General features: G+C 45.7%; 4 protein-coding genes, 5 long non-coding RNA genes and 2 pseudogenes across 20 annotated transcripts; 6 read left to right on the forward strand and 5 right to left on the reverse strand.

The window, feature by feature from the left end:
• Positions 1 to 346: 346 nt before the first annotated feature.
• On the reverse strand, positions 347 to 17283 carry ARMC12 (armadillo repeat containing 12). Its single transcript, XM_078000291.1, has 8 exons — positions 16538 to 17283; positions 14719 to 16128; positions 13161 to 14404; positions 12005 to 12150; positions 11658 to 11792; positions 2433 to 2606; positions 2220 to 2291; positions 347 to 716 (listed from the first exon to the last, which is right to left on the reverse strand). The coding sequence occupies exons 3-8, from the start codon at positions 13402 to 13404 to the stop codon at positions 384 to 386; spliced, it is 1104 nt and encodes a 367-aa protein (XP_077856417.1). The 5' UTR covers positions 13405 to 14404; positions 14719 to 16128; positions 16538 to 17283; the 3' UTR covers positions 347 to 383.
• Positions 17284 to 19098: 1815 nt separating this feature from the next.
• FKBP5 (FKBP prolyl isomerase 5) lies at positions 19099 to 181482 on the forward strand. Of its 9 annotated transcripts, none has more exons than XM_078000277.1 (13): positions 19099 to 19168; positions 30186 to 30406; positions 41606 to 41716; positions 109473 to 109596; positions 115178 to 115322; positions 132788 to 132930; positions 133851 to 133965; positions 156861 to 157017; positions 163051 to 163141; positions 167056 to 167139; positions 174607 to 174792; positions 177547 to 177786; positions 178826 to 181482. In XM_078000277.1, the coding sequence occupies exons 4-13, from the start codon at positions 109492 to 109494 to the stop codon at positions 178931 to 178933; spliced, it is 1374 nt and encodes a 457-aa protein (XP_077856403.1). In that variant the 5' UTR covers positions 19099 to 19168; positions 30186 to 30406; positions 41606 to 41716; positions 109473 to 109491; the 3' UTR covers positions 178934 to 181482. The 9 variants fall into 9 exon arrangements, with proteins under 9 accessions (XP_077856403.1, XP_077856404.1, XP_077856407.1 ...); XM_078000278.1 differs by lacking the exon at positions 19099 to 19168 and adding an exon at positions 22404 to 22566; XM_078000281.1 differs by lacking the exon at positions 19099 to 19168 and adding an exon at positions 79123 to 79245.
• LOC144340447 (uncharacterized) lies at positions 87713 to 91202 on the reverse strand. The gene is made up of 2 exons (XR_013416555.1): positions 91149 to 91202; positions 87713 to 88228 (listed from the first exon to the last, which is right to left on the reverse strand). It is a non-coding gene; the product is annotated as an uncharacterized LOC144340447 (long non-coding RNA).
• Positions 89479 to 90869, reverse strand: LOC144340405 (uncharacterized). The gene is made up of 2 exons (XR_013416510.1): positions 90522 to 90869; positions 89479 to 90170 (listed from the first exon to the last, which is right to left on the reverse strand). It is a non-coding gene; the product is annotated as an uncharacterized LOC144340405 (long non-coding RNA).
• Positions 99820 to 99936, reverse strand: LOC114677889 (small nucleolar RNA SNORA40; annotated as a pseudogene).
• LOC144340425 (uncharacterized) lies at positions 137025 to 142077 on the forward strand. The gene is made up of 3 exons (XR_013416532.1): positions 137025 to 138201; positions 139415 to 139848; positions 141148 to 142077. It is a non-coding gene; the product is annotated as an uncharacterized LOC144340425 (long non-coding RNA).
• On the reverse strand, positions 146560 to 147126 carry LOC106997926 (large ribosomal subunit protein eL36 pseudogene; annotated as a pseudogene).
• LOC144340431 (uncharacterized) lies at positions 163366 to 165614 on the forward strand. The gene is made up of 2 exons (XR_013416538.1): positions 163366 to 164183; positions 165371 to 165614. It is a non-coding gene; the product is annotated as an uncharacterized LOC144340431 (long non-coding RNA).
• Positions 181483 to 197576: 16094 nt separating the features above from the next.
• Positions 197577 to 211168, forward strand: LOC144340422 (uncharacterized). Its single transcript, XR_013416529.1, has 3 exons — positions 197577 to 197702; positions 199850 to 199893; positions 210178 to 211168. It is a non-coding gene; the product is annotated as an uncharacterized LOC144340422 (long non-coding RNA).
• A 31730-nt stretch (positions 211169 to 242898) lies between these two features.
• Positions 242899 to 257490, forward strand: TULP1 (TUB like protein 1). 4 transcript variants are annotated; one of them, XM_078000212.1, is made up of 15 exons: positions 242899 to 242991; positions 243107 to 243158; positions 243512 to 243602; positions 243972 to 244130; positions 244773 to 244922; positions 245860 to 245961; positions 246038 to 246154; positions 246476 to 246579; positions 249745 to 249750; positions 249851 to 250021; positions 250170 to 250282; positions 251861 to 251972; positions 252052 to 252150; positions 255202 to 255373; positions 256904 to 257490. In XM_078000212.1, exons 1-15 carry the CDS (start codon positions 242945 to 242947, stop codon positions 257035 to 257037), a joined length of 1629 nt encoding a protein of 542 aa, XP_077856338.1. In that variant the 5' UTR covers positions 242899 to 242944; the 3' UTR covers positions 257038 to 257490. The 4 variants fall into 4 exon arrangements, with proteins under 4 accessions (XP_077856338.1, XP_077856339.1, XP_077856340.1 ...); XM_078000213.1 differs by lacking the exon at positions 249745 to 249750; XM_078000214.1 differs by lacking the exon at positions 243972 to 244130 and having other exon boundaries at positions 242907 to 242991.
• Positions 257491 to 258284: 794 nt separating this feature from the next.
• On the forward strand, positions 258285 to 283886 carry TEAD3 (TEA domain transcription factor 3). The gene is given in 13 exon segments (NM_001435892.1): positions 258285 to 258466; positions 268854 to 269104; positions 271245 to 271309; positions 275801 to 275863; positions 276867 to 276878; positions 278912 to 279049; positions 279159 to 279208; positions 280097 to 280158; positions 281046 to 281179; positions 281389 to 281562; positions 281777 to 281917; positions 281995 to 282147; positions 282325 to 283886. Coding segments are annotated over 12 exon segments (1308 nt in total). The 5' UTR covers positions 258285 to 258466; positions 268854 to 268902; the 3' UTR covers positions 282439 to 283886.
• The last annotated feature ends 2686 nt before the right edge of the window (positions 283887 to 286572 follow it).

Below are 286572 nucleotides of genomic sequence, written 5' to 3' on the forward strand. Positions count from 1 at the left end.
GCGTGGTGGTGGGCGCCTGTAGTCCCAGCTACTCAGGAGGCTGAGGCAGGAGAATGGTGTGAACCCAGGAGGCGGAGGTTGCAGTGAGCCAAGATTGTGCCATTGCACTCCAGCCTGGGCAACAGAGCAAGACTCCATCGAAAGAAAAAGAAAGAAGAAAGAGAGAGAGAGAGAGAGGAAGGGAGGGAGGAGAGGGGAGCCAGTCCCCCAAACATCGAAGCGGGGATGTGCTTTGGGAGATAAGCCCATGCTGTGCCACACTCTGGAGCAGAAGTTATGCTGAATGAAATCTCCATCCAGCCCTGGAAGGCCACCGACAGACAATCAAACTTCAGGAAACTTCAAGTTTCTATCCCATACTCATTTATTGGCTCTCCTTAATTTTATTCCGTGTTTTTAAAGTATGAACGACTGGGCTGGCAGGAGGAGGGCCGGGATCTCAAGTCCTGGGGATACTGCAGGCTGACAATGACCTTGCATGCCTGGATCTGAACATCCTCCTCAGGGTGGATGACCAGGGCAAGCAGTCGGTCTGCCAGTCGCGACTCTTCCCCAAAGAGGGATTCATGCAGGGACTGTTCGTTGTAATGCCATTTCACCGCGCGGTAGTGGGGTGCGTTCCGGCCCTCACTCAGCCGCTCAGCAAACACCAGTACCTCATACAGGAGACTCCCTGGCTGTGTGGGCTGGAACAGGTTTAGGAAGTTGGAGTGAACCTGTGATGGGAATAGAGAAAAAATGAGAATAAACTCCTAGGCAAGTTATAAAATTCTTGTTCTTGTATACTCCTATTGCCTAAACTCCCAAACATGCCTAAATTTCAGACTCAGGTATGTAGTAATATTTTAGTTTTTCTTTCATTATTATCCTCTAACTTAATTGCCTTGTGATAAAAAAAAAAAAAAGAGTGATATGATAATATTCATTCTGGAAAATTTGTTGAGACAAACTTTAAGGCTTAGTGTGTAACTTCTTAAATATTGTGTGTGCGCTTGAGAGGGCTGTGCATTTAATCCTTGTAGACTGTTCTGGGTATGTCTAATGGCTCAAGCTTATTTGTGTTATTCACTAAGAGTATATCCTCACTAGTTTTGGTTTTTTAATCTATCAGTTGCTGCCAGAGTGGTAAAAATATTCCAAATCTCCCACTGTAGTGGTATATTTGTCAATTTCTCCTTTCAATTTTTTTTTTTTTTTTTTTTTTTTTTTGAGAGAGAGTCTCGCTCTGTCGCCCAGGCTGGAGTGCAGTGGCGCAATCTCGGCTCACTGCAAGCTCCGCCTCCCGGGTTCACGCCATTCTCCTGCCTCAGCCTCCTGAGTAGCTGGGACTACAGGCGCCCGCCACCGCGCCCAGCTAATTTTTTGTATTTTTAGTAGAAACAGGGTTTCACCGTGGTCTCGATCTCCTGACCTTGTGATCCGCCCGCCTCGGCCTCCCAAAGTGCTGGGATTACAGGCGTGAGCCACCGCGCCCGGCCTCAATTTTTGTCATATATATTTTGAGGCTATGTTATTAGGTGCATACAAGTTTCGAGTTGCCCTACTGTTCTGGTGAACTGAACCACTGATTATCACAGAGTAACTTTTTCTATCCCTAATAAGGCTCTTTACCATAGTAATTTCCCCCCAATATTAAAATACCTACATTAACTTTTGTTTTGTCTCCTGTGTCCCTAACTCTCAGAGTTCAGGAAACTCCTCAAAGGGGAATCCCAGCCAGGCGCAGTGGTCCACGCCTGTAATCCCAGCACTTTGGGAGGCCGAGGTGGGCAGATCATGAGGTCTGGAGATCGAGACCATCTTGGCTAACACGGTGAAACCCCATCTCTACTAAAAATACAAAAAATTAGCTGGGTGTGCTGATGGGCGCCTGTAGTCCCAGCTACTCGGGAGGCTGAGGCAGGAGAATGGCGCAAACCCGGGAGGCGGAGCTTGCAGTGAGCTGAGATCGCGCCACTGCACTCCAGCCTGGGCGACAGAGTAAGACTCGGTCTCAAAAAAAAAAAAAAAAAAAAAAAGGGAATCCCTCTCCCAACAAAATGGCATCTCCTTCTACTGCAGGGAACAGAACAGGGATGATTTTCAATGCATTTAGTGCAGAGGCAGGAAGATAACTAAAACAACTCATCAGGGGCAAATCTGTCTGGAGATGCTATGATTCTTCCCTCCCCCTATACCTGAGTTGCCATTCATCAGCCCCTCTTCAATTTCTTTCTCACCTGGCAGTTGAGAATATCATAGAGAAGGTCATTCTTCTGTGCCAGGTAGCTCAGCAGTCGTACGGCTTGCACCTGAATAAAGGAAAGAGTAAAGCATGAGAAGGCAGGTGAGTCTGAGCCTGAGCAAGGAAGACATGAACCTCTGCTCCTCTCTCTAAGTGCTGTGCTAGGGCTGGTCAGCAAGGCAGGGCCTTGGCCATGGTCCTCAGGCACCTGTGCCAGGATGTAGTCTGACTGCAGGATCTCCATCAAGGCAGGCATCACCCGTCGCAGCTGTGGATGCACATAGTCGGGCAGCGGAAGGTTGTTGAGGAGTCTGAGGCCCGCAATGTGCAATTCTGTGTCCCAGATGGTGGAGATCAGTTCGAGTACTTTGATGGAGTGTTCCTGGGGTGGGGGAGAACAAAAGGGCTTACTTTTACAGGTGATCACCACTATCCCAGTATCTGACTTTACTCTTCACTCTCCCCATGGATGTCCCCTGGGCCAAACTCAATAGACAATTCTCCCTAACTCTCAACATCATTTGACCCAGTGACCCACTCCCACACCTTGAAATTCTTTATTTGGCTTTTTTTTTTTTTTTTTTTTTAACAGACTTCTTTCCTAGCTCTTCTGCCCAACCTCCTCTTTTCTACCTTCCTCACTCCTGTACCGGTATCATCCAGACTCACAGTGTTAAATACAATCCACATGCTAGTGATTCTCCCCTTTATGTCTCTAGCTCCAGCTATGTTACCCCTCCCCTGAACTCCAGACTCATATATGCAGCTGCCAATTCCACTTTTCTCCCTGAATGTCTAACAGAGCTCTCAGAGTTAACACGCTCCCCCATCCCCAGACCTGCTCCTTCTATAGCTTTCCCTGTCTCAGCTATGGGTTACACTTTCCTTCCAGTGGCTCGTGCCAAAAATTGTTGGATTCAACTCCTTTCTTTCTCTCACACTCCTTTTCCAATCCTTCAGAAAATCCTGTAGGCACTACCTTCAAAATCTATCAAAATTCAAGCCACTTCTCCTCACCCCAACTTCTACCACCCTCTTTCAAGCCACTGGCATCTCACCGGGATTTCTGCAATAGCCTCCTGTCTCCCTGCTTCCATTCTGCATCTACTTTCAGAGCAGCTGACATGTTAGACATGTCACTCCTCTGCTCAAGAGCCCCCATTTCATTCAGCGTAAAAGCTAAAGTCCTTACAGTGGCATACGGTCCAATGTGATCTGCCCTGCTCTCCCTACTATTTCTTGGACTCCATCTTCTCTTCTCTCCCTCATGACCAAGGTTCCCATCACAATGGCCTCTTACACATTCTGTGAGCATGCCAGGTACACACCTGTCTTAGGGTGTTTGCATAGGCTGTGCTCTCTGCTTAGCACACTCTATCCCCAGAGACTCACAACTCACTCTCACACCTCCTTTAAGACTTCATTAAAATGTTACCTTCTCAGTAAGGCCTTCTCTAACCACCCCCATCCCAGCCTTCCTTACCACCCCCCACTGTTATTTTATTTTTCTCTATAGCATTGTCATGTGTAACACACATTTTCGTTTTTTAAATTTTGTTTTTTATTATTTATTTATTTTGAGACAGTCTCACTCTGTTGCCCAGGCTGGAGTGCAGTGGTGCCATCTCGGGTCACTGCAACCTCCGCCTTCCGGGTAGAAGCGATTCTCCTGCCTCAGCCTCCTGAGTAGCTGGGATTACAGGTGTACACCACCTTGCTCAACTAATTTTTGTATTTTTAGTAGAGACGGGGTTTCGCCATGTTGGCCAGGCTAGTCTTGGACTCCTGACCTCAGGTAATACGCCCACCTCGGTCTCCCAAAGTGCTGGGATTACAAGGCATGAGCCACTGCGCCCGGCCTTTATTTTGAAATGATTATAAATTTACAGGAAGTTGCAAAAATAGTACAGCGAGGTCCCAGTGCTCTTCACCCAGTTCCCCTCTATGGTCATATCTTGCATTATAGTACAATTTCAAAACTAAGAAATTGGTGTTGGTGCAATATGTGTGCATAGTTCTATGTCATTTCAGCACATGCATATATTTGTGTAACCACAACTGCAGCCAACAGATTATCCCACCAGAACTGTCCCATTGCCACAAAGATCTCTGTCAAGAGACCCCTTTAGAGTCACTCCCACCTGCTCCCCCAGCCCAAAGCCCAAGCAACCACTTGTGTTTTCCATCTCTATATATGACCCTTTAAGTTTGAGGATATTATATAAATGAAATCACACTTTATGTGATCATTTGAGATCGGCTTTTTTCACTCAGCATAATGCCCTTGAGAGCCATCCAAGTTGTTGTGCATATCAATATTACGTTTTTATTTTTATTACTAAGTAGCATTCCATGGTAATGGCTATACCAGTTTGTTTATTCACCTATTGACAGACATTTTTGGTTGTTTCCAGTTTGGGTCTATTCCACATAAAACTGCTATCAACAATCGTGTACTGGTTTTTGTGCAGATGTAAGTTTTCATTTCTCTAGGATAAATGCTCAAGATTTCAACTGCTGGTTGGTAAATGTATGTTTAGTTCTGAAAGAAACTGCCAAACTATTTTCCAGAGTGGCTGCTGTACCATTTTATATTCCCACCAGCAATATAGGAAAGATCCAGTTTTTCTATATCTTTGCCAGCATTTGGTATTGTCACTAATTTTGATTTTAGATCTTCTAATAGGTGCACAGTAATATCTCAGCGTGGTCTTCACTGCATTTCCCTAATGGCTGGTGATATTACACATGGTTTCATGTGCTTATTTGCCATCCATATATTCTCTTCAGTGAAATATCTGTTCATGTCTTTTGCCCATTTCCTAATTGGACTGCTTGTTTTAACATTCAGGGTTGTTTTTGTTTTTGTTTTTAGACGTAGTCTCACTCTGTCACCCAGGCTCGAATGCAGTGGCGTGATCTCAGTTCACTGCAACCTCCACCTCCTAGGTTCAAGTGATTCTCCTGTCTCAGTCCCCTGAGTAACTGGGATTACAGGTGCCCACCATCACACCTGGCTAGTTTTTGTATTTTTAGTAGAGACGGGGTTTCACCATGCTGGCCAGGCTGGTCTCAAACCCCTGACCTCATGATACACCATGCCCAGCCTAATATTCAGTTTTGAAAGGACTTGATATAATTTAGCTGAGTCCTTTATCAGATATGCGATTTTCAAATCTACTCCCCCAGCCAGGCACGGTGGCTCAAACCTCTAATCCCAGCACTTTGGGAGGTCAAGGCAGGCAGATCATGAGGTCAAGAGACTGAGACCATCCTGGCCAACATGGTGAAACCCCATCTCTACTAAAAATACAAAAATTAGCCAGGCGTGGTGGTGCATGGCTGTAGTCCCAGCTACTCAGGAGGCTGAGGCAGGAGAATGGTGTGAACCCAGGAGGCGGAGGTTGCAGTGAGCCGAAATCACTCCACTGCACTCCAGCCTGGGTGACAGAGCAAGACTCCATCTCAAACAAACAAAAAAACAACAAAAAAACAAATATACTCTCCCAGTCTGCAGCTTTTTTCATCCTCTTAACAGGATCTTTCATGGAGCAAATGTTTTTAATTTTAATAAAGTCCAATGTATTGAGTTTCCTTTTATAAATCATGCTTTTGGTGTCATGAACTCTTCACCAAGCCCAACATCCCAAGAGATTTTCTTCTCCCTTTTTTTTTTTTTTTTGAGATGGAATCTCACTCCCATCACACAGGCTGGAATGCAGTGTCGTGATCTCGGCTCACTGCAACCTCTACCTCCTGGGTTCAAGTGATTCTCCTTCCTCAGCCTCCTGAGTAGCTGGGATTACAGGCCTCCTGGATTCAAGATTTTCTTCTTGAAAACTACATCACCCCTACCCAGTCTCCTTTATCCACTCCCCAACTTTTATTTTACTCCATGGCACTTACCACATGAAACACACTATATATTTTACTTATTTGTGTATTGCTTGCCTTGCCATGTTAGAATATAAATTCCACAAGCACAGGGATCTTCCCTGTTCTGTTTACTGCTTTCTCTCCTGTACTTAGAGAGCGTGTTGGCACAAAGTGTTCAATATTACATTTATTGAGTGAATAAAGGGATCTTGGGTCCTAGGATGCAAGATGCGTGCAGGACGCGGTGGCTCACGCCTTTAATCCCAGCACTTTGCGAGGCCGAGGCAGGCAGATCACCTGAGCTTGGGAGTTTGGGATCAGCCTGACCAACTTGGAGAAACCCTATCTCTACTACAAATACAAAAAATTAGCCGGGTGTGGTGGCGCATGCCTGTAATCCCAGCTACTTGGGAGGCTGAGGCAGGAGAATCGCTTGAATCCAGGAGGCGGAGGTTGCGGTGAGCCGAGATCGCGCCATTGCACTCCAGCCTGGGCAACAAGAGCGAAACTCCGTCTCAAAAAAAAGTAAGATGCTTAGACCTAGAGGTATTACCAAAGACAGGTAACCTCACGAGCTGCACCTTTATGAGCCATGTAAGAAGTAAGCAGAGTTCTGGAGTGGAAGTGAGCACTCCCATCAGTACCCTGCTCTTCCCTTCCCCTACCCCTCAAAAACCGTGGAGACCTGCAGGACAGGCGGGAGTCAGCAAGTCTGGGACAGGGTTTTAGAATGAGGGAACAGCAGCAGGGGAGCATGTGAGAGCGCAAAGCATGCATTGTACATTGCTGGGGTTAGGGCAAGGAGGTGCAGCCCATCGCCAATCATGCACTTTATGCTGAGAGCCTTGAGGCAGACCCAAAGAGCCTGATGGTCCAAGAGCCCCCTAGAGAGAGTGGGCTGATTTAGGGAATGGGGTGAGCTCCATTTTGGATATGTTGGGTTAGAGAACTTGGAGGGCATCTAAGTGGATATGCCTAGTAGCAGCTGGCCATGGGGAAGGCAGGGGAGCCCACAGGCTGCAGAGATCCAGAAGGGCACAGCTAGATGGAAATTTAGACCAAGGAGTAACTACTTTCACCTGAAAAGAAACCAGGGGTCAGGCCCTCAGGAAAAAGACACTGGAGAAAAGGAAGAAAGGGGCTCAGGCTGCCTGCATCAGAATTTCCTGGGGGATTTGTGAAAAAGTTCTCCTGTTGAACTGAACTCTCTGGGCATGCAGTCCCAAAATCTTTGTTTTGTTTTTTGTTTTTTGTTTTTTGAGATGGAGTCTCGTTCTGTGGCCCAGGCTAGAGTGCAACGGTGCTATCTTGGCTCACTGTAAGCCTCCGTCTCCCGGGTTCAAGTGATTCTCCTGCCTCAGTCTCCCGGGTAGCTGGGATTACAGGCACCCGCCACCACGCCTGGCTAATTTTTGTATTTTTAGTAGAGACAGTTTCACCACGTTGGCCAGGCTGGTCTCGAACTCCTGACCTCAGGTGATCTGCCCAACTCAGCCTCCCAAAGTGCTGGGATTACAGGCTTGAACCACCATGCCCAGCCAAAATATTTGCTTTTAACAAGCTCTCCAGGTGATTATAATATGCTTGAGAATCACAACCTGACCAGGCGTGGTGGCTCACACCTGCAATCCCAGCACTTTGCGAGGCTGAGGCGGGTGGATCACTTGAGCTCAGGAGTTTGAGACCAGCCTGAACAACATGGCAAAACCCCACCTCTACAAAAAGTACAAAAATTAGCCGGGGTATTGATGCATGCCTGTAATCCCAGCTACTAGGGAGGTTGAGGTGGGAGGATCACTTGAGTCCTGGAGGTGGAGGTTGCAGTGAGCCAAGATCGCACCACTGCACTTGAGAAGGCTGAGGGATAAGGCAGCAAGCAGAGATCTCTCCAGGTATATTTTTCTGTTTGTTTCTCAATCTGTTTTTATTCTTTTGTGTGTTTGCTTTTATTGATATATCATAGTTGTGCATATTTTGAGGATACATGTAAAGAGAAGTTTTTCCCCAAAAAAGTTTGATACCAAAAAGTAAAATGTGGATCACACACGGTGGCTCATATCTGTAATCCCAGCAGTTTGGGAGGCCCAGACAGGCAGATCACTTGAGGCCAGGAGTTTGAGACCAGCCCGGTCAACATGGTGAAACCCTGTCTTTACTAAAATACAAAAAAATTAGCCAGGTGTGGTGGTGCACGCCTGTGATTCCAGCTACTCTGGAAGCTGAGGCACAAGAATTGCTTGAACCTGGGAGGCAGAGGTTGTAGTGAGCCGGGATCATGCCACTGCACTCCAGCCTGGGCAACAGAGCAAGACTCTGTCTTAAAAAAAAAAAAAACGCGAAATTATCAAATGTTAGTGAGGTTATGACACAACAGAAAACTCGTGCAGGGCTGGTGGGGTGAAAATGGATACCACCCTCCTGGAAAAGTTGGGCATACCCTTTGACCAAACCATTCCACTCCTGCGTACACACCCTGTAATCCTCTCAGGCACACAGGGAAATGAACACAAGAATGTTCACAGCATAATGTGAGTGTGACAAGCACCTGGAAACAATGCAAATGTCTACCAACGGGCAAGTGGCAGAGTGTCACGAAAGAGACTGCCACAGAGCGGTGAAAGAGACCCAGGCGGGAGGATCCCTTGAGCCCAGGAGTTCAGGGCCAGCCTGAGAAACATAGTGAGGCCCCGTCTCTACAGAAAATACAAAAATTAGCCAGGCATGGTGGTGCACACCTGTAATCGTAGCTACTAGTGGGGCTGAGGTGGAGGATTGCTTGAGCCCAGGAAGTCAAGGCTGCAGTGAGCCAACATCGCGCCACTACACTCTAGCCTGAGCAACAGAATGAGACCTGCCTCAAAAAAAAAAAAAAAAAAAAAAAAGAAGGAGGCAGAGCTGCCCAACCACAGAACAGAAACCATCTACTTGCATGTACATGAAGCTTAAAAACATACCAGACTATATTTTACCTCTTTATTATCTGCTGTGCCCTGCTAGAATGTGCAAGGATACATACATATATGGTAAAACTACAAAGAAAATTCGGAACTGCTAAACAAAATGCAGGGCAATGACTGCCTCTGGTGGGGGCAGCTGAGATGGGGGAGGGGGCTGTGCTCTATTTCTTGGCCTGGGCATGTTCTGTTTTATTGTTATTCCTTCTACCTTACACATATACGATATTTGCGAGTTTTACGTATTTCATTTGTTTTTAATTTGGGAGAGACAGACTATTTGCCAGGAAGAGATGTGGAGGTCAAGGAAGAGGTTTTTTGGTTTATGCTTTGTAAGATGGGAGGGGTTGGAGCCTACTGCGTGCTGACGGGGAGCATAAGCAATCAGAGAGGCCCTTAAGGAAGGGGTGGGAGGCAGGATTGAGACTATCACTGGCCACAGACCAGGAGAAAGCCATTTTTTCATGGCAGCAGCAGGAAAGCAGGGAGGATGGGTGTGGATACTATAAGTTTGGGGGTATAATAGCAGGGAAAGGGGGAAGTGACATGTGGTATTTTACATTTTCTCTATGGAGAAATGGAGAAGGTATCCGTGGCCCTGACACCAACCTCCGATTAACACAGCCACAGGGGATGGAGTATAAAAAATACATCTGATCTTTGTCCCTAGTTCCAGGAACAGAGCTCCTGAAACCTTTGGAATTTCCTGAGTGACAGCAGTGTCCTTTGTTACTGCAAACCAACCCTTTTTGGTCACAACAGAGCTTATGCTAATGAAGTGACTCCAGGCAGGGCCCTTGGATAGCTTCTGGTTACCAGAAAGACCAAGGCATGATTAGAAGGTTGGGATTTTCAGCTTCGCTCCCAACTTCTGGGGAGGGGTGAGCAGCTGGACATGATTTAATTCATCAAGACTACATAATAAAAACCTCTAATCAATGGAGTTCAAAGAGCTTCCTGGTTGTTGAACACGTGGAGGTACTGGGAACAGCAGGGCGCTCCTGAAGTGGGCCTGTGGCAGGCCTCCATAACAACTGTTTCAGTGCTGACTGCGTGGTTAAGTTAAATGTTAAAAGCCAGTGCCGTTACACAAAGGCTGGGATGTAACAAAAGCCCACCAAGAGTTTTGCTTAGGCCTTTCCTGGACCTTAAAGCATGACAAAATAATGAAGGAATTCTTAATGGGACCCATTCAGGATTAAACAAGTTTTACTGGGGGTCTGAGGAAGCTCCCCAGGCCTCCACAAACAAGTTTATTGGGGGTCTGAAGGAATTCCTCAAAACTCCTTCATTTAGCAGGAAACAAAATAAGGGTAATCACCTCAGCACCTGGACCCATTTAGATTAAGTAAATTTACTGAGGCTTCAGAGGAAGGTCTTTAGGACTCAGACCTTAGTTATAGATTAAAAGAAGTTAATCACTTATGTCTTTAGATAAATGCACACTTACACATAGACATATAGCTTAGAAGGTAACAAGCTCTGAAAAACTTTGTAATTTTGAGTTGGTCTGGCGATAATGTTTTGAGTTGGTCTGGCGATAATGTCCAGGCCTTCTCCCTGTAACCGGTTACAGAAATAAAAACTCTCTTCCTCCCCAGTTCATCTGCATCTCGTTATTGGGCCACGAGCAATAGCAGCCCGACCCTCAGTTTGGTCTGGGTACAGGCCTGGAAGCTCCGTCCCTGACACCCTGCCCTATGTGTCTCCTCCATTTGGCTGTTCCTGAGTTGTGTCCTTTATTGAAAAACAGTAGCGGCCGGGCGCGGTGGCTCAAGCCTGTAATCCCAGCACTTTGGGAGGCCGAGACGGGCGGATCACGAGTTCAGGAGATCGAGACCATCCTGGCTAACACGGTGAAACCCCGTCTCTACTAAAATACAAAAAAAAATTAGCCGGGCGAGGTGGCGGGCGCCTGTACTCCCAGCTACTCGGGAGGCTGAGGCAGGAGAATGGCGTGAACCCGGGAGGCGGAGCTTGCAGTGAGCTGAGATCCGGCCACTGTACTCCAGCCTGGGCAACAGAGCTAGACTCCGTCTCAAAAAAAAAAAAAAAAAAAGAAAAACAGTAGCAGTAAGTAAAGTACTTTCCTGAGTTCTGGGAGCCATTTTAGCAAATTACTAAATCTAAAAAGGGAGTTGTGGGAACCCCCGAATTCACAGTGGGCCAGTCGGAAGTCAGACCTATGACTGGTACCTGAAGTTGGGGGGAAGTCTTGGGGGACTCAGCACTTAACCTGTGAGGTCTGCTCTAACTATGGATAGTGTCTGAACTGAATTGAATTGTTGAACACCCAGCCAGTGTTGGGAATTGGTTGGTGTCAGAAAAAAGTGGCAGTGGCAGTAGCAGGGAGCTTGTGGGGTAGCGGGGGTCCTTCTATTTGGGGTGGAGAGATACCACTAGTGCCTCAATTCAGTTTCATCCTGAAATTCAAAGGCCTTCATGACCCTGCTGGGAATCTGACCACCGTTTTCCCACCTATTTCTGGGTTACAAATTCATACCCAAACAAACTTCTGGAACATGCCCATTTATCCTATGGCAATTAAAGGACTTAAGGACTATAGGCATCCTGCGAGCCCCACCACTCATCCCTAGGCTCACCTGGATTTTAAGCCTGAATTTTCTGATGCCAGAGAAAGCTTTAAGTGTATTCAGAGCTTGGGTTTTGACACTGTTGTCCTTGTCATCCAGCATGTAGCCCAGCAACACGATGTCATCCGTAGTACAAGCAGAGGCCTGGAGTACGTGGGGAGAGATGGAAGACGCAGGAGAAGCGGGTGTTCTGGGCCCACTGACCCCCACGTCACCAAGATCCCTCAGCATACCCCTCCCACTCTCAGCCAGAGAGAGGTCCCAGGATACAGTCTGGCCATTCCAGGGGCAGGGATCGGCCGTAACCCCCAGGGGCCGGGCCGGCTAGGGGGGACCTCCTGCTTCCCTTCCCTCACCTCAGCCTCCAGCAAGTACACACAGCGAGTGATACTGTGCAGGATCATGCTCTTGGCGTACTCATCCTGTTTGCACTCCAAAGAGTTGAGGAGCCTCCGGAGCTCACCCGAGTCCCGCCCGTGTCGCTCTCGTTCGACTGCCAGGCCTAGACAGCCACCCCAGCCCAGTTCAGGCTGTGGACTCAGAAGTGATGAAAGAATGGGGTTGGGAAGTGGGGGACAGGGACCTGGGGACAAGGCTGTCTTGCCTTTTCTTTCTTTTTTTTTTTTTTTTTTTGAGACAGAGTCTCATTCCGTCACCCAGGCTGGAGTACAGTGGCGCGATCTCGGCTCACTGCAAGCTCTGCCTCCTGGGTTCGTGCCATTCTCCTGCCTCAGCCTCCTGAGTAGCTGGGACTTCAAGTGCCTGCCACCACGCCCAGCTAATTTTTTTGTATTTTTTAGTAGAGACGGGGTTTCACCGTGTTAGCCAGGATGGTCTCGAGCTCCTGGTCTCAAGCTCCTGACCTCATGATTCGCCCACTTCGGCCTCCCAAAGTGCTGGGATTACAGGCGTGAGCCACCGCGCCCGGCCTGGCCTTGCCTTGCCTTTTCGGAGAAGCCTTCTCGCCATATGCAGGACCACCATGTACAGTTGAACGAATGTTTACTGCACAAGGGCACCCTATCTAATGTGGTATTGTCCATAACATACCATCATAGATTTGTCCATTTACTCTAACAACTGTCTGGCATTTGTCGGTAACAAGTAGTATTTTATCATAACCCGTATATGGTAATGATCTTCCAGTAGATGGCAATAAAGAGTCTTGCAGAAGGGGCTCATTTTCCTACTCTGCACAAAAGAACATGTGGACTAGTGGAAGCTCTGGGCCTATAGTAAGTCCTCCAATTTTCCCTTTCCTTAAAGCCTCAAGTTCCTGGGGCAGAAAATGCGGGGAGCTGCTGACACCAAGTTTCCGAGAAGTGGAATCCTGCGAGCCAGAGGAAATGTAGCATTTGGAGACCTGCGAGATGAGTCTGAGGATCCACTTTAGTGAGATCCAGGGACCCTGAGCTAGCATCTCTAGCAGGGCCTTGCCTAGGACACTGCAGGGTGGGCTTGAGGAAGGTGGAGAAGAGAAAGACAAAGGAAAGAGGAACTTGGAGGTGTCACCTTTGGGCCCTCCCACAGCAGAGGCCTCGGGAGCAGGTGCCTCCTGGGGCAGAGCCCTCTCCCCAGGGCCCGGACACTCACGGGCGATGCAGATGGGTGAGTTGGTACAGAGGGGCGGTTTGCATTTTATGCCGGCCTTGATGGCCTTGTAGAGCAGGTAGATCGCCCCGGCGCCTGTGGCCAGGCTCACTACACTTTTGCGGATGTCCAGTTGCCCCAGGTATTGGGGGATGCTCTTGCCCATGACTTCAGTGTTGCCCTGGGCCCGGGTGAGAGCTAGGCCCAAGGCACCTATGGGGGACCTTCCGGAACCAGAACTCTGGCAGGGTCAGGAACCAGGGTACCAGAATTGGAACCCAGGCAACAAAGGAAACTGGGGAGATGATGGGATGGAGGGTAGTGGTCAGGAAATGGGGCAGCCAGGGGTGCTTGAGAACAGATGGAGCCAGTCACAGTGGCCCACACCTGTAATCCCAGCACTTTGGGAGGCCGAGGTGGGCGGATCACTTGAGGTCAGGAGTTCGAGACCAGCCTGGCCAATATGGTGAAACCTTGTCTTTACTAAAAATACAAAAAAATTAGCCAGGCGTCATGGCATACACATGTAATCCCAGCTACTCAGGGGACTGAGGCAGGAGAATCACTTGAGCGTGGGAGGTTGAGGTTGCAGTGAGCCGACATGCCACTGTACTCCAGCCTAAGCAACAGAGCAAGACTCCATTTCAAAAAAAAAGAGAAGATTCTGCTTTAGAGACCACAGGAGATGAAACATAAGACGGAAGGGGAATAAAAGGGGAGAGGGCAGAAAGGTCCTTCACATCCCCTCTTCCTTAAGGTGGGGCCCCAGTAGGTAGTGCCAGAGGCTGCCCTTCTGCCATTAGAGGGCAGCAGAGGTCCATTTCTGGGCTGAGCCCTTAGGGCATTTCTGGGAGGGGTGTTTGGGGTATGCCTATTGACAACCCTGTTCCTTTTCTTTCCGGGCCTTCCCATCTGTGATCGCTCCACCCAAGATCTACTGCTGGGCCTTAGGGTGTTTCTTCAGGTAGGGTTCCTTCCCTGCATCAGAGGATGAAAAGGAGGGGAGCATCTTAGAAAGCATGCACAGACTCTGAGGCAAATCCACCCTTTTCCAGCATCTGCGCGTTGCCCTAAAGTTTACCTGTTTGATAAAAAGCTCTTGAGGACAGCAACCTTTGCATCTCCAGCCTAGAATCTTGAACTTAGCAGGTGGTTTAAGTCATGTTCTACCATTCTTTTTTTTTTTTTTTTGAGACGGAGTCTCGCTCTGTAGCCCAGGCTGGAGTGCAGTGGCCGGATCTCAGCTCACTGCAAGCTCCGCCTCCCGGGTTCACGCCATTCTCCGGCCTCAGCCTCCCAAGTAGCTGGGACTACAGGCGCTGCCACCTCGCCCGGCTATTTTTTGTATTTCTTAGTAGAGACGGGGTTTCACCGTGTTAGCCAGGATGGTCTCGATCTCCTGACCTCGTGATCCGCCCATCTCGGCCTCCCAAAGTGCTGGGATTACAGGCTTGAGCCACTGCGCCCGGCCATGTTCTACCATTCTTTAAGGACTTGGGGGCAGAACAATGACAGTGTCTAGTAACTGGGGCTCCAGACCCATCTAACCAGAGTGACCTTGGAGGAGAAAGGATTGCCTTTGCCTTAGTCTGTTTCTGCATTTGTAACCTAAAGGGATTCAGATTTACCATTGTAAAACTCAAAGATTAAAATGTGAGTAAGTCTGTGCCTTTCAGCTAAATCTGGAAGTACCAACTCTCAGCCTCCCCAGAAGTACAATGAGGCTGGAGTCAGAAGATGCCACCACCCCAGAGGATGTGAGCCTACCTGTGGAGGCCTTGATCCCCACCACTAGGATGGGGCAGGTGAGACCAGACCCTTCCCTCTTCCCCACCATGGTCTCCCTACACCCTCTGACCCCACTCTCTGTCACAGAACAGGCAAGTGGCCAGCTCCAAACTAGGGTGACGCCCACGGCCAGTGCTGAGCATGCTGCACCAGAACAGGTGTTCACCCACCTGGCCCTGAGCCCTTTTCTGGGAGAACGGGGACAGAAGGCTCTGAGTCCTGGGCTGCACCCAGGATGGAAGGAGGTAGAGAAACAGGCAAACAGCATATCCAATGATGCCATGGCCAGCCAGGCCTGCCCACTCAGAGCCTTGGCCCAGTACACCCTAGGCGGCAGGCGGGGAACAAGCAACACTCCTGGGTGGCCATTCTCTTCCTGTCCTCATCCTCCTCAAGGGTCATTCCTGGCACTCCACTCAGCCCCAAGGTGGATGACTGCATGAACTCCCTAGGGTGAGGGGTGAGTAGAAGCCCACGAAGCCCCCCTACTGCCATGCAACCCCATCGCATCTCCACTGAACTCTGGGCAGAAAACGGCTGCCTGATGGGAGCTGTTATTTAGGTTCCAAGACTACTTTGGTGGCTCTGAGAATAAATTCTTCAAGGCAATGTCCTTGCTCTGCCCTTCTCCAGGGTGGGACCCAGAGTTACTGGCCCCTCCATCCCATGGAGCTGATTCTGCAACCCTCACTTCCTAAGCACATGTAAGGCTCACCTGTTCTTTAAAGACCTGCAAAAAGTGTTCTTTCTTGGCTGCAACCTAACTCCCTCCTGCCACACCTAAGGCCCATTTCTTCTGGTTCTGCCCTCAAATGATTCAGAGAGATTAGAGGCAGAGTTATTCCTAGAGTGACATTTTTACTAGTCCACAGTACAACAAAAAAAGACAATGGAATATCTATTTGTTGGCATAAAGTCCATTGACCATCTTTTCTTGGGAATAATTGTTTTCCTTCTTCTTCTTTTTTTTTTTTTTTTTTCTCTTTTTTGAGACGGGGTCTCACTCTCTCACCCAGGTTGGAGCTCAGTGGTGTGATATTGGTTCACTGCAACCTCTGCCTCCCAGACTCAAGCAATCCTCTGGCCTCAGCCTTCCAAGTAGCTGGGACTACAGGCATGCGCCACCACACCGGGCTAATTTTTTGTATTTTTGGTAGAGACAGGGTTTTGCCATGTTGCCCAGTCTGGTCTCGAACAGCTGAGCTTAGGCAATCCATCCGCCTTGGCCTCCCAAAGTGCTGGAATTACAGGCATGAGCCACCGTGCCTGGCTGGGACTAACAGATTCAGATGATGTCATTCCTATTTTGAGAATTAAAATGTATTTATTAGGTCAGGCGTGGTGGCTCACACTTGTAGTCTCAGCACTTTGGGAGGCTGAGGTGAGTGGATCTCTTGAGCCCAGGAGTTTCGAGCCTGGCCTGGGCTCAAGCAAAACCCCCACTCTACAAAAAATACAAAAATTAGTTCAGCATGGTGGTGCATCTCTGTAGTCCCAGCTACTCTGGAGGCTGAGGCGGCAGGACTGCCTGAACCTGGGAGGCAGAGGTTGCAGTGAGTTGAGATCACACTACTGCACTCCAGCCTGGGTGACAGAGCCAGACTCTGTCTCAAAAAAACAGAAGTATTTTCTTTAATGATGGTGATAATAGATGGTAGGTACGTTCTGTGTGCTCTTAGGGAGCATAAATTAAAAGCTGCAGCTCTTTATGGGAACCTGGCTTTCACTTGTTTTCTTGCTTTTTCTGTCAAATCCAGAAATCTGGAACCACTGGTTAAAGAGAAGTCTGACAGCCAAAATACACACAGCCAGCTGTGAGTTACTTACCTGCCTTACCCAGGAAAAGGACATGGGCTGCTCAAGCACACACCTCTTTGCCATCTATGCCAGCATTTTTACCTTCAAGGCCGATGTTCTCATCATGTTAAGTACATTTGAGTTTAGTAAATAAGTACGGGTTCTAGCCAGGGTTCAAAACCAGTTCAGGGCAGGGCGCGGTGGCTCAAGCCTGTAATCCCAGCACTTTGGGAGTCGGAGACAGGCAGATCACAAGGTCAGAGTGGCCAGCCTGGCCAACATGGGGAAACCGCGTCTCTACTAAAAAATACAAAAATTAGCTGGTGATGTGTACCTGTAATCCCAGCTACTCAGGAGGCTGAGGCAGAACTGCTTGAACCCACGAGGCGGAGGTTGCAGTGAATCGAGATCGCACCACTGCACTCCATCCTGGCAACAGAGGGAGACTCCGTCTCAAAACCAGTTTAGTCACGGATTTAGCTTTGTGGTCTCCTTGTGCCTCATTTTCCCCACCTGTAAAATAGAAACAATAAGACTTACTTCATGGGATTGCGAGGATTAAGTAAAGCACTTGGAACAGTGCCCAGCACACAGAGCTCAACAAATGTTGACTATAATCCTAATTATCTCCGCAGGTTTCACCTGGACAACATGTGGGGTGTGGGCAGGCAGTGAGAACACAGACGGTAGCCCTCAATGCATCCCAGCCTGAAAAGCACATGAGTCAGCCCTTCCTTCCACTTACCCACTACCTCTCACGCTAGTCGTTGTCTTTTTTTTTTTTTTGATACGAGTCTGGCTCTGTCTCCCAGGTTGCAGTGCAGTGGCGCCATCTCGGCTCACTGCAAACTCGGCCTCCCAGGTTCGAGCAATTCTTGTGCCTCAGCTTGCCGAGTAGCTGGAACTACAGGCGTGCACCACCGCGCCTGGTTAATTTTTGTATTTTTAGTGGATTGGATTTCACCATTTCGGCCAGGCTGGTCCCGAACTCCTGCTCTCAGGTGATCTGCCTGCCTCGGCCTCTCAAAGTGCTGGGATTACAGGCATAAACCACCACACCAGACCTCCCTGGTCTTCTTAAAGTGAATCAATCCGAATTCCTGTAATCCATGTAACTGCTTTGAGTGACTCTGGAACCCTCTTTGAAGCCCCCACAAATACCTAAAAGAGGAGCAGGAGCGCTACAACACATTCCCCTAAACTGTGTTTCTAAGAACCATCCAACTACCTGTGGAACCCTAAGGCCCCTTCCTCATCTCTTTACCAATATCCTGGCAATGGTTGTTTGAGCCTAGTTAATGACAGAAGCTCCAGCCAGATGCTGTTGGGGGTCCTCTACGAAAAGACACCGCCATTCCCGAGGGTGATACTGCAGCGGCCCAGTACTTGTGCGCATAGAAGCTAAGGGGAAATTGCCCTACCCTAAACTCCAGTGAAAAGCCCTTTGCAGTCCGACAGGCTTGCATTCACATCCCAGCAGTGTGGGGTTTGGACAAATTCCATAATCTGAGTCTGTTTCCTCTTCTAGAACGCGAGTCTATGAATTCCTGTCTACTGCCTGGAAGTGCCGCTGTCAGGACTGACTAAGATAATGTGTGTACTTTCGGTGCACAGGGGACGCTCAACACGTGCGAGCTTCCCTTGCAGAAAACCAAGAGATGAAAGGCTGGGGGCCGCCCCTGCCTTGACGTGCATCCCATACTCTCCGAGATCATCTCTCCCCAGCTAGCGCTTACTCCTGCCCAGGAACCAGATCCTGGGGCCTCCGGGTAGCTCCGGCTAAGGCGCGGGAAGCAGAGGGGGCCAGCGCCCCCAGAGGAGGAGGTTGGGGGGGAAGGAGGCCGCGCCTTTCCCCGCCCCGGGCCTCCCCCCGTCTTGCTCTCCCTCCCCGGACTACCTCCTCCCCCCGCGCGCATCCGGCGACGGGCACAGGATGTTCTTTCGCTCCCGTCCCCGCTCCGCCCCCGCTCTCACTTTCTCTTCGCTCCCCTCCCCCACTCGCGCCGCGCCCGGCGCCGGCACCTAATTTAACTCTTTCTCTCCCGCGCTCGTTGGCGCCTGTGCGCCTCCTGGGCGGGGGTCCCATCCTTCCCGCCCGCCCCCCAGGACGTGGAGCGAGGGGGCTGACCGGGAAGGGGCGGGCCTGAGCTGAGCGCTGGGCCCAGGTTCTCAGGATCCTTTAGCCCGCAGCTGGTGGAGAGGGCTCACCGGGATCCGGCACTCTAGAACCCCCGCTAGTTCACCCGGGTAAGGGTGGGGGTGGAGATGGGTACCCACACTCGAGACAGCTGCGCGCCCAAGAAAGGCGGCCAGGCGGGCTTAGATGCTGGCCCGGCGGGGGGCGAGTAGGGTCAAGGGCCACCAACCTCATCCTCCCCCCAGGTTCGGATGCGGAGGGGCCCAGGGCACCAGCAGAGGATGGAGAGAGGCCACGCCCCTCGGCGACGTCACTGATGTCAAGGCAACCGGGGGCGGGACGGTGGGCTACTGAAGGGCAGACCTCAGGGAATTGAGGCTGCCGGTGGCTCTGGGACGGGGTGGGGGTGGGGGTGGGGGCGCAGCAGGGGCGGGCTTTTCAATTTGCTTCAGTCAATGATGTCCAAAAAACGGAGTGAGGGTCAGCTTCTGTTCGCTCTTTGATTCAACAGGCATTTATTGAGCGTTATGCTTGGGGCTGTGCTTAGGCACTGGGATATTGCGTGCCATCCGAACCCTGCCAGTTGTTGTGAACTACGGTAGGGTGGCTCTGCGTCCCTGGAACGGACGTAATTATTAACAGTGCCCCTTTTCAAGTTTAAAGTGTCCCAGTATGGGCAGTAGTTAAGGAACACCTTTCTCCCAATTCAGAAAAGGCTCCAACCATACGGGGAAGGAATATAAACTATTGGGTACAACAGGCACTTTCCTGGTGCTTTGTATTCTCTGTAATTTTTGCCCCTCATTCTGCAAAACGAGTGTCACTAGCGGCTTTTACAGACGAAGAAACTGGCTCAGAGAGGTTAAGAGACTTACCCAGGGCCAAACAGCTAAGTGTTGGAACCAGGATCCAGACCCAAGTTTTATGTGCCCTCCAAAGTATTTCGTGCCTGCTTCTCAAAATAAGTAGATGATGTCAAATAAATAAAAGACACTGTCCCTGCCATTAAAAAGCCTACAGCCTATGGGAGAAGAGGTTTAAAATACTGCAGGACATAACTAAGCAATAAAACATAAAAAAGATTAGGTGGGGCACGGTAGCTCACTCCTGTAATCCCAGCACTTTGGGAGGCTGAGGCGGGTGGATCACCTGAGGTCAGGAGTTTGAGACCAGCCTGACCAATATGGTGAAACCCCGTCTCTACTAAAAATGCAAATATTAGCTGGGCGTGGTGGTGTTCAACTGAAGTCCCAGCTACTCGGGAGGCTCAGATAGGAGAATTGCTTGAACTGGGGAGGCAGAGGTTGCAATGAGCCGAGATCGCCCCACTGCACTCCACCCTGGGCGACAGAGCAAGACTCAATCTCAAAAAAAGAAAAAAAAAGGAAAAGATTAAAGGCAGCTCACAGGCTCAGAGGGAAGCCACTAGTTATGCCACTCTCCTTTCCACATTCTGCCCTCCTCTGTGGTTTTGTCTCTTACTGAACAGGGACTCCTAGCAGGCATCTGCCCTCATTCTGCTCTGCACCCAAGGTTTTGCAGTTGGTATTTGCCACAACCTTCCTGATATTAACTTGGATGTCGGCCTCTCCCTTCCCCACCAGCTCCCCACCTCCAGCCACCTAAGATTTTGGGGAAATGAAAAACAGTGGCCCTTCAAAACAAAAGGGCCCCAGTGAGCATTGGGAAGCCAATAGGCTTGATGGGACTGGGGAGACCAAGGCAGGAGAGAGAATTGGAACGGTGGAAAGGGAACACCACCAAATGGATGGGTCACTTGAGGAACATTTGCTGCCCTCCTGCTGTGCAGGAGGCACTGCACTCAACCCTGTGGCCTGGACATGCCATGAGTGAATTCAGGTCCCATCTCACAGAGAATACACAGCTTAGCTAGTGTACTCACTGTGCTTGGTTGAGGAGTCTGAAGTTGATAACATACACAATAAATGATGTTTGAGAAAGATTATTCCAGCAGGGTGTGTAGGAGGAAGGAAAAAGAAAGGACAGTGTAGCAGCTGCTGTGAGAATTTGGGCCAAAGGTGGAATCTATGGGGCTGGAGGGGAAAGGGTGAAGGAGAAAAGTAATGAACAAACAATATATTTTGAAATAAAAGCAACAAAGGGAAGAATTTGATAAGATATCAGACATAAGGATGATGAAGGAGAGAAAGTAGTTAAACATTAATCTACCTTTGCAGTGAGTTTCAGGACTGGGAGGGTCATGGTGGGCAATGGGGAGGAGCTGGTGTGAGGGACATGAATATGAGTTCAGTCACTTCTAGGCCATGTAAGGGCAGGTGTCCCGTAGGTGACTGGACTTGGAGATAGGGAAGTCCAGAAGAGCAGTGGGCTGCTGTCTGAGAGTGTCCCTGTCATAGCCTCGAGCAATCACTGACCTGGGATCACGGACAGATTTCAAGCATCAGGAAGAAGGTGGGAGTAGATGGCAGTGAAGGTGCCTCCCAACTGGGAGATGCAGTGTGCATTGGCTGGGTGAGAGCCTGTGTGGGAAGTGTGATGTATGTATGGGAAGGGGGTCCACGGCTCAGGCCTGTGTTGGCATCTTTAGCCACAGAGGGTGCCAGAGATGCCATCAGATGGCAGGAGGCCCAGGTAAGGCACTTCAGCAGCCTGAGGTCCCTCCCCTAGGCCCACCCTCAAAGGCCCTGGAGCCCAGGCCTATGCTGCCTGCCAGGGCCTTTCCCGGAACCACTCCTCCCCGCCTGCCCTGGCACTCTCCAGGCACAAAGCATCCCTCAGGGCACTGCGCAGCACCCCAGGAAGCTGGGACGTGGGGCAGGTCCCCATCCCCAGGAAGAGCCCTGCTCTGGGCTGCTGTCATCATCACAATGGCCCCACAAGATGCCAGGACACAGCATAGGGACAGCATAAGTCCCCAGTGGGGACCCCAAATGGGACCCCATTTCCCCTGCATAGAGGTGGAAGGAGGAGGTTTGTGGCTAGGTGGCAGGATTCCTGGGTCTTTATTGTGGTTTGGGGGTGGGGGCAGAAAAGCAGGGTCTCAGGCTTCAAAACACCACACCACCTGCCTGTTCCTCCCTCCGAGGAGGAAATCTTCAGGGGCCTTGTGGTTTTGAGGGGAGGGGGCAGGAAGAGACTCTGAACTCTGGGTCAGCTGAGGACAGAGATAGGGGAGATCCTCTTGCCCTATGTCCCACTTTTCTTCTAGGATCCTCTTCCTCGGCTCCCTACTCCGCCACTACCCCAGAACAAACTCCTACCTCTGTTTGCAACTAAGAGTTACATCCCCCATGCCAAGACCTTCCGAGGCGTCCCAGAGGGGTGAGGTTTGGGGAAAACAGAACATGTACACAGCAGCTGTGTGCCTGGCCACACCTGTCGGGTGGGGTGAGGAGAGTGCTCCTCCCAGGTGGGCAGAGCCTGCTGCGCTCAGGCTGGGGGCTGGGAGACGCTTTAATACAGGGGCTAGATGGCAGAGAGATGCGCGAACCGGCCACGTGGAGGTCCAGCGCGGTAGGCTCGGGCGCAAGCAGAGGAGCGGGCCGTACGCTCGCCCCTCCCGTTCCAGGGAGCCGCCGAGTGCCGGGTCGTCGCTGACCGCAGGCTGCAAGAGCGGTTGATCTGGTGAGCGAGCACACCCACTTACCCAGCTGCTGAGTCAGGCTGTTCTCGCTCGCGCTCGCCCGCCCGCCCGCCCGCTCGGGACATTGTGTTCCAGCCCCGGCGCGCTGGCAGCGGGCCCAGGCGCTCACACCAGCCTCCTCGCCCTGTTTGTGCTCGCGGCTTGCGCTCGGCGCGCAGCCTCCCGGCCGCCGCAACCATGCGATTGCACGCTGGGGCAGGGGCTGGCCAGCAACCTCCGGGGTGCGCGTGGGCCCCGCAGCCCTGCCCACTCACCGGCCTTGGAGCACCCAGGCCTAGCCATCCCCCATTTGCCCCTGGTTGGGTACCCCAGGCTTGGGTGGCGCCTGGATTAGCACAGCTGGGGGAGGGAGCAGGTGTGGGGAGCTCTACGAGCAGAAGGAGCCACCCAGGCTGCCGCCAGCGCTCTCCAGCGCTCAGTCCGTGCCTCTCCAGCGCTCAGTCCAGGAGGCAAGAGGAGGATAGCTGGAGCTCGCCAGCCCCAGACTTGCGAGACCTGGGACGCAGTCATGTGACAACGGAAGCCCGTGTTGAGGGGGCCAATTCAAGCAATCCCCAGGAGGAGCCTCCCCTTTCCTAGCCTCCCTTCCCTGATCCTTCACAGCAGCCTGGAACACGGAGACTCCAGGGATTCCCGGGGCTGGCAAACCAAGCCCAGCCCTTTTGGACGGTTTGGGAAATCCCTGGCAGGACGCCGGGAGTAGGGAGAGCCCAGACACTGGCGGGTGGGTGTGGACGACAGGGTGGAAGAAGGGCAAGGCCAAGGAAGACGACCCCAAGCTGACCCTGGAATCTGACCCTTCCCTGTGTTTAGCTCCAAACCCCCGGTTTATTCAGAGCCACGTTTTCTCCTTACCCATCCTTCTGTGGAAAGACATCACTAAGTGCTGGTCCTAAAGATCCCACTGTCTCCAAACCAGGGAGGGGACAAAACATTTATATAGCACGTCTGCCATGAGGAAGGCTCTGTGTTGGGTCCTGCTAGAGAATGTCACTATGAGGTTAAGACACAGTCCTGAAGTCCTTTGTTCTCTCTCCTTCCCACCTTCACAGTTTGCTGTGCCATTTCTCATGCCAGGAGTGCCCGTCCTCCCTGTCTACCCATCTCTGCTGCTCCAGTTCATAAAGCTTCCTTGAAACAGTGCCAGCCAAATCTGATTCCCGTCTCCTCTGAACGCCCAGCACACTCAGTTTGTACCTTTCTCACGGCACAGCGTGTGGCCTGTCTCATATTCTAGCGATCTGTTTACTAATCCTGTTCTTCTAACCAGATTAGAAAGTCCTTGAGGCAGAAACAAAGTCTGCTTCTTCTTTGAGCCCTCTCCTCTACTGCCCCCGCCTCCCGCCACCATTCCAACTCATCCCCCACAGGCCAGGCTCGGCACCGGAGTTCATGTTCAATAAATATTGGGTGTATTGAAATGATATCCTCACCTTGGGCAATTGAAGAGACAAACACACTGCATGTTAGGTTAAATAATAACCCAAGCCAGCAGGTGGTGAGTACCAAATGTGTGTAATAGCTATAGGGACTCAGAAGAAAGAAGGTGGTGATATGGGAGAAAGATCCCAGGAGGTTCTAGGCCTTGAGCTGTGTGTGTGTGTGTGGAGGAGGAGGAGAGGGGAGGGGTGGATGTGACTCATTCTGGTTGACATCACCACAAAACAACCTCCACGCTAGGCACTTCACATGCATTATCTCTAATATTTAAGGTTGGGGGGATAGGATTGGGAGGCTTGGAGGGCACGGTGCCCAAGCCAGGCCCGCCTTCCCAAAGCCAACCAGAGCACAGAGGCAGCCTTGGATCTGGGCTCCCCACCCTCAGTCCCTGGGCCCTGTCTGTTCTCTGGCCTGCCACTCCTACATACTACACCCAAGAGAGCTGCCCAGCACTGCCTAGTTCTGGATGCACTTTGGTCCCACCCTGGTGAACAACTGCCTGTGTGACCTTGGACAAGGCACTTCCTCGCCGTCATCTGTGCCTCTCTTGCAGCCCTTACAGGCTGTGACTTCCAGCCAGTATCCAAGTGATGTTTGCCGCCTTTCCGGGTGTCACCTAGGCTGCTGTGGCTGTCTGCACCCCACATTCCCCCAAACACCCCATGCATACACACTTATTGCTCCTTCCCAGTCTGGAGCTGCTGAGAGGAACAGGGTACAGAGTGTGAGCAGGGATGGTAGGTTTCCTGTGGTTGCAAAAGGAACATCAGGACTTTCCCTGCGGTGCCCCGAGCTGTGGGAGAAGTGGGGGAGGAGGAGGCAGGGCCAACCTCGAAGGAACCTCTGCTCTCTTCCCTCCCCTTTTTAGTGCTCACAGCTCTCAAAAAGGCTGGTACAGTTTGTTACGCTGGGGCCGGAATGTACCGTGTGTTTCATATGGCCTCTGTCCAGTCCTACACTGGCCGCTTTATATTTATACTTCCTTCTTTAGCTGTGGCATCCTGCTGTCAGTTACCCCTACTCTCATCTCCCCATCTTCCACTTGGGCTCCCCAACCCCCCATGGATCAAGAAATGAGTCTGCTGCTTCCCACTCCCAGTCTTTAGGTTCTAAACTCTTGCTGGGGGTGGAAGGGTGAGGTGCAGAGAGACCCTGTAGAAGTTAAGACTCCAGAAGGGTGAAGTCCCCAGTCCTTTCTCCTATTACCCAGCCTTGAAACTGCCTCTGAAGCTGTGGAATCTCCACACCAGGTCTGGAGTTTCTCTGGACCCTTGAGGCTGATCCCTCTCCCCTTGCTAGCCTTGTTTCCCAAGCATTTTAGCAATATTCCCGAGCCCAGCTAGACAAGCCCAGTGACAGCACTATGTAAGTTGCCTCCAAAAGCTTGGCAGACCTGGTAATCACAGATCCTTCCTTGTCAGTCACAGAGAACAGAGGCAGAGGTGGGGGCCTGGCGGCAGGGAGGGGAATCTACCTATACTGTCACCCGCAGGAGTCACACATTCCTAATGGAATTTGACGCTTGATGATTTCTCAATGATTTTCTGAGTTGTGACCAGTTTAATCTCCTCAAAGTGGCTTAGATATTGAGAGACTAATATGTTTATGATCTGGCCTTCCTCCCACAGGAGCATGGGATATTATTATTCACATCGATGGCTAATCTTGATTGCTTATATGGAGAATTATCTCTGCACAGCAACCCCCACCAGTGTTTGGAACGCAAAGACTGTGGCGCAGGAGACTCACTACTAGACCCATGGTTGAGGTTCAGGTCTTTATTTACAGGATCTCATTTACTCCTCAGAACAATTCTGGGGTGTGGACGCTATGGTTAGCCCTCTTTGACAGTTAAGGAAACTGAGGCTCAGAAAAACAACAGAGCTCAGCTGAGATTCACACTCAGGTCTGTCTGACACCAAAGCCAGCCCTTTTTTTTTTTTTTTTTTTTTTTTTTGAGACAAGGTCTCACCCTGTTGCCCAAGCTGGAGTACAGTGGGGAGATCATGGCTCACTGCAGCCTCAACCTCTGGGGCTCAAGCAATCCTCCCACCTCAGCCTCCTGAGTAAATGTCCCAAGTAGCTGGGATCACAGGTGTGTACCATCACACGTGGCCAAAGCCCGCACTTCAAAATAGTCTTTGAGTTTGCTCAGATTATGTACCTAAAATGCAAATCCTCCATTTCTCAAGCCTCCAGTCTTACTCCCTCCTCCCTTCAAATGAAGGAGAACTCTGCCTCCTTGGAGCTCCTACATGCCTTGAGGTGTGATCTGACAGCTAGAAAATTGTTTTTAGCCCATTTGACAGGCAGCAATCTGGATGCTAGCAAGGCCCCAGAGGACAGTCTCAGCAGTGGAGTTGGACAGACAGGCCTGCTGGCTGTGGGCTCCGTGTGTCTCTTGGCTGCTTGGCATGCCTGCTGCCCCTCACCCTTCACCCAGGAATAAACTGCCTGGTTGTATTGATTTGGCTCTGGGATCCAGAAACCATGGCTGAGCCTGGTTTCCGGGGCTCTGAAGTCAGGTCTATCTGTGGCACCCAGTGACAGTGACACAGCCTCTCTTAGGACCTGTTCACAGCAGACCTTTGGGAGAAAGCACCACCATTATGTCAATCCCTGGCATTTGTATCAGGCTGTGTACATTTAATGTACCTGCCTTAACTCAGTATGATCTTAATATGCCTCTAAAGTAAGAATCAGACCCACTTTCCTGCTGGGAAAACTGAGGCAAGAGCAGCTAAGTTGCATGCCTAAGGGCAAGAAACTAGGTTTGTAGTTGCTGTCTGGGGTGCTTTGTTTCCTATCACAGGGCCTCTCCTGAGCTAAGAGAGGAAAAGTTTTCCAAGATGTCCTGATGATGTGTGGGCTTTCACTCAGCCCTATCACCCAAGGAAGGGACCACAGCACCACGCTGCCCATGCCAACCTTATCTGCCTACCCCCAGGGGATGAAGCAGGAACACCAGACATAATGTATTTAGTTGGCCTGTTCTGGTCTCTGGCAATCTGTCCTCTATGGCTTTCATGGGCACATTTTGTCTTTCTGAACTTCTTCTTTCTCTGAGTTCATTTTTCTTTGTTTATCTTTCCTTCTGAATTTCTCTCTCCTTGTTCACTGAGAGTCCTGTTTGCCTCCATCTATCTGTGTTTACTTTTTATTTTTGCTTTTTATATTTCCAGTCTTCTGGGAATTTTCCCAAGATCCCTTCTGCCTTCTTCCCTCCGACACCATCTTGTTTCCCAGAAAGCATCTTCCATTTGTTCCTACCCCCATGCCCTATGCCTCACCTTATCCCAAGCTTCTTCCAGTGTCAGATTGCTCAGCCTTGTTAATCCAGTGGGTACTTATGGAGCACCTACTGTGTGTCCCAGGAATTGAGTTAATGCCCTAGGAACCAAAGTCTAACACCTGTGCCTGAGCATTTCTTTATTTATTTTTATTTTTATTTATTTTTTGAGACAGAGTCTCTCTCTGTTGCCCAGGCTGGAGTGCAGTGGTGTGATCTCAGCTCACTGCAACCTCCGCCTCCTGGATTCAAGCAATTCTCCTGCCTCAGCCTCCCAAGTAGCTGGGATTACAGGCGCCCGCCATCACGCCCAGCTAATTTTTTGTATTTTTAGTAGAGACAGCATTTCACCGTGTTGGCCAGGATGGTCTCGATCTCCTGATCTCATGATTCACCCACCTTGGCCTCCCAAAGTGCTAGGATTACAAGTGTGAGCCACCACGCCTGGCCATGCCTGAGCATTTATTAAGCACCTACTGTGTGTGTGCCAAGTATTGTGCTACAAACTGGGGATACAAAACCTGGTCGCTGCCCTCCTATGGGCTACTTGGGAAGTCTGAGTCCCTAGTTTACTTAAAAACAGATCATTATAATGTCTTGGGAAGTTGGGGACTGGGTGTGACCAGAGCAGAAGGTTCAGGGAGAGAGGAACTGGCCAGGCAGAGCAAGGGTGCAGGGCGTTCCAGGTAGAAGGAATAGTGTGTATAAAAGCATACAGGCGTGAAGCAGCCCGGTGTTCTCTGGTGGGCACTGGGAGTTGTTTGGTCTGGCGGGACATGGAGTGCAGGTTGGAGAGCCCGGGGAGATGAGGCCAGAGGCAGGCAAGCCCAGATGGTGCAGAACCTTGTGTTCCAACAAGAGTTGACCTTTATCCTGGAGCAGCCGAAAGCCCAGGCAGCCTCATGGTTCCCTGCAGCCCGGGAGCTTCAGAGCTGAGTCTGGGTCAGAGCCAGGCCCAAAGCACTCTCCTCTGATCCCCCATTAGCCCACATTCACAGCCCTCATCAAGGCCTGTGAGAGTTAGTCACTTAAATATAATGCTATTTCCAAAGCTCATTCATTCATTCATAAATGTTTAGCAAGCTCTGATGTTTGCCAGGTGCTGCTCTGAGCACCATGAATGGGTCATTAAACCCCACAGAGGTTCCAGCTTTCAAGAAACATATATCCTTGGCAGTTGGGAAGGGGACAGACCATAAAAAACCAAACAGAACAAAGAAAGAAAATTTCAGATCACGATATGTGCAAATAAGAAAATGAAACAGGGATGCAATGGAGTGTGATGGGCGTCTGCTGAGTAGTCAGGGAAGGCTGCTCTGAGGAAGGTTATGTTTGAGCTGAGACCTGGTTGACAAGAACAAACCAGTCATGTGAACATCTGCAGGCTGAGGGTTTCAGGCACAGGAAACAGCACAGCACATGCAAAGTCCTCAAGGCATGAAAGAGCTTTGTGTTTTCCAGGTTTAGAAAAAAGGCTGGGTTCAAATCCACCACTCTTCAGTAATCCTCTGCAAGGATTATTATACCCATTTTGTAGAGATGGAAACTGAGGCTTGGTCAGGAAGGTTAGTTTGTTGATCAGAATCACAACTGGGAGTACACATTTTGGCTGTAAAGCCACTATTGTCGGCTGGGCATGGTGGCTCACGTCTGTAATCCCAGCACTTTGGGAGGCCGAGGCAGGCAAATCACCTGAGGTCAGGAGTTCGAGACCAGCCTGACCAACATGGAGAAACCCCGTCTCTACTAAAAATACAAAATTAGCCGGGTGTGGTAGCACATGGCTGTGGTCCCAGCTACTCGGGAGGCTGAGGCAGGAGAATCATTTGAACCTAGGAGGCGGAGATTGTGGTGAGCCGAGAGCATGCCATTGCACTCCAGCCTGGGCAACAAGAGCGAAACTCCATCAAAAAAAAAAGCCACTATTTTTGGGGTATTTTGGGGTGTGTGCACGTATGTGTGTGTTTTTTTTTTAAATAAAAGCATCAAGTTCAGCAACCATGTGTCCGAAATTATCTAGAATGGTCAAATTTCTAAAATTCTTTTTTTTTTTTTTTTAGAGACAGAGTCTCACTCTGTTTCCCATGTTTCCCAGGCTGGAGTGCAGTGGCACGATCTCAGCTCGCTACAACCTCCACCTCTCAGGTTCAAGCAATTTTCCTGCCTCAGCCTCCCAAGCAGCTGAGATTACAGGCACCTGCCACCACGCCTGCCTAATTTTTGTATTTTTAATAGAGACGGGGTTTCACCATGTTGGCCAGCCTGGTCTCAAACTCCTGACCTCAGATGATCCACCCACCTCAACCTCCTAAAGTGCTGGGATGAAAGGCGTGAGCCACCGTACCCGGCCCTAAAATTCTTACTGTCTCCTGGACAGTCATCTTGGACATGCTCTGTGTTCCATAACATGACTTCAAGCCTTGTCTTTGTCATGTACTACCAGTGGGATCCTAGACTAGCATTTCAGCACTTTAAGCCTCAGTTTCCTAATTTGTAAATAGGGAGGCATTGTAATCATTCCAATATCACAGGCTTGCTGGGAGGATTAAATGAGATCATCCACATCAGGGTTAGCACAGTGCCTGGAATGGCATACCTGTGAAATTAATGGCGATTCTTCTTTATTGTTACCTTGGGAAGTGGAGGCCAACTGCAGGATGATGGTAGCTCCAAGCAGCTGGGGACCCAAAACATGCACAGAGAAAGAGAGACCAACAATGTGAGGCCTCTGATGCATGAGACAGGCAGGGGAGTGGTGGGAGGAGAGAGCAAGAGTGAGCAGCCAGGAGGGCCTCTTTCCTTCCCTTTACCCAGCCTCTCACTCCTCTGCTAGGATCCTACATTGACACATCTTGTACTTCCTGTTTCCAGGGAAATTCCTCACTGCCAGACTGCACCCACCCTTGAGGACCTCACAATCTCTTTGGGCAGAGCAGAAGCCAGACAGAGACAGGGACTACGAAGCGACAATCCCCAGCCCTGTGTGTTCAAGGAGCCCCCGAGGGGCAGGCAGCCACGCTGCAGAAGGCTAGCCTCACCGACCCCCAGGGAGCCCGGCGTGGGCTGCAGGGACAGAACGCTTCTCAGAGGAGGTAGGGACCCCATGGAGTACGTGACACCGGGCCCTCCAGCTGCATGCTCCAGTTAGCAGGATAGAGACCCCTCCCCACCCATTCCCAGCCTTCCCTGGCTTCCTGCTCTGCTGCTGGGAGGCCCTGTCACCACACATGCGCGTGCACGCGCTAACACACACACCCCTCCCGGGCACCCCCGGAAGACCAGCTGCAGCTGGGGGTGGGGGTGCACAGAGCACAGCCAGGGTTCTCAGATCCCTAGTCTGCTCTCCCACCCCGCCCTAGCCCCCAACTGCCGAGCTGCTTCTAGGTTTAAAGCAAAACATGACTCTGTCCTTCCTGCTGCTCAGTGGCAGCAACACTGCCTCGGGTTATTTTTAGCAGGGATGCAGGGAAGGCACAGTTCTCCTTGACTTTAACTAGGGACAACCCCCAACCCCCAGCCAAGACTCACTGGAGGAGGCCGGGTACGGAAACCCCCCTCCCAGAAAGGGGAAATGGTGTGTTTTCTGTTCCTTCAATTCACTAGAATGGGAGTTGCAGTCAAGCTTGGGGTTGAACTGATGGGAAATTCTAGGTTCCAAAGCCTATGTGTGGGCTCTGCCCCATTCCTGGTCTCTGTGTTTCCATGAATCCGGGAAGCGAGAGGCACACGGTGTCTGGAGTGCCCCGTCTGTGGGTGTTGATGGGATCCCTGGGAAACTGGTTATAGCCAGGCTCTGTGGACTACACAGGGGCACCAGGCATTGTGGGTGGTGTTTCACAGGCGCTGGCTAAATAATTCATTAAACTGAGCATGTCCATTCCTTGTATTTTTCCCTATGTGTATCTTTTAGATGCTAGCAGTGCTTTATGAGGTATAATGTACATACATTCCACATACAGTAAAATGCACAAATCTTAAGTGTACAGCTTGATGAATTTTGACAGATATATCTGCCCATGTAACCATCACCTAGATCAAGATTTCAGACATTTTCACCACCTCCAAATTCCTTTGTGCCCTCTTCCAGTCAGTCTCCACCGCAGAGGCAACTGATTCTGATTTCTATCTATCACCATAGATCATGTGTGTGTTTTACAAAGTTAAAAGAAATACAGCTGCTGTCATAGAAGAGGGAAATGAGCAATAAAGTTCTTAACATGAAAGGGAGGCCTCAAAAAAGGGGGTTACTGGAACTGGAAAAAAATGAAGGTATCATTGGCCTGGGAAAAAGGAGGTTTCAGACTCAGCCAAACCCCTCAGGGTTGGGACCAGAGGGCTTGGGACACTTCTTGGAGCAGAGAGGCTGTGAGTTGGGAGGGGGCAAGGGGAGGGCCAGCCGTGGCTCAGGCCCAGCTGCCTCCTGTTCTGCTAGAGGTCCCTGCCCCTCCTCCCGGCCCTCCCCACTGCACAGTTTCAGCAAGGCCAAGGCTGCAAGGAAAGGTTCTCTCAGGGGCATCCCCCCAGAGGGAGAGTTTAGGGCCCCTGTGTAGTTAGGTTATTTGTTTTTCTTGCCTTCCTCTTCAAGGTCTGGGACTCCTACATCCTTTGTCCTGCCTGGGAAAGGGAGAGGCTGAGGCTGTCAAAGTACAGTGCTAGGGAAGAGTCACGATGCTTTTCATTCTGTCCTTCCTTTCTTCATTCAGAAACAGTTATTTGAGCACCTATGTCGTGCCGTAGATTCTGCCAGGTGCTGGGGATAGGAGGATAACTAAGCCACATTTTAGCTTGCTATGGAGTCCCAGTTGGCATTCCCAGGTGAGGCCAGGCCTTATACCTCCTTCATATTGGAGATGAGGGGCCCAGAGAGGGGAAGTGACTTATTCAGAATCACACAACTAGCTGCAGGCAGAGGAAGGCAAAGAACAGGGATCCCTGATTCAGCCCTAGATGGGGACAAGAAAGCAAAGGAAACCAAACCAACAGCCGACTCCCCGGTGTTCCCTCCTGCAAGCTTTTTAGGATAACAAAAAGCACTGACCTGGAGTAAGAGGACCTCATTTCTACTGCTAGGTCTTAGAAACACTTCCTCTCTGTGGGGGTCTCAGCTTTCTTCCATGAACACGCGGGAGGCAGCTCGCAGAGGACCTCTGACTCTCGCAAGCACACCCTGCATTTTCCTGCCTCTGTGCCTTTGCTCGGGTTGTTTCTGCCGCCTGGAATGCCCCCTTTCCCCTCCCACTTCCTTCCTCTGACATTCTCCTAATCATTTATGGCCTAATTTAAATGCCACCCCCAGAGGCCCCCCAGTCCTTGGGCATCTGGGGAGTGGTGTCACCCAGGTCTCCACTACCAGAACAGACAGAGCCTCCTCCATTTTGCAACCCTCCCATCCTAGGGCACAGCCTTCCAGGGAGATGGGGTCAGTCACTTTTGGAGGAATTTAAGGGATTTATTCCTCCCTTCCTACACTTTCACATGCCCCTTTTCAACATTCAGAGACTGATGTCGTCCTTCTGCTGGGCCTCCAAGACATTGTGCTTTCTGCTGGCCATGCCAGCCCAGGCTGGAGCATCAAACTTGGGCACTTCTGGCAAAGGTGGCTGCCCTGGGAGGTGACCCCAGGAAGGACAGCGGGGCCTCAGCCAGAAGCACAGCTGCCCCACCTCAGTTGTCCATCCTCATTCACAAACACCCGAGCAGAAATCCTCCTTCCACCACAAACACATGACTCCTGTTCCCACAACCATATCCAGACCCACTCCTACCTGCCTGCCCACAACAGCAAGTTTGTGAAAATGTCCCCCACTGCTCCCACAGCTCCCCTGCCCCTCCCGTGGGTGGGCATTGTCACGGGTGCACATTCATTGCACATACACACAGGGCACACACAGACATGCACATGGGCGCATAATGGGCAACACAGATGTGGACACATGCATGCATACACACAGATGCATACATGGGCACATAGCCCTACAAACACATGTGCACATGGAGCACACACTCACACATACATGAACACACGGGCACACAGGCACATGTATGCACACATGGGCGCACAGGCACACACACTCACACGCTGTCTCATGATAGGGGGCTCCTCTCCACCCTCAGCTCTCAGGCGAGCCTAGCTCACACGCCTCGAGCTGAGGACGCTGTAGGGGAAATGTGGGCTCAGTTGCTGGTTCCCAGCCGCCTCTGGCTTTATATCCAACTGGAGTCTTTTCTATTAATTTTTCCTCCTGATGGCTCTATGGGAATGAGAGAGTGCACAAGAGCTGTGGGTTTACTCTGAGACAGCACCTTGTTTGGGTGCCTGGCAGGAATGGGGATGGGGGGGCGGGGTAAGGATTCCATCACTTCTAGGAACAAAGGTCTCCAAGGAGCTGAGGTTTGGTGAGACCAGTAAACACAAGGCTGGTCTTTCCTCTCACTGCCACACTCCTCCCTCCAGCCCATCCATTCTTCCCACTGCTGCAGATGCCCCAGGCCCATGCTCTCCCCTATGGGGAGGTGGGAAGGCTTGGAAGAGGGCTCAGTCCCAAGGTTGATGTGGCAGCTTTGGGACTGGCAGCAGGGTTCCAAGCTGTCTAGACCCCTTCAACAGAAGGGTGGCTTCTCTCAGACTCCTCCAGGGCAGCACAGCAGAAATCCAGAGACCAGCCAGTTAGGGGAAAATGTTTGCGACCCAGTTACCAGATCTCGAGAGTTGGGCAGGGAGGAAGCTTGGATTCAAGTAAACCCGATTCAGCTGCAGTCACTGAGTACAGAGCATGTACCTGGGATGGGTTGGGGCAGGTAGGAAGGGTGAGGGGTGGCACAGAAATCACAAGACACAGTAACTGTCTTCTAAGGGTGCGTGTGTCTTGGTGTGAGAGACTGGGGAACATCACATAGGCAGAAGAACTCCCGAGAGCGGAACTCAAACACAATGTGCTGCACACAGGCCATCGCCTCTGCCCACCCCTCCCAGAGCATACAGACACTGCCACTTGCCTGATCTTCCTGTTATCTTCCCTATTTTGTTTTTCTTTTAGAGTCAGGGTTTCTGTTGCCCAGACTGGAGTGCAGTGGCACAATCATAGCTCACTGCAACCTTGGACTCTTGGGCTCAAGTGGTTCTCCCACCTTGGACTCTCGAGTACCTAGGACTATAGGTGTGTGTGTGCCACCGCACCCAGCTAATTTTTTTTTTTTTTTTTTTGAAACTGAGTCTCACTCTGTTGCCAGACTGGAGTGCAGTGGCGCGGTCTTTGCTCACTGCAACCTCCACCTCCTGGGTTCAGGTGATTCTCCTGCCTCAGCCTCCCAAGTAGCTGGGATTACAGGCATGCGCCACCATGCCCAGCTAATTTTTGTATTTTTAGTAGAGATGGGGTTTCTCCATGTTGGTCAGGCCGGTCTTGAACTCCCGACCTCAGATGATCCACCCGCCTTGGCCTCCCAAAGTACTGAGATTACAGGCTTGAGCCACTGCGCCCTGCCCTCACCCAGCTTAATTTTTTTTTTTTTTTTTTTTTTTTTTGAGGCGGAGTCTCGCTCTGTCGCCCAGGCTGGAGTGCAGTGGCGCGATCTTGGCTCACTGCAAGCTCCGCCTCCCGGGTTCCCGCCATTCTCCTGCCTCAGCCTCCCGAGTAGCTGGGACTACAGGTGCCGCCACCACGCCCGGCTAATTTTTTTGTATTTTTAGTGGAGACGGGGTTTCATTGTGTTAGCCAGGATGGTCTCGATCTCCTGACCTCGTGATCCGCCTGCCTCGTGATCTGCCTCCCAAAGTGCTGGGATTACAGGTTTGAGCCACCACGCCCGGCCAGCCCAGCTTATTTTTTAAAATGTTTTTAGAGACGAGGTCTCCCTACCTTGTGCCCAGGCTGGGCTCGAACTCCTGGCCTCCAGCAATCTTCCTACCTCGGCCTCTTGAGTTGCTGGGATTACAGATTCGAGCCATTGCCCCCAGCTGTCTCCCCTATCTTGGTAACTAATGTCACATGGCAGCCCAGGACAGAAACTTCTGGGCCACCCTAGATTCTGCCCTCCCCTACCCCATCCAATCAGTCCTCACATCCCATGGGTTATTCTTGTCCCATCCTTTCCATCCAACCCCTCTTTCAGGCCTCACCACCACTGCCTTGGCATTTCTCACCACTTCCCTCCCAGGGCTTCTAATAGCACAGGGGCTAGAAGGATCTCACCTTCAGGTTTATACCATCCTCTCTCTCCGTTCTCCACACGGATGCCAGAATGATCTCAAACTCCTGAACTCAGGTGATCTGCCCACCTTGGCCTCCCAAAGTGTTGTGATTACAGGCATGAGCCACCACGCCCAGCAGAACACAGAGTATTTTTGAAGAAAATACATTTTGAGAGTAAAATGCTATACATCTTTTTTTTTTTTTTTGAGACAGAGTTTCGCTCTTGTCACCCAGGCTGGAGTGCAATGTCTCCATCTCAGGTCACTGCAACCTCTGCCTCCCGGGTTCAAGCAATTCTCCTGCCTCCCGGGTTCAAGCAGGCACCTGCCACCACACCCTGCTAATTTTTGTATTTTTAGTAGAGGCGGGGTTTCACCATGTTGGCCAGGCTAGTCTCAATCCCCTGACCTCAGGTGATCTGCTCACCTCAATCTCCCAAAGTGCTGGGATTAGAAGCATGAGGCACCGTGTCTGGCCTTATTTTTTGTTTTTTTGTTTTGTTTTTTTTTTTCTGAGTCTCACTCCGTTGCCCAGGTGGGAGCGTGGTGGCATGATCACAGTTCACTGCAGCCTGGACCTTTTGGGCTCAAGCAATCCTCCCGCCTCAGCCTCCCAAATCATTGGAATTACAGGTGTGAGCCACCTTGCCCAGCCCATCTTGCTTTTTAAATAGAATTTATGTGAATCTCCAAGCCTAAGATTTTTCTTTTCTTTTCTTTGAGACTGAGTCTTGCTCTGTCACCCAGGCGGGAGTGCAGGGGCGCGACCTCTGCTCCTGTGTTCAAGTGATTCTGCCTTAGCCTCCTGAGTAGCTGGGATTCAGGATTACCCTGAAACCCTGTCTCTACTAAAAATACAAAAATTAGCAGGGTGTGGTGGCAGGCGCCTGTAATCCCAGCTGCTCAGGAGGTTGAGGTAGGAGAATTGCTTGAAACCGGGAGGCAGGCACCATCATGCCCAGCTAATTTTTGCATTTTTATTAGAGATGGGGTTTCACCATGTTGGCCAGGCTGGTCTTGAACTCCTGACCTGAAGTGATCCACCCACCTCAGCCTCCCAAAATGCTGGGATTACAGGTGTGAGCCACCACGCTCGGCCGCCTAAGATTTTTCAAGTCAGTGAAGAGAGATGTCCTCATAACCCCCTAAGGACCTGCTTAACCATGGATGGGTGTCAGCCCCTTACTTAGCAAGCCTTGTGGTTTTATGCCCCCAGGAGACAGACCCACTGAGAAGTGACCCCAGGCCTCAGTTGAAAGAGCCTCACGTCTCAGTGGATGGACTGGGGACAGATTGTTCCAATCAGGGATGTCTGTGAGGGATTTCTGGAAGAGGTGAGATTTGGGCTGAGTCTTGACAGATTTTGACAGTCAGAAGGAAGGGAGAAGGGCAGGAAGTCAAGAAAATATTTGGACCCCGAGGCTTAGTAGTTGGACAGGCAGGGCAGGGACGCAGGGGAGAGAGGATGTGAGGGTGTGAGTCCAGAGAGGCAGGTCACAGCCCTCCTGGGTGGCTGCACAGTTTTGGACAAGTGGTTGCTTTTTACATTCTCTGCTACCGTTTATGCAAATTGAGCACTTAAGTCTGGGAAAAAGCTCACATGAGAATCCCCAGGGCAGGAGCGTTTGCTGATCCCTGGGTCCCCACCCTCCAGCTAAGCTGCTTCAGCCTGGTACACTGACTTCTGAGAGGTGTTGTGGCTTAGAGTATATGTCACAGCTCCGCTGCTTGCTAGAAGGGCAGGTCTTTTTAAAACCTCTGTGCCTCCATTTCCTTAACTGTCAAAGGGTGGTAGTGTCTATCTCATAAGGTTGTTGTTGGAGACTAAATTAGTTAAGGCACCTTAGACCATCTAGACCACCAGCTTCATTAAGGGCTTAGTAGACATTAGCTAATATTGTCACTGGATCCAACTGTCTTCATAATGAGGCAAAATTCCATTGGACTGTCCCTCTTCTAGGCCACAGGATTTGGCCTTGGCTGCTGCCTCATTCTAGTCCTAGGGTTCCCTCAACAAGTGTGGCTCCCGTTGACCTGAGCCACATCCTTCTCACTCACCACATGCCCCAAGGAGTCACTCCCCTCTTTTTGCCCCTGCCCACTTATGCCCACTCTACTGATACTGGCTTCTTGTTATAAGATTTTTTCTTTCTTTCTTCTTCTTCTTTTTTTTGGGGGGCAGGAACCAGATCTTGCATTGTCACCTGGGCTGGAGTGCAGTAGGGTGATCATGGCTCACTGCAGCCTTAACCTCCTGGGCTCAAGTGATCCTCCCACCTCAGCCTCCCGAGTAGCTGGGACTACAGGCACCCACCACCACACCCGGCTTTGGGATAAAATTAGTTTTGCTTTGTGCCCACGGGACCTGGACAGGACAGCAAAACTGTGATGAGAGTTTACTAAATAGTTTTGGGGAGTGACCAGGCCACACGGCCAGCTTCAGTTCTAGGGTCGGCCCAGTTCCTGCCGTCAGAAGTGAGTCTCAGAAGGCGAGGCACTGGTGCCTCAGCATTTCCCTGAGGGGAGCCATCTTGCCGCCCTGCACGTTGCCAGGCTTGGGAGATACCTGTTGGTGGTTTGCATGCCAGGGTGAAAGCAGCATCTGGCTATGCAATGGCAACCCTCAGATCTCTGGGAACTAGGCTGGGATGGTAGACACATCTGGCTCCTTGTTGTGAAGGGGCAGGTAGTGAGGGGATTGGCTTACAAAACGGAGCCTGGGCCCTTTCCTAGTGCCAGGCCCTACGAGCTGTTCCTGAGCAAATCATGAGGGCCTCCATGCTTCTCTTTGAACTTCCAGGTGTATCTCCCTGCAAGATAACTACCACCTTACCATACTTACCCTCCTTACCCACTTCTGGGGCTTTCTCCTGACACCTCCCATTCTACAAAAGCCTCCTCTAAGATTCCGCTGTAAAATGGAAACAAACATCTCTGTGGCGAGGGCTGAGAGGATGGAGTTGGCCTTAATAGTTAGAAATTCCAGGTGACGGGCTTAATTCACTTTGGTGCAGGGGATAAAGGGAAAATAGAGAGCGGGTAACAAACAATTATTTGCAAGCTATTTTCTAGAAAATACAGAGAGGCCCCGTGTGGTGGCTCATGCCTATAATCCCAGCACTTTGGGAGGCTGAAGTGGGAGGATTGCTTGAGCCCAGAAGTTTGAGGCCAGCCTGGGCAACATAGGGACATGCTGTTTCTACAATTTTTTTTTTTTTAATTAGCCCAGTGTGATTGTATGCACCTGTAGTCCCAGCAACTTGGGAGGCTTAAGTAGGAGGATCATGAGCCAGGAGTTCAAGGTTACAGTGAACTGTGATTGCACCACTGCACTCTAGCCTGGGCGATAGAGCGAGACTGTCTCAAAAAACAAAAAAACAGACAGAAGTAGAAACATAATGTACCAGACTAGTAAGTACACACACACACCGTGTGTTTTAAATCAACTTTACAGGGGCATAATTTACATACAATAAAATGCACCTGTTTAAGTATACAGTTTGATGAGTTTTGACAAATGTTTACCTATGTAATGTCTATCACAATGTAGATTAGTTCCTGCACTCTAAAAGTTTCCCCATTTCTTTTTCTTATCTTTCTTTCTTTTCCTTTCCTCCCCTCCTCTCCCCTTCCCTCCACTCCCCTCCCTTCTTCTCCTTTCCTCTCCTTTTCTTTCCTTTCCTCTCCTTTCGTTTTTTTGAAGTGGAGTCTTGCTCTCTTGCCCAGGCTGGAGCACAGTGGCACAGCCTCTGCTCACTGTAGCCTCCACCTCCCGGGTTCAAGCAATTCTTCTGCCTCGGAACCTGAGTAGCTGGGATTACAGGCACCTGCCACCACGCCCTGCTAATTTTTGTATTTTTAGTAGAGACAGGGTTTCACCATGTTGGCCAGGCTGGTCTTGAACTCCTGACCTTAGGTGATGCACCCACCTTGGCCTCCCAAACTGTTGGGACTACAGGCATGACCCACAGCTCCCGGCCTTCTTTTTTTTCTTTTGAGACAGGGACTTACTCTGGCCGGCCCAGGCTGGAGTGCAGTGGTGATATCACAGCTCAGGGAAGCCTCCACTTCCCAGACTCAAGTGATCATCTCACTTCAGCCTCCCAAGTAGCTCGGACTACAGGTGCGAGCCACCATACCTGGCTTTTTTTTTTTTTTTTCTTTTTGTAGAAACAGAGTTTCGCCATGTTGCCCAAGCTGGTCTTGACTTCCTGGACTCAAGTCATCTGCCTACCTCAGCCTCCCAAAGTGATGGGATTATGGGCATGAGACACTGCACCGGCTGTCTTTGTTTCTTTTTGCAATCAATCCCTACCTGGTCCAAGCAAGGGCCCATCCCTACCTGGTCCAGTCTGCTTTTTATCAGTATGGATTAGATTTATATTTCCTAGAATTTTACATAAATGGAGTCATATAGTATGTACTCTTTTGTATCTGGCTTCTTTTGCTCAACATAATGTTTTTGAGATTTGTTCATGTTTTTGCACATATTAAGTAGTTTGCTCCCTTTTATGGCTGTATTGTATTCCACTAGATGGTTATACTACAGTTTATTTATTCATTCTTCTGTTGATGGACATTATGGTTGTTTGTTGTTTCGGGCTATTATGAAAAAGTTGCTGTGAACACTCTTGTACAACTCCTTTTGTGGACACATGTTTTTATTTGTCTTGGGAGCAGAATTGCTGAGTCGTATGGCAAATGTGTGTATGCTTAACTTCAAAATAAACTGCTAAACTGTGTTCCAAAGTGACTGTATGTTCTCACCAGCAAAGTATGACAGTTCCAACTGTTCCACATTTTGGCCAGCTCTTGGTATCATTGGCTTTTTATTTTTCACACTTTTTTTTTCTTCTTTTTTTGAGACAAGATCTCACTCTATCACCCAGGTTGGAGTGTAGTTGTGCAATCATGACTCACTATAGCCTCAACCTCTCTGGGCTCAGGTGATCCTCCCCCTCAGCCTCCTGAGTAGCTGGAACTATGGGCACACACCACCATGCCCAGTTAATTGTTTTATGTTTCGTAGAGACCAGGTTTCCTAAGTTGCCCAGGCTGGTCTTGAATTCAAGCTATCCTCCTACTTCAGCCTCTCAAAGAGCTGAGATTACAGGCATGAACCACTGCACCCAGCCCTATGTTTTGCACTTCTGGTTAGGTGCGGAGTATCTCTCGCTGAAGCACACAGATGCTGCCCTGCTACCTTTTCTGAAGCTACTCTTCCTGCCCCTTGGTCTTCCGCAACTGCTCTGAGCATCCTTCTGCTTCTGCATGTGCTAGGATCATTTCCTGGAATTCTCATCATTTGGGCCTTAGCCCAGATGTTACCTCCTCAGAGGTCTTCCCTCACTACCCTCTCTAATGGAATTCTCAACACTTTTTATCACATTACCCTGTTTGTCCCGTGAGAACATAAGCTCCATGAACAAACATATCTTGTCTGTTTTGTTTACCTAAAAGCTGTGCCTTAAAGATCACAGATGCTCAATATATATTGCTGAATGGACTTGCAAGTTTAAAATGTATGTTCAACATACTGACCTTTGGGGTCCTGGGAATGAAAGCGTTTGCATAACATCACATCAGAAATATTTAAAGCCTAAGTTATTTTTATTGTCTGGGACTGTTCTCTTTTGCATGTAAATATCTTAAAATCCTACAAATATATGAAACAAGAAAGAAAAGAAAAAACAACCATAGTTTCATCAAACTATGTTGATTTCTAAAAAATCAAATTGTTATGGTTTAGAAATACAAATCATTTTTTAATTAGTTTAAAACTGATTTTTTAAAGTTCACTTTTGAATAAGTTATATTTGCACATGGTGAAAAATTCAAACAGTATATACTTCTGGAAAATGCTGCCCATATGCAAACATAGTTATATCTTTCTGCACTTTTTTCCAAAAATAGTATCATACTGTATGCATTGCTTGCACCTTGCTTTTGCATTTAACAATTTATCTTAGAAATCATTCCACGTCATTATATGTGATATGGTTTGGACCCGGTGGGAGGTAATTGAATCATGGGGGCAGGTTTTTCCCATGCTGTTCTCATAATAGTGAATAAGTCTCATGAGATCCGATGGTTCTTTAAGGGGGAGTTTTCCTGCACAAGCTCTCTTCGCCTGCCGACATCCACGTAAGATGTGATTTGCTCCTCCTTGCCTTCCATCATGATTGTGAAGCCTCGCCAGCTATGCGGAACTGTAAGTCCAATTAAACCTCTTTCTTTAGTAACTTGCCCAGTCTCAGGTATGTCTTTATCAGCAGCGTGAAAACAGACAAATATAATATGTATCAGTTAAGATTAGATCTGGCTGCTGGTGAAAGAAAATTAAAAACATCAATGCCTTGCAAAATTAGACATTGATTTGTCTCTCTAATGAAGTCCAAAGGTAAGTGGCCAGGCAATACTAAGATTCCATAATTATCAGGGACCTAGGATCCTTCTATCGTTTTTATGCCATCTTCAACATGGGGCTTCTACCTCATGTTCCAACATGACTGTCTGAGCTCCTGCCATTACATCTGCATCTATCTAGAAAAAAAAAAAAAAAAAAAAAAAAAAAAAACTTTAACAAGAACACAGGGGCCCACCTACCAGCAAAGGAGGCTGGAAAATTTATTCTTTATTTCAAATAGCCATGTACCCAGCTCAAAAATCAGAGGGGAAGAGGAGGATGGATAGTGGGGCACAACTAACAATCTCTGTTATAAGTATACATAGATTTGCCTCATTTAAAAAAACGCTATATAGAATTCCATTGTACAAGGCCAGGTGCGATGGCTCATGCCTGTAATCCCAGCACTTTGGGAGGCCAAGGTAGGTGGATCATCTGAGGTCAGGAGTTTGAGACCAGCCTGGCCAACATGGTGAAACCCCACCTCTACTACATATACAAAAATTAGCCAGGCATGGTGGTGCACACCTGTCCCAGCTACTCAGGAGGCTGAGACAGGAGAATCTCTTGAAGCTGGGAGGCGGAGGCTGCAGTGAGCCAAGATCACACCACTGCACTCCAGCCTAGGCGACAGAGGGAGACTCTGTCTCAAGAGAAAGAATTCCATTGTACGAATGTACCATTATTTATTTAACCAGTTGGCAGGCCTTAAGTTATTTATACTCAGCACAAATGATGCTGCAAGGAACTAGATCTTTATACCTACCTACTTCCTTGGCATATATGGGAATATTTCTGCAGGAAAAATTCCTAGGAGTGGAATTATTAGGTCAAAGACTGTGTTAGTTATTGCCAAATTTCCCTCTGAAGAAGTTTCATCAACCTTTGCTCTTACCAATAGTATTTTCCCACACCTTGACCAACCTACTGTATTACAAAGCTGTAGCAATCTTCTGGGGAGAAAATGATGTATCCTTCTGACAGGTATAACATGGTCTTGGTTTACATTTCTCTTATCACAAGTTAGGTCAGAAGTCATGAGATCATGTCCTTTGCCAGAACATGGAGCTGGAGGCCATTATCCTTAGCAAACTAATGCAAGAACAGAAAACCAAATACCGCACGTTCTCACTTGTAAGTAGGAGCTAAATGATGAGAACACATGGACACAAAGAAGGGAACAACAGATACTGGGGCTTACTTGAGGGTGGAGGGTGGGAGGAGAGAGAAGGGAGAGGATCAGAAAAAATAACTATTGGGTACTAACTTAGTACCTGGGTAACAAAATAATCTGTACAACAAACTCCCTTAACATGAGTTCACCTGTATTACAAACCTGCACATGTATCTCTGAACCTAAAATAAAAATTAAAAAAACAAGTTAGGTCAAAAGTCTTTTCATACTTACCAGTGATCTAAATTATGAAAGTAGTTCAAGTATCTGGTAATACACTTAAAACAATCTAAAGAGAAATACAATAAAAACTAGACCTTTTTCCTACCCTAGATTCCCAGTCCCATCCCCTTAGGCATAACCACCATTAAGAGTTTCTTGCATATCTTTCCGTAAAGTTCCACCGGAACTTTAATTACATTTAACTATACATATAACTTTTTTTTTTTTTTTTTTTTTTTTTTTTTTTTTGAGACGGAGTCTCGCTCTGTCACCCAGGCTGGAGTGCAGTGGCCGGATCTCAGCTCACTGCAAGCTCCGCCTCCCGGGTTCACGCCATTCTCCTGCCTCAGCCTCCCGAGTAGCTGGGACTACAGGCGCCTGCCACCTCACCGGGCTAAGTTTTTGTATTTTTAGTAGAGACGGGGTTTCACTGTGTTACCCAGGATGGTCTCGATCTCCTGACCTTGTGATCCGCCCGTCTCGGCCTCCCAAAGTGCTGGGATTACAGGCTTGAGCCACCGCGCCCGGCCCATATAACATTTTTAAAAAGTAGAAGTGGGAGTATCCATTATATTCTGTTCTATGCTTTGCTTTTTCACCTAATATATTTTATAGATCTTTTTATGTAAGTACATAGATACATATCATATTCTTTTAAATTGTTGCATATGTTGAATGGCAAAGCCATAATTTAGTAAAACAATCTCCTACTACTGATGATCAAATTATCTTTAGTTTCTTGCTGTTACAAATACCGCAAAGAACATCGTTGTATATACAGTTTGGCCAACATGTAGGAGTACAGCTATAGAATGAATTCCTGGAAGTGGAATATTAGGTCATTGAGTATGTGGGTTTTAAAATTTGATAAACATTGCTAAATTATCTGCCAAAGAGGTTACACAATCTTCACTCTCACAAATGAAAATGGCTTTGCCCTATTTCCCACATCCTTACCTATATTGTATGTTATCAAACTTTTAAATCAAGTAGATACAAATGGCATATCATTATATTAAATTGCATAATTTTCATTATGAGTGAGGTTCAGTATCCTCTTATGTATTTCTTTTTTTCTTTTTCTTTTTTTTTTTGAGACAGAGTTTCGCTCTTGTTGCCCAGGCTAGAGTGCAATGGCATGACCTTGGCTCACTACAACCTCCGCCTCCCAGGTTCAAGTGATTCTCCTGCCTCAGCCTACTGAGTAGCTGGGATTACAGGTGCACGCCACCACACCTGGATAATTTTTGTATTTTTTGTAGAGACGGGGTTTTGCCACATTGGCAAGGCTGGTGTCTAACTCCTGGCCTCAAGTGATCCACGTGCCTGGGCCTCCCAAAGTGTTGGGATTACAGGCATGAGCCACTGCATCCAGCCAGTGTTTTCTCTTATATTATCTTTATAGTTTCATCTTTTACCTTCAGATCTTTGATTCATCTGGAGCATTTTTGTTGTAAGAAATGAGGTAAGGACCTAGTTCCCCTCACCCTCCTCACCCCCAGATAGCTAATCAGTTTTTCCACCATTGTTGTTGAATACTTAAATGTTTCCTCACTGCTCTGAAACGTCCATAGGTAGTTAGAACTATTTCTATGTTTTATATTATTTCATTTGTATGATTTCATTAAAATAAATTTGCAGGCTGGGCACGGTGGCTCACGCCTGTAATCGCAGCACTTTGGGAGGCCGAAGCAGGTGGATCATGAGGTCAGGAGTTTGAGACCAGCCTGCCCAACATGGTGAAACCCTGTCTCTACTAAAAATACAAAAATTAGCTGGGTGCATTGGTGTGTGCCTGTAATCCCAGCTACTCAGGAGGCTGAGGCAGGAGAATCGCTTGAACCTGGTAGGCGGAGGTTGCAGTGAGCCGAGATCACGCCATTGCACTCCAGCCTGGGTGACAGAGTGAGACACTGTCTAAATATATATATTTATGTGTGTGTGTATATATATATGTACACACACACATATATATATTTGCATTTCACATGGCAGAATCAAATTGTTTTAGTGACAGTTTTGTACTATGTTTTCATCTCTGGTGGGGCTATAATTCTTTTTCAGAATTTTCATAGCAATCTTTACATGCATATTTTTCCAAGTGAATTTTAGAATCAGTTTGTCAAGGCAAAAAAAATATATTGTCATTGGGATTGCAAACAGTAAGTATTTTTGTACCTCAGTCTACAAAAATATACAATTTATAAACAAAGGCCTATAAGTGATATATGGTATCTATAAATCCCACAAAACATGTTGACAAGCTATTAGGCCTTCTCCTGAGGCTCCCAGTGATCTTGGTGTCTCAAAGCAGCTTCTGCAACTGGGAAATTGCCTCAGGAGCTAAATCCAGCCACCCAGATATATTCCTAGTTTTCTGAGCAATAAAGATGGAAAACCATTCTTTCCTCTTGAGGTGTCACTGGTACAACCAAGTGAAGGCAGTAGGTGCTGCATTGGAGTTCAGCACCTTAGGAAGAACAAAAAGAAGCAGCTTCAGATCTGGCAGTGGTCATCCTGGAAATACAGCGGGCAACAGGCTTCTCTGGGCTCTCAATTACTTGTCTGTGACTCTGTAGGCCTGGAGCTCCTTTCTAGATACCTGACCCCACTTCTCTATAGAAGTAGAAACTGCAGCATGGAGGGGAGAGAAATTTCTCAAGTTTGCACAACTGTTTAGTGAAAGATCAGAGCCCAGAGACCAGGTGTATCGTTAGTGGATCTTAGTTACAAACAACAGAGTCCTATCTGACTAGAATGAGCAGAAAGGGGACTTATTTCAGGTTGTTAGGTAACTCACAGAATCATTGGGAGGGAGGAGAGAGACAGATTCCAGGCTAAGCTTCCAGGGGTAATGCCTAAAATCACATCGCAGAGAAAATGATTGCTACCACCATTGCTGAACACTGATGCTGAGAACTTAATGTTAGCACAGCCACTCCTGCCTCCAGCACCAATGCCAAATTCGACTTCAGGAACTTGACCTTACAACCCTGCGAAACCACTTCTGTTGCCATTGTGATCACCAAGCCTCCTTCTGTGCACTTCAGAATTGAAGCCTTTCTTGGGTGTGTGATTAGTAGAACTGAGTCACATGTCAATGTTCTAGCTGCAAGGGAGGCTGGGAATCTGAGTTCTGACTTCTAGTTTGAGAGGCAAAACCCATAATAGAGGAATTTCCCCAGTACAGAAAGGTCAATTCGAATTGGACCAATACTCCAAAGACAACTACATATGCTAGACAAATATCTTTAAATCTTTTATAAAATAGATAAATAATATTAGTACATATTTATGGGGTACATGTGATATTTTGTTACATGCATGAACGTGTAATGATCAAATCAGGGTATTTAGGGTATCAATCACCTTGAATATCATTTCTATGTGTTGGGATTTAACTTTTATTTTTTATTTTTTTTTGAGACAGAGTCTTGTTCTGTCGCCCAGGCTAGACAGTGGCTTGATCTTGGCTCACTACAACCTCTGCCTCCCAGGTTCAAGTGATTCTCGTGCCTCAGCCTCCCGAGTAGCTGGGATTACAGGTGCCCAGTACCACACCTGGCTAATCTTTTTTTTTTTTTTTTGAGATACAGTCTCGCTCTTGTTGCCCAGGCTGGAGTGCAGTGGCATGATCTCGGCTCATTGCAACCTCCGCCTCCCAGGCTCAAGCAATTCTCCTGCCTCAGCTTCCCAAGTAACTGGGATTACAGGTGCCTGCTATCACACCCAGTTAATTTTTGTATTTTTAATAGAGATGGGGTTTCATCATGTTGGCCAGGCTGGTCTTGAATCCTGACCTCAGGTGATCTGCCCACCTCGACCTTCCAAAGTGCTGAAATTACAGGCATGAGTCACGGCGCCCAGCCTGAATTTAACTTTGAAAAAAACTTTTTTTTTTATAAAATACAATTTGTTAATGTATTATTCCTTTAGTTTCATATCAAATAAATGTTTGTTTAATGCAAAGTCACAGAGATTTTCTTTTTTTTTTTTTTTTTTTTTTTTTTTTCTGAGACGGAGTCTCGCTGTGTCTCCCAGGCTGGAGTGCAGTGGCCTGATCTCGGCTCACTGCAAGCTCCGCCTCCCGGGTTCACGCCATTCTCCCGCCTCAGCCTCCCAAGTAGCTGAGACTACAGGCGCCCGCCACCACGCCCGGCTAGTTTTTTGTATTTTTAGTAGAGACGGGGTTTCACCATGTTAGCCAGGATAGTCTCGATCTCCTGACCTCGTGATCCACCCACCTCGGCCTCCCAAAGTGCTGGGATTACAGGCTTGAGCCACCGTGCCCGGCCGTCACAGAGATTTTCTATGTGTTCTAGAAATGTTAGTGCTTTTGGTTTTGCATTTAGGTCCAGGATCCATTTTTAGTTAATTTTTCTATACGGTGTAAGATGTAAATCAAAGTTTATATTTTGCATGCCATTATCCAGTTGTTCCAGCACCATTTGTCAAAAGACTGTCTTTTCTTTTCTTTTTTTTTTTTAATTTTATTGTAGGTTTGGGGTACATGTGAAGGTTTATTACATAGGTAAACTCATGTCACAGGGGTTTGTTGTAGAGATTATTTAATCACTCAGGAATTATGATTTAAATCTTAAATGCATCAAAAACCTAATGAGACAGTGAGAAATTATTGGACCAAGATAGAAGAAAATGTAAGAGTTAGGTTAGGGTTGCCAGATAAAAATACAACATTCCTGGCTGGATGCAGTGGCTCACGCCTGTAATCCCAGCACTTTAGGAGGCCAGGATGGGTGGATCACTTGAGGTCTGGAGTTCCAGACCAGCCAGGCCAACAAGGTGAAACCCCATCTCTACTAAAAATACAAAAATTAGCTGGGTGTGGTGGCACACGCTTGTAATCCCAGCTACTCGGGAGGCTGAGGCATGAGAATCGCTTGAGCCTGGGAGGCAGAGGTTGCAATGAGCCGAGATCATGCCATTGCACTCCAGCCTGGGTGACAGAGTGAGACTCCGACTAAAAAAAAAAAAAATACAGCGCTCCTGGCCAAGTGTGGTGGCTCACGCCTATAATGCCAACACTTTGGGAAGCTGAGGTGGGAGGTGTGCTTGAGCCCAAGAGTTCGATACCAGCCTGGGCAACATAGTGAGACCCTGTCTCTACCAAAAATAAACAAAATTAGTAGGGCATGGTGGTGCACATCTGTAGTCCCAGGTACTCAGGAGGCTGAGGTGGGAGGATTGCCTGAGCATGGGAGGTTGAAGCTGCAATGAGCTGAGATTGCACCACTGCATTCCAGCCTTGCAACAGAGTGAGACCCTGTTTCAAAAAACAAACAAACAAACAAACAAAAACCCAGCACTCCCAGTTAAATTCTTATCTGAATTTCAGTTAATGGATAACTTTTCAGTGTGTGTCCCAATTAAATTCAAATTTCAGATAAACACTGAATACTTTTTTCATGTGCAAATTATGTTGCTGCAATATTTGGGATACACTTAACATTAAAAAAAGTATTTGTTGCTATCTGAAATTAAAATTTAACTGGACATTCTATTTTTAAATTTTTATTTATTTATTTTTAAATTTATTTTTTAGATGGAGTTTTGGTCTGTTGCTCAGGCTGGAGTGCAGTGGCCGGATCTCAGCTCACTGCAAGCTCCGCCTCCAGGGTTTATGCCATTCTCCTGCCTCAGCCTCCCGAGTAGCTGGACTACAGGCGCCCGCCACCTCACCCGGCTAGTTTTTTGTATTTTTTAGTAGAGACGGAGTTTCACCGTGTTAGCCAGGATGGTCTCGATCTCCTGACCTCATGATCCGCCCGTCTCGGCCTCCCAAAGTGCTGGGATTACAGGCTTGAGCCACCGCACCCGGCCATTATTATTATTATTATTATTTTTTAAGACAGAGTCTCTGTCACCCAGACTGGAGTGCAGTGGTGCAATTTCAGCTCACTACAGTCTCTGCCTCCTCGGTTCAATAGATTCTCCTGCCTCAGCCTCCTGAGTAGCTGGGATTACAGGCATGCGCCAACACCCCTGGCTAATTTTTGTATTTTTTTTTGGTAGAGACAGGGTTTCACCATGTTGGCCAGGCTGGTCTTGAACTCCTGACCTCAGGTGATCCACCTGCATTGGCCTCCCAAAGTGATAAGATTACAGGCGTGAGCCACCATGCCCGGCCATTTCCTCCTTTTTAGTGAGTGTCAATTATGATTTTACCTTCCCTGCCTCACCACTGTGTGTGGGGAGTGGATAACCTGAAGTTCAAAGGTCTTCAGACCGAAAGCAGCATCAATTGAAATTGAAGACTCATTCGTACCTGGCCTTGATTTAGATGAGGAAAGTATGGACGTCAAGCTCAATACTAGCACATTAATGGGGTGAGACCTTGGGGGGAATTAAGGGGCAGTGAGTGTATTGTACATGTAAGAGCAAGTGAATCATTAGGAGACAGAAGATAGACTGGGATAGAGAGTAAACTTCGTGGTCCCCAGAGAACCATATATCTGAATATTCACACCATTGTTAGTTCCCTCCCATTGAAACTGGACTGGGCTGTAACCTGTTTTAACCAAGAGAATGTGGTAGAAGCGATGCTGTGTCAGTTACAGGCGTAAACCTTAAGAAGGCCTGACAAATTAGCCGGGCGCGGTTGTGGGCGCCTGTAGTCCCAGCTACTCGGGAGGCTGAGGCAGGAGAATGGCGTGAACCCGGGAGGCGGAGCTTGCAGTGAGCCGAGATCGCGCCACTGCACTCCAGCCTGGGCTGGGCGACAGAGCGAGACTCCGTCTCAAAAAAAAAAAAAAAAAAAAAAAAGAAGGCCTGACAATTTCCATGCCTTCCGTGTAAGACCAGTTTGAAAGTGGATCATTCAGCCCTGTTCAAGCTGCCTCAACCCTTGCCACATAGACTAGAGACCAGCTGTCCCTGCTGAATTCTGTTCAAATTGCAGAATGATGAGCAAATGATGTGGTTTGGATTTGTGTCCCCACCAAATCTCATGTTGAATTGTAATCACCAGTGTTTACAGGTGGGGCCTAGTGGGAGGTGATTAGATCACAGGGGTGGATTTCTTATGCGTGGTTTAGCACTATCCCCTTGGTGCTGTTCTTGTGATAGTGAGTGAGTTCTCGTGAGATCTGGTTGTTTAAAAATGTGTGGCACTGCCCCGCTCCCTCTCTTGCTCCTGCCATGTGAGAGGCCTCGATCCCCTTTTGCCTTCTGCCATGATTGGAAGCAGAAGCAGAAATCGTTATGTTTCCTGTATAGCCTGCAGAGTCACGAGCCAATTAAACTTCTTTTATTATTTATTTATTTACTTATTTATTATTTTTTGAGATGGAGTCTTGCTCTGTCTCCCAGGCTGGAATGCAGTGGCACAATCTTGGCTCACTGCAACCTCTGCCTCCCAGGTTCAAGCGATTCTCCTGCCTCAGCCACCCGAGTAGCTGGGATTACAGGCTTCTGCCACCAAGCCCAGCTAGTTTTTGCATTTTTAGTAGAGACAGGGTTTCACCATATTGGCCAGGCTGGTCTCGAACTCCTGACCTCAGGTTATCCGCCGCCTCAGCCTCCCAAAGTTGGGAATACAGGCGTGAGCCACCGTGCCCGGCCTTATTATTACTATATATATATATATTTTTTGGAGTTTCGCTCTTGTTGCCCAGGCTGGAGTGTAATGGCGTGACTTCCACTCACTGCAACCTCCGCCTCCCAGGTTCAAGCGATTCTCCTGTCTCAGCCTCCTGAGTAGCTAGGATTACAGGCATGCACCACCATGCCCGGCTAATTTTGTATTTTCAGTAGAGATGGGGTTTCACCATGTTGGTCAGATTGGTCTTGAACTCCTGATATTAGGTGATTCACCCACCTTGTCGTCCCAAAGTGCTGAGATTATAGGCATAAGCCAACGCACCCGGCCGCCTCTTTTCTTTATAAATTACTCAGTCTCAAGTATTTATTTATAGCAATGTGAGAACGGACAAATAACAGTGAGTAAATATGACAGCTGTTGTTTTAAGCCAGGAGTAGGCAAACTATGACCCATGGCTGGTTATTTGTTCTTTTATTTTTATTAACAACTTTTTTGAGATATAATTCACATACCATACAGTTCACCCACTTAAAGTATACAGCACAATGGTTTTTAGTATATTCACATATGTGTGCAACCATTACCATGGTCAACTTTATAATAATTTCTCAAAAAGAAATTCTGTATCCTTTACCTATCACCTTCCCATCCTCCCTTCTTTTACACCCCCAGCCCTAAGAAATCTATGTATTGTCTCTTTTCTTCCCTGTTCTGGACGTTCCATGTGAATGTAATCATATAATATGAGATCTTTTGTGACTGACTGCTTTCATTTATTATGTTTTCAAGGTTCATATATGTTGTAGCATCTATTAGTACTTCGTTCTTTTTTTTTTTTTTGAGACAGAGTTTCACTCTTGTTGCCCAGGCTGGAGTGCAATGGTGCAATCTCGGCTCACTGCAACCTCTGCCTCCCGGATTCAAACGATTCTCCTGCCTCAGCCTCCTGAGTAGCTGGGATTACAAGGCATGCGGCACCATGCCTGGCTAATTTTGTATTTTTAGTAGAGACAGGGTTTCTCCATGTTGGTCAGACTGGTTTCAAACTCCCAACCTCAGGTGATCCGTCTACCTTGGCCTCCCAAAGTGTTGGGATTACAGGCATGAGCCACTGAGCCTAGTCTTACTTCATTCTTTTTTTATGGCCAAATAGTGTTCCATTGTGCAGATATATCACATTTTGTTTATCCATTCATTAACTGTTAGACATTTGAGTTGGACCCACCTTCTGGCTATCATGAATAATGCTGATATATATACATTGGTATCCAAGTATCTGTTTGAGTTCCTGCTTTTAATTCCTTTGGATAAATACCTATGAGGGGAATTACTGGAATATATGGTAATTCCATATTGAACATTTTAGGATTGCCAAACTGTTTTCCACAGCCATACCATTTTACTTTCCCATCACTAATGCATGAAAATTCCAGTTTCTCCATATTCTCCCCAATGCTTGGCACCTTTGTCAAAAATCAGTTGACCATAGATGAGTGAGATTATTTCTGGACTTTCAATTGTGTTCCATTTCTCTATAAGTCTATCCTTGTGCCAGTACCACATTGCATTGATTATTGCTGCTTTGCAGTAAGTTTTGAAATCAGGAAATATGAACCCTCCTACTTTGTTTTTCTTCTTAAAAGTTGTTTTGGCTATTCTTGGTCCATATGAATTTTAAAATCACCTTGTCAATTGCTGTAAAATAGTCATCTCAGATTCTGATGGGGATCGCATTATATCAAAAGATCAATTTGGGAAAAATTGGCATTTTAAACAATGTTAAGTCTTACAATCCATAAACATAGGATGTTTTTCCAATTTTTTTTTTTTTTTTTTGAGACAGAGTCTGGCTCTGTTGCCCAGGCTGGAGTGCAGTGGCATCATCTCAATTTATTGCAGCCTCCAACATCTGGTCTCAAGCGATCTTCCCACCTCAGCCTCCCGAGTAGCTGGGACAACAGGTGCAGGCCACCATGCTGGGCTAATTTTTTGTAGAGCCAGGGTCTTGTCATGTTGTCCAGGCTGGTCTTGAACTCCTGGGCTCAAGCACTCCTCCCACCTGTCTCCCAAAGTGCTGGGATTACAGGCAGGAGCCACCATGCCTGGCCAGTTTTTCCAATTATTTAGATGGTCTTTAATTTCTTTTTTTAAAAAGCTCTGCATACATTCCACTAAAAATTGTCTTTTTTTTTTTTTTTTTTTTTTTGAGATGAGTCTCGCTCTGTCGCCCAGGCTGGAGTGCAGTGGCATAATCTCACTTCACTGCAAGCTCCACCTCCCGGGTTCATGCCATTCTCCTGCCTCAGCCTCCCAAGGAGCTGGGACTACAGGTGCCCGCCACCACGCCCGCTACATTTTTGTATTTTTAGTAGAGACAGGGTTTCACCGTGTTAGCCAAGATGGTCTCCATTTCCTGACCTCCTGATCCACCTGCCTCAGCCTCCTAAAGTGCTGGGATTACAGGTGTGAACCACCACACCTGGCCTAAAGACCGTCTTTAATTTCTTTCAACAATGTTTGTTGTTTTCTAAGTTTACACTTCTTTCATTCAATGTACTCCAATAAAATGTATTTTATTCTTTTTGATGCTATCATAAATGAAATTGTTTTCTTAATTTCATTTTTGGATTGCTCATTGCAAGTATGTAGAAATACAATTGATTTTTGTTAATTTTTCTTGTATCCTGCAACCTTGTTGAATTTGTTTGTTAATTCTAATAGTTTTTTAGTAGATTCCTTAAGATTTTCCATATACAAGATTGTGTGTCCGTGAAGAGATAGTTTTATGTCTTCCTTTCTACTTGGATTCCTTTAATTTGTATTTCTTGCCTAATTGCCCTGGATACAACCTCCAGTATAATGTTAAATAGAAGTGTTTGGAATGGTTGCATGTGGTGGCTCATGCCTGTAATCCCAGCACTTTGGGAGGTCAAGGCAGGTGGATCACTTGAGGTCAGGAGTTTGAGACCAGCCTGGCCAACATGGTGAAACCCAGTCTCTACTAAAAAAATACAAAAAATTAACCAGGTGTTGTGGCGTGCACCTGTAATTCCAGTTACTTGGGAGGCTGAGGCATGAGAATCCCTTGAACCCAGGTGGCAGAGGTTGCAGTGAGCTGAGATCAAGCCACTGCACTCCAGCCTGGGTGACAGAGCGAGACTCTGTCTCAAAAAAACAAAACAAAAATAAGTAGAAGTGGTTGGAATAGACATTCTTCTCTTATCGTTGTCTTATTTCCTGGGGAAAGCATCCATTCTCTCACTGTTAAGTGTGATATTGGCTGTAGGTTTCTCACAGATGCCCTTCATCAGGTTGAAGACAGCTGCCTGTTTTTGTAAATAAAGTTTTGTTGGGACACAGACATGCCATTTGTTTATCTATTATATATGACTGCTTTTTGCTATAATGACAGAGTTGAGTTGTTGTGACAAAGACTGTATTGCTTGCAAGTCTAAACTATATACTATCTGGTCCTTAAAAAAAAAAAAGTTGGCTGGACATCTGTTTTAAGCCACTAAATTTTGGAGTAGTTTGCTATGAAGCAATACATAACTTAAAAATCTACCAATCTGGCCGGGCGCGGTGGCTCAAGCCTGTAATCCCAGCACTTTGGGAGGCCGAGACGGGCGGATCACAAGGTCAGGAGATCGAGACCATCCTGGCTAACAAGGTGAAACCCCATCTCTACTAAAAAATACAAAAAAAACTAGCCGGGCGAGGTGGCTGGTGTCTGTGGTCCCAGCTACTCAGGAGGCTGAGGCAGGAGAATGGCGTGAACCCGGGAGGTGGAGCTTGCAGTGAGCTGAGATCCGGCCACTGCACTCCAGCCTGGGCGACAGAGCGAGACTCTGTCTCAAAAAAAAAAAAAAAAAAAAAAAAAAATCTACCAATCTTAGACTGGGACCCCAAAGAACTGCACAATTGAGTAAAGGGGAACTGTAAAAAACACACACACACAAAAGAAAACAAAACAAAAACCCTTCCATAAACGTAGTCCAGCTTTGAGTCATCAGGTGGCTCAGAAAATCTGGAGCCCTGAAATTGAGTTAAGATGATCCCAGACTGCCAGTGCCCCTAGATGCCTGGTAGAAGCAAATGGAAATCTTTCCCAGAGGAAGATATTATTATTGTTACTTAAAATGATTTTTAAAAGTACAATGTCCAAAACATAACCAGGTATATGGTGACATGAGAATGAATCAGTAAAAACTGATAATGGGGCAAGGAGTGGTGGCTCACACTTATAATTCCAGCACTTTGGAAGGCCAAGGCAAGAAGATCACTTGAAGCCAGGAGGTGGAGACCAGCCTGGTCTCTGCAAATAGTGAGACCCTGTGTCTACAAATAAAAAAAATTAACCAGACATGTTGGCACACACCTGTAGTCCCAGTTACTTGGGGGCTGAAGTGGGATAATCGCTTGAGCCTAGGTGGTCAAGACTGCAGTGAGCCATGATCACACCCTTGCACTCCAGCCTACGTGACAGAGTGAGACCCTGTCTTGAAAATGAAAACACAAATAGAAACTGGTTGGTTGCAGTGGCTCATGCCTGTAATCCCAACACTCTGGGAGGCCAAGAGAGTAAGATGCTTTGAGCCCTGGAGTTTGAGACCAGCCTGGGCAACACAGAGAGACTCTGTTTCTCTCTCTCTCTCTCTCTTTTTTTTTTTTTTTTTTTTTGGTAAAAAGCAAAAACAATATCTGACAATGGAAGCAGACTCACAGGAACTCCAGATTGGAATTATCAGTTATAGACCATAAAACAACAATACTATGTTTAAGGATGGAAAAGATAAGCCTGAAAATTATAGCAGGGCACTGGGAGATACATGAAGTGGCATAGCAGATTTGAAAAAGAACCACATAGAGGCCGGGCACAGTGGCTCACACCTGTAATCCCAGCACTTTGGGAGGTCGAGGCGGGTGGATCACCTGATGTCAGGAGTTCAAGACCAGCCTGGCCAACATGCCGAAACCCTGTTTCTACTAAAAATATAAAAACTAGCTGGGCATGGTGGCATGTGCCTTGTAATCCCAGCTACTTGGGAGGCTGAGGCAGGAGAATTGCTTGAACCTGGGAAGTGGAGGTTGCAGTGAGCCGAGATTGTGCCACTGCACTCCAGCCTGGGCGACAGAGCAAGACTCTGTCAAAGAAAGAAAAGAAAAAAAGAAAAGAAAAGAAGGAAGAAGGAAGGAAGAAAGGAAGGAAGGAGAAAGAGAGAAAGAACCAAATAGAAATTATAGACTTAAATAATAGAATAAACAAATGGAGCTCAATAGTTGGGGTTTAAGAAGAGTTTTTTTTTTTTTTTTTTTTTCCTGAAAAGAGACTAAGTGAGCTGAAAATAGAAGAAACTTATTAGGACAAAGCATAGAAGGATAAAAGACAGAAAATACAGAAGAAAGGGATGAAGTAAGAAGGTTGAGTGTGTTTCAATTGGAGCCCCAGAAAGAAAGAAGAAAAAGGACAGAAACCGTATTTGAACACATAATGGCTGAAAATTGTTCAAAACTGAACTATTCAAAAGGCAATAGGCAGCTGTGAAATGACAGATATCTACTCTACCATGTAGTCTCTCTTTTTTTTTTGAGACAGAGTCTCACTCTGTCACCCAGGCTGGAGTGTAATGGCGCAATCTCGGCTCACTGCAACTTCTACCACCTGGGTTCAGGCAATTCTTATGCCTCAGCCTCCCGAGTAGCTGGGACTACAGGCGCACGCCACTATGCCTGGCTAATTTTTGTATTTTTAGTAGAGACAGGGTTTCACCATGTCGGCCAAGCTGGTCTTGAACTCCTGACCTCAGGTGATCCGCCCACCTCGGCCTCCCAAAGTGCTGGGATATGAACTACTACGCCTGGCATATTTTGACTCTTAAAAACCTTAATGTACAAAGCTGCCTTTAAAAGGATTCTGAAACCAAGATGAAGGTAGCTCGGTAGTAGGTGGAGCAGGGCTTGCCTGGGCTGAGTTCAAGTACAAGCTCTGCTACTTCCTAGCTGTGCCACCTGGAGAAAGTTGCCAAACGTCAATTTTCTCAAGTAATAAATGAGAATAAAGAGTAACACCGGCCTACCCTATTGTGTAAATCAAATGATAAGTCCGGGCAAGGTGGTTCACACCTGTAATCTTGACAGTTTAGGAGGCCAAGGTGGGAGGATCTCTTGAGCCCAGGGGTTTGAGACCAGCCTGAGCAATAGAGTGAGCCCTCGTCTCTAAAAGAAACAGAAAAAGAGAATCAAACGATAAAATGCATGTGAATGAGTCTAGTGAATTCCAAGTGCTTTTAAAATGAGATGTGGTTTGAGCAGTTCCACAAGCATGCCCAGGGTCACTACCAGTGACAGGCAGGACTGGCCACATAATTTGCAGGGCCCAGTGAAAAATGAGAGTGCAGGGCCCTTTGTGAAGAAAGTACTAAGAATTTCAAGACAGCGGCAGTAGAGCATTAAACCCAGCACAGGGCTCTTCTAAGTCCAGGGCCCTGTATTCTGCACAGGTCACATACCCATGGAGCTGGCTTTAGTGACAGACCCTGCAAAGAACCATACTGTGCCTTAGGAAAGGGCTGCTCACCCCACACCCAGGTATCTGCAGCCATAGCCCATGTCATCTTTGAATTCTGAAGGGCAGCAATGTTTTGGGAAAATGCAAGCACACATGTTTCCAAATGCCAAGGAAGGCAAGTGCAGTGACCGGAGTGGTTTTCTGGGAGAGTGGGTGGGGCTAGCAAGGCTGCCATCGGAACTGTGGAACTGACTGTTCTCCACAGACTCTGGCCTAGAAAAAAAAGAACCCTGTAGCTGTATCTACAGGGCCTGTTGTTGTTGCTGCGGTGTATTACAACACAGTCTGGCAGCCTCCCCTGCCTTTCTGTCTTCCTCCTGGAAGAGCCTGGTCCCAGACATGTGACACGTCCACACAGCCCTCTGCAGATTTGCCCACACTGCTCCTCACTGTTCCCTCAATTATTAGGCTTTTCCAGGTCTGCATGCTTTTTGCTCATGCTGTCCCCTCCTGCCTGGGAATCCCTTTCCTCCTTGTCTACACTCCTCTGTCTGGCAAACACCTACTTCATCTTCTAAGATTCAGCTCTACTGTCAGGTGACCTCTTCAATGAAGCCTTCCCTGCCTCTCGTAGGAAGAGCTGATTCCTCTTTCCTTGGCGCCTTCTACTGTGCTCTATGCAGACATCTGTCACAACCCCTGTAACATGAAGAGGAGAACTGACATGTTACGTGTATGTCACTGTCTCCTAGACTGAAGCCCTTGAGGGATGGGACATATATACCCTGATAGCATAGAGCTTAATATGTGCTGTTATTTTATTTTATTTTTATTTTTATTTTATTTTTTTGAGACAGAGTTTTGCTCTTGTTGCCCAGTCTGGAGTGCAATGGTACCATCTCAGCTCACTGCAACCTCCGCCTCCCAGGTTCAAGCGATTCTCTTGCTTCAGCCTCCCAAGCAACTGGGATTACAGGCATGTGCCACCACACTGGGCTAATTTTGTATTTTTAGTAGAGATGGGGTTTCTCCATGTTGGTCAGGCTGGTCTCGAACTCCCAACCTCGGGTGATCTGCCCACCTCAGTCTCCCAAAGTGCTAGGATTACAGGTGTGAACCACCGTGCCCAGCCTAATATGTGCTGTTATTAAGCATAGTAGATGCTTAATCAATTGGTATTAGTATACAGAGGAATTTTGATCAACTTTGTCTTTCTGTGTTAATGAATGAATAAGTTGTTTCAGTGACTCTCCCTGGCAACTGGTAAACGGGGAAGCTTCTAGGCATTGAGAATAGACAAATGACTGGGACAGAACCCCTGCCCTTGAGGTGGTTTCAGTCTTGCCTTTATTTGTCTTTTCTGCAGACACCATCTCGCTCTCTTTTTTTTTTTATCTTTTTTTTTTGAGATGGAGTGTCGCTCTTGTTGCCCAGGCTGGAGTGCAACGGCGCGATCTGGGCTGACTGCAACCTCTGTTCAAGTGATTCTCTTGCCTCAGCCTCCTGAGTGGCTGGGATTACAGGCATGCACTACCACATCCAGCTATTTTTTTATTATTATTATTTTTAGTAGAGACAGGGTTTCTCCATGTTGGTCAGGCTGGTCTCGAACTCCCAACCTCAGGTGATCTGCCCACCTCAGCCTCCCAAAGTGCTGAGATTACAGGTGTGTGAGCCGCTGCACCCAGCCCCCAGACATCATCTCGTCAAGGCAGCATGTTGATTTGTAGACGAGGTTCTTCATAAATATTTGAATGCAATATAGTGCAAAGAGAGCAGGTTTGGAGCCAGGAGACATGTTCTAATCTGGGTATGGGACATTAGGTTTCCATAGGTAACTATTAGGTCCCACGGGTAACTAGCTATGGGACATCAGGTTTCTGTTTCCTCAAAAATGAGGGCGTTAAGAGATTCCCTAAGGCCCAGGTGCAGCTCCTGCATCTCTATGGGAGCGACTCAGAGGTAGCCATCTGGTTGGAGGAAGGTAGGTTCATCCTGAACCTGCTTTTGCTCAGTAGTTTACCCTTTGGAGTTGGCGGAAGAAGTCAGCCATTTTGTTTTTGTTTTTGTTTTGAGACGGAGTCTTGCTCTGTCACCAGGCTGGAGTGCAGTGGCATGACCTCAACTCACCGCAACCTCTGCCTCCCAGGTTCAAGCGATTCTCCTGCCTCAGCCTCCGGTAGCTGGGACAGCGCACGCCACCACGCCCAGCTAATTTTTATATTTTTAGTAGAGACGGGGTTTCACCATATGGCCAGGATGGTCTCCATTTCTTGACCTCGTGATGCGCCCACCTCTGCCTTCCAAAGTGCTGGGATTACAGGTGTGAGCCACCCCACCCGGCCGAACTCAGCCATAAGGCCTCTTCGTGTTTTAATCTCCTGGGCTCCTGCTTGAAAGGTAACAAGCCAAGAGAAAGTATGGTCTTTACAGTTACTGGGTGTCCAGAGGGAGGTGATATCTGCTAAATTGGTTCTCGAGGTGGGATTTCCCCAGTCCCGACTGGGCGTCTTAGACTTCATGGGGTTGCTTCCTAGGGCGAACCCGGCCAGCTGACCTAACAAACAGCCTGGCCTGCCCCTCTCCAGCCTCTGGGTAGGCCCGGTGGACAGATAGGAGGGGCAGTGCCTTCAGAGAGACGATACAGATGGGAAGTCAACTAGCTTGCTTAGGCATTAATTTCTCGGGAGGTAAGAGATGTTGTGAGGGGGTGTCAGTTTCCACCATCCCTTCTCTATGGCCCCCACAAAGGGCAAGGGCCAGACACGTGGGCTGGCGTGGAGAGGCGGAGCAGCCAATGAATGGGGGCGGGGCCTCATTTGCATGGACGGCGAGCGGCCACCAATCCAGACAGGCGGATCGACAGCCCGCGCGGCTTTTGGGGGCGGACTGACAGCCCCGGGGCCCTATGGAAGGCGGGTCCTGCGGCCGGCGGGGGCGGGACGGCGCCGGGCGCTGCCCCGGGGATTCGAGCCGGCTCGCGGGCGCTGCCAGTCTCGGGCGGCGGTGTCCGGCGCGCGGGCGGCCTGCTGGGCGTAGCGGAGCGCGGGCGAGGCGGAGAGTGACGGAGTCGGCGAGCCCCCGCGGCGACAGGTACAGGCGCCATGGCCGCGGAGATGGGGCGGCCGGCCGAGGCGCCCCGGGAGCCGAACGCCCTCCTTTCAGGTCCCGCCGCGGCCGCACTCGCTGCCTCAGCTCCCACCCCCACGCGGCTTCGCAGTCCAGGAGCCGCGTGTTGCGGGGGAGCGGGGTCCGGAAGCCTCGAGGGGAGCGCGCGGGAGGCCTCAGCCCCACTGCGGCGCCCCTCGCCGCGCCCCGGGGGCTGCGGGGCCGGTGCTCCCCGCGGGAGGCGCAGAGCCGAGTGGCCACGGGCGCCGCTCCCCGCCCCCGCCCCCGCCGGCCTCTCCCGGCAGAGGCGAGGCGGGTCGCGCCCGCCCGTCCTCACTGGGCTTTTGTTTCCCGCCCGGGATGACAGGTCCCGCGCCGCCTCCGGTCTCTGGCCGCCGGTTCGTCCCGGACAGGCGGCGGGACCCTAAGTCGGCACCGCTGCAGGCGGGAGCCAAACTTCGCTTTCGGGTCCGGGCGCCGGGACGACCGTACCCCAGGGCGAGCCGAGCGCCGGGACGCCGCGGGCGCGGGGCGGATTCGCCCACCTGGCGGGGCCGTGGAGGGGAGGGTGGCGGGGTGGCCGCACTCCGGGTGTGGACGGGCGGTCCCCGCCTTCACCTGCCGCCTCGGGACAAGCGTTGGGGAACCGCATCGCCGCCGTCGGCCGCTTGTGGAGGAGTCCGCGCAGCGCCGTCTAACAGGTGATCCGCGTCACTCCCAGGCCATACCGAAGCGGCTGAACGCTGTGCCAGAGCTCCTTATGCTCTTCAGTTCTGGGACGTTAAAACGCCTTCCGCCTTATTGAGCGTCCAAAAAGGTGTACAGGTCACAGTATAAGAGTCAAAAACCGGTATTACCAAAAAGACACTTCGAGCGTCAGGGTGCAGAGTGACTTTCTTCGATCAGCGAACCGGCAGGAACATCGTAGTCACTAAAATCGGGTTCTGCAGTGGTGGCGAAAGCGTAGTAAGGTTCAAGTTGTAAGCGGAGATGCAGAACTCTAGATACCCTTCAGTGTGGTTCAGGACAGTGTGTTCAGCGTTTGGCCGCCGTTCAGTAAATTCTGCATGAAGCAGTTTGAGCTCGTGGTTTTGGATTTACTTTTCAGGAGTATGTTTTCCAGTGGAATAAGGCTTACTACTGAATGGGAGCTTTCTTTGCCTCTCTGAGGGTAGACAGGAGTGTTTATTTTCATTGTCTTCCCATTTTGTTAGATTGTGGACAAGGGAAAAGTTAAAGCATGTTTTGGTTAAGTATTTTTAATAGTCTGGGATTTTATCCACCTCCCCTATAAGGGTTTTTACTTTAAAGAATTATAAAGTAATTCTCTAAAGGGAGCTGCTTCTCTTGGTGTTTGAATCAAGAGCCAAGCATCGACTTGAAAAAATTCTTATTCTGGTGGGAAATTTTTATTGTCATACTTTCACTTCACCATTTTCTATTTATCTCTCCCCCAACTGACCTCTGCCTGACAATCTGCAATTATGGCCCTGACCAATTTAGAGATTCCATACAAATAACATTTTTAAAACGAGGGTTATTAATACTCATCATTTGTGAGAAACACTTGATTTAGTTACCAAGTTTTTTTCTCCTAATGTGTCTTGGTTGATATCTGTATTAGGTATGATTTATACTTCAGATTAAGTTAAGAACAAAGTTGCTAATCTTGATTTAATTATGCTAGCTTATTATTCATTGAATGGTCATTTTACTTATTTGCCTAGGTAATTAAAGTTAGCTGATGACTGATAAGAGTTGCCACTGAACCATCAACTCTTTAATCATTAATTGTGACTATTTTAGATTTAAAAAAAAATGGTCTTTATTGTTTTATTTCTCCAAAACAAGCTATGAGGTCTTTGTATGTTTCTGAATCTTTAATTCTTTTAGTTATGGGAATTTTGGGTGAATTTCTTTTTTAAAACATAATTTTAATCAGTTCAACATGAAAAACTTAAAATATTGCATTAGGCAACTAATTAAATCTTTAGTTTTCTGTTTATTCTTGGAAAATAATGCATATTTTGGGTTCAGTTTAGTTTCCTAAAAGCTTCTCTGCTTAGGATGAATTAGTCCGGAGAAGAAAGAACATCCTGTTTGTATACCTGTAGAAGAAGTTACTACTGTTAAAAGCTAAGTTGGCTTTTTGATGCTTAGTGTGGATAGATAGGATGAACAATGATTCATCCTCACGTACGGAAGGCTTATTCTGTGTAAATAGTTGTAAGGAGCTGGGTAAGACTGTAGCTTCCATTATTTTTTATCATTTATATAATTGCTCTTTAGTGTACTTGAATATTTAAATACTATTCATAATTAGTTGTTTATCCTTATTCTATGATGATGTATGTATATATACCACATACAATAAAGTTGTATTTCATATTTATTTACATATAAGTACATTTTAGTATTTTAACTGTAAAAGTTAAAGTTTTATTAACTTTAAGTTTAATTAAAAGCCCATTTTAAAATTCAGTTTTTAGATATTTTAATTACTGACTGTTGTCTACTTTAACTTGTAATAGATGATATCATAACATTATCAACCACAATTTCAGTTTCAAAATTAAGCATAAGTTGAATTCTCAAATCCACACAATAAACATTGGGAATGTTTTTAAAGCCATTTACCCTCAGGTTTAACTCCTTTTGTGTTTGGAGGTGATAGTAAGTATTTTTAAGTAAATAAAGCTACAGAAAACAGGGACTTAATATTAAAACAGCTAACTTTGAGGATAGATCAAATGGCACTATTATACACATTAGTATTCCCTTTTTTTTTTGAGATGGAGTTTCGCTCTTGTTGCCCGGGTTGGAGTGCAAGGGTGCAGTCTCGGCTCATTGCAACCTCTGCCTCCTGGGTTCAAGTGATTTTCCTGCCTCAGCCTCCTGAGTAGCTGGCACTACAGGCCCCTGCCACCACGTCCAGCTAATTTTTGTACTTTTAGTAGAGACGGGGTTTTGCCATGTTGGCCAGGCTGGTCTTGAACTCCTGACCTTAGGTGATCGACTCGCCTTGGCCTCCCAAAGTGCTGGTATTACAGGCGTGAGCCACTGCGCCTTGCCTAGTATTGCTTTATTTAACGGTAATATGCTTGCTGTACCTGGCATGAAGAATTCCTCTAAAGACCGTTAATTAAAATAAGTTTTCATAATTCCTAAAGAATAATCTATATTATACATATTTGACAGACTAAATTTTGTAATTCATGTTTAACAATTAAATATCTGCATTTTATAATAATGAAACTATTTGAACTTTACAACCTAGCTGATTAATAGATTTTGTTTTTTCAGTATTTTATATTTCTAAATTTTTCTGCAGTACATTTTAGTGCATTTTAAAATTCTGACATCATATCCCCAAAAGTATAAAGAAAATGAAATCTACATTCAGTAGCGACTGGGTGGATGGTGGTATGTATGTCACAGAACTATTGATTTAAAACAATAACCACTTAAGTGTGATTTAATTTGCAAATGAGATGTTTATTTACTATGTAAAAGACAGTACTGCCAAATGAGACTGGTTAAAATAATTTACAGTACGGCCATATGTACTACCAGGTTACCAACAGATTAATAAGGATATTTTAACAATATTTAGAACACTAAAATTCCACTACTCAAAATAATTTGTACTTCTTATAGCAGTTTGAGAACCTACATTTTATGCTTAATTTAGTATTTACTTCTAGTCTTTTTTTTTTTTTTTTTTTTTTGAGTTGGGGTCTTGCTTATTGCCCAGGCTGGAGTGCTGTGGTGTGATCATGGCTCACTGCAGACTTCCCAGGCTCAGAAGATCCTCCTGCCCAACCTCCCGGTCTCAAGTGATCTTCCCACCTCAGCCTCCCAAGTAGCTGGGGTTACAGGCACACACCACCACGCCCGGCTAATCTTTAAAACCATTTTTAGTAGAGACAAGGTCTCACTATGTTGCACAGGCTGGTGTCCAACTCCTGAGCTCAAGTGATCCTGCCTTGGCCTCCCAAAGTGCTGGGGTTATAGGTGTGAGCCACAGTGCTAGGCCTACTTATGGCCTTTTGGAAAACATTTGGTTAATGAGAGTGAAGGTCCACCAGAGGGAGTGTGGGGTCTATATATTTGTTGTATTTGTTTTTTACCCTTGGTCTGGAATCAAAACATTTAAAAAATAAGAATAAAATTTTATTTTAGTTCTCTAAAGCAATCAGGCAAAAGGTACTGAAAATTGTGATTGTAGTTGTTTGGAGTTGCTGTCATTTTTGTGATCAAAATCAAGGCTTAATCAAGGCTGTTTTTCTTCTTAGAAAATTTCTAGGTGGCGAAGTGCAGTGACTCACGCCTGTAATGCCAGCACTTTGGGAGGACAAGGCGGGTGGATTGCTTGAGCCTAGGAGCTCAAGACCAGCCTGGGAAATGTGGTGAAACCCCCTCTCTACAAAAATACAAAAATTAGCCAGGTGTGGTGGAGTGCACCTGAAGTCCCAGCTATTTGGGAGGGTGAGATGGGAGCATCACTTGAGCCTGGGAGGTTGAGGCTGCAGTGAGCCGTGATTAAGCCATTGTACTCCAGCCTGGGCAACAGAATGAGATTCTGCCTTTAAAAAAAAAAAAAAAGTACAATTACTGGAAAAATGAAAGTGATGTATTTTCAAAGTGAAATAATGGGTTAAGTAAACAGTCACACATCTGTGAAAGCTAAGAAATGTCCAAATTCTTTATTTTATTATTATTATTTTTTGAGACAGGGTCTTGCTCTGTTGCTCAGGCTGGCATGCAGCGGCACAGTCTCAGCTCACTGCAACCTCCGTCAGTTCAAGTGATTCTTCCTGCCTCAGCCTCCTGAGTAGCGGGGATTACAGGTGCGTGCCACCACGCCCAGCTACTTTTTGTATTTTTGGTAGAGATGAGGTTTTGCCATGTTGGCCAGGGCCAGGCTGGTCTTGAACTCCTGATCTCAGGTGATCTGCCTGCCTTGACCTCCCAAAGTGCTGGGATTACAGGTGTGACCCACCACACCCAGCCTAGGAATGGCGAAATTCTAATAATGTTTTTTAAGATTAAAAATGTAGGCCAGGCCAGGAGGTCAAGAGTTGGAGGCCAGCGTGGCCAACATGGCAAAACCCCATCTCTACTAAAAAAAAAAAAAATTTGCCACTCATGGCAGTGCATTCCCTTAGTCCCAGGTACTCAAGAGGCTGAGGCAGGTGAATTACTTGAACCTGGGAGGTGGAGGTTGGAATGAGCTGAGATTGCACCTCTACACTCCAGCTTGGGCAACACAGTGAGACTCCATCTCAATTTAAAAAAAAAAGTTATATATATGTATATATACCAGGCATGATGTCTCACACCTGTAATCTCAGCACCTCAACACTTTGGGCAGGCAAAGCGGGAGGGTTGCTTGAACCCAGGAGTTGAAGACCAGCCTGGGCAACATAGTAAGACCCCATTTCTACAAAAAATACAAAGTTCTCTAGGTGTGGTAGCTTGTGTCTGATCCCAGCACTTTGGGGAGGTATATATATATATATACATATATATACACACACACACACACACACACACCTTTTTTTTCTTTTTTAAAAGAAAGAGCTTGGGATATGTATTTTTATACTTTTTTTAAGGAAGATTGGGAGAGAGATATATATACACATACATACTTGTAAAGAGATTGGGTTATGTATGTTTTTAAACTTTTTTTAAAGAAATTGGGATATATGTGTGTATATATATACACACACACGCACACACATATAGCTTTTTTTTTTTTTTTTTTTTTAAAGAAGAGATTGTGTCTTGCTCTGTCACCCAGGCTGAAGTGTGGTGGCTAATTGCAGCCTTAACACAAACTCCTGGGCTCAAGCGATCCTCTTTTCTCAGCCTCCCAAAGTGCTGGGATCCCAGGCTCAAGCCACCATGCCTGGCTTAAAAATGTACGTTTGAATTGTATCTTTTTGAAATTGTTCATTTTTGGGAAAGAAGAATAAGAGATGAAGAAAAATCAGACTGGAAGATCCCAGGCTCAAGCCACCATGCCTGGCTTAAAAATGTACGTTTGAATTGTATCTTTTTGAAATTGTTCATTTTTGGGAAAGAAGAATAAGAGATGAAGAAAAATCAGACTGGAAGAGGGTTGTTTTTTCCCTTTTGTAGTTGCAAATCCTAAATGGGCAGTGGTAAATTTCTAGAATCATTTGTAGCATTCTGTTTTAATCTTGGCAATTTAAAGATGTTATAAATGAGTGGTCCCCAGAAAATGGTCCTTTCATTGTCAAAAGCAGGGTTGCAAATTTCAGATTGATCTTTTCAAAAGTTAGATTTGTACTTGTTTCTCAGTGTTCCTATCTCTGAAAACTAAAGAACTTCCTCCATTGTTAGCTGAAAATTGCACAGTGAATTTGAAAGTCAAGATGTCCCAGGCACGGACATAGTGCTGCGATAGGTTACTTTTTGGAATGGAGAAGACATCCTAGAGATTGAGTCTGCATCAGAATATATTCTGAATGAGCATGGAATGTTCTTTACCCATGTTAGATATTAACCAATTAAGTTTTTCCATGTTTAACTTTTTTCAAAAAGCAAGACAATAAAAACAGTCTTGTAATCTGAACACATATTTTGGGTTTTGTTGGTTAGCATAAAAATTATTACCTAGTGGATGGTAACACTGTGTTGAAATTCTAGCTTGGAGGAGATGTTTGCTACAAGAGAAAAGGTGTTTCACTGAAACGTAACATGGCAATTTACAGGGAGAGATACTTGTTTCTCTTTTGAATTATTGTTAGGTTAAAACATAAACTTAGAAAAATTGAGATGCTCATCTTTCCCATCTTAGATTTACTTTCACTATGAACTTTATAAATTCTTTTTTTTGAGACGGAGTCTCACTCTGTCGCCCAGACTGGAGTGCAGTGGCATGATCAGAATTATTCAAGCTTATGTGTATGTGTGTATTACACATATGTTACACATATGTATAAATATCAAATATCTTTTTTACATTATATATAACAGTATATATAGTTGCTGTATGTTTTATGTGTATGTAGCAGTATCTATACTGCCTCATTTCCTAGGCATATTTATATGCAAAACTTTTTTTCAGTGAAATCTTATTGTACCAAGAGGAATAAGTGTATGTCCACAAAAAGACTGGGTCATAGCAGCTTTTTTCACAGTAGGAATAAACTAGTGATTCACATAGCAACATAGATGAATCTCAGAAATACTGTTCATAGCAAAAAGAACCTCGGCACAGATGAGTATGTGTAAGTGTTTATGATGCCATTTATGAAAAATACAAGAACAGGCAAAACTAAGGTATGGTGATAGAAATCAGGACAGTGGTTGCCTCTGGGTAGGGGTTGTGGTTGACTGGAAAGGAGCACAAGGAAACTTTCTGGCATGATGGAAATATTCTGTAGCTTGACTTGGGTGATGGTAATTCAATTATATACTTTTTTGGTAACTTTGTTTTCATATAATTTTTAACTTACAGAAAAGTTGCAAGACTGGTATAAAGAACTTCCATATACCTTTATCCAGTTTTGTCAATTGTTATATACATTTACTCAAACATACTGATTCAAACAAGATTTTATAGTACATAAATTTTACTTTAATAAAGGAAAGAAAGCTAAAAAAATTTGTTGAAAATGAGGATGATCTTGTTATCTAAAAAACATGAAATACCTCACTTAGGAATTAACCAGTGGTTTAATAATGATGAGAAAAAGAATCGTTGACTATCTTTTGTCTTCATGTAAATGTATACTGCTTTTCACTAAAGACTCATGACATGTTTCTGTTAGAAGAAACAGGATCCTCGAAATGATTCAAGGTAGAACTGCCTGCAAGGAAAACCTGCTTTATTTTGTTATCCTACACATGTCACCTAGGGAATGCGACAAACCCAGCAATAGCTTTCTGGGAATTGGAAGTTGTGACTGTTTCTGTTAAAAGAGTTGTATACCTACAGTGTGCTAGCTGTTGCACAGACATGAACAGTTTTTACTATCCTAGAACTTAACCAAAGAAGAGGAGGCATACAAATCTGGTTGTTGTTTTTGGGTGGTGCTATTTTTCATAGGCAGGAAAGACATTGGTGTTCGTAAACTATTCTTGATCATTGGTAAGTGGTAAATCTAAGTGGTGAATCTGTCACTGTCTACTAGTTTTAATGTTCCTACAGCCTCAATAGTATGATTTGATTTAGATTAAATCAACTTAAATCATAGCTTAACCAATAATGACTAAAAAAATTCAACTTTCCCATTCTGCTTATTATTTTATATAATTTTTAGTATGTGTTCATTACAATTTAGTATTAGGCATAATTAATGGATATTGGTTCTTTTTTTTTTTTTTTTTTCTTTTGAAACAGGGTCTAATTCTGTTGCCCAGTCTGGAGTACAGTAGTGTGATCATAGCTTACTGCAGTCTGGAACTCCTGGGCTCAAATGATTCTCCTGCCTCAGCCTCCTGAGTGGCTGGTACTATAGGTATGCACCACCATGTCTGGCTAGTTAAAGAAAAATTGTAGAGACGGAGTTTTGCTGGTTGCTCAGGCTGGTCTTGAACTCCTGGCCTCAAGTGATCCTCCCGCCTTGGCCTCCCAAAGTGTTAGGACTGCAGGTATGAGCCACTATGCCTGGCCTGTTTCAGTTTTTTTAATCTTTTTTTTTTTCCATCTACATCAGAAAGTTGTTTATTTGGTTATATAGTAGAGTAGAAGATGTTTGAAGTAACTGGTGGGCTAACCAGATGCTTCAACAAATTGATCATTGATATTCAAGATAAACATTTATTTTGCCTTTACTCATGAAAATAATAAAGTTATATGCCCTATATATTTTTATTTATAAGTTTTTAAATTTAATGTATTTTTTATTTCAATAGCTTTTGGAGTACAAGTGGTTTTTGGTTACATGGATGAATTATATCATGGTGAACTCTGAGATTTTAGTGCATCTGTTACCTGAGTAATACACATTTTACCCAATATGTAGTTTTTTATCCCTTTCCCCTGCCCTCTTCTGAGTTTCCAGAGTCCATTATATCACTCTGTATGCCAGTTGTACTCATAGTGTATCTCCTCACTCATATAGGTGAGAACATACAGTGTTTGGTTTTCCATTCCTGAGTTAGTTCACTTAGAATAATGGCCTCCAGCTGTATCAACACTGTTGTAAAAGACATGATTTCATTCCTTTTTATGGCTGAGTAGTATTCCATTGTGTATGTATACCACGTTTTCTTTACTCATTTAACCTATATATTTTTCAACAAAAACATAATTCTTTGAAGATTGATATGTCTGATATCAGTCAACATGGATAAAAGGACTAACTTCTTCCATGTAATAAACATGTTCATGTTTCTCTGAAATGACAGACTAGGCCTTTTCCCCTTTTATGGTCCATTTCACTATGGTGTTTAATTGATCTATCAAGAATGAAGAAAACATTTGAAAAGTATCTGCCAGAATTTTGTTTAGAATGGTCAGCCTTACCTGAAGATAGGATTTAAAAAGTATCTGTAAGTAGACCTTGTTAGACTTTTTATTATGAAAGTTGCACACATACACAGAACTGTAGAGAATTGTCTAATGAAGTTCCATATACCCCACTCCAGATTCTTTAATGAACCTCCATGTACCCATTCCCCAGATTCATTAATTACTGACATTTTGGTTATTTTTATTTTATATATGTGTGTGTGTGTGTGTGTGTGTATATATATATATTTTTTTTTTTTTTTTTTTTTTTTTCTGAGACGGAGTCTCACTCTGTTGCCCAGGCTGGAGTGCAGTGGCCGAATCTCAGCTCACTGCAAGCTCCGCCTCCCAGGTTTACGCCATTCTCCTGCCTCAGCCTCCCGAGTAGCTGGGACTACAGAAGCCCGCCACCTCGCCCGGCTAGTTTTTTGTATTTTTTTTTTTAGTAGAGACGGGGTTTCACCGTGTTAACCAGGATAGTCTTGATCTCTTGACCTCGTGATCCGCCCGTCTTGGCCTCCCAAAGTACTGGGATTACAGGCTTGAGCCACCGCGCCCAGCCTATTTTATATATTTTTTTGAAACAGGGTCCTACTTGTTGCTTAGGTTGAAGTGCAGTGGTAAAATCATAGCACGCTGCAGCCTTGACCTCCTAAGCACGAACAGTCCTCTCACCTCAGCCTCCACAGTAGCTGAGACTGCAGGCATGCATCACCATGACCGGCTAATTTTGAAGTTTTTTTGTAGAGCCAGAGTCTCACTGTATTGCCCAGGCTGGTCTTAAAATCCTGGGCTCAAGCTGTCCTCTTGTCTTGGCCTCCCAGAGTGTTGGGATTACAAGCGTGAGCCACTGTGTCCAGTCATGTGCTATTTTAAACTGTTAAATTCTCACAGAGATCATAAAACAGTGGTAGTATTGGTGTACCCATTTTTTCTGAGTTTTTGCCCAAAATTTTGTTATAAGTAGAGAAACGTAAAAAACATTGTGTTTTAGCTCAGAGATTGACTTTGGACAAATGGTAATTATGAAACTGTTTTTGTCTTTAGCTTCTTTTTGTCAATTCATAGCCTGGAAAAGATAAAGAAAGATTAATTTTTATGCTTTTCATTAGAATAAATCAGTTTAAGTACTTGTATCTGTAGAATAAGGTACTGTTTATCTGGAAAGTTAGGTTAGTGTAATATCTTAGGAATGCAATTGTCTAAATGTTCTTCTGTTGCCTTTTCTTTCTCTAAAACCTTAATCATTGTAGTGCTTTAACTGCCACCCCTTTTTTAGGCCCCAAACCTACATCACTGTCTAACCTTGAGGTCTAAATATTTATTCACCTATGTCTTGAAATGAAATGCATTTAAATACCATCTCTGTAGCAGCTGTATGCCAACATGACCCCTCCCCACTCCCTCTAGCCAAAACACTTATCTTCCCGACTTCCCTCTTTAGCTGTTAATGACTCCATTATTCTTATTGGTCATTTTGACTTTTCCTTCTTAAACTCAGTGAGTCACTAAATTCTTTTGTTTCTAACTTATGTCTCTTTATCTTTTTGTCCTTTTGATTTTCACTACACTTGTCCTAATTTGGTTAAAGCAGGATGTTATCCTGAATCTATAATGAACTTCATACATATCAAAATTAAGATATGCCCCCGATGTAAAATAGGACGTTTTCTTCCCTTCCAGAGAAGGCCTCAGTGTGGGGGCACATGCCTGTAGTCCCAGCTACTCGAGAGGTTGACATGGGAGGGTCACTTGAACCCAGGAGGTTGAGGCTGCAATGAGCCGTGATCGCGCCACTGCACTCCAGTCTGGATGACAGAGAGAGCCTCTGTTTTAAAAAATCAAATTACAAAAAAAAAAAAAAAAAGGCTTCAGTCAGCCTTTAGGCAGACACATCATTTTTAAGGACTAGGTAATAATTATATTTAAACCAAGGTGATATGGAAGATTGCCAAATCACTCAGCTCAAATAACCTGGTGAATAGTGGTGACTGGCAATGCCCATGATTTTTCAAGGAGTTTGAGCAGCAGACTTTCTTAGACCACAGATTGCGGCCCAGGATGACTTCCTCCCAGCCCAGAATATCTGCAAGTGCTTTGTAGTAGGGGAAATGCTGAACTGAGTATATATAACACATTTTCAGGACTTTCTAATGTTTTTATGGGAGAAAGTACAGGTCTTTGGTTTTACTTGAAGACTCTTTTCTTATCCCATGTCTCATATTTCCTGACCAAGATAGTGCCCTTTAAAAATCCACCTTTTCTGGGCTGGGTGCGGTGGCTAACACCTGTAATCCCAGCACTTTGGGAGGCCGAGGCGGGCGGATCACGAGGTCAGGAGATCGAGACCATCCTGGCTAACACGGTGAAACCCTGTCTCTACTAAAAATACAAAAAAATTAGCTGGCTGTGTTGGCAGGCACCTATAGTCCCAGCTACTTGGGAGGTTGAGGCAGAAGAATGGTGTGAACCTGGGAGGCAGAGCTAGTAGTGAACTGAGATTGCACCATTGCACTCCAGCCTGGGCTACAGAGTGAGACTCCGTCTTAAAAAAAAAAAAAAAATCCACCTTTGCTGAAAATGACATGACACTCTATTTCATTACTCTGCCTTCTCTTTGCAGGCTTCTGGAATTGGTTTGTCAGAAAGAGAGGAGCTTGAGCTTAGTTGGGAGGAGATAAAATAGAAATGAGATTTTAAGTGATCTCCTTTGTTCTTCCCACTAGCAGTTGTCTAGCTTCCAGGGGTCTTGGGCCTGATTCCTTTCCAGATGGTCAGTAGTTTTGACTTGTTTTTGGTCAGTTTATGGAGATTTCTTTCTTATTTCTGCCCTTTGGGGAAATGTTAAAATTTCCTCCTGGTACGAACCAAGACCCAGTTTAAGTAATTACTGACTTTGGGGATAAGAGAATGAAATACTATATTACCCTGGATAATTCAGAGTATCTGATTATTTTCTTCTGGCGGAACTACAGATAATATAGGGATTTGGAAATGCTTATGCAGAAATTAATTTAATGATTATTAAGGGTGGAAAAAGGAGAAAAATAAACCATCCCTAGGAAGCCTGGTATGGTAGGAATAGACACTGGAATGAGATTCAGGACTGTTGCCACTAAATTGCTGTATGATCTTGGGCGTGTTAAAATTACGTAACCATTCCGAGCCTTTATTTATAAAATGAGCGGGTTGGATTTTAGGTAGTGTCTTAAGGACCCTCTGCAGTTCTGAAATTCTAAGACGAGTGGTTTCTCAGGAAAAAAACTCCTAATTTATAATATGTTCCTAGTTAATGATTTTTCAGGGGCTGTTTCACATACATATTTTTTTGTTTCCATTAGCAGTTAGGAAAAGAAATAATTAAAGGAGTCAGCATTTGTAAAGTGGATTTAGATTTATCTATGTTTCTCCACTGAATTTATCCTGGACCCTTACTTTCACCTTCTATTAATATTGGTATCCACTTTCCTGCTTTTCTTGCCTTTTCTTTTTCTATTTGCTTTACAGTATGATGTCAAATCCCTCTTTTCTCTTCTTGCTGCTGCTTTTTTCCAGCTATCCTTTATTACTCATATTTCATTATGACTGGAATTTATCAGATAGATCCTTGAGTCTAAGCTATTACTGATTTAATCCAGGTGTCCCAATAGTTGTTAGGATTAATAGGACCCTTCTACTGTGTTACACAGCATTTGGAGAGATGAGTCCTAGGGTTAGAGGGGGTGGGCAAGCCTGAGGGTAGAAGGAATGGTGTAAAAGAGAATTCCAAGGATTGTTTTGATTTTGCCCCTAAAATATAAGTTAAAGTCCTAAGTTTTGATGATGATGACTTTTGTAATGATAAAAGTTTGATCCTGAAGTCATAATGGACTGTGAGTTTCTTGAAGGCAGAGCTGAACTTCTAATTCTAAATCCACAGCATTCAGTAATGCTAAAGTATTGCTGCTGCTAAGTGCAAGTTGAATTGAATTGTTAGGATTGATGCTTTCTTCCCTCGAGGTGTTATGTGGTAGGCTGGGGATTAAGAGTATGGTATAGACTCTTTTTTTTTTTTTTGAGATGGAGTGTTTCTCTGTCACGCAGGCTGGAGTGCAGTGGTGTGATCTTGGCTTAGTGCAACCTCTGCCTCCCAGGTTCAAGCAGTTCTTTTGCCTCAGCCTCCTGAGTAGCTGGGATTATAGGCACGTGCCACCATGCCCGGCTAATTTTTGTATTTTTAGTAGAGACGGGGTTTCACCATGTTGGTCAGGCTGGTCTCAAACTCCTGACTTTGTGATCCGCCTGCCTCGGCCTCCCAAAGTGCTGGGATTACAGGCTTGAGCCACCAGCCTATAGTATGGTATAGACTCCTATAAGACTTCAGTGAATCTTATCACTACCACTTTGTGATATGGGATAAAATACTTATTTTCTCCAAGTCTCAGTTTCCTCATCTATAACATGCGAGAGAGACAAAATGAGCACTTATCTCAAGGTTGTTGTGAGGATTAAATGAGACAATACGTGTAAAGCGCTTAGCTCAGCTCCTAGTATGTCTTCAGTAAATATTAAATACTATTGTAGTTTCATTAATAAGTACTGCTCTGTTGCAGATATTGATTAAGTTCTGGTAGGTTCTAAGTAGGGTTAACAAAATGAACAGGACATGATCCTGCTCTCAGAAAAGACAGAACATACATGCAAAAGATAATTAACAACCTAGATCCAATGGTAAGTGGCAAAGGAGTGGTTTACTTAAGGGTTCAAGAGGCAGGAATAATTGCTCAGCAAATGAGAACTTTAGGAAGGTGACAGAGCTTGATCTCAGCTTTGAAGGACTAATTAGCAAGTTGACAGTCTCCTTGGAGCCAGACTGCTTGTGTTTGAATCCTAGTTCTGCTACTGTGTCATCTTAAGCAAGTGATATGATCTCACTCCTAGGATTGTTGAGAGAATTAAATGAGTTAATACATGTAAAACACTTAGAATAGTTCTGCAAACATTGTTAGGGCTTGATAAATTATTATTAATAAGTTGAGAGAAGGGAGAATGCATTTCAGATAGAACATTGAGTAATAATGGAGGGTTTGTTTGAAATGATGAAGCCAAATTGGCCAGAGGGATAGCTTGTGGGAAAATAGTGGATGAATACGTCGGGGCAGAGTTATGAATGATTAAGCCAAGAAGTGTGACATCTCTTCCATACGTGCTGAGGGAACTTGGAAAGATTCTTGGGTTATTTGTCAACTCTTATGTGTTACAGATAATTTCTAAGTCTGTATCTCCAGCATCTCTACCTTTCTTGGTTTCAAAATAACTGAAACTTCTATTCAAGCTAATGTTGATAGTAAAGCTCATAATCTTCTAAATTGAGCCATTATGCTTCTTTATTTGTTCATTTATTTTTGTAAATGTGTTTGCCTTTCTCTGTTTCTCCGTATTCTAGTTGTTTACATAATCCTTACTTCTTTTCTTCAAAGTTTAGTGGGTTTCTGCTAGTGTTTCTTCTCTGTCCTCAAAACCCCAGTCTAGATCCTAAATCATCAAGCCATGAAGTGGAAAGGACTGAAGAGAGGGAGAAGGGGAAGAAGGAAGGGAACTATCCTCTAGTCCAGCCATCTTGTTTTACAGATGAGGAAATTGAGGTTCAGAGGAAGTAGAGACACATGCTCAAGATCCACAGCTAATGAATGAGCAGGGCTGCCCCTTTCAGGGCTAGACGAAGGCTGTTTTTTTACTATCATCTCAGTGTGATTCTCAGCCATCTGGGTGGGAATTATACTAGTACAATAAATAAATTTTTTGTTACTACTATTAAGCACCAAGACAATAATTTTACTACCAGAAACTGTAAGATAATAATTCAACCTTATTAATAAGCCCATGATTGTATTCCTCAGATGACCCTCACTATTCTTAATGCTTAAAACCAAGACTCAAAAATCTGCTTTGAAAAGAAGAGGGTTTCTTGCTTTCATTTTTGGAGTTGTAAATTATAAATATAATAGTATTATAAACATAAATAGTATTCTCAAAAGAGTGGACTTTTGTTCCTTTTTCTTTTTTTTTTTTTGAGACAGGGTCTTGTTCTGTTGCCCAGGCTGGAGTGCAGTGGCACAATCAAAGTTCCTTCCCAGGCTCAAGCGTTTTTCCCACCTCAGCCTCCCAAGTAGTTGGGACTAAAGGTGCACACCACTGCACCTGGCTAATTTTTAAATTTTCTATAGAGATGGAGTCTCACTCTGTTGCCCAGGCTGGTCTCAAACTCCTGGCCTCAAGTGATCTGCCTGCCCTGGCCTCCCAAAGTGCTGGGATTACAGGCAGGAGCCACTACACCCAGCCAGTCTCTCAGATTTTAATATATGCCACACACAACACATAATGGTATGTTATGTATTCAAGCATTTTCTTCTACATTGTTTTTCTACCTAGATGTAATGTGATAGAATGTATATATAAAGCCCTAAGCTTAGTGTCTGGTCATACCAGTTGCTCAATAAATACCATCTTCCCTTTTTACAGGGCTGGTAATTTTTTCTCATATATATTAATTCCCAATCACCAATTCACTATCATGTCACTTCCTTTTCTTCCCTCGAAGCGTATGTTTAAATACATTTGCCCTCTCTGCATTTTGAACATTTGCATATTGCCCAGGCTGAAGTGTAGTGGCACGATCTCGGCTCACTGCAAGCTCCGCCTCTCGGGTTCATGCCATTCTCCTGCCTCAGCCCACCAGTAGCAAGGACTACAGACGCCCGCCACTACGCCAGCTAATTTTTTGTATTTTTTTTTTAGTACAGACGGGGTTTCACCGTGTTGGTCAGATGGTCTCGATCTCCTGACCTCGTGATCCACCCACCTTGGACTCCCAAAGTGCTGGGATTACAGGCGTGAGCCACCGTGCCCCGCCACAGATACTTTTTAGTTGCCATAAGCATAATCAAAATCATTTTGCAAATGGTAAACTTTTCATGTTCTGTATTCTTTCCCATGATTAAAGAAGTAAAAATTGGCCTGGGTTACATAAAGATGTCCTAAACCTCTGCAATCTGCCACATTATTTCTAAAAAGAAAAAAACAAGCTTCTGGACTAGATTGCTTTTTACTGAAATATTGATTTTTCTTCATTATTTTTAAACACTGTGAAGTTGAATTGTATAATTCACAAATGCCTATACAAAACTTTTTTCCATGTCCTCAATACCTTGTATCAGATTATTTATTTATGTTTCTCATGGTTTAGTTTCTTTTTCTTGTCTTCATTTTTCTGAAGGTAAAAGGGGATTTTTTCACCCTTTTCTGATCTGTAACTTGTTTTGTATTTGGATGATTGCCCTTCACAACAAATTTTATCTTCGAATTATTCTATTAAGTGAGAAGATAGCGGCCGGGCGGCCGGGCGCGGTGGCTCACACCTGTAATCCCAGCACTTTGGGAGGCTGAGGCCGGGGGATCACGAGGTCAGGAGATTGCGACCATCCTGGCTAACACAGTGAAACCTAGCCTCTACTAAAAATACAAAAAATTAGCTGGGCATGGTGGCGGGCGCCTATAGTCCCAGCTTACTTGGAGGCTGAGGCAGGAGAATGGCGTGAACCCGGGAGGCGGAGCTTGCAGTGAGCCGAGAACGCGCCGCTGCACTCCAGCCTGGGCGACAGGGCGAGACTCCATCTCAAAAAAAAAAAAAAAAGAAAAAGAAAAAGATAAATACTTCAAAATTAGATTTTAGGGTTCTTTTGAGGGCTGAGCTTGTGTGTGTGGGTTTCTCTTAGCCCCTTCATATAATGTGTTGGAACTTCTGTTTCTTTTTTTTAAATGTTTTCTTATGTTGAATTATTTTATTGCTGTTTGAAAAAAATTTGTTAAACTATGTTTATGGGTGTACTACCAATTTACATAGTAATACATTTTGCTGTTAACTTCATTCTTAGAATATGAAGTTTTTTGTAATTTAACTTCTTTAGGTATTTACCCTACAATTCTGATAACTTGAGAGAGAGAGAGGGATAATTGACGTTTTCACTTTCATTTTATAGTTACGATTTGGCTACCTTGTTCCTTCCCTTTATTATTATTTTATTTGTGTCTCCTAAAAGTGGGGACCTTTAATATAATGGTAGGTGCTTTATAGGCTGTCTTTTCCGTTATAAAATATGTTCATTTCACTTTTCCATTTTTAATATGACTAGATTTTCTTTAATTCATTTATATATATATATATATATATATATATATATATATATATATATTTTTTTTTTTTTTTAGACGGAATCTCGCTCTGTCACCCAGGCTGGAGTGCAGTGGCCGGATCTCAGCTCACTGCAAGCTCTGCCTCCCGGGTTTACGCCATTCTCCTGCCTCAGCCTCCCGAGTAGCTGGGACTACCGGCGTCCGCCACCTCGCCCGGCTAGTTTTCTGTATTTTTTAGTAGAGACAGGGTTTCACCGTGTTAACCAGGATGGTCTCGATCTCCTGACCTCGTGATCCGCCCGTCTCAGCCTCCCAAAGTGCTGGGATTACAGGCTTGAGCCACCGCGCCCGGCCAATTCATGATACATTTTTTAAGATTTTGGCCAGATTTGTCATTTTGGATTGTAGTTTCTTTTAACCTAACTGTTTTTGTTTGTTTGTTTATTTATTTATTTTTTGAGACAGGGTTGCACTGTGTTACCCAGGCTGGAGTGCAGTGATGCTATCTCAGCTCACTGCATCCTCTGCCTCCCAGGCTCAAGCAATCCTTCCACCTCAGCCACCCAAGTAGGTGGGACTACAGGTGCACACCACCATGCCCAACTAACTTTTCTATTTTTTGTGGAGACAGAGTTTGGTTTTACCATTTTGCCCAGGCTGGTCTCAAACTCCTGGGCTCAGTGGATCGTCTCACTTTGGCCTGGGAAGGTGCTGGGATTACAGGCATGAACCACTGCAGCTGGCTTATTAATTTCATTAATACCTTGCTTTTATCTCCATTCAACAAACTTTGGTATTACCATATATGAAATATTTTCGTGTGTATGTGTGCGTTTATATTTTTTAAATATGTGACTGAGTTTTTCCCCTTTTTCTTAGATTCCTAGACTGTTTCAATATTTTTTATACCTGTTGTCTACTCTGCAGCTAATGACACAGATAGCAGTATATGAGTTTTTCTTTTCTTTTCTTTTTTTAGACGGAGTCTCGCTTTGTTGCCCAGGCTGGAGTGCAGTGGCATGATCTTTTCTCACTGCAACCTCCACCTCCCAAGGTTCAAGCGATTCTTGTGCCTCAGCCTCCCGAGTAGCTGGGATTACAGGTGCCCACCAGTACATTCGGCTAATATTTTTTTGGATTTTTAGTAGAGACGGGGTTTCGCCATATTGGCCAGACTGGTTTTGAACTCCTAACCTCAAGTGATCCACCCACCTCGGCCTCCCAAAGTGTTAGGATCACAGGCATGAGCCACTGTGCCTGCTGATAATTTAATACACTTTATGTAAGTTAATTTTTTATGATAGTTATCTAGCTTTGCCGGACCAATTTTGTCAGTAAATTTAAAACATTAAAAAATTTTCAATCCTCCTAATTCAGTGTCTCTAATTTAGTAATTTAAGTTTTGATCCTTGTTTCATTCTATCATTCTTTTATTTAAAAAATTGTCATTGGCTTTTCTAAAAGTGAATCATGAATTGTGAAATAATTAACTTTAAAACAGCAAAGATACCTTTTAGAACCTCCATTTTTTATAAATTGCATTAACAAGTTATGCAGTGATGTGAAGATACAAACTAAGGTCATTAAGTTTTGCTTAATTTATAATTTATATTAACCTATTCATTGAAAAGGATTTGATAGTTTGTGATTAAAGCAAAACAGGCAAAGACCATTAAAAACAAAGACAGAAAATGAGCATAAATCACTTGAGAAATAATGAGCAGAATGAGGGAATGGGAAGAAATCTTTACACCAGTAATCTGAGGCAAGATAGTTTCTGTGTTTGAATATTAAATTTAGCTCTGAGCTTCCTGGCAAGCAAGAGAAAAAAGGAAACAGGTTGGGTTTTATAGTTATTGTCCAATAAAGAAAGCTTTTTCAGTTTTTCAGAAGAGAGAAACTTTTTCTGAGTCATAAGTTAGAAGAGGTTTGTTATGTGAATTCTTACATATGGAACATAATTTATATTTCCAATTTTGAAAATTATTGAATTTCTTCTGTTGCTCTCTTAGCCATCAGGTACCATTCTATGCAGTGTAATTATATTGGTCATATTAAGTTCATGTCCACTGTTGTCAAAAGTGGAAATACCATGGCTGGGGTGTGTTTATGTATTGCCTCTAGAGCTGTAGCCACTGACGAACAGGAAACTGAAAGCTAAAAGTTCAGGAAATGTATTGTATTTAGACTGTGGAAAAAATGTATATGATACTTTACTGAAAGCCGTGCTCTTTTGAAAACTGAAAAATTTATATATGTATTTAATTAGAGATGAATATTAAGGATTCTTATAATAATGCTGTCAGATGCTTAAATATGATAATAGATACAATATGTGCATTGTAGGCCAGGAACATTGTGCAATGCTAGAAAAAAAGGCAACAGATTATTGTATGTATTCAGCTATATTCTTTCAAGAAACAAAACAGCTGGCACATCAATTGAATTCCTCAAGGATGTCTTATTTCCAGAGAATTCCAGAGTTTTAGTTTTAGCTTAGTTCCAAGGAAGAGGAGGTCCCTGTTTTACAGGATAGCCTATTTCAGTCTTAAGGAGTTCTAATGGTTAACTTCTGTTTTCATACACTGAATTTAACTTTGTTTTCCTGTGATTTATTATTATATTCTATAGCTTTCTTAGAGTTGAGAAGAAAATGATTAATTGATCACACTTTTTTTGGAAAGTTAATTGCATCTCAAATGTTTTCTTAGGTATTGTTGCATTTTAGGTTCCTTATAAAATCCTTCCTACAGGAGTCTTTAGTTTTGAAGTTATAAAAAAAATTGTCAGAGGAAATGTGACTAATGTATATGCCTGTTTGAGCTGCATTTTCTTACTGTTTCTATACTTAGTATTTTAACAGGATGTGATTATAAGAATTGAACATTCCAATTCTTTAAGACAATCATGAAGTTCTAATAGCTTCTTAGAAATGGAAATTGTGTCATTATATATTGTTGTGTTATTGTTGTGCATTTTAACAAAAGAAATTATAGTCACACAAAATATTTAGGGGCCACATTAAGTGAAAATTCCATTTATTACAAAGGTTTTTAAAAGGATTTTTAGGTGTATTGCATGTCACTTACTTATAATCAATTTAATAGTTTCATTAAAATTAGTCTCTTTTCAAGATTGATTTTGGTTTTGGTCTGTTAGGGTCGTGTGTTTACCCCTGAACTGTTGTGGTAACCAAAGGGATAAAAAGCACTGACGGACAAAAAATGGGCACTGGGCCTAGCCTAAGAGGTGAGGAGCAGGGCTTCCCAGAGGAAAGTCCCAGGATGCTGTTTCGCATAAAGGGGAATGGGCTCTGGGCTGACACAAGGAGTCTCAGCAAGGCCAGACCATAAAGGGCCAGGTATAGTGGGAAGAAGAGTTGGATTTTATGCAGTAGCTGATCTGTTGTTGCCATAGGGGATTCTTTTTGAATAATAACTGTTACTTTCTTACTGTGTTACATACTCATTGTAGAAAAATTAAATTAGTGAAGAAAATAAAATAAAAATGTCCTATAATTTTTTTCCCTTTTTGAATGTTCTTAGCTAATTTTTGAATGTTCTTCCCTTAAACTTCATTTAACATTTAGGTTACTTTCTTTTCAAAACAGAGTCTTTTTTCTTTTTTTTTTTTTTGAGACGGAGTCTTGCTCTGTCGCCCAGGCTGGGGTGCAGTGGCCGGATCTCAGCTCACTGCAAGCTCCACCTCCCGGGTTTACGCCATTCTCCTGCCTCAGCCTCCCGAGTAGCTGGGACTACAGGCGCCCGCCACCTTGCCCGGCTAGTTTTTTGTATTTTTTAGTAGAGATGGGGTTTCACCGTGTTAGCCAGGATGGTCTCGATCTCCTGACCTCGTGATCCACCCGTCTCGGCCTCCCAGAGTGCTGGGATTACAGGCTTGAGCCACCGCGCCCGGCCTCAAAACAGAGTCTTACTCTGTCACCCAGGCAGGAGTGCAGTGGCGGGATCTCAGCTCACTGCAACATCTGCCTCCTGAGTTCAAGTGATTCTCCTGCCTCAGCCTCCTGAGTAGCTGGAATTACAGGCGCCCGCCACCATGCCTGACTGATTTTTATGTTTTTAGTAGAGATGGGGTTTCACCATGTTGGCCAGGCTGATCTCAAATTCTTGACCTCAGGTGATCCACCTGCCTCGGCCTCCCAAAGTGTTGGGATTGTAGGCATGAGCCACTGTGCCCAGCCAACTAGGTTACTTCTTGTTTATTTGAAAGAGTGCTTGTTGAGTTGTTCTTTCCACAGATTATGCTTCTAATAACTTTAAAAATTAATTATGGAGGAAATGGGTTAATCATTTTAAGGATTCTTTTTTGTTGATATAATGATTCTATTAATTAATATTTGTCTTATGGGAGCCATAAGCATAATAGGCATAATGAGAGCACACACTTGTAAGTCAGAGTGGTTCTTACAGGGGAGACAGGAAAAATGGAGTCCAAAAGGCCTTTCTGTAAGTTCCTTGGGAGCAGGGACTAGGTCTTTCTTGTTCACCATTGTGTCAGGCACAATGCTTGACGCATAGTAAGTGTTCCATAAATAGTTGAATGAATGGATGAGTTTCTCATTAAGCACTTTTAGTAGCTCATATTTCTTGTACTATGGATAATCAAGTTCAATTATATTCATCTAAGGTTAAGAGCCTTTGCTGTACTCAGTTTTCTTTATTAATGTAAATTTAATAAACTGATTATTTTTTTAAAAGGCATGCATGTATGTATGCACACACACACACACACACACACACAAAACAAGTGAAAATTTATTGTTTCTTCCCCTGAGCCCCATTCTCCAGAATTAGCTACTATTAATGGCTTACTATATTTTTTTCTAGGTATTTTCTCTTCATATACATTTTCTTTTCTTTTTTCATTTTCTTTTTCTTTTTCTTTGAGACAGAGTCTCGCTCTGTCTCCCAGGCTGGAGTGCAGTGGTGCGATCTCGGCTTACTGCAACCTCCGCCTCCTGAGTTCAAGGGATTCTCCTGCCTCAGCCTCCCGAGTAGCTGGGATTATAGGCGCCCGCCACCATGCCCAGCTAATTTTTGTATTTGTAGCAGAGACGGGGTTTCACTGTGTTGGCCAGGATGGTCTTGATCTCTTGACCTCGTGATCCATCTGCTTCAGCCTCCCAAAGTGTTGGGATTACAGGCGTGAGCCACCGCGCCCAGCCTTCATATACATTTTCTTTACACAAATAGAATATTTATATTCTGTTCTATAAATAGCTTTTTTCCCCCTTCATGGCATTCTTAAACTTTCCATATCAGTTTATTTGTAACTGTGTCTTAATTTTTAATTGTATAATATTCCATTGTAGAGATGTATAATAGAAGTCTATTAAGGAAATCCACTCCCTCCCCCCCCTTTTTTTAAAACTATAATAGTAGTGTTTCTGCATGTATTTTTGCTTGCTTCTGTGAGAATATCTGCAGGTTATTTCCTGGAAGTGGTATTGCTGGGCTAAAGGATATTTGCACATAAACTTTCAGTAGATATTGGGAAATTTGCCCTTAAAAATATTCTACTAATTTGTACTCTTACTAAAGATATGAAGTGTTATTTTTCTGATAACTGTACACACTTTCATTTTGTGGATTAGAAGGAATAAACTTCTGAAAATGAATCCTTGTCATGGTAACTTGAGATGTTCAGAAGATGATAGATTAGGTAATATATATGTTCCTTGGCTTATGGTGGTTTTACCTCCTGATAAACTCATTGTAAATAGAAAATATCACAAGTTGAAAATGCATTTAATGTACCTAACCTACTGAACATCATAACCTACCTTACACGTGCTCAGAACACTTAAAAATTAGCCTACAGTTGGGCAAAACCATCTAATAGAATGCCTATTTTATAATGTGTTGAATGTCTCACATAATTTATTGAAAACTGAAAGGGAAAAACAGAATAGTCGTGTGGGTGCTTGGAGTACTGTTTCTACTGAATGTGTATCGCCTTCTCACCATCATAAAGTTGAAACTCGTAACCCAAACCATAAGTTGGGGACTATCTATAGTTCCATTGCCTTATGTGATCTGTTGAAGTTAGGTGGAAGATGTTGTACTATGACCTCCACAGACCCATAGTGTGCTTTGTACAGATTCAGATGTGGAAGATCAGAATGTTGGGTTTCTAGGTTTTTATCTTTTTAGAATGTTTAAGATAAACATTTACACCCGGTGCGGTGGCTGATGCTTATAATCCCAGCACTTTGGGAGGCTGAGGGGGGCGGATCGTGAAGTCAAGAGATTGAGACCATTCTGGCGAACATGGTGAAACCCCATCTCTACTAAAAATACAAAAAAAATTAGCTGGGCATGGCGGCTTGCGCCTGTAGTCCCAGCTACTTGGGAGGCTGAGACAGGAGAATTGCTTGAACCTGGGAGGCGGAGGTTGCAGTAAGCTGAGGTTGCACCGCTGCACTCCAGCTTGGTGACAGAGCGAGACTCCTCTAAAAAAAAAAAAAAAAGATGGCCGGGCGCGGTGGCTCAAGCCTGTAATCCCAGCACTTTGGGAGGCCGAGACGGGCGGATCACGAGGTCGGGAGATCGAGACCACCCTGGCTAACACGGTGAAACCCCATCTCTACTAAAAAAATACAAAAAACTAGCCGGGCGAGGTGGCGGCGCCTGTGGTCCCAGCTACTCGGGAGGCTGAGGCAGGAGAATGGCGGGAACCCGGGAGGCGGAGCTTGCAGTGAGCTGAGATCCGGCCACTGCACTCCAGCCTGGGAGACAGAGCGAGACTCCGTCTCAAAAAAAAAAAAAAAAAAGATGAACATTTACTAGTAACGTTCTAAAGGAGCGGAAGACCCTGAGTGCTGGTTTGAGAAGTTTAGATTTGTTGTGCTGGGGCACTATTTAAGGTCTGCAAATTAGTGAGTAATATGGTGGGTGTGCTGTCAGAAAGCCTTCACTAGCAGTGTATACAGAATGAGTGGGAGTGAGTGAGCCGTCTGGAGGTAGGCAGGTCCTCTGGAGAACTATAGTAATTCACGAAGGAAAGGAAGAAAACGCAAAATGTGGTGATAGCTATGGAGCCGAAAGTAAGATAAGAAACACAGTGAATAGTTGGCAGGTCCTATTGATTAAGTGGAGAAAAATTATACTGAAGTTGCAAACCTAGGAGAATGGTCAGATAATACAGATTATGAAGTAAATGGACAAGGGACCAATTTTGAAAAAGTTAATTTTCCTTAAAAACATCAGGAAATAAAAGGGTCCTGAAGTGAGAGAAATCAAAGATTGGAGAAGGAAAGAGGGAGAAATTATGCCACTTTTAATTTCAGCTACTACCTCTATTAGGATTTGGGAGTTATACTAATAGAGGTAGTAGTTGAAATTAAGAGTGGATGAGTTCTGGTATGAAGTGGTTGATGGGAACAGCTGTTGATTGAGAACTACATTTTAAGGAGAGGATATTGATAGTAATGGGAGATGGGATGAAAGAATGCCCAGGCAGAGAGGAAATTTAATAATTTCAGGAGTGGGGAAAGAATAAAGAGAAATGTTACTGCGGCCTACCTTTCATTCTTTTACTGTGCATATGATATTATATTTGCTGGATGTTTTCCTGTAGATACCACATTGTTCTTCCTCCGGGAGTGGCATGTCAGAAAATTTTGATGATTATTTTAAAGATGTTGAGTTTTATTCCTGAAATTGAATGTGGTACCTGAAAAAGGGTCTTGGGAAAGTAGTTTTTGGTGTCATATGCTGTGTTCCTTTTAGTTCATAAAATATTTTCATCTTGTTTGAATATCTGTGGGTCTAAAAAAAAATGGCTAATTTTTGGGTAGGTAAAAGTCCAGATACTTTGTACATTTTAATTGATTATTTAAAAAATATTCCCGGCATTTAAAACCTGGCAAATACAAATTATAAGAATCACCATCTTTTTAGAAGGACATACTATGAATTCAGAGTTTTTGCTGGCTTAGTGCTTGTCAGCATGGAGCCTGTTCACAGGAAATGCTTTAGAATCAGAGTCAGGGACCTGTGACACTACGGGGGAGTCAGTATGTAAAATAGTTAGAGTGCAAGCTCCGGAGTCATTCTCCCTGGTTCCACTGTTCACTAGCAGTATATCCATGGATAGATTTACTGAGCTCGTCCCTTCGATTTGCTGTCCGGACGTGGCAGTAATAACAATCTCAATGTCACATTTTTATTGAAGGGATCCATCATAGAGCTTATATTCTAGTAAGGAGAAACAGGCAGTATACAAATGCTATAAATACACTGGAGGAAAACATAGTGGGGCTGATTATAGTCGATTTTTGCTTTTTTATTTCTGGTAACAGTAAAAGCAACTCTGATGAGAAAAGGTTTGAACATGAAGGCAGACCTGAAGGGAGTAAGGGGCGAGCTCTGCAGCTATCCAGGGAAGAGTTCCAGGTAGAGGGGAGAGCAAGTGCAAAGGCCCTGAGGAAAGGGCACATGGGAGGAGGCAGCAAGAAGGCCACTGTAGCCAGAGCAGTGAGTGAGGGGAGAAGGAGAAATAATTTCAGAGATAGCCAATGATCAGCATATATAGGGTATTAAGCATAAGAAGGACTTTGGGTTTTACCTGTGTAAGATGGGAAACTATTGGAGTTCCAGAGTAATTTTTTTCTTAAAGCTAGTCTGCTTGTCACTTCTTTTCTTAAAAATGCCTCAGTTCCCTGTTGCCTTTGGAATAATGTTCACATACTTTATTTTGGCACACAAGGTCCTTCACAGTCAGGCCTCTGCTTGTTTATTTAGCATCATCTGCTTCTTTCCCACATGTACCCTTCACTTCAGCCAAATGGGATCACATGAAGCTCCCTGGATGGGTCATGATGCTTTGTGTCTTCGTGTCTTTCTGTACAGTTTGCCCTGTGAGAAGCCCTCCCCCTCAGCTCATATGGTGACTGGCTCTGTTTTAGACGGTCCTCTTTGTGCTCTTGCTCTCTCATCACTTCTGCCCCGAGCCACTTTGTACTTAAGCTGCTTAGGCTTGAAGCGTGCTGTGTTCTTCTACCAGCCTTGATTTTACTCTTGCCACACCCTTGCCGGTTGAAAGTATGCCCATCCTTTGAGGACCAGCTCAGACACTGCCATCTTCTGCCTCCTTTGGACCCTCAGAAACACTTTGTAGCTCTCTTCTACTTAATCATAATTATTTGGAATTAAAATGTTTCTTTGCCTTCACAAAAAATCCTTGGGCTAACTTATTTCAGTTTTCTGTGTAGCCTCTAGAAGAGGGTCTTACAGACATTTCATATTCAGTAGGTATTCATGGTGTGTAGGATTCACAGGATAATTAGAAAACTATTGGCTTTTAAACAACTAAGGGCCAAAAGCAGCAAAAATGAATGCACAGTTGAAATGAGATTCCTATTAACAAAACAAATTTACTGTAATTATGATAGCTAGGTAATCCTTGTTCTCTTATATATTTCTATATACTTACTAGTGGCACCAAATATTAGTATACCCAGTTTGAGATATAGTTTGTTGAAATATATTTGGACACAGCCAGGTGTGATGGCTCACACCTGTAATCCCAGCACTTTGGGAGGCTGAGGTGGGAGGATCACTTGAGCCCAGGAGTTCAGGAACAGCCTGGGCAACATAGTGCAACCTCGTCTCTACAAAAAAAAAATAAAAAATTAACTGGGTGTGGTTGTGCATGTCTCTAATCCCAGCTACTCAGAAGGCTGAGGTGGGAGGATCATTTGAGCCTGGGAAATTGAGGCTGTAGTGAGCCTTGACTGTGACACTGTACTCCAGCCTGAGCAACAGAGCGAAACTCTGTCTCAAAAAAAAAAAAAAAAAATCAGACGTGTAAATGCTCATGGTTTCTGACGAGGTCATACCACTTCTGGAAATCTTCTCAAGAAAATAATACAAACTAGCCAGCCACAGTGGCTTTTGCATGTAAATCTCAGCAACTTAGGAGACTGAGGCAGGAGGATCACTTGAGCCCAAGAATTTGAGATCAGCCTGGGCAACATAGCAAGACCTTGTCTCTCTAAAAAAAAAAAAAAAAATTAAAAAAAAGAGAAAGTAACACAAACTAAATGATAATTACAACATCTACTGCTACTAATGTTGAAAGTTTACCATGTAACAGGCACTGTAAAAAGTCCTTTATGTGCATTACTTTAGTCCTCACAATCCCAAGAGACGTTGGTAAATGATAGCCTTGTGTTTTAGACAGGGAAACCGTGGCACAGAGAAGGTGAGTGGCTTGCACAACACCATACCGCTGCCGTGTTGTCAAGCTGACATTCTCTCACTCAAGCAGACTGTGTTCAAGAAGCCATACTTTTTTTTTTTTTTTTTTTTTTTTTGAGACGGAGTTTTGCTCTTGTTGCCCAGGCTGGAGTGTGCAATGGCTCGATCTCTGCTCACTGCAACTGCCACCCGGTTTCAAGAGATTCTCCTGCCTTAGCCTCCTGAGTAGCTGGGATTACAGACATCTGCCACCATGCCCAGCTAATTTTTGTATTTTTAGTAGAGACGGGGTTTCACCATGTTGGTCGGGCTAGTCTTGAACTCGTGACCTCAGGTGATCTGCCTGCTTCAGCCTCCCAAAGTGCCTGGGATCAGGCATGAGTCACCACGCCCAGCCAAGAAGCCATACTTTCAGTTACGTATGATAAAAGCTTAGGCACAAAAATGTTCATAGCAGTGTTACAGAGAGAATTTGCCTATTCTGAACCTTTCGTATAAATGGGATCGTATAATGTATGGCCTTTCATGATTGGCTGCTTTCAAGTGAAATTAATAGTTGTAAATATGCACCTAATAACAGAGCTTCAAGATATATGAATCAGAAACTGACAGAACTGAAAGGACAAATAGATCTAAAATTATAGTTGGAGATTTCAATACCTCGCCTCTCTCAATAATTGATAGAACAAGTAGACAAAAAATAATTTAGAAGATCTGAACTACATTATCAACTAACCTAATTGACATTTACATAGTATTCTACCCAATACAAGCAGAATACACATTCCTTTCAGTTACACACAGGACATTTACTAAGATAGATCGTATTTTTGTTCGCAAAATAGTGTCAGTGTTAGCCAGGTGCGGTGGCTCACGCCTGTAATCCCAGCATTTAGAAGGCCGAGGCAGGCGGATCACCTGAGGTTGGGCATTTGAGACCAGTCTGACCAACATGGAGAAACCCCGTCTCTACTAAAAATACAAAATCAGCTGGGCGTGGTGGTGCATGCCTATAATCCCAGCTACTTGGGAGGCTGAGGCAGGAGAATCTCTTGAACCTGGGAGACAGAGGTTGGGGTGAGCCGAGATTGCTTCATTGCACTCCAGCCTGGGCAACAAGAGCAAAACTTGGTCTCAAAAAAACCAAAAAACCGTCAATGCGTATAAAGTGACTTAGATCATAAAGTACGTATGCTGACCAAAAGGGAATTAAAAGTCAATAACAGAAAGATACTTGGAAAATTACTAAATATTTAGAAACTAATATGTTCCTAAGAAGCCCACAGGTCAAAGAAGAATATCAAAGATGAATTTAGAAAGTATTTTGTACTTAATGAAAATCATATCAGAATATGTGGGTTGTGTTTAATTCTAATGTTACAGGAGAATTCATAGCTCTAAATGCCTGTATTGGGTAAGAAGTAAAATCACAAATCGGTGTTCTCAGCTTTCACCTTAAGAAATTAGAAAAAGAAGAGAAAATTAAACTCAAAGTAAACAGAGGAAAAGAGTTAAGGATAAAAGCCAAAATTAGTGGAATAGAAAAAAAGAAAACTGGTAAGACAAAGTCAGTGAAATCAAAAGCTGTTCTTTGACAACAATGAAATTAATAAAACTCTAACCTGACTAATCAGGAAACAGAGAAAAGATGTCAATTACCAATATCAAGAATGAAAGAATTGCTAACAAAGCTCAGATTCTATAATTATTAAAAGGATACATAAGAGAATAATATGAATTACTTTATAGCAATACATTAGACAGCTAGATGAAATGTGCAAATTCCTTGAAAGATACAAAATACCTAAGCTCGGCCGGGCGCGGTGGCTCAAGCCTGTAATCCCAGCACTTTGGGAGGCCGAGGCGGGTGGATCACGAAGTCAGGAGATCGAGACCATCCTGGCTAACATGGTGAAACCCCGTCTCTACTAAAAATACAAAAAACTAGCCGGGCGTGGTGGCGGACGCCTGTAGTCCCAGCTACTCGGAGGCTGAGGCAGGAGAATGGCGTGAACCCGGGAGGCGGAGCTTGCAGTGAGCCGAGATCGCGCCACTGCACTCCAGCCTGGGCGACACAGCGAGACTCCGTCTCAAAAAAAAAAAACAAAAAAAAAAAACAAAAACAAAAAAAAACAAAACAAAACAAAAAAAATACCTAAGCTCACTGAAGAAGAAACAACCTGAAGGCCGGGCGCGGTGGCTCAAGCCTCTAATCCCAGCACTTTGGGTGGCCGAGACGGGCGGATCACGAGGTCAGGAGATCGAGACCATCCTGGCTAACACAGTGAAACTCCGTCTCTACTAAAAAATACAAAAAACTAGCTGGGCGAGTTGGCGGGCACCTGTAGTCCCAGCTACTCGGGAGGCTGAGGCAGGAGAATGGCGTGAACCCGGGAGGCGGAGCTTGCAGTGAGCTGAGATCGCGCCACTGCACTCCAGCCTGGGCGACAGAGCGAGACTCCGTCTCAAAAAAAAACAAAACAAAACAAAAAAAATAAACAACCTGAAAAGTCCTATATCTATGAAAGAAATTGAATTAGGCCGGGCGTGGTAGCTCACGCCTGTAATCCCAGCACTTTGGGAGGCTGAGGCGGGCGGATCACTTGAAGTTGGGAGTTCGAGACCAGCCTGACCAACATGGAGAAACCCTGTCTCTACTAAAAGTACAAAATTAGCTGAGTGTGGTGGCGTATGCCTGTAATCCCAGCTACTCCAGAGGCTGAGGCAGGAGAATCGCTTGAACCCAGGAGGCGGAGGTTGCAGTAAGCCAAGATTGCGCCACTGCACTCCAACCTAGGCAACAGGAGTGAAACTCAGTCTTGAAAAAAAAAAAAAATTGAATTCCCACAAAGAAAACTGTAGGCCTACGTGGTATTCCTGATTCTACCAAACATTTTAGGAAGTCATAATACCAATTTTACACAAACTCCTCCATAAAATTGATAGAGACTGAATATTTCATAAGTCAGTCTGTGATACTGGTACTACCAAATGGCAAACTAGACAAATCTAATCTAACAAAATTAGACAAATCATTACAAGGAAAGAAAATTATAGATCAATATCCCTCATGAACATAGTTGCAATTTTTATTTATGTATTTATGTATTTATTTATTATTTATTTATTTATTTTTTCCTGCGTCTCGCTCTGTTGCCCAGGCTGGAGTGTGGTGGTGTGATCATGGCTCACTGCAACCTCCACCTCCTGGGCTCAAGCCGTCTTCTCACCTCAGCCTCCTGAGTAGCTGGGACTACAGTTGCGTGCCATCATGCTCAGCTAATTTTTTTATTTTTGGTAGAGATGGGGTTTTACTATGTTGCCCAGATTGGTCTCAAACTCCTGGGCTCAAGCAATCCACCCGCCTTAGCCTCCCAAAATGCTGGGATTGCAAGTGTGAGCCACCGCACCCAGCAGCAAATTTTTAACAAAATTTTAGTAAATTGAATCCAATAACATATAAAAACAATAAAATACAATGACCAAATAGGGTTTATTCCAGGTATCCAAGGTTGGTTTAACATTTGAAAACCAATGTCGTGTACCACATTAGCAACAGAAAGCACATGATCAGCTCAATAGATGCAGAAAAAGCATTTAACAAAATTTAGCATGCCTTGCTGATAAAAACTCAGCAAATTAGGAAAAGAAGGGAATTTCCCAATCTGATAAAGGGCATCTGTGAAAAACTAATAGCTGAAATCATAGTTAATGCTGAAAGACCGAATGCCTTCCCTATATAATATTTAGAACAAGTCAAGATATCTGCTATTCCCAATTGTATTCAGCATTATTCTGGAGATTCTAGCTAGTGCAATAGGATAAGAACAAGTATTCCAGATTGGAAAGGCAGAAGTAAAATTCTCTTTATTCACAGATGACATGATTGCCTATGATTTCTACAAAAATGCTATTAGAACAATTAAATATGCTTAACAAAGTTACAGGATACAAGATCAATATAGAAAAGTCAATTGTATCTATATACTAACAAATGAACAATCAGGAGTTGGAATTTAAAAATAATATTGACAGTAGAAAAAGATACTAAATGTCTAATGATGAATTTCACAAAAAAAAATGCAAGATCTTTTCTAACTGCAAGCTTATGAAACGTTGAGAAAAAGAAAATCTAAATAAACGGACAGATACTGCTGCGTTCAAGGATTGGAAGACTCAATATTGTCATCAGTTTTCCCCATAGATAATAGAAAGTTTAGAAAGTGATGGCTGGTTTTAATTCATATGGAAATGCAAAGACCTAGAATTGCCAAAACTATTTTGATAAAGGACAACAGAGATGGAAGATTTAACACTGATTTCCAAAACTTATAGTTGCAGTGATTAAAACATGGTATTTGTGGTAACTGGTGTAAAGATAAACAGATCCATGGAACAGAATAGAAAAGTCCAGAAAAAAAAAATATGGTCAATTGATTTTTGAAGAAGCTTCCAAGGCAATTAAATGGAAAGAGTATTGTCCTTTCAAAAACAAAGGTTTTGGAACAATTTGGTCTTCATATATAAAAAAGTGAATCTTGATTCATACCTTACATCATACATAAAAGTTAACTCAAAATTGATCATAGACCTAAATGTAAAGCCCAAATTTATAAAATCTCTGGAAGAAAATCTTTGTGACTTTAGGTTTGGTAAAGATTTCTTAGGTATAACACCAAAAGCATGATTTATAAAAGAAAAAAATGATAAATTGGCCTTCATTAATATTAAGAATATCTCTTTGAATGCCGTGTTTAAGGGAATAAAGGACAAGCCCCAGACTGGGAGGAAATATTTATAGAAGATATTCTGATAAAAGACTTGTATTTAGAATATGTAAGGAATTCTCAAAACTCAACAATAAGGCCAGTCACAGTGTCTCCTGCCTGTAATCCCAACACTTTGGGAGGTCAAGGCGGGTAGATCACTTGAGGCCAAGAGTTCGAGACCAGCCTGGCCAATATGGTAAAACCCCATCTCTACTAAAAATACAAAAATAGCCAGGCATGGTGGCAGGCACCTGTAATCCTAGCTACTTGGGAGGTTGAGTCATGAGAATCGCTTGAACTCAGGAGGCAGAGGTTGCAGTGAACAGTGAACTGAGATTGCACCCCTGCACTCCAGCCTGGTTGTCACAGTGAGACTCTGTCTCCAACAAAAAAAAAAAAAAAAAAAAAAAAAAAGAAAAGAAAAGAAAAAACACTCAGTAAAGCACATAACCTAGTAAAAAAAATAAGCAAAAGATTTGAACAGATATTTTGTCAGAAAAGATACATGAATGGCAAATAAGCACATAAAAGATGATCAAAATCATTAGTCATTAGTGAAATGCAGACTAAAACTATAAGAATATACCATTACATCCTTACCAACACTTGTTACTGTCAGGCTTTTAAACTGAAGACATTACAGTGTCTAATCTCCAGATAAGGTTTTTCAGATTAAATTTAGAGAAGACATTACAGTGTCTTCAGTTTAAAAGCCTGACAGTAACAAGTGTTGGTGAGGATGTGGAGCAGCTGAAACTCTCATACACTTGTGGTGGGAATGTAAAATGGTACAACCACTTTGGAAAACAGTTTGGCATTTTCTTAAGGACTTAAAATTGACACTACCAAGTGACCCAACTATTTTGCTCCTAGGCATTTATCCAAGAGGAATGAATACATATGACCACATAAAGATTTGTTTACAAATACGTGGCAGGTTTATTTGTAATAGGCAAGAATTGAATCTATTCAAATGTGCATCAACAGGGACATTTGTGGTATCTTCATACGATGGAATACTATTCAACAATAAAAGGGAATGAACAATTGATACAACTTATTTTATTCTCAATATAATTATAGTAAGGAAATGAAGCCAGAAAAAAATGTCACATTATATGAAATTCTATAAAATCTACTCAAAAAGCAGATCAGATTGCCTGGAGACCTGAGTTGCAAACGGATGACTTATGAAGGAAATATTTGTGAGTAACAGGTATGTTCATCATCTTAATTGTCATGATGAATTCATGGATATATGTACATATGTCAGAATTTATCGAATTGTATATTTTAAATGTGTAATTTATCGTAGCTTAATTATGTCTCAAAATCTGTAAAAAAATATACTTCATGTGTTTATTGCTTGCTGCTCAAATTTCAGAATCACATAAGGGATTGAGACTAATTTTTAAAATAATTTTTCAGTGATTGGGTTTGAGGTAACTCATGCATTATATATAGCAGATTTGCCTATTATTATGTTTTTGAGACAGACTCTCGCTCTGTTGCCCAAGCTGGAGTACAGTGGCGTGATCTCAGCTCAGTGCAACCTCCGCTTCTAGGGTTCAAGCGATTCTTCCACCTCAACCTCTTGAGTAGCTGGGACTACAGGTACACGCCACCACGCCCAGCTAATTTTTTTTTTTTTTTTTTTTTTTTTTGAGACGGAGTCTCGCTGTGAAGCCCAGGCTGGAGTGCAGTGGCGTGGTCTCGGCTCACTGCAAGCTCCGCCTCCCGGGTTCACGCCATTCTCCTGCCTCAGCCTCCCGAGTAGCTGGCATTACAGGAGCCCACCACCACGCCTGGCTAATTTTTTTTTTTCTTGTATTTTTAGTAGAGACGGGGTTTCACCGTGTTAGCCAGGATGGTCTTGATCTCCTGACCTCGTGATCCACCTGCCTCAGCCTCCCAAAGTGCTGGGATTACGGACATGAGCCACCACGCCTGGCCAATTTTTGTATTTTTTTTTTTAGTAGAAACGGGGTTTCACCATGTTGGCCAGGCTGGTCTCGAACTCCTGACCTCGTGATCTGCCTGCCTCAGCCTTCCAAAGTGCTGGGATTACAGCTGTGAGCCATTGCGCGTGGCCTTATAGCTTTATTACAAAATTGAGAAACCAGATGTTTTACTTTGTTTTCTGAATTTCTGAATGCATTTTCAGAATGATATAAAATGTTAAATTTTATTTTAGATTAGAATATTGTTGTCCAACTGGATGATTAATAAAGAAAAAGAAAGGAAAGAATGTAGTGAGACCCCCTAAGTACAAAATGGAGGAAGTCAATGGACTTCCAAGCTTGAGATAAATTCTTATGATCTTGATTGGATGATTAGGTATCGGTAGTAGAGAGAATAATGGCTCCTCAAAAATGGAACTTGTAAATATGTTACCTTGTAGGGCAGAAAGGACTTTGCAGACGTGAATAAGGTTAAAGGCTTTGAAATGGGGAGATTATCCTGGGTTACCCAGATGGGCTGAACTTAATCACATGGGTTCTTAAAAGTGGAGGAACTTTCCCAACTATAGTCGGAGAGAGAGAGAGATGGCTACAGAAGAATGATCAAAGAAATGCAGTATTCCTGGCTGAAGATGGAGGAAGGGGGCCACCAGCCGAGAAATGTGGGCAGCCTCTAGAATGTGAAAAAGCCAGGCGATGAGTTCTTTCCCAGAGCCTCCAGAAGGAATGCAGCCCTGCCAACACCTTGATTTTAGCCCAGTGAGACCCATTCTGGATTTCTGATCTCCAGAACTTTAAGATGATAAATTGGTGTTATTTCAGCCACTAAGTTTGTGTTAATTTCTTTCTTTTTCTTTTTTTCTTTTTTTTTTTTTTTTTTGAGACGGAGTCTTGCTCTGTTTTCCCAGGCTGGAGTGCAGTGGCATGATCTCACCTCACTGCAACCTCCATCTCCTGGGTTCAAGTGATTCTCCTGCCTCAGCCTCCCGAGTAGCTGGGATTACAGGCATGCGTCACCATGCCTGGCTAATTTTTGTATTTTTAGTAGAGATGGGGTTTCAGTATGTTGGCCAGGCTGGTCTCAAATCTTGAACTCCTGACCTCAAGTGATCCACCTGCCTCGGCCTCCCAAAGTGCTGGGATTACAGGCATGAGCCACTTTGCCTGGACTGTTTGTGTTAATTTGTATGGCATCTTTAGATAACCAATACCACATGTAAGTGGGTAAAACTCAGAATTCATATTGTGCCAGAGGATTGCAATGGAAAGTGAACTCTGTATTGTTAAGATAACTTTCTATCCCTTGGGAATTGTTTTTCCTTCCACATAGCAAACCTCATTTTCCCCAGAAGTAAAACATATAAGTTACTTTTTAATGAATAAATACAAAATAATAGAGTTGGAATAAACCTTAGATATGATTCTAGTCTAACCCCCGAAAGGTATAGATGGAAAAACTGAGTGAGAGCCAAAGATTCCACAGCTAGTTACTGGCCCTTTCTTCCTTCCATATTTTCATGGTGGGGATTTAAGATGGCCAAGGTTTTTAATTCTTTCTACACAGACTCAAAATGTTATTCTTGTACAGTTTTTCTCTTAGGCATATAATGGATTTTGGGAAACAATTTCTAGAATAGTGTTTTAATGAGATAGTACTATAAGAGGATGCAGTATTATGTAAAACTTTTGTCTTGGGTTTTTTTCCCTCTGAGTCTCAAGTCTGAAACATCTCTTCCTCCAGTTGCTAGTAAATGTATACTCAAATATTGGCAGCTAGGTGTGGTCCTCTGTTCTTGACTGTCCATATTTAAACCACACTAATCCAGTTAATAAGGTAATTCTCTGTGTGTTGTGTATGCACAGGCATATTCTTATAATGCACTTCAGAGATAGATTTTAATTATGCTTGGGTGTTCTTAATTAGTACTCCTGATTAGAACAGAATTTTATTTTTACTTTTATAGTTGAACACTCAGGTACAGTATAATTCTCCAGATTAGATTTTTCAGATTAAATTTAGAGAAGGAATGTACTCAGCTTGTAATGGTATTTCAGCACTGACTCTATAGTGTCTAATATTTTGCCTTCTTTACATTGACTGTGATTTTGAAAATTGTGATTCATCTCATCATTTATTGAGTACTGCTCCTATGTCATTTATTTATACTAGGTGGTGGGAGTACAGAATGAATAGGACACATTCTCTATATGTATAGTGTTTATAGACTTTTCTCATATGTTACCTTGTTGGCTGGTTCCTACAAATCATCAGGAGACTTAGGACCAAAGTCTTCAGCCCTAGTGAATCACGTCAAGGTACTTTACCCTGTGGCACAGGTAGAAATTTGACTTTCTATAAAAAACCTAGACAAATAATAGGGGCTCATTCCTACTGTCTTCACCCTTACCAAAATGTAAGTTCTATGGAGACAGAAATTGTTTCCTGTTGTTTAATGCTGTATCTCCACTACAACAGTGCCCGGCACATAGTAGGTGTTCAGTAGATATTTGTTGAATAAATAGCTGAATGGCTTCTACTTATCCTTCAGCTTTCAATTAATTTATTATTATTATTTTAAATTTCTGTTTCTTTTTAGAGATGGAGTCTCATTGTGTTGGCCAGGCTGGTCTTGAACTCCTGGCCTCAAGTGATCTGCCCGCCTCGGCCTCCCAAAGTGCTGGGATTACAGTCGTGAGCCACTGAGCCTGGCTCACAACTACTTTTTTTTAAGAGTCAGGGTTTCACTATGTTGCTCAGGCTAGACTCCAATTCCTGGGCTCAGGCGATCCTCCCACCTCAACCTCCAAAGTTGCTGGAGGTACAGCACGTGGCACTGGACCCAGCTGCTGCCATAACTTTAACAGTGATGCCTATGGGATGTACCTTTGAGCTAAGGGGTCTCTTGTCTTGGTGCAAAGCTGGATACAGCTTATGAGAGATAAGAGGCAATGCATAAAATTAGCTGGGCATGGTGGCACATGCCTGTAATCCTAGCTACTCGGGAGACTGAGGCGGGAGAAACGCTTGAACCCGGGAGGCGGAGGTTGCAATAAGCTGAGATCGTGCCATTGCACTCCCGCCTGGGCAACAAGAGCAAGACTCTATCTCAAAAAAAAAAAAAGCTATGCATAAAGTCGCGAAAGAAAGTGCCAGAGAAGGATTCAGGTTGCTTCAGGGCGTAAAAGAGCAGTAAATAGTTTTATTTGAACAATGGTATGGTATGGTATTAAAAGACATTGAGAGGAATAGTGCAGTAACTTCAGACACTTTCTAAGTGCTGTAGATCTTTAAAAATCCATCATAGTCGTCTTGCTGACTTCTTTAGTGACGATTTGAGTTTTAATTATTCAGTTATGCTGCCAAAAGTACTGCAGGTTGTCAAGTATCATTTATCCAAAATGCTTGGGACCAGAAGTGTTTTGGATCTTGGATTTTTTCAAATTTTGAAATATTTGCATATTTCTCTAAGAGAAAAAAGATATTTTGGCATGTAATGCATAATATTTGCATAATTATAATCCAGTGTTCTAAAATGATTGTACCCACCAGAATCTACAAACAATAAGGAACTGTGGTTGTCTGCTGCAAATAACTATGACAAACCACACTGTATCACATGTATTAGCCCATTGTGACATTGTCGATTGACCATATGTACATACATGTATACATAAGATACAGTATCTTGGGGATGGAACCCAGGTGTAAACATGAAATTTATTTATGTTCATATGTACTTATACACACAACCTGAAGGTAATGTTATACAATTTTTTTATTTTTATTTGTTATTTTTTTTAAAGTCAATACATTTTTATTCAAGGAATTCCATGTTGTGATTTCTTCCACTGTCCATCAAGGCCACTTTAGATCCACTAAAGAGCTGGAGTCAAAAGATTTACCTTCAAGTTAGCCCTTTTTAATGAAACTGATGCTTATTTTAATCCAGTTGTCTGTCAGCCCATAATTCTTTTACTTTGGCTTCTGTCATCTCCTTTTAATATGGATATACTGATGAAGACTTGAAAATTCACCAAGAATCTTTGGGATCTAATTTCTTCAACCAGTTTAGTTTTAGGGTCCTTTTTACTGTAGGTGTGGATCTGCCTGGTTCTCAATTTGACACCCTCCCTTAACATGAATGAGTTCAAATCATATTCATTCCTAAGCAGTCACACTCAGGAATAGTACAGATGTGTGGAATATGCCAGTACCTTTAACTCTGGACATCATGTTCTCAAGATAAAAGCCATTAAAACAAAAAGCCATCGTATGTATCGTCAACATGAAATTGTAATGCAAAATTAATACTGCTGAGGATTTCCCTTATATCCCATGCTGTTTATCTATTTTACAGTCCTAGAATCAGTCTTTTTTTTTTTTTTTAAGAGACAGGGTCTGTCTTTGTTACCCAGACTGGAGTACAGTGGTACCATCAAAGCTCAGTGCAGCCTCCAACTCCTGAGCTCAGTCCTTTTGCATCAGCCTCCCCTTCCTGAGTAGCTGCAACTACAGGCACATGCCCCAGTACCCAGCTAATTTTTAAATTTTTGTGAAGATGAGGTGTTTGTTACTTTCTTGCCCAGGCTGGTCTTGAACTCCTGGTTTCAAGCAATACTCCCGCCTCAGTGTAGAGATTGCAGGCTTGAGCCACTGTGCCTGGCTTGGAACCAACCTTTGCGGCTATCAATACTCCCATCAGTTAACTGTCTCGGGTATCATAATATCCCTTCTTACGTGTATCAAAACTCATACTGAACAATGAGTTCTGGGTTGCAAAAGAGGATTTATTTTTTGCACCTATCCATAAGTCTTTGTCCACAAGTTAAAAACAGTGCAGTATACAATATTTTTAATAATTTTGTGCGTGAAATAAAATTTGTGTACCTTGAACCATTAGAAAGCAGAAGTGTTAGGTGTGGAGTTTTCCACTTGTGGCATCATGTTAGAATTCAAAAAGTTTCAGAGTTTGGAGCATCTTGGATTTTGGATTTTTCCAATTAGGAATGCTCAACCTAATCAGAAGTGAGACTTGGACATTAAAAGTTTGAAAGCCACGGTTTTATTTGCTTAGTAAGTACATAATTGCAACAGTACTTTTTATCTTAGTTATTGTGTAGAATCTGATGACTCCTTGACATGTCACCCACACTTCTCTCCTGAGCTCAGGCCTTATCTCTAATAACCTTCTGGACATCGCACAAGCATCCCTTGCTCAACACACCCCAGCCAGAGTTCTCTTGCTCTCCATAAAAAGCACTCTAAAATGTTTGAATTAAATTGAAGAGAAAGAATACAAAGTCCTGATAAGTGGAACCATGAAATGTTTCATCTTTTTTTCCCTAAGTTTAAAAAGATCATGAAAGTAATACATGTTTAATGTTAAACTATTTAAATAATATAAAAATAAAATCTAAGAAGTGAAAATTCCTTCTTATCCTCCCAAATCTCATTCTCTAGAGGTAACACTGTTTTAATAGTTAGGTAAGTTATCTTTCCAAACTTCTTATAAATAAGCAAATATACAAACACATATATACTTTTTCCCCCTTGGAAACAGGATCATGTTACAAATCATTCTGCAACTCACCATTCACTTAACAGTACATCTTGAAAATCCATCTGCTTTTTCATGTGATTATTAGAAGATTGTTTATGTGGAATGGGTAAGACCCCACCTGCTCCATATTAGTGATATTTTCCGAGGTTAGCTGTCTTAAAGGGAAACAATGAAAAAGACATTTTGGCATGTAATGAATAATATTTGCATAATTGTAATCCAGTGCTCTAAAATGATCACACCCACCAAAATCTACCAACAACTAGGAACCATGGTTGGTGGCTGCAAATAATTGCTATAAATTACACTGTTTGTGCCAGGTGCGGTGGCTCATGTCTGTGATCCCAGCACTTTGGGAGGCTTTGGGAGGCTGAGGCGGGCGGATCACTTGAGCTCGAGGAGTTCGAGACCAGCCTGGCTAACATGGCGAAACCCCATCTCTACTAAAAATACAGAAATTAGCTGGGCATTGGTGGCTCACACCTGTAATCCCAGCTACTCAGGAGGCTGAGGCAGGAATATCATTTGAACCCAGGAGGTAGAGATTGCAGTGAGCGAAGATCAGGCCACTGCACTGCAGCCTGGGCAAGAGAGCAAGACTCTGTCTCAAAAGATTAAAAAAAAAAAAAAATTACTGTTTGTGTTACATATATTAGCCCATTGTGGCATCATCAACTGACTTTTTTTTTTTTAATGGTCCAGATAACCAAATCATCACTGGGCACTATGCACCATAACAATACACTTCATTTACTACAATGCTATTCTTTTTTCCTTTTTTTTTTTTTTGACAATATCTTGCTCTGTTGCCCAGGCTGGAGCATAGTGGTTCAACCATGGCATGATTCTCCTGCCTCAGCCTCTCCAGTAGCCGGGACCACAGGCGTGTATTTTTTATTTTTAGCAGGGATCGGGTCTCACTGTATTGCCCAAGCTGGTCTTGAACTCCTGGGCTCAAGCCTTGACCTCCCAAAGTGCTGGGATTACAGGTGTGAGCCACTGCGCCTGACATTCTTTTATAATGGATGAACATCTACAAAATATTTTCCGAATTCAGTTGTTTGGATGTTTTTGTTTAGACTCTTAGCTAAATGATTCTCTACTGTATAGATTTATCTCATCCTTTTTAAAAACTGTATATTTTTATAAGTATGCATTTGCCAAATTTTACTCTAACATTCCCATGACCATCCTCTTAAAGAAAAACTTCGAAATACTTTTATTTAGCCATACAGTTAAAATTTGGCTGGAACTAAGTGATCTGTGTTTAGTTGATGAACCGATCCATGCTTGCATTCTTCCTGTTCTTGCATCATGACTTTTTCATCTCCCCTTGATTCTTTCCCCTATATGCATTTAAGCCTGTCTGGTTCTTTTCTCAAGCCTTTGCTCTCTACTTCCCTTTCACCCAAAGCATTTCATGTTTCCCCTTTACAACCATAGTATAAGTATCAAACTTCTCACCTGTGACTTCTGCCTCTCTATACATCTCTCTTCTACTTTTAACTTTCATGTTCACAATATGCTATCTTTCTCTTATTTTCACTTCTTACCTTCTCCAACTTCAGAGAATCCCCACTGCCTAGTGTTCTTGGGAGATGCTAGAGGATACACAAAATGCCACCTCCCAGAAGGTCGAGGCATTTTTTTCCTTAAAAAAAAAAAACAACCTTTTAATCAAACACTTCTAAGAAATGCTCCATTTTCTCAGTAGTATCTTCAGAAAGATTTCAGGCCGGGCGCGGTGGCTCAAGCCTGTAATCCCAGCACTTTGGGAGGCCGAGACGGGCGGATCACGAGGTCAGGAGATCGAGACCATCCTGGCTAACACGGTGAAACCCCGTCTCTACTAAAAAATACAAAAAATTAGCCGGGCGAGGTGGCGGGCGCCTGTAGTCCCAGCTATTTGGGAGGCTGAGGCAGGAGAATGGCATGAACCCGGGAGGCAGAGCTTGCAGTGAGCCGAGATCGCGCCACTGCACTCCAGCCTGGGGCACAGAGCAAGACTCCGTCTCAAAAAAAAAAAAAAAAGAAAGAAAGATTTCAGAGGTAATTGCATCTACAAAATAAAGACTAAGTGCTAAGAAAATGAGCAATCTGATAAGAATATGTAAAATAAAAAACATTATTACTGAATTCTTTTTTTTTTTTTTTTTTTGGAGACAGAGTCTTGCTCTGTCACCCAGGCTGGAGTGCAGTGGCATGAACTTGGCTCACTGCAAGCTCTGCCTCCTGGGTTCACGCCATTCTCCTGCCTCAGTCTCCCAAGTAGCTGGGACTACAGGCGCTCGCCACCATGCCTGGCTAATATTTTGTATTTTTAGTAGAGATGGGGTTTCACCATGTTAGCCAGGATGGTCTCGATCTCCTGACCTCGTGATCTGTCTGCCTCAGCCACCCAAAGTGCTGGGATTACAGGCATGATCCCAGCCTGGCCTTTTTTTTTTTTTTTTTGAGATGGAGTTTCACTCTTCTCCTCCAGGCTGGAGTGCAATGGTGCGATCTTGGCTCACTGCAACCTCTGTCTCCGGGGTTCAAGTGATTCTCCTGTCTCAGCCTCCCAAGTAGCTGGACTTACAGGTACCTACCACCATGACCAGCCAATTTTTGTATTTTCAGTAGAGACGGGGTTTTTCCATGTTGGCCAGGCTGGTCTTGAACTCCTGACCTCAAGTCATCCGGCCGCTTCGGCCTCCCAAAGTGCTAGGATTACAGGCTTGAGCCACCTCACCTGGCCACTAAATTCTTCTAAAAATCCCTTGAGCACACTAAATGATATATTGAACATAGTTGATGACCAAATGGTGATGTAAAAATTCCATTAGGCCCGGCATGGTGGCTCATTGTTATAATCCTAGCACTTTGAGAGGATGAAGTAGGAAGATCACTTGAGCCCAGGATCACTTTGAGACCAGCCTGGGCAACATAGCGAGACCCTGTCTCTTCTGAAAAAAAAAAAAATTAGGTGTGGTGGCACATGTCTGTAGTCTGAACTACTAGGGTGGCTGAGGGGGAGGATTGCTTGAGCCCAGGAATTCAAGGCTGCAGTGAGCTATGATGGTACCACTGCACTCCAGCCTGGGCAACAGAGCAAGACCCTATCTCTTTTTGTCTTTTTTTTTTTTTTTTTTCCTTTTTGTGGAGAACGGGGTCTCGCTATATTACCCAGGCAGGTCTCGAACTCCTGGGCTCAAGCTATCCTCCTGCCTCTGCCTCCCTGAGAGCTGGGATTACAGGCGTGAGCCACCCACGCCCGGCCGACCCTATCTCTTAAGAGACAGTAAGAAATAAAAATTCCATCAAAGATTTTCTCTTAGGGTATAAAACCAGAGACAAAGATGAAAAACGGGAGAAATGTCCAATGGTTCTCAACCATATCTGGCTGCACATAAGGATCATCTAACATGCTTTTTGAAAACACCATTACCCTGGCCCCACCACAGACAAATTAAATCCAGACTCTCTGGGCTGCAGTCCAGGCATCCGTAGCTTTTTTAAGTTCCTCAGGTGATTCTATTGTTTAGCCCAGGTTTAGAAAAATACTTAAGAAACCTGAAGGATAAAACCAAAATGTCCAAAGTCTATCTAATAATACTTCTAGAAGTAGAGGGCAGAGACATCAAAGGAAAAGAAATAATGCTAGAAAATTTTTCTGGAGATTCCGCAAAGACTTGTCTTCAGCAGTTAAGGGCCAGAATATCAAGGCCCCTGAAGGAATTAAGGAAAGAAGACAAGTACCTTGACATATCCTTGCAATGGGTCTGAACTCCAAAAATAAGGATTATTATGTCTTCCAGAGAAGAAAAGATGGGAGCCGCAGTGTGCACTCTGGAGGGAAAGAAACCTACCTGGCCTAACTGATCTCAAACACAGGTTCTGCTTTTTCCCCCAGATGCCGCTCTCTAATGCGTTCCCCTAGCTCACTCCTGCTTTCTGGGGCTGACCCCAGACCTAGAGCTTCTCCAGCCTCCCCTGGGAAGAGCTGCTCTTAACAGTTGGTGTTTGGGAGGCAACTTTCTCTTCTTTGCTCTCTCCTTCGGTCTGACCTCATCTGCTGTGTAGTGTTCAGAAATTCCCCCAAAGTTCTGGTTCGGTTAGGAACACTTGTTTTCCACCTCAGAGTTTTGCAAATTTTAAAAACTTTCTTGTCATCCCAGCATCTTCCTGGGGAGAGGAAGTTGATGACTTAATCCTGTCGTTCAACTTTTTTGAGGCCAAATAGGGTAAAATCATATTAAGGGGAATAATAATGTATTCAGGTTCATCCTTTAGTATGTAATAGTAACATTTGGATAGTCTAATATTTTCTGGCTTTTTTGTTTGTTTGTTTTAATATAATCCTTTGCTTTCTGCTTACTTAAAAATAGTAATTTATCCAACTCAGCACTCAGAGTCAGGGAAAGTGTGGTCTGTTAGCTTTGTTTTCTTCAGTAATTACTTGTACTGAGAAGAAAAATAAGTTTACCAAAGAAATATCCTTCTGAAAACTCTCCTGTTAGTAGCATAATCTGAGGCAAGACACTGATATTTTAACAAAGAGAACAATACAGTAATTTACGTAATACACATAGGGAATTGGTGGATATGGCTTTAAAATGACTTCTCATTTGGGGGACCTGATAGTTTAGTTATGTTAACTGAAGTTTTCAGTACACTGTTGATAAAATATTAAGTGTATTCTCATTTTTCTGTTATATCTCAGGTGTTTGCTGACTAGCACTTTGGAGAGTATATGCTTATCTGCCATGTCCATAACAGAACGAACTGTGTATTCCCTTTCTGATGTACTGGATAGCAATTTTTCGCCTTTGGACAGTTCAGCACAATAAGCTTTATCATAGATTAATATCCATAGCTACATAGTAATATTAAATCCAGAATAAACCTAGGGTGAGGGAAAGAAGAAAAGTCTCTCTTATAAAAACGGTGAAACTGTCTCAGTGTGTCATTACAGTTTTTAGGAATTGTCGGTCCTTACTGTCTTTTTTATATAACATTCAATCAAGGAAAAAGTTTCCTTTGTTTTGTTAGCTTACAAAAACTTATACTCCTAATGGCTTAGTTGGAATTAAGGGAAATACTTGGAAAATTCAGTTTATTTCTTTATTCTTCCAGCTTTATCTGCTTTTGAAAGTTCAAAAGTTTGTTTTCTTGTTGTTTTTATCTTTGTGTTTTAATTATTCATAGTACTTCTCTTCATATGGACTCAGTACCGCTGACAAGAGCCATCCTCTGAGATTACTAAGATGACTTGCATCCCTTGAAGTGTTGGAGCCAAAAAATGAAGAGCTAATTCCTTTATCAAATGGGATTTAGAAAGCTAGTAAATCAGCTTATACAGGTTGCCTATTTACTTGGATTTAAACAAGCCATTGTTTTCAAAATAGCAAGGTGTGAGAACCAAAAGAACATGTTTCTTTTTTTTCTCTCTCTTTTTTTTGAGACAGAGTCTTGCTCTGTTGTCCAGGCTAGAGTGCAGTGGCATGACCTCGGCTCACTGCAACTTCTGCCTCCCAGGTTCAAGCGATTCTTGTGCCTCAGCCACCCGAGTAGCTGGGATTACAGGCGTGTGCCACCACGCCTGGCTAATTTTTTTATTTTTAGTAGAAACGGGGTTTCATCATGTTGGCCAGGCTGGTCTCAAACTCCTGGCCTCAAGTGATCCCACCCGCCTCAGCTTCCCAAAGTGTTGAGATTACAGGCATAAGCCACTGTGCCCAGCCTGAAAACATTTCTTCATTGACAGTATTTTCATTTAAAAATTTAGCTGAACTCCAAATGATGAACATTCAAAAGAAAGCATTGTCTTTGGATGTGTTGTAGTTATGTTTGCTCAGTGCTTTGTTTTGATTTTTTTTGTGACATTTGTGCATATGCGATCTCTCTAGCACTCTGAATGATTTGAAAGCAAGTTGCAGATATCATGACACCTCAACCCTAAATACTACAGCATGTGTCTCCTATGAACAAGGATATTACTCCACATAAAACCGTAATATTATATCACACTCCAGAAGGCTAACATACAGTAATAGTAAGCTAATACACAGTCTCCTTTTCCAAGTTCTTATCATATTTTGTCCCTTAATGCAGGATCCAGCCAAGGATCACTGATTACACTTTGTTGTCATATCTCTATATAGTCTCCTTCAATCCCGTCTCTCTCTCTCTCTCTCTCTCTCTCTCTTTCTGTCTCTTTTTTTATCTTTTAAGAGATGGGGTTTCACCCTTCGGCCCAGGCTGGAGTACAGTGACGTGATCACAGTTCACTGCAGCCTCAAACTCCTGAGCTCAATCAATATCCTTCCACCTCAGCCACCTGAGTAGTTGGGACTACAGGTGCACACCACCTTGTTGGTTCTTTATGTCATTAACATTTTTCAAGAGTCTAGGCTAATGGTCTTGTAGAATGCTCCACAATCTGTTTTTGTCTTTTCTTCTTGATTAGTTTCCGGTTAAACATTTTTGATAGGGATACCACATAGATGATAGCACATCTATATCACATCACTACATCCTATTAGGAGATAGAGTAATAGCAGTTTTTTTCATTATTGGTGATGCAGAGTTTGGTTATGATGCAGATCACTTGTTAAAGTGGTATCAGTCAGATCATTTTATTTGAAAGGCCCTTTTTCTTTTTTAATAATTAGTTATCTGTGGGGTACTTTGCCAACAACCTCTCACCTGGTGGTTTTAATTTGTTCAATGCTTTACACCCAGGTTTACCCAGAGATCTATTGATGGATGTCAGCATCTCTGTGAATCCCCAGGAAATTTTTTTGTGTGCATATATTTTCCCAGGCATACAGTCCAGGACCCTCCAAATATTTAAGAGATCTTTTCCCTCTGTTATCGAGGTGCCTTTTACAAGTTTCTGTGCATCACAGAAGCATGTTATAAGCAGTGGGTTTCTGGAAGCTGGGAACCAATGCCGTTCTTCTGATTTTCCTGATTATCTAGCCAGCCTCATGTAGAGCTAGGTACATAATTTTTGTTTGTTTGAGAACGATTTGTTCTGGCCTTTCCCTTATCCTGAGCCAAACATTTGGATCTTTTATGTTTGGTATAAACTGTACTAGAAACTAAAGCAGAGGGACTTAGCCCCTGGTTTTTGGTGTTCTCTTTGAAGATTTTGGGCACAACAATTGGATTTGTGTCTTTGTTGAACTGAAATCAGTAGTGGTCATTTGGAAATGAGTTAAAACACTACAATGTATGTTTTCGTTGTCTAGTTACAATTGTATCAATAGGACATTTTCCACAAGTGCAGAAAGACTGTTTGACTCTAGACAAGAAGGCTCAGGAGATGACTTTAGGGTGCCTTAAGTTTGTTATTAGCCTAATGTGTAATAGCTGTAGGAGTGAGTCCTTCTTGATTTTCCCTGCCCAAGCAGGGAGCAGTTGGAATTCATCATGGCAGTGGCTAGGTGTGTTTTGTTTAGCCTATGATTAGCCTGTTGGTTACATTGGCTTGCCTTACATGAAAAAAATGTCTGTCAGGTGACCAACAATAAGAACTAACATTTGAATAGTATACCTTAAAAATACACATTATACCACTTCATCCAGAAGATTATCTGTGAAAACAGGTATTTTTATTCTAATCACATAGGTAAGGAAAAAAGGCTTAGAGAAGTTAAGGTAGCCAACATCAAACAGCTTGTAAGGATCAGAGGAAGAACCCCCCAAATTCCATTACAAATTCCTTGCACTTTTTGTCTTACCATTCTTAAAGGTAGAGGCATTCTAGGGAATCTAAATATGAGCAAAGCATGGACCTTGCTCTGAAAGATCTTTTAAACCTAACAGGCGCATAGACTTATAAATCTCTCACAGACAACAAATGGATAGAAGAGCTAAGGAAGTACATAAAAGGGCAAAATGGCCTACAAATAGAGGGTCAAGGTTGGTATGATAGAAGTAGCATTTGAGGGAGGTGGATGTTTTGGAAACGAAAGGGAGTGACCAGAAGAATGACTATGGGAAAGCCCCGGGCTTGTTGTAGAAGTGGAATTGGCCTAGTTTGGCTAGGGCATGAGCCGCATGAAAGAAAGTAAAAGAAAATAGTGGCAGCTAGAACTGAAAGGTAGATTAGGGCCAGATTGTGAAGGGCCTTGAATGCCACATGGAAGAACATTCTGTAGGTATTTTGGGCAGGAGATGAAAAATGACCCTACAGAAGGCCCAGTCATGATGATAAATGGTTAAACATGTTTAAGTTACCAATCTGTGCTAATCTTTAAACAAATGTTATCTCACTGCTGCCTCACTGTAACTCCATGAATAGTGTACTGTGTCCATTTTGCAGATGAGATAGGAAGGCTCAGCAAGATTAAGGAAATTGGAAATGTCAAGAGCTGGAGCTAGGACCCAGACTTGGGTCTGTCACATACTAAGCCTGCTCTGTGTCTCACTGTGATTGATATATTGTCACTTCTTTTATTAAGAACCGATAAGGTCTTAACCCTCTGTCAAGAATATGGCTATAGAAAAAGGATATTTTCAAAGTTGTGAAGGAACTGCTTCTCACCATGTTATGTTAAGGAATGTAATCACTACCCAACCTGACTTGTCCTGTTCTCTGTTTTGAGACCAGAGCTAGGTGGGAAATTAAAGAATTGGATGATGTTTTATTTACATGCCCGATGACATCATTACACGCTCATAGCAAATGCCTTTGTTTTCGTTTTCAGTATCTAAGCTTATTGGCCCTAAGTAAATCTTAGGTTAGGTAGAGCTCAGTTCCCAGGGACATTGAAGATTCATAAAGAAGTGATATTTTTCCTAGCTAAAATATTTTTCTTCTTACCAGGTTCTCTACTTAAAAGACAATGACTACTGATGAAGGTGCCAAGAACAGTGGAGAAAGCCCCACAGCCACTGTTGCTGAGCAGGGAGAGGATATTACCTCCAAAAAAGACAGGGGAGTATTAAAGGTGAGGCCACAAAGCTGAATGACATACAAGGAAATCTGCTGTCTGGAAAGATTGTTTATACTCTTTCTGAGGGGGACTGGGGTGGAAAATGTTTATTGAGGGTTACTAAGTGCTAAACAGTAGAGCCAGATTCTCATTTTGTCTTCATAACTTCAAGGTTTTTTTTAAGAGTTGAGTCTCGTTACGTTGCCCAGGCTGGTCTTGAACTCCTGGGTTCAAGTGATCTTCCCATCTCAGCTTCCTGACTAGCTGGGATTTTCTTTTTAAATTAATTAATTAAATTTTTGAGAGAGGGTATCTCATTGTGTTGCTCAGGCAAGTCTTGAAATCCTGGCCTCAAGCGATCCTCCCACCTCAGCCTTCTGAGTAGCTGAGATTATAGGCACGAGCCACTGCGCCCAGCTAGATATTTTAATTTCTAATCCCAGATTATAGATGTTGAAATTGAGACTGGGCTAGGTAAATTAACTTGCCCAACATCATATATCTTAGTAATGCAGGTTTACCTGGGGTTCAGGTCCAAGTTATATCTCACTCTGAAGGGCTATGTTTCCCTATTCTCAGAGCATACAAATAGGTTACTATTTTAATGTATCCTTTTAGTACACTAAAGCTAGCTAATGACAATTTTAAGACTTTTTAAGGAAAGAAAAGCTAACATGAAAAATTCAAAGAAGTTTATTTTATTTTATTTTATTTTGAGACAAGAGTCTCCCTCTGTTGCCCAGGCTGGAGTGCAATGTTGCGATCTCAGCTCACTGCAATCTCCGCCTCCTGAGTTCAAGCAATTCTCCTGCCTCAGCCTCCCGAGTAGCTGGGATTACAGGCACCTGCCACCATGCCTGGCTAATTTTTGTATTTTTGTAGAGACAGGGTTTCACCGTGTTGGCCAGGCTGGTCTTGAACTCCTGACCTCAGGTGATCCGCCTGCCTTGGCCTCCCAAAGTGTTGGGATTATAGGCGTGAGCCACCATGCCCAGCCCAAAGGGGTTTATTTTTATATGTAAATATTGTTCGTGTGTACAGTGAAGAAATCTTTTGAGATTTCCTCAGAGTAATATATCTTACTTTTGAATTAGCTTTCCTACTTATTAAAGCACTATACAGTCATTCACCATATAATGACATTTCCGTCAGTGACAGACTACACCTTCAGCGGTGGTCCCATAAAATTATAATGGGGCTGAAAAGTTCCCATGGCCTAGTGGTGTCATAGCTGTTGTAACATGGTAATATAGTATATTACGTGTTTGTGGTGATATGGGTGTAAACAAACCTACTGCGCTGCAGTCACATGCAGTTATGTATAGTACATAATACTTGATAATGTTTATATTACTGGTTTATGTGTTTACTATACTTTCTATCATTATTTTAGAGTGTGCTTCTACTTATTTTTTAAAAAGTTAACTGTAAAACACCCTTGACTGAGTGTGGTGGCTCATGCCTATAATCCCAGCACCCTGAGAAGCCAAGGCAAGAGGATCACTTGAGGCCAGGAGTTCAAGACCAGCCTGGGCAACATAGTAAGATCCCTATCTGTAGAAAAAAAATTTTAAAAATTAGCCAGGCCTAGTGGCGTGTACCTGTACTCTCTTCTACTCAGGAGACTGAGGCAGGAGGATCATGTAAGCCTGGGATTTCCAAGCTGCAGTGAACTATGATCATACCACTGCATTCTAGCCTAGGTGAGAGAGGGAGATCCTGTCTCAAACACAAATGAACAAACAAAAAACAGCCTTGGGCAGGTCCTTCAGGAGGTATTCAAGAAGAAGGCATTGTTATTATAGGAGACAGCAGCTCCATGCATGTTATTCTCCTGAAGACCTTCCAGTGGGACAAGATGTAGAGGTGGAAGACAGTGATATTGATGATCCTGACCCTCTGCAGGCCTAGGTTTATGTATGTGTCTGTGTCTTTGTTTTAAACAAAAAAAAATTTTTTAAGTAAAAGAATAAAAAATTTTAAAAATAGAAAAATGCTTATAGAATAAGGATATAAAGAAAGAAAATATTTTTGTACAGCTGTATAGTGTGTTTGTGTTCTAAGTGACATTAGAAGAGTCAAAGCTAAAAAAAGTCATAAAGTTTGCACAGTAAAAATGTTAACGGTAAGCTAAGATTGATTTATTATTAAAGAAAGAAAAAATTTTTAAAATAAATGTAGTCTAGGTGTCCAGTGTTTATAAAGTCTACGGTAGTGTATGGTAAAATCCTAGGCCTTCACGTTCACTCACTACTGACTTGCTGACTCATCCAGAACAACTTCCAGTCCTACAAGTTCCATTCATGGTAAGTGTTCTGTATAGGTGTACACTTTTTTTTCTTTTATACCTTTTATTACTGTACCTTTTTCTGTGTTGAGATATGTTTAGATACACAAATACCACTGTTTTACAATTGCCTGCGGTATTCAGTGCAGTAACACAGTGTACAGGTTTGTAGCCTAGGAGCAATAGGCGAAACCAAACTAATGTGGGTGTGTACTAGTAGGCCAGGCCATCGAAGTTTGTGTAAGTACACTCTGCGATGTTCACACAAGAATGAGATCACCTAAGGACACATTTCTCAGAACATATCCCTGTCCTTAAGCGATGCATGACTGCGTGTGTTTCTTTACTCTATAGTTAATCATTTTCACATGAATTTTTTTGTTTGTTTGTTTCTTACAACAATGTGGTGAGACAATCAGAGCATCTCTTGATTCTTCCATCTTATAAGTGAATAAACTGAGTCTGAGAAAGCTTAAGTGGCTTTAGTCCCATTAAGTAGTTATTTCTCCTACAACATTGTTAACACATACAGGTTTTGTATAGTTAAGTTTTGTTTTTCCTGAAAAGATTATCTGACGCATTCTAAATATTACCAGGATGCTGAGTTTTAATATCTCTTGTGCCAGCAGTAGCAAATAAGAATTTTTGTTTTGTCTAACCTTGCTTATGTGAAAGCCTTTCTTCTGTGCCTGGCTCTTTTCTGAATATATGTGAATTGCCATTATGTACCAAGTCAAATTTTGGAGACTTGCAGCTATAGAATAAGGGCTTTATGCTATAGATTTACATCCTATTGTCTTCTTTTTGAGGACTTCTCAACCTTGTAGCTATAGTTGCTCATCCTAAATTCCAGGAAGCTTCTAGACACAGCGGAGACTTCGTGGCTGTCCTCAGCATCTCCCTGCCTCTGTTTAAGACTTCCCCTTGCCTCTTTTCAGGGTGCCCACACCCAGAGAACATGATCCCCAACTTGCCTCAGACCCTGTTTTGTTCTAGGAAGTAAATCTAATTGCAAGATTTTTAGGCTTATTAAGAAATGTTGGAGATTTGAAGCCTTTTAAATTACATCATTTATCATTGTCTAGAGCCTCAGATTTCACCATGAGGCTTTTGGTTAAGATTTAAATAGGTCTAGTAACTGTGCAAGCTAGGGCAATTTAGTTAACCTCTCTGTGATTAAATTCTTGTTTTTAAAATTAGAATAATAATGCCATCAGTTTCATAGAGTTATTAGGATTAGGTGAAGCACTTAGTATAGTGCCTGTCCTGTAGTAATCTATCTTATTAACTATTACGTATTAAAAAAAAAAACAGTGCTGGTTTGGAAATTCAGTAACTATCCGAGGAAGATAAAAATTGAATTTATATTTTAAAAATGAATAGAACCTAGATTGTGTCCTTAAGGCAACTCTAGATTTAGGCACAAATTCATCTTGCTAGGGAAGCCTGAAGTGATACCATAGTACCACTTGCTGGTGTGGACGGCTCTCTGACTCTCTGGTAGCCATTCATCCCAAATGCCCAGTGACTGTTTATAGTCGTAGAAATGCAGATTCCTTCCACACGAGGCTGACAGTTGAGCATAGCCTCCCAAATACCACATGCAGTCCATGAACATGAGCACTTGTAGAATATTGTGTAATGTCTTTTGATGTTTTGAAAACTATTTTTTTCTTTTGAAGTCCTAGAAGGTCAGTAATGTTTCTTTGCCTTTAAAGAATGTTTGGGGCTGGGTGTGGTAGCTTATACCTGTAATCCCAGCACTTTAGGATTCTGAGGCAGGAGAATCACTTGAACTCAGGAGTTCCAAACCAGCCTGGGCAACATAGCAAGATTTCATCTCTACTAAAAATTAAAAAATTAGCCAGGTATGGTGGCATGTGCCTGCAGTCTCTGCTACTCAGGAGGCTGAGGTGGGATGATCACTTGAGCTGGGTGATAGAGGCTGCAGCGAGCTATGATTGTACCACTGTATGCACTCTAGCCTGGGCAAAAGAGCAAGACCCTATCTCAAAAAATAAAATAAAGTTGTTTGGGCTTTTGAGTTAAGAAAGCTGTGGAATTTAGGTTCACAGTGTTTATGTGATATTTATGTTAGGCGGAGGGTATACTTGTCAAAAAAGAATTTAGGAACAAATCATTGAATCATTTAAATAAAACTCAAAGCAAACTCCTTCCCCAAAAAGATGTTCATCAGATGTTAGCTACCATCCTCTGTTATCTACCAAAAATGATTAATTTGGCATAGATGATTGACACATTACACCATCACACACCTGGATTTGATTTTCTTTTCCCAGAACTGACCAACTACATTAGCAGCTTGCTCTGCCAAGAACAAAATAAATACACTGGATTTTACAATAGCTAAATACTTTACTAGAAAACAAGTTATTCAGTATCGTATCAAACTGTGCAGTGATACTCATTTTTTTTAACAGATAGACTGTGTCAAATAATAGGAAATGTAACCTGTTTTAGCAGGAAATTGGGCTTTCTGAAAATAAACAAGCAGAATCTATTCAGAAGCTAATGTTTTTAGCAAAGGAGGGAAATAAAATTACACCTTTGAAGTTTTACTTAAGCTTCTTTTTGAATATTTTTAAAAGTCCACCATTCTTTCTGGTCTAAGTCAGTGCGTACATGGACTAGCTCACAAGTCTGTGTTATGAGAGTTTAGTGTCAAAATATAGGGCATTAAACCAATGAACAGGATTTATTGGTTAATTCTTTGAATTAGCCAGGCGTGGTGGCGGGCGCTTGTAGTCCCAGCTACTCGGGGGGCTGAGGCAGGAGAATGGCGTGAACCCAGGAGGCAGAGCTTGCAGTGAGCCAAGATCGTGCCATTGCACTCCAGCCTGGGTGACGAGCAAGACTATGTCTCAAAAAAAAAAAAAAAAAAAAAAAAACTTTTTTACTAAATATCTATAGATATGTCATATAAACAAAAGCTCTTTGGAGTCCTCAATTTTTAAGATGTTACGGGGTCCTGAGGAAAAAAGGTTGAGAACTACTTTTTTCAAGTATTAAGTATGATTTTTACTAATTTATTTTCAAATGCCTTTTTTTTTTTGAGGAATAAATAGTGTGATTAGCAATAAAAGTAGCTATAACATAAAAGCAGGTTGGTAAAGGACAGTTTTCTAACAATGAGTTATTGTGAGGAATGAAGGAAGGCATTAGAAAGAATGGATAATAGTATATTTGCATATCTGCCTGGATGTCTTGGGATGGACTGTGTGACCTTTTTATTCTCTGATTACAAGTAAAAAGTTTCACCTCCTTTTTCTTAATGTTTGTCTTTTCTAGATTGTCAAAAGAGTGGGGAATGGTGAGGAAACGCCGATGATTGGAGACAAAGTTTATGTCCATTACAAAGGAAAATTGTCAAATGGAAAGAAGTTTGATTCCAGTCACGATAGAAGTGAACCATTTGTCTTTAGTCTTGGCAAAAGTAAGAGGGTATTTTTTTGAGTTGTGTTTTACTTAGCTTTATTACTATTTGCAACATATAGGAGCAGAGGATTCTATCCTTTCTAAAAGTAAAGATATTTTAGAATAGTAGTACTCAAAGAATGGTCTGAGAATCCCTAGGGCTCCCTGAGATCCTTTTAGGGGGTCCCAAATGTCGTTTATTTTCATAACAATACTAAGATTATGATGGTACAAAAGCTGCAGTGGTAAAAAACTGCTGGTTCCTTAACACAAATCAAGGCAGTGGTAACCAGCTCTTCCAGTAGTCATGGTATTTTCCACTGCCACTCCTTCACTATTTACATAAAAGAAAAAGCTAGTTTCACGTAAGAATGTCGTGATAAAGAAGTAAAAATTATTAGTTTTATTAAAACCCAATCCTTGAGTTTCACGTCCCTTTGATATTCTGTGACAGAAAGGGACACACATATAGAGCACTTCTGTACCCCAAAATATGATGGTTGTCTCAAGGAAAAGTACTTGTGCTCTTGTTTTAGTGAGATCTGAACTAACTGCATTTATTTCATGAAATACCATTTTTACTTGAAAGGGCAAATCTGCTTATGCAGACTTGATTCAGTATTTGGCAGGTGTTTTTCTGAGAATGAATGGAGTGAATCTGTCACTTCAAGGAAAAACAACTGACAATGTTTTTTGCCATTAAGTTTTCAAGTAAAAATTATAGTTTAGGAGAACTCGTATTTGCCACTGTGTGCTTGACAGCTTCCGAAGACTTCTGATGAGATCGGTGGGTATTAATGAATGTGGTTTTAAATATACAATGAAATGTGTCCATTTGGAAGATCTGTATAACAAAGAACCAATATTTTCTCAGTGACCAATGCAAGATGTTACAAGATCATGTGTGAATAAACAATTCATTCAAAGTTAGACAACAGATTTTAATTTAACAGTATGAAAAGTTCACTGATACACTTTCAGTTTCCACATCGTAATTGACTTTTATGAAACTTACAACTTGTACAATTTTGATGTAGTATCAGATAATTATATTCACAATTATCTAAAAGGTTATTAAAGGGCTCCTGTCCTTTTCAACTATCCTTGTGGGTTTGGATTTTTTTTTCATGTACTTCAATCAAAATTGCAGTAGATGAATGCAGAAATAGATATGAGAATCTGGTTGTCTTGTGTTACAAGTCAAACATATTTCTACATGTATAGCATTCTAAAACAGTGACACTTGTCTCACTAATTTATTTTTGTTTTGGAAAATACAAAATATAAAAATACTTTGTACAAAATTAAATTACTTACATTAACATGGGGTTATTCTAAAATTAATTTTTAAGTAACTACTTTTGTCCGGGTGCGGTGGCTCACGCCTGTAATCCCAGCACTTTGGGAGGCCAAGGTGGGCAAATCATGAGGTCAGGAGATCGAAATCATCCTGGCTAACACGGTGAAACCCCGTCTCTACTAAAAATACAAAAAATTAGCTGGGCATGGTGGCGGTCGCCTGTAGTCCCAGCTACTCGGGAGGCTGAGGCAGGAGAATGGTGTGAACCCGGGAGGCGGAGCTTGCAGTGAGCTGAGATCATGTCACTGCACTCCAGCCTGGGTGACCGGCAAGACTGTCTCAAAAAAAAAAAAAAAAAACTACTTTTTAACTAAATATCAGTAGATATGTCATATAAACAAAAGCTGTTTGGAGTCCTCAATTTTTAAGATGTTACGGGGTCCTGAGGAAAAAAGGTTGAGAACTACTATTTTCAAGTATTAAGTATGATTTTTACTAATTTATTTTCAAATGCCTTTTTTTTTTTTTTTTTTTTTTTTGAGACAGGGTCTCGATCTGTCGCCTGGGCCGGCTCCCTGTAGCCTCCACCTCTCAGGCTCAAGTGATCCTCCCACCTCAGCCCCGCAAATAGCTGGGAATACAGGTGTGTGCCACCATGCCTGGCTCGTTCTGTCGCCCAGGCTGGAGTGCGGTAGCACCATCTCGGCCCACTGCAGCCTCCACTTCCTAGGTTCAAGTGAGATTCTCATGCCTGAGCCTCCCAAGTAGCTTGGGACTACAGGCATGCACCACTACGCCCAGCTAATTTGTATGTTTTTTGTAGAGATGGGGCTTTGCCATGTTGGCCAGGCTGGCCTTGAACTCCTGACCTCAAGTGATCCACTCACCTCAGCCCCCCAGACACCTGGGATTACAGGCATGAGCCACCATGCCCAGCCTAATTTTTTTTGTAGAGACAGGGTTTCATCATGTTCCCCAGGCTAGTTTTGAACTCCTGGGCTCAAGCAGTCTGCCCGCCTCAGCCTCCCAAAGTGCTAGGATTATAGATAGGCATGAGCCACCAGGCCTGGCCTCAAATGCTTTTAAATGGCTTTAGTTCATTTAATATTCTTATTTTTTAATCTTGTAGGAGTAATAGCCCATACATCAAGTTAAACTTTGTAGACCATGTGGCTTATTGGAAGTTGGTGGCTGAGTTACGTCTTTTATTCTTTTCTGCCACAGACAAGCAATTGTAGTTTGTTTCTAGATTAGGGAAAAAATAAGTATTCCCCCTATTCACCACCATGGCTCAATGTGGACTTCATTCCCTTGTCTTTCAGCTCTGTATCTAGTTGAATTGCTAACTAAGCATGGATCTGGAAAGGAAATATAGTAAGCAGGAACTGAGGAGTTACTTTCTGTCTCTTGCCACTAAGTCTTCCCTGCATCCTGTATCATTTGTGTGCCTGGTAAATTCTGCTTCCCATCCAGCTGTGCTCTTTCCAAGCTCCAGTTCTGGCCATGCCCCTGCTCCCTTCTCCTTTGGGTCCTTAGTAGGTTAATGGCTCATGTGATATTAATTTTTTGTTTGAATAAGATAGCAGTAAAAATCAAATACAGTCTTGTGGCAGATAATTATGACAGTTATTTTAGAATGTTGTTGTTGTTGTTGATTTAGGGATATGAACCTCCAGGGCTGCCAGAATGGGTGTGGCATCATTATTTAGGTGACCTAAGAGTGACTGACCTTGTCAGATCCCCTTGTTCCTGCCACCCGTTAAATCCTTACTCTATCCTTAGAATTTCTGTCTTAAAGAAGTTGATAAGGCCGGGCGCGGTGGCTCACGCCTGTAATCCCAGCACTTTGGGAGGCCGAGGCGGGCGGATCACAAGGTCAGGAGATCGAGACCACGGTGAAACCCCGTCTCTACTAAAAATACAAAAAATTAGCCGGGCGCGGTTGTGGGCGCCTGTAGTCCCAGCTACTCGGGAGGCTGAGGCAGGAGAATGGCGTGAACCCGGGAGGCGGAGCTTGCAGTGAGCGGAGATCGCGCCACTGCACTCCAGCCTGGGCGACAGAGCGAGACTCCGTCTCAAAAAAAAAAAAAAAAAAAAAAGAAGTTGATAGAGTTAAGATACCAGATCCTTTTAGCAGTTATCTTGGTGAACAGAATTAAGAATTGTTGAGAATTTAGATTGCTATCTTCTGTACTGAGATTTTCTCAGTAAAACACTATGGTGAATAGTTTCAGTTTCCTATAATTTTAAGCAGAGTGAGAAGATTTTCTGAGTTATTTTTTTAAAATACAAGTTGGGAGAAAAAAAGAGATAACTTTCAGTTGACTTTGTACCTCTGACACACCTGTCTAGAGCCAGTGCGATCTCACAGGAAAAGCTTCCAGCCAGGCGTTAGGAAGCCAGGGTTCCTGTCTTCATTGTTCCTTATGGTATGTTAACATAAGTAAGCCACTTAATCTTCCCTGCTTCTGTAAAAAGAAGTCTGTAGGAGCCTGTGTGATTCCATTCTTGTTCCTTCTGTAAAGAATGCGGGAACAAAAACCATACAAGACTAATACCAACACAAAAAGACCCTTAGAGGCCTCTTTAAGATGGTAATTGGAAATACTAGGATAGAGCAATATACCTCTGGTAAAACATCTATGACGTAACGTATTTAGTTGCCTACAAAACGAGAAACATTGGTTAGGCAGTTTATAGTTTTGTGGGGGTTTTTTTCCTTTTTTTTTTTTTTTTTTGAGATGGAATCTCACTCTGTAGCCCAAGCTGAAGTGCAGTGGCGCGATCTTGGCTCACTGCAGCCTCTGCCTGTGGGGCTCAAGTGATTCTCGTGCCTCAGCCTCCCGAGTAGCTGGCACTACAGGCATGCACCACCATGCTCGGCTAATTTTTTGTGTTTTAGTAGAGACAGGGTTTCACCATGTTGCCCAGGGTGGTCTTGAACTCTTGAGCTCTGACAATCTGCCCACCTTATCCTCCCAAATTGCTAGGATTACAGGAGTGAGCCACTGCACCCGGCCTGTAGTTTTATACTTATATTTTATAGCAGTAGGTAATTTATCAAAAATGAAGAAAATATAAATGGACAGTAGCATAAATATTGTTCATTGACTCCACTGATCCCTTATATTGTACCTCTCCCAAGGGAATAAATAGAAATATTTCAATGGAAAGTCATCCTAATTTGGGAATTCTAGTATGACTTCAGTATTTAACATAGAACTATAAGAGCCTATTTGTAAAAATCCCATTGAAAAGATAAACATGTCATATGTAAACAAATTCGAGCTATACCTACACTTGCTTTGTATATGTCTGTTGCTTTTACTATACTATTTTTTTCTTTCTTTTTTTTTTTTCTTTTTTTAATTTTTGAGATGGAGTTTCACTCTTGTTGCCCAAGCTGGAGTGCAATGGCGTGATCTCGGCTCACTGTGACCTCTACCTCCCAGGTTCAAGTGATTCCCCTGCCTCAGCCTCCCAAGTAGCTGGGATTACAGGCACATGTCACCAAACCTGGCTAATTTTGTGTTTTTAGTAGAGATGGAGTTTCACCATGTTGGCCAGACTGGTTTTGAACTCCTGACCTCAGGTGATCCACCGGTCTTGGCCTCCCAACGTGCTGGGATTACAGGCGTGAGCTACCGCACCCAGCCAGCCGTACCATCTTTTAAACTCTGTTCTTTACTTTCTTCATCTAAGGTTATGGATAATCATATATACTACATATATTATATATGATTTTATAAGTATATACTATTATGTTTAGGATTAAGTAAGATAATGTACACCATCGCCTAGCATTCAGCCTAACACATGGTTAGCACTCAGATGTTGATTATTATTGTGGCAGTGTTAGGATTATTGACTGTTTTTATAATGGAAAAAGCTGTGTTATAACATCTTGAGTCCTGACTTCATCTGTTGACCATGCATGCATACAAACCTTTGAAACAATGTTCAACCATCTTGCTTAGTCCTAGGAAGCTGGGAAAGACAGAATCAATCTAAGGAAACTGATTATTACTACTGTGGAGTATGTTACAGAAATTAGAGTAAAGAGGTGATGGTTTCCCTAACTGGGTTTTCTTAACTAAATATTAGAGGTTGTGAATTATTAGAACTGGTCGTAGCCCATTTACAAAAGAAGTTGAATTAAGAATGAGGATTTTCATACATCTATAATAGGGGTTCTGTTCTTTTACCCTCCTCACCCCATCAAATATATTTCACTAAAATGGAAGAGGGCAATAGATTTGGAAGATGAAAGATTTATTTCTACCCTATTCTTTTTTTTTTTTTTTTTTGAGATAGAGTCGCGCTCTGTCGCCCAGGCTGGAGTGCATTGGCGTGATCTCAGCTCACTGCAACCTCCGCGTCCCGGGTTCACACCATTCTCCTGCCTCAGCCTCCTGAGTAGCTGGGACTACAGGCACCCGCCATCATGCCCAGCTAATTTTTTGTATTTTTTAGTAGAGACAGGGTTTCACCATGTTAGCCAGGATGGTCTCGATCTCCTGACCTCATGATCTGCCTGCCTCGGCCTCCCAAAGTGCTGGGCCTACATCCCAAGAGTACTAAAGCCTCACCCCTCTCCATTCACCCCTGTAAAAGCCTGGTGATATATCTGATACTAGGCTACTTGATTGAGGTTGTTTTTTATGTTTTTGGTATGTGACTAACATGCCTGAGAATCACTAAGATAAAAATCCTACTTTTTATACTTTTCCCTCAGATTTGAGGAGTAAGAGAAAAATAAACCAATAGTTTTGGATTCTTCACATTTCTATACTACCCTCTTATTAGTGAGAGTTAGCCATAATGAAGTAAATATGAGTACTCTGCCTGTTACATTAATAAAATCTTAATTTTTGTTGCATTATGATCTATGATCATTAGTAGAAATACTTGTTAATTTACTCAGCCAGTAGCATATTGGGGTAAGAAGGGGAAAATATATGTTGAAAGTCTAATAAGCTAGTACTTTAAGTACTTGCAGTGCCAGGCCAAGGAACTTATGTGTATTATCTCATTTAATTCACCTACCAATCTTAATTAATTAATTTTTTTTTTTTTTTTGAGACGGAGTCTTGCTCTGTTGCCCAGGCTGGAGTGCAGTGGCGTGATCTCAGCTCACTGCAACCTCTACTTCCCAGGTTCAAGCGATTCTCTTGCCTCAGCCTCCCGAGTAGCTGGGACTGCAGGTGATACCACCAGGCCCAGCTAATTTTTGTATTTTTAGTAGAGATGGTGTTTCACCATGTTGGCCAGGATGGTCTCAATCTCCTGACCTCGTGATCCACCTACCTCGGCCTCCCAAAGTGCTGGGATTACAGGCATGAGCCACCGCACCCGGCCTCAATCTTACTATTTTCTTGATTCTTTGTACAATTAGTATAATTTAGGTGACAATCATATTAACATTTGTGTCAAAGCTACTTTGAATGTTTTTTTTAATTGAGGTATTATTTACATATAATAAAGTTTACCCTTTTAAGTATATAGTTTGATGAATTTTGATAATATTTCTGTAACTACCACCACAATCAAAATATAAAACAATTTCTTTACTTTAAAAAGTATTTTTATGTCCTTTTGCAGTCATTTTCCTTCGTGGACTCTGAGCCCCAGGCAGTCACTAACTTGGTTTCTGTTCCTATAATTTTGCCTCTTCTAGAATTTCTATAAACAGAATCTTGTATTATCTTTGGTGTTTGACTTCTTTCACTTAACATAATGACTTTGGGATTCTTGCATGTTGAATTCCTGAGAAGTATTCTACAATTTGGGAATGCCACAGTTTGTTCACCCATTCAAAAACAGGACATTTGGTTGTTTGCAATTTGGGGCTATTCAGTTTTTCATATCCTTGCTAACATGTAGTATTGTCAATCTTTTTAATTTTAGCCATTCTAGTAAGTATGAAGTAGTATCTCACCTTGGGTTTTGTTTGCATTTCTCTGATGACTAGTGATGATTGAGGGTCTCTCTTGTGCTTAGTGGGCATTTGTATGTTTTCTTTTGTAAAGTGTCTGTTCAGATCTTCTGCCCATTTTAAAACATCGGTTGTTTGTCTTATTGAGTTGTACTTAAAAGGACAAGCACTTTGGCAAATATGATCTCCCAGTCTGTCTTGCCTTTTTATTTTCTTAATTGGTCTTTGGAGAAGTAGACGTTTTTACTTCTGATGAAGTCAGTTTTATCAATTTTTTCTTTTATGGTTTGGTTACCTACTGTTATTAACCATTTTTGGTTTGAGGTGATTTTTTGTTTACTATATTACAGACTAAGGTACAGAAAAGCTTGGTAAATTGCCCAAGGCTATACAGTAAGTGGCAGAGCCAGGATTCAAATCCAGATAGTCTTTCTTATGTTAGATCTTAAGGTTTAAAGCATAGCCCAAACCAGGTATAGAAATGAAGTAGGTCCTGGTTAGCAGTATTTATCGAGTGCCTGATATACAGTAGAAATTTCTCTTTTTTTTTGAGACGGAGTCTCGCTCTCGCTCAGGCTGGAATGCAGTGGTGTGATCTCGGCTCACTGCAACCTCTGTCTCGCGGGTTCAAGTGATTCTCCTGCCTCAGCCTCCTGAGTAGCTGGGATTACAGGTGTACACCACCATGCCCGGCTAATTTTTGTATTTTTAGTAGAGACGGGGTTTCACCACGTTGGCCAGGATGGTCTCGATCTCCTGACCTCGTGATCCACCCACCTTGGCCTCCCAAAGTGCTGGGATTACAGGTGTGAGCCACCATGCCCGGCCACAGAAGACATTTCTTACCAGTATTGATATGTCATAGTAAGATTTATCAAAAGCGCTGGCGCTTGTGTTGGCTCGCTCGCTCTCTCTCTTCCTCCTCCCTCCTTCTCTCCTTCTCTCCAGAGACTTGCTCTGTTATCAGAGCTGGAATGCATCATAACTCACTACAGCATTGAACTCCTAGGCTTCAGCGATCCTGCTGCCTCAGCCTCCCAGAGTGCTGGGATTACAAGCATGAGTCACTGCCCTCAGCCAATATGTTCTTAATATCTGTTTACTTTTTTTTACATTCAGTTTAGGAGCATTCAGGAGATTTGTAAGGAAAGCTTTTAGGCTAAAATATTTAATTTTTCTAATTGTCCCCAAAAGTGTGAGCCAGAAAGACAGCAAACTTTAAGAAAGTACTTACTTTGGTTTTTCCTGGAACTTTGCGATAGAGGAGGAATGCTTCCAGTTTCCACTGCTGAGTGGATGTCAGGGAGGAGCTGATTTAGCCTGTGAAAAGCTGAGCAAATTTCTCACTCCATTTAAATTCGATATTACATTATGCCTTTGTTCTTTTTTTGAGTAAAATATTGTAGTGCTATAGTTCCAAAGAGTAATTAAAACATGACTCCTGCCTTCAAGTGTGTAACAATTTAGTCTGGCAGAGTTGATCCTTAAGGCTGTCCCAGGACAGATAATGACACCATATCTGTTTTCTTTCCCTTTTCCCTTTTTTTTTTTTTTTAATTATAAGCTTTGCAGGTGGGGAGAGGTTATCCTGTGATTAGTTCTCTTAGTAGTTAGAGAAATGACAAAAATACAATGTAGCATAAGATATGAACACTTTAAAAGAGTCTTAAACATAAATTTAAGTGTTTAACTGTAATCTCAGCAGTTTGGGAGGCCAAGGCAGGAGGATCAGTTGAACCCAAGGGTGCAAGACCAGCCTGGACAACATGGTGAAACCCCATCTCTACAAAAAATATAAAAATTAGCCAGGCGTGGTGGTGCCTTCTTACTCAGGAGGCTGAGATGGGAAGATCATTGGAGCCCAGGAGGTCAAGGCTGCAGTGAACTATGATCACACGCCTTCACTCCAGCCTGGGTGACAGAGACGCTGACTCAAACAAAACAAAATACATAAATTAATTTGTTTAATTCATGATTAGTTACTATTGGTAGGGGGTAGGGATGATTATTAGAGCCCTTTTATAGCTATTTTAAAATAAAACTAGGCCAGGCATAGTGGCTCATGCCTGTAATCCCAGCATTTTGGGAGGCTGAGGCAGGCAGATCACCTGAGGTTCAAAGTTCAAGACCAGCCTGGCCAACATAGTGAAACCCCGTCTCTACTACAAATACAAAAATTAGCTGGTGTGGTGGCATATGCCTGTAATCCCAGACTACTGGGGAGGCTGAGGCAGGAGAATCACTTGAGCCTGGGAGGTGGAAGTTACAGTAAGCCAAGATTGTGCCACTGCACTCCAGCCTGGGCGACAGAGTAAGACTCCGTCTCAAAAAACTAAAAACAAAAACAAAAAACCTAAAATATATGAGGAAAAAGTATATAGGAAAAATAATTGCTTTGTTTAGTGTAAAAAGAAGAAAGGATGTCTGTATTACCTATTATATGAGGTTTTTCTTATTTTTAACATAAAAATTAGTAGAATATGCAAGTAGTTAAAATAGAGATCAGAAATTGGTACTAAGTCCTTGGAATCCCTCAAGGAAGGTGAAGCAGGAATGAATAAGATGCACTTTTAATTACCTGAAGCTTAGTAAGTGATTAACCTTAAGTGTTTGTCAACTTTTATATTTTGAAAGGAAATCTTTTACAGTTAAAATATTTACCTTTCTTGTTCTCCTTTACTACTCCCATATGAAAAAGTAATTTTTTTCTGTATGATATGGTGTAGCTTTCATCCTATAGTGTGTTCAGTATGCTCATATTCAAATGTAAATGTACATTTAAAAGGTGGTGATTTTTCAACAAGGTGCCAAGACCATTCAGTGGGAGAAAGGACAGTCTTTTCAACAAATGGTGTTGGAAAAGCTAGATATCCACATGTAAAAGAATGAAATTGGGTCCTTATCTTACACCATCTGCAAAAATTAACTCAAAATGGATCAAAGACCTAAACGCAAGATCTAAACCTGTAAAACTCCCGTAAGAATATGGAGGAAGGCCGGGCACAGTGGCTCACACCTGTAATGGCAGCACTTTGGGAGGCTGAGGCCAGGCGGATCACCTGAGGTTTAGGAGTTCAAGACCAGCCCTGACTAACATGGTGAAACCCGTCTCTACTAAAAAAAAAAAAATTAGCTGGGCATGGTGGCGCATGCCTGTTGTCCCAGCTACTTGGGAGACTGAGGCAGGAGAATTGCTTGAACCCGGGAAGCAGAGGTTGCAGTGAGCCAAGATCACACCATTGCACTCCAGCCTAGGCAGCAAGAATGAAATGTCTCAAAAAATAAATAAATAAAGAATATGGAGGAAAGGCTTCATGACATTGGATTTTGCAGTGGTTTCTTGGCATGACATCAAAAGTACAGGCAACAAAAGTAAAACAATTAAACATAAACTACTGTACATCATAGATTAAACAAATTGGAATACATCAAAATTTAAAACTTTTGTGCATCAAACAGTAACAGAATGAAAGGTAGCCTATGGAATGGGAGAAAAATATTTGCAAATCTTATATCTGATAAGGGGTTAATACCCGGAATACACAAACAACTCCTATAACTCAACAAAAACAACAAAATAGCCCAATTAAAAAATATGTAAAGGACCAGTTGCAGTGGCCATACCTGTAATCCCAGCATTTTGGGAGACCTAGGTGGGAGGATTACTTAGAAGCCAGGCTTTCAAGACCAGTCTGGGCAACATAGTGATACCCTATGTCTAAAAAATATTTTTAAACTGGGCAGAGGACTTGAAATTTCTTCAAAGAAGATATAAAAATGGACAACAAGCATATGCAAAGATGTTCAACATCACTGATCACTAGGGAAATGCAAGTCAAAACCACAGTGAAATATCACCCTCATACTGGTTAGAATGGGTACTATTAAAAAAACAGAAAACAACAAGTGTTGATGAGGATGTAGAGAAATTGGAACCCTCATGCATTGTTGGTGGGAATGTAAAATAGTGCAACTGCGGTGGAAAACAGTATGGAAGTTCCTCAGACAATTGAAAATAGGGTTACCATGTTGATCTAGCAATTCTACTTGTGGGCATATAACCAACAGAATTGAAACAGAGTCTTGAAGAGATATTTGTACACTCATGTTTGTAGCAGCATTATTAACAGCAACCAAAAGGTGGAAGCAACTCAAGTGTCCATCATAGATGAATAGATAAGCAAAAGGTGATAAAAACGTACAGTGGAATATTTAAGTTTTAAAGAAAAATTCTGGCAGATGCTACAACATGGATGAACCTTGAGGACGTTATACTAAGTGAAGTAATCCAGTGACAGACGAATACTATCTGATTCCACTTACATGAGTTATCTATGTAGAGTAGTCAAATTCATAAAAACAGAAAGTAGAATAGAAGTTGCCAAAGGTTCAGGAAGGAGGAAATGTTTAATGGGTATAAAATTTTAGTTTTGCAAGATGAAAAATTTCTGGAGACTGGTTGCATAACAATGTGTATATATTTAAAAATAGTGAACTGTGCACTTTAAAAAATACCTAAGGTAGTAAATTCTTTTTTTTCCCCCCACAATTAAGCAATTTTTTTTAACTCAAGGAGGAAACATTATGTAGTCAGAATGTTCTGAAGTGGTCACTATAGTCTTTATTATAAATGAAAGCGTTAAGTGATTAAAATGTTGTATCTTAAAATATGTTATATAATTTTTTTAAGCCAGAAAGAAGTATTACATTACAGAAGGAAGAAAAAGTATAATGAATTGTTTTTATACTAGGCTTTATATACTTTTAAACTTTTTCACCTGCCTATAGTTACATACATAAAAAAGCATTTAAATTTAGTAATAGCTATATTACACATTTGTGTGTGTGTGTGTGTATATATATGTATATTCTCATTTTATATTTTATTACAAATGGAATAAGACTCCTGAAGTTGATAAATTGTGTATAAGCTAGTAAAATTGAAGTCTAGATCAAGTGTAAGAATAAATTGATGTTATATATTCCCGGTGGTTTTTTTTTTTTTTTGAGACGGAGTCTTGCTCTGTTGCCCAGGCTAGAGTGCAGTGGCGCAATCTCGGCTCACTGCAAGCTCTGCCTTCTGGGTTCACGCCATTCTCCTGCCTCAGCCTCCCGAGTAGCTGGGACTACAAGCACCCGCCACCACGCCCGGCTAATTTTTTATATTTTTAGTAGAGACAGGATTTCACCCTGTTAGCCAGGATGGTCTCGATCCCCTGACCTTGTGATCTGCCCGCCTTGGACTCCCAAAGTGCTGGGATTACAGGCGTGAGCCACTGCACCCGGCCTGTTCTTGGTGTATTTTACCTACGACTGAGGTCCTAAAGATGAAGAATCTTTAAAATGTTTATGCTTTGGGGATTGGGCATGGTGGCTCACACCTGTAATCCCAGCACTTTGGGAGGCCGAGGTGGGCAGACCACTTGAGGTCAGGAGTTTGAGACCAGCCTGACCAACATGGTGAAACCCTGTCTCTACTAAAAATACAAAAATTACCTAAGCGTAGTGGCACGTGCCTGTAATCCCAGCTACTTGGGAGGCTGAGGCACGAGAATCGCTTGAACCCAGGAGGCAGAGGTTGCAATGAGCCAAGATTATGCCACTGCTCTCCAGCCTGGACAACAAAGTGAGACCCTATCTCAAAAAAAGGAAAATATTTATGCTTTTGGTGCAGTAATTCTACCTCTAGGAATTTAAGGAAATGTGATGTAGAAGCTTGCTTAACCCTCTCCAGACTAATTGATGCTCTCCATTCTGTTTGCAAATATACTGAGTGATACAGCTGGTTTCCTGTTCTGCGGTGTGGTCCCACACACTGCTCCCATCAGTTGAGTGGGCCTTATCAGTGCCCTGCAGCCACAGACTACTAGGAACACACCTATAGTTGAACACGTTGGTTCATTAGTTGCGAGGGAGGATGCATACCATGCGAACTGTGGAGTATCTCAGTAAGAGTGTTAGAAGGAATATTTTATAGGACTTGGGCTTGTATTAGGTGATTTTGGGGAGTTTTAAGAAAGCAGAGCTTTCTCGGTTGGATGCTGTTAGGATGTGGGTTGATTTATGTTTGAGTATCTTAATAAATCTTATTAGGAGGTGGGCCAACTAGAGTGAGACCAAAACTAGAACTGGTAGAGAAGCAGCAGTCACTCATATTAGCCAGGAGAGGGGGATGTTTGGTATTTTGTAAAATGCACAGTGACCTTGTTCTTTTCCTCTGGGCTTAGACAAAAAAAAATTTTTTTTCTTTTTTGAAATGGGACTGGAGTGCAGTGGCATGATCTCAGCTCACTGCACCCTCCACCTCCCAGGTTCAAGCAATTCTCCTGCCTCAGCCTCCCAAGTAGCTGGGATTACAGGCATGTGCCACCACGCCTGGCTAATTTTTACATTTTTAGTAGAGACAGGGTTTCACCATGTTGGTCAGGCTGGTCTCGAACTCCTGACCTCAGGTGATCCACTCACCTCGGCCTCCCAAAGTGCTGGGATTTCAGGTGTGAGCCATCATACCCAGCCAGACAAAATTTTGAAGTATTTTTGTTTTGTCTCACTTGGACACAGTCTCAGAGTGGCCTTGTCTCATGTTGATATTTTGCGAGATTGTTTATGTCCCACAGGAGAATAATATGGCCTCCCTGTGATCCCTAGGCCAGCTTCAAACAACACTGAGGTCTAGCTGTAAGTGTTCAAGCAGTTTCCAGATGTTGGGGAGGCTACTTTTTCTTTCTCAAACTCTTGTTAAGAATCAGTTGAAGCCAAGTGCCTGTAGTCTCAGCTACTCAGATGCTGAGGTGGGAGGATCACTTGAGCCAGGAGTTCGAATCCAGCCTGAGCAACATAGCAAGACCTTGTCTCTTAAAAATGAAAAAAAACTGGGCTGATGCAATGGCTCACACCTGTAATCCCAGCACTTTGGAAAGCTGAAGCAGGAGTATCACTTCAGGCTAGGAGTTCAAGACCAACCTGGGCAATGTAGCAAGACTCCATATCTACAGAAAAATTTAAAATCATGGTGGTATTCACCTGTAGTCCTAGCTACTAGGGAAGCTGAGGCAGGAGGTTCTTTTGAGCCCAGGAGTTCAAGACCAGCCTGGGCAACATGGTGAGACTCTGTCTACAAAAAAAATAAAGAAGAAGAAAATTAGCCCAATGTGGTGGCACATGTCTGAGGTCCCAGCTACTTGGAAGGCTAAGGTGGGAGGACTGCTTGAGCCTGGGAGGTTGAGGATGCAGTAAGCGATACTCATACCACTGCACTCCAGTCTGTGTGACAGAGCAAGACCCTGTCTCTTAAAAAAAAAAAAAAGCCATTTTATAAAGACAGTTGGGCAATAACTATCAAATTTAAAATGCATATCACCTTTGCACTTCCAGGAATTTACCCTCCAAATATACTTATGCAAAGTAGGCAAACATAAATGGACAAGTAGTCTCATTAGATTATTGTTGGTAATATATGCATCAATAGGAGATTGTTGTATTATACACCCAATAATGTTTTTCCTTTATCAAATACATATTATGTGCCAGGCACCATGCCGTGCATTTGATGTGTTTTGTCTAATAATTCTTAAAACAACTGAAAACATATGGCAAGTACTGTTATTATCTACATTTTGCAGGTGAGGAGACTGCAGCACAGAGATTAAGTAACTTGCACAAGTTTACACAGATAGTAAAAGGCAAACTTGGTATTTAAATCCAGGTAGTCTGAGGTTAGAGTATGCTGCATTTTTGACCTCTAAAATGTACATCCTCCTTTCTACTGTTGGAGAAAGAGGATGAAGATATATATTAAATGAAAAAGTAGTTTAGAACTGAATGTCTAGGTCACTGTCATTTGTGTTTTAAATTTTTTTAAAAAGGTACAGCACACAGTAGGATACCAAAGAAACAAAACAGTGACTTATAAGGAACAAATGGATGGCCTTTCTGCTTTGACTTTCCATCTCTTTCATGGGTGTTTTAATAATAGGCATGTATTACTTGAATAATTTTTTTTTTTTTTTTGTAAGAGACAGGGTCTCGCTGTGTCACCTAGGCTGGAGTGCAGTGACATAATCATTGCTCACTGTAGCCTCTTACTCGTGGGCTCAAGCTATTCTCCTGTCTTAACCTCCAAAGTATCTGGAACTACAAGCATGTGCCACCATGCTGCACTAATTTTTTAAATTTTTGTAGAGAAGGAGTTTCACTGTGTTGCCCTGGCCGGTCTTAAAACTCTTGGGCTCAAGTGGATGCTCCCACTTGGCCTCCCAAAATGCTGAGATTACAGGTATGAGCCACTGTTCCTGGCCACTTAACATATATTTTTAACTGAAATAAATGTAGCTTACATTTGGAAAAGTTGTAATATTTAATGAAGATTAAGCTAAAATCATGAATGACAAATGGTTTATCCATCCCTGCTTACATACGGTTATGTAGGGTTTCACTTGTCCTAATATCCTACCACCAGCTCACTTCAAATTCACTTCCTCTGGGGTTCATCTCTTATCTGATCCCACTTTGAATACTTACATTTTTGTTTTTGTTTTTTGAGACAGGACAGGGTCTCACTCTGCTGCCCAGGCTGGAGTGCAGTGGCATGATCTCAGCTCACTGAAACCTCGACCTCCTGGGCTCAAGCAATCCTCCCTCTTCAGCCTCCTGAGTAGCTGGCAAGCACCACCACGCCTGGCTCATTTTTTCAATATTTTTTTGTGGAGATGGGGTTTCACCATGTTGCCTGGGCTGGTCTCAAACTCCTGAGCTCAAGAGATCTGCCCACCTTGGCCTCCCAAAGTGCTGGGATTACAGGCGTGAGCCAACGTGCCCAACCCCCAGATACTTAATGTTTTTGATTAACAAAGTACCTCATTTGTAATGTAGCCTTTTTTTTTTTTTTTTTTTTTTTTTTGGGACAGTGTCTTGCCGTGTTGCCCAGGCTGGAGTGCAGTGGCATGATCTCTACTCACTGCAACCTCTGCCTTCCAGGTTCAAGTGATTCTCCTCCCTCAGCCTCCCAAGTAGTTGGGATTACAGGCACATACCACCATGCCTGGCTAATTTTTGTATTTTTAGTAGAGACGGGGTTTCACCATGTTGGCCAGGCTGGTCTTGAACTCCTGGCCTCAAGTGATCCACCCGCCTTGGCCTCCTAAAGTGCCAGGATTACAGGCGTGAGCCACTATGCCCCACCAAAATGTAATTAGCCTTTTAAATTGCCTGAATTTTCTATTGTTTCCCAAAGGACTTGATACTGCTTACAGTAAGATAATGATGCACATCATAGGAACTGTAAACATTGAGATTACAATTATATAGCCTAATATAGTCCTACAATTGAGCAGTAAATTTAACTTAGTTTCCTGGAAGTAGGCAAAAAATAAAACATTTTAAGTTCTGTAGTTGTGGTTTGACAAAAAGACACATACGTTTTTGTTTAAAGAAACCTTTTTCTGATTCTAAATTTCGAGAAGAAATGTGTTTCATAGACCCTTTTATGCAATTTATATTGTTCTGGTTACTTCTTGTTTTGTTTTGTTTTGTTTTTGTCTACCCAACTAAATTACAAGCTTCCTTAGGACAAACTCTATTTTTCAATACTATTTTTGTTCTATCTTTGCCTAGAAAATGTGTGCTTATTATAGTTGAAATGATAAATTAAGCAACAGTTGCAACACAGCCATATTTCATGGATAATGTTACCACCAGTTTTCAAAGACTTAATTTTTGAGTAGTTTAGGAATTTATACTACTTTCATCCCTTTCAGCAGGGAATCCTTTTTGAGACAGGTCTCACTGTCACCCAGCCTAGAGTGCAGTGGCATAATCTTGACTCACTGAAGCCTCAACCTCCTGGGCTCCCGGGCTTAAGCAGTCCTCCCACCACAGCCTCTGGAGTAGCTGGGACTATAGGTGTGCACCACTATACCCAGCTGTGTTCCTTGGGGGTTTTTTTTGTTGTTTTTTTTTAAGAGATGAGGTCTTGCTATGTTGCCCAGGCTGGTCTCAAACTCCTGGACTCAAGCGATCCTCCCACATCAGCCTCCCAAAGTGCTGGGCCGATCAACAGGGAATCTTTTATGATAGCCTTGAAATAAATAAATATTTATTTATTTGTATGTAGCACTCGGTCATCTTGTAGCCCATACTTTCTAGCTGAATATGTAGTATGAAAAACTGGAAATTTGAACTTTTGTTTAATGAAAGTTAAATATTTTTAAATAGGGCTGATAGCTTTCAACTACCTTTTCCTTTCTCTTAGGCCAAGTTATCAAGGCATGGGACATTGGGGTGGCTACCATGAAGAAAGGAGAGATATGCCATTTACTGTGCAAACCAGAATATGCATATGGCTCAGCTGGCAGTCTCCCTAAAATTCCCTCGAATGCAACTCTCTTTTTTGAGGCAAGTATGTGTGTGATGTTGCCTTGTCAGCATCTGCTCTACAATAGGAATGGCTTTGAAGCAACAGGCAGTGGGAAAAGGAGCTATAGAGAATCACATCCAACTTACTTATTTTGGAGCATGGCTTCTTGGATTGTTTCCCACAAACCCAAGGGTGCACGTGCCAGTGCTTTTTGAGAAACGTATTTCCACCACAAAAAGGTCATATCCAAATACGCAAAAGACACTACACTTAGAAATAAAGAATCTGGTCCATGGTGTGAGTGTGACATACTCAAAATTGACCAGAATGCAGGATGGAAATGTTGGCAATAAATGTTGAAATATGCCTATGTCAAGTTGCAGGGTATTTTCATATTATAAAGGTTTATATGTCACAGATCTCACTTCTCTAGAAGTGTTTGATGGTGATAAAACATTATTCAACCTGTGTTGAAATTACATATATTTGGCAAAACTTGATTTTTAAGAACTACCCCAGCTAGGTAAAATATACCTTTAATCAGTCATAGGCCACATTCATGAAATTTATGTTTACATTTTGAGAAGGGAACTCCATAAATCCAGGGTGGGAAAGTTGTGGCCTCAGACAAACTGTTCTACACCAGCACCTTGTAAAGCTCTGGGTTTTTGCCCACAGGGTAGTGTTCCTAGTATTTCCTGTCTCTGCACCGCAGTCCCTTAGGATATAGTCCTAGACATTATCATTATGTGAAATTCTTTCCAAGTATGGAAAAGTATAGTGGGTTTTTTTTTTTTTTTTTTTGCTACTTTTCCAATAATTAAGATGCATAAATGAATGTATACATTTTGAAACAGCTTTATTTTGTAAAATGAAATAATTGGTTGCCCTTGCCTTCACATATGTTAAATTGGCTTTATTTGGTCTTTTCTCATCTGAATTCCTTTTTTCTTTCTAGATTGAGCTCCTTGATTTCAAAGGAGAGGACTTATTTGAAGATGGAGGCATTATCCGGAGAACCAAACGGAAAGGAGAGGGATATTCAAATCCAAACGAAGGAGCAACAGTAGAAAGTAAGTATTAAAGTAAGAGGGAACTAGTCCTTAAAAGTTGGACCATTTATGTGGACGAAATGGAGACTTAAAAAAAATATGTTTATGGAAATGAACATATCGGCTGGGCGTGGTGACTCACGCCTTTAATCCCAGCACTTTGGGAGGTGGAGGCGGGCGGATTGCCTGAGCTCAGGAGTTTGAGACCAGCCTGGCCAGCATGGCGAAACCCCATCTCTACTAAAAATACAAAAAACTAGCCAGACGTGGTGGTGCATGCCTGTAATCCCAGCTCCTTGGGAGACTGATGCACAAGAATCACTTGAACCGGGGAGGTGGGGGTTGCAGTGAGCCAAGATGGTGCTACTGCACTCCAGCCTGGGTGACAGAGCGAGACTCTGCCTCAGAAAAAAAAAAAGTATTGAATATATCTCAAAGATAGTCTTAGCTGGGCACAGTGGCTCACGCCTGTAATTCCAGCACTTTGGGAGGCTAAGGCAGGAGGATCTCTTGAGCTTAGGAATGCGGCACCAGCCAGGGCAACATAGTGAGGCCCCATCTCTACTAAAAAGCATCAAGAGAATTAGTCAAGTGTGGTGACACATCCCTGTAGTCCCAGCTACTTGGGAGGCTGAGGTGGAAGAATCACTTGAGCTCTGGAGATCAACGCTACAGCAGAGAGCCGTGATTGTGCCATTGGCTCCGGCCTGGACAACAGCAAGATTCTGTGGGGAAAAAAAAAAAAAAAAAAGTCCGGGCGTGGTGGCTCACGCCTGTAATCCCAGCACTTTGGGAGGCCAAGGCGGGCGGATCACGAGGTCAGGAGGTCAAGACTAGCCTGCCTAACACTGGGAAAGCCGTTTCTACTAAAAGTACAAAATATTAACCAGGCATGGTGGAGGGTGCCTATAGTCCCAGCTACCCGGGAGGCTGAGGCAGGAGAATGGCGTGAACCTGGGAGGCAGAGCTTGCAGTGAGCCGAGATGGCGCCACTGCACTCCAGCCTGGGAGACAGCGAGACTCTGTCTCAAAAAAAAAAAAAAAGAATAGTTTCAGATTCAACATTTATTTAATAATTTTATTTAGTAAACATTAATTCAACATGTGTGTACCAGGCATGCTACCAGCCTCTACAAACTCAAAAATGAATACAAAGTAATTCCATCCACAAGAAATTCTCAATCTATGGACTCTTTGGTGTGCCAGCAACTATATTTGTTGCCTGATATATTTGTTCATTTATTTCTCACAGCCTTAAGAGGTAAAATTTCCTGTCCCCAGATAAGAAAAGTTAATTCAGAGATCTTAAATAAATTGCCCAGGGTTACAGAGTTACTAAACAGAGCAGTAGATTATAATCCTCTTTAGGATTCAAATCCATCTCATCAGCTGTCATCAAGATAAAAAATAGTTCATCATTTAGATCAATATTGGATAATAATGTTCATTCTATTCCCTATCAGTAGACCTAGGTTCAAGTCCTGCTTTGGTGTTTATTGAGTAACCTGAAGCTTTTCCGTTTCTTCATTTGCTAAGTGGGAGAAGGGGCATCTCTGAGGACTGAGATAGCTAACTCTTCTTCCCTCCCAGAGCAAATTATATATACCACTGTGTATACTACTTGTCACTTTACATTGTAATCAGTATTTGCCCATTTATCCCAATATACTATGAGTGCTTGAGGACCAGAATCTTTCTTCATCCTTTTGTTTTCAGCATTACCTGCAGTGCCTGACACACATTTGGTGTTCAATAAAGGCTTTCTTCATAGATAAATGCTTGAGAAGTGTCATTAGTGAGCTGAAATCCTTCAAAAGAGAGTTGTGAGAAAACAGAGAAATACTTCTATTAAGAACAAAAATCAAATCATTCAACAAGGATGGGAACATGAACTATTATAAAAGTTCTGTTTAAAATAAAGATTTCAAAAAGCTAGGTGTAATGGTGTACACCTGTTGTCCCAGCTACTTGGGAGGCTGAGATGGGAGGATCACTAGAGGCCAGGAGTTCGAGGCTATAGCATGCTATGATTACACCGGTGAATAGCCAGTGCACTCTAGCCTAGGCACCATAGTGAGACCTTGACTTTAAAAAAAAAAAAAAGTAAAATAGAGTTCATTTAAACAGAAAACAAGAATAGCTGAGTTTCTTATATTTAAAGTATATACTATTTTCGGCCCATATTTCACTTCTACGAGTTTGGAAAGTCAGTTAAAATTCTGTTGTTTTGGGAAGCAGTTACAAATATTACTTATCCCAAATTGTCATTTAGGATAAGTTTTAGAATACATGAAGAGCTTTAAATGTAGAATATCAGGGAAGTAGCTCCAGACTAGGAGTTGGGAGATAGGGTTCCAGCCTCAGCCCTGGTCTCAGGCTGGCTCCAACTAGTCCTCACCTCTGGGCATTAGCATCCTTCCTATGCAGTGAGGCAAGGTGGAACCGCTTAATTTTTAAGGTCCTACTAGCCCTAAAACTCCATCATAGAATTCTAAACATTTACAAAAGTTGTAGGAGTGATAGAAAATCATCTTCACTATATTAGTAAGCACTTAAGCTTGTCTATAATGTGTATTTTAAATTTTTATTATGAAAAATTTCAAATGTATATACAAAGGTAGAGGTTTACTCCTATGGATATAGGAACTCCCTAGATTCAGTAATTTATATTTTTAAACTGGAGGGTTTTGTCAACTAAGAGGGAAAACTTTTCCCAATTATGGACAATACCACAACATTACTACTGTGGAGACAACTTTAGAGCAGACTAAATTAAATCAAATCTTGCTTTTGGTAATCCTTGTGATGGGAGTCAATTTTTTTTAACTTTTTGTTTTGAAATAATTTTAGAATTACAGAAAAGTTGCGCAACTAGTATACAGTGTTCCCTTATATGCCTCACACAGCTTCCTCTAAATGTTAACATCTTACCTAATCACAGTACATTTATCAAAATCAGGAAGTTAACATTGATGTAGTACCAGTAACTGTTTTCCAGATCTTATTTGAATTTCACCAGTTACTACACTACTGTCGTTTTCTGGTCTAAGATCAAACTCAAGATCCAGCATTGTATTTACTTTTTTTTTTTTTTTTTTTTAGATGGAGTCTTGCTCTCTCACCTAGGCTGGAGTGCAGTGACGTAATCTCAGCTCACTGCAACCTCCACCTCCTGGGTTCAAGCAATTCTCCTGTCTCAGCCTCCCAAGTAGCTGGAACTATAGGCGCACGCCACCATGCCTGACTAATTTTTAATTTTTTTTAGAGACATGGTTTCACCATGTTGTTCAGGCTGGTCTTGAACTCTTGACCTCGGGTGATCCACCTGCCTCAGCCTCCCAAAGTGCTGGGATTACAGGCATGAGCCACCGCACCCGGCCTACTCTACTATTTTGAATACAACTGACCATTTTGTAGAATATCCCTCAGTTTGGGTTTCTGGGATGTTTTTAATTAGATTGAGGTTATGCATTTTTTGAAAATACCACTGAAGTGATGTTGTACCTTTCATCATTATCAAGAGGTACATGATACTGATGTCTCATTACTGGTGATGTTACCTTGGAACACTGGGTTAAGGTGGGAAACCATGTTTCACTACTGCAAAGTTACTATTTTCCCTTTGTAATTAAATATTAGGAGGGAAGTACTATCTTGTTTTATATCACAACTTTACACACTCATTTTGACATTTGCTGATTTTTGCATGCAACAGTTATTACTGTACCTTTTGACTAATGGTAAATTCTCTATTGCTGTTATTCTCTCTACATTAATTTGAATCCTACTGTATATTTATTCAGTTGATTTATATCATTATGGACCTGTGTATATTTGTTCTGTAAGTTATTATTCATTACTATTCTTATTTATTTTGTTGTTCAGATTGTCCCAGATTTGACCATTGGAAACTCCTTTGAGTTTGTTTTTGTGTCCTTTCAATATTATCCCCATTTTTTTAAAGCACTTCCTTACTTTCTGGTACCACAAGACACTCATGGCTCGTCTTAAAATTTTCCTGCCCCAGACCTGGAACCGACCATTTCTCCAAAGAGCCCTAATTCCTTGTATTGGAGAAAGGCATTTAGAAACTAAGATCTGAGTGCTAGGTTTGCTCCTGCTATGAGATGTCATCATTCCTAGACCCTCTTAGCAGACAGAGAGATAGAGAACATATGAACCTCAACATACATACATATACATCTGTATGTATTTCTATATCAGCCTGTGTGTGTGTATAGTGGTTGTTGTTGTTTTGTTTTGTTTTTTTGGAGGCAGAGTCTTACTCTGTCACCCAGGCTGGAGTGCAGTGGTGCAATCTCAGCTCACTGCAACTTCCGCCTCCCAGGTTCAAGCGATTCACCTGTCTCAGTCTCCGGAGTAGCTGGGATTACAGGTGCCCACCACCACGCCCAGCTGTTTTTTGTATTTTCAGTAGAGATGGGGTTTCACCATGTTGGCCAGGCTGGTCTCAAACTCCTGACCTCATGGTCTGCCTGCCTTGGCCTCCCAAAGTGCTGGGATTACAGGAATAAGCCACCGTGCCTGGCCAGCCTGTATATATATGTGAAAAACCATGAATACTCACTGGCAGTTGCAGTTCCAGTTCCAATCCAACACTGCAAGTTTACTTGCCCTTTGCTCATTTGAAACACCATTCTCCAGAAGTGAGAAAGTGCTCTCATTCTCCACAGCATACTCATGGCTCCATCCTAGTGTATATGTAAGGTGGTTTTAGAATTGCTAACCTAGACCCCTGTGACAAACTGACTTTAGGAAATATTTGTGTATAGTACCTTTTATCATTGACCTTATAGTGTATATTCAAAACACTTGCTTTCCAACTGAGGTAACTTCTTTCTTCCTCACCCCCTTCAATGTGATTGTGTTACTCAGTTGTAACAAATTGTTCATTTGTTACTGTTTATATTCCATTTTGGGTTCCTGCCATGCTCTGGTTAATTTTAATTATTTGTTTTATTTTGGATATGTGAAACATTATCATGATTTTAAACTAAACAAAAAACAATATACTCAAAAGTGTCATTCCCCCCCTCATCCCTATTAACCTGTTCCCATTTCCCCATTATTTCCACCCTATTCCAGTCTCATTAGTTATGTCATTAGATCCTGGTTTTTCTTCCTGTATTTTATTATGTTTTATGTCATTTTATTTCTTCTGTTTCTGTCAACAAAGGGAGCCAGGTATGGTGGCTCACACCTGTAATCCCAGCAATTTGGGAGGCTGAGGCAGGAGGATGGCTTGACCTCAAGAATTTGAGACCATCCTGAGTAACATAGAGACCTTGTCTCTACAAAAAATTTAACATTTAGCCACGTGTGATAGCACATGCCTCTAGTCCCAGCTACCCAGAAGGCTGAGGCAGGAGGATCTCTTGAGCCCAGGAGTTCAAGGCTGCAGAGAGTTGTGATCATGCCACTTGTACTCCAGCCTGGGCAACAGAACAAGGCTCTGTCTCCGCTTAAAGAAAAAGAAAAAAAGAACAAAAGAAAGGGCAATGACTAATCTTTTGTCTTTCATCTTGATAGAATGTACTTTCCTGGGAAATTTTAGAGTAAATGGTTGATTTTACTTTTTCACTCAAAAGACTTCCTTGGTTTTCTGGAACAAATCTATTTTATAGAAATTTATTTTGTCATACTTTCATTTATCAAGGTTAAAATGTCCTGGTTTTTCCTCCTTTAAACAAGTTAGCTATCTGGGGGAGGAGAACAAAGATTACCCTAAAGGTGGTCCCTGTTCAAAACCAAGATCACCTTGTTCTTTTTGAAATCTTCTCAGTCTTTACTGGTTTGCCTTTTCTTTATAGCATCACCAGATACACTTAGATGTGAAACCAGATATAAAACCTGGAACTAGGCCAGGTGTGGTGGCTCATGCCTGTAATTCCAGCACTTTGGGAGGCCGAAGCGGGCAGATCACCTGAGGTCAGGAATTCAAGACCAGTCTGGCCAACATGGCAAAACCCCATCTCTACTAAAAATACAAAAAATTAGCTTGGAGTGGTGGTGGGCACCTGTAATCCCAGCTATTTGGGAGACTGAGGCAGGAGAATCACTTGATCCTGGGATGCGGACGTTGCTGTGAGCAGAGATCACACTACTGCACTCCAGCCTGGGTGACAGAGTGAAACTCCGTCTCAAATAAATAAATAAAATAAAATACAATAAAACCTGGAACTAAAGTCAGCTGTAGAGTGAACAAGAACAATAGACACTGATCACCCATTACAATTTGTTGTTATAGATACGTGATTTACTAAATTTCTGCCATTTCTGTGTAAAGAGACAATGAAGTGGTGTGGAGGAGGGGACAGATAGGCTTTGAAAGTGATGGACTTGAGTTTCGAATCTTGGAATTGCTCCCTGATATTTTTATGACTTTAGACAAGTTACGTAACTACCTGGAGCATCCAGTTTTTTTAAAATCTGTAAAATGGGAATAATTTTCACTCCCACAGGTTGTGTGACAGTGATATGGTTTGGCTATGTGCCTACCCAAATCTCATCTTGAATTGTAGTTCCCATGATCCCCACGTGTCGTGGGAAGGACCCAGTGGGAGGTAACTGAATCATGGGGGCAGTTTCTCCCGTGCTGTTCTCATAATAGAGTGAGTTCTCACGAGATCTGATGGTTTTACAAGTGTCTGGCAGGGAAACCCTGCCGGCCCTTCTGTCTCCCACCATGTGAAGAAGGGCATGTTTGCTTCCCCTTCTGCCGTGATTATAAGTTTTCTGAGGCTTCCCCAGCCATGTGAAACTGTAAGTCAATTAAACCTCTTTTCATTATAAATTACCCAGTCTTGGGCAGTTCTTCATGGCAGCATGAGAATGGACTAATACAAATAGTTATGAACAAGAATGTCAGACATTTAGTGGACACTTAATTTTTTCTACCCTATATATTGTGTTTCACTAATTTGTTTTGCTTCCTTTTAATTGATCTAAGGAAAAAGATCCTTGACTCCTCTTTTTCTTTTTCTGTCGCCAAGGCTGGAGTGCAATGGCACATCTTAGCTCACTGCAACTGTGGCCTCCCAGGTTCAAGTGATTCTCCCACCTCATCCTCCCGAGTAGCTAGGACTGCAGGCACATACCACCACACCCAGCTAATTTTTGTATTTTCAGCAAAGATGGGGTTTTGCCATGTTAGCCAGACTGATCTTGAACTCCTGACCTCAGGTGATCCACCCACCTTGGCCTCCCTAAGTGTTGGGATTACAGGCGTGAGCCACTGTGCCTGGCTGTCTCCTCTTTTTCTTATCTACTACACGTCATCCATCAGCAAATCCTCTTGGCTCTACCATGGTTATTAGAGACCTAATTTGCCTTTAATAACCATCTTCAAATTAATCATGTATCTTAATAGTAATCTTATCTAACTCATATTTCTCTAGGTTCTGGGGGAAGAATAACATGGACTCAAGAAGGCTTTGAATTGTAAACTTTTACTTCCTTTTCATAATTCGTCTGTGTATGGAGGAGATAGCTTAGGTTAGTTTGATGGGATTATTCTTTCTCAAAGAAATTTTGATTTTTACTCTTTATATGAGGATCCTAATGGTTGCAGATCAGTTTCTAGAATCTGTCCCACTATGCTTTTTCTTGTGTCAGTTAAGATGACCATCTTGTAATTTTTATTCAAAGTTTTCCTTTCATTTAAAAAGTTACTGTGTCCTAAGGTACTCTAATTGATATGATTATGATGACTGATACTTCAGTCCTTATACTTAAGTTTAATTGCAAGTCATGACTACATTGCTACTTTTAAGCTTTGCTTTCTTAGAAAATCAAATCTGACTTACATAAGGTTCTAAATAGTTACCAATTACTCTTCCCCCATCCCCCAGTGTCTCACATCGTCTGATTTGTCAACTTTAGTGGTTGGAAGAGGCCCATCAAAATGCTGGCTGTGTGTGGTTCTCTTGCCTCTCAGTACTTTCAGCCACATTTGAATGCAAAGAATGCAGATAGTCAGCAGTATTTTTAAATGTGAAATTTTCAACAGAGTGTTCTACAGGTTCCAGTTGTTGGTGTACCTCCTTTCCCTCTCCAAATCTCACTGAAATGATAGATGGAGGGAGCAAAGATTTTCAAAAGAAGAAGAAGAAATCAATAATAGTGCTGGAAAGGGGAGGAATGTAACAGTGGATCAGAAATTATAGAGAATTTCTGGAATATGTAAAGTTGATGGAGTTGGACCAATGGAAACTAGTCTCAGCAAATCCAACCCAAGACAGGTGTAAAGAGGACTTATGCAGAGGTACATACTGTTCCTCTCAACAGGCTTAGGCGGAACTCCAAGCTCATAGTCAGCTGGTATGAGGCAGCCCGAGCAAGCTGTGCAGCAATCATCAGGGTTGTTATAAAACAAGATGGGAACAGCGGGGCCAGTAAACCTCCAGTGCAGTAGTTCTCAACTTTTCCTGAATTTAGAATTACCTAGGGGGCTTTTAAAAATTCTGACACCCAGGCCGGGCGCGGTGGCTCAAGCCTGTAATCCCAGCACTTTGGGAGGCCGAGACGGGCGAATCACGAGTTCAGGAGATCGAGACCATCCTGGCTAACACGGTGAAACCCCGTCTCTACTAAAATACAAAAAAAATTAGCCGGGCGAGGTGGCGGGCGCCTGTACTCCCAGCTACTCGGGAGGCTGAGGCAGGAGAATGGCGTGAACCCGGGAGGCGGGGCTTGCAGTGAGCTGAGATCCGGCCACTGCACTCCAGCCTGGGCAACAGAGCCAGACTCCGTCTCAAAAAAAAAAAAAAAAAAAAAAAAAAATTCTGACACCCAGACCAGTTAAATAAGAATCTCAAATCTCAGAAGGTGGAACTCTAGGCACAAGTTTTTTTTGTTTTTGTTTTTGTTTTTGTTTTTTTGAGACGTAGTCTCCCTCTGTCGCCCAGGTTGGAGTGCAGTGGCGCGATCTCGGCTCACCGCAAGCTCCGCCTCCCAGGTTCACATCATTCTCCTGCCTCACCCTCCCGAGTAGCTGGGACTACAGGTGCCCACCACCGCGCCTGGCTAATTTTTTATACTTTTAGTAGAGACGGGGTTTCACCGTGTTAGCCAGTATTGTCTCGATCTCCTGACCTTGTGATCCACCCGCCTCGGCCTCCCGAAGTGCTGGGATTACAGGCGTGAGCCACAGCGCCCGGCTTTTTTTTTTTTTTTTTTTTTTTTTAACTCCCAGATTATTCTAGTTTGCAGGCAAGGACTGAAAACTACTAGACTAGGGTCTGGCTGTGACTTTTTCTCCCAAGCTAAAACCAGTAAGACCAGGTTCTAAAATAAAATAGAAACATAATAAAATACATTTAAAAATAAATAATAAAATCAAATGTGCCTCAAAAGACTCCAAGTGTTGGGACTTAGACTAGGGAAAATGAATGCAGTTTTTGAAACCTTTTTGGTTTTTTTGAGATGGAGTCTCACTCTGTCACTCAGGCTGTAGTGCAGTGGCACCATCTCAGCTCACTGCAAGCTGCACCTCCCAGGTTTACGCCATTCTCCTGCCTCAGCCTCCCGAGTAGCTGGGACTACAGGCGCCTGCCACCACACCCAGCTAATTTTTTTGTATTTTTAGTAGAGACGGGGTTTCACCGTGTTAGCCAGGATGGACTCGATCTCCTGACCTCGTGATCCACCTGCCTTGGCCTCCCAAAGTGCTGGGATTACAGGCGTGAGCCACCACGCCCGGCCTTTTTTGAACTTTTAAAACAAATTTAAAGGGGAAAAAAGTGAAAAGACAGCTTTTCACAGTAAATAATGCTAAAGTATTCTGCTCCTGAAGTCAGCTTTCCTGTGCCATCATGCCCAGCTCATAGTAAATGCTTAATAAATATTTGTGAAATCTTCACCCTTAGATCCCCGCAATCAGCCCATCCTTTTGCAGAAAGGCCTGCCATGGAAACATATCCAATTGCTTAGAAAAATGGTGCCAGCTAACCATAGTCATTTGATCATCCCAAATCCTTCCTTTATAATATGGCCAGACAATAAAGAATCATCAGCAAATCTCATGAAAAAAAGCACCACTAAAGTGGACTAACAGAAGAAGTAGAAGAGAACTTTAAAAATACTAATTATTGTCTTCAGAAATTGTTAACAGGACATCAAATTCACAAGTCAAAAAGCCAACTTCCCTGAAAAAGGAAAGGGAGGACAAGAAAGTTTCTGGAAATTAGACCATGATTAATCAAAACTGAAACTCAGAGGAAGGGTTGAAGAGCAAAATGGACAGTCCCTGAAATCTGGTGATCTGAAAGACAGCCAAGGATTTCTCAGAACACAGGAAAAAAGTGGGATGAATAGTGAAAAAGAAATTAGAAGATACGGATAATAAATCCAGGAGAGGTAATATGCATCTAATCAAACATCTAATAGAAAATTTCCTATAGGCGATGAAAGAAAAACAGTCTTAAGATTGAAAGGGCCAGTTGATAGTGGTACCCACGAGGAAGGAGTGATTTTTCACCCAGATACATCCTGGTGAAATTTCTGAATTCTGTAGCTTACAAGAAAATTCTGAAGTCTTCCAAGGAAGAACAAGCTATGTGCAAAGGAATAAGAATCTTACTCATTACACCAAAGACAATGCTTTTGATCATTGTCTATAGCTATATGTATTTTGAACCTAGAATTCCGTACTCAGCCAAACTATCATTTATGTACGAGAACAAAATTAACTTTTTGGAATTTGCAGACTCATATTTTTGAAAAAAATACTGTGAGATGTACCAAAACAAACAAAAAAATAAGAAGCAACAACTCAAGGCATAAGAAACAGTAGCGAGAAAAAAAAAGTAATTCCCATATCAGATACATTTATCCTGAAAGATCTCTGAAGCAGTAGAGCTGTAATGTTAAAAGTAATATTAATAGGCCGGGCGCGGTGGCTCAAGCCTGTAATCCCAGCACTTTGGGAGGCCAAGACGGGTGGATCACGAGGTCAGGAGATCGAGACCATCCTGGCTAACACAGTGAAACCCTGTCTCTACTAAAAAATACAAAAAACTAGCCAGGCGAGGTGGCGGGCGCCTGTAGTCCCAGCTACTCAGGAGGCTGAGGCAGGAGAATGGCGTGAACCCGGGAGGCAGAGCTTGCAGTGAGCTGAGATCCGGCCACTGCACCCCAGCCTGGGCGACAGAGCAAGACTCCGTCTCAAAAAAAAAAAAAGTAATATTAATAATGAAACAGTCTGGACTGGGCACAGTGGCCCACACCTGTAATCCCCACACTTTGGGAGGGCAGGGTAGGTGTGTCACTTGAGGCTGGGAGTTCAAAACCAGCCTGGCCAATATGACAAAACCCCATCTCTACTAAAAATACAAAATTTAGCAAGGTATGATGGCACATGCCTGTAATCCCAGCTACTCAAGAGGCTGAGGCAGGAGAATCACTTGAACCCAGGAGACAGAGGTAGCAGTGAGCCAGGATTATACCACTGCCTGGGTGACAGAGGGAGACTCTGTCTCAAAATAATAAAAAAACAATAACAACAGTCTGGATTCTGGGTTATTTTAACAAAAGGTGGTGAGGGTAGGAAATGAAGAGGGGAAGGCAAAATTGTCTAAAATTATTTTATTTTTTAAAACATTTTTTGGCCGGGCACGGTGGCTGACGCCTGTAATCCTAACACTTTGGGAGGCCGAGGCAGGCGAGTCATGAGGTCAAGAGATCAAGACCATCCTGGCTAACACGGCGAAACCCCATCTCTACTAAAAATACAAAAAATTAGCTGGGCGTGGTGGGAGCGCCTGTAGTCCCAGCTACTTGGGAGGCTGAGGCAGGAGAATGGCGTGAACCCGGGAGGCAGAGTTTGCAGTAAGCTGAGATCATGCCCCTGCACTCCAGCCTGGGCGACAGAGCAAGACTGTCTCAAAAAAAAAAAAAAATTTTTTTTTGGAAATGAGGTCTTGCTCTGTCGTCCAGGCTGGCATGCAGTGGCACAGTTGTGGCTCATTGCAGCTCAACCTCCTGCCCTCAAGCCATCCTCCCACCTCAGCCACCGGAGTAGCTGGGACTGCAGGTGCACACCCAGCTAACTTTTTTTATCCTTCTAGAGACTGGGTCTTGCTATATTGCTCAAGCTGGTCTTGAACTCCAGGGCTTAAGCGATCTGCCTGCTGCAGCCTCCCAAGTAGTTGAGATTACAAGCTAGTGTACTACCACAACTAGCTGTCTTAATTTCTTGTTCCAGGGGAGATTATGCTGATTAATTCTTTTATTTTATTTTATTTTATTTTTAAGATTCAGGGGAGACATGTGCCAGTTTGTTACATGGATATATTGTCTGTAATGCTGAGGTTTGGGCTTCTATTGAACCCATCATCCAGGTATTGAACATAGAATATAGGCCTTGTACCTACCCCTCCATCGTTTTTCACTTTTGGAGTCCCCAGTGTCTCTTGTCTCCATCTTTATGTCTGTGTGTACTCAGTTTAGCTCCTACTTATAAGTGAGAACAGGCAGTATTTGGTTTTCTATTTCTGTGTTAATTCACTTAGGATAGTGGCCTCCAGCTGCATCTGGGGACATCCTTTCATTCTTTTTTATGGCTGCATAGTATTTCATGGTGTATATGTACCACATTTTCTTTTTTTTTTTTTTCTTTCAAGTCTGTCAAGCTATTCTTTACTTTGGAGAGAGGGCAGGGCAGAGTGCTCTGTCCTTCTTGGCAGTGGCTTTTGTCACGGTGGCCAGGACATTGCTCACCTCCTCCTGCTTCCTCTTGGTGCGGATGTGCATCCCCACCCTTGTCTTGATGAACTTGAGGGCCCATTTGTCCTTGGAAACCTTCAGTAACTCCATGGTGCACGGCTCGTATGGGGTGAAGCCACACACCTCTCAGATCATATCCTGCACGAACTTGGTGTATTTGGTAAGGTGCCTGCCAGGGCGGCTGTGCCTGGGCTTCCTCACGTTCTTGTCACCTTGTGGCCCTTATTGAGGCCCATGGCCATAGGGTAGCACAGAGCCATGGCTGCTGCTCTCCAATGGTGGCCGTAGTGGAAGGAAGCCCACATTTTCTTTATCCAATCCACCGTAGATGGACACCTAGGTTGATTCTGTGTCTTTGCTACTAAGAATATAACTGTACTTAAGAGTAAGTGCTGTGCTGGGCATGGTGGCTCATGCCTGTAATCCCAGCACTTTGGGAGGCCAAGGTGGGAAGATCACTTGAGCCCAGGAGTTTGAGACCGAACTGGGCAACATAGTAAGACCCCATTTCTACAGAAAAAAAAAAAAGAAAAAAAAAGCCAGGCATGGTGATGCATACCTGTAGTGCCGGCTACTCAGGAGGCTGTAGTGGGAGGATCATTTGGGTCACATTTATACCACTGCACTCTAACCTGGACAACAAAGCTAAACCCTGTCTCAAAACAAAACAAGCTGGGTGTGGTGGCTCATGCCTGTAATCCTAGCACTTTGGGAGGCCGAGGTAGGCGGATCATTTGAGGTCAGGAGTTTAAGATCAGCCTGGCCAATATGGTAAAACCCTACCTCTACTAAAAATACAAAAATTAGCCAGGCGTGGTGGCGGGTGCCTATAGTCCCAGCTACTTGGGAGGCTTAGGCAGGAGAATTGCTTGAACCTGGGAGGTGGAGGCTGTAGTGAGCTAAGATCATGCCACTGCACTCTAGCCTGGGCAACAGAGTGAAACTGTGTCTCAAACACACACACACACACACACACACACACAATGCTGCAGTAAACATGTCAGTGCAAATGCTAGCTCTCTTTCTGATAGAATGATTTATTTTCCTTTGGTTGTATACCCAGTAATGGATTGCTGGGTCAAATGGTAGTTTGATTTTTAGTTCTGTGAGAAATTTCCAAACTGCTTTCCACAGGAGTTGAACTGATTTCCATTCTCATCAACAGTGTTTAAGCATTCCCTTTTCTCCACAACCTTGCCAACATCTGTTATTTTTTGATTTTTTAATAATAGTCATTCTGACTCAGGTGTGAGATGGTATCTCATTATGGTTTTGATTTGCATTTCTCTGATGATTGGTGATGTTGAGCATTTTTTGCAGGTTCGTTGACTGCTTCTTCGTGTCGTTTGCCTACTTTTTAATGGGGCTATTTTTTTTTCTTGTTGATTTGTTTAAGTTCTTTATAGATTCTGGATATTAGTCCTTTGTCAGATACATAATATGCAAATGTTTTCTCCCATTCTGTAGTTTGTCTATCTGCTTTGTTGGTAGTTTATTTTGCTATGCTGAAGCTCTTTAGTTTAATTAGGTCCCAACTGTCAGTTTTTCTTTTTGTTGCATTTGATTTTGGGGACTTAGTCATAAATTCTTTGCCTAGGCAATGTCTGGAAGAGTATTTTCTAGGTTTTCTTCTGGGATTTATATGCTTCGAGGCCTTACATTTAAGCCTTCAATCCATCTTGAGTTTGTTTTTATATATGGTGAGAGGTAGAGGTCTGGTTTCCTATTTGGATGCCTTTTATTTCTTTCTCTTGCCTGATTGCTCAGGCTAAGACTTGCCATATACCGATTGCTGTGGCTCAGTACCATGCCGAATAGGAGTGGACACTCTTTTTTTGTTCCAGTTCTTAGGCAGAATGCTTCCAACTTTTGCCCATTCGGTATGATATTGACAGCTCAGTGCAGTGGTTCACACCTGTAATCCCAGGACTTTGGAAGACCGAGGCAGGAGGATTGCATGAGCCTAGAAGTTCAAGACCAGCCTGGGCAGCATAGTGAAACCTTGTCTCTACAAAAAATAAAAAAAAATTAGCCGCACATAGTGGCATGCCCCTGTAGTCCCAGCTTACTTGGGAGGCTGATGCAGAAGGATCACTGGAGCCTGGGTGATAGAGGCTTCGGTGAGTTATGGTTGCACCACTGCACTCCAGCCTGGGCAATAGAATAATACTTTGTCTCAAAAAAAAAAAAAAAAAAAAAAAAAGATATTGTCATCGGCGGCTCTTACTATTTTGAAGTATATTCCTTTGATGCTTAGTTTATTGAGGGTTTTTTTATAATGAAGGGATGTTGGATTTTATTGAATGCTTTATGCTGACTGATTCTGAACATTGATAAATATATGTGTGTGTGTGTGTGTGTATATATATATATATATATCTTTAAATGATTTGTTCAGACTTTAATGGAAAGTACTAGTAAGAATAGCATGTAGAATTTCCAAACCACCCCATGTGGAGTGGGGAAATAGAGGAACAAGGAAAACTTCATCAATTGAGCAAAAGTTGTTTTAAAAAATAAGAAAACACTGGCCGGGCGTGGTGGCTCACGCCTATAATCCCAGCACTTTGGGAGGCCAAGGCAGGCAGATCATGAGGTCAGGAGATCGAGACCATCCTGGCTAACATGGTGAAACCCTGTCTCTACTAAAAATACAAAAAATTAGCTGGGCGTGGTGGCAGGCGCCTGTAAGTAACTCGGGAGGCTGAGGCAGGAGAATGACGTGAACCCGGGAGGCAGAGGTTGTAGTGAGCCGAGATCGCACCACTGCTCACCAGACAGAGCGAGACTGTCTCAAAAAAAAAAAAAAGAAAAAGAAAAAGAAAACATCGTGTGAAAAACCTAAGACAAGAATAAAACCACTCATGTCAGTGATTACAAAAAATATGAATGGGGTAAAGTCACCTATTAAAGGAAAAAGGTCTTATAAAGTGAGAACAACAATAATGTCTAGCTACATGTTCTTTATAAATGAAACACCAAAAATGTACCAAAAATTGAAAATAGAGGAAAGATTACATCTGCCCATATTGAGATCTGATGGAGCTGTGAGACTTTACATTTTTGTTTTTCATATGCTTTTGAAGTATTTATGAATGTCCTGGGATGTAAGTCCAGGAACAGAGAGCAAATTCTTGGAACCACTTTATTATATGTTTTCACAAAATAATGTCATAACGGTACTTGGTCTAAAGTGGCCAGTGTTTATTCTTTCAAATACTTTGGATTTATGTAATTTCTTTCTTCCAAAAAGGTATCTTCAAGTCTTCAGGTAGAATAAAAATCATAGTAGAAAATAAGTCTTTCTGGCCAGCCATGGTGGCTCATGCTTGTAATCCCAACACTTCGGGAAGCCAAGGTGGGAGGATTGCTTGAGGCCAGGAGTATGAGACCAGCCTGGCAACATGGTGAGACCCCATTCTTAACAACAACAACAACAAAATAGCCAGGCGTGGTGGTGTGTGCCTGTAGTCCCAGCTACTAGGGAGGCTGAGGAAAGAGAATAGCTTGAGTCCACGAGTGTGAGGCTGCAATGAGCCATGATCACACCACTGCACTCCAGGCTGGGCAACAGAGTGAGACCCCCAACTCAAAACAAAAAAATAAAGAGGCTGGGCACAGTGGCTCACACCTGTAATCCCAGCACTTTGGGAGGCCGAGGCAGGAGGATCACTTGAGGTCAGGAGTTCAAGACCAGCCTGGCCAACATGGCGAAACCCTGTCTCTACTAAAAACACAAAAATTAGCTGGGCATGGTGGTCCCAGCTACTCGGGAGTCCGAGTCACGAGAATTCCTTGAACTCAGGAGGCAGAGGTTGCAGTAAGTGGAGGTTGTAGTGAGGCAAGATCACACCACTACACTCCAGTCTGGGCAACAGAACGAAACTCTGTCTCAAAAAAAGAAAAAAAAACAGTCTTCTGTTGCTACTGCTGCTGCTGCTGTTGTTACAAAAAAAAAAAAAAAATTCCAGCCAGTTGGTCATTTATTTTAGAATAGTATTAAAAAACAAAGGTTCCATGTCAATATAGAATTTGTATAGCTTCCTAGAATTTATTAAAATAGGAATACTAATAGAGTCAAAAAGGAAAATTTATATAAATTAGTGAAAATTACCACCCTGTCCTTAATGCCCTATTTTAAGATTAGTCACTAAATAAATATTTACTTGCTGGCCCTGAACTCTGTGCTGGGTATTGTGAGGCACAAAAGAAGTACAAGATACTGCCTTTGCCTACTAAGAATTTTATTCATACTTTGACAGCTTTCTGTGTTGAGCCATTAAATGTTTTCTTACACAGAGCTCTCAAACATGTTTAATCTGGTATAATTTACCACTAGGTGGAGGAAAATAATTACAGCTAACATTCATGTAGTTCATCTCTGTATATCCACACTTTACGATAGCGTTTTCACATGATAGACACCCTAACATATGAATGAATGAATGAATGAATGAATATCAGGTGCTAGATTAAAAGCTGTAATTCAGTATCTAATTTAATCCTCTCCACAATTATCATTTAGCTAGTATATTATGCACATTCTATCAGTGAAGAAACTGAGCTTCAAATCACTTTAATTACCTTGCCCAAAGTCATAATCAAAGTGCCAGAATGGGACTGGAATCCAGGTCTAACGCAAGTGCTATAGTGGTGTGAAGGGAAGACTGGTAAGGGCTGGTGTTCGTGGAGAATTTGTTGCTAGATGTGTACTTCTTGTTTAGACTAAGGAAAAGAAATCATTTGCATAAATGTTACTCAGTTCCAGGAGCCAGGTTTCATGCGTGTTAGCATCTAGCATCTGTCCGTCAGTTCCAGAAGCAATCTTACAGTGGTGTGTGTTCATCCTAAATAATACAAAACGGTGCAGAGGAGGAAGGGGGACAGTTTAGGGGAAATCTGACCACCATGCATGATGGAAGTGTTTCTCTTATTCTCCTGCTTTTAGAAAGCCATCTCTGCTTGCTTTTTCAGGGGGTTATTAAGATCCTACTCTCTTGGATACCATGCTCTATTAGGCAGGAGACACAGGCAGAGAGAAGCTCACTTGGCATGAATTAACCAACAGAGAAAACCTTTGCTCAGTGGGAGTAACCTGTCACAACCTGGTTTTCTCTGGCCACATAACCAGTCTTGTCTAGTAGTAATGCCATTACAACATTCCCATTCAGATCCCCATGACCCAGTAATTGTTTTGAGAATGAGTGCAAAGCTATCAGACACCAACTACTATAATTAGAAAAGGAAAAATAGACACTTACCAGAGCTAATGTCTTTAGGCTGGAGCATTTACAGCTTTTTGGGTTTTTTTTGTTTTTTAAGTTATGGAGCCTCTTTCTCAGTTTTGCTTCCTAAAATACAAATTGCATGGTTTAGGGGTTCTTGCATTTCATTTTTGTTACTGCTGTGCACTCTCTTTCCTTTTTTCCCCCCTATTTTAATCGGAGTACAAATTGCTGTCAGCACATCGAGTTCATGTGCCAGCCACATTCAGAACAGGGTGTTCTGTGCTCTTCAAAACAAAATTGCTCTAGGGCAGTAAGAGAACAATAAGTCAGAGCTCCAGTTTAAGTGATGTTTTGCAGCTCGCTTGATGTGGTTACACTCCGATTGCGCAGCTAAGCTTGGGTAATTTGGTTTGGTTTGAGTTTGTGGGGATTTGGAGGACCTCCCTCCCCCTTTAAGTTACATAGTCTTTAAGTCAGGAAAAAAACGTTGTCTCTTTTTAACTTGTTTATTTCTTTCTCTACCAAAAAAGCCCTAAGTAGAAGCATCCTGTATGTACTTTTATTCTCTTTGGGCACGTCATAGATGATTTACTTCCCGTAAATCATGCTGCTTGGGATTAGCAACAGACCTCCTGAGCCCTAGAGGCTGCACTCCCAGTGAGTCATGATGGTTATTATTAAATATTTATTAAGTTAGTATTTGCACTAAAAGATGCCAGGTCAAAAAGCAACCACAGGTCTTCCACAGCCAGAGCTGCCATGGTTTTTGTTTTGTTTTGGCTTTTTTGGTAGCAGTTTTAAAGATAACATTAAAAAGAATAAGTGGAGCTATAGGAACTAGTCACATCTGCATCTGTTACCGCAAGTGGGGCCCCTGACTGTGGCAATCAGCAGTCTTTCGTGGCTCCAAGTAGTATGTGAGTTCTTGTCAGCAGTCTTGTAGAACTTGTCACATCAGTGTTCCAAGTTTAGAAACCAGTTAACCCAGCAATGCCCTTTGCTGCTTGTAGATGTAGAGAATCAATGGGCTGTATTCACCATGAGGCTGTGATACCTCCTTTTACTCTGACATTCCGAATATTATCAGTATTACAAAGTGATGGTTTTGGTTTTTTTATATAAACTGGGGTGTATGTATCTGGATGTGTATCCGTTTAAGATTTTATAGTACTACAGGGTCCAATTTTGAAGGGTTAGATTTACCAGGAAGAAGAAAAAAAAGATTAGTCCACATGTAAAGTAGAAAATATTTATAAGAGCTACCACAAATGTTTACTGTCCTATTACAGCATCAGACACTAGTTCTGTCATTTATTGTCTCTCTGAGAAAGACGAGCTACAATGAATGTTTTGCTTTCTTAATTATGCCTTTGTTACAGTTTGACTTTTTTTTTTGGCACAGTTACTTCATTTATCTTTCCCAACATGTTTATTAGTAGCCAGTCTTTTTCCCTCACTAATGATGGGTTATCACATCTAAAGAGAACTTCTGAGATTGCTTATATAATTTTAATATCAAGTACATACATCAAGCTGAAAAACAGCCTAGGAAACTAACGCACAGGCAGGAATCCTTGCAGAGTCTCTGGATTTCCTGTTTTGAAAACATTCAAACTCGATCAACCAAAAGCCACAACAAATGTACTGATAATTTCCTCCCCCACTAAATGTACTCTCCTTAAGGGAGGAAGATGATACTTCCAACAATAAACTTCAGACAAAAAAAATCTGTCAACTAAGTTGTGAGCTACTAGGACAATAAATCTCTATGCTTGAGACATTCCACAATACGTGAGCTGAAATTTACTTTGCTCAGCAAATCTTTTTTTTTTTTAAATGAAAAATGTTATTAGTCTAAATTTCTTGGGCAGAGTTTTAAATATTTAGAACTCGTAACCTCTTTAGAAACATCCATTTTTACTCCAGTAAAAATATCTTTTTTTTTTTTAATGGAGACAGGGTCTCACTCTGTCACCCAGGCTGGATTGCAGTTCCCGCAATAATAACTCAATGCAGCCTCGAACTCCTAGGTTCAAGCAGTCCTCCCACCTCAGCCTCCTGAGTAGGTGGGACTTACAGGTGTGCGTCACCACCCTCAGCAAATTCAATAAAAATATCTTAAACCTCAGACTCCTTGTAGAACCTCTCTAGTATGCATGTACAGTCATATGCTGCGTAACATTTTGTTTAACAGCAGATTGCACATCGGACAGTGGTCCTATGAAATTATAATTCCTTATTTTTACTCTACTTTCTCAATGTTTAGATATGCAAATACTTATCATCGTGTTACAGTTACCTACCATATTCAGTACAGTAACATGCTATACCGATTTGTAGCCCAGGAGCAATACGCTATACCACTTAGCCTAGGTTATAGTAGGCTGCTCCATCTTGATTTGTGTAAGAACATTCTAAGATGCTCCCACAATGATGAGAATACCTGATGACACATCTCTCAGAATGTATCCCCATCCTTAAGTGAAGCATGACTGTATTTGAAAATTTTAAAGTTGAATTTATTTTTTAAATGTTTTCCAATCCAGAATGAACTTTCAATTTGCCACAAGTTAATTTTATCTAGAGCATTCTAAAAGTAAGTATAACAGAAGGAATTACCAGCATTTATGACTATGGGACATAAACTAAAATGCCGTATGCCAGCTCTACCCAGACACTCCAGCTCTAGCCCTTGTTTGGAGGAGCTGACTCAAGAGTTAGGCCCTTTCTAGTTTGACCCAAGTTTCCTAGACCCCATTTTGTGTCTGCAAGGGGAACACGTCAAGGTGGTATTAATACTGGTGAGTTAAAAAAGGATAGTGAGTACTCACTTCGGCAGTACATATTTGGAACAATACAGAGAAGATTTAGCAAATCAAAAGGAAGAAGAAAAGGTTAGAAAGCTTTAGAGCATAAATGTCCTGTGGACATTCTGGCACCTAGTGTCTACACCATTCCTGTTCATTTTTCAGTTTTTCTCATTTCTCAGACCTGGGCTAGAGGTAATTCAATTAAATGATTAACTGCAGGAATTCGATTTGAAGCTGGTTTCTGGGCTATATTGATATTGAGAGTGATATTACCAGGTCATAGAATCATAGAATTTTAGAGCTTCATTGAGATCATGTAGTTCAAAAGTAGAATGAGTTAGATTTGAATTTTTATTTGGAAGATAATAGTTATCTTATTGGGCATGAAATGAGTATAACAGAACGAGTGATTTTTAGTCTCTCTACAAGTCATTGATCTAAAGTAGATCAGCCAGTGTTAGAAGCATTTTAGGAAATCTCTAATTTTGAATATAGGCTGTTATATTACAGAAGTAGAAATAAAGGGATTTTCTCTTTCTTTTTTTTTTTTTTTTTTTTTTTTTTAGACAGAGTCTCCCTGTGTTGCCCAGGCTGGAGGCTAGAGTGCAGTAGCATGATCTCGGCTCACTGCAACTTCCGCCTCCCAGGCTCAAGTGATTCTCGTGCCTCAGCCTCCCCAGTAGCTGGGATTACAGGCACGTGCTACCACATCTGGCTATTTTTTGTATTTTTAGTAAAGATGGGGTTTTGCCATGTTGGCCAGGCTAGTCTCAAACTCCTGACCTCAGGTGATTCGCCTGCCTCGGCCTCCCAAAGTGCTGGGATTACAGGTGTGAGGCACCGCGCCCAGTCAGGATTTTCTTATGAAATCCAAATTACCATATTGCTTGATGACTGTTATGCTATATTACCAGCCATCCATTTTTCTTATTACATCAAAAACTTAAATAGAAAGAATAAATACCCTTAATATTCAAAGTAGTTGTAAAGTTTCAGAGTATTGTTTTTCCTAGAAATGAAGAGTCTAGGCCAGACGTGGTGGCTCACGCCTGAAATCCCAGCACTTTGGGAGGCTGAGGCAGGTGGATCACCTGAGGGTCAGGAGTTTGAGACCAGCCTGGGCAACGTGGTGAAACCCTAAAAATACGAAACTAACCGGGTGTGGTGGCACACACCTGTAATCCCAGCTACTTCAGAGGCTGAGACAGGAGAATTGCTTGAACCCAGGAGGTGGAGGCTGCAGTGAGCTGATATTGTGCCACTGCACTCCAGCCTAGGTGAGACAGAGCAAGACTCTGTCTCAAAAAACAGTTTAACTGATCAAGAAAAAATAGATATCTGTATGCATTTTTCCTATTTTGTCTTAAGATAAAAAGCCTCTTATTTTAATATGAAATTACCCTGGTAATGAGCTTGGTAAATTGGGGTGGAACAAGGAATTAGGCCTCCCAAAATTGACCTCCTAACATTTCAGGGGAGGTTATTAAGTAATTTGATTTGTGAAGTTATAGTAGACTCTTGATTCTTTCACACTTTATTATTTCCAGTAAGGGATATAGCTAAGATAGTTATTGATGTTGTTGTCTTTGGATTTACCATTGTTATTCAGATATATTTGTGAATGAGATTAGGACTCTTAAAGAAGAAGGAGCATCTGTATTCATTTAACCTTTGTATATCATTGGAGAAATAGCCATTTAGTTTGGTTTTTTGGCATCTGAAGCCAAGATGCAGTTACAGGTGTTTAAGCCATTATATATTTGATATTAAATTTGTGGCATTTGATAACTATTTATTAAATAATCCAGCATGTCTTGACGTTGTGTTATAGGTGAGGAAACTTCTGTCACATAGTAGGCTTAGAATAAACCTATGTTTCTGGTTTGTTACCTACTAAGCTGTCTTATTGATACAAATATCAGTAATTACAAGTTTAACCCAAAACAGAAATATGGTTGCTCCTAAACTTTCAGACTGGGTAGACTAAGCTTCACCAAGACATACTGTGTATGTCTCTTGATGAAATGAGAAAGGGGAAATGGTATTTGCTACATTGTCGGCGCTCATTTATCACATCACTGAATTAGCCAGTCCTAAGAAGCAGCTCTGTTGACTCCTGTCTCCTTGCCCTCAGTCCACCTGGAAGGCCGCTGTGGTGAAAGGATGTTTGACTGCAGAGATGTGGCATTCACTGTGGGTGAAGGAGAAGACCACGACATTCCAATTGGAATTGACAAAGCTCTGGAGAAAATGCAGCGGGAAGAACAGTGTATTTTATATCTTGGACCAAGGTAAGCAGCATACCAGTTTGGAACACAGTTTAGGAAGTCACCTAAAGGACAGGAATATGCTTGCTTTTTCATTCAGTGTTTTGGCATTTTCAGTGAAGTTAATCCAACAGCGGAAACAATTAAATCAGGCTGCAGTTAGTCATCACATAAATTAATGGACCTTACAATATCATAGAGGTTTGTGAGCATGTTTACTTGATTGATATATGTTCAGAATAGGACTTACAGGCACTTTTTGCTTTTGTAATGATTTGTCTTGCCTGCATTATTGCCAAGACAGGCAGTTATGGACTCTTCTCATATGTGGTTCTCTCACCCCCTCTTTCCTTTTCTCTAAACTAGGCAAGAGGCAGGAAAACATGGGGGTTGGGATCAAAGAAGCATTTGGATGATTTACTACCACTTGAACTTGTGTCACTTGGTCTTATACAGAGTCTTTGGAAAAAAAAAAAAAAAAAAGCACATTCTTCCTGGATCTAAAGGCAACGGAGATGACTCATTTTTTGCCTAAATTTTTCCCATCATAAGGATATCCATTAGCACTTCCAAGCTTAGAGCCATCAGACACTGACAGTCTCTCTTATGAAAACATGTTTAGTATTATTTTTAGATCTAAAATTATACCATGAATCCAACCCTTCTGTCTTGAGAAACAGACCCCTGAGAGAACCCAGGGTGTTTTGATTTTGTCTGCATGAGAGTGCATCTGCTTATCTAGTGTATCCTGCCCCTGGCTCCATGGATTTCAGACAGTGGGATTCTGAGTTACTGAGAATCTTGATGACCTGCACTTGCCAGTAGGTGATGTTATGCCTTTGGTGGTGTCATTTTGTAGACTCTGTAGTAATCCAACGGCAGTTTACCTTTGCCCCAGCACTTGATCCATAATCATATATATATATTTTTTGAGACGGAGTCTTGCTCTGCCACCCAGGCTAGAGTGCAGTGGCATGATCTTGGTTCACTGCAACCTCTACCTCCGGGTTCAAGTAATTCTCCTGCCTCAGCTTCCCAAGTAGCTGAGGCTGAAGATTACAGGCACCCACCACCATGCCCGTCTAATTGTATTTTAAGTAGAGACGGGGTTTCACTATGTTGGCCAGGCTGGTCTCGAACACCTGACTTCAAGTGATCTTCCCACTTCGGCCTCCCAAAGTGCTGGGATTACAGGTGTGAGCCACTATGCCCAGCCCATGATCATATTTTTGAGGTGATGTTTTAGCCATGCAACTACCACTTGAAAATCCTTCCAAAATGCTCTACCTTGAACTCTTTATAGCCCTCACTGAGGCACCCTTTGTATAATGCCTTCTTTTTCTCTACCTGGTTCCTCTTTCCACTAACTGTAGCCGCCACTTCAATGTGTCTTATTTATATTAATATTTACTCTATATTTGTAGTTTATTCTTAGGTAAAACTAATTCTGTTTCTGTCAGATACTTCTTAAAATTCAGATAGAGCATAGAAAAAGCTATCTCTTCCATATCTAAATAATCTCTAATTACTTTTTTTTTTTTGTAACAGGATCTCACTCTGTCGCCCAGGCTGGAGTGCAGTGGCACAATCACGGCTCACTGCAACCTCAGCCTCCAGGGCTCAGATGATCCTTCCACTTCAGTCTCTGGAGTAGCTGGGACTACAGGTGTGCACCGCCACACCCAGCTACTTTTTGTATTTTTTGTGGAGACAGGGTTTTGCCATGTTGCCCAGGCTGGTCTCCAACTCCTGGACTCAAGTGATCCGCCTGCCTCACCCTCCCAAAGTGCTGGGATTGATTACAGCCACTGCGCCAGGCCATATCTGATTATTTTTAATCAGCATTTCAAAATTACAGTAGTTTTAAACTCAGAGAGGTGGATTTATGTGTAATGTATGTTTTCAAAATTTAAGCTTCCTTAGGATAAATTCTGTATGTATTATGACAATGTAATGTTATATGAACCAGTTTATATACATTACATTTTAGCCTGGCTGACAAGGCAGTTGTGGGGACAGATGTCTCAAGTGTAATGGCAAAGAAAAATAGAAATTGTCTTTATATTTTTTAACGCAAACAGTTCTTTTCAGATTTAAACTGTTTGTTGTCTCATTAGTGGCTAGACCCTGCTCTGTGCACTTGGCCAAGGCACTTAACCCTCCTAAGCCTCAGTTTCCCCTCTGTAAATAGGGATGACAGTATCCACCTCATAAAGTTATGGAGAGCTAAATGAAATCCTGCACATGTAGGGCACAAGTGAGCCCGCGGTGTGTGAGCTTTTGTTGGTATTGTGACAGCTTGCCTTCTCTTCCATTTTACCCTCGGACCACAAGAAAAAGGAAATCCTGTTTAACATGAGATCGATTTTTCAGATCTTTTCAGGCATAAAAGTTGTCAATAGGTTTTCATAAATTTCTAGGTATAAAAATTTTTCATGTGTTTTATGGAAATAGTTTAGCATATTTAGAAAGGAACATTATTTTTGTTCAAGGTGTTGGTATGTTGAAGAATTATGTGAAGTGCATTCTCTGTAATACGAGACTGCTGCATATGCATTATGTAGTACTACATATATATGTAGAAAACCCCTACATGCTATATATGTGTGTGTGTGTATATATGTACTTATATGCATACCCTGTGTGTGTGTAGAAAACCCCTACATGCTAAGCATGTTTTCAGTGCATGCAGTGAATTTACTTCTTTTATTCAGGTTCCCACTTTCATAAAACATTGTAGCTAAATGTTGCTATAAGTATGGCTGTTGCAGAAAAAATCTGCAAATAGCTCTTAGTGTTATCTGTATTTCATTCTCCAGAAAATTTCCAAGACAGACCTTCTCTTTGACTCTGATACTCTGATAGACTCTTGGAAAGAATGTTTTCTTTCTTTCCCTCGCCCACCCTCCGAGACAGGGTCTCACTCTGTCGCCTAGGCTGGAGTACAGTGGCATAATCGGTAGCCTCGAACTCCTGGGCTCAAGGGATCCTCCCACCTCAAGCTCCCAGGTAGCTGAGGCTATAGGCATGCTCCACCCTGCCTGGCTAATTTTTTTCATTTTGTAGAAACAGGGTCTTACTAAGTTGTCCAGGCTGATCTCAAACTCCTGGGCTCAAGCAGTCCTCCAGCCTCAGCCTCCCAAAGTGCTTGGGATTATGGGTGTGAGCCACCACGCCCGGCCTAGAATGTCTTCATAGTAAGAAATTCATAAAACATTTCCAGACAATCCATTTTTCTTTCTCCTCATTGGGACAATATCTTCCCTTTGTATTGTTTTAAATACTGAGACTAATAAATCTTTTTTGTTTTAGGTAAAGTGTATATAGTTTTAACTTTTTTTCCTTCCTTTCCTTATGTTTCTGTCATGCATGAACTCCAAACAAAAACATAGGCTATTGGTCGGGCAAGGTGGCTCACACCTGTAATCCCAGCACTTTGGGAGGCCAAGGCAGGAGGATCACTTGAGGTCAGGAGTTCAAGACCAGCCTGGCCAACATGGTGAAACCCCGTCTCTACTAAAAACACAAAAATTAGCTGGGCATGGGGGCACATGCTTGTAATCCCAGCTCCTCAGGAGGCTGAGGCAGGAGAATCACTTGAACCCAGGAGGCGGAGGTTGCAGTGAGCTGAGATCGTACCACTGCACGATGCCTGGGGTGACAGAGTGAAACCCTTGTCTCAAAAAAAAACAAAAACAAAAAAACAAAAAACGGCTACCAAGAGCCATAGTGTCTAGTTATGAGGCAGTATGAGTCAAAAAAAACCTGATTTTCTGGGGACACACGGGGTCTGAATTTAAACCCTGGCTCTACCACTGCCTCTTTGTGTGACTTCTCAGGAAGCACTTATCGCTGAGCTTCTGTTTCTTTATCTGTAAAAATGGAGCGATTGATAAGAGCTTGTAGTCCAAGTGCTTCTTATATGCACATTAAGGCTTAATGGTCATTAAAAGTCATTATTTGTATCTCTGATCTCTGGAGGAAACTTAATTCAAGGGCATTAACACTGAATTCCTTTTGTTACTGTAGTCTAGATTATTTTTTGGTTGGGTCCTGGGATTCCTCTTGTGGTGTTTTGTTTTTCAGTCAGATGAGTTGAGTGCCCTGGTTCCTTCTTTACCCAGGCTGACAACTTTCTGTGTAATATGGAAGTCAGGATAGGTGCTGCCAGAATATCTTGCCGTGGGCTTTCACCTCTGCAAGATCATGTGCGCCACATGTATCTTGACTGAATCCCTTCATTTTAACCTGGGATAGAGTGTAGAAATAATATTTTTCTTTAGTCTTCTTTCATCCCATCAATAATAGGACACTTGGTGCCTCTCTTCATTCAACCCCACACTCCCCACCCACCTTCCTCTAAGGCAGATTTTCTCATCCTCAGCACTGTTGACACTTTGGGCTTGCTAATTCGTGGTCATAGGGGGCTGTCTTGTGCATTGTAGAATATCCAGCACCAGTAGCACCCCCATAGTTGTGACAACCCATATTATTTCTGGACATTGCCAAAGGTTTCCTGGAGGGAAGAGGAGTTAAAATCACCCTGGTTGAGATCCACTGGTCTAAGGCAAATGCCAGATCATTTGTTGTATTTGCAACTGCTTAGCACAAGACTCCAAATATAACATGCTGTCAGTAAACATGTGCTTAGCAAGGACTCACCTACCTACCTGGGTAGTTAAGGATTTTTTTTTTTTTAATTTATCAGATGGCAGAAACAAGATAGTAGATATATACATCTAAGATCTCAAAGTAGAAAATTAGGCATCACTTCTTAAAATTGGTCATTGGTAATCATGTCCTTTTTTATGTCTTTGCGGAAGATACCCTTTGCCCAGCTCCTCATTCCCAGCAGCTCTCGTATCTCTATTCCTCTTTCTGGCTCCAGCTTCCATTTTCTGTGTAGCAGTGGAGGTGAGTGAGTAAGCATTTTTATTCCTGGAAAATTCAGGCAAAGGGTAAATAAAGTGGTGTAAGCAACAAAATTTGAGTGTTCCCACTCTAGTCCCTTTGCCCCAGAGAAAACTGGAGGTATTAGATAACTCGGTTTTGACATCTTTCAACCTGTACCCTGAAAGCTTGAGTTTACTAAGTTTTTGTAATACCGTTTTATATATTAAAGAACAGCTTGACTTGCAACAAATGGGAACAGAATATATTCCGGTGAACACTTGACTAATATGCTAGGCCTTGTTCTAAACACTGGGAAACAGTCGAACCAGACAGAGCTCTGCTGCAGCTCCCATTCTAGTAAATATCTGCTTCCGGAATACATTTAATTTGCTGGAGATCTTACATGATCCCAAAAAAGCAAATTTGTATGTCCTCAGTTATTTTTTTCAGTAAGTTTTGGCTAAAAGGTATAGAATCCTACACTCTAATAGCTACAAGCCATAAGAATATGTCTCTAGAGGAGGTGTCAGAACTTGCTAGGACAGCTATTTTTGAGTATATCATTATGTTATTTGTGTTTCTTCATGTGCTTTTACAAAACTTAAATAGTGTGAAAACTTTTCTCTCCTGATGTGTGAGCCTTTCCCCTTCACTTACGTGACTGGAAGTGATACTACTAGAAGGTGACAGCACTTTAAAGTTAAAAGCTTATTAAAACATCCTTCCAGCGAGTACCACTCTAACAATTACAGTGACTGTGTCCTCTCTGTCCTTTCTGCTGATAAAACTTAGGGGAAAATTCCTGGCAGCTAAATCATGGCCATTTTATAAAAAGAAAAAAAAAACCACTAGATATAAAATCAAGTAGAGAAAAAGGCAGTGACATTTAAAATCCCATGAATCAAGCTGCCCCAAGGAGTACAGGTGTTGCATTACATGTGAATGTGAAGGAAAAAAGAAAACTAAACTAGCCTGGTTTCTAAGAAAACTGTAGCAGTGAAGATACTTCACACTGTATCTTCCGGTCAACATCTGGTTTGTCTTCAGGGTCTCTGACATATGTAGCTTGCAAATGATAGCTCTGTTGATGCCTCAAAATACTGAAGGAAGTGCCTGGAAATACACCAATTCTTTTGAAGTTTTATTTTTTACTCTCCATTTCAGATATGGTTTTGGAGAGGCAGGGAAGCCTAAATTTGGCATTGAACCTAATGCTGAGCTTATATATGAAGTTACACTTAAGAGCTTCGAAAAGGTGAGAAAATACCAACTTCCTTAAAATCATGGTAGATTTCTTCTCCATCCACTTCCTATAAATCAGTATCTTATTTTAGTAGGTGGTATAGATAGATGGTGTTTATTCATTATCAAGTTTGTCTCTTGCCTCCAACACTACTGCTGAAGAATAGGACAACTGACATAGCACAGCTGATATACAACGAAGGAGCTCCGTGTTCTTATTTTGTTCCTATGTGTCAGCTTTTTTTTTTTTTTTTTAAACTTTTTTGGGTAGAATCCAAGACTTGTTCCCTTATTTGTTCCTAGACTTGTTCTTTTTGTACTTTTTTTTTCCTGGGTTGAGGACAGAAAGGTTCACGTTCTGCCAAGTGGCTCCTTGGGGGAGTGGGGTGCAGCTTTTCAGAGCTGAACGGATTGTACCCTTCACAGGAGTCATGAAGGGGCCTGCACTGTGACTTCAAGTTGTTATCCCAACTGCAAGTCCTCGAAGGCCTCTAGGCTGTGTGACCAGGGATACGAGAAAGAAACCGGCTAACCCGAAGTCTTTTTTTTTTTTCATACTTCTCCAAGTAGAGATGAGAGAGAATTTGTCAGTTGCCTTGGATTCCAGAAACAGTATGACTCCTTGAACATATTTTCATCTCAGTTTCACTCTGGAGGCTCCCAGCAGCAGCTGAACTGGACACACACAGCATATACCTGAGCTAGGTATGCTGTCGTCTTCGGCCACATGCCCCTGGCATTTCCAAAGCCCTGCCCTTTGTGGAGCTTCTCAAGGACTGCATTTGTGTTCCTTCTTTATTCCTGCACAGTGCTACCTCCACTTTCTGTACATTAAGGATTTTTTTGTTGTTTTTTTTTTCCTTTTTTTTTCAAGACAGGGTCTCACTCTGTCACCCAGGCTGGAATACAGTGAGCACAATCATAGCTCACTCCAGCCTCGACTTCCTGGGCTCAAGCAATCCTCCGACCTCAGCCTCCCAAGTAGCTGGGACTACAGGCACATGCCACCACGCCCAGCTAATTTTGTTTATTTTTTGTAGACATGGGGTCTCACTGTGTTGCCCAGGCTGGTTTCAAACTCCTGGGCTCGAGCCATCCTCCTGCCTTGGCCTCCAAAAGTGCTGGGATTACAGGTGTGAGCCACTGTGCCTGGCCACCTTAAGCACAGTAATATAAATGGAAACGTGACCATTTATATTTTGTTAGATTCAGAAAGGAAATCCTGGTCCTATGGGCCTGTACCTTTGGGTTAAGAAAGTGAGGGGAGGCCTGCTTTGGGATTCACCCCCAACAGTGACATTCCTAATCATACCCCTTCCATTTCATGTTCCCCTAGACAGACATATGCTCTGGTTTGACCACTGATTGTCATGTAACCTCTTCTGAAAACCTGCTAGCTCAGCACTGATGCCCCAATGCTGTCGTCATTGCATATTGTGTTTTTTTTATTGTTAAAGAGAGAGAAGATAATCTTTAGCATGTGGTTATTTAGACCTCTGGCTTTACTATTTCCATTTTTATAAAGCAGCCTCTTGCCCCTTCCCTCTCATCGCCCAGTGGACATTGCTTATTTAGGAGCACTCTCCCAGTGACACCACAGCAAGCCTGTGCTCTGTCATCACTCCAAGAGTATATTCATGCACTGCTGCTTGGTATATTTGAAATCACATGAAGGTATGTGATGTTGTTCGGGGCAATGTGATTTAATCCTTTGCCTTGTTAAGAATAGACTAGGCCTGGCCAGGTGCTGTGGCTCATGCCTGTAAGCCCAGCACTTTGGGAGGCCGAGGTGGGTGGATCACCTGAGGTCAGGAGTTCGAGACCAGCCTGGCCAACAGGCTGCATAGATGGGTGAAACCCCATCTATGCTAAAAATACAAAAATTAGCTGGACGTGGTGGCAGGTGCCTGTAATCCCAACTATTCGGGACGCTGAGGCAGGCGAATTGCTTGAACCCAGGAGGTGGAGGTTACTGTGAGCTGAGATCGTGCCACTGTACTCCAGCCTGGGAGACAAAAAAAAAAAAAAAAAAAAAAAAGAATATACTTATATTCCAGGCATGGTGGCTCACACCTATAATCCCAGCACTTTGGGAGGCCGAGGCAGGAATACTTGAGCCCAGGAGTTCAAAACCAGCTTGGGCAACATAGTGACACCCCCTCACTACAAAAAAATTTAAAATTTTCCTGGGTGTAGTAGCACGTTTCTGTAGTCCCAACTACTCAGGAGGCCAAGATAGGAGGATGGCTTGAGCCCAGGAGTTTGAGACCAGCCTGAGCAACATAGTAAGGCCCTGTCTCTACAAAAAAAAAAAAATTAGCTGGACATGGTGACACACGCCTGTGGTCCCAACTACTCGGGAGGCTGAGGCAGGAGGATTGATTGCTTGAGCCTGGGAAGTCGAGGCTACAGTGAGCCATGATCGTGCCACTGCACTGCAGCCTGGACGAGAGCAAGATCGTGTCTCAGAAAAAGAAAAAATAAAAGAGTATACTTATATTCCATAAAGACTGAAGCCAACCTAAGAAATACAAAGAGACTTATTAACTAGGTGTTCTTTGTTTTTGTTTTTTTGGGTGCTAAAACCTGGAATTGAACCATAACTAGGTTTTTGAATAATTGAGCTACATTATTAGGAAGCAGAATTATATGAGTTGCCAGCAAGACGAGTAACCCTTTCATTATTCACTTTTAAAAAGTAGAGGATAGTCGCTGGCACGGTGGCTCACGCCTGTAATCCCAGCACTTTAGGAGGCTGAGGTGGGCAGATCACCTGAGGTTGGGAGTTTGAGACCAGCCTGACCAACATGGAGAAACCTCGTCTCGACTAAAAATACAAAAAATTAGTGGGGCGTGGTGGCACATGCCTGTAATCCCAGCTACTCTGGAGGCTGAGGCGGGAGAATCACTTGAACCTGGGAGGCGGAGGTTGCGGTGACCTGAGATCACGCCATTGCAGTCCAGCCTGGGCAACAAGAGTGAAACTCCATCTCAAAAAATAATAATAGTAATAATAATAATATAATAAAAGTAGAAGATAACAGGGGCTGTGACACCAGGAACACACACTCCTTATCTTTTGAATAGAGAGAATTTTAGTTACCCATTTAAACTTCATAATTTATATGCAGTAAATAGCACTGACCACGCCCACTGTCACTTTTCCTAAAGGATCCCAGATTGTTCTCTTGACTCTATGATCCTTCTAAATCCAGCTTTTAAATGGCAAGTGCAGTTATTTCTGGATTTGTATCTGTAATGGTAGAAGTAATAATACACACAATACAAGCTAGCATATGATAATGAAATCATTTATTTATGGCTCTAAAGTGATATTTTTGCATGAGCTTTAACTCCCAGTTATATTTTGCTTGAAGTCCCCCAGTATACATCTGCAAGTTGATACAATTTAGCAGTATTATTAGTATATCTGGTTGTTTTAGAGTGACAAGACAACCTGACCCAGAATTTTGAAAATTCTGTATGAATATACAAACTACAACTTGACTACAGTCATGTTCCCATTTTAGAGTTGAAAAACTGAGGCTTAAGAGAAACAGCCTAGTGGAGAGGCTTGCAAGAGGGAGGATATAAGGCATGACCTTAACTTTGTGTCTTCACCTTATATTTCTAAAGATTCACTTTGTAGCAGTGCTTACCAGAGTGTGTTCCTTGCTGTGTTTTTGCGGCTCCTCCCTCTTGAGCAACATTGTTCAAGCTGCAGCTTGGTCATAATGGAAAGTGAGTTCTTAAAACAGTGTAAAGAAGCACTGGCCTAGCAGTAAATTGGCACTGACACACAATTTCAACAGCCAGAGTGTTTTCAGTTTGGAGTATCTTCTAGAATTAGCTGCTCTTTGTTCTAATAGGGCTCAACTGATGCTTTTCTCTCTGTTCATCTAACCATTGTCACAAATTTACACACAGGCCAAAGAATCCTGGGAGATGGATACCAAAGAAAAATTGGAGCAGGCTGCCATTGTCAAAGAGAAGGGAACCGTATACTTCAAGGTGTGTGAGTCCCTGTACAATCCTTTCCATCTCAAATAATTTACTCAAGTGTCAGTGAATTGTGCTGATATTCCCTACTCTGAATTTTATCAACACTCTGCTTGGTAAGAATAAGCTGGAATTTTTACAAATCTGTCATTTTCAATATGAAAAATGGTGAGAAAAGAATAATGTGGGGAAAAAAAGGTACATATTCCTCTTTTACACATTCTGCTCTAGATTGTAACCTTCCACACAGGCAGACCAGGTCTGGTATCCCCACCCACCACAGTATCACTTACTCCTAAAGCATCTTGCTTGGTGCATACTTGGCACTCAACAAGTGTTTTTGGAATGAAAAAAGAATGAATAGAATAATTATTAACAAAGAATGGAATTCATAGGGGTAAGTTTCTCATCATTTTTCTTCCTTTTTTTTTGTATGAGAGACAGGGCCTCCTTTTCTTTCCCAGGCTGGTCTCAAACTTCTAGCCTCAAGCAGTCCTCCCGCCTCAGCTTCCCAAAGTGCTGAGATTACAGGCGTGAGCCACTGCACCCAGCCCATCTTCCTTTATACTGTCTTGATGAAGTCACTAGAGCATATGACAAAGGGAAAGAGAACATATACAGATTTTAAAAAGAACTGACAGGAGAGTATTGACTGCTTCTCACAGCCAAGATGATTCGTGCACACTTGCTTTTGTGAGGAATCTCCAGATATTCCTGAATGATATTCATCGTAGATTGCTTCTCAAAAACCCTTCTTGGAGCATCTGGAGTGTGATATTTTCTCACTTAGATCTTAAACCTCTAGATGTAAGAAGAAAAGAAACTGCACTTTATTCTGTTGTAATCAGTGTTCTACCCATTGCTTCCCCACCCCAAATATATGCCTTCTCCATGTCAAGCAGAAAGGGCTTAGTGATGAGAATTAGAGGGAGAATGGGAGTTTTGTCAAGGTTTCTTTCATTTTCTACCACTGCAATACATGCAGTGTTTTTCAGCAGTATAAAGCAGTGAGGCATAAGTGTACTTTAACAAGTCTTTATGGGGCATCTGCTATAAGCCATGCTATTATTAAGTTACAACCTTGTCAGGAGGGAGGGGTGGCAATGTTAATCCAAATGAAACAACTAGAGAATTATGTAAGAATATATAATCAACCCAAAATTAACACAGCCAGAGGGCACCATGTGTTTTCAGAATTTGAGCCAAGACAATATTGGGTCGTGAAATCAGTTTTGTGGAAGTGTATTGCAATATAAGGATCAGTTTTGTTGCATAAAACTTTACGTGTGTATGAGTAAGTACTGGATTGCACATTTCTTACTGTAGGTTGTATTCAAACAAATTTAAAATCATGGGTTTAGATAACATTTATATATTTATACTTATTTTATCATTATTTACTATGTGTACTAAACTCTTTTATGGATCACCAGAAAGCATTGGGGTATGATAGAATAAGCTCGGAATTGGGGAAAATGGGCTTTATTTTAAAGTCATTTAAGGTCCAAAGAGGTTATATTTTCAAGTGAAAAATAGGGGAGTTAGATGTTCCTCAAGTTTCCTTCCAGCCTGAATTTCTGTGAGTTTCTAAACTCTCAAGAACAAGGAGGTTTTTTTGTTTTGTTTTGATTTTTTTATTATTTTTTTTTTTGAGACGGAGTCTCGCTCTGTAGCCCAGACTGGAGTGCAGTGGCGCGATCTCGGCTCGCTGCAAGTTCCACCTCCCAGGTTCACGCCATTCTCCTGCCTCAGCCTCCCGAGTAGCTGGGACTACAGGCACCTGCCACCATGCCCGGCTAATTTTTTGTATTTTTAGTAGAGATGGGGTTTCACCGTGTTGGCCAGGATGGTTTCCATCTCCTGACCTCATGCCCACTTCGGCCTCCCAAAGTGCTAGGATTACAGGCGTGAGCCACCGCACCCGGCCTGTTTTTAATTCAAATTGAGGTATATGGATACTTCTAAACTATTCAAGTAAGATTCCAAATGGGTTGTTTGTATATCCAAATACGTAATACACTAGAGTGAAAAATGTTTCTACAAAATTTCTTAAGATCATGGGTCCTTAACGGTATTTTCTATATTTCTGAAGTCCGTAAAAATCCTGAACTGTATTTTATATATTTTACATATTTTTTAATACTTCTAAGTAGAATATTAACAGTTTGGGAAGATTTGAGGCTTTTGGCCTTTGAGTAGAATCATATCGATTCAGTGTAGTAAAGCAGCTCAGCTATTCAGAGGCTCTAATTGGTTGCTATGATACAGAATTTTGGAGAACATTATTGGTAATGAAATAATGTTATGAAGCCATGTGTCATATAGCTGTGTTCTGAATATATACAGAGAGATGGCCAGAATTAGTAATCAGTAGCGGAAAGCAATGAGTAAGTGTCTGTACAGTTACTTAACTTTGTTGCTTATTAGCATCACAACTGCAAGAGTGATACTATTATGAACCTTCTTAAAATTACCAATCTTTGGATAAAAATCTGGATCAGCAGTCACACATACGGAACAAATTATTTTTAGCATGGAATTTGATAGGCAAAATCTTTCAAAACATTAGTCCATTGGGGAAAAATTAATGAAAGGTTCAAAACCACTGACCTAAGATTTTTCTCCCAGAATGTCTCTGAACATTTTGTACCACTAAAAACTTCCCTGGAGGCACCTTTATAATTATAGGTAAAAGATCCCAGCAGTAGTCCTAGCTTTAGCTTCAAAATGGTTAGTAGATAGTTTCCTGTACATATTCCCTTCCCAACTTTGGGGAAGGTTTCCAGCTGCCATACTGCCCTCCTGGGCCTTGTCGCTCCAGGGTGTCTGACTCGGCATGTTATGCATTTGCACAGAGTCCAGATGTGTAGGTGAGAGCAGAGATGGGCTGAACTAAAAATCTGTATTTCATGCCATCTGCATCTTGGAATTCTGTTTCCATTGATCTGTTGGTTTGGTTTATACCTAAATGGGTAAAGCCTCTCTCCTGAGTAGGGTTAAATTGTACTCAGCTTTTAAGTGGGAATGATTTTGCCATTGAAGATGTAAAATCCTCATTTCAACCTCTGACTACCAAAGAGAAGAAAAATAGAGAACTCTTTATTTGGTTCTGAAAATAATTATTAAGTACAGGTAACAGCATAATATTAAGCCAGGCATTGTGCAAGCCAGTTAAACAGACACAGTTTTTGCCCTCATAGCTGACAGTGTTCTGCAGGACAGGAGCATTAACTCACACCTGGTCAGTGTTTTGTTTTGTTTTTTTTTTTTTTCTGACTTGGCAGCAGAGTGGCAAGAAGGCTAAGGACACTGAAGTGATGTGGGATTCTTGCGCCCCCTTGTGCTTCTCCTGGAAAGAAACATTTCTAAAACAAACTAGTTGAGGAGAATCGTTCAACCTCTGAACTCTTCAGATAAATCGGGCTTTGCTATATTTTCACCACCCTTGCTCTTCCAAGATACCAGTAGTGTGATTTAGAAACAAGCCATTTATGACTCCAGAATTTGAGATTTTAAAAAATTCCTAAGAGGAGTCCACCCTCTTTTATCTCTTAGTGCAGAATTTTTCAACCTTGGTACTATCAACATTTGGAGTGGGATAATTCTCGTTGTGTGGGGCTGTCTTGTGCATTGTAGAATATTTAGCAGCATTCCTGGCCTCTGCCCATTAGATGCCAGTAGCATCCTACCCAGTTATGACAACTAAAAATGCCTCCAGACCTGCCAGGTGTTCCCTGGGGGGGCAAAATCACCCCCTGGTTGAGAACTGCTTTAGTACCTCAGAAGCAGGGAGTACAAGACAGATTTTTCGCTCATTGGAAGTTCAAGTCTAAATAAAGTTACATGATATATATGCAAGAGCTTTCAAAGAATTTAAATGCCCTATAAATGTAAAGAGACTATTAAGAAGTCTAATACCTGTTTTTTTGTGTTTTGTTTTACCATAGCCTTCTACCATTCTGATTATTCAGAACTTACTGAAATGATACGATCTAGGTTTTTGTCCTCCCTGGCTCTTCTTTTCTTTCCCTACACAATGTATTAGGAGATAATCAGAAAAGTTAATAGGTACATTAGAGATGGAGGAGGAGAGAGGATGAAGAAATGAGGCATGACAGGGGAAATGCCTGTCCTTCCCATCTCATCTCAATGAAACAGCACCTTTCATTCCCACCCACACGTTTTTGCTCCCAATGATAGCAAAAGGTTTTGTTGTTGGTATTGTTTCTAGAGAGAGACAGGGTCTTACTCTATCACCCAGGCTGGAGTGCAGTGGCACAAGCATAGCTAACTGCAGCTTCGAACTCCTGGACTCAAGAGATCCTCCTGCCTCAGCTTCCCGAAGTGCTGGGACTACAGACGTGAGCCACCACACCACTTTAGAAAAAGTTTTGTTTCCATACTTACATTCCTTTGATTTCAATATTTACTCAACAAACCTTTATTAAAGACCTCTTGGTGGCCGGGCGCGGTGGCTCAAGCCTGTAATCCCAGCACTTTGGGAGGCCGAGACGGGCGGATCACGAGGTCAGGAGATCGAGACCATCCTGGCTAACACGGTGAAACCCCGTCTCTACTAAAAATACAAAAAACTAGCCGGGCGAGGTGGCGGGCGCCTGTAGTCCCAGCTACTCAGGAGGCTGAGGCAGGAGAATGGCGTAAACCTGGGAAGTGGAGCTTGCAGTGAGCTGAGATCCGGCCACTGCACTCCAACCTGGGCGACAGAGCGAGACTCCGTCTCAAAAAAAAAAAAAAAGACCTCTTGGTGCTAAACCCTGAATATTCCAAAAGGGAGAGGAGAATGCTGCCTGTCCTCAAAGACCAGCAAGAGAATAGGCAGTGACAGAAAGAAAATTTCGACCTGAAACTGGTGAGGACTTTATTCTTATTTTTTTGTAGCATCCAAAAAAGGAGGGGGTAGGTCTAAGGCTATGACAAAATGTAAGTATTGTCTTAGTCAGCTTGGGCTGCCACAGCAAAATACCTACACTGGCTGGCTTCAACAACAGGAATTTACTTCTGGAGACTGTAAGTCCAAGATCAAGGTGTTAGCAGGGTCAGTGCCTGGGGAGGGCCTCTCCTCTGGTTCCTTGTAGCTCCCTTCTTGCTGTGACCTCACGTGGCCTTTCCATGTGCCCGTGAGTGGAGAGAGGGCAGAGGGCAGCCAGCACCGTGTTTCTTCTTGTAAAGGCTCTAATCCCATCATGAGGCCCCACCCTCATGACCACATCTAACCTAATTCCCTCCCCAAATGCTCCATCTGCAGATGTCACATTGGGGGTGAGGGCTTCAACATAGGAATTTGGGATGGGGGACACAATTTAGTCCATAGCAAATCTAATGTCCTCAAGAATTTCAGCATTTATAATAAAATGCCCTGGGTCCTTATGAATAACCTGTATCACACATTTCTGAGGCAGAGAGGGTGACAGTCTTTGATTTTAGTGCCAGTCTCCTCTCTCCTAAGCGAGTGACTTGGGAAGAAGGATGTTCGAGGATGTAGCCTGGCCCTCATTCACACCCAGGCCCTCCAGCTGGAACAGGTCTGCCCTATCTTCATCACCAGAAAATCTACACCGGGGCTTCCTTTCTACAGGCAGAGCGCGTTTCTTATGTCACCTGCTTTAAGTCCTGTGTCACAGGAGCATCCTTTTACACCTGCTGTATGGTTTTTCTCTTACTCAGAGTCCTTGGGGGAGGGTTGGAGTATTTGTGGGGAGAGACAACGCGGCGGTGAGATGTACACGCTCCTTTGACGGTGGTAAATCCTAGTAACATAGTCTTAACACTGTTGGTCAGGCATTGAATTTAATGTCCTAATAGGTCTGGCTGCTCCTCTGCCATCTGGCAAGATGTGTCCTCTGTGGTTTTGAGCTTATCGCCTCCTCAAAGGAGAGTCCCCAGTTGCACTCCTGTTTCTATTTGCGTGTTTACCAGCGATCCCCCAGTTCTTTCATTCATCTTAAATCTCAGTGAACACATTGTCTCAGCCCTAGAGGGGTTTTGTTTTGTTTTGTTTTTGAGAAGGAGTCTCGCTCTGTCACCCAAGCTGGAGTGCAAGTGGCATGATCTCAGCTCACTGCAACCTCTGCCTCCTGGGTTCAAGCGATTCTCGTGCCTCAGCCTCCTAAGTAGCTGGAATTACAGGCATGTGCCACCACACCTGGCTCATTTTTGTATTTTTAATAGAGAAGAGGTTTCACCATGTTGGCCAGGCTGGTCTCGAACTCCTGGCCTCAAGTGATCCGCCGGCCTTGGCCTCCCAAAGTGCTGGGATTACAGGTATGAGCCACCGCGCCCGGCCCCCAGAGTTTCTTATATGAGCATGCATATATATATGTATATATAATTTATTGATGTGATTGTTAAAATTGTTAGAATTCTAATTCTAATCAGGTAAAAACAAAAATATGAGTAGGAGAAAGATTTTTCTCACATAGCTGAAAGACCTTTCTGATGTATATTGTTTTGTAGTTGTGATTTATGTTGTATGCTACTATCCAACTATTCGTATTCCCATTGCCTATAGATCAAGGGTCAGAAACTACAGTTTGCTGGCCAAATCTGGTCTCTGCCTGTTTTTGTAAGTACAGTTTAACTGAAACACAGCTGCACCTATTGATTTACATACTGTCTAGAGCAACTTTTGCACTATGAATGACAAGAGTTTAGTAGTTGCAACAGAGATTGGTTCAAATAAGATTGGCTGTGTTTGGAACTAGCACTTGCCAGAATATAGTATTTGCTGTGAAGTGCTGAAGAGAAAAGTAACTTCCTCTTCTTTTTTTTAATGGCATGGTCTAAAACTGCTCACAGTCCTTTTGAAAGACTAAAGAATAGGCCAGGAGCAGTGGCTCATGCCTGTTATCCCAGCACTTTGGGAGGCCAAGGCAGGCGGATCATGAGGTCAGGAGTTCGAGACCAGCCTGGCCAACATAGTGAAACCCTGTCTCTACTAAAAATACGAAAAACTTAGCTGGGCGTGGTGGTGGCCACCTGTAGTCCCAGCTACTCAGGAGGCTGAGGCAGGAGAATCGCTTGAACCCAGGAGGCGGAGGTTGCAGTGAGCTGAGATCATGCCATTGCACTCCAGCCCTGGAGACAGTCGAGACTTTGTCTCAAAAAAAAAAAAAAAAAAACACCAAAGAATATTGGCATCAAAGAACGTAGCCCAGAAGCCTTGCTCTACTACACCAAAGGATAGTACAACCGTAGTACTCTGGCTGTACTACGCCAAAGGGATGGATGGAAATGCTGGAGAGAAGCACTAGACAGTGCTCAGGCACTGCCCCAAACCAGCTCGCAGGCCACCGAGGCCTCCAAGGGAGTGGGAAAGGCACCTGGAGAGCCACCTCCAGAAGGAAAGAAAGAAACCAGCTGTACCAGGGTTTGCTGGAGGGGTTGCTTCCCTTTAAGGATTTGCTTTTCTTTTGTACACCCTGAAGACCGAGTACAAATAATGACACTTTTTTCTCCTAGGGAGGCAAATACATGCAGGCGGTGATTCAGTATGGGAAGATAGTATCCTGGTTAGAGATGGAATATGGTTTATCAGAAAAGGAATCAAAAGCTTCTGAATCATTTCTGCTTGCTGCCTTTCTGAACCTGGCCATGTGCTACCTGAAGCTTAGAGAATACACCAAAGCTGTCGAATGCTGTGACAAGGTAACGCCGTGTCTCCTGTGAGATAGACTTGAGATATTCCAGATCTTTTCTCCATCTCTGTCTTTTGCTTCCTCTCAGCCAAAGATTGAAGGATTTTTCATTTTGTTTTGTTTATTTGAATGTTTAGGATTATTTGTTTCTCAGTATGAATTGGGAAATTGAGCAAGATTTTTATTATAGCCAGACTTTTATGATACCTAGGACTGTTTGTCATAATGCATTCTGAAGAAAAGTTTTGATTAAAATTAAATAATTTTATCCGTGACCTTCCTTATAACTGTAGTATGTATATCAGAGTAGATGTATAACTTCTCAGGTTCAGTTTAATAAGAGCAGATTTAACTTAAGCTTTTCTGGACTTTAACAGACTGCAACTGTTCATATAAAGCATATATGTAGGTCAATTTTTATTATAATCATTTATTCACTGATATGCATAAATAATTTGAAAGGTCCACAGAGCATCAGCAGCCTTTTCATTTTTACATTTGTCTTATTAATACTCTCTTTGGTTTTGAGTGCTTACACACAGTAATAACAATGGTTTATCATCTGTATCGTTATGTGTCATTCTGATATACACCAGCTGATACTATTTTAGGTATCTGGTCTCAGGGTGAACAGTATATATTATACTGTGGGTAAAAGTAAAAACTAATCATTGGATGTATCTTAAAGGTAGACATAAAAGGAAAAGAAAAACAAGGCAACTATTTTGTACATTCTTTGTGAGATTATTTTTTAATTTTGTGGATCAGTGTTTCCTATCGCATCCTGTCTCCCAAGACCGGTTGTTAATTTTATACATATTTTTTCATTTTTTTCATACACAGTGGAGAGAGAGTGTATGTGTGTGTGTGTGTGTTTTGTTTCTGTTTTAGAGACAAGGTGTTGCTATTTTGCCCAGGCTGGTGTGCAGTGGCTATTCATAGGCATGAACATAATGCACTACAGCCTCAAACTCTCAGGCCCAAGCTGTCCTCCCACCTCAGCCTCCTGAGTAGCTGGGATTACAAGTGCATGCCACTACCCCCTGCTAATTTTTAAGTTTATTTTTGTAGAGATGGGTGTCTTCCAAAGAGCTGGGATTAAAGTTGTGAGGTATCACACCCAGCACAGCCTTGACTACATTATTTGTCTGTCTTCTATTGACAGAAGCAGTCATATAGCATCACTGTTAACCCTATTTTTGGCAATAGGAAGCCTGTTCTCCTTTTTTTTTTTTTTTTCTTTTGGAGATGGAGTCTTTCTCTGTTACCCAGGCTGGAGTGCAATGGCACAATCTTGGCTCACTGCAGCCTCCACCTCCCGAGTTCAAGCGATTCTCCTGCCTCAGCCTCCCAAGTAGCTGGGACCACAGATGCCCACCACCACGCCTGGCTAGTTTTTGTATTTTTAGTAGAGACAGCGTTTCACCATGTTGGCCCGGCTGGTCTCGAACTCCTGACCTCAGGTGATTTGCCGCCTCAGCTTCCCAAAGTGCTGGGATTACAGGTGTGAGCCACCACACCCCAGCAATTTTCTTTTAGCTTTGTTGATTATATCATTCTCTTTAAAGAAGGTTTTAATGTTTATGTAGTCAAATTTATCTTCTCCTTTCTAGTTAGAAAAGACTTCCCCACACCAAGATTATAAAAATAACTGAGGCCAGGCACAGTGGTTTACACCTGTGACCTGTAACCCCCAGACTTTCGGAGGCTAAGGCGAGAGGATTGCCTGAGCCCAGGAGGTAGAGGCTGCAGTGAGCTGCGATTGAGGCACTGCCCTCCAGCCGGGGCGACAGAGTGAGACTCTGCCTCAAAAAAATAATTAGATTTTAAATATCTTAAAATAAAAAACAATAGAAACATTTTATGGTTTTTTATATGTAAATATGATTGATCTAGAATTTATTTTTATGCTTACAATATGAGGTTAGAATTTAACTTTTTTTTTTGGAGACAGAGTCTTACTCTGTCACCCACGCTGGAGTGCAGTGGCATGATCTCGGCCCACTCCAACCTCCACCTCCCTGGTTCAAGCAATTCTGCCTCGGCCTCCCAACTAGCTGGGATTACAGTCGCGTGCCACCATGCCTGGCTAATTTTTGTATTTTCAACAGAGACAAGATTTCGCCATGTTGGCCAGGCTGGTCTTGAACTCCTTACCTCAGGTGATCCACCTGCTTCAGCCTCCCAAAGTACTGGGATTACAGGCGTGAGCTACTGCACTCAGCCTTAACTCTTATTTTCTACGTGGATAGCTGCTGTCCTGGCCCCATTTATTTTAAAGTTAACTCTCCACTGATTCATATTACCACCCTTGTCATTTTCAAACGTTTTTATATGCAGACACGTGACTGTTTCTGAATGATTCGTTCTGTTTCACTGAGCTGTTTGTCCACATACTAGTAACCACACTGTCTTAATTTCAGTAGTTTTAAAGTTTGTCTTTTTCTCTGGTAGGACAATGCCTCTTAGTTTTTTCTTTTTTCCCATTTTTTTTCAGCCATTCTTGGGCACTTACTTGTTCCAATGAACTTTAAAATGAACTTCTCAAGAGCCCCCTCTCAAATCTCCTTGGTATCTTTCTAGAAATTGCATTAAATGCAGAAAATAATTTGGGTAGTAAATTTTGATCAGTAGTATATAATTATCTTGAGTCCCATTTTTTAAATACACTTTTTCCATCTCCTTTGGCAAGAGAACTTTGGTAAGCTGTTTGCTGAATTTATTAAAATTCATCCTTTCTAAAATATAAACCATCTATTCCTAGGCCCTTGGACTGGACAGTGCCAATGAGAAAGGCTTGTATAGGAGGGGTGAAGCCCAGCTGCTCATGAACGAGTTTGAGTCAGCCAAGGGTGACTTTGAGAAAGTGCTGGAAGTAAACCCCCAGAATAAGGCTGCAAGACTGCAGATCTCCATGTGCCAGAAAAAGGCCAAGGAGCACAACGAGCGGGACCGCAGGATATACGCCAACATGTTCAAGAAGTTTGCAGAGCAGGATGCCAAGGTGTGTGCAGAGCCCGCTGAATGCAGGTGGATCGAGAGCCTGCCGTGCCCCTTTGATTTTAGGGGACAGGAACAGTTAACCCAAGAGGCTCAAGAGTAGGAAAAACAATTTCCAATCTGATCTGAGGCTGAGTATGCTTTGGATCCAAAGGTTGAGTAGGGCAGTTCTAGTCACCAAAGGCACACGTCGTGAGAGATGAGAAAAGTAAATTCCCTTCAGATGTATTAGATTGGTTCAAAAGTAATTGTGGATTTTACCATTACTTTCAATGGTAAAAACAGCAATTTTGCACCAACTCCCCACCCCCAAGTTAGAATCTCACTCTGTCACCCAGACTAGAGTGCAGTGGTGCTGTCATGGCTCACTGCAGCCTTGACTTCCCTGGTTCAAGTGATCCTCCCACCTCAGCCTCCTGAGTAGCTGGGACAAGCACACCACCACACCCGGCTAATTTTTTTTAATTTTTTGTAAAGATAGGGTTTCACTTTGTTGCCCAGGCTGGTCTCGAACCCCTGGCTTCAAGGAATCCTCCTACTTTGGTCTCCCAAAGTGCTGGGATTATAGACATGAGCCACCATGCCTGGCCCTTTTGTCATTTTTGAAAAATTGTAAACCCATCAGGATTTTTTTTTTTTTCAAGTAATACTTCCTCATTAAGACTTCTGATTTTCCTAGGAAATGGGATGTTATAGGAGCCCCAACATCACGCCTGTTATCTTGAGGGTTGGCAGCCAGGCTGGCAAGTGTGGCAGGAGAGGTCTGTCTGGAGAGAGGGCGGCCTCCCTACAGCATAGTTGGCACTCTGGTCCCGTCCCCAGTCTCCAGGAATGCCCAGACTTCATTATCTCACAGCTGTCCTGTGTGTCAACCAAAGAAAGGTGAAGCTCCCGTAGCACAGCACTGACCTACCCAGCTGGATAACCTAGAGAAGATCGTTGCAATACCCTTGTGTTTGGGACCTGATACACAGTCTGGAGGAGCCAGGAATTATTTCACTTCTTTTTTCTCTGACCTTCTTGATTGCTTATTTCTTCCTTAGGAAGAGGCCAATAAAGCGATGGGCAAGAAGACTTCAGAAGGGGTCACTAATGAAAAAGGAACAGACAGTCCAGCAGCGGAAGAAGAGAAAGCTGAGGGCCACGTATGACGCCACGCCAAGGAGGGAAGAGTCCCAATGAACTCGGCCCCCTCCTCAATGGGCTTTCCCCCAACTCAGGACTGAACAGTGTTTAATGTAAAGTTTGTTATAGTCTATGTGATTCTGGAAGCAAATGGCAAAACCAGTAGCTTCCCAAAAACAGCCCCCCTGCTGCTGCCCGGAGGGTTCACTGAGGGGTGGCATGGGACCACTCCAGGTGGAACAAACAGAAATGACTGTGGTGTGGAGGGAGTGAGCCAGCAGCTTAAGTCCAGCTCATTTCAGTTTCTATCAACCTTCAGTATCTAATTCAGGGTCCCTTGAGATCATCCTAACAATGTGGGGCTGTTAGGTTTTACCTTTGAACTTTAATAGCACTGCAGAAACCTTTAAAAAAATGCGTCATGAATTTATTCTTTCCTACAGTTGGGTAGGGTAGGGGAAGGAGGATGAGCTTGTTTTTTTTTAAATGACTGAAGTGCTATAAATGTCATCTGTTGCTTTTTTTTTTTTTTTTTTTTTTTTTGAGACGGAGTCTCACTCTGCCACCCAGGCTGGAGTGCAGTGGCCGGATCTCAGCTCACTGCAAGCTCCGCCTCCCGGGTTCACGCCATTCTCCTGCCTCAGCCTCCCGAGTAGCTGGGACTACAGGCGCCCGCCACCTCGCCCGGCTAGTTTTTTGTATTTTTTAGTAGAGACGGGGTTTCACCGTGTCAGCCAGGATGGTCTCAATCTCCTGACCTCGTGATCCGCCCGTCTCGGCCTCCCAAAGTGCTGGGATTACAGGCTTGAGCCACCGCGCCCGGCCCATCTGTTGCATTTTTAACCAACAGAACCCACAGTAGAGGGGTCTCATGTCTCCCCAGTTCCACAGCAGTGTCACAGACGTGAAAGCCAGAACCTCAGAGGCCACTTGCTTGCTGACTTAGCCACCCCCCAAAGTCCCCTCCTCAGCCAGCCTCCTTGTGAGAGTGGGTTTCTCCTGCACGAAGCCTGTCCCTGGGGGAGTAATTCTGTCATTCCTAAAACACCTTCAGCAATGATAATGAGCAGATGAGAGTTTCTGGATTACCTTTTCCTATTTTCGATGAAGTTCTGAGATACTGAAATAAGAAAAGAGCAGTCAGAATTGTGCTTTTTCTCCCTCCTCTATTCCTTTAGGAAATCATATTCAATACACAGTACTTCCTCCCAGCATTGCTACTGTTCAGCTGCTTCTTTCATTCTAATCCTTGCTATTAAGAATTTAAGACTTGTTCTTACAATATTTTTGACCTGGAGTGGATCTATTTACATAGCCATTTAGGATCCATGCAGCTTTTTTTGTCTTTTTAAGATTATTGGCTCATAAGCATATGTATACTGGTTTATGGAACTTTATTTACACTCCTCTATCATGCAAAAAAATTTTGACTTTTTAGTACTAAGCTTAATTTTTAAAAAACAAAATCTATAGGGTTGACAAATAAGTAGTTGCTCTTCTCTGGTAGGGGTTTCACCCTCAGGTTTGACACACAGTTGCTCGCTTTTCCTGCCCTGTCAAGCTTCTCTGTTCTGGCGTGAGTTGTGAAAGAGCTGCAGACAGCTTCCCATGCCGGGACCCAGCCAGCAGCCTCAATCTCCAGTACTTGAGCTGAGCATTGAACTAGGGCAAGGCTTAAAATAAATGTGTACATGTAGTTGAATTTCAGTCCTTACGGGTAAACAGATTGAGCATGGCTCTCTATTCCGTCAGCCTAAGAAATACTCATGGGAATGCATTTGGCAACCCAAGGAACCATTTGCTTAAACCTGGAACATCTCACTTTTTTAAATCCTAAAAAACACTGGCAGTTATATTTTAAATTAGTTTTTATTTTTATGGTGGTTTTATCAAAAGACTTTTATTATTAGATTAGGACCCCCTTAAAACCTAAAAATCAAGTTATTACCTTTTATAATACTTTTCTTCTCCACGGAATGAATGGAATCAATTTGTGAGTTTTTTCCTTTAATGATAACTAAAATCCCTCTAATTTCTCATTTATGCTTTTGTCTTTTTTATGAAATATTTCTTTTAAAAGCCCCAGTCTCACCTACGAAATATGAAGAGCAAACGTTGATTTTGCTTACTTGTTAAACTGTTTGGAGAGCTCTGTAGAGTATGGTTCCAGTGAGGCCAAGATTGAAATTTGATACTAAAAAGGCCACCTAGCTTTTTGCAGATAACAAACAAGAAAGCTATTCCAAGACTCAGATGGTGCCAGCTGTCTCTCACGTGTGTATTATGCTTCACCAGGGGGAACTGGCAAGAGTGTGTGTGGGGAGGGAAAGGGAGTGTGAGTGGTTCTGGGCAAATAACTACAGGGTGCCCATTACCATTCAAGAAGACACTTCACGTATTCTGGTATCAAATTCAGTCATCTTAAACAATTTGTGTAGAAGTCCACAGGCATCTTTCAACCTTTTAGGCTGCATATGGATTGCCAAGTCAGCATATGATGAATTAAAGACTTTTTTTTTTTAATCATTTAGATGCACTTTTTTGTGTGTTCTTTAAATAAATCCAAAAAAACAAATGTGACTTCCCATTGTTTTTGGTTTTGCTTAAGTGATTTTCAGGGAAAGCTATATTGGTTAAAAAACCATGGTGGGGGCCAACTTGAAGAAATTAGACATCAGAGAGGTCAAGCTCGGTGGCTCATGCTTGTAATCCCAGCACTTTGGGAGGCTGAGGCAGGTGCATCACCTGAGGTCAGGAGTTCGAGACCAGCCTGGCCAATGTGGTAAAACCCCATCTCTACTAAAAATATAAAAATTAGCCAGGTCTGGTGGTGCACACCTGTAATCCCAGCTACTTGGGAGCCTGAGGCAGGAGAAGTACTTGAACCTGGGAGGTGGAAATTGCAGTCAGCTGAGATTGTGCCATTGCACTCTGGCCTGGGTGACAGAGACTCGGTCTCAAAAAAAAAAAAAAATCAGAAAATTGGCAATGGACAGTATCGTCCTACACTTTGCTCTAAGGTGCACCTGAAACCAACATTGGGGTGAAAGTGGCGGAACAATGCATCACTGCTAAAAAGAACCAAGTAATCAGAAAAATAAAAGGGTTCTGTTTTTTCATTAGCCAGTGGATATTTCACCTTTTAAAGCTGATTTTAAGGTAGGTTCAATTTGCAAAATAAAATTTAACTGTGCCCTTTAATATATGAAACATAAAGTAAGCATATCTCAGGTGGTGGTCTGTATTGAGCGTCCATTTTCTTTCTTAAGTAGCATGTATCATCAGTACCCATCATCACAGACTCTCAAGGCCTAAGGAGATGTCACATATACTGCAAATCCTAATTTTCACACTGCAGAAGAAAGTGGTACGGTGCTGGAAAGGTACTTAGTAGGACCTCTGAGGTCTACAGACAGGTTGATGCAGGTTCTAGTCACCCTTTATTCCCTCTGAATTATTGGCTTCATCTCTGGATTTGAATTATATTTCTCCCTCCTGGCTGTTAAATTATTTGGTGATGAAATAAATTCCTAGCTGGGTGCAGTGGCTTGTGCTTATAATCCTAGCACTTTGGGAGGCCAAGGTGGGCAGGTCGCTTGAGCCCAGGAGTTCGAGACCAGCCTGGGCAACATGGCAAGACCCTCTCTCTACAAAAAGTACAAAAATTAGACGTGATGGTTTGCACCTTTAGGCCCAGTTACAGGCTGAGGTGGGAGGATCACTTGAGCCCTGGGAAGTTGGGGCTGCCGTGGGCCATGATCACGCCACTGCCCTCCAGCCTGGGTGACAGAGCAAGACCCTATCTCAACAGTAATAAATTCCCTTTATTTGCATGCTTTTTTTTCTCTAAGAAAATAATGATCACCCTAGGGACCTTGAGGATGAGCCAGAGAAGATTCCTGGCTGTAAATTTATATCTCAGTAATTCAGAGGCAGCCTGCACAACCTCCAAACATGAGGACTGCCAGTGAAGGGCTTTGTCTAGACTCACTTGGCCTTAGCAGCACACTGAACTCTGCTTTTAGTATGGTACATTTGAACCCTGTATTCTCTGAGACTGGAGACTATCTCCAATATTGGTGACAAAACTCATTGAATTTGAGCCAGTTAGTCAAAATCCTGAAACTCAGAATTTCCCAACCCAGCTGTATATTTTTTCCGTCAGCTGGCTACTTATGCATTTGAATGACAATGGCTGACAAAAGTGCATAAAAGGACGGTCTCTGATGGCTTGAAAAGTTTTGGTAGACTTTCAGTACTTCCCTTCAGATTTTTCTCTACTACATGTCTGACGTGGAGATTTCTGTGGGAGGAGAAGGCACTCTCTGTAATTGCCCAGAATCTCCACGTGTGACCTTAATAATATATGGCAAGAAAGAGACAACATCGTTAAATACAACTCCTAAGATTTTTGACAGCATCTTGTTTGGGTAACTATAGTTAGAACAATTCAAGCACAGTTTATAAGGCAGGGATTGTCTTCTAAAGATGAGGGAACCTTGGAGAATCAAGAATGGGGAGGACCCAGAATGGTGATACAGCCAGCCCATGGCCATCCAGGTCACCTGATGCCCTTGTACCATCTTAAAATAAGTCTTTTTCTAGTATGACGAATGATGCTCTTGGTGTATGGAAGGAGATGTTGGTACTTCCTTAGAATTCCCGCACATTCGGTGGAACTGAAATGGCAGCAGAGCCACAGGCCTCATAGTCTACTTTGGAACAGAGCTATGGTGGGAAGCTCGCCAGCGTGTTAAGCAGAGGCATCTTTTAAAAATACACTTAAGGGGCCAGGGATGGTGGCTCACACCTGTAATCCCAGCACTTTGAGAGGCTGAGGCAGGAGGATTGCTTGAGGCCAGGAGTTCAAGACCAGCCTAGGCAACATAGCAAGACCCCATCACTACAAAAAATATATATATTTAATTAGCTACACATGGTGGTGCACGCCTGTAGTCCCAGCTACTTGAGAGGCTGAGGTGAGAGGATACTTGAGGCCATGAGTTCAAGGCTGCAGTGAGCTATGATCACGCCACTGCACTCCAGCCTGGGCAACAGAGTAAGACCCTGTCTCTAAAATTAGAAAAAAAAAAAAATGTGGCTGCTACATTATTTCCACTTCTCAAATCTCCACAAGGTCATTGGTCCTTGCTAACCCATAACTAAGCAGGGAAGGAATTCTGGGATGTGTGTTTCCATCTTGGCTTAGTTGACACATTGCAAATACACCATGTGGCTAAGCCTTTCTTTTTTGTTTTTGTGTTTGAGAGGGAGTTTTGCTCTTGTTGCCCAGGCTGGAGTGCAATGGCACAATCTCGGCTCACTGCAACCTCCGCCTCCCGTATTCAAGTGATTCTCCTGCCTCAGCCTCCCAAGTAGCTGGGATTACAGGTGTCCGCCACCATGCCCAGCTAATTTTTTTGTATTTTTAGTAGAGATGGGGTTTCACCATGTTGGCCAGGCTGTTCTAGAACTCCTGACCTGAGGTGATCAACTTGCCTTGGCCTCCCAAAACGCTGGGATTACAGGCGTGAGCCACCAGGTTCGGCCTGTGTCTAAGCCTTTCTTGAGGTATTAAATATTTCCAGCCTGGGTCTGCTCTGGGATAACGTGTTTTCATAAGATGAATCCTTATTGTAGGCATTGTTCTTGGCTTAAAGTTATCTCCTTAAAGCTTCTAAGGAAATAAATGGTAAGAATAAATAGTTAATGATGAGTATTTGGGAATGCAATGACTAATTCTAGTGAATGATTTGATGAGTTTGTATTACATCTGCTCACAACCATGTTTCCACACTAAGGACTCCTGAATTTTTTTGTCTTAAAAACTTAGGCCGGGCGCGGTGGCTCAAACCTGTAATCTCAGCACTTTGGGAGGCCGAGACGGGCGGATCATGAGGTCAGGAGATCGAGACCATCCTGGCTAACACAGTGAAACCCCGTCTCTACTAAAAAATACAAAAAACTAGCCGGGCGAGGTGGCGGGCGCCTGTAGTCCCAGCTACTCGGGAGGCTGAGGCAGGAGAATGGTGTGAACCCGGGAGGCGGAGCTTGCAGTGAGCCGAGATCGCGCCACTGCACTCCAGCCTGGGTGACAGCGAGACTCTGTCTCAAAAAATAAAAATAAAAATAAAAAACTTAAACCCATGTATATCCTATTGCCCTTTGTGGATACCAGAGTCTTCCTAACATGACACCAGCCTTTACCTGTAGTGAATAAAATGTGATTCCCCTTCTCCCACTGAGGGATCAGGAACACTGCCTCACTCATCACCATCCTCAGCACCCAATCCGTCATCCCCCATCTAGAACATAGCAGATGCTCAGTAAGTTGGCTTTGTCCCTCCTCTGAAGGCAGCCTCTTGTCTGTATTCCAGTGGCCCTTCACTCCTGTTACCTGAGATGTGGAGGCCAAAGCCCCATGATACTCTGGCTGTCCCTGCAGCCTGATTTTGTGTCTTGAATTATTTTCCTAGTGATGAACCAGCAGCAACTTGAATTTTGGGAGCCCATAACTGTAAAATGGGTCTATGGTCTTCAGGCTACGTTGATCTTAAATCTATTTTTAGTCACAATCGATAACTCAAAGTTTACCAAATAAGAAGATCAAATGTATTTTCCTTAAAAGTATTCTAAGACTACCCCGCCCAGTCTGGTGCCCTGGTCAGCCAGCCCCCAAACATTTCCGGCCCATCTGTTGTGAACCGGATACTGTTCCATTGAGGTGAAAGATGGGGCCCCCTTGGGCTGAGCGACTCGCAGGCAAGTGAAAAATGAGGCAGGCAGACGGCTGCACCACCACAGAGCATCTGCCGTCTGCAGCTGACACCTACAAAATAGGGAACAGCAGGAAACTCAAGCCTGCCTCTCCAGCTCTCCCCACTCATTCAGAGCCACACTGGAGACCGTCAAGCCAGGGCCCACCCCACTGCTGACATCCAGCCCAGTGCTACTGGGCAAGCCCTTCCTCAACGCTGCCCCCAGCTGGCCACTGTTCCACCTCTGTGCTTCTCTCCAAGTATCTGGGCTGCGAAAAGTGCCCAGCCCTACCCTGATCTACACCATCCCTCTTGCCCTGGGCCCAGCCAGGATGGTTTCTCCTGGTGGCAGGATGTTCATCTCTTTGGCACACCAGGCAGAAGTCTGGGAGCAGAGAGCTATGTCCTTATATCTGTTTTTCAGTTACCTGCCTACTGGAATACAGCTGCAAAAAACCAGTTTCCTTTATTTACAAGGCAACTGTACAGATACACCACACCTAACTTTGTTTACTACATGGTCACTAGCATGTACTGAATTTCAAGGAAATATGTTTTTGCTACATCTTAATTAGCACTACCCCCTTAGGTGAAATTTGGGCTAGGTGCAGTGGCTCACACCTGTCATTGCAGCACTTTGGGAGGCCAAGGCAGGAGGATCACTTGAAGCCAGGAGTTTGAGACTAGCCTGGGAAACAAAGCAAGACCCTGTCTCTATTTTAAAATCAGCCGGGCATGATGGCGCACGCCTGTAGTCTCTGCTACTCAGATGAGGCGGGAGGATTGCTTGAGCTCAGGAGGTCGAAGCTGCAGTGAGCTGTGATCATGCCACTGCACTCCAGCCTGGGTGATAGAGTGAGACCCTGCCTCAAATAAATAAATAAATAAATAAATAGGCCAGGCGCAGTGGCTCATGCCTGTAATCCCAACACTTTGGGAGGCTGAGGTGGGTGAATCATGAGATCAGGAGATCAAGACCATCCTGGTTAATACAGTGAAACCCTGTCTCTACTAAAAATACAAAAAATTAGCTGGGCATGGTGACGGGCGCCTGTAGTCCCAGATACTCAGGAGGCTGAAGCAGGAGAATGGCATGAACCTGGGAGGCGGAGCTTGCAGTGAGCTGAGATTGTGCCACTGCACTCCAGCCTGGGCCATAGAGTGAGACTCCATCTCAAAAAATAATAAATAAATAACTTCCTGACAGTTCTGGGAACCCTCACCTCTTTGTCACCAACACACTTCCCCTGCAGAGAAAGCTACACTGCTTGAGTGAGTTGGTAAATGCTTCTCTCTCTCCCCACTCTGTCTCTCACAAAGTCACGCAAGGCTTTCTACATGGGCTTCTAAACTTTCTCTGAACCCAGCCATGTCTGGTTGACAAGAAGCAGATTGTAATAAGACAGTACAGTGAGGTTTGCACCCTTCTACCCTTCAGCTGTTACCAAATGTAACAGTAGGTAAACAAATAAACCAAGCCACCCTCAGGCTGCAAGTCTGGGCCTCAGAACCAAGTTATAACCTGAGACAACCCCAGTTGACTGGATGATCACCAAGACCAGACTTCCTACAGAGTGCTGCCCGCTTCTGCAGTGTGATTTCTTAGGTGATAACTGCAAAACAGGGCCCCTCATAAGGTCCTCATCAGGACCTCCTCAGTCTGAGGAAGCCAGAGCCTCCAATGTTTGGCAAGAGCACTGGTTTGGGTCCAGCTCTGTGTTGGGATATCTTGTTTCCTCACCCATGAAATAACAATGGCTAATATTTATACAACTATTTAAATTATAGTAGAAAACACATACCATGATATTTATCATCTTAACAATTTTTCAGGGTTTTTTTTTTTCTTTTTTGACACAGAGTCTCGTTCTGTTGCCCAGGCTGGAGTGCAGCGGCATGATCTTGGCTCATTGCAACCTCTACCTCCCGGGTTCAAGCAATTCTTGCTCCTCAGCCTCCCAAGTAACTGGGCATGGGCCACCATACCTGGCTTTTTTGTATTTTTAGTAGAGATGGGATTTCATCATGTTGGCCAGGCTGGTGTTAAATACAGTAAGAAGTTCTTCTTCAAAGGTTTATCTTGTTTCAGTTTCCTTGTCCTCTGTTCCCTGCTTTCAAGGCCAGACTTCCTTACTTTGTGTCCCCCTGCCCTGGTAAACAACCTTCCCGCCAGTCCTTGTCTACAGAGCCCAAATTCCACATCTGCTACCCACACTGTGAATTACCCCTCCCATCGCAATGACCCTTCCTGCGGAAACTGTCCCCCACCCCTGCAAGTGTAACCACATTCCTGCACTTTTCAAGTTAGCCAACTGGGTTCAGCTTAGATTGATCCAGCTCCAGCCAATGGAGACAGGACACAGCAGCAGGGACAAGCTGCGTTAGGAATAAAAACCCTTCCCTCCTTTGTTCGGGGTGCTTTCATGGCAACCAGACCTACGAGAAGCACCCTTCTGCAGAAGCAAATTTGCCTTGCTGAGAGATCCTTTGTCTCAGTGCTAGTTCTTCTTTGCAGCACCAAGCATTTGTTTCCAACAAATTTGGTGGCCCGTATGAGGACCTCATTCTCCTCCGGGAAAGGGTCTCTGATCACCTCTTGTGAGGAGATGCGTCCCGCTGCCTTATTGTGGTAGCCTCAGGGGTAAACAAAAAAGTCTACCCCAAATAAACCCAGATTCTCAGCAACACGGGAAGAAAAGATCTGCAGTTACCATGGTGACCAGGTAACTCTAGGCACAGACCAAGGTAAGAAAAACTGTGGGGGTGGGGAAGTACTTCCTTGGTGGTCGGGACAGTTTGGAGGTTAAAAGTGTGTGAATGAGACACACAAGTAAGTGCAAAGCGAGTGTGGAGTAAAAGGAGTGCAAGAAATCTCCAGTGTGGGGGTTGAGCCTCCAGGGAAAGTGAGCAAAAAAGAAAAAAAATCTCTAGTAAAAGAGATTGAGCCACACACACACTCAGGTTGAGCCTCCAGGGAAAAGGGTGCAAGAAATCTCTCATACGAGAGACGGAGCCCCCATTAACTTCCAGGATGGGAAATACCCCTAGTAAAACAGGAACTACAAAGGACCAAACATAAGGAAAAGCAACAGATGATAAAATAATGTTGTTTTATTTGGACCAAAGAACCTATTCTTTTTTTTTTTTTTTTTGAGACAGAGTCTCGCTCTGTCACCCAGGCTGGAGTGCAGTGGCCGGATCTCAGCTCACTGCAAGCTCCGCCCCCCGGGTTTACGCCATTCTCCTGCCTCAGCCTCCCGAGTAGCTGGGACTACAGGCGCCCGCCACCTCGCCCGGCTAGTTTTTTGTATTTTTTAGTAGAGACGGGGTTTCACCGTGTTCGCCAGGATGGTCTCGATCTCCTGACCTAGTGATCCGCCCGTCTCGGCCTCCCAAAGTGCTGGGATTACAGGCTTGAGCCACTGCGCCCGGCCTTCAAGAACCTATTCTTAAACGTTCAGTTTTCTGGCCAAGGTTTGGGTCAAATAAGGATTAGATTTGTCAACTTTTAATAAAGTATGTAAATAACCAAAGCCCTGCCTCCCGGGAAGCAGCAGACTACGCCCTGCGCTGGTGGCAGGGACCTGTCCTCCTCCATCCCCTAAAAACTGCAGGAAACAAGCCAGAAAATACCTCCCCTAAGGAAATTAAAATCCCTAACCCCAAACAATCCACTAGCATGTGGGATTCAAAATTTCCCTTTCCCCTCCTCCTCAAAAAAGTCTACCCCAACCCTTTTTCCCTTAAGCGAAGTGCCTCTAGGAGGAGGGGGAAACTGGCTTTGTAAATGCCCCCTTAACTAGTTCAGAGGTCAGAAACCTAAGGAAGAAACTTAAACCACTATTAGATGATCTTTTTAGGGTTGCGGATCAAATTAACCAATTTTTAGGACCACACGTATATACTTGGGCTGAGCTAATGTCCATCTTAAGTATTCTCTCTTTGGGGGAGGAAAGAACCATGATCTGGCCAGGCGTGGTGGCTCAAGCCTGTAATCCCAGCACTTTGGGAGGCCGAGACGGGTGGATCACGAGGTCAGGAGATCGAGACCATCCTGGCTAACATGGTGAAACCCCGTCTATACTAAAAAAATATATACAAAAAATTAGCTGGGCATGGTGGCGGGCACCTGTAGTCCCAGCTACTCGGGAGGCTGAGGCAGGAGAATGGCGTAAACCCGGGAGACAGAGCTTGCAGTGAGCTGAGATCCGGCCACTGCAGTCCAGCCTGGGCGACAGAGTGAGCCTCTGTCTCAAAAAAAAAAAAAAAGAACCATGATCTGCAGGGCGGCTGTGACAGTCTGGGAGTGCAAACACCCTCCCAGTCAAAATCTCCCTGCAGCAGAACAAAAATCATCGGCCCAAAACCCCCAGTGGGATAATAACAGTGCAGCCCACCGAGAAAACATGAAAGGTCCTAGGAAAATGATAGTTAAAGGGATTCGGGAATCAGTGCCTCAAACCCAAAAGATTTCCCGACATTTAATATGCAGAAAGGAAAAAACAAAGGGCCCATGGAGTTTTTAAACAGACTCAAAGAACAGGTAAGAAAATATACAGGCTTAAACCTAAAGGATTCCCTTGGACAGGGGATGTTAAAGCTCCATTTTGTTACTAATAGCCAAATATCACAAAGAAATTACAAAAAATAGAGAATTGGAAAGATCAACCTATAGAGGGAGTCAGGGAGCAAGAGAAAAAGAGGCAAAGAGAGACAGAGAGGCAAGGAGAGACAGAGAGACAAAGAGAGACAGAGAGGCAGAAAGAGAAAGAGAGAGAGGGAGGAAAAGATAGAGAGCCAGATGGAGAGCGAGAGAGAGGCAGAGAAAGAAAGAAGACAAATGTTTCAAATGTAAAAGAATAGGTCACTTCAAAAGATAATGTCCCAAATGGGAAAAAGAAACAAAAGTCATATATAAAAGCAGATCAGCTAATATTAAATTTCTGTTAATTCCAGAGGCAAGAACAAACCTATTAAGGAGAGATCTAATGCTGAAATTTGGCTTAAGCCACTATATTAATCAGGGAAAATTTCTCACCTCCCTAAACTTACTCACCACCACAGATGAAAAGCGTATTCATCCTGATACATGGTCAAAAAAAGGAAATCGAGAGAAATTATGAGTTCCTCCAATCGAGGTCAAATTTTAAAATCCTGGGAAAATAGTAAAAAGAAAACCCTTCCTTTGAAAGCTGGGGAAATAATCTAGCTGACCAAATAGAAAGCGAGCTGCCTTTTCCCGAGTGGTACCCATTTTCCATTTAGCCCCTTGCCTCCCCTTCCAGCTGCTGTCCCCATCTTCTCCCATAAAGACCAAAAAAAGGTTAAAGGAAATAGGAGCCAAGAAAAGCTCAGAGGGAAGGTGGGTACTACCAGATGGGAGGAAAATGTTGTCTAAACCTCTCATGAGGGAAATATTGTCGCAGCTCCATCAAGGATCTCACTGGGGACCTCAAGCCATGTGCAGTGCAGTCCTCAGAGTTTACGGGTGTATAAGAATATATACTCTTGCTAAGCAAGTAGTAGATAGTTACAGGGTGTGCAGAAAAACTAATAAACAAACCCTAAAAAGGCAACCTCCTGGGGGCAAAAATCCAGGGCTAAGACCATTCCAAAGTGCTCAAATTAATTACACCGAGATGCCCCCAATCGGTTGCCTGAAGTACTTATAGGTAATAGCAGACCACTTCACTCACTGGGTAGATACTATTCCATTCTCAAGTGCAACTTAGTTAAAAACATTATACCCTGGTTTGGACTAATAGAAAACATGGATTCAGATAATGGAGCCCATTTCACTGCACATGTCATTAAAAATCTAGCCCAGGTGCTAGACATAAAATGGGAATGCCATATCCCTTGGCAGGAAGGGTAAAAAGAATGAACCAGACTCTTAAAAAACCAGCTAACCAAATTAATCCTAGAAACCCAGCTACCCTGGACTAAATGTCTCCCCATTGCCTTGTTAAGAATCAGAACCATCCCTTGGAAAGATATCAGCTTATCCCCTTATAAAATGTTATATGGGCTATCTTATTTACACATTCCACTACTGACATTCCTACACTTAAAAGATCAGTTTCTCAAAAATTATGCACTTGGTCTATCTTCCACTTTCTCTTCTCTTAAAACCAAAAGTCTCTTAGCACAGGTGCCGCCCCTGGAATTCCCAGGACATCAACATCAGCTGAGATCACGTCCTCATCAAAGGGTGGAAAAAAGGAAAGCTTGAACCAGCTTGGGAAGGACCTTATCTAGTACTCCTGGCCACTGAAACTGCAGCCCGAACAGCGAAAAAAGGATGAACTCATCATACTCGAGTGAAAAAACATCGCCACCTCCGGAGTCACGGGCCACTATTCCAGGGGAAAGTCCTACCAAACTAAAGCTAAGAAAAGCCTAACCCTCCTATATCTACTATATTATTCTACCGTCTTTTCCCACTTCGTAGCTAGTCACCTTATGATTATCATAACTAAATCAAGCCTACCTCAAGTTATCACTTTTATGCTTGCCTCATTCTGCCCTGAAGGATCTCCAAAACCAAAGAAAGTTAGTCTCTATCAGTAAGTACCTTTGCCCCTCCAAAATAAACAAAACTGCTAATAATCATAAAACTTGTACCAGATGTGCACACAGCGCGGGGTGGAGGTTCTGTCATGGTTAGGGAGATGAACTCTGGACCACCAAATATCAAGGCTAGACCTCCCCAGCAGGAGGTTGCATTAATCTAAAGCCCTACATCCACCTTACCAAAGGCATAACTCCCTGTAATTGTCAGCCTTAGCAGTGTCACCCTGTACAAATCTTTATCGCTGTCCCCACCTCCACTGATACTAACCCCACTCTAAGGCATTTCTATGGCCTAAAAGCTAATTTTCGTTCTGGGACAGATGCAATAGGATCTTTTGAAATGCGCTTCATTGATCCCCCACCCCCTTCCCTTTCTCCTTCTCCAGACCCTTCTTTCAATCAAACTGTTAATTTTTCCAATAACAAAGCCATAGTCGACATTATAAACATTAGAGATTTAAAACAAACTTTAGCAGTTGAGACAGGATACCAAAATGCAAATGCCTGGTTGGAATGGGTTAAATATTCTGTTCGCACACTAAATAAAAGCAACTGTTACCCTTGTGCAAGACAGGCCAGGGGCTCAAATAGTCCCTTTCCCACTCGGATGGTCTTCTAACGAATTGGGCATAAGCTGCACGGTAAGTTTCTTCCAAAACCCCACAACCTGGGGCAGCAAGCCACACAAGACTCTCACTGCTGTTCCCCAAAGTCAGAGGCTCTGCGGATCAGCCCCCAGGGGCCATCCGGCCTCCAGCCTCAGATGTTAATTTTGCCTCGTGTCTCTCACAGCAGGGGGAGAAATTAATGTCTCTCAAAGACCTAAAAGGGTGCAGCGAGACTAAGCCTTTCCAGAACTTACCAGTCAAGCTGCCCTTACTCACTCCCGAGCAGACGTGTGGTGGTATTGCGGGAAACTACTATTAAGTTCTCTGCCGAGTAATTGGAGTGGCACTTGTGCTCCAGTTCAATTGGCCATCCCTGTCACCCTGGCATTCCGCCAACACAGTAAGCAAGAAAGTCAGAACCGAGTTTAAAAAAAAAAAAAAAGGGCTTCACCGGATCTTTTAACCCTCACGTTTATATAGACGCTATTAGAATTCCACAAAGAGTAACAGATAACTTTAAAGCCCAGAATCAAATAGCTGCAGGATTTTAATCTGTGCTGTTTCAGTTGTCAACTATAAACAAAAATGTAGATTACACAAATTACGTTTATTACAACCAACAACGATTTGTTAATTATACTAGAGATACTATGATAGCTGAACAATTAGGACCCACCAGTCAAATGGCCTGGGAAAACAGAATAGCATTCAACATAATACTAGCGAAAGAGGTTGGAGTCTGTGTCATGATGAAAGTCCAATGTTACACTTTTATCCCTAATAACACAGCCCCCAACAAAACAACAACAAAGGCTTTGCAAGGCCTAACCTCCTCATCCAACAAGTTAGCAAATCTTCTAGACTAAACGGCCCCTTCACAAATTTAATGGGAAATTGGTTCAGCAAACGGAAGGGACTTATGTCCTCAATCCCAACCTCTCTTACCATGGAAATAGGGTTGCTTATTCTTGTAGGATGCTGTATCATACCCTGTGCCCAAGGATTAATACAAAAGCTTGTTAAAACAGCTCTCACCAAAACCTCCCTCAATCCTCCTTTTCCTCCTTATTCAAATAAGCTTTTTCTTTTAAAAGACCACGTAAAACAACAGAGCCAAATTATATTTTAAAAGTTTGAAGAAGCACTATAAAATATTGAAGGGAGGAACTGTTAAATACAGTAAGAAGTTCTTCTTCAAAGGTTTATCTTGTTTCAGTTTCCTTGTCCTCTGTTCCCCGCTTTCAAGACCAGACTTCCTTACTCTGTGTCCCCCTGTCCTGGTAAACGACCTTCCCGCCAGTCCTTATCTACAGAGCCCACATTCCACATCTGCTACCCACTCTGTGAATTACCCCTCCTGCCGCTATGGCCCTTCTGGCGGAAACTGTCCCCCACCCCTGCCAGTGTAACCACATTCCTGCACTTTTCAAGTTAGCCAACTGGTTCAGCTTAGATTGTGCAATCCAACTCCAGCCAATGGAGACAGGACACAGTAGCGGGGACAAGCTGCATTAGGAATAAAACCCCTTCCCTCCTTTGTTCAGGGTGCTCTCGTGGCGACCAGACCTACGAGAAGCACCCTTCTGCAGAAGCAAATTTGCCTTGCTGAGAGATCCTTTGTCTCAGTGCTGGTTCCTCTTTGTGGCAGCGAGCATTTGTTTCCAACAACTGGTCTCAAACTCCTGACCTCAGGTGATCCACTCACCTCGGCCCCCCAAAGGACTGGGATTACAGGTGCAAGCCACTGTGCCCCGCTTGTTTTTTTGAAACAGGGCCTTGCTCTGTCACCCAGGCTGGAGTGCAGTGGCACACGCATGGCTCACTGTAGCCTTGACCTCCCAGGCTCAAGTGATCCTCCCACCTCAGCCTCCCAAGTAGCTATGACCACAGGCACACACCACCATGCACAGCTATATTTTTTGTTGTTGTTGTTGCTGTATTTTTAGTAGAAATGGGTTTTTGCCATGTTGCTCAGGCTGGTCTCAAACTCCTGGATTCAAGTGATCCTCCTGTCTTGGCCTCCCAAAGTGCCCAGCCTAAACAGTTTTCAATGCACAGTTAACTATATTGACATTGTGCAACCAATCTCAAACTTTTTCATCTTACGAAACTCACACTGCACCCATTAAACAACTCCCCATTCCCCTTCCCCCCAGTCCCTGGCAACCACCATCCTACCGTTTCTATGCATGTGACTGCTCTAGGTTCCACAGATAAGTGGAATGCTATGGTATTTATCCTTTTGTGACTGGCATATTTCACTTAGCATAATGTCCTCAAGGTTCATCCATGTTGCAGCATCTGTCAGAATTTTTTCCAGCCTGTCCCTGGATCTAAGAAAGGAATGTTTTCATTTTTTAAGGCTGAATCATGCATTGTACATATACATATATCATGTTTTGTCTATTCATCTGTCAATGGGTGCCTGGATGTTTCCACCTTTGGCTATTGTGAATAATGCTTCTATGAACGTGTCTACACAAATATCTCCTAGAGACCTTGCTTTTAATTATTTTGGTTCTATGCCCTCAAGTAGAATTGCTGGATCAAAGGGTAACTCTATTTTGAATTTTTTGAGGAACCGTCATACAGTTTCCACAGCAGAGGCACCATTTTACACCCCCAGTAACAGTGCTCAAGGATCCCAGTTGCCCACGTCCTCACCAACACTTGTTATTTTCTGTTCTTAGAGCAGCCATTCTAGTGAGTGTGAGATGTTACCCCTTTGTGGTTCTGATTTGCATTTGCCAGAAAGTTAGCGACATGGAGCATCTTTTCATATGCTTGTTGACCATTTGTGTATCACCTTCAGAGAAATGTCTAATCAAGTCTTTCCCCCCTTTTTTTCCTTCTGTTTTTTAGAGACAGGGTCTTGCTGTGGCACCCAGGCTTGAGTACAGTGATGTGATCATAGCTCACTGTAACCTCAAACTCCTGGGCTCAAGTGATCTCCACACTTCAGCCTCCTGAGTAGCTGGGGTTACAGGCGTGCACCACCACATCCTGCTTTTTGTTTTCATCGACAGAGTCTCACTGTTGCCCAGACTGGTCTCGAATTCCTGGACTCAAGTGATGCTCCCACCTTGGCCTCCCAAAGTGCTGGGATTACAGGCATGAGCTACCACACTGGGCATTTGCCCATTTTTTATTTGTTTTGTTGTTGTTGTTGTTTCTTTCTTTCTTTTTTTTTTTTTTTTTTGTCATTGAGTAACAATAGCTAATATATATTACGCTCACATTATGTTCCAGAAAGTATACTCAGGGCCGAGCTGAGATGTGGCAACCCTGACAAATTCACAATTTGGTCACCTTTCAAACCTATAGTCTTTAAATATTCGCTAAACATTTATGGGGTAGGGGTGGGAAGGTGGACAGGGAGAAACTGATATCCTATTATTAAAAATCATATATAGGCCAGGCACCGTGGCTCACGCCTGTAATCCCAGCACTTTGGGAGGCTGAGGTGGAAAGACTGCTTGAGCCCAGGAGTTTGAGACCACCCTGGGCAACACAGTGAGACCTCGTCTCTACAAAAAATTTTAAAATTAGCTGAGAGTGGTGGTGCACGCCTGTAGTTCCAGCTACTTGGAAGGCTAAAGTGGGAGGGTCACTTGAGCCCAGGAGTTAGAGGGTGCAGGGGGCTATGATGGTGTCACTGCACTCCAGCCTGGTTGACAGAGCAAGACCCTGACTCAAACGAAAAGAAAAGAAAAAATCATATAGAAACACACTAATTCATTCCTCCTGGATGCAGTAGAGTCAATGTTTGAAGAAAAGCTTTTTTTTGACAAAATCTTTCCCACTTTTCTGAGATTCTTGTTCTCTCTTCTCTTCTTGTCTCTGATTTTCCAAACTAGATAACTTTCAGAAGGCTTGTTCAGGGGCTTACATTTTTTTTTTTTTTTTTTTAAAGACAGAGTCACTCTGTTGCCCAGGCTGGAGTGCAGTGGTGCAATCTCAGCTCACTGCAACCTCCACCTCCTGGGTTCAAGCAATTCTCTTGCCTCAGCCTCCCAAGTAGCTGGGAATTTCAGGCGTGCGCCACCATGCCCAGCTAATTTTTGTAGTTTTAGTAGAGACGGGTTTCACCATGTTGACCAGGCTGGTCTTGAACTCCTGACCTCAAGTGATCCATCCACCTGCCTCAGCCTCCCAAAGTGCTGGAATTACAGGCATGAGCCACCACACCCAGCCTAGAGACTTAGAATTCCAGTAATGAAATGAATCACTCCTTTCCAGTAACCAGCACTAGGCCACGTATTCATCAGCCTCACAGTTTCAGCAGAGCGCCCTGCCATTCTCACTGAGAATGCGACACATGGAAAGACAGGCAGGTGAGAGCAAGCAAAGCTTTTTACTTCCTTTGGTGGGCACAGGGCTAATTCACAAGTAAATAGTCACATAAGGAAACACCTCAGAGACCTGAGCTGCTTGGGACATATTTCTGATTCACTGAAGTAAATTTTTTCCATTTGAAATTAGGAAATATTTCCGTAAGTATAGAATATAGTGATAACCCATGTACCCACCATTAGCATAGACAGATATTAACATTTTTGCCTTCTTTGAGAGGTTTTTTTTTTTTTTGAGACAGGGTCTCACTCTGTCACCCAGGCTGGAGTGCAGTGGCTTAATCACGGCCCACTGCAGCCTTCGCCTCCTGGGCTCAAGCGATCCTCCCACCTCAGCCTCCCTAGTAGCTGGGACTACAGGTATGCGCCACTATTCTCCGCTACTTTTTGTTTTTGTTCTTGTTTTGTAGAGATGGGGGTCTCACTATGTTGCCCAGGCTAGTCTCGAACTCCTGGCCTCAAGCAATCCTCCCGTTTTGGCCCCCCAAAGTGCTGGGATTACAGGTGTGAGACACCACGCCCAGCCCAGAGGTTTTATTTTTAAGAAACAAAATGTTACGGATACAACTAGAGTCCCACATCTTTTCCTTTACCTTCCCTTCTCAGAGGTACCTACACTCCTGGAGTTAGTGTATATCATTCCTATTAGTGATTTATACGTTAACAAACCATCTCCGTATTCACCATCTAGTCCATTGCTTTGGGTGTTTATCAGTTTTACATAAATGATAGCGATGTGCCCATTTATCATTCTTTTTAATTATTTATTTATTTATTTTTTTTGAGATGGAGTTTCGCTCTTGTCACCCAGGCTGGAGTGCAATGGCATGATCTTGGCTCACTGCAACCTCCACCTCCCGGGTTCAAGTGATTCTCCTACCTCAGCCTCCCAAGCAACTGGGATTACAAGCGCCTGCCACCACATCCAGCTAATGTTTGTATTTTTGGTAGAGATGGGGTTTCACCATGTTGGCCAGGCTGGGCTCAAACTCCTGACCTCAGGTGATCCACCCGTCTCGGCCTCCTAAAGCACTGGGATTACAAGTGTGAGCTACCACGCCCAGCCCCATTTATCATTCTTTTAGCTGCTCAGTGTTTGAGACCCCCTCCTATGTAGGAGGCTGAGCCCACTTCCACCATAAAGGCTAAAAGGCCACCTGCCCACCGCCCTTGTGATAGGGGTAGGCATGTGACCTAGGCTCTGCCAGCCAGACCCACTTCCCCTAACTTGGCATTCAGCACTAGAGTTGCAGAGACTGCACGAGGCAGAGCAATTGTGGAAAGTTTCCAGGGTAGCAGAGGCAGCTTCCCTTGTACCTGCCCAGAGCTGACAGGTGATGGCTGTACCCGCCGAAGGGCTGGGGCTTGACTGCAGAAATGGTTTAGTCTTGGATCGTGGTTCCTCAGCTCTCAGTGATTCTGTGAACTACCCAATATCCTTCCCATGAATCCTCTTCCTGCTTAAACTCAGAAGGATTTTCTGTTGCTTACAGTTAAGGATCTGGTTGAAAAGGGTGATGCTTTTGCAACTGACTTTTAAAATTTTTTATTTTAGAGACAGGATCGGCCAGGCATGATGGCTTATGCCTGTAATCCCAATACTTTGGAAGGCTGAAGTGGAAAGATCCCTTGAGCAGGAATTCAAGACCAGCCTGGGCAACATAGTGAGACCCTCGTCTCTTAAAAAAATAATAAGGCTGGGCGCAGTGGCTCACGCCTGTAATCCCAGCACTTTGGGAGGCCGAGGCGGATGGATCACAAGGTCAGGAGACCCAGACCATCCTGACTAACACGGTGAAACCCCATCTCTACTAAAAATACAAAAAAAAAAAAAAAAAAAATTAGCCAGGCATGGTGGCGGGCGCCTGGAGTCCCAGCTACTCGGGAGACTGAGGCAGGAGAATGGCTTGAACCCGGGAGGTGGAGCTTGCAGTGAGCAGAGATCTCGCCACTGCACTCCAGCCTGAGCGACAGAGCGAGACTCAAAAATAAATAAATAAATAAAATAAATAAAATTAGCCCGTGTGGTGGCATATGCCTATAGTCCCAGCTACCGGAGAGCTGAGGTGGGAGGATCACTTGAGTCCAGGAGTTTGAGATCAGCTTGGGAAACACAGTGAAACCTCATCTCTACAAAAAATGTAAAAATTAGGTGGTTAGGGTGGCATGCCTCTGTAGTGCCAGCTACTGGGGAGGTTGAGGTGGAGGATCGCTTGAGCCCAGGAGTTTGAGGCTGCAGTGAGCCATGATTGTGTCATTGCACACCAGACTGGGTGACAGAGCAAGACCCTTTTTTTTTTTTTTTTTTTTAAGAGACAACTTATCAACTATATTCATTCCATCTTGGGGCACAGTTAGGTTGTTTCCATATTTTTACTATTGCAAAGAGTGCTATGATACATATCGTTGTACATCTGTCTCCTTGTATCCATGTATGAAAGTGTACATAGAGTCTAAGCATCTGCAACTTCACTAGGTATTGACAAACTCCCAGGTAGTTGTACCAGTTTACCTAACCATCAGTGTGAGTAGGAGTTCAGGTTTCCTACATATTTACCACCATTTGGTTTTAGCAAATCCATTAATTTTTTTCCAATTTTATGGGACATTATATCTCACTGTTGCTTTGATTTTTACGTTCTTGATTATAGGTGAGGCTTAGCAACTTGTCATATGAAAGGTTATTAGGGGCCAGGCACGGTGGCTCACACCTGTGATCTCAGCACTTTAGGAGGCAGAGACAGGAGGATCGCTTGAGCCCAGGAGTTCAAGGCCAGTCTGGACAACACAGCGAGACCCTGTCTCTTAATAGAAAAGAAAGGTTGTTGGGAAGCACCAGAATGGAAATCTCTGTGTCTCTTTCCTCTTGAGCTGGTCCATTTCCCCAGAGAGGAATTTTCCTGGAACTCAGCATCCACTCACCCATGCTCTTTCCAGGCTGTTACCTCCTTCCATCCTCAGCTGAGTCTGGGATTGCCAAGGTCACCAAGTCAAGCATGTAGATGGCACAGCCTTGCCAGAGAAGAGGCCAGAGTTCTGCTTGGAGCAGGGAGGGGCAGCTGCCTGGCCGCATGCGATGGGAGTGGTCTCTGGAAGACTTTCAGCTTCTCCTCTCTTTCTGCCCCATGCTGAACCCCTGCCTTCAGAAGCACCTGCTGCCTCGCGCAGGCTCTGCATTACAAACCCACTTCTTTTTGGCTGGTCAGGTCGTCTGCATACTCGGTGCCACCTTCTCCCTGCTGCTGACTCTGTCACCCTCCAGCCATCCGCTTTCCAGCTTCTAAAATTCTGCCAGCACTGTGTGCTGCTCTCTCCTGTCCTGTTCATTCCCTTTGTCCTTTTGGCTTTATAATTCTTAAATTCCTTTACTGTCTTTTCAGAGGAAAGGGGCTTCCATAGGGAGGAGTGTACGTTAGACCCACCTTTTTTATTTTTTATTTATTTTTATTTATTTTCAGATGGAGTCTCGCTCTGTTGCCCAGGCTGGAGTGCAATGGCGTGATCTCAGCTCACTGCAAACTCTGCCTCCTGGGTTCAAACGATTCTCCTGCCTCAGCCTCCCAAGTAGTTGGGACCACAGGTGTGCGCCACCACACCTGGCTAATTTTTGTATTTGTAGTAGAGACAGGGTTTCACCATGTTGGCCAGGCTGATCTCGAACTCCTGACCTCAGGTGATTCGCCCGCCTCGGCCTCCTAAAGTGCTGGGATTATAGGTGGGAGCCACCGCACCCCGCCCGGCCCTCTATATTTAAATGGACACTGTGTAGGTATTTAATCTAGAATGTACTTTGTATGGTGGACGGTAAGGATCTAATATTAGCTTTTTCAGCACCATGTGCCGCTTAGTCCATTCTTTCCTTCGTGGTTTGTTATGCCACCTCTCTCACAGCCAAAGGCCTGCACGTGTTGGATTTCTTTCTAGGCTGCCAACTCTGTTCTATTAAGATGGATAGAGAGAGAGACAGAGAGAAAAAGAGCTATCCATGTGCCAAGACTATAGTTTTAATCATAATAGCTGGTGGTGAAAGCTTATTCTTGTTCCTCTTCAAAATTGTTTTTGTTGGGTCAGGCGCAGTGGCTCACGCCTGTAATCCCAGCACTTTGGGAGGCCAAGGTGGGTGGATCACCTGAGGTCAGGAGTTCAAGACCAGCCTGGCCAACATGGTGAAACCCCATCTCTACTAAAAATACAAAAATAGCCCGGTGTGGTGGCCTGTGCTTGTAATCCCAGCTACTTGGGAGGCTGAGGTACGAGAATCGCTTGAACTTGGGAGGCAGAGGTTGCAGTGAGCCCAGATCCCACCACTGCACTCCAGCCTGAGTGACAGAGCAAGACCCTGTCTCAAAAAAAAATAAATAAATAAAAATAAATAAATTGTTTTTGTTGGACTTCTGGTTTGTGTATGGTAGAATAAAATTAGCATTTTCCTCCCTCCTCTCAAAAATCACTAGAAGCAACATGGAGAATGAGATACAGAAACATAGTCCATTTCCAGTGAACCTAGGAGCTACCCAAGATCCTGAGTACTAAAATAGGCCAGAGTGCTGAAAGCAGCAGGGATCCAGCAGAGGGACAGAAGGAAGATCACAGAGGGTGCCTGTGGCTGCAGATAGAGAAGCAGCAACTGCAGAAGCAAATACTTGCATAGCATTTGCAATGACACTGAGGCTCAGAAAGATGATGTGACTGCGCACGGTCACACAGTAAGCAGGTGACACACACAGAATTCAAACCCAGGCCATCTGGCCCCAGAGTCTGTGCCTATGACCTCTCTGCCTGGTTTCCCATCCCCCTACATACACCCAAATGTGAGAAGCAGCAAAGTGCATGCCTTGAGGGCGAGGGGCACACCCTAGTGTATTAAAATAAAATCTTGGCTGGGCGCATTGTGGATCACCTGAGGTTGGGAGTTCGAGACCAGCCTGACCAACATGGAGAAACCCCGTCTCTACTAAAAATACAAAATTAGCTGGGCGTGGTGGAGCATGCCTGTAGTCTCAGCTACTCGGGAGGCTGAGGCAGGAGAATCACTTGAACCCAGGAGGCAGAGGTTGCAGTGAGCTGAGATCACGTCATTACACTTCAGCTTGGGCAACAAGAGCGAAACTCCATCTCAAATAAATAAATAAATAAATAAATAAATTCTTATTTGCAGCAACTAGAGCAGATCAACAGCAGCTGCAAGAACACCCAAGAAACAAAGGAAAAGCGGCCAATTGAGGAATCATGCAGGCAAGCCATATGTGATGGAATAAAGATGGCTGCAATTTCTTTGCCATTCCTCCCATGAAGAAGTGGAGTCTGTTTCCCTTCCCCTTGAATTTGGACAGGCTGTGTCGTGCTTTGATCAATAGAAGGTGTCAGAAGTGATGCTGTGTGACTTTTAAGGCTGGTCTCCAGGACATCGGCAGCTTCCACTCTCAATACTTGAAACATTCCTTCTTGGAATGCAGTTGCCATGCTGTAAGGAAGCCCAAGATGGCACAAGGAAAAGCCCAGAGCTGAAGCCCCAGCTAACAGTCAGCACCAACTACCAACCGTGAGTGGAACATCTTGGAAGTTACAGCCCCATTTGAGCTTCTGTGTGGCTGCAATTCCAGCCACCACCATGTGGAGGCAGAGTTGAGTCATACCCACAGAGCCTGCCTAAAATACAGAATTTTTATTTAAATGGTTGCTGCTGTCTTAAGCCACTATGTTTTGGGGTGATTTGTCATATAGCAATAGATAACTGAAACACCATATTTGCAGAAATCAGACTGTATAATGGGAGAAGAGTAGCTTTGCATTGTCAATTTTGTTAATCTTTTTAAAACCCAATTCTTGGTCTCATTGATTTACTCTGTTGTTTTTCTATTCTCTATTTTACTTATCTCTACTCTAGTTTTTATGGTCTTATTCCCTCTTCTTGCTTCTGGTTTAGTTTGATCTTCTTTTTCTAGTTTCTTAAGATGGAAGCTAAAGTTACTGATTTGAAATATTTCTTTTCTTTTCTTTTTTTTCAGAGACAGGGTCTCACTATGTTGCCCAGGCCGGAGTACAGTGGTCATTCACAGGCATGATCATAGCACATACAGCCTGAGACTCCTGGGCTCAAGTGATCCTTCTGCCTCAGCCTCCGGAGCAGCTGGGTCTACAGGTACACACTACTACTCCTGCTCAGATCTTTATTTAAAAAAATTTTTTTAGAGATAGGGTGTCACTCCATCACCAGGACTGAGGTAAAATGCCATGATCATAGCACCCTGCAGCCTCAAACTCCCAGGATCAAGTGATCCTCCTGCCTCAGACTCCTGGGAACTGGGATTAGAGGTGTGCACCACCATGCCTGTTTTTTTTTTGTTGTTGTTGTTTTGTTTTTGTTTTTGTTTTGTAGAGACGATATATGTTTTTCTGGGAATGTCTTCATTTCCATCTTCCCTCTGCCCTCTGATAGATCCTGATGGGGAATTACCTGTGAATCTTACTGAGGATGGTTGTCTGCAATGAGTATCTTCTCTCTTGCCACTTCTTGCTACTTTCAAAATTCTCTTTTTTAAGACAGTCTCTCTCTGTCGTCCAGGCTGAAGTGCAGTAGCATGATCTCAGCTCACTGCAACCTCCGCCTCACAGGTTCAAGCAATCCTCTTGTCTCAGCCTCCCGAGTAGCTGGGACTACAGGCACCCACCATCATACCCGGAATTTTTTTTTTTTTTTTTTTTTTTTTTTTGAGATGGAGTCTCACTCTGATGCCCAGGCTAGAGTGCAGTGGCATGACCTCGGCTCACTACAACCTCCACCTCCTGGGTTCAAGCAATTCCCTGCCTCAGCCTCCCAGGTAGCTGGGATTACAGGCGCCCACCACCACGCCTGGCTAATTTTTGTATTTTTAGTAGAGACAGGGTTTCACCATCTTGGCCAGGCTGGTCTTGAACTCCTGACCTTGTGATCCTCCCACCTCAGCCTCCCAAAGTGCTGGGATTACAGGCATGAGCCACCACACCCAGCCAATTTTTATATTTTTAATAGAGACGGGATCTCACTATATTTCCCAGGCTGGTCTTGAACTCCTGACCTCAGGTGATCCACTGGCCTTGGGCTCCCAAAGTGTTAGGATTACAGGCGTCAGCCACAGCAACCGGCCATCAAAATTCTCTTTGGCTTTGACTTTCAGTCGTTTGATTAAAATGTGTCTAGGTGTGAATGTCTTTGAGTTTATTCTGCTTGAATGAAACTATTAATGTTTTTGATAAAATGTGAGACACTTTTGGCCACTTTTTTCTTCAAATTTTTTCCTAACCTTTCTCTGTCCCTCTCCTTTGGGGACTCCCATTTTGTATATGTTGGTATGTCTGACAATGTCCCACAGATCTTAGTCTGTTCCTTTTTCTTCATTCTCTCCTTTCCCCCTTCCTCAAACTAAATCATCTCAGTTAACCTATCTTCAAGGTCACTCATTCTTTTGCCTGCTCAAATCTGTTGTTGAGCCCCTCTAGTGAATTTTTCATTTCAGTTATTGTACTTTTCAACTCCAGAATTTCTACTTGGTTCTTTATTATAATTCCTATCTTTGTTGATGTTTGGTAAGTTATTCTTATATTTTCATTTAATTCTTTAGACAGTTTTCTTTAGTTTTTTAAACTTTTTTTTGAAATGGAGGTCTCACTATTTTGCCCAGGTTGGTCTCAAACTCCTGCAATCCTCCCACTTCAGCCTCCTGAGTAGCCAGGACTACAGGTGCCCACCACAGTGCCTGGCTAAACAGATTTGAAATAGCTGGTTAAGTATTTTTTTCAAGTGGGTTCGTTGTTTGGATTTCCTCAGGAACAGTTTTTGTTGGTTGTTTTTTTTTCCCTGTGTGTGGGCCATACTTCCTTATTCCTTTTCATGTCTCTTTTTTTTTTTGGAAAAATGGACATTTTAAATAACAAGATGTGGCAGCTCTAGAAATAGATTCTTCTCCCTCCCCAGGATTTGTTGTAATTGCTGTTGTTTGCTTAGTGACTTTTCTGACTTAATTCCTTAATTCTGTAAAATCTATATTCTGTGTTGTGTATGGCTACTGAAGTCTTTTCTTGGTTAGCCCAGTGGTCAGCTAATGATTACACAGATTTCCGTCACCACCTGGAACCAGCAAGCCACACAGCCTTTGCCCAGGGGCTCTGTGTGCATGCTGGTTGTGCCTTCCACAGTCAGCCTGGCAGTTGACAACTCTGCCCTAGCATTGACTTACTCCTTGGAAAAGGCCCTGGCTCTTATTCCACTTGAAAATCTCACCCTCTCGGCCGGGCACGGTGGCTCACACCTGTAATCCCAGCACTTTGGGAGGCCGAGATGGGCAGATCACGAGGTCAGAAGATCGAGACCATCCTGGCTAACCCAGTGAAACCCCATCTCTACTAAAAAAATACAAAAAACTAGCCAGGCGAGGTGGTGGGCGCCTGTAGTCCCAGCTACTCGGGAGGCTGAGGCAGGAGAATGGCGTGAACCTGGGAGGCAGAGCTTGCAGTGAGCTGAGATCCGGCCACTGCAGTCCAGCCTGGGCGACAGAGCGAGACTCCGTCTCAAAAAAAAAAAAGAAAAGAAAAGAAAAGAAAAGAAAAAAAGAAAATCTCACCCTCTCAAATAAATTACAGATGATTCAGTAGGGGATCTACGAGAAGACACTAGAAGAAAAAAGGAGGAAAAGGGCCAGGTTTGGTGGCTTATGCCTATAATCCCAGAACTTTGGGGGGCTAAGAGGGAAGGATCACTTGAACCCAGAAATTTGAGGTCAGTCTGGCCAACATAAGGAAACATTGTCTCTACAAAAATTAAAAAAAAAAAAATTAAGAAAAAGAAAAAAGGAACAAGATAAATATACAAAAACTGAAGAATACTTATTAGAAAATTTTTGTCACTGAGCAGGTGAAAAATTCAAATAAGTATTTCATTTAAAATTTTTAAAAAAAAAAACTCTTCCATAAAGCCAAAGCACAACTAAGAAACTAAGGTTGCCTGGCACAGTGGCTCACAACTGTAATTCCAGCACTTTGGGAGGCTGAGGCAGGTAGATTGAGGTCAGGAGATCGAGACCAGCCTGACCAACATGGTGAAACCCTGTCTCTACTAAAAATACAAAAATTAGCCAGGCGTGGTGGCAAGTGCCTGTAATCCCAGCTACTTGGGAGGCTGAGGCAGAAGAATCACTTGAACCCAGGAGGCGGAGGTTGTAGTGAGCCTAGATCGTGCCACTGCACTCCAGTCTGGGTGACAGAGCGAGACTCCGTCTCAAAAAAAAAAAAAAAAGAAAGAAACTAAGGCCAGGCATGGTGGCTCATGCCTGTAATTCCAGCACTTTGGGAGTCTGAGGGGGGAGGATCACCTGAGGCCAGGAGTTCAAGACCACCCTGGGCAACACAGTGAGACCTTGTCTCTACAAAACATTAAAAATAGGCCAGGCCTAGTAGTTTCTCACCTGTAATCCTAGCACTTTGGGAGGCTAAGATGGAAGGATTGCTTGAGGCCAGAAGTTCTACACCAGACTGGGCAAGATGGCGAGATCCCATCTCTACAAAAATTTTAAAAATTAGCTGGGCATGACATGCACCTGTGGTCCCAGCTACTCAGGAGGCTGAGTGAGGAAGATTGATTAAGACCAGGAATTTGAGGCAGCAGTGAGCTATGATCATGCCACTGCATTTCAGCCGGAGTGACAAAGAGGGACCCCATCTCCTAAAAAAAAATTATATATGTGTGTGTGTGTGTGTGTGTGTGTATATATATATTTTTTAATGGCCAGGTCGGTGGCTTATGCCTGTAATGCCAGCACTTTGGGAGGCTGAGGCAGGTGGATCATGAGGTCAGGAGTTCAAGTCCAGCCTGGCCAACATGGTGAAACCTCATCTGTACTAAAAAAAAAAAAAAAAAAAAAAAAAAAAAAATGGCCGGGTGCAGTGGCTCAAGCCTGTAATCCCAGCATTTAGGGAGGCTGAGGCGGGCGGATCACGAGGTCAGGTGATCGAGACCATCCTGGCTAACACGGTGAAACCCCATCTCTACTAAAAATACAAAAAACTAGCCAGGTGTGGTGGCGGGCGCCTGTAGTTCCAGCTACTCGGGAGGCTGAGGCAGGAGAATGGCGAGAACCTGGGAGTCGGAGCTTGCAGTGAGCCAAGATCGCTCCACTGCACTCCAGCCTGGGCAACAGAGCGAGACTCTGTCTCAAAAAAAAAATACAAAAATTAGCCGGGCCTGGTAGTGGGCACCTGTAATCCCAGCTACTTGAAAGGCTGAGGCAGGAGAATCACCTGAACCCAGGAGGCAGAGATTGCAGTGAGCCGAGAAAGCACCACTGCACTCCAGTCTGGCCAAAAGAGTAAGACTCCATCTTGAAAAAAAAAAAAAGCCAAGCATGGTGGTGCATGCCTGTAGTCCCGGCTACTTGGAGTCTGAGACGGGAGGATCTCTCGAGCACAGGAGCGCAAGGCTGTAGTGAGCTAGGATTGAGCCACTGCATTCCAGCCTGGGTGACAGAGTGAGGCTCTGTCTCAAAAGAGAGAGAGCTGGCAAAACCCAGGAAATACATGGAAGAGAAAAATTAAAGTAGCACAGAGGAGAAGAGAAAATAGAAAGTGACACAGGAAAAGCAGATGCCACCGGAAACACAGAGAGGACTGTAACAAGGCGAGTGAGCAAATGGAAAGGAGACAGTTAAATGGGAAGTTTACCCTATAAGCTCTTCTTCCGAGATAGCTGAAAGGAAATGACGTATGGCAAATGGGCAAGAGAGCAAATAGATATGCAGTTGTAGTTCCTAAGGAAACAAAAGAACGAACTTGAAGACAGAATCCTGAAACTGTTTCCAGCACTAAGAAAACAGGATTATGCATCTTCCAAGGCCATGTCCCAGGAAAAGTGGATATAAATAGTCAACACTTCCAAATGAACTGACTCTCAAAGACAAGGATACTGATTGGCTAACAGACCAAATCACCTGGAAGAAGAAAAGAATGTGCGGGGCTCACTCATCTCTGCAACTGCGACCCAACGTTATAAGAAAGCGCAGCAAACAACGCCTAGAAATCCTGAAAGATGCAAATGTAACCCAAGACGTTTATACCCAGCCCAAACATTTCTGAACAGGCAAAACTCAAGGAATGTTGCTCTTGTGAGCTCCTCCTGAGGAAAATACTCAAAGGTGGAGCTCAGCCATCCAGGACCGGAAGCCCAAGCCAAAGATCTGGCACAGCAGAGCTCCCGCGATGGCTGAGCAAGTCCCACGCCCGGGCTCAATGCAGAACTCGCACTTTTCACACCCTGGGGGACCATTCCAACGCCCGCTTCTCTATACAAGACATGATTTTCAGTTAATAATCATGTTCTCAGTAATCATTATTTTCTTCTTCATTGTTTAATTTTAAAATAAAAGATTAACTTCAAATTTTAAAAATACTGTTCAGTCAAATGAAATATTTCATGTACCAATTAAAATTTATACTGATTAAAAAAACTACACCTTAGGCTGACATTCTATTTTGTTTTAAATTCAAAAAACCGACAAATTTATGGATTTGGGATGGGATTACAGGCATGGCAGCAGGCACCTGTAATCCCATCTATTCAAGAGGGGTGGGCAGACCAGGTGCGGTGGGTCACGCCTGTAATCCCAACACTTTGGGAGACTGAGGCGGGTGGATCTCCTGAGGCCAGGAGTTCGAGACCAGCCTGGCTAACATCGCAAAACCCCGTCTCTACTAAAAATGCAAAAATTAGCTGGGCATGGTGGTGGACATCTATAATCCCAGCTACTCGGGAGGTTGAGGCACAAGAACCACTTGAACCCGGAAGGTGGAAGTTGCAGTGAACTGAGATTGTGCCACTTCACTCCAGCCTAGACAACAGAGCAAGGAGGACTCTGTCTAAAAAAGAAGAAAAGAAGAAAAATGAAAAAAAGAAGCTAGGGCAGGAGGATGGCTTGAGCCCAGGAGTTCCAGTCCAGTCTGGGCAACATTGCAAGACCCCATCTCAACCAGGAAAAAAAAAAATTAAAAACAAATTAAAACTCCAAGCAATCATATAATTGAAATGATTCAAGTTGTTTAATCATTTTTACAAGCACAGCGTACAATCACTACTATACACTCTGTGTACCATCATTTATTTCATATTCACTAAATGCAAGAGGATGCCGTACGGTGGGGCTAACGACACAAGCCACACTGGAGAGAGCAGAAAGCATTTCAAATCTTTAGGGACCTACTCTCCAAGTAAGTAGCTGTGTTTGGTGGGGGGCGGGGAGTAATTTTCCGAATTAGCTTCCATGTAGAATATAAAGGATAAGTAATTAAAATGTGCCAATTTGAAGGATATAGAGGGTTTTTTTTTTTTAAATAGTTTCATTTATTTTAAGTTCTTGGGTACATGTGCAGGATGCACAGTTTTGTTACATAGATAAACGTGTGCCATGATGGTTTGCTGCACCTATCAACCTATCACCTAGGTATTAAGCCCAGCATGAATTAGCTATTTATCCTGATGCTCTCCCTCCCTGCAGATAGAGGGGATTTTTTTTTTTTTTTAATTGAAACTCAAGGCTGGGCGCAGTGGCTCACACCTATAAACCCAGCACTTTGGGAGGCTGAAGCAGGCAGATCACATGAAGTCAGGAGTTCGAGACCAGCCTAGTCAAAATGGTGAAACCCTGCCTCTATTAAAACTACAAAAATTAGCTGGGCATGGTGGCGCATGACTCTAATCTCAGCTACTCAGGAGGCTGAGGCAGGAGAATTGCTTGAACCCAGGAGGTGGAGGTTGCAGTGAGCTGAGGTTGCTTCATTGCACTCCAGCCCGGCAACAGAGTGAGACTCTGTCTCAAAAAAAAAAAAAAAAAAAAAAAAAAGAAACAAACAAACAAACAAACTCAACAATGACCAAAGCAATTATATAAAACTTCGATCCTAACAAAAGATTTTGAGAGAGGAACATTTTATCACCAACATTGTTTAGGTTTGCCAGCACAGGGTTTTACGATAAAGAGACGGGCTAATCAGTTGCATTATTGGTTTTAGGTTCTCTGCAGACCATGGACCCCTACCTATTGCCAGCACCTGGGGCTGACCCACCTGCTGCCCTGCCCTTAGTGCCTCCCACCCCCACCTTCACCCCCATATGCCATATGTGATCTTAAGGTTCAGATCACTTTTTTAGGTGATGAGATCTCTTGGCTGAGTTGAGATGGTAGAAAATCAACTCCAGCATAAGGAACAGGCAGGGGTGCCCTCAGGCAAGGGAGGGAGATGAAGTGGAATGGGGCAGGGGTGAGAGGGGAGAGGAGTGGAGGTAAGGGCCAAGCGGAGTCTGGAGCCTGGTGAAGGGGAAGAGGACTGGGAGGGTGATGAGGAAGATACCCTTGGTTCCCTTGGGCTGGAGATTGGGCTTTGGTGGCTGAGTCACAGGGCTGGGGCCTGCAGGGGCTCCGCCACCCTGCCCTGCGGGTGGAGGAAGAGGGAGGGAATAGTTCAGGCAGGAGGTAACCCAGTAAAGACTTGCCTGATGGCTAGAACCAGATAATAACAGCACCCGATCTTGGAGATGCAAGAAGATCCTCTCCTCCCACTCCCCCTTCCCGGTCCCTGTCCCCTCTCCTCTTCTTGCTTCACAACCTCCTCCTCCCCAGCTCTTAAATATGGTCCTGGGGCCGGGCGCGGTGGCTCAAGCCTGTAATCCCAGCACTTTGGGAGGCCGAGACGGGCGGATCACGAGGTCAGGAGTTCGAGACCATCCTGGCTAACACGGTGAAACCCCGTCTCTACTAAAAAATACAAAAAACTAGCCGGGCGAGGTGGCGGGCGCCTGTAGTCCCGGCTACTCGGGAGGCTGAGGCAGGAGAATGGCGTAAAAACCCGGGAGGCAGAGCTTGCAGTGAGCTGAGATCCGGCCACTGCACTCCAGCCTGGGCGACACAGCGAGACTCCGTCTCAAAAAAAAAAAAAAAAAAAAAAAAAAAAAAAAAATATGGTCCTGGGCCCTTGCCCCAGGCCGCCGCAGGCCACTTCTGGAATCTCCCCAGTCCTCCTCCACCCTCCTGCCCTTGTTCCCTGACCCTTGAACTCACCTCTCCAGATGGCGTCCTCGAGGTGGAGAGGTGAGGAGGGAGCGCTTCTGCTCGGAGGCAATGCCATCCAGGTGCAGACAGACATGGACACACCTGCAGGGGAGAAAGGGTAATCACTGGCCGGCCCTGAGACCCACACAGGAGCAAGCAACAACATCCGGAGGACACTGGAACTGAACAACCATCAATAAGAGCGCAAGGGTCAGCGCCCGGAAGAGAAATGACAGGACGCCACCAGAGAAGGCGGAACAAGACCTCAGATGGACAGCCCTGAGGAAATTCCACCTGTCAGGAGAGGCGTGTGGTTTGCAGACGAGCTGAAAGGCATCAGTGTTTGAGAACAGGGCTGGGAAACAGCACAGAAGAGCTGCCCGCCTGCCAGCCAACCAGAGTGCGGTGGTTTTGGATTTGGAATCCCTGGTTTTCGTGGAGCACCTTGGGAGCCTCTAATGAGAATTGGCACATTTGGCCATTTTCTTCTGGGGACCTTTCTTTCCCATAAAGAGTAAAAGATCTGAAGTGATTCAACATCAGGCTCTGCAGAAATGTTTTAAAAAGTTAAGTAAAAGATGTCATTTTATTCACAGAAGAGCAAAAGTTACGATATATTTTGAAGAAATCAAGCTACAGAGGGAGAATTTATTGAAGAGGTCGTTTTACCTACAATCAGAAGGATATGAAGCAAACATGAGAAAATCTGCCCCTGATTAGGGGGAATCGAGGAAGAAAAGAATGTAAAGACATGGGTCACTGGCTCAGGCCTGTAATCCCAGCACTTTGGGAGGCCAAGACGAGTGGATCACCTGAGGTCAGGAGTTCGAGACCAGCCTGGCCAACATGGCAAAATCCTGTCTCTACTAAAAATACAAAAATTAGCTGGGCCTTCTGGCACACACCTGTATGAGGCACGAGAATCTCTTGAACCCGGGAGATGGAAGCTGCAGTGAGCCAAGATTGTGCCACTGCACTCTAGCCTGGGTGACAGAGTGAAACCCCGTCTCAAAAAAAAAAAAAAAAAAAAAAAAAAAAAAAAAAAAAAAAAAACATGGAAAGCCAGTACTTCATGAAAAGATTATAATAAGGAATTTAGTAAAGCTTTAGGAAGGAAAAGAGAAACCCTTAATGAACCCCAAAACCAAGCAGAGAGAAGATTAAGTCTGAACACCATAAAATTGAAGAGAACAAAACATACCGGACTTAAGAGCACGGAACAGTTACTACAGGAAGTGAAAGATGAGTGAGCGACATTCTAAGCCTTCGTACTTCTCCAGAAGCCTTTATGCAGGAGTTCTCGCTGCCTGTGCATTGAAGTCACCTGGCGCGGCTTGAGAAAACACTGATGCTGGGCCCCGCCCCCGGAGTTCCTTGGCTAAGTGGTCTGAGGTGCACTTGATCACTGGGATTTTAAAAGCTCTCCAGGTGATTCTAACAGGCAGCCAGGATGAAGCTGGAAGAAAGAAAGTGGAGAGGGAGGAAAAAAAGAATCACTCAAGAACAAAATACTGGCTAAGAAATGTTGTACTTAAACTGGCCAGGTGCAGTGGCTGACACCTGTAATCCCAGCGCTTTGGGAAGCCGAGACGGGAGGATTGCTTGAGGCCAGGTGTTCAAGACCAGCCTGGTCAATATAACAAGATCCCATCTCTATACAAAAATTAAAAATGGCCCAGCGCAGTGGCTCATGCCTGTAATCCCAGCACTTTGGGAGGCCAAGGCGGGTGGATCACTTGAGCTCAGGGGTTTAAGACCAGCCTGGCCAACATGGTGAAACCCCATCTCTACTAAGAATATAAAAATTGGCCGGGCGCGGTGGCTCAAGCCTGTAATCCCAGCACTTTGGGAGGCTGAGACAGATCACGAGGTCAGGAGATCGAGACCATCCTGGCTAACCCCGTGAAACCCCGTCTCTACTAAAAAATACAAAAAACTAGCCAGGCAAGGTGGCGGGCGCCTGCAGTCCCAGCTACTCGGGAGGCTGAGGCAGGAGAATGGCGTAAACCCGGGAGGCGGAGCTTGCAGTGAGCTGAGATCCGGCCACTGCACTCCAGCCTGGGCGACAGAGCGAGACTCTGTCTCAAAAAAAAAAAAAAAAAAAAGGATATAAAAATTAGCCAGGCATGGTGGTGGGCACCTGTAACCCCAGCTACTGGGGAGGCTGAGGCAGGAGAATCACTTGAACCCGGGAGGCGGAGGTTGCAGTGAGCCGAGATCATGCCACTGCACTCCAGCCTGGGCAACAGAACAAGACTCCGTCTCAAAATAATAATAACAACAACAACAACAACCACAACAAATGTACTTGAACTGAAAAAACTCAAATGTCCAACAACAGGAGAATGGATAACCAAACTGAGAAATATCGCCCCAGTAGAATACCACTCAGCAATACAAAATGCTCCTATATAGAAAACAAGGATAAATCTTTAAAAACATTATGCTGGCTGGGTGTGGTGACTCACACCTGTAATCCCAGCACTTTGGGAGGATGAGGCGGGCGGATCACCTGAGGTCAGGAGTTCGTAGACCAGCCTGGCCAACATGGTGAAACCCCATCTCTACTAAAAATACAAAAATTAGCCGGGCATGGTGGCGGGTGCCTGTAATCCCAGCTACTCGAGAGGCTAAGGCAGGAGAATCACTTGAACCCAAAAGGTGGAGGTTGCAGTGAGCCGAGATTGTGCCACTGCACTCCAGCCTGGGAGCCACAGTGAGACTCTGTCTCAAAAAATAAATAAATAATTTAAAAATAAAAATAAAAAAAAGAACACTGTACTTGAAAAAGAGTCCATTTCAAATGCAAACTGAGTGGTGAGGTGTGAGCTGGACAAGAGCAGGCATCACACACAAAGCATCTGGCCACGGCGGCAGTGGAGAAGGAGTATAGAACCTTGCCACAGAGACCCTTAAATACTGAGTCAGCAGAGGAGGGGCTCTGCACGAGGCACCGACTCAAGAGAGAATGAGTAAGAGGACAGAGTGGAGCAGGCAGAAGTTCTTAGCTGCAGAGGAAGCAAAAAACTGAGCAAAGTGTTCCAGAACAGGAAGCAAAATTACAGGAGGGACAGAGAGAGAGATAAGTCTAATGGAACTGATTGTTCTTCATGATCAGTGAGTCCATGACAATACATGTGTTGCTGTTGCTACCAAAACAACACTTGTTGGACAGAAGCAGCAAGCTGCCAGCCTGGGACAGAAATTAATGTAAGTAAAACCAAAGATGGCGATGCTTCTAACACCAGCGACTGTAAAACCAATTCCAGAAAGACAAGATTATGAAATCCTACTATATTTCAAGAAAACTCTATCTACAAAAACAGATGGCAGATTTTTGCAAGACAGGCCAAGATGGCTGACTGTATTCCAGTCAAAAGGGACAGGAAAGAAGAGATGGGCCAGCACAACTTAAAGCCGCACACATTAGGCCGGGCGCGGTGGCTCACACCCATAATTCCAGCACTTTGGGAGTCCGAAGCAGGTGGATCACCTGAGGTCAGGAGTTCGAGCAGCCTGGCCAACATGGTGAAACCCTGTCTCTACTAAAAATACAAAAAGTTAGCCAGGTGTGGTGGTGGGCGCCTGTAATCCCAGCTATTCAGGAGGCTGAGGCAGGAGAATCACTTGAACCCAGGAGGCGGAAGTTGCAGTGAGCCGAGATCATGCCACTGTACTCCAGCCTGGGCAACAAAGTGAGACATGGCCTCAAAAAAAAAAAAAAAAAAAAAAAAAAAAACAGTTGCACACATTACTTTCATTCATAATCATTGGCCAAAACTTAACCCTTTGGCCAGGGTTAAGTTGAAACTGGAGGTATGGTCTATACTATGACGAGCCATGTGTCTATAAAAAAAATCAGGCATCTGTCACCAAAAAAAAAAAAAATTAAAGCTAATAAAAAAGTTAGCAAAGTTGCAGGCTACAAGATAAATATACAAAAATTGGCTTTATTTTACCTGGGCATGGTGGTTTATGCCAGTAGTCCCATCTACCAGGCAGGCTGACGCAAGATAATTGCTTGAACCCAGGAGTTTGAGGCCATCCTGGGCAACATAGCAAGATTATGTCTCTTAAAAAGAAACAAAGGTTGTATGTTTATATATTAGCAATGGACAATACAAATGAAAATAAAATTTTAAGGACAATTTCATTCATTATAGCATCAAAAAGATAAGATACTTAGGAGTAAGTTTAACGAAAGAAGTGCAAGACAGGTGCACTGAAAATTACAAGCATTATCCAAAAAATTACAGAAGACCTAAATAAACAGAAAGACAAATAAATGAATAAAAAGACCTAAATAAATGGAAAAATTTTGTGTTCATGAATTGAAAGACTTAATATTGTTAAGATGTCAATACTCCCCAAATCACTCTACAACTCAACGTAATCATTATCAGAATTCCAACTGCTTTTTTGTATGTGTGAAAATGGACAAGCTGATTCTAAAATCCATGTGGAGGCCTGGTGCAGTGGCTCATGCCTGTAATCCCAACACTTTGGGAGGCCGAAGCAGGCAGATCACTTGCGGTTAGGAGTTTGAGATCAGCCTGGCCAACATGATGAAACCCTGTCTCTACTAAAAATACAAAAATTAGTTGGGCATGGTGGCGCATGCCTATAATCTCAGCTACTCAGAAGGCTGAGGCATGAGAATCCCTTGAACCCTGGAGGCAGATGTTGTAGTGAGCTAAGAACGTGCCACTGCACTCCAGCCTAGACAACAGAGCAAGACTCTGTCGCAAAAAAAAATAAAATAAAATAAAATAAAATTTATATGGAAATCCAAGAGACCCTGAATAGCCAAAATCTTCATGAAAAAGAACGAAGTTGGAAGACTCATACTTCTGCTTTATAAATTTACTACAAAGCTCCAATAATCAAAACTGTGTGGTACTGACATAAGGATAAACATATAGATCAAATAGAACTGAATCCAGAAATAAACCTATATATCTATGGTCAACTGATTTTTGACAAGGGCACCAAGACCATTCAATGGGGAAAACAGTCTTCAACTAACAGTGCTAGGATAACTGGATATCCGTGTGCCAAAAGAATGAAGTTGGGCCCCTACCTCATACAAAAGTTAGGTCAAAATGAGTCAAAGACCTAGACGTGAGAACCAAAACTATGAACTTATTAGAAGAAAACATAGGAGTAAATCTTCATGACATTGGAGTAGCCAATAAAACAAAATTCTATGGATAGAATCTCACCTGGAGCATAGGAATCCGGCAAGAGTGGATGCAGCTGAAGAAGGAAACTGGCTAGCTGGAAGCTAGGAAGAGGGAGAGTTACTTTCAACTGTATATTCTTTTATTTTGAATGTTGTACCATTTGCATATAATGCTGATTCAAAAACTACAATTTAAATTAAAAGAAAGAAAAAAACAGATGGCAGGCCAAATTTGGCCCTAGGGCTATAGTTTGCTGAGTCCTGCTCTAAGCCAAAGTGGCTCCTTTGGCCCACCACTGAAATCAGCAGAACACTCTACCCCTAATCATGATGAATCTGTAGTTCTAGAATGTTGTGTTAATTAGGACAGGCCAGCTTTATCTCCACCATCTGACTTGCTCAGGCCTTACTAAGGAATCTAAAGTCCTTGCCACTACCTGCTCATCCGGTCCAAAGAAAACAGTATCATTCATGCAATGATGTTCTGTGAGATAGTAAAATGATTAAAACCTCTGCAGACTACATTATGAGTGAACAAGAGGGTTATCAACCTTGAGGCAAGACCGCGAAAGTATGCTGTTGGCCCTATCAGATTAAATTAAACGGCTTTTGTTAATTTTTGCAAATTGTTATTGAGAAAAAAATCATTTGCCAGATCAAGAGTGGTTTATCAGGGGACCAGCGAATATGCTGATTTGTTCCAAAAAGATATCACATCTGGCAGAGAAGCTATAGTTGGAGTCACTATCTGATTATGTTTACAATAAATTACAGTAATTCTCGAAAAGCCTTCTGCCTTCTGCACAAACCAAACAAGTGAGATAAATGAGGGCATGAGGCCGGGTGTGAGGCCAGGTGTGGTGGGTCTTTATCCCAGCACTTCAGGAGACTAAGATGGGAGACTCACAAGTCCAGGAGTTCGAGACCAGCCTGGGCAACATAGCAAGAACCCTGTTTGTACACATGTACAAAAATTAGCTGACATGGTGACATGCACTGGTAATCCCAGTATTCAAGAGGCTGAGGTGGGAGGGTGGCTTGAGCCTACAAGTTCAAGGCTTCAGTGAGCTATGATCATGCCAGTGCATTCCAACTTGGGCAGCAGGGTGAGACCCCGTCTCAAAAAACAAAAATGAGGGACTGACAGGTAGCCTTGTCCCGGAAGTTTCCCCAGCATGCAGCATTCCTTTTAGTTTACCATCCAGAGACAGAGAGAAAACTCTTGCCTCCTTTCTTGTGATCCTTCATACCACAATAGCCTTTATTCAATGGTTCTGAGAGCCAACATCAGGATTCAGGGATTCAGGTTTCAGGTTGGTTTGTTTGTATGTTTTCTTTTCTTTTCTTTTCTTTTTTTTTTTTTGAGATGAAGTTTTACTCTGTGGCCCAGGCTGGAGTGCCTGGCATGATTTCGGCTCACTGCAACCTCCACCTCCCGGGTTCAAGTGATTCTCCTGCCTCAGCCTCCAGAGTAGCTGGGATTACAGGTGCGCCCCCCTGCACCTGGCTAATTTTTTGTATTTTTAGCAGAGACGGGGTTTTACCATGTTGGCCAGGCTGGTCTTGAACTCCCAACCTCAGGTAATCCACCCGCCTCAGCCTCCCAAAGTGCTAGGATCACAGGCGTGAGACACCACACCCGGCTGTTTGTTTGTTTTCTGAGATGGAGTCTTACTCTGTCACCCAGGCTAAAGTGCAGTGGTGTCATCTCGGCTCACTGCAACTTCCACCTCTCAGGTTCAAGTGATTCTCCTGCCTCAGTCTCCCAAGTAGCTGGGGTTATAGGCGCCCACCACCACACCCAGCTGTTTTTTTTTGTTTTGTTTTGTTTTGTTTTTTGGTATTTTTAGTAGAGACAGGATTTTGCCATGTTGGCCAGGCTGGTCTCGAACTCCTAACCTCAGGTGATCCACCTGCCTCAGCCTCCCAAAGTGCTAGGATTATGGTGTGAGCCACTGTGCCCAGCCCAGTGTGAAGATCCAATTGCCACTTGCCAAGTACCCATTCGAGAACTAAGGAAATAACCACAGAATGGGTCTGTGGTCCTACTTGACTCTCTGTGCTTTTGACTTTAGCCAAAACTGCATTTATCATCTGAGCCCTATATGCCCCTACTAGTTTGTATAGTTTCCAGAAATCAATGACAACTCTAAGCCAGAATCTAGTCATCTCCAAAAAGTCTGAGAATGTTCCTTTTCCCAGGATACAGTTACCCTAGTAAGTGACTGCGGGGTCCTTTAAGGAAGGCTTTGGAGAAGATTTATAGTACATGCACATGAAATTTTGCAAGATTTTATCTCAAAGGGACCCTGGCCATGATTCAGTTCGGGGGCTCTGGGCCCATGAGCTGCCTTAGGTCCAAAAACTGGGTGAGAGGCTGTGACTATTATTCTGAAACAAAGTCAGATTGCTGGCTACCAGACTTGGGATTTTTCTGTTCTATAGATCAAGTGATATTTTAGTAGGTTGCCCATCTATTTTATTCCTAGGGACACCAGGATTAATTAGCCACCATCAAATCTGTACAGGTCAAACCATCCTGATTACCATTCTCCAATGTCCAATATGTCTGTCCCTGGGGACTAAATGTGGACACTTGACCTTTGCTACTTCAGAACTCCAGCTTTCCTATAGAAATATGGTAGCCCATCTCAATGGTGGGTCTCCCAAATTACACCTGGCCAGCACAGGGCTTTTTTTTTTCTTTTGAGATGGAGTCTCACTCTGTTGCCCAGACTGGAATGCAGTGGCTCAATCTTGGCTCACTGCAACCTCCACCTCCTGGGTTCAAGTGATTCTCCTGCTTCAGCCTCCCACACGGCTGGGATTACAGGTGCCTGCCACCACACCCCACTAATTGTTGTATGTTTTTAGTAGAGACGGGGTTTCATCATGTTGTCCAGGCTGGTCTCGAACTCCTAACCTCAGATGATCCAGCTGCCTTGGCGTCCCAAAGTGCTGGGATTATAGGCATGAGCCACCATGCCCAACCGCAGCCAGCACAGAGCTTCATGTGGATATCAGTACTCCCCTTACTAACATATTTCTAACGCCATTGGGTTGGGTGTGCCCTTGAGGCATCCCAGGGGATGCAATGGAGAGGGGACATGCAGGTCACATGTGATAAATCCACTTCATATTTCTCTCTTCCTGCATTTTTGGAGTCCTTTTTCTACATTAATTCAGGGAACTGCTAGTACCTCAAGTTCACTGAATGGAGGCCATTATTAAGTCTAAATTATAGTCAATCAACGAAGCAAACTTCTAACTCCTCTCTCAATTGCACAAGCTAACAAACTGATAGATTGTAAAATAAAATGGCCACAAATCCCTATCCTTTCTGTATGCATGCACCTGTGCAATGTGACTTGACTGCAACTCCCCTCAAGAGGCGGGGTCTACTTCTCCACCCACTTAAATCAGGGCTGGACAGCTGGGACCAAAGCATGTGGTAGCAGTGACTTTGTGGGTGTTTTTTGTTGTTGTTGTTGTTGTTGTTGTTTTCGATGGATTTTCACTCTTGTCGCCCAGGCTGGAGTGCAGTGGCACAATCTCGGCTCACTGCAACCTCCACCTCCTGGGTTCAAGCAATTCTCCTGCCTCAGCCTCCCAAGTAGCTAGGATTATAGACATGTTCGGCTGTAATAGCCCACCACACCCAGCTGATTTTTTTGTATTTTTAGTAGAGTCAGGGTTTCACCAATCAGTCAGGCTGGTCTTGAACTCCTGAGCTGAGATGATCCACCTGCCTCAACCTCCCAAAGTTCTGGGATTAGAGGCGTGAGCCACCACACCCGGCCACTCTGTGGGTGTTCTGAGCCAGCTCTCCAGAGCCTTGCAACTTCCCTCTCTCTGCCCTGAGACTACCAGGTAAGGAGTCTGGGGTGGCCTCCTAAAGGACAAAAGGCCCCATGGAGAGACAATCGGGCTAACTCTCTTGGTCACGCATCCATCCCCAGTCAAGCCACAAGATGACTGCCACCGCATGAGTGACAGCAGAGGAGACCAGCGCAAGACTTGCCCACAGAGCCAAGCCAAACAGCTGACCCACAGAATCATGAGCAAATAAAACGGTGGTTGTTTTATGCCGCTGAGTTTTGCAGAAATAGACAGATGCTCATGTCAGCTCAAGTCCCCGTCAAGTGATCTCATATTGGTGAACCCAGTACAGTAACAGAAAGCCTATCTTTGATAAAAGTAAGAGATCGCCAAAACCCCAAACTACAAAATGGCTGAAATGGGGTGCCCAAAGCAATGGAGAGGAAGAAATGGTGGGGAGGGAAGAGGGAAAGGGCAGCTGCAGCTTGGATCTCAGGTGGAAGCAGCACCTAACAGTCCCAGGGACAAGAAGCCTGTCCAGGTCTGATCCTGAGGGACGGTGCTGAGGTCAGGGCAAGGTGAGGCCATGCGAGGAGGGACCGAGGCTGGGGTAGGAAGGGTCACCTACATGGACACCGAATGAACTGAACCTCAAGAGCAGTGTTAGAGAGGACAGTGAGTTTGCTGCTAAACTCTTTTTCTTTTCTTTTTCTTGAGATGGGATCCACTCTGTCTCCCAGGCTGGAGTACAGTGGTGCAATCATGGCTCACTGCAACCTTGACCTCCTGGGCTCAAGTGATCCTCCCACCTCAGCCTCCTGAGTAGCTGAGACCACAGACACATGCCACCATGCCTGGCTATTTTTTTCATTTTTATTGTTTTCTGTAGAATGGAATCTCACTATTTTCCCCAGGCGGGTCATGACCTCCTGGGCTCAGCCTCCCAAAGTGCTGGGATTACAGGTGTGTGCCACCTTGCTTGGCCCAAACTCTTCAAGGAATGAGGTGACTCCTCATTCCTTGAAGAGTTTAGTCGTGGAATGTCTGCAGCAATGGTGCTGCCAAATAACACGAGATTGAAAGCTGGGGGTTTGGGGGAAGAGGGGGAAGCTCATGTTCTGCAGGCGGAGCAAGGAGGGCCTCCATCTGCCGGCCCAGTAGCAGGGGAGGGAGGGAGGCAGGGAAAACAGTCACCACTTGGGCTCACAGTAGGGGAAGCAGTGTCAGAAGAGCCAGAAGGTGAAGGAAGCATTCAAAGAAGACCTCCTGTGCCTGAGTTCCGGGGACTTGGCGGAGAGTTTCAGTAGCTGGGGGTGGGGAGAAGGGAAGCAGAGCCAGATGGGGATTAGATGCAGGGAGGAGGGCTGAGCAGGGATCTGGGCTTCTTGTGATGGGCGATGTAAACAGGGATAAACAGAGTAATGAGATTAGTCCCGTGTCTGCAGCAGAGTAGTGATGGGGCTGAGGGGCTGCCAAGGTTGTGAGGGAGAAAAGCAGAGTGCAGAGACGTGCGTGTGATCATGCAATGCAGAAACAACCCCATACAGGCAGGAGGAGGGGGTCTCGCCAGGAGCACGCGCTAATCTGGGCTGCCCACCTTCAGCACAGGTTCCTGTCTGGCCAAGGGTGCGAGGAGAGACAGAGTTTTGAGACTCTGACCCCTGCCAACACCTTTCTAAGAATGGTCAAGAAAAAGATGACAACATCAGTGAACAGAAGAGGAACAGATCCCAACAGAGAGTTGATGTAATATATAACAATGGTGGAAGCCGGGCACAGTGGCTCACACCTGTAATCCCAATGCTTTGGGAGGTTGAGGCGGGTGGATCGCTTGAGGCCAGGAGTTCAAGTTTGCAGTGAGCTATGATCAGGCCACTGTACTCCAGCAGCCTGAGTGGCACAGCGGGACCCTGTGTCTAAACAACAACAAAAAACAATGGTTGAATGTTAATTCTGTGAGAAAGGATGATACTTTGCTTATTTGCAATTTTTGTTTTTCTTTCAGACAGGACATCATCCTCTGTTGCCAAGGCTGGAGTGCAGTGGCACAATCATGGCTCACTCTACCCGTGACCTTCTCGGCTCAAGCAATCCTCGGCTTCCAAGTTGGGACTATAAGTGTGTGCCACTACACACCCGCTAATGCTTGTATTGTTTGTAGAAATGAGGTCTCACTATATTGCCAGGCTGGTCTCAAACTCCTGGGCTCAAGCAGTCTGTCCGCCTCAGTCTTCCAAAGTACTGGGACTACAGGCGTGAGCCATCACACTCAGCCCCATACTTTCTTTAATAAGCAATGCTGACCCAACTGGCTATCCCACTAGAAAGAAAACGAGGTAGAATCCCTGCTTCTCACCAAAACCATATAAAAATAAATTCCAAATGCTTTAAGCACATAAATGTAAACAATATTCAGAGTATATAAAATATATATAATTTTTTGAGATGGAGTCTCTCTCTGTCACCCAGGCTGGAGTGCAATGGCATGATCTCGGCTCACTGCAACCTCCACCTCCTGGGTTCAAGCGATCCTCCTGTCTCAGCCTTCCGAGTAGCTGGGATTACAGGCACCTACCATCATGCCCAGCTAATTTTTGTATTTTCAGTAGAGACGGGGTTTCGCCATGTTGGCCAGGCTCCTGATCTCAGGTGAACCGCTCGCTTTGGCCTTTCAAAGTGCTGGAATTACGGGGGTGAGCCACTGCACCCGGCTAGAGTATATAAAATATTTTAAACTAAGACCCAAAAACCAGAGCTATAGGAAAAGAGATACACACATAAAATTACATAAACATTTAAAATTGTATACGGCAAAAGATATCTTCATCAAAGTCAAAGGGAATAATAAAATGGGGAGACATTTGAAATCCATGTGACAGATTAGTTAATATCTATATTATACAAAGAGCTCCTACACACCAATAAGAAAAAGAAATAATCCAAGGACAGAAATAGATCGTTCAGGCCAGGAATGGTGGCTCACGCCTATAATCCTAGCACTTTGGAAGGCCAAGGTAGGAGGATTGCTTGAGGCCAGGAGTTTGAGGCCAGCCTGGACAACATAGCTAGGCCCCTTCTCTACAAAAATAATCAAAAATTAAAAATTATCCAGGCATGGTGGCATACACCTGTATTCCCAGCTACTCGAGAGGCTGAGGTAGGAGGATCGCTTGAGCCCAGGGGATTGAGGCTGCAACGAGCTATGATCACACCTCTGTTCTCCAGCCTGGGCAACAGAACAAGACCTTATCTCTAAAAACAAAACAAACGACACACACACACACAACTGTTTTGCAGAGGCTGGAGGAGTATACGGTGGTAGAAGAAGAGAGACGGCCTGGTAGACCAGAGGGGAGGAGGGGTGGGTAACGATGGTTTGAATTAGATGTCAATTTTAAACTGTGTGAAGGGCTGCATGGTTTTATAAGGAGTATAAAAATATGAAAGCACAGGCCGGGCGTGGTGGCTCAAGCCTGTAGTCCCAGCACTTTGGGAGGCCGAGACGGGCGGATCACGAGGTCAGAAGATCAAAACCATCCTGGCTAACACGGTGAAACCCCGTCTCTACTAAAAAATACAAAAAAATAGCCGGGCAAGGTGGCGGGTGCCTGTAGTCCCAGCTACTCGGGAGGCTGAGGCAGGAGAATGACGTAAACCCGGGAGGCGGAGCTTGCAGTGAGCTGAGATCCGGCCACTGCACTCCAGCCTGGGTGACAGATCGAGACTCTGTCTCACAAAAAAAAAAAAAAAAAAAAAAATGAAAGCACAGGTGTGGTCAACCCTTAAAAGTATGGCTATTAATGGGAGACAAAGTCGATTCCAGGACCTGGAGGGGTTTGGGGAGGTTTATTCTAAGACACGGAGACTTAGCATGTTCACAGGCTTATGGGCATGGGCCAGCTGGGAGGGAAGGGGACCGAAGGGGCTTGAAAAGAGAGAATGAGGCCGGGCGCGGTGGCTCAAGCCTGTAATCCCAGCACTTTGGGAGGCCGAGACGGGCGGATCACGAGGTCAGGAGATCGAGACCATCCTGACTAACACGGTGAAACCCCGTCTCTACTAAAAAAATACAAAAAACTAGCCGGGCGAGGTGGCGGGTGCCTGTAGTCCCAGCTACTCGGGAGGCTGAGGCAGGAGAATGGCGCAAACCCGGGAGGCGGAGCTTGCAGTGAGCTGAGATCCTGCCACTGCACTCCAGCCTGGGCGACAGAGCGAGACTCCATCTCAAAAAAAAAAAAAAAAAAAAAAAAAGAAAAGAGAGAATGAGTGCAGCGAGGTGGGATGGGATCTGCACATCAGAGCCACCAGGAGCTTTGTCAAAATTCCCATCTGGGCTCACTCCAGAACTACTCACTCAGACTCCAAAATGTTGAGCCAGAGAACCTGGGCTTTATTTTATTTATGTATTTATTTTTAAACAGGGCCTTGCTCTGTCCCCAGGCTAGAGTGCAGTGGCACAATCTCAACTCACCACAACCTCCGCCTCCCAGGTTCAAGTGATTCTCCTGCCTCAGCCTCCTGCACAGCTGGGATTACAGGCACCTGCCACCATGCCTGGCTGACTTTTGTATTTTTGTAGACATGAAGTTTCACCATGTTGGCCAGGCAGGTCTCGAACTCCTGGCCTTAGGTGATCTGCCTGCCTTGGCCTCCCAAAGTGCTGGGATTATAGGCATGAGCCACCATGCCCGGTCAGAACCTTGATTTTTAAATTACTATTATTATTATTATTTTGAGATGAAGTCTTGCTCTGTCACCCAAGCTGAAATGCAGTGGTTCAATCTCAGCTCACTGCAGCCTCAGCCTCCTGGGTTCCAGTGATTCTCCTGCCTCAGCCCCCCAGGTAGCTGGGATTACAGGCATGCAGCACCATGCCCAGTTAATTTTTGTATTTTTAGTAGAGACGGGGTTTCACTGTGTTGGCTGGGCTGGTCTCGAACTCCTGACCTCAGATGATCCACCCACCTCAGCCTCCCAAAGTGCTAGGATTACAGGCATCAGCCACCGCACCTGGCCAAGAACCTGAGCTTTAAATAAGCTTCTTCAATAGAATCAAATGATAAATCGATTACACAGGAATGAATGTAACAAAAGATTTGCAAAGAACACTACAGAAGGCCAGATGCGGTGGCTTATACCTGTAATCCCAGCACTTTGGGAGGCGAAGTGGGTGGATCATCTAGTTGAGGTTACAAAGGGGTTGACTTTATAGTAATACATTAACTTGTACATTTGTGTTTTATGCACTTTTCTGTAATAAGTATGTTTTACTTCACATAAAGGTTTAATAAAAAAGAAATCTTCCCATGTAATTCTTCTTCTTTTTTCTTTTTATTTATTAAATTTTTTTTGTGTGTGACAAGGTCTGGCTGTGTCACCCAGGCTGGAGTGCAGTGGTATTATCTCAGCTCACGGCAATCTCTGCCTCCTGGGCTTAAGCGATCCTCTCACCTCAGTCTCCTGAGTACCTGAGACTACAGGTGTGCACCACCATGCCCGGCTAATTTTGTACTTTTTGTAGAGACAGGGTTTTACCTTGTTGTCAAGGATGGTCTCAAACTTGTGAGCTCAAGTGATCTACCTGCCTCAGTATCCCAAAACGCTGGGATTATAGGAGTGAGACACCTTGCCTGGCCCCAAATTATTCTGATGGGCAACCACATTTAGAGACTCCTGCTCTAGACCCTGCTGGAGAGACACGATAAAAGTCAAGTCTGTGGCCAGGCGCGGTGGCTCACACCTGTAATCCCAGCACTTCGGGAGGCCGAGGCGGGCAAATCCCCTGAGGTCAAGAGTTCGAGACCAGACTGGCCAACATGGTAAAACTCCATCTCTACTAAAAATACAAAAATTAGCTGGGCATGGTGGCGCACACCTGTAATCCCAGCTACTTGGGAGGCTGAGGCAGGAGAATCGCTTGAACCTGGGAGGCGGAGGTTGCAGTGAGCAGAGATCGCACCATTGCACTTCAGCCTGGGGGACAAGAGCCAGACTTCATCTCAAAAAAAAAAGGAAAAAAAAAAAAGAAAGAAAAGTCACATCTGACCGGGCACAGTGGCTCATGCCTGTAATCCCAGCACTTTGGGAGGCCAAGGTGGGCAGATCACCTGAGGTCAGGAGTTTGAGACCAGCTTGGCCAACATGGCAAAAAATACTAAAAATACAAAAATTAGCTGGGTGTGGTGGTGCGCGCCTGAATCCCAGCTACTGGGGAGGCTGAGGCAGGAGAATCACTTGAACCCTGGAGGTGGAGGTTGCAGTGAGCCGAGATCGCGCCATTGCACTCCAGCCTGGGCAACAAGAGGGAAACTCCGTCTCAAAAACAAAACAAAACAAAACAAAACAGAAGTCAAGTCTGTTTCAAGTGATGTAAACCAACTCTGACTCACAGATCTCAAATACTGACTCACATACAGAATCTGAAAAATCCAGAGTAGTTTCAGGAACTAGTTCCAGATACTCCAACAAGATCATTAGGAATTGGTTTCTTTATCTCTTTGCTCAGATTTTCTCAGTCTCCTGCAGGCTCCTCACTAAGGACAGCTCTCAGCAAATCCAGGCTATGTCCTTCCAGTCGAGCCACCTGAACAGAAAGAAAACATCCCCTTCTTTGGAGTGTTAGCAATAGTCCTGGGGCCTATTCTCCCTATACTGGCTAGAGTCACATGCCCATGCTTGACCAATTGCTGAGGCCAAAGGACCAACATAGGATGGGTGACCAGATATGGGTCATGGTCTGCCCCTCTAGTTGGGGAGAATGGAGTCAGCCTCAGCTGAATCTGATTATCCATATGGGGGGAAATTGGATTTTCCTCAAAGGAAAAGTAGGTGCCATTACCAAGAGAAAAGGGAAAAGATGCTTGGGCAGAAGAACTGGGAGCTATGGGCTGGAAGTCCCAATGGGGTCAAAGAAGAGGTGTGGTGGAGGAGACTGTTGTCAGAGAATGGGCGTCTGAATTGTAATTTGAGAGGTGGAGCAGTTTCGGGTGATGACAGGGTCCAGGGCATGGCCATGGCAGTGGGTGACCCAGCTGTCAAGGAGCCAAGACACCAAGGTGTTGGTTTTCCAGTCCCATGAGGAGTCTTCATTAATAAGGGTGTCACCCTAATAAAGCTCAGTCCCACGTGCTTGAGTCTCAGAATAGTATCTGATTCAAGACATACAACTTGGCTGGGTGTGGTGGCTCACACCTGTAATCCCCGCACTTTGGGAGGCCAAGGTAAGAGGATTGCTTGAGACCAGGAATTCAAGACCACCCTGGACAACATGGCAAAACCCCATCTCTCTACAAAAAATACAAGAATGAATTATAGTGGCGCATGCCTGCAGCCCCAGCTACTCAGGGGGCTGGTGTGGGAGGATTGCTTGAGCCAGGGAGGTCAAGGCTGCAGTGAGCCGAGATCTTGCCACTGCACTCCAGCCTGGGCAACAGAGTGAGACGCTGTCAAAAATAATAATAATAATAATAGCCTAAAGTAATTAAAAAGCCATTTCCTTTAAAAGATTTTAAAATGATTCATATACATATACATAGTCAAAACCACGCTAATAAAAATCCCCTTTCCTTTCTCTTTTCTTCCTTCCTAAAGCAATGCTGTGCCATTCATTTCAATCTCTATCTCCCACCAAAAAAACTCTCCTCTTCCAAACCCACCTCAACTTAGCCACTTTCCCAATATGGGATGATCAAGTTTTTTTGTTTTGTTTTTGGTTTTGTTTTTGTTTTTTTGAGTCAAGTGGTGCAATTATGGCCTACTGCAGCCTTGACCTCCTGAGCTCAAGTGATCCTCCCATCTCAGCCCCTCCAGTAGCTGGGACTACAGGCATGTGCTAATTTTTGTATTTTTTGTAGAGAGGAGGTTTGTGTCTCCATGTTACCCAGGTTGGTCTGAACTCCTGAGCTCAAGCAATCCACTCGCCTTGGCCTCCCAAAGTGCTGGGGTTACAGGCATGAGCCATGGTGCCTGGCCCTTCCTTCTTTAGGAAGGAGGTGAGATGGCGGAGAAATTATGGGGCTCTGGTGGGCCAGGATGGGAGAAGTTTGCCCAGCCTCTCCTTGACCATTTTTGTCCTATCACAAGGGGAGTGACCCAGGAGCCACCTAATACCAGCAGGTGGAGCAGCAAAACAGCCCTGAGTCGGCGGGACGCAGTGGCTCACGCCTGTAATCCCAACACTTTGGGAGGCAGAGGCAGGTTGATCAGGAGGTCAGGAGATCAAGACCATCCTGGCTAACACGGTGAAACCTCACCTCTACTAAAAATACAAAAAATTAGCCAGGCATGGTGGCGGGCGCCTGTAGTCCCAGCTGCTCAGGAGGCCGAAGCAGGAGAATCACTTGAACCTGAGGGGTGGGGGTTGCAGTGAGCCGAGATTGTGCCATTGCACTCCAGCCTGGGTGACAGAGCCAGACTCCGTCTCAAAAACAAACGAACGAAAATGGCCTTGAGTCTAAATGAACAGCAGGGGTTTTATTTAAGTGCTCCCCATCACCATCCCTCTGCCCTAAGAGCCTCCCTGTGAAAACCCGGAACTTCTGCTGAATAAGGAGGAACAGTCAAGGCAAGAGCCATCTCCTCCTTCAATCATAGCCCTAGCAGTTTTTGTTTTGCTTTGTTTTGTTTGTTTGTTTGTTTGAGACAGAGTCTCATTTGTCACCCAGGCTCCGTGCAGTGGCATGATCTCAGCTCACTGAAACCTCTACCTCCTGGGTTTGAGTGATTCTCCTGCCTCAGCCTCCTGAGTAGCTGGGACTACAGGCGCCCGCCAACACGCCCAGCTAATTTTTATATTTTTAGTAGAGATGGGGTTTTGTCATGTTGGCCAGGCTGGTCTCGAACTCCTGGCCTCAGATAATGCGTCCACCTCGACCTCCCAGCACCTCGATCTCTCAAAGTGCTGAGATTATAGGCATAAGCCACCCTGCCTGGCCAACTTAGTAGTTTTTTCAACTTATTTTAACAATAACCATGGGTTTGTTTTCTTCAGTATATTATAAATTGGATACTAACATTTTGGGGAAAATCATTCTGAGGCTGTCAAGGACAGTAGCAAATTCTGGACATTTTACTTTAGATCTAATAAATGGTCACATAAATTTAAACAACAATAAAGAACTATCAGCCTGGCATGGTGGTTCACACCTGTAATCCCAGCACTTTGGACCACTGAGGTGGGAGGATTACTTGCGCCCAGGAGTTTGAGACCAGCCTGGGCAACTCTGTGGGACATAGTCTCAAAAAATAAATAAATAAATAAATAAATAAATAAATAAATAAATAAATTTAGTCAGGAGTGGTGGCAGGAGGCTGCAGTGAGCCATGATCATGGAGCCACTGCACTGCAGCCTGGGCAACGGAGTGAGACCATCTCATTAAAAAATAATAATAATAATAATCAGGATCAAGCGTGGTGGCTCATGCCTATAGTCCCAGCACTTTGGGAGGCCCAGGCGGGTAGATTACCTGAGGTCAGGGGTTTGAGACCAGCCTGGCCAACATGGTGAAACCCCGTCTCTACTAAAGAAGTACAAAAATTAGCCAGGTGTGGTGGCAGGCGCCTGTAATCCCAGCTATGCAGCAGGCTGAGGCAGGAGAATTGCTTGAACGTAGGAGGCGGAAGTTGTAGTGAGCTGAGATCGCGCCACTGCACTCCAGCCTAGGCTACAGAGCAACACTCCATCTCAAAAAAAAAAAAAAAAAAAATCAGACTGGGCACAGATTGTCTCATCTGTGTGTGTGTGTGTGTGTGTATTCTGGGGTTGCACTGCCCTTTGCTCTGGGTGTATGTGTATGATAAAATATGCATGACATAAAATTTACCATCTTAACCTTTTTTTTTTTTTTTGTAGGGACAGAGTGTCTCACTATTTTATCAGGCTGGTCTTGATCACTCATGGCCTCAAGTGATCCTCTTGCCTTGGCCTCCCACAGTGCTGGAATTACAGGTATGAACCACTGGGCCCAACCCATTTTAACTATTTTTCAATGTAACATTCACATTGTTGTGTAACCAACACCACCATCCATCTCCAGCATTCTTTTCATCTTGCAAAACTGAAACTTTGTATCTATTAAACAGTAACTCCCCATTCCCCCTACCTCAGCCCCTGGCAACCACCATTCTTTCTGTGTCTATGAATTTGACTACTTTAAATACCTCCTGTAAGTGGAATCATACAAAATTTGTCTTTTTGTGTCTGGCTTATTTCACTTAGCATTATGTCCTCCAGGTTCCTCCTGTAGCTGGGTCAGAATGTCCTTCCTTTTTAAGGCTGAATAATGTTCCACTGTGTGGGTACAGGACATTTTGTTTACCCATTCATCAGACGATGGACACTAACTGGTGTTGCTTCCACATTTCAGCTACTGCGAATAATGCTGCTAAGGACGCGAATATACAAGTATCTCTTCGAGATCCTGCTTTCATTTGAGCACAAACCCAGGATTGAGATTGCTGAGTCATTTGATAGAGGATCTCGTCTTTGTGGAGAGCGGCCTGGCTTCTGGACCAGAGGGTGTTAGGAGCCTAGATAGGAGCTTAGAGGGGATTGGCTGTGTGACTGTGGGCAGGTCACTTTCCTCTCTGGAAACAGATCCTTATTTCTAAAACAGGTGCTCTTGTGGTTTTTATTGTTGTTGTTTGGGTTTTGTTTTGTTTTTTTGAGACAGGGTCTTGCTGTGTCACCCAAGCTGGAGTGCAGTGGCGTAATCTTGGCTTACAGCAAACTCCACCTCCTGGGTTCAAGCGATTCTCCTGCCTCGGCCTCCCGGCTAGCTGAGATTACAGGCGCCCGCCACCACACCCGGCTAATTTTTGTATTTTTAGTAGAGATGGGGTTTCATCATGTTGGCCAGGCTGGTCTCGAACTCCTGACCTCAAGTGATCCACCTACCTCGGCCTCCCACTGTTGGGATTACAGGTGTGAGCCACCACCCCCGGCCTTTAAGTTTTTCTTTAAACTGAGACAGGCTCTCACTACGGGCTCAGGCTAATCTTGAACTCCTGGCCTCAAGTGATCCTCCGTCCTTGGCCTCCCAAAATGCTGGGATCACAGGCGTAAGCCACCCCGCCCGTCCAGGTGCTCTTAACCACACACATTCTCAGGCCTCTTTTCCCAGGAGATTCTAATTCAACACTTGGCCTGGGGCCCAGGATATATATATATATATTTTTTTTTTTAAGAGCCTTGGATGATTTTTATCATCAGACAGGTTTAGGAACCGCGGGACCTGACGCTTTCCCTTGCAGCTCTGACTTCTGTGACTCCCTGGTCAGGAAGCGGATGTGGAGTTCACATCCTAGTTGCCAGCACCACCTCAGTTTCCTCACCCGCTAAAGGAGGGCAGTGGCGCCACCACAGGACTGTGGCACGAAGTCAATGGAAATGAAAGAAAATAAGCCCTAAGTATGTAGCTAGTACTAAAACCAAACCAAACCAAACCAAACCAAAACCGAGTCCTGTAACATGCCCCGTATTCCCAGTTATCCTCACCTTCCGCGCGGCAAGTGTCCTCCCCCGGTGGGTATGTTCGTGTCGCCACCTGGTGGTGAGGCTGAGTCAGTGCACCCTCCCCGCCCTCCCACTCCAAGCCTGGGCTGGCGCCCGTAAGGAGCCTTAAGCTCCCTGAAGACCTGAAAGCCCACGGTGGAGAGCCTGGGGTCCGGGGGTCCCAACACATTCCACAGACCCATCCCAGCGATGGTGAGTCGTTGACGCCGCTCTGCCAGCGTAGTCTGTTCTGCCCCCTCCTTAATAGTAAGGATGGAGCCTACCTGCTAGGGTCCTTGCAGACACTCTCATTCCACCCTCACAAACCCTTTGTAAGGTAGAAGGACTTACCCCTTTTCCACAGCTGAGGACATTGAGGCTCAGAGAAGTTAAGTGACTGGCGCAGAGTCACACAGCTTGAAATGACGGAGCCAAGTCTCAAGCCCAGGTGCGTCTTAACCCACAACTATTTCCACTAAGCCACAAGGCCTCTACCCTGGTAGTTCCTCACCTTGGCTGGACACTGAATTCACCTGGGAAGCCCTGACGAATGCTGATGCCTGGTCCCTACACCAGGGGTTCTGAGGAGCCAGTCTAGGGGACTGTAAGGCTCAGGAGGGATCCTGATGGGCAGCCAGTGTGACAGCCACTGCTCTGAACTCGCCCATTCTGTTTCGGGGTTCTGTCCTCTGCTCTGGGGGTGCTAGCAAAGTGTTCGGCTCTGGGGGCTCACAAATACGCAGCTGCAGCAGAGGATGTGCACCTCGGGACAGCCTCCAGCCTGCAGCAGGGGCTCTGATCCTCCTGCACTGGTGAGGCGGCTCCTGTGCGGTTCTGGAGGGAGACTCTGCTGCGTACTGACCTGCAGCAAGTGACTGCACATTTCCGTGAAGTTTCCTCCAATGTAAAACAGGTATGAAAACTGTAGCAAGTATCGTGTAAAATTGCCTTTTTTTTTTTTTTTTTTTGCTTTTTTTTGTTTTGTCTTTTGAGTTGGGGTCTTGCTTTATTGCCTACGCTGGAGCGCAGTGGTGTGATCCTAGCTCACCGCAGCCTTGAATTCCCAGCCTCAAGCAATTCTCTTGCCTCAACCTCCCAAAGTTCTGGGATTACAGGCGTGAGCCACCCTGCAGGGCCTAATTGTTAAGTATTAAACAGGCTAATACAGCAGATAAAGCACTTAGAGCAGTGCCTGGAACCTAGCAAGCTCTCAATGAATACAGCTACTGCTACTGCTAATAGTAGCATTACTATTTCATCAGTCGCACCCTGTTTGGACTACTCGCCAATTATCAAGAGAACAGCTCTTTTCTGTTCTAGAAAGATCACTGTCCCGTAGGGAGGGGCTAGCCATCAAAGAGAGTGGGCACAGCGGCAGGCACAGGATCCAGTCAGTAATCTGAGTTTCCCATCACTGGACTCAACCGACTGAGCCAGTGTAAGCAAGCAGGGCAGTCAGGCCCCTCTTGGGGGGACTGGCACGGACACAGGAGGTGTGTGGGCACCTTTCCTGTTAACACAGAGGGAAGTAGAGATGGGACGAAGAGGCTCAAGGACATCTTTTGAGTCTTTCAGGGGCAGGGACTTTGGTCTGTTTTGTTCACTGCTGTGGGTGAAGTGCCTAGCAGCGCCCTGCATACAGTAGGGGCTCAATGAATAGCTATTGAATGGACCTCATTCCGCACCACAACAGCCTGACCTGTCCTGTTGTCTGTCCTTTGGCTCCAGCCCTCATCCATCTCTCCTGTTGGTCTCTGCCTGACTGGACAGAAACAGATCTGCAGATCTGGTCCCCGTTCACTTGCTCTGGGTATAGGAGCTGAGGACCAGGGGACTGCTGCTCTTTCTACCCCTGGGTTCTTGGGGGTTGGGAGGGTGGAGGCCCCTCTCTGGCTGAACTAAGACTGTGACTATCCCACTGTGGGGGGACCAGTGGACCACAGAGGGGTGCTGCACTGAGACAGAATTGGCCTCATGGGTGGAAGAGCTTCCCAAGCAGCTGTCCCTGTGCAGCATGATGGCTTCGGAAGACAGTGAGCAGCCTGTGCCTGGGCATGTGTGAGCAGAGGGAAGAACTGTGTCTACCCAGGGATTCCTGACTCTGCTGGGGCCAGCTCAGATTCACATGGATTCTGTGAAAAGCCATGGAGTCCCCCAGTAGCATCGCTTGTCAGATTCCACTTTCTTTCTTTTTTTTTCGAGACAGGGTTTTACTCCCATCGCCCAGGCTGGAGTGCAGTGGTGTACTCTCAGCTCACTACAACCTCCACTTCCCAGGCTCAAGCGATCCTCCTGCCTTAGCCTCCTGAGTAACTCAGACTACAGGCATGCATCACCACTCCTGGCAAATATTTGTATTTTTAGTGGAGATGGGGTTTTCACCATGTTGATCGGGCAGATCTCGAACTCCTGACCTCAAATGATCCACCTGCCTCAGCTTCTCAAAGTGCTAGGATTACAGGCGTGAGCCACTATGCCCAGTCCAGATTCCACTTTCTTTCTTTCTTTCTTTCTTTTTTAGAGAAGTCTCACTCTTGTCCCCCAGGTTTGAGTGCAATGGCTTCATCTCGGCTCACTGCAACCTCCGCCTCCCAGGTTCAAACAATTCTCCTGCCTCTGCCTCCCAAGTAGCTGGGATTAAGGTGCCTGCCACCACACCCGGCTAATTTTTGTATTTATTAGTAGAGACGGGGTTTTACCATGTTGGCCAGGCTGGTCTCAAACTCCTGACCTCAGGTGATGTGCCCGCCTTGGCCTCCCAAAGTGCTGGGATTACAGGCGTGAGCCACTGCGCCCAGCCCAGATTCCTCTCTGGAGGAGACATGAGTATCCTTGTTTCATTCTCTGTACACGCCCACCAGCAACTAATTTCCCAGGCTGTGAGCTCCATGAAGGCAAAGACTGGGCTCACTTGCATTTCCAGCTCCTGCAGCCAGTGCCCAGCAGCCACCCAGGCTTTGTCTGACCAACAGTTGAGAAGCCCCTCTGAGGGCCAAAGTGGGGCTGTGCCCGGGATCTGAGCTCAGAGAATCTGCCCGAATCCCACTCACTCACTACCCACCTGGGAGAGCCGGACAGTGACTTAACCTCTCTGAGCCTCCAAGAAGCAAGGATAACACAAGAACCCTGGCACTGGACTCCTAGGGTTCCCTTAGAGAAACTTCCTTTTAGAACAGTCGGCCAGGGGCTATGTGATGTAACAACACAACCTGGACAAAACTTAAGCCTGCTCGAGCCCGATCACAGCTCAGCCCTACTTTCTATTTCACAAGAGCCCGGACACACCCTCAGGCGACCGCAGTTCCTATTTCTGATGTGCCCACCTGCATGGATCCTTTTGAGATGCAAAAGTGCCAGTTTGAGACACTGATGTCCAGGCTGGAGCCTCCAAGCAGGGGGAATGCTTGCCCAAGGCCACCAGCAGAAACTTGGGGAAGCGGGACACCGGGTCTGTTTCTAGGCAAAACCACTCACCTTTAACTTTCTCCAAAGTCCCCTCCTTTCACCTCTGTGCCAGGTAAGCTAAGCCCTGGAGGCCTGAGGTAGAGTTCCTTTAGGGACCTGGGCCTCCATTTCCTTACTGGTGAAATGAGGGTAAAACACCACATAGCTGACATTCATAGGACACTTGCTCTGTGGCCAGCACTGTGCTAAGCACTGCACATGTTTCAATCTATTCAGTTTTCACGACAATTTCCATAAAGTCGATTACCAGATTACAAATGTCGTCACCATTTTATGGACTAGAAAAACAGAGGCACAGAGAGGTGAAGAAAAGTGCTTGCTTGCCTTTTGAAGTTTCCGTAGGGACTAGAAATAACACAAGTAAAACTAGACAGGCGCATAGTGGGTGCTTGGTCGTGGAATGGCTCCACTACACTGGCTGTGTGACCTTGGGCAAGTTACTTAACTTCTCTGAGCCACAGATATGTGAGTGTGCTGGTGAGGATGAATTGAGAACACCTGGTGCACACTGTGCCTGACGTGTGTTAGGAGACATTATTGATCAGTGTCAGCATTGCTGGTGGTAGCAAATCTTCATCTTCTAAAAGTAGGTTTCACTTTAGGAAACAGATAAAATTCGTATGGAATTAAGTCTGGGAACTAATGCCAGTGATCAAAATGATTTTTTTTGTTGTTGTTGTTAATAGAGACAGGGTCTTGCTATGTTGCCCAGGCTGACCTGGAACTCCTGGGCTCAAATAATCCCTCTGCCTTGGCCTCCCAAAGTGCTGTAATTACAGGCGTGCTCCACCACACCCTGCCAGAAATGTCATTTTTAGGCCAAACAAGGTATAATTATAGAGCCTCAAGCCTGTTTTTCTGGAAGCCTGGAGTACCTATGTCAGATCAAAAGGTGCTAGAGGTTATCTCTGTTCCTGATCTGAATCTTATCCCTAAACAGAAGTCTCGCTTTAACTAAAATCTTGCCTCCTGTTCCTAAACACACCCCTGACCCAAATCTGGATGCTTATACTGCCCTGAGTTCCCTCCGCATGCTCACCGGCTCATCAGTGGAGCTGCACCAAAACCTCAGAGTTTCTTTCTATTCTTTTTTTTTTTTTTTTTTTGAGAAGAAGTTTCGCTCTTGTCGCCCAGGCTGGAGTGCAATGGCACAACCTGGGCTCACTGCAACGTCTGCCTCCTGGGTTCAAGGGATTCTCCTGCCTCAGCCTCCCGAGTAGCTGGGATTACAGGCGCCCGCCACCACTCCTGGCTAATTTTTTGTATTTTTAATAGAGACGGGGTTTCACCATATTGGTCAGGCTGGTCTCGAACTCCTGACCTCAGGTGATCCACCCACCTTGGCCTCCCAACATGCTGAGATTACAGGCATGAGCCACTGTGCCCGGCCTCTTTCTATTCTTTTCCAAACTCCACTTTGGCACTTCCTGTTTCTATCATGATCCCAACCTGTACTTGTTCTTGAGGGCTGAAAACAGATGGAACTGCATTCAAAGTATGAAAAACTTGAATACATTCTCCTCAAAAGTGACTAAAGTAAGACATTTTTAAATTAAAATTTTTACATGCATTCAAAAGTGAGTTTTCTTTTAATATATTCAAAATTTTGTATTAAAATTAAAAGGCAAAATATGGCTTATGCTTAATAAATATCAAAAATTTAATCAAATGAGTTTTTTGAAATTTTATTTTATTGTGTTATTTTGAGACAGAGTCTTGCTCTGTTGGCCAGGCTGAAGTGCAATGGCGTGATCTTGGCTCACTGCAACCTCTGTCTTCTGGGTTCAAATGATTCTCCTGCTTCAGCCTCCCAAGGAGCTGGGATTACAGGCGCCTGCCACCACGCCCAGCTAATTTTTGTGTTTTTAGTGGAGATGGGATTTCACCATGTTGGCTAGGTTGGTCTCGAACTCCCGACCTCAGGTGATCTGCCCGCCTTGGTCTCCCAAAGTGCTGGGATTATAGGCATGGGCCACCATGCCCAGCTGGGCTTTTTGAAATTTTAATTCCATCTTATTAAATATTTTTAGAAAAACAAAACTTGGCCAGGCATGGTTGTTCACGCCTGTAATCCCAGCACTTTGGGAGGCCGAGGTGGGCGGATCACAAGGTCAGGAGTTCGAGACCAGCCTGACCAACATGGTGAAACCCTGTCTCTATTAAAAATACAAAAAATTGGCCGGGCGCGGTGGCTCAAGCCTGTAATCCCAGCACTTTGGGAGGCCGAGACGGGCGGATCACGAGGTCAGGAGATCAAGACCATCCTGGCTAACACGGTGAAACCCTGTCTCTACTAAAAAATACAAAAAAACTAGCCGGGCGAGGTGGCGGGCGCCTGTAGTCCCAGCTACTAGGGAGGCTGAGGCAGGAGAATGGCGTAAACCCGGGAGGCGGAGCTTGCAGTGAGCTGAGATCCGGCCATTGCACTCCAGCCTGGGCGACAGAGCGAGACTCCGTCTCCAAAAAAAAAAAAATACAAAAAATTAGCCAGGAGTGGTGGCGGGCGCCTGTAATCCCAGCTACTTGGGAGGCTGAGGCAGGAGAATCCCTTGAACCCAGGAGGCAGACGTTGCAGTGAGCCCAGGTTGTGCCATTGCACTCCAGCCTGGGCAACAAGAACGAGACTCCGTCTCAAAAAAAAAAAAAAAAAAGAAAGAAAGAAAAACCTGTTTGCAAATTAGCTTCCAGTGTCCCTCTAGTTGTCAATATAAAGAATTGCTATCAGGCCAGGCAAGGTGGCTCACACCTGGGAGACTGAAGCAGGAAATCCCCTGAGTCCATGAGTTCAAGACTAACCTGGGCAATATGGAAAAACCCCATCTTTAAAAAAAGAAATACAAAAATAAGCTGGGCATGGTGGCACACGCCTGTATTCCCAGCTACTTGGGAGGCTGAAGGGGGGAAGGATAGCTGGAGTCCGAGAAGTCAAGGCTACAGTAAGCTGTGATCAGGCCACTGCACTCCAGCCTGGGTGACAGAGCAAGACCCTGTCTCAAAAAAAAAAAAAAAAAAAAAAAAAGTGCTATCATGTGTCACATATGTTGAGAGTTACATATATACAAATTTAACAGTGGTTGAGTATTGTCAGATGCTTCTCAGCTGCCATGTGCAACTGTTAGGAATAGCACATGAATACATGAAAACCTCCAGAACATGGAAAGAAGCAAGAAAACGGACACTTGTTATGCAAATATCCATCAGACCCATGCAACCTGAGAAGAAAGGTCTGAGAAATTATTTTTTCTTTCACCTAAGAGCTTCTGCAGCTCAAATCCTCCCCTTACTCCAAAGTAGTTTCCATCTCTGACGTCACTACAGCTCAACCCGCATACCTCTCCCAGATTTGGGTGCAGGTACCTGTGTTTTCTTTCTATTTTTTTTTTTTTCTTTCAGAGAGAATGTGGCGCTCTGTCACCCAGGCTGGAGTGCAGTGGTGTAATCACAGCTCACTGCAGCCTCGACCTCTTGGGCTCAAACAATCCTCCCACCTCAGTCTCCTGAGTAGCTGCACCAGCATGCGCCACCACACCCAGCTTTACCTGTGGTTTTGAGGACAGAAGGTGAGAAACTGGAGAAGCTTCCCTGGGGCCTGAGCTGTGCCAGAGGGTGGATGTTCTTTTTTTTTTTTTTTTTTTTTTTGAGACGGAGTCTCGCTCTGTAACCCAGGCTGGAGTGCAGTGGCGTGATCTCGGCTCACTGCAAGCTCCGCCTCCAGGGTTCACGCCATTCTCCTGCCTCAGCCTCCTGAGTAGCTGGGACTACAGGCGCCCGCCACCACACCCAGTTAATTTGTATTTTTAGTAGAGACAGGGTTTCCCCGTGTTAGCCAGGATGGTCTCGATCTCCTGACCTTGTGATCCACCTGCCTTGGCCTCCCAAAGTGCTGGGATTACAGGCGTGAGCCATCGCGCCCGGCCAGAGGGTGGATGTTCTTATAGTCCTGCCAGGTCAGCACTGAGCCCCAGACCCCTCGTGAGACAGTCCTTAGCTCTTTTTTTTTTTTTTTTTGAGACGAAGTTTCACTCTTGCTGCCCAGGGTGGAGTGCAATGGTGCAATCTTGGCTCACTGCAACCTCCACCTCCCGGGTTCAAGGATTCTCCTGTCTCAGCCTCCTGCGTAGCTGGGATTACAGGCACCTGCCACCACACCTGGCTAATTTTTGTATTTTTAGTAGAGACGGGGTTTCACCATGTTGGCCAGGCTGCTCTTCAACTCCTGACCTCAAGTTGTCTGCCCACCTCAGCCTCCCAAAGTGCTGGGATTATAGGCGTGAGCCCCTGTGCCCAACTGTGAGACAGTTCTTAGCAATGTATCCGTTTGGCATTTGCAAGTCTCAGGAGCCCTCTGAAGTGCAGGTTACAATCAGGGCCACTCTTGTCCCGGTCCAGGGGGCAGTCCTGCTCCAGTGTGCCAAGTTCTTTGCTGCCTGGTAACAGTTTGCACATGCTGTGCCTTGTGCCTAGAACATTCTCTTTTCTAGCCTTCAAGATCCTTCAGGCCGGGCACAGTGGCTCACACCTGTAATCCCAGCACTTTGGGAGGCCGAGGCGGGCAGATCACCTGAGGTCAGGAGTTTGAGACCAGCCTGGCCAACATGGTAAAACCCCATCTCTACTAAAAATACAAAAATTAGCCAGGCATGGTGGCACACGCTTGTAATCCTAGCTATTTGGGAGGCTGAGGCAGGAGAGAATCGCTTGAACCCGGGAGGCAGAGGTTGCAGTGAGCCGAGATCACGCCATTGCACTCCAGCCTGGGTGACAAGAGCAAAACTTCGTCTCAAAAAAAAAAAAAAAAAAAAAAAAATCCTTCAGATTTCAGTTTAAAAATTCCTTCCTTGGCCGGGCGTGGTGGCTCACACCTGTAATCCCAGCACTTTGGGAGGCTGAGGTGGGCGGATCACTAGAGGTCAGGAGTTCGAGACCACCCTGGCCAACATGGTGAAACCCCATCCCTGCCAAAACTACAAAAAAAAAAGAAAAAAAAATTAGCCAGGCATGATGGTGAGTGCCTGCAGTCCCAGCTACTCAGGAGGCTGAGGCAGTAGAATTGCTTGAACCTGAGAGGCGGAGGTTGCAGTGAGCTCAGATTGCACCACTGCACTCCAAGCCTGGGCGACAAGAGTGAGACTCCATGTCAAAAAAAAAAAAAAAACCTTCCTCAGGACTGGGCATGGTAGCTCATGCCTGTGTGAGGCATTTTGTGAGGCTCAGCACTTTGTGAGGCTGAGGCAGGTGGACCACTTGAAGTCAGGAGTTCGAGACCAGCCTGGCCAACATGGTGAAACTCCTTGTCCACTAAAAATACAAAACTTAGCCAGGCGCCTGTAATCCCAGCTACTCAGGAGGCTGAGGAAGGAGAATCGCTTGACCCTGGGAGGTGGAGGTTGCAGTGAGCTGAGATCATTGCACTCCAGCCTGAGTGGCAGAACAAGACTCCATCTAACAAAACAGAACAAAACAAAACCTTCCTTCCTCAGGCAGCCTTGTCTGTGCTCTAAGTCCAGACTGGATCCTACCTACTGTTGTTGTGAAGCCCAGTTCTTTTCCTTCTTGGCATTTCTCACAACTAATAATGATGAGATCATTATCACTAATTTGCGTATTTATGTCTCTACTATCTGTCTCTCTCACAAGCATGTAAGCTTCACGAGGGCAGGGACCACATCATTTTGTTCATCTCTGTATGACCGTTACTTAGCATAGTGCTTGGCACACAATAGGTGCTCAGGAAATATTTGTTGACTGACACTCAGCTGTTAGTTTCCTCACCTTTAATATCAGGGTGTTTTTGTTTGTTCGTTTGGTTGTTTGGTTTTGTTTTTGAGACAGGGTCTCATTCCATTGCCCAGACTGGAGTGCTGTGGCGCTATCTTGGCTCACTGCAGCCTCTGCTTCCTGGGCTCAAGTCATCCTCCTGCCTCAGCCTCCCAAGTAGCTGAGACCTCAGGCATGTACCACATAGCTCAGCTAATTTTTAAATTTTCTGTAGAGACATGGTCTCACTATGTTGCTCAGCCTGGTCTTGAACTCCTGGGCTCAAGTGATCCTCCCAAAATGCTGGGATTACAGGCATAAGCCACTGCTCCTTGCCCTAGTATCAGGGTGTTGATGTCTGTCTCATAAATATTATTGTGAGGGTGGAGTGAGAATGGGAGCAAGCCACAGTAGGTGGACAATAAACGCTATTATTATCATATGGTCAGAGCCAAGTGAGGACTGAGGCCTCTCTGAAGTGGCGACTCGAGGGCTGTTTAGAGTTGGATAGGGTTCATGGAATAGGGAGGGCATTCCAGGAGGGAACAGCCTGAGCAAAGCCTTGGAGGACAGAAGTGTAAAGGCAGTAAGGAAACCTACGTGGCTGTGTGAAGAGTATGGCTTGGGAAAACCCTGTGGTTAGAAAGGCAGACTGAGGCCAGATCAGGGAGAGCCTTGAATGTCAACCCAACACATTTAAACTTAATCCTTAGGCAGTAGGGAGACAATGAATGTTTTTGAACAAAGGTGGCAACCGAAGAAGTAGTATTATTTTATTTTATTTTATGTTGTTTTATTTTATTTTATTTTTGAGATAGAATTTCGCTCTTGTTGCCCCGGCTGGAGTGCAGTGAGGCGATCTCGGCTCATTGCAACCTCCGCCTTCCGGTTTCAAGCGATTCTCCTGCCTCAGCCTCCGGAGTAGCTGGGACTAGAGGCACACGCCACCATGCCCAGCTAATTTTTTGTATTTTTAGTAGAGATGGGGTTTCACCATGTTGGCCAGGATGGTCTAGATCTCTTGACCTCATGATCTGCCCACCCCGGCCTCCCAAAGTGCTGGGGTTACAGGTGTGAGACACTGCACCAGGCCAAGAAGTAGTATTTTAGAAAGGTCCATTTGATATGGATTTACCCTAATTAGCCAGAATTGTGCCACTGCACTCCAGCCTGGGTGACAAAAGCAAAATTCTGTCTAAAACCAAACCAAACCAAACCAAAACCACAAAAGCCTGTCCCCTATCAGTGAAAAAAGAAAGAGTTAAGAGTGTACCTCCAATACAGACATATTCTTTTTTTTTTGAGATGGAGTCTTGCTCTTGTTAGCCAGGCTGGAGTGCAATGGCAATATCTCAGCTCACTGCAACATTTGCCTCCCAGGTTCAAGCAATTCTCCTGCCTCAACCTCCCCAGTAGCTGGGACTACAGGTGCCCACCACGATGCCCAGCTACTTTTTGAATTTTTAGTAGAAACAGGGTTTCACCGTGCTGGCCAGGGTGGCCTCGAACTCCTGACCTCAAATGATCCACCTGCCTCAGCCTCCCAGAGTGCAGAGATTACAGGTGCAAGCCACTGCACCTGGCCCTAGTTCTTATTTTTTGTGAAAAATAAAGATAAATACAAGATCCACTCTAATGTTTTCTTCCCACATCCCATTGACAAATGACTAATTGGCCCCTCTCACCCCAAGCTTCTGGGGGCTTCTGGGGGCTTCTGGGGGCAGGTGGAGTTGGTGGCCATCCTGCAGGCTGCTGGGCATCTGAGAAGAACTGGATTTGAGATTCTTCCCCCAGTGGCCTGGGCCTAGCAGGGGAGGGTCGTGGGCTGTAGCACCTCCCACAGCGCGGCCAGGCCTCCACTCCTTGAGCAGGGGGAGGGGGGTGAAGTTGAGCCGGGATTAGCAGGAGTCGGGAGGGAGGCTCCTAGACCTGCAGAGAAAGGGGTGCGATAGGCAAGGCACCATGCCTCTGCAGGATGAAACCCTCCGAGAGGTGTGGGCCTCTGACAGGTCTGGAAGGCTCCCATTTCGTGGTACCTGAACCCTGGGTGGTCTAGATGGAGGGGCGGGGTGGGATGGGGAGGGAAGGGGAAGGGAGACAGGCTGATCCCTTTGCTACCCTCAGTGGGCATGAAGAAGAAAGCCTGAGCCCGGAGGCCCCGCGGCGCCCCAAGCAGGTATGCCACCCCACTCGGAAAGGAAGCAGAAAGATGTCCCCACTGTGCGTAAACCCACGCAGGGTAGGGGGTCTAGGGGTGGGACAGGTCCCCCTCGGCAGGGTCTGGGGATTTGTGGGGAGAAAGGGCTGTTTGGGGGCTTGGGATTTCCAGGAGAGGAATTGGGGACTTTGGAGCATTGGATATGGCCACGATGCATGGAAGGGGTCATCCTTCCTCACTCCAAGAAGGGGGCTGCAGTTCCCCCGGATAATCTGCAGTTATTTCTGGCGGCTCAAGGGATTAGAGGGGGATGGGCAGGCCTCAGCGCCCCCCTTTCCTTCCTCGCCCTCCTCTTGACCCCCCTTCCGCAGCGACCCGCCCCGGCACAGAGGCTAAGGAAGAAGAGGACGGAGGCTCCCGAATCCCCCTGCCCCACGGGATCCAAGCCCCGGAAGCCCGGAGGTGGGCGGGGTGCAGAGCCCTGGTGGACCCCCAGGGTGTGGGCTGCGGAAGGGAGGGGCCTGAGGGCCGGCGCGGGTGTTGCCGAGCCCTGGAACAGGGGGAGGGGGCGGGGAGTGATGAGGGGGTATTGGGTTTGGGGTTGGGATAGAAGGGGGTAGGAGTGGGGTAGAAGGGGGTGGGGGTGGAGGTAGAATAGAAGGGGGTGGGAGGCCGACTGGAAGCCTGGGAAAAGTGTTGAAAATGGAAACAGCCCAGGGGAGACCCCTAGGGTGAGGAGCCTGAGGGGAAGCGCCCAGGCTTGGGGGTAGGGGGTAGAGGCTCTGCCTCACGGAGCCCTGGATGGGACCCCGTCTGAACCCCTCATCTTAGCTGGGCGGAAGGGGAGGCCGCGGGAGGAGCCTTCCCCAGACCCAGCCCAGGCCCGGGCGCCGCAGACCGTCTACGCCAGGTTCCTCAGGGACCCCGAGGCCAAGAAGCGCGACCCCCGGGAAACCTTTCTCGTAGCCCGTGCCCCAGACGCGGAGGACGGTGAGAGAGGGCCCCAGGGACGCGGGTGAGGGGGCGGTGGAGCTAAGGAGAGAAGGGGCTGGCTGGACGGGAAGGACCCAGAGAGGCAGAAAACAATTGTAATCAAACAGCCCCCTCTTGTCTGGCTTTGTCTTTGAGCCAGGTATTGTGCTAAGCACCAACTACGAGAGGGTCATTCCTTTGTTCCCCTCCACCACCACTGTACAGCTGGAGAAACTGAGTCATAGAGCCCTTAAGGGTTTTGCCTTAAACAACAGTTAGGAGCCAGAAGTAGCCCAGATGGGTCTGACTCAAGGTCAGAAACAGACAAGGTCAGGGAGAAGCAGAGTGGATGCAGGGAGAAGGGGAAACAAGAGGCAAGGGGAGTGTGTAAGGAGAGGAGGGTCTCAGGGAGAGAGAGGGAGGGCATTTCCCCAGGACAGGAGTCCTCCAACCCCAGCCACTCCCCTGACTTGCAGACCCTGAAGGCTGCCAGTCACCCTCATTCTTCTGGGAAGGTGCCACATCTCCGGTTCTTGTTTCAGAAGGGCAGGCTCCCCTCCTGGTGCCCATGCACCACTTCCTAGCAGTCTGGAGGGACTGGGCTCCCCAGATAAGGAGGGCCCCGCTCAAACTCCCATTATGAAGAGTTTCTACCTACAGAGGAGGAGGAGGAAGAGGAGGATGAGGATGACGAGGAAGAGGAGGCAGAGGAAAAGAAAGAGAAAATCCTTCTGCCTCCCAAGAAGCCTCTGAAAGAGAAGAGCTCCGCAGACCTGAAGGAGAGGAGGGCCAAGGCCCAGGGCCCAAGGGGTGGGTGCTGAGGGTGCTGAGAGCTCACGGGGATGCAGAAGAGCTCTGTCCTTGGGGGGCTTGGTGTCTCACTGAGACACAGCGATCGAGGCCTCAAAAGGAATCCAGTACTGTGACTGGAGGGTTTTCCCTCTGATGGTTTCTCTCCCACATGGTCCTTAAGGACACAGACCAATATATGCCCCTACCCCTGGCCCCACTGCCCCTGCCCCTTGAGCTCTGTGAGCCAGAGGAGGACAGAGGATTCTAGTTTTCTTTGTGATTTTTGTTTAGTTTTTGTTTTAACTCAATGGAAATTGTTATGATTTTTATAAAAGTATCAAAGTGATTACAGTAAAAAGAAATCAGTGAATCGATGCTGTGACAGTGTCCTGGCCCTGGGCACCTTACCTGATAGGGACCAGCAGCCTGGCCTAGAGCTAGGACCTTGGGCCTCTGAGGCAGGGAGAGCACATTCTGTAGCGGTGACCAGAGAAGGTTTCCTGGAGGACACGGGACAAAAGGCAGGATTCAGAGGCTTGGTTAGAAGGCCTGGTGTTCATTCATTCGGGAACTGCTAGTTAAGCTCCTGGTCTTTGCCCAGAGCTTTTTTGGCCTCAGGGAAAGAAAAACCAAGATGAGCAGAAGTCACAAAAATTAGCCGGGCATGGTGGCATGCACCTGTAGTCCCAGCTACTTGGGCGGCTGAGGCACAAGAATCACTTGAACCTGGGAGGTGGAGGTTGCAGTGAGCTGAGATCCTGCCACTGCATTCCAGCCTGGGCAACAGCGAGACTGTCTCAAAAAAAGAAAGAAAGAAAAGAAAAAGACAGCAGGCTGTGGGCCCCTGTCAAGCTTTCAGCCTCCCTGGGGACTATAGGGAGGACAAGAGAGTTGGAAGGCAGCCTTCAGCCCCAGTAGACACCTTATTTGCCTGACCCCCATCTTCCATCTCCAGGAGACCTGGGAAGCCCTAACCCCCCGCCGAAAGCTCTGCGTGTTAGGAATAAGGAAGCCCCAGCAGGGGAGGGGACCAAGATGAGAAAGACCAAGAAGAAAGGTGAGCCCAGCCCAGGGAGGAACAGGGAACTCTAGCTGCGCTGGGGGTTGTGACACTTTCACATCCACACATGCAGGGTCTGGGGAGGCCGACAAGGACCCCTCAGGGAGCCCAGCCAGTGCGAGGAAGAGCCCAGCAGCCATGTTTCTGGTTGGGGAAGGCAGTCCTGACAAGAAAGCCCTGAAGAAGAAAGGTGGATGGCAAGGGCTTCTGGTGTGGTGACATCTTGAGGTGGTCCTGGGGGCGGGGAGCTGGAGGGTCCTTACATCATACGGGACCGTGCTAGGTAAGGAGTTTTCGAGGTCTAGAGTCAGACAATGTGCGGGGCATCTTGACCCCCGCATTGATAGCTGTGTGGACTCAGGCAGGTGTCTTAGCCTTTCTGAGCTCTAATAATAACATGGAGTCGACTCTCTTGTGGTTGTGGGGAGCATCCACGTGAGACACGGGTGTTGGAAGCACTTTGCAAACCAGGGTGAGGAGTTCACAACCTTGTCTCCCCCTCCATGCCCAGGCACTCCCAAAGGCGGGAGGAAGGAGGAAGAAGAGGAAGAGGAGGCAGCTACGGTGACAAAGAACAGCAATCAAAAGGGCAAAGCCAAAGGAAAAGGCAAAAAGGTTGGGGCCCAGAGGGGCGGGGGCTGAGGTCCCTTCAGGGAGCAGAGGCAAGGGCCTGGACTTGGGATCCTAGAGGGTGGGGGCTTGGAGCCACTTGAGGTTAGAACCTTGGCTTCCCCTCTTGTGACAGGATATAAAGACAAAGGAAACCAGGTTTGTGCAAACAGAGGAGGCGTCTGTGGGGTCACCAAGCTAGGACTTGCCATGCAAGGGCCTTAAGTCATCTGGGCTTTCTGAAGCCTCCCCTCTGGAGCGTAACCACCAGACAACCAGAGATGCCCCCACGCCCCCCCATGTTTTTTGTGCCGGGGAGGAGGAGCACACAGGCAGAGAGGCAGATGAGGACTGACTGATAGTCAGCTGCACCGGTTGTTAAAATGTTTCCACCCTACTGCCCTGAGCTCCCCAGGCACTTTCACCCACCTTACCCAGGACCTCCCAACCTCCCAGCAACTAAACACTCCAGCAACAAAAGGGTTAACACTGCCCATCAGGGGCCTCCTGGTTTCTCCTCCAGGCTTACCAGTAGGCATCTTCATGGCGAACAGGTTGTTAAATATTTTGAATATTGCCCCTGCTCCCAAACAGGACTCAGACACCAACACACAAAAGCTGGAGTAAGCAGGAGAGGGAGGTCCAACTGAGAGAAAGTAACAAAAATCTTCAAGGAATAGGTTTCCCCCAGTGGGGAGATCATCACAAGGACAGGGCCTGGATTTTAGCTTTGTAGGTTTATTAGTTTGTGCAGGAGTGGTCAGGTCTGGGGGGACTGATTCACATTAACCAAGATCACCAGATGCTGATGTACAAACTGAAAGGCCAGTTTACTGTCTCCCGGGGGGAATGTAACTGCAGAAGAGCCTTCAGTACAGTAGGCTCTTGAAATTCGCAGCTGCTGAAGTGTTTGAATAAGTTCTGGCTTTCTCCACATCGTGTTCCAAACATAGTCTTTTGTTTCCCAAGTTTCTTCTGGAACAGCCTAGCCTAGAGAACAGGTGATCACTTGTCCGTGAGCTGAGGATTCACTGCTCCACATCAGCCTCCCTCAAACACACTGCAAACCTGTGCTCAACAAAAACAGCTATGGCCAGGAGGGTGGCTCACGCCTGCAATCCCAGCACTTTGGGAGGAGGAGGCAGACGGGTCACTTGAAGTCAGGAGTTCGAGACCAGCCTGGCCAACATTGTGAAATCCCATCTCTACTAAAAATACAAAAATTATCAGGGCATGGTGGTGCACACCTGTAGTCCCAGCTACTTGGGAGGATGAGGCAGGAGAATCGCTTGAACCCAGGAGGTAGAGGTGTCAGTGAGCCGAGATTGCGCCACTGCATTCCAGCCTGGGTGACAAGAGCGAGGCTCCGTCTCAAAAAAATAAAAAATAAATTTAAAAAAAAACGGCCAACCACAGCACATCAGGGATTCTTTGTGGCTCCCAAATAGGATTGAACCCTCAAATACACACACCCAGGCTGGCAGTCCATGCTTGCCCCTGTTGGGAAAGTTGGGCTTAGACTCTTGGCTCCCTTCCTCTGAGGGATAGAACATGAAGACAAAGGGCACCAAGTTTGTGAGAACAGAAGGGGCTGTTGTGGGGTCACCAGGCCACCCTAGGGTTTTATGTCACCAAATTGTTCTTAGGAGTTTCTCAATGAGCAAAGTGAGCTTACATATTCATTCATGCATTAACTATGCATTGCTGTGTAACAAATCACCCCAAACTGAGTATCTTAAAACAACATTTACTTTCTTATTCAATTTCTGAGAGCCAGAAATCTAGGAGTGGCTTAGCAGAGTAGTTCCGGCTCAGGGTCTCTGAGGAAGTTGCAGTCAAAATGTCAGCTGGTGCTTCGGTCACTCTGAAGGCTTCACTGGAAATGAAGGATCCACTTCTAAAATAGTTCGCTGTGGTGGGTGTTAGCTGGAGATCTCAGTTCCTTCCTACAGGGACCTCTCCTGGAGGCTGCTTGAGTGTTCTTTTTTTTATTATTTTTTAAATTTTATTTATTTTTTTGCTTCTTATGCTTCATAAGTGTTCTTATGCTTATCTATTTTTTGCTTCAGAGTGTTCTTATGACATGGCAGGCAACTTCTCCCAAAGTCCAAGAGACAGAGAGCCATGTAGAAGCCACAATATCTTTTATGACCTAACCTTGGAAGTGGCCCATGATCACTTCTGCCATATTCTACTGGTCACAGGGAGCAATCCTGGTATGCAGTGGGAGGAGACTACATAAAGTCACAAATACCAGGAGACAAGGATCATTGGGTGCCATCTTACAATAGTGAATATCATCTTGACTATGGTATTCATTATTTACTATATGCTAACAGTAAGAGTGGCAGCTAACACTTCCATAGTACTTAGAACATAGCAGTCCATTCTGTTAGCCCCACTTCACTGCCTGAGACAGTGTGCAAAGGAGGGAAGGTCTTTCTTTTTTTTTTTTTTTGAGACGGAGTCTCGCTCTGTCGCGCAGGCTGGAGTGCAGTGGCCGGATCTCAGCTCACTGCAAGCTCTGCCTCCCGGGTTCACGCCATTCTCCTGCCTCAGCCTCCCGAGTAGCTGGGACTGCAGGCGCCCCCCACCGCGCCCGGCTAGTAGGAGGGAAGGTCTTTCTAAAGGCTCTGGACCTCATAGGAGGCTGGACAGAACTCATGCCTCAGCCCCACCTCTTACTAGTTATGTGAACTTGGGCAAGTGACTTAACTTCTCTAAGCCTCAGCTTCTTCAGCTACACAATGGGGATGACTACCGCGGTGGGGTGATAAGAGGATGAAATGAGTAAATATTTGGAAAGTACTTGGAACTATGGCACCCTGATAGAATTTATGCAAGCATTTGTTAAATACAAAGGGAAGGCCTGTCCCAGGTATCCACCCCCACTATACCTACTTCTCAGATGAGAAAATTGAGTTACAGTGCGGTGAAACTTAACAGTTAAGACAGTTAGTGGTGAAACTAGGATTTGAACCTAGACAGTCTGGCTCCAAAGCGTGTGCTCCTAACCACAAGCTAAGCAGAATAGAAATAAATCACAGAGCTCCCCAGAGCCTCCTAACTTGGCCGTGCTGGGCTGCCAGGTAGCGTGAGGGGCAGTGGCGTCCCAGCCTCCAGGGATGCGGCCCCTGCTCCAGCCAGCCTCTCTGTTCTCTCCGCACACAGAAAGCGGTGAGTTGTCCTGCCGGGCTGCCCGTGTCTCAGCACTGGGACCTGCTGGGGGCGGGGGAGCTGGTGGTCTGGGGCTGATAGACCCTCTGCCCCCACCCAGAAGGAGGAGAGGGCCCCGTCTCCCCCCGTGGAGGTGGACGAACCCCGGGAGTTTGTGCTCCGGCCTGCCCCCCAGGGCCGCACGGTGCGCTGCCGGCTGACCCGGGACAAGAAGGGCATGGATCGAGGCATGTATCCCTCGTACTTCCTGCACCTGGACTCAGAGAAGAAGGTGGGTGGGGAGAGGCAGCAGAGGAGGGAGGGTGGAGAGGTCCGGGATGGGGGCCGGGGACAAACGGGCCTGCTTTCTCCCCGCCGCTCACCTCCATCCCTTCCCACCTTCTCTTCCCATCCTCTCACCTGTCTCCCCTTTTCCCCAGGTGTTCCTCTTGGCTGGCAGGAAACGAAAACGGAGCAAGACAGCCAATTACCTCATCTCCAGCGACCCTACCAATCTGTCCCGAGCGGGGGAGAATTTCATCGGGAAGCTGAGGTGGGGCTGGGCTTCCTGGGGCGGAGGGGTGGGGGGTGCTTGGGTCAGCAAGAAGGCCATAGCCAGTCATCTCTGTCCTGCTGTGCCTGGCAGGGCACCCACCACACTGGGCACCCTGGAAACATCCCCTAGCCTCGGGCCTCTCACTTTGATGTACATAGATCGTTTGGGGAGCTTATTAAAATGTTTCAATGTGTGGGGTGGGCCCGGGAGTCTACTTTTTTAATGAGCACCCAGGCGATGCCCACACTGCTGCCAGCACAGGTCTTCACTTGGAGCAGGGCATAAGTTCCACGAGGGCAGGCACTGTGCCTGTCTTGTTTAGGGCTCAGTTCCTAGCACTGAACACATATTAGCTCAACAAGTATTTACTGATCAAATGAATGAACATATATTCAGCACTATCCTGTGCTGTCTTCCCATACATCTCATCTCATCCTCACCAGGAATGTGAGCGCTGAAGGAAGGGGACGCCTGAGTCAGGCCTTATTTCTTAAATGTATGTATTTAGGCTGGGCACAGTGGCTCATGCCTGTATTCCCAGCATTTTGGGAGGACGAGGCAGGTGGATCACTTGAGGTCAGAAATCCGAAACCAGCCTGGCCAACATGGTGAAACCCCGTCACTACCAAAAATACAAAAATTAGCCGGGCATGGTGGCACACACCTGGAGTCCCAGCTACCTGGGAGGTTGAGGTGGGAGAATCTCTTGAACCCAAGAGGTAGAGAGGTTGCAGTGAGCTGAAATCATGCCACTGCACTTCAGCCTGGGCAACAGACCAAGACCCTGTCTCAAAAATAAATGAATAAATAAATGTATGTATTTAACAAAACTTTTATAAGGCCTAATTATGTGTCAGGTATAATTCTAAGTCACTTCCAAATGTTAACCCATTCAATCCTCTTATTGTCCAAATGAGGGAAATGCTGTTGCTCAGTCCATTTTGGGACGCTGGGGCTCAGAGAGTTTAAATACCTTGCCCAAGATCTCACAGCTAGTAATAGTAAGAGATGGGGTTGGGATTTTAACATTGCCTAGTCTCCTTGTAGATCCAGACTTTTATTTATTTATTTATTTATTTATTTATTTATTTTGGCGTGCACTCTGTCGCCCACGCTGGAGTGCAATGATGTGATCATGGCCGTGGCTCACTGCAGCCTCGACCTCCCAGGCCCAAGTGATCCTCCCACCTTAGCCTCTTGAGTAGCTGGGACTACAGGCACATGCCACGGTGCCTAGATAATTTGGTGGGTGGGGGAGCGGGTATTTTTTGTAGAGACGGGGTTGCCTGCCACGTTGCCCAGGCTGGTTCCAAACTCCTGGACTCAAGCGATCCTCCCTCCTCTGACTCCTAAAGTGCTGCGATTATAAGCTTGAGCCACCATGCCCTGGGTTGGGCCAGCATTTAAAAAGACCTCTGCATAGGGGGAAACCTGGGGCAGGGAACATGAATTGCTCAGTTCTAAGAAACCCCCACCCTTGTAGGAAGCTCTCTAAACTGCTTGGCTATGTGGAAGGGGCCTGGGGCAGGGATGTAGGTCCCCTCAGCCCTGCCCCAAGCTCTACCCTGCTTGCAGGTCCAACCTCCTGGGGAATCGCTTCACGGTCTTTGACAACGGGCAGAACCCACAGCGTGGGTACAGCACTAATGTGGCAAGCCTTCGGCAGGAGCTGGCAGCTGTGATCTATGTGAGGACTCCACCTGTCCCCCATGCCAGGCTGCTCCCCTTACAGGGGCTGGCCTCACAGGCATCTGTTTCCTTCCCAGGAAACCAACGTGCTGGGCTTCCGTGGCCCCCGGCGCATGACCGTCATCATTCCTGGCATGAGTGCGGAGAACGAGAGGGTCCCCATCCGGCCCCGAAATGTGAGCCCCGCACCTCCATGGCCCCTGGCTCCCTATTTGAGAAACAGGGGAGTCGGGGCCCAGCTTAGGAAATAGCCAACTCCCTGGGCACGTTCATCACCCTCCAACACAAACTCATTCTGATCACCTATGGAATGGATTTGGGCTTTTTGTAATCGAATTCACTGAAAAACCACAATAGGCTTTTTGGTTGTTTGCGGAGTTTACTTCAAATTCATATATTACATCCATTCATATCTTCATTGACCACACATATTGAGTGCTAAGTATTATCCTAGGCACCTGGAAGACATCAGTGGACAAAACAAAGATCTGCCCCACCCCCCCGAAGCTGGCATTATATTGGGAGGAGAGTGACAGTAGACAATAATTGTGATAAATAAGTAAATTATGGAGCATACTGGAAGGTGGTAAGTGCTATGGGGAAAAACGTCAGACCAGGTGCAGTGGCTCACACCTGTAACCCCAGCACTTTGGGAGGCCAAGGCGGGTGGATCACCTGAAGTCAGGAGTTTGAGACCAGCCTGGCCAACATGGCTAAACCCTATCTCTACTAAATATACAAAAATTAGCCGGGTGTAGTGGTGGGCACCTGTAATCTCACCTGTTTACTCAGGAGGCTGACGCAGGGAGTATTGCTTGAACCCGGGAGGCACAGGTTGCAGTGAGCCAAGATCGCGCCATTGCACTCCAGCCTTGGTGACAGAGCGAGACTCCGTCTCAAAAATTTAAAAAACGTTGCTGGGCACGGGGGTCACCATTTTGGGAGGCCAAGCCCGGCAGATCACAAGGTCAGGAGTTTGAGACCAGCCTGGCCAACATGGTAAAATCCCGTCTCTACTAAAAATACAAAAATTAACTGGGTGTAGTGACAGGCGCCTGTAATCCTAGCTACTCAAGAGGCTGAGGCAGGAGAATCGCTTGAACCCCACAGGCAGAGGTTGCAGTGAGCCAAGATCACGCCACTGCACTCCAGCCTGGGCAACAGAGCTAGACTCCATCTCAAAATAAGTAAATAAATAAATAATAAAAAAATAAAAAATTTTAAAAGAAAAAAGTCAAACAGGGGAAGGGAGATGACAAGTGTGTAAGTCTCAGTATTAAATATAGTTGTGAGAGCAGACCTTAATAAGAAGGTGAGGGAGTGAGCCTATGGATATCTGGGGGAAGAGCACCTGGGCAGAGGGAAGAGCCAGTGCAAGGGTCCTGTGGCAGGAGGGAGCCTGGTGGGCTGGAGGGACCACCAGGTAACCAGTGTGGCTGGAGGGAGAGGAGGTCAGAAAGGTGAGGGTAAGGGGTAGACAGGGCCTGTAAAACTGGTTTTTGCTCTGAGAGAAATGGGAAGCCACAGCAGGGTTTTGAGCAAAGGAGTGACATGACTTGTTTTTTTTGAGATGGAGTCTCGCTCTGTCACCCAGGCTGGAGTGCAATGGCGTGATCGCAGCTAACTGCAACCTCTACCTCCCAGGTTCAAGAGATTCTCCTGCCTCAGCCTCCTGAGTAGCTGGGATTACATGTGCCCACCACCTCACCTAGCTAATTTTTGTATTTTCAGTAGAGATGGGGTTTCGCCATGATGGCCAGGCTGGTCTTGAACTCCTGACCTCAAGTGACCCACCTGCCTCAGCCTCCCAAAGTGCTAGGATTACAGGCCTGAGCCACTGTGCCCGGCCTTTTTTTTTTTTTGAGAACGGGTCTCACTCTGGGTCTCACTCCAGCCCAGGCTGGAATACAGTGGTATGATCACTGCTCACTGCAGCCTTGACATCCTGGCTTCAAACAGTGCTGCTTCCTGCCTCAGCCTCTCATGTAGCTGAGACCTTAGGCACATGCCACCATATCTGGCTAGTTTTTTGTAGAGCTGGGGTCTCACTTTGTTGCCCAGGCTGGTCTCAAACTCCTCAAGTGATCCTCTTGTCTCAAAAGTGTTGGGATTATATGCGTGAGCCACCGTGCTTGGCATGACTTGTATTTTAAAAAGCAAAGGTTGTTTTGCGTGTGTATGTATGAGGCGTAGTTTAAGATGCAGAGATGTTCTGGAGAGACGTGTCAGTCCTGTGCTCTGCTCTTTAGCACTGCAGGTCCAGTGAGTCCAGGATTTCAGAGGCTCTGGGTGACTCGCATGCCCCATCCTCACAGGAGACTGATGTCATTTTACTCATTTACAATGAAAGATAATACCCCTGTCAGCTGATCACACATCCTTCCCTGCTGGAAAGTCACAGCCCAGGCTGATCTGCAGGGCACCAGCCATGGGAGGCTCAGTCTTGAGGGTTCACTCAGCCTGTGGGCCCCACAGTTGCCCCTCCCATGCCTGGAATAAACACACAAATCCCCCAGAGGCAGCATCTCCTTACGGGGTCCTTGTTTGGACCCCGTAAGAAATGCCTAGTGCTGTTTTGGGTCTCTCTTCTGCCAATTACAGTGCAGTGGGAGGAATGGTAAGAGCAAGGTGTCATGGTCTCAGTTGACAGCTGAGACATGTAAATCAGATGGGGGGTCAGGAAGGCTTCTTGGAGGAGGTGATCTTGAGTGGACTCACTCTAATCCATGAACGTGAGCAGGCGACAAGGAAACTCAGGAAAGAAAGATCTTAAGGGCACATCATACAGACCCTGCTCCTTCCTTTCAGAAACTCTCCTCCAAGTACACTTTCTCTTAACTGCAATTTACCTATCCATCTCCCCAGCTCAACTGTGTGCCCTTTGTAGGTCCGAGATTGGCTCATCCTGTCATTAGGTACCAGCGTGTGTCTGTCTCCTAAGACCGCTTGGGTATCAATGGCATGGAGCGCCTATGTGCCAGATACTCCTTGCCATTTTCCAGCCCTCCGCTTTGACATCCTAGAGACAAAGCCCCATTCTCACAGATGTGAACCCTGTCCACAAGGATGCCACAGATGCCAAACCTGTTCTCAGATGTCCTAATGGATGAAGATGTCCAGGCCACACCCCTGCACACACAGGCCCAGGCCCCTTCTCTGGTCAGTCCTGAGCCATCTCAGTCACCTCTAACTGTCCTCTCCCTCTCTACCTCCCCGGGGCACCCCAGGCTAGTGACGGCCTGCTGGTGCGCTGGCAGAACAAGACACTGGAGAGCCTCATAGAACTGCACAACAAGCCACCTGTCTGGAACGATGACAGCGGCTCCTACACCCTCAACTTCCAAGGCCGGGTCACCCAGGCCTCAGTCAAGAACTTCCAGATTGTCCACGCTGATGATCGTGAGTACCTGAGGGCCCAGGTCTGGCTCTTCTCCACCACCCCCAGGACGCCGACCCTTATTCAAGCTCCCCTCACCCCCTCCCATACACACACACCAACCGTTATCCCGAGAGCTGAGACATCCCACAAGGTCACTCTCTCCTCCATAGGCACTGACACTCCATAGGCACTGCTCTCAAGAGCCTCGATATTCTAAGCGGGTGTCTTGGGGCTCCTGATTCCAGGTTCCCATTCCAGCATTGGCCAGAGCAGTAGGTTAGATACTGGGACATTCTGCATAAGATTGTGTTGAAGGGAGGGTTGAGCTCCTAGAGTCTGAAAACCACTGACAGCCCGACTCCTCTTTGGTCAAAGAGGGTGCTGAGGCTCAGAGAGGGCAGCCCTTTGCCCAAAGTCTCTCAGCAACTTCTCCAGGAAGTGACACTGGCCCTCAAAATTTATTTCACAAAACTTACACGGTGCTTATTATGTGCTAGACACTGTTCTCGGGATTTTACAGATACTGAATCATCAAATCCCTTCAACATCCCTGTGAGGAGTGCCATTATTATCTCTATTTGGCAGGAAACTGAGGCACAGAGAGGTTAAGCAACTTGCCCATGGTCACATCACTAGTAGGAGGTAGAGCTGACAGTCAGGATCTCCAGTGGCCATGCTCTTAACCTCTTCAAGATGGTTGCCTTTTAGGGGCAGGGAATATTAAGCATTTTTGAGTGCCTACTCTGTGTCTTCTCTCAAGTGAGAGGTCAAAGGACTACCCTGGAAGGGTCAGGGAAACAAGGTGTCCCTCTTACAAGCCTTGGTTGGAAAGGCTTCCTTCCCACTAGGGTGAGGAAGTTTGGGGATGGCAGGGTATCTCCCATAGGCCTCTGGGTTCACAGGGTTGGACCAACATTGAGTGAGCCCCAACTCCATCCTAGAGATGTGCCCCCAGTGCCACCTGTCCTGTGGCCGTGGGACTGCTCTCCAGATCATGTTTCTAGTGGAGCCTGGTCCACCTGAGTTTGGGGGTATTTTTAGCAACTTTCTGTCTCTATGCTGTGGGAGGTGCTGAGGTTGGGCTGGGAACCTGGATCAGAGAGAGGAGAAGTGCCCAGTGAGGCTGAGGAAGGGGACCAGCGGCTAGTCAAGGGGTGGAGCTGGAGTCTAAGGTGGGACTTCGTGGCTGGGGATAGGAGGAAAGAATGTGGCCAGAAACAACAGAGAAGTTGGGAAGGAAGAATTCTGGGCTTGGATAAATTTGACAGGGTCCCATAGTTAATCAGGTGCGAGCTCTAGGCATGGCCTGTGGCAGCAGCAGACAAGGCAGGGTCCCTGCCCCCAGGAGATTACAGTGTGACTGCAAAGCCATGTGGTGCTGGTGTGGAGTGAAATAGGAAGAGGGGATGGGTGTTGAGTAACTGAGATGGTGGCTGAGGGTTGGATCCCCAAGGCAAGGGAGAGACTGCCCCCAAGGTTGAGGGCACTGTCTGCCACGATGGCAGTCCAAGGAGGTCTCGGGCCGCCCCCACCCCGTCTTGTGTCCATAGCCGACTATATCGTGCTGCAGTTTGGCCGCGTGGCGGAGGACGCCTTCACCCTAGACTACCGGTACCCGCTGTGCGCCCTGCAGGCCTTCGCCATCGCCCTCTCCAGTTTCGACGGGAAGCTGGCCTGCGAATGACCCCAGCAGCCCCTCAGTGCCCTCAGAGCCCGTCAGCGTCGGGGGAAGGATTCAGTGGAGGCTTGCAGGGTCTCTCCAGCAAAGCCCCCGCGAAAAACTGCTCCTGTGTCCGGGCTGACCCCTCACTGCCTCTCGGTGACCTCTGTCCGCTCCCCAGCCTGGCACAGGCCGACGCAGGAGGAGCCTGGACAGCGGGTAGGACGGAGATGAAGAACATCTGGAGTTGGAGCCGCACATCTGGTCTCGGAGCTCGCGGGCGCCGCTGTGCCCCCCTCCTCCCCAAGCCCCAGTCACTTCCTGTCCGGGAGCAGTAGTCAGTGTTGTTTTAACCTCCCCTCTCCCCGGGACCGCGCTAGGGCTCCGAGGAGCTGGGGCGTACTAGGAGGAGGGGGTAGGTGATGGGGGACGAGGGCCAGGCACCCACATCCCCAATAAAGCCGCGTCCTTGGCCAAGCGGAGCGGTGGTTCCTCAGCGCGTGCGGAGAACGAGGCGGCAGGAGGCGTCCGAGGCGCGGGCTAGAAGCCTCAACCCCCGCCCCACTCCCGCCCAGGCCCCGGGCGCTCCCGCGTCCCCTCCCCGCACCCGTCGCGGGTCCTACCGAAACTCGGCGGCCGCGCAGCGTCGAGACGCCCCCCGCGGGGGCCCGGGGAGCCAGGACGAAAGGGAGGGTCCCGGAGGTCGGGGAAGAGGGAGAAAGGGAGAAGAAATTCGAGAAACGAGCCACGCGGGGAGAACCAGACAAACCGGGTCCCGGCAGGGCGGGCGCAGCCGCCAGGGCGGAGCCGGGTCTGGGGCCCCGGGAGTGGGGGGCAGGCCCGCGAGCTGGAGGGGGCGCTCCGCCTCGGCGGCTCGGGACTAGGGTGGACAGGCCGGGAGCCCCGGGGCCCGTGCGCTACGGCTCTGCCGGGCTCCTCGTGACGCGGCACCCAAGGCCCCCGGCACCGACGGGAGCCCTGCCCCCGAGGCAGGGGCTCCGCCCCCGGCCCCGCCCCAGGCCGGAGCCCCAAATTGCGGCGGGTACCCGGGAGCGGGGCGAGAACCGGCGCGCAGGGAGAGGAAGGCAGCTGCGCACAGGCGGGCGAGGAGTGGGGCTCCCAGGCGCGCGCCGGCCGGGGTGGCCGGGTCGCGAGGCCTCAGGGTGGGCGGCCCGAGCGCGGCTGGACGGCTCCGCCCCTCCCGGCCAGCACCGCCCCCTGCGCGCCCCGCCCCCTCCTTCCCGCAGCCCCCACCCCCGCCCCGGCTCCTCAACACAAACTTTCCGTCCCGCTCGCTCCCTCCTCCGCGCTCGGCGCCTCCCGCTCCAACCCGGCTCATTCCGCACATTCCGGCCAGCCCCCTCCCCACGACCCCCCTTCCTCGGCCCCCCTCGCGGCTCCCTCGGGCCCGGCGGAGCGGCCCGGCCGGAGCGCCCCCGCGAGCTCGGACCAGGTAAGCCGGGCGGACGCCGGGAGGAGGCCCCGCTCGGGAGAGGTGGTTTGGTTGGTCGGCTGGGCTGGCAGGGGGGGCGACACCCGAGGGGGACTGGGTCCCCGAGCTATTGTCCAGCTGGAGCTGGAGCCCCGGATTGGGGTGCCGGGAAGTTTAGAGGGAAGGGAGAAAATCTCTCCGGGAAGCCCCGCCCCCCGCTCTCCCCACCACCCCCCCCCGCGACGGGGACGAGTTGGTCTGGGAAGGTGGGGAAGCCGGGGAGACCGTGTCCCCCGTGCCGTCGCCTGTCCCGCCGTCCGCGCTTGGGGGTCGGGGCGGGGATCCGGGGGCCGCACAGTGTGGAGGGCCTGCCTGCCACCCGGGATCTCATATCCGGGGCGCCCAGTCCCGGGCCCCACCGCCCTTTGGACTCCCGGCCCGCGCGCTCCCGGAGCCCGCCCGGCCTCAGCTCCACGCAGGCCTCGGGCCCGGCCTCCCCGCGCCCAGGCCGGTTTCTGCGCGCAGTGCCGCGGCTGCGCTGACTTGTGGAGGGTGTCTAGAGCAAAGCCGCGCGCCCCGGCCGTGTGTCCCCTGAGAGGCAGGGAGGGGCTCACGTTCCCTTCAGTTCTGCCGCCTGCGTCGGGGTGTCGATTCAGAGTTCCAGCCCTGAACGCTGTGAGCTTGGCTCCGAGGGGGTCTGGATTTGGGGCCTTTTCTTCCCCACACTTTCTCAGGGCTCTTGTTTAGACTTGAGAAGGTTTGAGGGTGACTGGTCCCCCGCTTCCTACCCCGGTCCCCTCCATTGTCTGTCATGCCCTTTATTCCTGCCAGGGGAGGGAGGGCTGGGGGCGCCGGTCTGGATTTGTTTTCCAGCCCAGCTGGGCCCTGGGGCAGTGTCATTGGGACCCCACTCTGTCAACTTTACTGGTGAGGGGCCCTGATCCAGGGCTGAGAGATTCTTTCAGTGCAAGGGGGAAGGAGGCCTTGGGGCGGTCTTCTCAAGGGCTGTCTTCTGTGTCTTCCCTCTTTCCAGGTAGGGGCAGAACCAGGTCAGGCCTAGACTTGTTGTCCGGAAGAACAGGGCATAGGGGTAGGGGTAGGGGCTGGACACAGCTCAGAGGGGCTGGTGCCCATGGTGGCTCTGTGTATCCAGTCTCTTGTGGCCTGGTTCTCTGTACACATGTTCCACAGCAGTGCTGGGGTCACCTGGGGCAAGGAGGGAAGGCTCTCCCAAAAGTTGGAGATTTGGGGGAATTATGTCCCCTCCCTTCTAGACTCCTGTAGCCCCACTCCCCCCAAGAGCCCTCTCCTAGGGCACTACCTAAAGGATGTGGTTTTGTGGTCTTTTGGGTCCCTACTCTCCCAGTGGGCAGGGAGTACACAGATCTTCCAGGACAAGGCTGTCCAGTAAGGGTGACTTCAGGGGCCCTGGATGCCCCCTCCTCAGGGAGAGGGTAGGAGCCAGTATGAGTCCCAAGCTCTTGGGCCTTTCCCCACTCCCCTAGGGAGGGAACCGTCATTAATGCTAATGAGCGCATCTGGGCTGGGGAATGGCTATTAGAACGGTCAGTGCTTGCCAGGACAGAGCGGCGCATTGAGTATACAGGAGCATCACATGGGTCCTGAGCTCTGCTCCCATCCTCACCCTAAGGTTTGTAGACCCTGGCACTTTCTACCAACTGAAGGAATATCAAAACCACATCTCAACAGAGGTGGTCAAGAAATAGGGATCTGGTCCCCTCTGGACCTTTAACCAATTGTGCCATCTTGGCCAGCCCCTTTGGGCCTCAGTTTCCCTGCTTGGAATGAATGACTTCTCAGGTCCCTTTTCTCTGAGCTCCTCCCAGAGTCTGTCTCCCAGTTTGCCTCCCTTCTCCCATGATGGAACCTGAACCTGGTGGGGTCTGGAGAGGTGGGTGGGTGATCCAGTGGCCCAAGGAAGAAGGCAAGGACAAACCAAGGAGTGACTGAGGAGTAGCTCAGCCAGGTGAACAGGGCTGAAAAGGTGGCAGGAAGCAGGTGTCAAGGAACAGGGAGGCTTAGTGGATTGGGGGATCTTGCCTCTGAGGTGGTCGAGCGTTCTGGTAGGGCTGGATGGCACAAAAGGTCTTCAGAGGCCATTTGGGTGGCCCTACCCTCTGCCCCACTCCCAAACACCTCTGGGGGCCCCAGGGCTCAGTGTGGAAATCGCTGGTCCTGCCCTCCTCCCCCTCCCCACTCAGGATGGGGAGAGGAGCCCAGGGGTCTAAATGCTGCAGCTTTCTGTGAAGGAGCTAGGAGGTCGCAGCCTCTTCTTCCCACATGGGGGCTGCAGAAGCTGTGGGATTCCGGGGGTGACCCTGAGGACCTGCCTCTGGATAGAGCTGGGGAGGTCAGCAGATCACACTCAGTACTGTCCCAGTGGCCTTGCCCTGTCTTCCCTCCCCTCCCCTCCCGGTGTTGTGCCCTAGGTTGTCTGCAGAAGGGGCCGCTTCCCTCCAGGGAGAACTCTGCCCTGCCGGAGGGAAGGCTCTGCCTGTCTTCCCCAACCCACAGGAGGTGGAGGTTAGGGCCAGAGAGGTTCATCCCCCTGTACATCCTAAAGCCTCTGCCCTTGGGGTTTCCTAGAGTGCCGATTGTTTCCTGTGCTCCCTGCCAGGCCTGAAAGGGCAGGAAGTGTTAGAGGGAAATGAGACTGCAACTGTGTGTGGCGCTGGATGTGTGTGAGGGAAGCCGTGAGTGGGACATTTCTGTGTGGGTGAGACTTGCCTTCTGTGGGGCTGGATATGTGTGGAAGAGAACCCTGGTTAGAGCGGCTTGTGCAGGGCTAGGTGTATGCGGGAGAGAAGCTGTGGCTTTGTGACATTCGTGTATGTGACAGATATACACATCCATAAGAGAAACTGGTGACTCTTCATGTGTCTGGGCGTGCCGCCACCTGTGTACCTGAGAACCTGCATGGGGGATGTTCTGTGTGTGCCAGGGCATTCTGTGTGTGTCCTGGATGTGCCGCTGAAGGAAGCCGGCTGCCTAACCATCTGTGTGCCTGGAGATTACACTGGGTGTGACTCTGATGCTCAAGTGACCTGCGTGTGAGGGACACCATGCTTGCATGAGGCTGTGTGTATGCGAGCGCGCGGGTGCGTGTGCGTGAGAAGCCGGATGAGTGGTGATCTGTGTGATGTGTTATGCTGTGGTGTGACCACTTGTGACCTGTATGTTGTGACGCAGCATGTGAGATGGCTTCAGGTTTGTCTGTGTGTGACTTACGTGTGACACTACATGCAAGTAAAACAATATGACCAACTCCGTGTCAGTATGATGTGTGTACCAGCAAGGTGGGCCCCATCCGACATGTGCCAAGCATGAATATGGTATGTGGTGTGTGGGTGACACTGAGCACCAGAAAGCGACGCCGTGTGTGAGAGAAACTGGGGCGTGACTGATCCTGGCACTGTGGGTGGGTGGTCACTATCTGAACGTGTTTGGGACTCTCGGGTAGTGTGGGTGACACCCCCAGGGCTGTGCCAGGCAGGGCGTGTAGGAGGCTCTGTGGGGTGCGTTTGGGGCCTGTGGTCCCTGACATGTGTGGCATCTATGTGGAAGACCATGAGAAAGACACTGATAAAAAACAGAAAGGAGGAATGTAATTAATGCCACTCAATTGTACACTTAGAATGGCAAAAATGGTAAACTCGATGTTATGTATATTTTATCACAATAAAGATTGTTTAAAAACCCAGCAGGAGAGAGATGCGGGTAACAGTGGATGTGCAGGACAGTGGCTGTGACGCAACTGTGTGTGCGAGCGAGAGGAAGGGCGCAGAGGACACCATGACTCTCATGGGGGCACTGACTGAGTGGCTGGTGGGAGCCCAGTGGGCTACCCGGAGTACCAGGAGTCTGGCGTGGTAACTGAGAACTGAGAAACCGTGACCCCCCACAGCCTGTCTCCCACTGGATACCTGAGATTCCCGCCCTGGGACCAGGACAAGATGAGGAGACAAGTCAGTCCCAGGGAGGAGGTGAAGGGAGGTTTGGGAACCGGGCCCTTCTCTCTGCAGGGGACTTGAGGGCTGAGTCTCCACCCTCCTACCCCCTATACTGCTTCAGGGAGAGGGGGCGTGACGACGGATGAGCTTTGCAGAAGGAGGCCTGGGGAGACTATCCCAACCCCCTCTGCTCCCTGAGAAAGCCCCTTTCCCAAGTAGTGTGGGGAGGAGGGGCAGAGACAGTCTCCATTCCCAAATTGGAAGCACATTAATAAGCGGTGGGGTGGAGGGGCCCCCACCTCCCTCCTAGTGGGCTCTGCAAATTGCTTCCTCCTGTAAAAATTGAGACCCTGTTCCAGGGAGGAGGGAATCCCTCCCTAGCCTGGCAGGGTGTGGCTGCTTGGCAGGGTCCCTCCGGGGTCCTTGGGCTGGAGTTGGGGGAGGCGGATACATCCCTACTTGCTCTGCTGCCCCAGAGCATGGCTACTTCTAGGGTGGGAGCTTCTGGCAGCTGGAGAACAGCTGGCCCGCTGTCGGGCGGATAGGGGAGGAGGGAGGAAAAGGCAGAGGGGGTGGGAGACTCCCTTAGCCCTCCTCAGCTGCCCTCCCCATCCTCGACCCCCTGGCTGGTCAGCCCAGCTCAGGTTTGAGGGCAGAGATTTGGGAGGAAACTGCTGATTTCACTGATCTTCCCACATTTTGAGTGATGTTCTCACTCCAAGTGAGAAGGCTTTGGGGGCTGGGGTCCCTGCAGGGGTGGACTGCTGGCTGCTAGACCCAGGAAGGTCACAGCTCAGCTCGTCCTCCCAGCAGGGCTGGTGCAGGGGGAGGGGTAAGACAGGAGGTGCCCACCCACCCAGACTGGTTTTTTCTGTGCCTCCTACTGAGGCAGTGGCTCCGGGGCCCCTAAAGGGAGCTACAGGGCTGGGTGGTCTGGAAGCTGCAGGGCCTGTGGGGGTGGGGGGCCAGGGCCTCTGCAGCGGCCCCAGCTCTGGCCTGATCCCTGGAGCTGTCCAGCCAGTTCTTCCGGCAGGTCTTGCCCCAGGGTGGGGGTGGGCAGCAAGGTGCCCCTTATCTTCCCCAGGGCCCCAAAGCCTGCTCACCCAGCCTCCTAGCCCCCATCCCTGCCTCCACCCAGAGGCCTTCTGAGCCTGGAAGGCTGAGGGCCCTGGGAGAGGGGAAGCGGGTGTGGCTGGTCAGGATGAGGGTGAAGGCAGACTGAGTCCCCTGGGGGTCTGCAGCCTGCTGGCGGGTTTGCAGGACAGGTACAACAGGACTCCTCTGCAGGGGCAGATGGGAGGGGTTCTAAGAGGAGGTGGAGGGTGGGAGCCCCTGAGACGGGAGTGGGGGTGTCCTGGACTGTGGCTGGCCCCCAGCCCCCGGCAGTGGCCTCCCTTGTCACTCCCTCCCTCTGTTCGGCCTTGGCCTCTGGGTCTCTGTCCTTGTCCCTGTCTTTCTCTTTCTCCCTGTCCCCTCCTGGCCTGCCCCTCCCTCGATGCCTGTCATATCTGAGTTTCTGGTCTACCCCTCTCTGCTCTGTGTCTCTCTGGGTCTTTGTTGGTTGCCTTGTCTGTGCCCCCTCTTTCTTCTCCCGTCTCCTGCCCTCCTTCACCCCTTCTCCCTCCACCCCCCCACCGGCCCTGTCAGTCTGTGGGTCTGACGGTCCAGCACTCCCCTGCCCTGCCTCCATCTCTCTCCTGGGGTCTCTCCCTTCACTCTTCGGGGCTCTGGGCTGTCCCCTGTTGGGCTGGGCTTTCTGCCTCTCTCACTGGAACTCTCCTGTCTCTGGTCTGTTTTCTCTCTGGGTTTACCTCAGCTTCTCTTTGCCCCAGACTCTCCCCCAGCCTGTCTCCCCTGCTCCTCCTGTCTGTCTCAGGCCCCACCCTGGCCTTGGTCTCCCTCCCCTTGACCCTCAGTTGGGTATCCTCTCTCTCCTACCCCTCTTCATGGCACAGCGAGGCAGAGCTTCTAGACACCTGACACCTGGGCATCGTCAGCCAGCAGCCCAGGGTCTGCCCCATCGCCCTTCTCTAGATGTCCCACCCATCCACCAAGCCAGAGTCCCACATTTGCCCCAGCCCAGCCCGCACCTGTCCAAGGAGCCATAGCCTCCTCTCTCAGCCCGGCCTGGGTCCCAGCGGTTAGGGGGTCTAGGGAGAAGAAGGCGGGCACATGCTGGTCTCTAGGAGAACAGAGCAGCCAGTGCTCACGCCTTCTGCAGACTCCCTTCCACTGAGACCCCGGTCCAGCCCCCAGCCCAGGGCAGCTGCCTGCCCGCGACTGCCCACGTGTGTGCCTCAGCTTGGGGGTACACATTCTCGCGTGGTTGTCCACCCGAGCACTCGCACAGCCCCTCTGCACAGTGTGCTCCTGTGCATGGATGTGTGTGGGGAGTGCCACTTGCCCCTGTGTTGGTGCCTCTGCCCCTAGGAGCGTTCCTAGAAAGTGAGTCTCGCATGCATCTAGGAGCCAGCGGAAGGGAGGGACGGTGGTCCTATTCTCTCCTTGACGCGTCCTTTGGGCCGTCCCCCCTCCCCTCCCCCTCACCAGCTGCCAGCGGTCCCAGCCAGGGGCCGCCTGCCCCGCCCCCCCAGTCTGTCCCAGCTCCCAAGCCTGCTGCTGTGTTCGCCATATTTGGCCACAGTGCTCCCGCGGGGGGCGGGGCGGGGCTGACATCACCCTCAGAAGGGGGGCCACAGCCTGCTTGAGGGGAGGCGGGCAGGGACTTGGGGGAGGCAGGAAAGTTGCTTTAAAAGTCTGGGGCTGCCTGGGCCGCTGCTGCTCCAGGGAGGCCTCGGGAAGGGGTTAAGAGGGGTCTTAGCTCATTGTAGCCCCTCTTCTCCCTCCCCTCTGACAGCTCTGTGGCAGTGTCAGACTGATACCTGTGGACAGGGCCTGCATCCCAGCTATATCAACAGGGGAGTCGCTAGGTGTGCCCACCCAGCTAGTGTACCCCTGTCCCCTCACTTTTGTTTTTCTTTTTGTTTTTTTAAATTTAAATTTAATTTTTAAAAATAGAGACAAGGTTTTCACTATGTTGCCCAGGCTGGTCTTGAACTCCTGGCCTCAAGTGATCTTCCCAGAGTTCTGGGATTATAGTCATGAGCCACCACCCCCCACATTTCCTTATTTATTTATATTTATTTATTTTGTTTACCCCTCACATTTCTATTCCAATAATTCCCCTCTGATTGAGGAGTGGGGGCTGGGGCTCTCGATCCAGTTTCCTGGGGTGAGGGACAGGCTGGGAATAAGGGCATCTGGCCCCTCTGACAGGTCAGGGGTACAGCTCCTTCTGGCTGCCCACTGGCCGTGGCAGAGAGATTCCTGGTGGCTCTGGAGGCATCACAGAAAGGGCTGTACAGCAGTGCAGGGGTCCTTGAAGTTGCTCCAGCTGCTTGGACTGAGGGGGACCTCCTGGGCAGACTTAGGGCCGTTGCTATGGCAGGTGAACCTCCTTTCTCTCTCCAGGTGGTGGGGTCTCTCAGCACCCTCCCTATAACCTTCCTGGTTATAAAACTGAAGCCAGCTTACCTGGGTTCAGAACCCAGCCCTAGTACTTACTTGTTGTGTGCCCTAAGGCAAGTTGCTTAACTTCTCTGTTTCTTGGATTCGTCATCTATAAACTAGGAATAATAATAGTATCTGCCCCATAGGGTTATTGTGAAGATTAAATGAGTCAATGTGTGTGAAATCTCAGAACAGTGCCTGGCATATGACAGGTACTGTTATTAGTAGTAATATTAAGTCTAAACTCAATAGTTTAGAATAATTACAATAACTAGTTGAATAGCTGAATAACTAACTGAATAATAGTTTAGAATAACCGAGGGCCAGGCGCGGTGGCTCACACCTGTAATCCCAGCACTTTGGGAGGCCGAGGCTGGTGGATCATGAGGTCAGGAGTTTGAGAGCAGCCTGGCCAACATGGTGAAACCCTGTCTTTACTGAAAATACAAAAAATTGGCTGGGCTCAGTGGCTCACACCTGTAATCCCAGCACTTTGGGAGGCCGAGGCGGGCAGATCACGAGGTCAGGAGATCGAGATCGTTCTGGCTAACACAGTGAAACCCTGTCTCTACTAAAAATACAAAAAGTTAGCCAGGCATGGTGGCAGGCGCCTGTAAGTCCCAGCTACTGGGGTGGCTGAGGCAGGAGAATGGTGTGAACCCAGGAGGTGGAGCTTGCAGTGAGCCGAGATTGCGCCACTGCACTCCAGCCTGGGAGACAGCGAGACTCCATCTCGGGGGAAAAAAAAAAAAAATTAGCCGGGCATGGTGGCACGCGCCTGTAATCCCAGCTACAGGTACGTGGCACCATGCTGAGCGGGGAGGCTGCATGGGAGGCTGAGGCAGGAGAATCGCTTGAACCCAGGAGGTGGAGGTTGCGGTGAGCAGAGATCGCGCCATTGCACTCCAGCCTGGGTGACAGAGCAAGACTCCATCTAAAACATAAAAAATAAAACATTTTAAAAAGAAAAAAAGAATAACCTAATAACTAGCTGACATTCAGGCCCCCCAGGCCCTCCCCACCTCGTTCTATAGTGACCCCCTCAAGCCTCCCTAAGCAAACAGGTGGCTCTGCAGAGAGAGTCCACCCCCACTCAAGCAGCAGGACCTGGAATTCATCTTCCTCTCCCTGGCTTCTGATGGGGTCCCCCACCTCTCCACCCCTCCCTTTTCCCTGCTGCCCAGAGCTAAGTCCCAGGATCCAGCCATCATGGGCTCTTAGGTTTCCAGGACCCTGAATACATTGGACATGTGGGTTCTGGGGCTGAAGGGGATTTGGGGTGAGTCTTGGGGTTGTGAGTGATGGGGGCCTAGTGGGGTGTGGTCCTAACTAATAACTCAGCCTGGTAGGTTCAGGGCGCTCACAGTTTACAGAGCCCTGGCCCACATGGAGGATGGGCCAGGGCCGGGGCGGGCGTGTGGGTGGTTTACGGGTGTGAGTGGTTTACAGGCTGCTGTGGGGCCTGGAGGTGCGGGAACAGGAAGTGGGATAGAGGAGCGGGTGAGATTGAGCCAGGCTGTTGGCCAAGCACCTTCTCAGCTGCTCCCTCTCCAGTTCCCTTTTTGTAATTCCTGGGGCAGTTCCTGCCCCACGTTAGGCCCATTGGCAGAGTTCTGGTTGGTTATCGATTTGGGGAAGGTAAAACGATTCCCTTCCTGGGTCAGGGACCCTCTTTGTCCCCTGAGGGGTCCTTAGCTGGGTTGCATTGATGCTGGGGCAAGAGTGAGGGGTAGAGTTCCCTGACTGGGGATCTGGACACTGGGGAGGAGGAGCTGACAGGGAGAGCTGAGGAAGCACAGCCCTGCCCCTCTGCTCCTCCTCTCTGTGCTCCTTAGCATGCCTTTGGCAGCTGCATGACCTTGTGAGCCTCAATTTTCCTCTCTGGATAATGGGCGTTATTCCCTACCCTTCCTGCTTTAGTGTTTTTTGTTTTTGTTTTTTGAGACAGGGTCTGTTCTGTCACCCAGGCTGGAGTGCAGTGGTGCCATCTCCACTCACTGCAAGCTCTGCCTCTGGAGTTCAAGTGATCTTCATGCCTCAGTCTCCTGAGTAGCTGGGATTGCAGGAGTGTGCTGCCATGCCCTGCTAATTTTTTTTTTTTTTTAAAGATGGAATCTTGCTCTGTTGCCTAGGCTGAAGTACAGTGACGTGATCTCAGCTCACTGCAGCCTCTGCCTCCTGGGTTCAAGCGATTCTCCTGCCTCAGCCTCCTGAGTAGCTGAGATTACAGGCACGTGCCACCACACCCAGCTAAGTTTTGTATTTTTAGTAGAGATGGAGTTTCACCATGTTGGTCAGTCTGGTCTCGAACACCTGACCTCATGATCCAACCTCCTTGGCCTCCCAAAGTGATGGGATTACAGGCATGTGCCACCGTGTCCAGCCCTGATATATTTTTAGTAGAGACGGGGTTTCACCATGTTGGTCAGGTTGTTCTCGAGCTCCTGACCTTAAAGGATCCACCCGCCTTGGCCTCCCAAAGTGCTGTGATTACAGGCATGAGACACCGTGCCGGCCTAGTTTTGTGAGGTTTGAATGAATATGAAAATGCCTTTTCCCTACAAAAGTGCTGTGTTGGTGTGAGGCATTGTTGTTGTTACTGATTACGTATTTCTTGAGTGTCATGAGCCGGGCATGTGGCTAGTACTTTGTCATGAGCTCATTTAAGTTTTAACCCTCACAACCTTAAGGAGACCCTTTTCTCATTTTACAGGACTGAGGCCTAGAGAGGTGAAGTAGCGCGTGCATCCCAGGTCACACAGCTCTGAACAAGCTGTGGTTGGTTGTTACCTCCATTCCACCCGGAGCACCTGTTCCTAGGGTGGGCTTGGGGCTGGGGGCGGAGCTCCAGACCCAGCGGTTGGGCATAGGAGATTGCTGTGGTCGAGGAGGATCCTGGCCCCAGCTCCTCTCTATCTGTCCCCCAGGCTCGGCCGCCCAGCGGGCTCAGGCCCAGAGCCCAGAGCAACCAGCACAATAGCGTCCAACAGCTGGAACGCCAGCAGCAGCCCCGGGGAGGCCCGGGAGGATGGGCCCGAGGGCCTGGACAAGGGGCTGGACAACGATGCGGAGGGCGTGTGGAGCCCGGACATCGAGCAGAGCTTCCAGGAGGCCCTGGCCATCTACCCGCCCTGCGGCCGGCGCAAGATCATCCTGTCCGACGAGGGCAAGATGTACGGTGCGTGCAGCGGGGGCGCGGGCGGGACTGCGGCCCTTCCCCCTGCTCTCTGCCCTCTCACCCAACCGGTTTGGTGACGTCGGAGGCTGCCAGCCGCTGGCTGGGCGAGTCTGGGCTCGCAAGCCTGTGTGTCTGGATCCTCCTCCGCGCTCCTCCTCATAAACAAGCCGGGCTCGCCCCCAATCCAAGGCGCAGCCCACACCTTGGCACCCCCGCCTGCTCCTCCTCTCTTCCCCGCTACCGGCCTGGAGGTTTCGAGGTGACTCAGTGGGCCCAAGAAAGTGGGTCAGCCCAGTCTGTGCCAGTCGAGACCCGGAAGGGGGTCCCTTCCCGGAGGAAGATGTGGAAAGGAGGCCCGGTGACAGTCGCAACGCAGTTCCCTCCAGTGCGGGCTGTGGGAGGTCGCACCGGGACAAAGGCCTGCGTTGGGGCCGTGAGGACGCGTGCCCTTCTCAGTCCCCTTCTCCACTCCTTGTGTTTGCTGGCCCTTCTCTATGCCATCTTGCCCACTTCCAGAAGGGAGTGTCCCCTCTTGTCCAGCCCTGAGAGGGCTCTCCCAGAGCTGCATTTTTTTTTTTTTTTTTTTGGAGACAGAGTCTCGCTCTGTCGCCCAGGCTGGAGTGCAGTGGCCGGATCTCAGCTCACTGCAAGCTCCACCTCCCGGGTTCACACCATTCTCCGGCCTCAGCCTCCCGAGTAGCTGGGACTACAGGCGCCCGCCACCTCGCCCGGATAGTTTTTTGTATTTTTTAGTAGAGACAGGGTTTCACGGTGTTCGCCAGGATGGTCTCGATCCCCTGACCTCGTGATCCACCCGTCTCGGCCTCCCAAAGTGCTGGGATTACAGGCTTGAGCCACCGCGCCCGGCCCCAGAGCTGCATTTTTGGGATAACTCGACCCTTCTGGGCCTGGTTCCTGGCCAGCTCCCCTATTCCTCCTAGCAGCCCATGGCTGAGCGAGGCAGGCCCAGCCCTTCCCAGGGCGCGCCTGTGGGAAGGGATCAGGGCTGCTCCGTGTCCCTTGGCCACGCCCCCTTGGCCACGCCCACCCCAGCCCCAGAGCCCCACCTTGGGGGCAGGCAGATGGTCCAGGGTGCCTTCCACAGGGTGGGTGCTGCCTGCCTCCACTGCTGCCTCCCAGGCTGGGGGAGCCCCACAGGGTATTTTTAGACAGGGTGGAGAGAGTGGGGTGGAGAGGGGCTGGCGGGAAGGGAGGAGCAATGGGGCTGGTTCAGTCATTGGAATGGAATTTGGAGAATTTGGCCGTTCTGGGGAGGCCATGGGGCTGGGGGGCAGATAGCCTGGATTTGGGGGTAGAGGTATACACCTTGACCATGCTGATGTGGGCTTAGCTGTGTGGCCCAGGCATCCCCCTTTCAGGCCCAAGTCCCTGGACACTGGCAGCTTCTGGGCCCTCAGAGGGTCTGTAGTACAGAACAGACCCTGCACCCCAAGGCTCACAAGGCTGTCACAGGGTGGAGAGACACTGGGGACTGGTGACATGGGCGTAAAAGGCACAAGGACTTGGCGACATGCTCAGTGACACATCTTGACAAGGCCGCCAGTGTAGGAGGCACATTGGAGGCGCTCAGTGCTGCCTTCCTGTCCTTCCTGGTCTTTCACCACAGAAGGGAAGGGACTTGTCCAGGGTAAAGACAGAGTAAGGGCAGGACATCCACCTGGGGCAGGCTCATTCACACGCCTCCACAAATCCATGCACTAAGAGCGTTGGAGCTGGTGACACAGGCAGGAAGCACTGCTGGGGGCTGGGAGGATGGGCGTGCCTGGCCAGGACTGGCCCTACCCTGCTACTGTCCTGCTGACCTGTACCACAGCCACCCAGTCTGTCTGCAGGGAAGCCTGTCAGGGTGCCTCGGCCCTCCTTCCTCCTACCTTACAGCTCCTAATGCACCCCTCCCCTGAAGAGCAGCCCCTCTAGGTCCTGGAGGCGGTAGGATGCAGCTGAGACGCCCCAGCCACTTTTGCACGCCCTGCACGTGCAGCTTGGAGTGAAGAGAGTGGTGAACAGAAGAGCAGTGTTTTGGGGAGGGACCTGGAGTGGCTTCCCAGTGGGGTGGGGGTCTCCAGCCTCTGGCTCCACCCTTTGCCCACTCCTCATTTTCTCTCTCACCCCAATCTAGGCCGAAATGAGTTGATTGCACGCTATATTAAACTGAGGACGGGGAAGACTCGGACGAGAAAACAGGTAGAGAGATGGTTTATGCTGGGTCCACCACCCACACACTCTGTCTCAGCTGCCCCGGTCAACCCCTTGCCCCTACCCTGCCCACCTCCTCGAGGCTGCCCCCGACCTGGCCTGCCACCCTCCTTGCCTCATCACACTCCCCTTACGCCCTTGATTTTACCCCCTCCCACTCCCAAGCAGCTCCATTCACCCTTCCCTCTTCTCTTGGAGAGATGGCCCCACTGTCCTTTCTGACCACCCACTACCCTGCCCAGGGCCTTTGGTTCAGGGACCACAGATAAGCCCACGGGGCTGCTGTGGCTGCTACATGGTCTCTGCCCTGAGTCACCAGCCAGGGAGCCAGACGGTCAGATGGACGGGTACAGAGCAGGGTGGCGGGGCTGAGAGGAGGTGGGTGCAGGGCACTCTGGGACAAGCAGCCAACCCAGACAAAGCTAGGGGAGTGGGGAGAGAGAGCTGGGAAGGCTCCCTGGAGGAGGTGACACTAGGGATGTATTTTTAAGAAGGAATGGGAGTTAGCCAGGCAGAGAAAAGGGAGAGGACCCTTCCTTCCAGGCTGAGGAAGTTGGATATACAACTAATCATCATGGTAAACCCATACAGAGCTTCCTTTAAGTTAATTTGTTTAATCATCTCAGCAACCTTCTTAGATAGGTACAGTAATTATCTCTTTTTTATGATGAGGAAACTGATGCATAGGGAAGTTAAGTAGTTTCCTCAAGCCCCCGAGGCAGGAAAGAGCCATGCCTGTGGGCAGCATGATGTGGCAGAGGGAGGGTGGGGACTGCTGGGGTAGGGGACACTCAGCAGGAGACATGGAGGACAGGTTCCCCAAGGGGCAGCGGTGGGCCACAGGAGGGTATGGAGCAGGGAGTGGCAGGTGGCAGCTGTTGAGGAAGGCCCTCAAGCAGCCGGGACAATGGATTAGAGAGGGCTGGGTGGAGACAGGGAGGCTGGCTATTGGGGGCATAAGCAAAGGCCTAGATCAACAGTGCCAGGTCCTGGGACAAGGGTAGTGATGGTGGGAACGGAGAAAAATGATGATGTAAGAGACAATTAGTGGCTTGTGGTCCAGGGAAGGTGGCAGTGTGGTGACAGAAATCTGAAGGGGAGTGGATGGGAGTGATGGCCCCACCGCCTGGGAGAGAGGCCAGGCTGGAGGCAGGACCTGGAGGAATGGAGGCCAGTGCTTCCCTCACGCTCCCAGCCTCCTGTCCTGGTGGGATTTGGACCCACAGATCCCCATGGTGCATATGACAAGTCTGGCCTGTTCCACCTCCTTCTCAAAGGAAGGTTCTGAGCTTCCCCACCCAGTGTAGGGGCAGCAAAGATCCCCCATGCATTCAAGCATTTATGAACCACCCTCCCTGAGTCTAGCTCATGCAGCACCAAATGTATTCACTTAGCTAATGATTGACCTACTGCTATGTTCTAGGCACCAGGGATACCACATGGAGGCGCGCACACAGGCCCTGTTCCCTGGAGCCCTTGGGTTCAAATACTAGTTCTATCTGGGAGTGGGCAGTAGTTGGCCTCCCACCCTTGTGTCCTCAGCCTTTGAGTTAGTTAACATGTGAAGACGCTTAGAACAGCATAAGCACTGCAGAAGAATTTGCTGCTGCTATTATTATTATTCCAGTCATTATTATAAACAGAAAGCTGTTCTGAGCTCAGAAGCGAACTCTCAGCAGGTCCTCCTCTACCCAGAAGAGGTATTCATAGGAACCTGTTAGTCAGAGTGGGAAGGGGCCAAGGGTCATTAAACTAGGTCACTGGTTTGTTTTTTTTTTTTAAGTTTTTTAAATTACTGTAGAGATGGGGGTCTCGCTATGTTGGCCATGTTATTCTTGAACTCTTGGCCTCAAGCAGTCCTCCCGCCTCAGCCTCCCAAAGTGCTAGGATTACAGGCACGAGCCATTGCATCCAGCCACGCTGGGTCACTGTGAACTGAGGCCAGGGTGGACTGCAGAGGTGGGCACATCCCAGCCCCTGAATTCAGGGTCCACCATCACACCTGCTCCTGCCCAGCATCCTGAGAGGGCTGCCCAGAAAAGAGCTTTTACAAACCAGCTATTGACAAGCTCGGAATTTTAGAAACCACTGCCTTCATCGTAAGGGCATAAGGTACAAGGATGAAACTCCCCCTATCTTTACTCTTTCTTAGAACTCTGGGCTTTTAGATCCCAGTGAAAGGGGACCCATCCTCTGGTTGTGAGAACAAGGCCTGTCTTTATGTGTTAAAAAGAGTAACCACTGACAAGGTTTTTTTTGGTCCTTTTAAAATTTACTTTTGACCTGTAATCCCAGGACTTTGGGAGGCCGAGGTGGGTGGATCACTTAGGTTAGGAGTTTGAGACCAGCCTGGCCAACATGGTGAAACCCCATCTCTACTAAAAAATACAAAAATTAGGCCGGGCGCGGTGGCTCACGCCTGTAATCCCAGCACTTTGGGAGGCCGAGACGGGCGGATCACAAGGTCAGGAGATCGAGACCATCCTGGCGAACCCGGTGAAACCCCATCTCTACTAAAAAATACAAAAAACTAGCCGGGTGATGTGGCGGGCGCCTGGAGTCCCAGCCACTCGGGAGGCTGAGGCAGGAGAATGGCGTAAACCCGGGAGGCGGAGCTTGCAGTGAGCTGAGATCCGGCCACTGCACTCCAGCCTGGGTGACAGAGCGAGACCCTGTCTCAAAAAAAAAAAAAAAAATACAAAAATTAGCCAGGCGTGGTGGTGCGCACCTGTAATCCCAGCTACTCGGGAGGCTAAGGCAGGAGAATCACTTGAACCCAGGAAGCAGAGACTGCAGTGAGCCGAGATCACGCCATTGTACTCCAGCCTGGGTGACAGAGCGAGACTCCATCTCAAAAAAAAAAAAAAAATTACTTTTGGCAAAGAAATGCAGTTTTAGGTTTTTACACATACATACATGCAGCAATTTGTAGCAAGCACAGTGCCTCCATATGGACAAAAGAGCTAAATATTAAGTTAGAATGAAGCTCCGTGTGACTTTCAGCTGTTACAGAGTCAACCATGTGGAGGTAGTCTTCTGAGCTAAGGGTCCAAGCGAGTCCTGGTAGCGTAGCTTGGTGGTGAGTGGAGTCAGAGTGGGCTCTGGAGTCAGACCGCCTGGGTTTGAATCCTGGCTGTGGCAGTCAGCTGTATGACGGCTTAACCTTTCCAGGCTTTAGTTTTGTCATCCGTAAGTCAGGGATATTAGTACCTATGTTTTTGTGTTGCTGTAAAGATCAAGGGGTTGGTATGTGTAAATGCAGAGGACGACAGTATCTGTGCTCAGTAAATGTCAGTTACTGTCACAACATGAAGTGGTCAGTAATTTTGCTGGACAAGAGTCTGATTCCTGGGCTCAGTGAGGCAGTGTGAGGAGCACCCACCCAGGTCCTAACCAGGTGGCATCACGTACATACTCACTGTCAGGCTGTGATTAAAGAGAAAAAGGAGCTTTCTTTGTAAGAATAAAAACAACTTGCCAAGAAAGCCACTTGCCAATGCTGGAAGCATGAAGCGGCATCAAGGATCTGTGTGTTTCCTGGGGAAAACAGTGACATTTGGGTTCTCTGTGCCTCTGGGTCAGATCTTTGACAAGGTCAAGGGTCTGTTGTGTCAGCTGGGCACACAGCACGGCGCACACATCCAGACTGTGATTAGCTCAAGTTGCCAGTGGAGGCTTCAAGGAGGAGATTGCTAGAGAAGAAGTGCAATTAAGAACACCTACTGAGTACATATATACACACTAGCGTATATTAGCCCAAGCAAAGAGAAGGTGTATTAGGGGAAAAAGTTATGGGAGCAACGCAGGAGGGCCAGGCCTGGTTTCATAGGCTGGGGCTGTGGTTGGGGTTGACAGGAGGACTCAGGCAGTGGTACCAGGGAAATCCCTGGTAGAGGATGTGGCCTTGGTGTATAAGCTAATGACCAACAGGAGCACCATGGCCATTGCTAGCACCTGTGGTGCCAATTGGAAAAAGGTGGTCTCCTCTGAGGACACCAGTGAGAAAAAGTCACCCTTTTTTGGGGGAGGACAGGGTTAGGCACAGCATTGTACAGTGACACATAGCTTGGGCAGCAGAACTTGGGCTGGATTTCAACCCTCACTGGTGCCCTTTGGGCCAGTGAACAACCTGTGCAACTGTACATGGTGGCCCTGGAGGCTACTGTGGCTCTTGATCATGATAAGCCAAGAAGAGAACAGATTTGGCAGTGTCAAGAGGTGTCTGAACCGGGCACAATGGCACATGCCTATAGTCATAGCTATTCGGGAGGCTATGGTGGGAGGACCGCTTGAGCCCAGGAGTTTGAGATCAGCCCAGGCAACATAAACCCTGTCTCAAAAAGAAAAAAGTTCCCCCCATTTACATGTAGTCCCCTAGAGATGAGGGGACTGGGATGCTCCTTGCCCGTGGCCACCCCATGGCTGTGCCTCCTCACTATCTGTGTTTTCCTCTCTGGCGGGGCGCGGGGCGGCCCCTAGGTGTCCAGCCACATACAGGTTCTAGCTCGGAAGAAGGTGCGGGAGTACCAGGTTGGCATCAAGGTATGTTGGGTGCCTGGCGGGGGCCTTCAGCCCTCCTGGGCCCCTCACCCACGGCGCTATCTCTGCATAGCTCAGGCCTTTCCTTGGCCAGCTCTCCAGCCCCACTGTGCCTTTTTTCTGGCTGAAGTTCTGTTCCTGCCTCTCCTTCTGCTCTTTCTGTTCTTTCTCTCTTTTTTTCTTTCTTTCTCTCTCTACAGGTCTCTAGCCACTTGCAGGTTCTAGCCAGGCGGAAATCTCGGGAGATTCAGTCCAAGCTGAAGGTATGGGGCCCCTGCCACCCAGCCTGGCCTGCCCAGCACCCTCCTGGGTGCAGGCCTGTCGCTGCTCTGTGGCTCCAGCCTGGGGCAGGCAAGGGGCTGAGAAGCTGTGAGGGGGTCCAGAAAGAAACACAAGTGGCAGCAGGAAGCCCAAGGGCCCTGTCATTGAGGGAGAGGGAGACCATCTGGGGGCCACTAAGGCCCACCCCTCCTCTTCTCTGTTTTTCTTTTTCTCCTTCCTCCTGACTGCTGCTTACTAACCGCATGGGGACTTCTGTGGGCAGGGAGGAGGCCCCGGGGGTACTGGCCGGCAGGGCTATCGAGGTGGGCATGGCAGTTCCTTGCAGATCTGGCTGTCCTGCAACTGTGGATCTCAGAGTCTGGGGTTCATGACTGAGGCCCTTCTCAGGGCCTCATGCTGGCCGTGTGCTCTTCTCCCTGTCCACAGCAGTGCAGCGGAGGGGGCCTCTTACCTCCAGGCCCCCGTGCCCAGAGCCTAGTTCTAGAACATATGGACAGACCCAGAGGGTGCCAGCTTGTTTTCCCTCACTCTGCCCTTTCCAGGGCTTGACCCAGCTGGCGGGCACTCCCTCTGGGGGGACAGGGAGGGTCTACTGAGCTTCCTTGGGCTCCTCGGAAGCTAAAACTCATGGGCACTGGGTGGAGGTTGGCGCAAAGACGTCCCTCGCCCCACAGCCCTGGTGCTGCACAAGTCCTCTAATCCGTCTTCCCTCTCTCCCTCGCAGGCCATGAACCTGGTAAGTAGCACGGCCCTCTCCAGTGGGAGCGGGGAAAGGGTCTTAACACCTAATACAGGATTTTCAAATGACAGATTATGAAACCAGCTTAATAGGTGTGCAAGCCTCATTTTTAGAAAACGAAATGGCCGGGCGTGGTGGCTTATGCCTGTAATCCCAGCACTTTGGGAGGCCGAGGTGAGCAGATCACAAAGTCAGGAGATCAAGACCAATCTGACCAACATGGTGAAACCCCGTCTCTACTAAAAATACAAAAATTAGCCGGGCATGGTAACGAGTGCCTCTAATCCCAGCTACTCTGGAGGCTGAAACAAGAGAATTGCTTGAACCTGGGAGGTGGAGGTTGCAGTGGGCCGAGGTTGCGCCACTGCACTCCAGCCTGGGTGACAAAGCAAGACTCCATTTCAAAAAAAACAAAAAAATGAAATACAGTGGTTCTCAAAAAACCTTAGAGTGCATCAGAATTACCTGGAGGCTTATTACAACAAATTTCTGGGCCTCACCTCAGAGTTTCTGATTCAGTAGGTCTGGGCAGGGGCCTGAAAATGTACATTTCTGCTTGGGCATAGTGGCTCATGCCCGTAATCCCAGCACTTTGGGAGGCCAAGGTGGGACAATCCATCGAGCCCAGGAATTTGGACCAGCCTGGGCAATGTAGCAAGACCGCATCTCTACAAATAAAAATTTTAAAAAATAAAAATGTCAGCCAGGCACGGTGGCTCATGCCTGTAATCCCAACACTTTTGGAGGCAGAGGCAGGCGGATGACCTACGGTCAGGAGTTCGAGACCAGCCTGACCAACATAGAGAAACCCCCGTCTCTACTAAAAATACAAAATTAGCCAGATGTGGTGGTGCATGCCTGTAATCCCAGCTACTCGGGAGGCTGAGGCAGGAGAATCGCTTGAACCCGGGAGGCGGAGGTTGCGGTGAGCTGGGATCGTGCCATTGCACTCTAGCCTGGGCAACAAGAGTGAAATTCCGTCTCAAAAAACATAAATAAATAAAAAATTAAAATGTACATTTCTAACACGCTTCCAGGTGATGCTGGTGTGTTAGTCCAGTGACCATACTTTGAGAACCACTGATGAAACAGAATAGAAAATAGGAGAGTAGCCGGTCACAGTCGCTCACGCCTGTAATCCCAGCACGTTGGGAGGCCGAGGCAGGTGGATTACAAGGTTAGGAGATCGAGACCATCCTGGCTAACACAGTGAAACCCTGTCTCTACTAAAAATACAAAAAAAATTAGCCAGGCATGGTGGTGGGCGCCTATAGTCCCAGCTACTTGGGAGGCTGAGGCAGGAGAATGGCGTGAACCCGGGAGGTAGAGCTTGCAGTGAACCGAGATCACGCCACTGCACTCCAGCCTGGGCGACAGAGCCGAGACTCCGTCTCAAAAAAAAAAAAAAAGAAATAAAATAGGAGAGTACATGACATAAAGAGGAAATATCTTGATATATATTGGCCTTTGGAATAAAAATAATTTTTTTTTTTTTTTTTTTTTGGAGACGGAGTCTCGCTCTGTCTCCCAGGCTGGAGTGCAGTGGCCGGATCTCAGCTCACTGCAAGCTCCGCCTCCCGGGTTCACGCCATTCTCCTGCCTCAGCCTCCCGAGTAGCTGGGACTACAGGCGCCCGCCACCTCGCCCGGCTAGTTTTTTGTATTTTTTAGTAGAGACAGGGTTTCACGGTGTTCGCCAGGATGGTCTCGATCTCCTGACCTCATGATCCACCCGTCTCGGCCTCCCAAAGTGCTGGGATTACAGGCTTGAGCCACCGCGCCCGGCCTAAAAATAATTTCTTACCGTGGTTGTGGTCAGCGGTGATGGGCACTTGGGGACCTGAGGCCAGGAAGGTACAGAGACTCTCCCAAGATCACACAGCAGAGCTGGGGCTGGAATCCAGGCCTGGATCTTGGGGAACACCTGCCATCCTAGTGCTTTGGATTCTGCCCGGGTTATGGGAGGGGCCCTAAAGCAAATCTGGGCCTCATCCAGCCTGGCCCTGGCTTCATGCAGCCCCTTCTCCCCAGGACCAGGTCTCCAAGGACAAAGCCCTTCAGAGCATGGCGTCCATGTCCTCTGCCCAGATCGTCTCTGCCAGCGTCCTGCAGAACAAGTTCAGCCCACCCTCCCCTCTGCCCCAGGCCGTCTTCTCCACTTCCTCGCGGGTACATGGGTCCCAGGAGGTGGGCTGGTGTGGGGGTGTGCCATAAAGGATGAGCTTTAGTGGGGTTCATGGATGCTGAGGGGCCCCTGGGCCTTGTCTCATCCCTGCAGTTCTGGAGCAGCCCCCCTCTCCTGGGACAGCAGCCTGGACCCTCTCAGGAGTGAGTACTGTGGCTCATCGTCCTATGCCCTCTTCCTCCTGGCAGCCGCACAGGGCTTCCCTCCCATTTGGGCTCCGGCAACAGCTGAGCAAAGTATTAATTCAAAAATAGAGGGATGACAGGGATGCAGGCTGGGTGGTGGCTCACACCTGTAATCAGTCCTAGCACTTTGGGAGGCCGAGGTGGGAGGCCTGGGCAACATGGCAAGACCTGCTCTCTCAAAAAAAAAACCAAAGAAGAAAAAAATTAGCTGGGTGAGGTGCGTGCCTGTAGTCCTAGCTACTTGGGAGGCCGAGGCAGGCTAGGATTGCTTGAGCTCAGGAGTTCCCGAGTTCCAGGCTGTAGTGAGCCTTGATTGCACCATTGCAACTCCAGCCTGAGCAACAGGGGGAGACCCTGTCTCTGAAAAAAAAAAAAAGCTGGAGAGCGGCAACAGGAGAGTGGATGCTCTGGCTGTTCACCTGTGCGTTCTCTCATCAGCATGCGTCCACTTGTCATCTGTCCCTTTGTTTACTTTTCACTCAGTTTCTGAGGCAGTCTTTCAGTTAACCAGTCAGGTGGTCAAGTGTGCTGGTTCTTCAACTCTAAAACAACTTTCATCAAAAGACCCTCAGCTTAAGGAGCTTAAGGAGCAGCTTTTCATGGTGGGGCGTGGGGAGGGTTGAAATCCTACATTAAATGCGCAGATCAGCTGGGAGACGCAGCAGGATTTCACAAAAGCTAAAACGTGAAGAAAACCAAAAGCTTGCGAGTTAGCTTTTCAGCATGCGTTTCTGGGCTCAGCAGAAGGGCTGTGTGGCTTGCTCCTGGGGTCTTGGAAGAGGGGCTGGGCCAGGTGGAAGGTGGGGAAGAGGGAGCCCTCTCACCAGACTGTGCTTTTGTCTGCAGCATCAAGCCCTTTGCACAGCCAGCCTACCCCATCCAGCCGCCCCTGCCGCCGACGCTCAGCAGTAAGTTCCCCACACGAGGTGCTCTCCCTTGGCACTTGCACCTCCGCTCAGGAGAGCTGGGGTCCAACTGCGTGTGTTTGCTTTGGGAGGGAGGGGGTTGTGACATCTATAGGAGACTGAGACAGGCCAGGAATAGCCCCTTTACCTTGTACAATGTTGTTCCAGATCTCTGGCACAAAACCATAGCCAAGCTGGGCGTGGTGGCTCACGCCTGTAATCCTAGCACTTTGGGAGGCTGAGGCAGGTGGATCACCTGAGGCCAGGAGTTCAAGACCAGCCTGACCAACATGGTGAAACCCTGTCTCTACTAAATACAAAAATTAGCTGGGTGTGGTGGCGCATGGCTGTAGTCCCAGCTACTTGGGAGGCTGAGGCAGGAGAATCACTTGAACCCAGGGAGTGGAGGTTGCAGTGAGCCAAGATTGTGCCATTGCACTCCAGCCTGGGCAACAAGAGTGAAACTCCATCTCAGAAAAACAAAAAACCATAGCCGGTACACAGCTACAAGCACACACCACCAAAACCTACATTTATACACATCTCTATGGGTAGGAAACTCCCAATAAGGAAATGCACCGAAATCTTAACAGGCCTTTCTCTCTCTAGATGATGGGATTCTGGGTAATTGTTCTTTCTCTTTTTTACTTCTCTGTGTTTCCTGTTTAAACACACATTAATAGTCACACAAGGAAATGTTTTTGATGTATACTACCAGGGCCACCATATATGGTTGTGCAGGTTGTACACTGTACAAGGACACCTAGTAGGGGAGTCAAAATCCAACCCATGTTCCTTGCCAAAAGGGGCACCTTTGCAGGCTGGGGGCAGCTTTGTCAGTAAGCACCTACATGCGTCCATGCAGATGAGAATCTGTCTCACCCTCCCAGGTTATGAGCCCCTGGCCCCGCTCCCCTCAGCTGCTGCCTCTGTGCCTGTGTGGCAGGACCGTACCATTGCCTCGTCCCGGCTGCGGCTCCTTGAGTATTCAGCCTTCATGGAGGTGCAGCGAGACCCTGACACGGTAATGTGTTTGGGGGTGAGAGTGAGCCTTTGCACAATTGTGGAGAGGCCAGCCAGGTGATCCAGAACTGCAACTCAGGATGCTGGGATTGGGGGTCTGGCCTGTTCAGGAAGCTCCAGGCAGTTCTGCACCTGTGCAGTGCTCCCTTCCCCGCCTCCGGGCCTGCAAGCCTGAGTACTCTCCTGACCCTGTCTGGGCCCTCCCCACAGTACAGCAAACACCTGTTTGTGCACATCGGCCAGACGAACCCCGCCTTCTCAGACCCACCCTTGGAGGCAGTAGACGTGCGCCAGATCTATGACAAATTCCCCGAGAAAAAGGGGGGACTGAAGGAGCTCTATGAGAAGGGGCCCCCTAATGCCTTCTTCCTTGTCAAGTTCTGGGTGAGTCCCCCTGGCCCTCTCTGCTCCAAGCCCCCTTCCCTACCACAGAGGTGCAACATCCAGGCCCACTGCATTGACCTCTGACCCTGCTCCATCTCCTCGTGGCTTGTGAGCAGAGTGCCAGAGATGGATCTTTGGGCAGGACTCTGATGTGGTGTGGCGGGAATACTTCTGGTCTCTGCCAGCACCTAACACCCCCGACCCCTATGCCCAGGCCGACCTCAACAGCACCATCCAGGAGGGCCCGGGAGCCTTCTATGGGGTCAGCTCTCAGTACAGCTCTGCTGATAGTATGACCATCAGCGTCTCCACCAAGGTGTGCTCCTTTGGCAAACAGGTGGTAGAGAAGGTGGAGGTGAGTGTGGGCTCTGGGTGGCTTGGTGGGGCTGGGAGCAGGCAGGCTGAGTGATGCCTTCTCCATGTTCTCTGCAGACTGAGTACGCCAGGCTGGAGAACGGGCGCTTTGTGTACCGTATCCACCGCTCGCCCATGTGCGAGTACATGATCAACTTCATTCACAAGCTGAAGCACCTGCCTGAGAAGTACATGATGAACAGCGTGCTGGAGAACTTCACCATCCTGCAGGTATGGGGGCAGCAGGGTTGTGGGGAGTCCCACAGGCCAGGGCCTCCAAGTTAGGTAGCCAGACACATCGCTGGGATGAGAGGCACAGATCCAGAAAGGAGAATGGTCTGCTCAGCCCCCTGCCCCATGGCCCTGTTCTCCCTGACCTCCTGAATCTCTTACCTGCTCGCCCCCCAGGTGGTCACGAGCCGGGACTCCCAGGAGACCCTGCTTGTCATTGCTTTTGTCTTCGAAGTCTCCACCAGCGAGCACGGGGCCCAGCACCACGTCTACAAGCTCGTCAAAGACTAGGGTGCTCTCTGCGCCTCCATAAGGATGCAGGGTGAGCATCTCCTCTCCACACCTGCCTGGCACCCCTGGGGGGGTCCAGGATTGAGGATTCATCTACCTGCCAGGCCTCAGGCCCAGGACCAGGAGGCCTCCCCACCTACCCCAGCACATACACTCCCTGCCACTGTTCTGCGCTTTAATTGTGGGAGAAGAGAGGAGAGGAGGGCTCAGCGGTGGGGCAGCCTGTCTGGGGCGCTGGCCCACCATCACCCCGCTCTGCCAAACCTCGCGTGACCTCAGAGAGGTGGGGATAGGGGACACCTTCAGCCTCCGGCATGTGTGGCCACTGCCCCCTCACCCCCCGTTGGGGAAGCGTGATGGGCAGGTGAGGGCAGGATGGAGACCAAGGGAGTCAGTGAGTGGAGGCCCTGGGAAAGGAGAGTGTCCGGTTAGGGTTGGGCTGAGGACAGAGGGGACCATACATCTTTGCCCCTCTGTGTCCCAGGCCTGGTGCCCAGACTCCTTGCATGGCTTATGCAGTCCTCAGACTCTGCACAGCGAGTGTGGGTCTCTGGGTTTCAGATGAAGTGCCCAGGCTCCAGGAAGTTGAGGGACCCACAGGAGAGGTGGGCAGAGCTGGAGTTCTCATCCAGGGCTGCTTGTCCCCAGAGCCCAGGTTTACACTACCTCCCTGGGGCGGGGGCTGGCCGCAGGGTAGGGGAGAGGCTCTGCAGTGTGAGGGGTGGAGCCTCATTGAGGGCAGCTGGGTTAGGGGAGCACCTGTTTCAGACTGGGCATGAAGAGGGGAGCACAGTAGCTACTAGACCCCATTGGCACCCCACAAGCCAGCCAGGGGCCCCAGGAAAATGGGGCACCCCCCAGCACCCTCCAGATTGAGGGCAAGGTAGAGGAAGGAGTCCCAGCCTCTGGGCAGACCAGAGGCCCAGAGAGAGGGGCTAGCAGAAGGCTTTTGGGTTTTCTCTTGCCTGAGGCTTGGATCTGACAAACGCTTTGTGGGCACTGCTCCCTTAGATTCTTCCCCACCTCAGTCTACCTGCCTAGAGTAGCAGCGCCCAGACCCAGTTCTGGGACTGAAGGTTAACCCTTCACCTGCTGCCCCTTCTCAACACCCAGGCCCCCAGAGCCAGCCGGGCCTGTCCAGCAGCCACCTGTGGGTATTTATGAGTTTCATATGAAGTACTGTGCCCCTTCCCTTCCTCATCCCGACCCTGCCCGAGCTTCCTGAAGGTCCTCACCGTTTGCATATCGCTCAGGCCACCTCCAAACCCCACCTAGGTTTTATAATGTATATTATATATTTTTTTTGTGTATTTTTAAAATCCAGCTGTGATGGGTTGTATCATAAATGCAGCTTGGGGTTGGAGCAGGGGCCATCAAGGCCCAGCTCCTGCTCAAAAAAAAAAAAAAAAAAAAATTAAAAGTTATTTGTTTGTGGGTCACTCAAGTAACCAGTTAATGTGCCAGACCCTGGGATTGCAACAGCTTCAGTTGAGGGCTCCTCCCAGGTCCTGGTATATCATCACCCCCAACCCCTGCAATGCCATCTCCTGGGGGGCCCCAAGCCCTACGCACACTCAACATTTCCCTCATTCCCTCCTGCTTCCAGCTGAGCACTTGTATGTGCTGGCCTGAGGTCACCTGAGGGAAGTGATTTGCTCAAGGTTGCACACTGACTGAGATGGAAGCTCCAGGGCCCCCTGCTAAGCCAGCACAACACAGACCAAAGCCTGGGGGTTAGCAGTTGACCCTAAGTGACTCAAGGAGGGTAGGCGCTCTCCCCAGGTGACAGCTGCTGACCTACCATGTCTGCCTGGAAAGCCCTGCTGTCCTGAGCCACCTGTCCTCAGTAGGGACAGACCAGAGTCCTTAGCGGGCTGGGGCAGAGACAGTCCAAGACTTTCAGCGGCCAGGCACAGTGGCTCACACCTGTAATCCCAGCACTTTGGGAGGCTGAGGTGGGTGGATCACGAGGTCAGGAGATCAAGACCATCCTGGCTAACATGGTGAAACCCCGTCTCTACAAAAAAAAAAAAAAATACAAAAAGTTAGGCGGGTGTGGTGGCACGCGTCTAAAGTCCCAACTACTTGGGAGGCTGAGGCAGGAGAATAGCTTGAACCCGGGAGGTGGAGGTTGCAATGAGCCGAGATTGCACCACTGCACTCCAGCTTGGGTGACAGAGCTAAACTCCATCTCAAAAAAAAAAAAAAAAAAAAAAAAAAACTTTCAGCGAACATTTTCTCAAGAGACTGTTCCAGCTTTTTCAAACTGCAGTTAAATATGGGTGAACTGATTGGACTCACTTGTCACAGGATGAAACTGTATTTGCTCTGAGGGTGGCAGGCTAGAGATAAGACTCTAGAATAAAGGGTTAAACAGAATGGGGATGACCCAGTTAAATTTTATTTCAGATAAACAGATGATTTAAGTATGTTCCATGCAATACTAAGGACATCCTGCATTTTTATTTATTTGCTAAATCTGGCAACCCTCTAGAATCTAGTCTTCTAGGTCATTCTAGTCCAACCTTCAAGTTAACACATGGGGAGAACTTGAGACATGTTAAATGTACTTCTCACAGCCAGTCACTGCCAACATCGATTCCAACCTGGTCTGCCTGACTCCACATTGTGTGCCTGGTATCCCACTAGGGAGCCCCAAACTGTCCTGCTGGATGGATGGATGGGAGGGTACCCAGAGCTCCAGTAGGTAGGAGGGGTCCAGGAGGCAGAAATTCCTTTGTTGGAGGATCCACTGGATACCGATTACATCTGTGGGTGATTAGCACACAAGAGCCTTCAGATAATTGCTTTTGCTTTAAGCTAAAGTTTCCCTTTTCCTTCTGATTGCAAAGATCACAGGAGGTTTAGAAAATACAGAAAAACCCAAAGAAAAAGTAACCTAAACAAGTAGCTGGCTGGACTTGTCTTTAGAACCAAAATTCACTGCTCATCCTCATTAGGTTTTATATCTTTCTTACCAACAAAGTGCTGTAACTAGCCGGGCGCAGTGGCTCACGCCTGTAATCCCAGCACTTTGGGAAGCTGAGGTGGGCGGATCACGAGGTCAGGAGATCAAGACCATCCTGGCTCACACGGTGGAACCCCGTCTCTACTAATTAAATACAAAAAAAATTAGCCGGGCATGGTGGCGCACACCTGTAATCCCAGCTACTCCGGAGGCTGAGATAGGAGAATGGCGTGGACCCGGGAGGCAGAGCTGGCAGTGAGCTGAGATGGCGCCACTGCACTCCAGCCTGGGCTACAGAACAAGACTCCGTCTCAAAAAAAAAAAAAAAAAAAAGGAAAGTGCTGTAACTTAAAAGCTAAAAGCTAAAAAAGCAAAAGCTGCTCAGAGTGAAAACCCTGTTCTTCAGTTCAGGGACAGGGAAAGCTTGTTTTGAGAAATGCGGCATCTCCCCCAGACCACCACTGATGACTCTTGGTGTCACCCAGGCTGGAGTGCAGTGGCGCAATCTCGGCTCACTGCAACCTCCACCTCCCGGGTTCAGTTTTGCCTCAGCCTCCCAAGTAGCTGGGATCACAGGCGTGAGCCACCATGCCCGGCCAAAATGCAGCATTTTTAAGCACTACTTTTATGCTTTAAAGTAACCCTTCTCAGCTGGGTGTGGTGGCTCATGCCTTTAGTCCCAGCACTTTGGGAGGCGGAGGCAGGCAGATCACAAGGTCAGGAGATTGAGACCATCCTGGTTAACACGGTGAAACCCCGTCTCTACTAAAACTACAAAAAAAAAATTAGCCAGGTGTAGTGGCAGGTGCCTGTAGTCCCAGCTACTCAGGAGGCTGAGGCAGGAGAATGGCGTGAACCCGGGAGGCAGAGCCAGCAGTGAGCTGAGATTGTGCCACTGCACTCCAGCCTGGGCAACAGAGCGAGACTCCGTCTCAAAACAGTAATAATCCTTCTCAGCTAGTCATGGTGGCTTATGCCTGTACTCCCAGCACTTTGGGAGGCTGAGGTGTGTGGATCACTTGAGGTCAGGAGTTCAAGGCCACCCTGGCCAACATGGTGAAACCCTCTCTACTAAAATAAAAAAAAAAGTTTAGTTGGCCGTGGTAGTATGTGCCTGTAATCCAGCTACTTGGGAGGTTGAGGCAAGAGAATCCAGGAGGCGGAGG

The sequence above is a fragment of the Macaca mulatta genome, chromosome 4 (genome assembly GCF_049350105.2).
Source record: "Macaca mulatta isolate MMU2019108-1 chromosome 4, T2T-MMU8v2.0, whole genome shotgun sequence".
NCBI classification, from domain to species: domain Eukaryota; kingdom Metazoa; phylum Chordata; class Mammalia; order Primates; family Cercopithecidae; genus Macaca; species Macaca mulatta.

Coding starts and splice junctions, on each gene's coding strand:
- ARMC12 (XM_078000291.1), bottom strand. CDS start 13,404: ATGGGCAAGAGCATCCCCCAATACCTGGGGCAACTGGACATCCGCAAA. Junction 12,151..13,160: donor TGCTGTGGGAGGGCCCAAAG/GTGACACCTCCA, acceptor GTGGCTGTCTAG/GCCTGGCAGTCGAACGAGAG. Junction 717..2,219: donor ATGATATTCTCAACTGCCAG/GTGAGAAAGAAA, acceptor TTCCCATCACAG/GTTCACTCCAACTTCCTAAA.
- TULP1 (XM_078000212.1), top strand. CDS start 242,945: ATGCCTCTGCAGGATGAAACCCTCCGAGAGGTGTGGGCCTCTGACAG. Junction 245,962..246,037: donor GAGAAAGACCAAGAAGAAAG/GTGAGCCCAGCC, acceptor CCACACATGCAG/GGTCTGGGGAGGCCGACAAG. Junction 252,151..255,201: donor TCCCCATCCGGCCCCGAAAT/GTGAGCCCCGCA, acceptor GGGGCACCCCAG/GCTAGTGACGGCCTGCTGGT.
- FKBP5 (XM_078000277.1), top strand. CDS start 109,492: ATGACTACTGATGAAGGTGCCAAGAACAGTGGAGAAAGCCCCACAGCC. Junction 115,323..132,787: donor TGTCTTTAGTCTTGGCAAAA/GTAAGAGGGTAT, acceptor CCTTTCTCTTAG/GCCAAGTTATCAAGGCATGG. Junction 157,018..163,050: donor ATTTTATATCTTGGACCAAG/GTAAGCAGCATA, acceptor TCTCCATTTCAG/ATATGGTTTTGGAGAGGCAG.